This window comes from Calonectris borealis, chromosome 4 (genome assembly GCF_964195595.1).
Source record: "Calonectris borealis chromosome 4, bCalBor7.hap1.2, whole genome shotgun sequence".
In the NCBI taxonomy this organism is placed as follows: domain Eukaryota; kingdom Metazoa; phylum Chordata; class Aves; order Procellariiformes; family Procellariidae; genus Calonectris; species Calonectris borealis.
In genome coordinates, this window is record NC_134315.1 from 52,990 (window position 1) to 322,964 (window position 269,975).

Below are 269,975 nucleotides of genomic sequence, written 5' to 3' on the forward strand. Positions count from 1 at the left end.
GATCTTTCCTACTTGGATAGCCCGAATATGCAGTTGCCGTGCTGAACCGAAAGCCCATAAACCATCAGGTAATTCCAGGATTTGGCCCCGGAGTATGTCCATACCAATAATATATTCTCCAATCTGAGCTATCATGACTCGAAAAGACCTGGGGGGCCATTCCCCAATCTGCAATGTTACATGCGTTAAGCGTCCAATAACTGGTTGATCTCCCAAACCCCATACGGGGCTTGCTTCCCCTTTATGTTTGGCTGGGTTGCCATGTATAACCGTGACCTCCGCCCCGGTGTCCACTAGAGCTCGCACTTGCTGTCTATTCATAGGGGACCACCAAATTGTGCAAGCTACAAAGGGACGCGGGTCATGACGCTGTACAAGGCAACGCAGACCCGGGGCTTGGTCTGACCCTCATTTGGTTTTCGGGTGGAACGGGGCTACGGTCTTGTCTAAATCCTTCCATGGGTATTGCGGGGCCAATGGAGGCCCGAGTCCAGGACGGGGTCGATCATCAAAACCGGGCATACTACCCTGGCGTTCACGGACCTGCTGCCGGTTTGCTTGGTGGGCCAGGCGCCGTAACACGGATAGAGGCTGTCCATCTATCTCTGTTTTAGGAATGCCTTGCTCCAACAGTCGTTTAAACAAACGGTTTCGCTCTCCCGGCTGTCCTTGCTCAGGACGAGGGTCTTTCATGGTTCGGGGCCGGGGAGTATTACCCTCCGTTGTCACAACACCCGGGAGGTCCCCCATTTGGCTCAGCTTCTCTATTACCTGCGATATGGGATTTCCTTGTTCTAACATTAAAAGAGGAATCAGATAGGGTCTCCAACCCGTCGGACACCCTTCAAGGAGGATATTACGGCTACCTGGAAGCAAGGGCTGATCAAGATATAGACGGGGATCCCCCACAGATACTGCTAGTTTCATTCCTTCCGCTTTTAGTAAAGCGGCAGCTTGTTGCAGGGTGGCCCAGCTCTTTGCCCCTGGGGGCCAGGCTCCGTCATTAGTGTGTCGGTCTCCCAACCCCTCGGCCACTACTGTAACCATAGGCACGTTATTTCCTGGGGGAATACGGTGTAAGGCCAATTGGACATAGGAGTCGGTGGTAAGCCCCAAAAACTTATTAGCCTTGACGCTGTCTAGCAATACTGTATCTCCCCCTTCTTCCATAAGCCGTACCAGCCAGTGCTGTGGTTTTTCTCCTGGCCTCTGTTTATATTTCTCTAAAAGGTTTTTAATATCCTCAGGGGAATAATCTTCCATCTGGTCCTGTCGGACAAATGCACCGCCAGGATCGGCCACCGCCTTTTGTTTTACTATGGGGGCGGCTCGCTTCCCTGACGCCGGTACTGCAGAGGTCAAGGGTGCTGCCTCCTCCCCCTCCGTCTCTGTGGGGTCATCATCACTACTTTCCCATATGTTACCGTCCCATGTCTCCGGATCCCACCTGGGATCAGTTACAATCGCCCGGACATGGGGACCACCCTTTGGCTTTCAGGATCCCTTTTTCTTCGGGCGGGCTACTCGTACCGCGAAACGGGTAGCGAGATTGGCACATTTCTGCACCAACTCCTCCCGCTGTTTTGTTTCACTAAGGAGGGCTTGCTGTTGTAGGACTGTAGTCGCTTTAAGCTCCCGCAACTGATCCTCCAGCTGCATAACTTTTGCCTCCAGTTCCTGTGTTCGCCCCCATTGTACTTTATAAGCGAATAAGAGGGCACCCCCCATCCGCCCAGTGTGCTTAAGGCGGTCCTTCCCTTTCGTAGGTGAGGTTTCCACGAACCCTTCCCAATATCTTAAAACCTCCATGGGAGATTCATTGGTCCATGGTTCTGGGCATACCTGAGTACAGGTTTCCCACTTATCCCAAAGGGTATTCCAAGGTTCCAGGGTCCAACCTGGTCGCTCAGCTGGGGGTGCCTGTGGGGACCCACCAGTCCCCGATCCAGATTTCCAGGGTACCTTGAAGGCAGCCATACCGACCGGTCAAAAAGGACGTCCGGTGGGTATTACAACAGCAGTACGCCCACGGCGCCTGCGGCAATGGGGTGGCCCCCCCATAGCAAACACAGAAGAAATCAAGGGCTCTATCCAGCCTCGAATCTCGGGGCAAAAGGTGTCTCCCACACCACTTGCAGCCGATTGACAAAACACGCACACCGTCTGCGCAGAGAACAAGGACTCCGGCCGGCGGCAGCCGTGACACCGAGTTCACCCCTCGCTGTGGCCAAGGGCCGCCCCGCCCCGCCCCGCGGCCGCCCCGCCCCGGCCGCAACCGAGGCGAACGAGCACGAGCTGCAAGGGCGCCATCTAGCGGTGAGCCTCCTTACCACATTCAGCCCCGAAGCTTCACGCGGAGCCTCCCCCGACCGCCCCGACCGCCCCGCGCGGCGCCACCCGCAGGAGCGATCGGCTCCCTGTCCGCGCCCCACCCGCTCGTGTCCGTGTGCCTCCTTCAGCACAGCAATCCCATCCTCGTCGCCAGTTTGTGTTTTAGGCTGGATTCGAGGATTCCCGAGAAGGTGAGCACACATACACAGACTACAGGGGGAAAGCGAGCGTTTTATTAACTACAGTCATGCATTACACTAAGGGTATTTTGCAAAGCGATTGTCTTACCGACCCGAGGACCATGAAGATGAACCTCATACATGCAACCCTACATTCTTGTGTCATCCTGCGCCGCGAGCTCAGCCCAGCAGTCGGTAGGTGCCAGCCTTACGTGCGCGTCCCCACGGAGGCAACGGTGACCTCGCTGTACACCGGCCCGCTGTTCTTCGGGAAATCCCGGTATTTTTACATTTGCAGAGGAAACGGGCCTCGACACACGTGACCAGCGGGTGCCGAAACACGCCTCGGTTGCCAGCTCTCAACATAGGGAGCCTATGGCGCATGGGCCCGCTGGTCAGGCGCGCTGCACGCGCCATAGCCACCCCGTCTATTGGTTCGTAGGCTTTGTACACGCGGCATATTACCAATGTCCAGCATTCACGTATTAACCACGCTCAAGCCAACAGCAAAATGTAGCAAGGCAAGCAAAATTATACGTTGTGCTTTATATTCCTTCATTACTGCACATCCTCCACGTCCTTCACACACCTTCCCCTAACATTTTCTCAACTTTCCTTATCTCTCTGTTCAGCATTTCAAACAATAGACAGTAAACCATCTGTTTTCTGTGCTGACTGTGGTTTTCTTAGCTATCTATTTCTCACCCACTGTCCATCCACGGACCAAAATTCCATCTTTTAACCCCTCCGTACACATACATGTATCACAACACTAGTTAAAAAGTCAACGGGTTAAGCTTAAAAACTAATTCTTCAGAAGTGTTGGGAGCTACATCACTATGGGTTTTCTCCCCAGCATACTACGTTAGCAGTAATAAAGAAGCCGAGATACCATGTTTGTTGCTAGCTCTGATGACGGTATCAACGCTACTCATTTTTCTTAGTCCGTTCCTTGTGCTACACAGTAAGAAAATAAGTTTTATGCACAAATACCTCTGCAGTTGAAAAATGGTGGAGAAAAACAGAGCTATGGGGGGGAGAAGCAGTCTTGTATCTCGGGTGGATGAATAACATTTTAAACAGCTTGAGTCTCCTCTGCAATGTGAGAATCTAGGTGAAAGACTGGTAAAAGGGAGGGTGGATGACAGACAGCAGGCAGTGGACTTTCACTTTCGTAAGACAGGCAAAGGAATATCTAAGGTTAATGAAAGATGCTACAGGGACAGGCCAAATGTAATTTCAGAACATGATACATGTCAAACAACCCTGCTAGTTTTCAAAAACTATCTAAAATTGATCATTATAACTGCTTTCAAGTAGTTTGTAAAAAGGCTCCAATCATGCAAACACTGTCAAGCATCGTGCTTTTTCTTATACTTTCTTTGTAATTCTAAAGAGAAAAAAAAGAGAAAAAAACTGACAGAAAAGAGGGAAGTAACAGCTCCATAGTAAAGTAAACAGGACAGCTATATACCTAGTACTGGGTATATTCCTTATTCTAACAGAGTCCCTTGCTTGGTATTTGAACACAAGCTGTGACTTTTTCTTATTGTCACGTTAGAAAGGGTAGAAGAGGGGAGAAAAGGTGGGGAGAAGGGGAGAGGAGAGGGAACAGGAGAGAGAGGGAGAAGAGAAGGGAAATGTTTTCTGAGACATACAGAGAGCAAAGGTGATTGTATAGACTATATCAGAGCAGGCAGAGCAGTGTGCCTATAAACCTGGCAAGGAAAAAACACATTTCATTTAACAAATGTGAATTTAACATGAAATTTTAGGAAAACATGCTGTTACTTTACCCAAGTACGCAAAACCTAGTACAAGGACAATGGCATCTAAAGCTATGGAAAAGAAAGCCTTGATGACAATGCTAGTGGAAGAGTCAAAGAAAAAGTTTCTCTGGGCCAGCAAGTTCCCACACGCCTTGAACAGAGATAGGGAGTTGCTTCATGGCACCAGAATGGACGGTTAACCTCGTGTATTCAGTATAAAATAGATACTCAAGTCTATTCAAATCTATTACTGTTGCCTACAGCCCATAGTACTACCACGATCCACGCAATAATTTCTGCACTAGCCTTTTATGTATGATATAGATATAGATATAGCTATAGATACATATCTATCTCCATTCGAACAATGTGGGCCCCTCCAGCAGCTGGGCTCAGACACTCAGTCTGCCCAGTAGCTGCTCCTGGACCCCAGTCTCCCCAGTTGCTGGCATCTGGACATACAAGCCCCCCAGGCTGCAGCCCCACTCCAGTTGCTGGTACGGACCAGCATGAGCACACACACCCCCAGGCGCCCACCACGCAGAACTGGCCAGGACTCCCCTCGTCCCTCCGACAGCCAGCGCCTCCCGTGGTCTCGCCCCTAGAGACCCCTGCTCCCGGGCCGTTCCACCTATTCTCCGGCTGCTCCATGTTCTCTTTGCTGCCCATGACGTGCTCGCTCGCCCCTGCTCCAGCCGCTGCACCGCAGACACACAGCCCTGGTGTGGCTCCGGCTGCTGAGACCCCCCCACATGCAGGCAGGAGAGAGCCCTCACCCAGGCCAGAGCTGGGAAGGAATTTAAGAAGAAGATGGGACAGGCCGTGGTGATGAAGCAGGGCCTGGCCGGGCGAGCGCACTGACCAGCCAACTGTTTGCACGGGACCGGCTCTTTTTATCGCCTTACCCCCCTGTTTTCCCACACTTGCTCCTTCCCAAATCACCTGGCTCCATCCCTTTGCCCACTTTGGGTTCCTCCCCTAAACATCCCGTAATGAGCCTTGTGCCACCCCAAACTGCTCTTCCCCTGCATCCCATAGTGTGTCCCACACCCCTAGGCAGCAGCCCCCCTCTCAGTCGGAAAGGTGCTCGGGGTTTGACTCGTCTTCGTGGGTCCCACACCCGGACAAGGGCTCTCCAGGGACAGCCCCGGCAGCGGCCCCCGAGGGTGCCCCTTCCTCCAAGCCCCTGATTTGGTGTCCTGGTCCGACACCGTGCCCCTGTGCTCCCCAGGCGCGGGGAAACGGGCCTCCGATGGGCTGAGGGCATGGCCAGGACAGGGCATTATTTGGGCTCTTCTGCCCGTCGCTGTGTCTCTGGTCTCCTTGGTGAGCGTGCAGATGAGCTTCCATCACATAGCCAAACAACGGTCACAGAAGCCACAAAGGAACTGAGTTAACAACCATCATTAACTCAAATTTTATTCACAGATAGTTAATACTTAATTTTTGTTATCCATCATTGTCCTCTACTTTTAATAGCTCTTTTCAGTGTTTGACCATATATAACAACCATGGCATCTCACACGTTTTGTTTTGCCAGCTAAACAAACTGAACCCAATTGTTGTCAGATTTTCCTTAGCAGAACTTCTCTGTACCTATCATAGATTCAATTAAATCTATTCTGTTCTCCCAAACTGTCATCACTCCACCTGCCTCTGCAGTTATTGCACCATTTCTTTCATTGCTTTTCCATGCATGCATTTTTTGCTGTTGTTATTTGGCGTTCTTTTTCTGCTCCAGCTTCTGTCATTGCTCTCACCCAAGTCTCTTCTTAGCTAAAGCTCAGAGTACGGCTCCATCTTTATCCTTCTTACACTTAGACTGGACACATTTCATTGTCCTCTTCTTGATGTATTATCTGACCTTGCATGTCCTAGCTGAATCATCAATTCCTATGTAATTACTCCTTTTTCGTATGCCTTTCTGGGGATCTCTCTGCAGAAGTTATCTTCTTCCTTCATGTGACGCATCTCCATGGGTCTCTGGCCTCAATTCTCTTTTTGATTTTTCCATGATCTCTGTCTGATCTCATCTGCAAACAGATTCAGTGGACTAAAGTAAATCAATGCTGATGACTCACAGATGAACCAAACTACTTCAGTTTTGCTGAAACCGAATTCTCAGCCCCTAACATTTCCTCTTTGATGCTGACTTGACTGCCTTACAGCTAAAACCAAACTTTCTATTTCCTCACTCCCAACTTCTCCAACTAATTCCTTTCTTGTCCGTGGTAGATATCACCACCACTTCTGTGACCTCCAGTGAGAGAGATGCCATAGTCTCCTCAGGTAATATATTCCCAGTGCTTCATTATTACAAAGCTTTTATCCAGATACCATTGTGAGTTGCCCTGTTCATTGGGAAAAATGGGGTTTACTCTCCTCCTCTTTGCATCATCTTCTTATACGCTTGAAGACCAGAGGGGGCGTATCCCCATCCTTCTACTAGACTTAGCTTCTGTAGTACACATGGAGACCTGGTACATTCTCCACCTTTTGCCCTTTTCTCATTCAGTGTCATACATTCAGCTTCTAATTCTAATAAGCCTTAAAATATAATCTCTATGGACAGTCTTTGGGTTTGGTTTTTTGTTGCCTTTTTTTTTCCTCATGCTCTGCTTGTACTCTCACTATCCACAAAACAAAACCACTAACCTCCTGAAAGCAGTTGTATTTTCTTTATAACTCCTTGGGTGTAATAAATTATATTAATCCCATGTCTTAAGAATCTTGGTAACAGTTGGCAAATAATACTCGGAGCCCATTGCTTATCATCATAAATTAGCTCGGGGGAGCTGGGTCAGATTAAGGCGCTGTCTGCCCAGTGTGGTGCTTCTGGCAGTATCAGGAGGAGATGCTGACAGCAGGAACGTAAGAACTGAGCACATACAGGTGGTGATTCCACTGAAACACCTCCAGATTAGGAACTTTTTCTAGGACAAAGGTTTTATCTGCATCTTTCAGTTTAACAGCCACTGATAGAGCCTCATTTCATGAAGTAATTCCAAAACCATTTGGAACTCATTCATGTTTTTGGCCTCTACACCATCCTCTGCCTATGAACTCTAATTATGCCCTGAATGAGAAAATGGTTTTTTCCTTTGTTTTAAACTTCTGCCAGATAATTTTATTCAATGTCTCCTACCTCTTTTGTAAAGAGAAACATGAATAAGCATTTCTGTTTGTTTTCTCAACACCATTCATAACCTTAAACGGTTCCGTCACAAATCCCCATTTCTTTTAGAAGCCATTTCTTTTAGAAGCTAAGGAATCAGAATCTATTTAATCTCTTCTTACTCAGAAACTCTGACATGTATTTCATAACCATTGTTTTTCCCTGAGTTTTTCTAATCGTACTTTATTCCTTTCAAGATGGCAGGATCAGAAGGGCACGAATTCTCTAAGAATGGCTTCACAGTGGACTTACACAATGCAAAACAATGTTTTCTGCAGTGTTGATCACTTGTATACTCCTGTCTTTCTGTAGTCTCTTGGTTTTTTGTTCCATGTTTGAACAATGTTCAGTGCCATTAAGTCCTGCGAGATGACTGTATAGTATATATATCAAAACACATTGTTACTACTACTGATAATAAAGATTCAGAGACTCCAGCCACGCTTCCCCTGAGAACACATTCTAAAAGTTGAGTAATTTTCTAGCTTCCGCTTCCAGTCATCGGATTTGCTCTTCATCAGTCTGATAGTTTAAAGAATCCTCTGCTCTAGGATACAGAGACAATGCACTTCTGCACTTCTCATCTGAAATCCCCTTAACTACGTCAGAGGATAGCGCTGCCTCTCTTAACAATTATGTCACTCTAAGATGTTCTGTAATTTTCACCATGATCCAAATTCTTTTCTTGTTTCCCACACATATGCTGCAACCTGCAAATAAGACCTACACATTTCTATTCCAGCTGATCCGTATTTATTATTATTTACTGCTCTGGTTATTGTGTTATCTATAATCTTCACCCACGATGACTAGAAACACCCGTTCAAATGAATGATAAAGACATGGGAGATAACAGGTTATTGCAGTATCTGATCATAAACACATCTGATGAGGTATCAGAATGTAACAGAGATTCAATGCATATTTATTTTAGTTTCGTTTATAGTTTTATTAAGTTTATTATTTAACTAGCATATTTAACTTATAAATTAGTATATAATGTTCTCAAATGGCAAGGATCTTTCCTGATTTTAGCCTGAGATCTCCAGCATGTATTCTTAGACTAAAATCCCTTCTGAAAAGTGCAGGTTTTCCTTTAAACATCCATTTCCTAAGAGAGGAGAGGGCGAGGGCACGGGCAAAAACCACGGCTACTCTGCTGCAGAAGCGACTGCCGGTCCTTATTCCGCCCCTCGGGTTCCTGCTCTCTGCCTACACGTGCCCACGCACCCGGTGCCTGCCTGGGCACGCCCGGGTGTGCCCGCGAGCACGCGTGCCCGTGCCCGCCTTGCCCACGCCCGTGCGCGCAGGCGAGGGCGCGCAGCGCGGCCCTGGCCGGCGGGAGGGGGTCCGGCGCTGGCGCCTGCCAGAGCGGGCCTGAGCAGCGGCAGCCGGAGCCCTCCGTCCGCCGGGAGCGCGGCGCTGCTCCGGGCACTGTGCCGGGCTGCCGTGCAGGTAACCCCAGCGCCCGCGCCGCTGCCCGTGCAGGGCTGCCCGTGCGCCACAGGCCCAGCGCGGCGGACCGCGGGGGCCCCTCACAGGCCCGGAGCCGTGCTGCCGGCCGGCAGGCAGCCCCAGCCCAGCGCGGCCGCCGCGGGCACGTCCCCGGCAGCAGGGCCCTGCCCAGCCCGGCGCGGCCGCCGCGGGCACGTCCCCGGCAGCAGGGCCCTGCCCAGCCCGGCGCGGCCGCCGCGGGCACGTCCCCGGCAGCAGGGCCCTGCCCAGCCCGGCGCGGCCGCCGCGGGCACGTCCCCGGCAGCAGGGCCCTGCCCAGCCCGGCGCGGCCGCCGCGGGCACGTCCCCGGCAGCAGGGCCCTGCCCAGCCCGGCGCGGCCGCCGCGGGCACGTCCCCGGCAGCAGGGTCCCCAGGGACGGGGAGACGCTCCCTCCTGACCCCCCTCCCAGCGTTTGTGGACGTGGCGCTTAGGGACGCGGCTTACCGGTGGGCTTGCGGTGTTAGGTTAGTGGTTGGGCTCGGTGATCTTTCCAACCTAAATGATGCCGTGATTCTGTTTCAGGAGGGGGAATGGCGCAGGCAGCCTTTCACCCGTCTCATCCGGCCTGCCCGTTTGCTGTGAACCCTGCCCTGCTAACCGCCCGCCCCGGCCAGTGGGCAGAGAGGAGCGGCCATTGCCGCAGCAGGGCAGACCCGGCGGGCGCTGGGGGCGGTTGCCTAATTTAGAGACCGCAACTGCCACAGCCGCCTTGGCACTTCCTCGTGTGCCAGGTGGGACGTGCAGTTAAAGTGCGCAGATTTTACTGTGTCGGTTTGGTGGGCCAGAGGACAAGTGCAGCAGGCTGCCGTGTGCTGTATTCCCTTATTCTGCGTATCCAGGCACAGGGCTTGTGAGTGAGGCAGTATTGCTTTCTAAAGCTTTTAAAAAAAAATAGTACAGGAAATATGAACCTATGAGAATGTTACAGTGAGACTGAAAATTTAGAGACTCAGAGGTCACATCCGGGATACAAGGGGTTTGGGTTGTAGCACACGATCTGAACACACAGAGCTGTGTTTGTAAGCAGTGGGCATACATTAGTATTCTAGGGATTTTATTCTTGATTAACAAGAATTGTTATTAACACGTCATTAACACATAAATTGTGCTTTCTGCCACTTGTGTCTAGTAAAATTTGTTTGTTCTTTTATAAAACCTCTCGAGGACAACTTCCAGACTTGAAAAATCCTAAGCTACACCTTAGAAAAATTGAAAGCCATTGAAAAAAGTACATATGCTAAATTATGCACTTTGGTTTATCATCCGAGTTTAAAGTATTCCATATTCCCAATTGTCATATGTGACAAATGCCATTCAGCAGTAATGGGGAAGTATCAGTTCCGTTATAAATTTGTGAGATGCCATCTGAAATGTTTCGTGTAATTTGAATAAAATATGAACGGAAGTGAAATATGTACAGAAATGTTCAAATTGGAGCAGCTGCAGAAAAGAATTACTAGGATAATCGGGGAAATACAGAGCCTGTTTTATGAACTGCAACCAGAAAAGCCTTGGCTCTTGAAAGGCACGGCGAAGCTGACCAGGGATATGATTTTTTGTCTACCAATATGTAAAAGGTGCAAATAATGAGGCAGGAGAAAAGTTATGGACGGAAAGGATAATGCTAGCACAAGAGGAATGGTATAAAATGGCCAGACACTACATGTTTAGGATGGAAATTACTGGAAGGTTTCTCATCACTAGAGCACTGAGGTTTAGGAGCAGTCTGTCAATAGAAACAGGGGGACAGGAAGCCCTAACTACTTTAAAAGTGAGTCTCCACCAGTTAACAAGGAAACTGCACGACCTGCTAACTGTGATATTAAGGAAAGTTTCACTGACCCATCCCGTATTCCTGATCAGCATGACATTAATGTCTTACACATCCTATCATGAGACTGCTCCTAGCATAACCTGAAACCGTACTTGAGATAAATTGCAACTGGCCAGCAGCGCAATGTGCAACCTTCAAAAGAGTGTCGAGTGCTTTGGAGGTAGGGAGGAGGAAGAGTAAGGAGACGCAGCCCCCTGCTACGTTATTCTGCCCAGGAGCTGACAGAACCCCTTTGGTTTTCCTTTGTTTCTTGCACTAATTTTTATTTGCTAGAAGAAAGTGGTTTGAAGAGGGAGAGATTGGAGCAGGGGACTGGCTGCTCTCCCCAGCGTTGTCTCCTGCCAGACTGCGGATTTCCTTTGTAAATCTGGTCATGAGTTTTGCTGTGAAGCAACATTAACTCCTACGAGGTCTTCTGCGTTACTGTGCCGCTCGTGGGGGAGCTGCGTAGGAAGGGAGGCCGAAGCGCCTGGGGAATCAATCTGCACCACAGGCTGGTGTGTACTTCTGAGGATGCAGGCCTCGGGATCTGTGAAGATGCCTTCCTGCTCTCCTCTGCCAGCTTCTGCCTCCCCAGGGCAGATTTGAGAGGAGGAGCTGTTCCAAACCTCCTTCCCAAAACCCTCCCCGCAGCAGTTCTGTCTTGATTCAGCCTCTTGCTGTCCCAGTCCAGCAGAAGTTGGTGTTGATGGAGAAAGAGAAGACTGGCTTCCTTGGTCTGACGTTTGTGATTCCAGCATTGCTTTTGATCGTTCACGTGCAAGCCCTATTCGGCCACGGGTGGGAAGATCCAGCGCAGAACCAAAGCAGAAGCCAGACCACGGTGTTAGATTTCTGAGTCTAGCCCTGAGCAAGGAATTACCTCAGCTGGTCAGGTGGAGGTAGAGAAAGGAAAGCAGTATCTGAAACTCTGCCCTCTGGCATAGAATGCTCAGGTCTGGGTTACGGTGAGGCAGCTGCTTCCACTGAGGATGCACCTACCAGAGTTCTCTCCCGCTGCCGTTAACTAAGTTGCTGCATTCAAGAAACAAGAAGAGATCACTCCTCTGCTGAAGCTAATGTGGTTATTGCCGCTAATCATTTCGTACACTGGATTAATGGCTAGAAAAGACAAGGTATGGATTCAATGCTGTTCTCAGGGTGAAGAGTTCACGTAAGATACCCTACCTCTCAGAAAAGGGCTGTGACCATCAGGTTAAAGCATATTTCAAAGTGTGGTGGAAGGGAAATAGCAGTCCCTCTTGCTCCGTCCTGTTTCACTGCACTGAAAAGGATTCAAGATGCCTGGTGTCGGGGAGTAGGAGAAAGAAAGAAAGAAAAGTGAGGTTGTCTGTAAGGCATTACTGTGGAGGACAATTCCAGTCTGCTCTGATAGGTGCATGTATCCCATGATTTCACGTGCGCTTACGAAAGCCTCCTCAGTGATGATTGCCTGACTACAGTTGTGTTTTGAGGCTTATGAATTATGCAGGTTTTTATCCGTTTAATGTGTATGTTGACTTCATATCATTCTAGTTCCTTAATCAAGATGCCAGGCAAGATAGAGTATATGCCCTATGAGGCTTCATTAATCATACATATAATCTCATCAAAAAGATATTACAATACTTAAAAAGTTTTAATTCTGAGAGTTCCAGCACATCACTCAAACAGAAGTCCCTCGTGATAACACGGCTTTCCTCAGAGCATTCTTGATGGGTTTTATGAGTTGGCTGGTTGTTCTATAGGGCTCTTTGGCATATGCATTATGCATCAGCTTGTCCTTGTTTTGCTTTATCTGTCAACACACTGGTTGATAAGCATTCACAATCATTTGCTGCATCATTTTTAGTGATTCGGAATTAGAAAATGCCTTTTTCTAAACTCCTATAATGCTATAATTTGTCTTCTTTTAAGAAAAAAAAACTGTAAAGGTTATAATGAGTGATTTTAACACTATGATGAAGTGACTATTCTTACTAAGATTTGGTGATTTTATGTCAATAAAAGCACAAGCCTAAAGCCACTTATTTATTATTGGTTATAGCACCGGTGTACAGAAAAACATGTAATATCTTCTGTTGCATAGGATCTTGAATAATTTTCTTTTCAGTAGCTTGATTTTATGCTAACTTTGTTTGTTTGTTTGTTTTTATTCTTCTGTTCATCCGGACCTTTTTCAATAAATGCCTTCCTTTCTAGGCTAGGTAGACAAAAAGGAATACACCAGAGGCCATACACACTGCATAGCCACTTCACGGCTCCGGCTTCTCCGTGGCTTGCTGTTTTTTTCTCTAGTAAACCCACATATTTACGCAGCGTGATCTGTTTTCCACATGAGAATATTCACGCTTCCCAGGTCTTGAAGCTTAATCAGAAAACGGCACGTTTTTAAAACAGCTAGTTTGAAACTCCGAATGATAAATATATGAAAATAGCGACACAGGGTAAGACCAAGACCCATCCCCTCCATGAACTTGTGGCCCACAGCAAGTGCTTTGGGAAGAGTGTGGGAAGAGGGAGCCTGCCGCGGTGCTGCTGCAGACCGCTCGCCCTGCCTCCAGCTGTTGCCAGCTCGGGGACTTCCTGAGTTGAAGGTGACATAAGCTCGTATCTGCTGCTACTCGGCTGCTCTTTTGGTTAATTGCATTTGACTAGATTAAAATGCATAGTATGCAAATGAGCCCAGTTTGATAAGCAACTGTGTTAAGCCCTTATAAATGATTCTTCTTTGCAATGTCAGTGTTTGTGTCTTCTATAAATTTTATGGGGTAAATTTTTGTGTATCATCTGGTTTCTACCTAATTAAGTAAAAAATAGATTTCTGTATAACTGCAGTGGAACCGTTTTACTGAATAATCCTCATTTACAGATATCTGCAATTTCTGCATTAACGAGCTCTTAATCTATGCATTGAGGGGATTAATTGCTTTTTATAGTGATACAGTGACTAAAAGCAAGTGTGTTTAAATTGAATGCTTCATAGGGCCAATTATACTCTGCTGACACCTGTCTCGACCACCTAGGCCTACATGTAATCCTACTAAAATGTATTGATTGATGAGATTTATTTTGCATAATTACGCAACTATTTTTTAATTTGTTATTGACTGCATTATATCACTCTTTCTATGAATTTGCCTGGTATGTACATTATGACAAATAGGCTATTGCTATCTGAATCATTTTGCGTGCTCTTTATTTAAACAAGAACATTATGGTCACTCTGGAACTTGCACAGCTCTGAGATGAGTTAAGGGTTAACAGGAATAGTTCAAATTGCTCCTGGGCACAAAGATCCCCCTTCTGAAATATAAAACTCACAGTCCTAGCAGCCGCAGGTTAATATCCTCTCTAACCACTAATGGAAAAGAGAGTAACTAGTTATCAGTGCTTTTTTCTAGATGCAGATCAAAATATTTATTGAACACTTTTTCTGCATCATTAAAGAAAATCATATCCTTATAAGCTAATAGCAGATTTATACTGTTTTGAGATTGTCTTTTGTTCTTGATGGGTTTAAGGAGTAGCTTTTATTCTTTAATAATTTACAGAATAAGTTTTTATTGTCCTTAAACCTCTTGACTGTTACTGTTTGTTGGTGCCTCTTGTTCACCATTTTGTGTGCATTCCCTTGCCAATAGCTTGTATTCATTATTATCACATCTCAAAGTTTTCTTGGTTTTACTCCCTACTTCTCTGTAAACAGACCTCTGTTGTCTGCATAGCTGCAGGACTGTAGGGCTCAGCTACCCAGTAAGGCATTCTTAACTTAAACTCATTATTCACATTCTTGTGGTTTTTTTCCTCCCACTTAGGGTGAGGTTGGATCGAAGTTCTGCTGGTTCTTATATCAGAAGGAAGATGGAGACTATCCTTAGTATTCTTTGACCAGTGGCTTTGGTGTTGCCTCTTATTTACACTTTTTTAGACTTGGATGTTATTTAACGGTTTTGTATAACTGGAACAAATTAAGCACATAGGATAATATGTAACTACAAAATGTCATCAGCACTCACAAGTCACTCAATATGGCAAAGTTTTCTTTCTGTCCCTGTCTTTCTAATTCTGAAAAATGTATGTCTTCTTGCATTGAGCAAAATGTCCATCACCGTTAGCAACTAGCTCTGGCAGTTGATGAGTCTGTTTTATTGAGCAATAAGTTAATGTCATATCAGCTGCTAGAACTAGCAGTTTTCACTCATGCACACTGAATTATGGTGTAATCCCTTAGGCTAGGTTCTCTGTCAGTTCACTTGCTGCTTAAATGAAGATGCAATTTTACCATAGCAACCAGTTAGACTATTATACAGCATTCTTCAGTTATCCAGCCTCATCACCGCTAAGTGTAATAGGCTGTAAGAGAGGAGGGCAGTTTACACTATATGTCAAATATTGTGCAGAAAACGGCATATAAATCATATGAATATTGCTAAGCAGAGATTAGTTAAGACACCACAATTATGAAGAAATGAAATTCATTCAGTTGATAAAGAGCATAGCTGATGAGGGATCCATTTTACTAAAGCACTTTAAAATAAGCGTAGTCCTGTACAGTGTCAAGAATGAGAGAATTCATTCAAATTTAGGAAAACTGTGTCTTTTTCAGAATCAAGGCTCATTTTTCTCTCTGAAACCAATGCAAATCAAAGACCCAACTCTTTTAGATTTCTTGCTGCCGGATGGGTTTTGTTTCCTTGTTTGAGAAAGCACTGGGGGCTCGCAGAGTTCAGGAGTATGAAGCCTCATCACAAAAAATACAGACAGACAAATATTTTCCCAGAGTCAGTGAAGTAATTTGGTAAACTCTCCTGTAAATTGTAAAGCTCCAGAAGAGACACTGATTAAGGTGGTATCTGGCAGTTTTTCATTTTCCAATGAAATTATATCAGATTACTAGTCAAAGCGAGATACCTACACATACGTACATGATCTATATATCTCTCACACTTTCACCAGTTCTGAAATGTTAGCCTCAGTTTTGAAATTCAATCTGTGATCACTCTGTTTTGCCTTCAGTGAAAAACATCCTAGAAATAGAGGTTTTTTTCTGATGATGCTTCAATCAAATAGAAATGCATGTCTTGCTCTTTTCAAGGCTTACAGAAATTCTTACTCCAAAGTGCTGGAGGCTGTAGGAAATGCAGTAGCCTGTCTCCTTGGTGAGCATAAAAGAGTTATTTATCTCAGCTGAAGATACCACACAAATTACAGGAATGCATACTGGCTTGGGTTCTGACCAGAGCCCGACTATGTATATCCAGGGTCGCTTCAAACTTTTACTAAGCCTGCTGGAGATCTACATAGCTGTAGGAAGAAAGAATTTATTCTAGTTCATATTGAGAAGGTATGTGCAATTATACAAACGCTTTTCTGGGCACAAGTAGACTTGTATGGTTACATACTACTGTTATTACCAAGACCAAGGCACAATTTTAAAGCATTTTCTATATCCTTAGAAACAGCACTGAGTGCTTTGTGCAGATATGTTTAGATTTGGTGAAGAGAAGATTTCAGGCAGGATCTTAGTTCACGAGGAAGGAAGAACAAGAATTTTTTAACAGGAAAATGCTGGCTCTTGTGCATAAGGTGTACGCATTGAAGGGAAATGTAGGGGGGGCAAAGATCATATTCAAGGTCTGAGGATGAGTGCATGTGAATACTTTGCCTCTCAACCTTGGAGCCAAGCTCCGAGGTGTTCACTCTGGCCTCAGGGCTGAGTGGTTTCCTCTGTTTCGTACACGAGGCACAGGAAAGACACCAGACCTGACAGCACTCTCCTCCTGTTTGCTTCTCGCTGCTTCTCTGCCTGCTATTTCACAGAAACAGTCAAATTTTCTTAAAGATTGTGGGGCAGTCTCTCAAAACAGCACCAGCTGAGCCGTACGCATGCGGAGATAGGTAGTGGCACTGCTGGGTGAAAGGGTGGATATTTGGAAGGAAACGTACAAAAGGAGGTGGGGGAGAAATGTGTCCTGGCCACAACTCTGTTCGTGTGCCTAAGGGATCCGTGGTCTCCCAGGGCACTGCAACAAGAACCGCCTCTCTTCCCACACACCCAGGACCTGGGAGCTGAGGAGCCCTCATCTTTCCTTTCCTTCCTTGTGCAGGCTGTTGCCTGCAACGCTGGCAGCACCACCGAGCTGTTCTAACAAATCTCTGCAACGTTTGGCCCAGCGCTGTCACATACGAAGCACAGCCGCCTCCGTGCATAGCATTCCCAGCATCCCCCGCCAGCTCTGGGAATCAAAGCTGGTTTGGGGGAAAATACTTTCTGTTGGAGTTTCTGGCATTACAGATTTTTTAAGGCTTGCAGCACTCCCGTGTTCTTGAACAGTGTGAGATACTGCTGTGCAGCCTTAGTGCCGCGTTCTCTGAGGCTTTTGTCAGTGCAGAGAGCTAACCCCGGGTGTTAGATACTCTGAAGGACAAAGGTCGGTTCTCCACCATCCACAAAGTAAAATTTATGTATATGCAATGTTCTATTGCTGCATCATGCTGTCCTTTTTTGGATATGGCAGCTACTTGTCTCCTACTGGGTATTAAGGACTGAGGACTGTGTTCTCCTCAGGGTGTTTGGGTATAATCACTTGGCCGCTGCAGAAGTAGGAGTAGGAGTTCAAAGTCTTGCTCTCCACCAGCCGCTGGAGGTCACTTCTCTGCTGGAGATTGATGCCACGCACCTGAGCCATGCTGAGGGATCGCGTGACGTATCTCACAGCTCACCCATGGGCTAGGCATGGCTATGCTATTAACATTTTTAACCGCTCCAGTTGCATCTGTAAGAGAATATCTGCCATGCATTTTCTTTAGTTGAACCATCTTGTTTTCTGACTGTATGCATTTTCCCTTGTCTTTGTGTGGGTTCATCTTAGAGTATGGACAACGATTGCTTTGGAGAAAGCTGTAGGAGTCTAATTCATTGCTGTCTGCTGTGTCTCAGGTTGCTTTCAAGTGAATGGGAGAGGGAGAGTCTCACTCATTGCCATTACTTGTTATTTTTTCCTGTTCAGGTGCAGATGGATAACTGGACATCTAATACCCATGTTCAGAAGCCATGAATTCCAGAAAATTACTCTCAGAAGCACAGAGAACATTTCCTGCTACTAACGTACGCTGCCAGCAGCCATCGCGGATTCTCATTGTGGATGTCACATCGCCCTCCTGGACCAACACTTGTTCTGTACTTGCTGAAGCTCTGGAAAACGCGCTCTGTTTGGCATGCAGTTTGACAGGCCCCTGCCGCGTTCCCCTGCTGAGCCTCTACGTGGTGCAGAACCAGCAGGAGTGCCTGCTCCCCTTTACGGTATGGGTGAAATTACGTCTCTTGGGATCCAGCAAACATGAGTGTAATACATTGTTGCAGTTCAGTAAAGAAAGTTACGATTTACTACACATGTATATCTAAAAATTAATCATTCTCAAAGAGCATAGTTTCATAGACTTCTTGGAAGAGGTGAATTTTATGAAAGAATGATGTTTAAAAGGAGGAGTGTCGTATTTTTCATCTGTGAAGTTGCTCATGTGCATGAATTAGGTTTTGTGCTGATCCCTTCTAAAACATCCGTTGTACCTCTCCCTTTCATATGCTACTTTCTGCACTATCTGTACTGCTCCTCTATCAAAATTATCAACTCTGCAGCTGTAATAATTTGGATGGTGAAATGGTCTGTATACCTGTTGATTACACAAATATTACCATTTTGGGAGAGGTTCCAGACATTTAAGGGGAAAGGATCAGAATTCAGAATATTTTTGCCAAATTTGGGAAATATCCTGAAATCATAGAATCATAGAATCATTTAGGTTGGAAAAGACCCTGAAGATCATCGAGTCCAACCATAAACCTAACACTGCCAAGTCCACCACTAAACCATGTCCCTAAGCGCCACATCTACACGTCTTTTAAATGTATAGATCGAAGTCAGTAAGAACAAGTATTTCACTCATCTAGGGATATGCAGCAGAATAAATATAGATGGAGAATGACTAGCAGCTCTACAATAGAAGTTTGGGATTACAAAGCATCGCAAAGTTCAAAAGAATCTATGAAGTCGTACTGTTATAAACAGTCATACTGAGCACTCTCATTTATACTACATTAGTGTAAACACACAGTATTAACCCTTGCACTTTATTCAGCAATGGTGAAAACATTCTGAAATATTTTGTCAAGTTTTCACATCTCAGGAAAGGTAGAGGCCAACTGGGCAAAAAAAATCAAGAGGTCGACAGTAGTTTAGCAAATGTGATCTGCAAGAAGACTGTGGCTAATGGTGGTGTTTATTTTGTAGAATAGGTTATAAATAATGTGACAAGGATAACTAAGGGGATACCACAGAAACATTTTCTGGAGGTATTGTGAAATCGCTCTGATTAGGGGCTTTAAGAACAGACACTTGTCTTGCTTCCTAGGATGAATTTACATGTAATTCATCCTGGCGTGTCACTGTAGGATGGACTAGGTAATCTGTTTCACAGCTGGTTCCAGGCCTGTTTTCTGTGATTTTGCATTATGTCCAAGTTAGTTCCTAAGTGTTTTGGGCCAAATACCTGCTTTTATATTTGCTAGGTATGTCCTGACACTGATCCAACATGTGCTGGCTGACAGCAACCTCAGATCTCATTTGGTAATCATGGGTCACCACAGCACAACTGCACTTTGACACAATCCCTCACTTGCCCCATCATATGAGTCTTCTGCTCATGACAGGCTGTCTTTTTTATTTAAACAACAATTCCTCATTTTGTTAATCACAGTTTTAAAGACAGAGGAACCCTTAGATCATTGTTTGGCTTCCTTCGTATTAGAGGCTATTATATTTCACTGAAGTACCCATATATCATTAAAGCACTTCCTCCAGAAAGACATCTAGTTTTGATCTGAAGATATTTCAAGATAGAGAATCAAGTACTTCTGTTGATAATTTCTTCCAGTGGTTAATCATTGTCGTTGTGAAAATTGCACCTGGTTTCTGATTTGTGTTTATTGGCTTTAGCTTCCAGGGATTTTCTCTTTTGGCTAGATTGAAGAACCTGCTTGTATTTTATACTTTCTTCCTCTAAATATAAGCAGGTCCCTTCTCAATCTTGTAACTGGTAAGTGAAGGAGAACAAAGTATAAGTCTAACTGCAAGGCATTTTTACAGGCCCTTAATAACTTCCAAGCCCTTCTAAGTATTCACTCTTCTGGTTTTTTGGATGCTACATCCCAATACTGGACTCAGCAATGCTGTACAGAGAGTGGCAAAATACCCCCTCCTCCTGTTTGCATGACTGGTAATCACATCAACTCTTTTGCCATAGTACTGTGTTTCTCTGGGACTCGTCCAAGACAGCAAAGTTCACACTCAAAGACTCGAGCCAGTAGTGCATACCCGGTTGACAGGCACGACTCTAACGTGAGCCTCCACTCCCCTTCTCCCCGGCTTTGTTGGATGTTCTGCCTCGTGAGCCATCTCTTTATTTTAGACACCTGCTGTTGTACTGAAGGCAGTTTTTCAGAACTGTTCTTTCTCTATTGGCAACAGTAAAGTATAGCACGATGACTATCTTCTTCAATGGACCTAATTTCACTAATAATGATATGTGTTCCGCTTCTGGAATCAGGAGCAGTTTTACATCTCTATCTGATAAACATCTGCTCCGTTTCAGCCTTCCTCAGAAATACCAGGGCTCCCTTGCTTTTCCCGTGCTCCTGAACTTGCCCCTCTGTCCCAACAGGGCATGCTGTTCATCACATTGGCTTTCTGATCTAGCTAGAGGAAAATGTGGTACTTCTCAGTGAGGAGCCAAGATGGAGCTATATGAAAGACTGCTTATCAGACAGATCGTATGAAGTCAGGAAAGCCCTGGAACTGAAAGTAGAGACTGGGAGAGTACATGGGGGAGTGTCATATACGGTTACCTTTTCTTAGTCTTTCCCGGGCACTTGTTCATGGTCTCTGTTCCTACTTCTCCCCTATTGGCCTAACTCTAACAAGTCCAAAGAGGTTGCCTGGAAAGGGCAGGGGGATGCCAAAGAAAAGGAAACCAGGAAGGAAGTAAATAACCATGGAGGACCACAGATAGTGACAAGAGGGGAAGCGAGCATTAAAGCATCAAAAAATTTTTATGTGGGACTGAGTAAGGACTCTGAGCAGAGCACCTCCAGCTGATGGGCCCTATTCCTACTGGTTTTCCCTTGGGATGGGCAGCCATCCCCCACAACTCCCGGACCCTCCCTGACAAAAAGGGCTGAAAAAGAAACAAGGGAGAAAGACGCTAACTACAGGGACCAGCAAATTAAGAAAGTGAAGTGGGTGAGGGTACAACATGTGCAAGGAGCCAGACGGGGCAGTGGGCTCGTGGCCAGCTTTGGTCTCTCATTTTGGTAGCTTTTCTCTGGAAGCAATGTAGTGTTGCAGATTAAAAGGTTTTGCTGGATGCACAGTGTGAAGTTATGAATTCTTGGAGTTGTGTAATGAAGGGGCAGGGTCACATGTGAAGAGAAATGTCAAGGCCCATGGCACTGGGCTGGGTGTCAGTGCCCAGAAGAGGGGTGCAGTCAGAAATAGTTAAACAACACAATTTGTGCTTAGAAATTTAATTTACGTCCCAAGCACATTCCAGAGGTGAAACTGCAGCTTGCATAGACTCGCCTAAGTTAACATTTAAAGTAGCTGTGCGTATACAAGAGAAAATGCAACTCTGCTGGTGCCAGTTCCAGAGGACGGGTACTTAACTGACTTCAGGCTGCCCTGCAGCCCGTGCTGAGCCCTGTTCTGCCGCAGGTAGGAGCAGTGCTTGACCTGAGGCAGCTGGTTTACGTCTGTGTGAGCTGCAGTGCCTTGGGGATTGCAGGGCAGGCATCTGAACTGCAGGGGATTTTGCTGTAGCCCTTTGAAGAGGCTTCTGGCTGCATCTGCTTGGTGCATTTATCGAAGGTTGCCAACCTCACAGCAGAACTGCCGTAGGGTCATACACTTCTTGCACTGTAGAGTACAAAGGGTGGTGTCCTCCCTTAAGACTGCTCTCTTCACCATTCTGAGGCGAGGTTTGAGCTGTCCCAGCTTTCTTCCCCAGCTTATTAGCAGAACCGTCAGAGCTGTTTGTGAACACATGCCTGAGCCCCCTGGTTCATAACTTGGTCACACTGAAAGACTCTAAACCATGGCTGCTCAGGAGTGGTTCAGTGAGTCAGAGCTCCAAGCATCTGAAGCAAACGAGTCATATGTTCATCTGTTGCCTCTTCTGTGATGAAGGTGACCTCTGGCAGCAGTGTCTTATATTGCTTCAAACAGATTTGGTAGTGTTCACTAATAATCTCTCCTATGGCCAGAATTCGCCAGTTTACCTGCTGGGTATGTCTCAACTCCTTTGAGTTCTTGTTGAAGCTCAGGTGAGCTGAGATCTGTGTGAACGCTAGCTGAGATGCTCCACACACCTTCGGATCCTGGGTGCTCCCTTGCATTGTCATGTCTATGCTAAGGAAAGGTCATGGCTGGATAATAGATACCAGGTAGCCTCAACTAATATCGCGTGGAGAAAGAGTATGAGAGGGGTCTACCATGATCCTGGCCAGCCTGGTTCGTATTTAGACTGCCTTCTGTGGATTTAGGTGACCACTATAAAGTGATACCAAGTTCAAGGAAGTGCTGAGCAACATATGTGGTATAAAGGTTCAGCAGCCCTGGGCTGCAGGTAGTCTAAATCACCATAGCAGGCAGCGAGAATATGGCCCAATATCCTCCAATCCATGAGACTGACACAAAGCATCATAGTGGAGCACAATGGGTTAATAATCTGTGCATTTATAATGTTCATCTTGCCATAACGAGTCAGACCAGCTGTCCTCGGGGCAGCCATTGTACAGTGGTAGCTGTTGCCTGAAGGAATAAAACATTTTTACAAGTGAGAGCTATAGAGTAAGTTTTCCTTTCTAACACTTGCTCTGGTAGCTCCACAGACCCTCCTGCAGCGTAAGAAGGTAAGAAATGCCCTCCCGAGTCAGGCCAACAGTCCACCAGCCCAGCATCAAAAGGAACGGCTGTTTTGGGGGAGTGCCCCAGCCCAATCACTTCCCACAGTTCCTTCTCCTCACACTCCCCTAGTTCCACGGCGGTTGTATTAAGAATGAGAGAGGGTACTTTGAGGCTATTCCTCTTGGTATCTGCTTCTGGACCTGTTACCCATGAGTTTGTGGAACCCCTTTCTGAACCTGTTGCCATAGTCTGACTCTAACCCTCCCGAACGCAGGTGTCCACAGCTCGACGAGTAGAGGAGTGCGGACGTGGCAGGGGTGACTACGGCCGGGGGAATCACAGCGCCTCAGTGCTCCTATCTCTGTCTCAAGTTCTGCCTCCGTGTTACGCAGGGCCAGAGGCGAGGGCCGTGCTGAACTACTACACTGTGGCTAGCAGCAGGCCACAGGAGACAGCTGAAAACTTGAGGAGTGATCGTGTGTGTTGTTACGAGCGTAACAATCAGCCGGTTTTGATTCGTACCGCTGTTCCCTGCTTTATGACTCGGCTCCTGCCTCCAGTCTTATCTCAGTGCTGTGAATTCAAAAGCCTCCTCCCACATTATGGAAAAATACTTCATATTATCCATTTGACATTTCCAGTCTCTCAGTGTCATTGAATACTGTTTTGCAGCAAGTGAAAGAAAACTTTGCACGAATTCAAGCCTGCGTTTCGGAGCTCCGTTCGCTACCAAGAGAAGGCTGTTTCCCGCAGTGGGGAAATGGAGTGGTGCAAGCTGTGCAGGATGGGTTGCAACAGTTCAAACAATACAGCAGACACACAGCAACAGGAGGCTCAACGAATAGTTCTGTTGAGGTAAGAAAATGTTGGGAAGGTAGCGGGAGCCACCCACCAGACTTGCCACTTGTTAGCACGTTAAGATGATGGTCTGCCTAAGGACCGTGGGAGGGAGAGAGTAATTAAGAAAATAAGCCCTCCAAAGAAACCCATGTGGCAATCTCTGAATGCTCATGGAAACTAGACAGGTTAAGGTTTGAGTTGCTTATGGAGACTGACTTACTTTACAATATGGAAAAATGAATTTAATTTCTAGACATTTAAGATAGGATGTTTTTTCAGCTTTATTTTGATTACTTTCACAGAAGAACTGTGTCAAAGGCAAAGCCATTCACAGTACTTATGGACATGATTTTCCTTTCAGCCTGCAGTTACATTCTGTGGTTATAGTGTCTGGAACTTGCCCTGATACAATAGGATGTTTGTACAAATGTCCTCGCTGTGCCTGAAAGCATGTCCACAATTCATTGGAAGTGAACTCATACAGACAAAAGAAATGCATTTCACCTTGCGAGTAGTTGGTATAGTTGCAAGGGACAGGAAGAGCCTACAGAATGGTCATTATCTTGGCACAGTGCTTTTCAAATCAGTTTTCACAGCAAGAAGAAAATATGGTCAGTATTTGGAATAACAAGAGAGTTTGCTTATAATTAGCGTTTTTCTTGTCTCAGTGGCAGCTTGGGAGTTCCACAGAGCTCCTACTCCGCAAATTGTAATAGGGGTCCCTTACGATACATCGTTGGCGATAGCTGCGTGAAAGAACTGAAAAGTCTAAAGAGACCATTGTAAGCTCTGGACAACAGACAGCCCCTGAAATTCAGGAAGCATCATGCTTGTTCTTGGCGTGCATCCCTACATTGGGTGAATGGAAGAAGGATAATCTCTGACACCTTTATGGCAGACACCGAAAGAACGAGGCAATCCAAATGCTTTGCCCGTGCCCCAGAGAATTGAGGAGAACTGTGCCTGCTGTAATCCTGATGCAGTGGTACCTTATCCCCACTCCTTGCACTTTACAAGGCCTGAATAAGGTGCAGCTGCTAATGCATTAAGAGCACTCTCTCCCTCACTTCCCGCTTCATGAATCATGCTTTATAAATGTGCATCTGTCATGTTCTACCTACACTCACATAGTTTAGGAGATTTCGTAAAAGACAGCCTAAAAGCAAGTTCTACAGCTAAATAAGCATTCCTGCATCATGAAAGGTATTTCTGATCATCCCAGCTCTAGGCTGCGCGTTATTCTGTATCCCATGCCACAGCAGTTCCAAAACTTCCTTGTAAGGAGGAAGGCCCTGGGAAGGGGGAATAAAGTGTTTTGAAACACCACATGCAAACATTTCCTTTCTGCTCAGGCTTTGTGAAGTTTTGGGACTGGCTAATGATGATTTGTCTGGAGAAAGTAGAAAGAACAGGGACTTCAGCTAAATAGGTCTTGTTGGACAGGTTGGTGACGTGAGTTGGTACGGTGGGACAGCCCGAGGTTAGGCTGGGATTTCAGTACACGTGCATACTGGTGTCGCGTTTCCCAGGATTCTCCCTGGGGATGCACACGCACACAGCAGGTCTGTCCAGTGCTTCCTGAGCCAATTGCATCGGTGTGTTCTCACTGGTGAGCTTGAGCCGCGGCTCTGACTTGACCCTACGTACAGTGAACACGCCAGAAAATTTTAGGTATTCGGCGATCTAGCTGTTTCAGAGATCCAGTGTCCAGAAATCCTGCATTGATACATCAAGTCCTCAAATCCCTCCCAGCAGATTCCAGTAGAAAAGGGGACATACCTAGGGAAAACTATATGTAGAGCAGTCCTGGGACAGGATCTAATAGATTTTGGTGCACGCTAGTGGCTGTAGGCTCAGCTGGGTGTGTATACTTCCATAAGCGGGAGGGAAGCTGCCAACAACGCATAAGAACGTGTGTGCAAATGTAGAAAGCAGAGCAAGGTTCACAGGAAGAAATTTGGTTTTGGGTGTTTTTTGGGGTTTTTTTTGTTTGTTTGTTTTTTAAGGTAACATCAACCCATGTGAAAGGACAGGCAATTATCAAGAGGGGAAGGACTCAGAAGTGGTGTTTTCTTCTGGACATGAGGAAATATCAGCTCCAAACTATCTTTCATTTCAGACTTCACAGGCTCAGGGTCCACCGGGTTTTGGAGCTTTGTCAGTCCTCAGAAGGCATCTAGACTCCTATGAGTGAAATTTCCCCAGTCCTTCTGCTTTATTTAGATCCTTAAACCCTTCCAGAGTCATGCTGTGGTTAGGCAGACTCTCCCAGCTGTAATTAAGACTCGCTTCTAGTGTCTATCCAGGAAGCCTTTCTCCTGATTTACTGCTTCTGTGTGTTTTCTAAGGGCCTTGAGGTATTTTTCCTGACCATTTCAAATGTGATGTGTGCTTTAATTTCAAAGCTGGGGTTGGGACAAATGGAGTACACTTTTGAGACAAGATCTTTTTCGACACACAACAAAATCCAGGACGTCTTCTAGTATAGTTGAAGGAATGAGATAGCTACATTCAAAATTAAGTTATCCATGAATACAGGGAGTTTATACTCCACTAAGCAATCCTTGTTCCTCTAGATTATGCAAATGTATTACACTTTTCATTGCAAGGGGATGCAAGACTCCTGCTGCAGTGATAGGCTGTGGTATTATATTCTTATTTGAAAGTGTTGACCACCATTTTTACAATCTACTTTCATTTTCTCATAGGAACAGTGTACATAGATGCAACACTAATTCCTCCTCTTCTGACAATTTACCAACTTGTATTTGCTCTCATATACTTGGATCAGCCTGGAAAACTGCGTATCCTCTACTCTTCTGGAATTAATCTGATACATACCACTTTGTTGATAGTTTTGATAGGTAACCAAAAGTTTTTCTTCCTGGTACCAGAAAATAGCGAGTTCACGTGGTTTGTTACACTATCCTTGGCGCTGCAAAGGTCCTGAATATGTATACCAAGTCCCATCTAAAGAAGACCCTAGAGGAGAGCCTTTATAAAAATGCTCAAGGCAATCTGAGAAGATGTAGAGTTGGCTGTCGTGCCTAGCTGGAACAGCAGTCTGACCAACATTTGTACGATTAATTCCAGTATACCCAAACCAGAAAACGATGTAGTAGATTTTTGTATGAAAAAACCCAAACAGAACAGCAGCAAAGCCACAACACTCAAACAACAAGCAAACAAAAACCCACTCTCAACCATGCATGGATTCCAACTTGAAAGATTTCTTAGGGAGGACAAGAACTCTATAACCCAGGAGATGTGGCCATTCTTCAGAAACTTCATGCAGCAAACTGTACTTGAATTGCTGCATAGAGAATCTCTGCCAGAAAATCATAGAATCCTTAAGGTTGGAAAAGGCCTCCAAGATCATCGAGTCCAACCGTCAACCCAACACCACCATGCCCTCTACACCATGTCCCTAAGCGCCTCATCTACACGTCTTGTAAGTACTTCCAGGGGTGGTGACTCCACCACTTCCCTGGGCAGCCTGTTCCAAGGCCTGACCACTCTTTCAGTAAAGAAATTTCTCCTAATGTCCAGTCTAAACCTCCCCGGCACAACTTGAGGCCATTCTCTCTCGTCCTATCGCTGTTACTTGGGAGAAGAGACCAACCCCCACCTCACTACAACCTCCTTTCAGGTAGTTGTAGAGCGCGATGAGGTCTCCCCTCAGCCTCCTCTTCTCCAGGCTGAACACCCCCAGTTCCCTCAGCCACTCCCCATCAGACTTGTGCTCCAGGCCCTTCCCCAGCTTCGTTGCCCTCCTCTGGACACGCTCCAGCACCTCCATGTCCTTCTTGGAGTGAGGGGCCCAGAACTGAACACAGGATTCGAGGTGCGGCCTCACCAGTGCCCAGTACAGGGGCACGATCACCTCCCTGCTCCTGCTGGCCACACCAGTTCTGATACAGGCCAGGATGCCGTTGGCCTTCTTGGCCACCTGGGCACGCTGCCGGCTCGTGTTCAGCCGCTGCCGACCAGCACCCCCAGGTCCTTTTCCTCCGGGCACTTTCCAGCCACTCTTCCCCAAGCCTGTGGCGTTGCCTGGGGTTGTTGTGGCCGAAGTGCAGGACCCGGCACTTGGCCTTGTTGAACCTCATACATTGGCCTTGGCCATCGATCCAGCCTGTCCAGGTCCCTCTGCAGAGCCTTCCTGCCCTCCAGCAGATCAACACTCCCGCCCAGCTTGGTGTCATCTGCAAAGTTACTGAGGGAGCACTCGATCCCCTCGTCCAGATCGTTGATAAAGAGATTGAACAGGACCGGCCCCAGTACTGAGCCCTGGGGAACACCGCTCGTGACCGGCCGCCAGCTGGATTTGACTCCCTTCACCACAACTCTCTGGGCCCGGCCGTCCAGCCAGTTTTTACCCAGCGAAGAGTGGACCTGTCTGAGCCATGAGCCGCCAGCTTCTCCAGGAGATGCTGTGGGAGACAGTGCCAGGTATCTCCTACAGTACTAGAGAACCCTTGCAGAGGGTCAGCTGAAGAGGTAGAGGAGCTCCTTTAGAAGCCTCGCACTGACAGCTGAACATAGAATCCCCTTCCTTTCACCCGTTCAAAATAACGTCCATGCTGGAGTCTTTGTATTTTCCTGGTTTCCATGCAACAGCAAATACCACAGACATCCGTCCCATTGCCAGCTCTACTCTTCCCTCTCAGGTGCTCCAGGCTAACTACATCAGTCCTTGATTCCCTTCGAGCTGTTTGTGACAGGTATAAATGTTTCTTCCAAGAATGCTTGCCTTATAAAGCAAAGGGAAAGAAAAATCAAATTAAGAATAGCTTTTTTGTGGCTTCATTAGTGGATACAGTTTATAGTGATCCTACTTCATTTGAAAAATATCCAAAATAAAACTCGAGATATAATTCAAAGAACGTGGAGATCTGAGGTATTATAGTACACTTGATTTTAGCACAAGTACTGGAGAGGGTACTGAGGGCTTCCAAAAGGCAACACATTGCCCATCTTGAGGAAACTTCAGCTCAAAGTTTAGTTCTATAGAGAATTTCAAGGACAAAGGACTCCTCTCCAAGCTAGGGATCCTCCCCGTTCTGCATGCTGCATAAATGTAACCCGTGAATGAAATTCAGTCTTCTGCAAATCCCCACAGAAGGTGTTTCACAGACCTAAATGGGATCTAAGGGGTGGCCTTGGTCTTCCACATAAGGGTGAATAAGCACCATCAGATCACTAAGGAGCCAGGAAGTGAGCAGAAGCACCTACAATTCTCAGATCTTTGTTGAAAAATGTAAGCCAGTGATCACAGAAAGGCAGAAGGGTATTTTACCCCTATAAAAGCCCACGTTTCTAAAAAAGGCAGCTTTCTGCTTCAGATACTTCAGTGATTGAAATTTTGTTTTCATCACAAGCATATTTTTTTTTTTTATGCAGAGTAAGTTGGATTTTTATTTCTATTTCCTTTTCACAGAAGGCATTTCAATGCTTTTGCTCAGACACAATATCTTTTGAAGAAGGGGAAAAAAAAAAAAAAGATGCCTTCTTGGAAGTAAAGCCTGGATAACTTAAGCCAGTTAAAGTAGGCACTTACCCTGTTGAATTCAACTCTATCAGGTAGACCATGTGTGGTGACCAAGTACTTAACATCTCCCACAAGCATTTTCCACTGTGAAGGAAATAGCAATTCTGGTTCTGTGATACTTTGAAGCATTTGTGAAACACTGGCCCGGGTTGCCCAGAGAGGCGGCAGATGTCCCGTCCCTGGAAACATTCAAGGTCAGGCTGGACGGGGCTCTGAGCAACCTGATCGAGTTGAAGATGTCCCTGCTTATTGCAGGGGGGTTGGACTAGGCGAGCTTTAAAGGTCCCTTCCAACCCAAACTATTCTGTGATTCTATGATTAGAAAACATATTAGGAGAAGTTATTTCTGCACTGAACTATAAGGCATGGACAAGAGAAAATAAACCCTACTTTATCAACTTTTTGGAACACTCTAGTTCCATCTGTTTTTCGATGGGATGAACGTCAGGTTCTACGAATACAATTTCTTCCTTCTGTTTCAAGAGCTTCATGCCTTAGTTAAGTACCCTCATAAATCAGTTGATTCCAATATTATGCACTTAAGATTTAACGTATCTGGAGTGTCTGTTATTCGTCAAAATTTAATGCTTTTTATGTCATTTTGGTGCATCAACGCCTGATTGCCAAACTGACATCGCAGTGGTCCTGTTACTGAGATACAGTAATCCGTGGTGCTGGCTGGAACGGCAAGTTACAGGCATATAATTACAGTCAGTAAACAACTGAGGAGAAAGTAGTTGGCAACAAGTAAGATCACCATCTGTGAGATCCTGCAGCAGAGGGAAGCTGCGTAGCAGAGGGAGCGTGCACAGCTGGGCAGGAGGAGAAAAGGCAGCCAGTGAGGGGCCAGACCTGCCACTGAGATGCACTGGCTCGTCTCAGCAGAGAAAGTTTCTGTTTGTGAAGCCTTCTCTTCTGAAGAAGGTGCTCTTTTTTGCTTTTGCTGTTACACTTCTAAAGCAACACAAGTTAAACCAAAAAATTTTCCACATGCTTCCATCCATGTGGAAGAGACTACTCCGGAGGCGCGCAGCAGGAGCGCCCAGCCGCTGTACTGCCTGCGGCACCGTGCCACTGCCGCCGCACCCCGGCAAAGCCTGGAGGACAGCAGCCGCGGAGCACGCTGCAGGCAGCCGGGCACACGCCTGCTGCAGCAGGAGGAGGCAGGAAGGACAGGACAGGACTATGAAGAGCAGCGGGATGAAGAATCACAGTATGTCGGAAGCTGTTGATGAAGTATGCTCACGTGTGAGCTAGCAGAAGCACAGGGAGGCGTTACGGTTATGTCAGAAGTACAGTTTCTCTAGCGTGAGACCGTGGTGGCCAGTACAGGAGCACCACCGGCAGTTGGCTTGTGCAAATCAGATGTAGTCTTGAGGCAAATCTGCCTTTTCCTAACAGTTAAACCGCAAAGAGGCAAGAATATTCCTAGCTGATTAGTAAGCACAGGAGGCAGACTTTGTTACAACCTGCAACCATTTAAAACCTAAATATTTGTTAAAAGTATTGAAAATGCTTACTCTTTTGAGATCCTGACTTCAGGGGAAAAACCACCAGCATCAGCGACGCTAAGTCTCAGCAGCAGCTACAGGGCAGGAAATGTGGCCAATCTGCAATAGGATGAAAAGCGTTTTTCAAGTCACCAGTAGCCCATTTTTTGTCAGATTAGGAAGTATAACGGCATTAAGGGGTTATATCTGAAAACTGTGGTAATATAAAGGGAAGTCACAGTAGCTACCTCAGTTTTTGTATGTGGTAAAATATTTCTCCTGGTCTCTGACCAGATGTGCCAGTGTGACTCAAGTTGTGAAAAGGGTAAATTGGAGGTGGTAGGCTACAGGTGTAATGCAGCCATGGCTTTGATGAAATAAAGTGATCCGTGTAGCAAATGCTCTGTCTATAGCTCTGCAAAAGATAATTGTATCTTTCAGACAGTTCAGCTACCCCCAGCTCAAGAACCGTCCCTCTTAGCCATTTTCGCGAGTTCCTAAAAGGAGCCCATAATAATCTCTTTATTGCAGGTAATTCGGAGGCAAACAGCGGGGATAAATTGTTGGAGAGGTATGCTTTGCTGGGGGAACTGGGCTTGACCTGACGTCAGCAAGGCCGCCACGGCTCCATGCCCCCGGGCCCAACCAGTTGTGAGGCTCCGCAGGTGTTCCCAGCAGGCAGATGCACACGTCTATAACATATATATACATGCATGGTTGGTCACAGACAGACCCTAGGAGCACTCGCACGAACACAGGCTGCAGCAATGGCCTCAGCCTGCTCCCCTCTCTAGCTGAGCAGGACGGAGACCCCCCAGCAGGAATATGCCTGTATATAGACAGGCACGTATCTATCTCCGTTCGAACAATGTGGGCCCCTCCAGCAGCTGGGCTCAGACACTCAGTCTGCCCAGTAGCTGCTCCTGGACCCCAGTCTCCCCAGTTGCTGGCATCTGGACATACAAGCCCCCCAGGCTGCAGCCCCACTCCAGTTGCTGGTACGGACCAGCATGAGCACACACACCCCCAGGCGCCCACCACGCAGAACTGGCCAGGACTCCCCTCGTCCCTCCGACAGCCAGCGCCTCCCGTGGTCTCGCCCCTAGAGACCCCTGCTCCCGGGCCGTTCCACCTATTCTCCGGCTGCTCCATGTTCTCTTTGCTGCCCATGACGTGCTCGCTCGCCCCTGCTCCAGCCGCTGCACCGCAGACACACAGCCCCCAGCCCTGGTGTGGCTCCGGCTGCTGAGACACCCCCACGTGCAGGCAGGAGAGAGCCCTCACCCAGGCCAGAGCTGGGAAGGAATTTAAGAAGAAGATGGGACAGGCCGTGGTGATGAAGCAGGGCCTGGCCGGGCGAGCGCACTGACCAGCCAACTGTTTGCACGGGACCGGCTCTTTTTATCGCCTTACCCCCCTGTTTTCCCACACTTGCTCCTTCCCAAATCACCTGGCTCCATCCCTTTGCCCACTTTGGGTTCCTCCCCTAAACATCCCGTAATGAGCCTTGTGCCACCCCAAACTGCTCTTCCCCTGCATCCCATAGTGTGTCCCACACCCCTAGGCAGCAGCCCCCCTCTCAGTCGGAAAGGTGCTGGGGGTTTGACTCGTCTTCGTGGGTCCCACACCCGGACAAGGGCTCTCCAGGGACAGCCCCGGCAGCGGCCCCCGAGGGTGCCCCTTCCTCCAAGCCCCTGATTTGGTGTCCTGGTCCGACACCGTGCCCCTGTGCTCCCCAGGCGCGGGGAAACGGGCCTCCGATGGGCTGAGGGCATGGCCAGGACAGGGCATTATTTGGGCTCTTCTGCCCGTCGCTGTGTCTCTGGTCTCCTTGGTGAGCGTGCAGATGAGCTTCCATCACATAACGTGAAGGTTTTCCTGACGTTAAAGTGTACTAATATAGGAAATGCTCTATCTATAGCTATATATAAAAAAAAAAGAATAGTATCTTTAGATGGTTCTGCTCCCCCCAACTCAAGAACGGTTCCGGTTATCTACTTTTGTCAGTTCATAAAGGAGATTGTAATTACTACATCATTCCCAGTATCTCATAGATAAACAAAGGATAGATGTGGATGGAGAGGGCATACTTCCTGCCCCCTGCACTCCGCACCCCCCACCAAAGAAAAAAAAAAATCCCTAACCCTTGAACTGTCACTTCTGTTGGCATTATTTAATATCTTTGTGTAGTAGAACTCATTTGTGAAGCTCTACTGTTAAGTTTTCCCAAATGCTCCCCACAGGACATTTGTTAGCAGCCTTGCCTAAAATACACCTTATCCTTTATTTAGAGTTATTAAATAGTCCTTTGGAGCAATGAGCAGATGTGCAGAGAAGACTCAGTATTTCACCATCACTAAATATCAGACAAGGTCAGAACTCGAAACTTTCTCACCTAACTGCTCTTTCGGGTAGAAGCTGGTGTCAAACATGCCTGACATGTTTCTAGAAACTGTTGCTGATTGTCAATGATGAAAATCTTTGCGGTCACTTAGTTATGTTACATCAAAACTGGGAGGTGGCAATCACACCTACTGTCGCTCTCTTAAGAAACATCTTTAGGATAGACTATATGCTTCTTTTAAAAAAAAAGTTTCCCATTCAGCCTTCACGTGAGAAGGCCAAACGTAGGCTACTTGTACCGTAGCTGGTCAGTAACGGGAAGTGGCGCTGTCCCTCAGAACGTCTCGCGCAGAGTCCCCCCTATACACACCCAGACTCGCAGACCGTAAGTGCCACGCATAGAATATAAGGCAGTTGTGGATGGCTCCATCTTCTTCCAGCAGTAGCACAAAACCTGGTGTTCCTACAGTGAACCTCTCAATCCATTTCATGTTAGTATAAGTAAAAGTGGATTTAAAAACATTTTTTTGAGCTTTGGCTTATGAATAGATGAGATATTTTAGCAAGATTTCTCTCCTCTCTCCATAGCGGGACCTGTGCTATTCAAACAGACCAGGCATCTCTCTATCAAGAGAGGATTAGGGTAGAGGCAGCTCTTGCACGCTCTGATTTGTGTTTCAGGTCACAATTTTGACTAGCCAGTCCAGCAAAGAAATGGTAAAGCAGCTGGAAAAGAAGTTAAAAGATGTAGACCTTGTGAGCCTGCGAAGAATACAAGTCATTGAGGTTTTGAAGAGAGACTTTCTGGAGCCTGAGGACGTGGAACAGTGCCCGCCAGCAGAAGAGCCCAGCAGCAGTGGTGAGTGTAAGACAGAGAAGGTACTCGGGGATGGTAGGGCTTTGGGCAGCAGGACAACCACTCGTTCTTGCTTTGGTCTGATATATGCCACTTTCCTTGGTGCCATTTAGCGTCTCTCATGTAAGTGGGAACTACTGTGCCTAGAGGAACAGCAAAGTTTGTACCGCAGCACTCTGGGGCTTTATCACGTTTGGGCAAAATTAGCACATAGACTTTATGCATTACTGCAGACCAATTGGGATTTGTGTGAAGTCAATTGGGAATTGATTTCATGTGCAATCCAGTTTTACTGAGGGATGAAAGAGAAAAATGCAGAGTTTATGGGAGTAACGCACTCTCAGACACACACGTATTCCTACTGCTGAACATCGCCCTGGGCAACTGACTGGCTGATCAAAAGGTCCTTGGAGCAGGCAGAGGCAACCAGAATCCTTGAGGCAGGTAGTCAGGGGAGGGAAGCAGGCAGAAGGGAAGGGAAGAGAAGCAGGCAGGCCATTTACAGTTTCAGTGATCCTACAGACACAACCCCCTCCTCCCCCTCACCAACTCAAAATCTTGTCCTTTTGCAAGATGTTTGGTTTCTAGACAATTCTTAGCCTTTAGTCCTTTCCCCCAGACTGCATATTGCACAACGCTGGGAAGAGTTACTTCCCCAGACCAAGTCAGGTACTTACCCTGTTGATTAGCTGGTTTTTGTCACTGATATTGTTCTTGCTTAGCTGCTGCTTCTTTTATCTATGTTTAGGGCAGTTTTTCTTGAGCTCTTCAGGCTGTACTTCTTCAGTAACTGCACATCACATGAGCTCTCTATGGCCCTGCAGCCTCTGTTTCCCAATCCAGGTCTCCATTTCAAAGGCTTTTATTGCTGACACTTAAACTCCCCGTCAACAAGACACACCTGGTACCAAGCTCTGGTTCACCAGCAAGTTCTCGCGAGTTGATTACAAGCTTAAAAACCTGAGTCCTGATGCCTTGCAAAGTTAGTGTAAGACCTGTTACTAGCAATGACAATATTGTTTTTACTGAGTGACAGGCAACGTTGGATGTTGTTGCCTTACCTGTCTCTAGCTGTTCTTCTTCCTTTCTGGTTGCAGTAGCAAATTTCTGGTCAATTGGCAGAGTAGGGGCTGGGAATGTTTAGGTGGATCGCAGATTCCTGTTTGGCCCGTCCCTTGCACACCTGGCCCCATGCTTCGTTAGTGAAAGAGCAAGTACAACCCAGACCCTGAATGTTATTTTTCCTGGCCATATCTCTGAAGAACTCCTCCCTTAATCCGACAGTTTTCAGTAGTGAGAATTTGAGCTATAGTAATGAGAAATTCAGAAACAGAAATTCCTGTTAGCTCCTGTTTTGAGCCTTTTTGTTTCAAAGCAAAAGGTGCTGAGCAGACTCTAAATAAACCACCAGATGGTGATCAAAAGTCCGATACCGCAGCAGTTCGGTGGTAGAAGTCCGTACATTACAGTGCTGCCGTAACTGCAGCTTTCATCTCTGTATTTCGTTTTACCTGACTTTCGAATCTGCTCAGTATTTCAGCTCTTTCTCGAGGCTGATAAAATGCCTGCTGAAGAGCAGGAGCTCACGCTGGCTCTCCCCCCTCTGCGGCACAGCACCGGCGAGGTGCATCCTGCCCCAGGCAGGACCGCTCTCCCTGCTGCCTCCGCATCCCGCTGGGCTGGCGGCAGACCAAATCAAACACTGAGTTGTATAATCTCGCCCTTGGCGGTGCACCGACCCTCTGACTGCCCGTTGAAGGCTTCCTGCCCCGCAGGGGCAGGCTCCCTCCGTGAGACATAGCTCCCTATTCTGGACTCTGCCTCTTTGGAAACAGAGGCCTCGGGGAGGGCTCATCTCTGCAGGTAAAGCTGCTTGGCCGGAGAAAGGGAGCGCCTGCTCCTTCTGCCCAGCGCCGTTACCGCTAACACTGGGAACGGTGAGTCCTAAGGAAGAGGATCAAGGTTCTGTCACTCTGACGTGACTTTAGAATTAATTTAATATGCCAAAACCGCGCCAAAACCACGAGTTACGAAGTTGTGGAAGGAACTGTTGCCTATGGCTCCAGGGCTGAGGTATTCTTTAAAAGCACCGATCTTGTCCATATGGGAAGAGGACAGTGTTTCGGGTGGCTGCAAATGCTGGCTTCTCGAGTGAGGAGGATTATTGCCAGGACTTTGCATCGAGCTGGTGCTGCACAGAACCCTGTGGGGAAGCCTTGGAAAACCAGACACCACAGACCAGGAGATGCTGTGTGCCTCTCCGTCACAAGACTGCTTTAGAGCATGCAAAACCCCACCATATTGTTTTTAAAAGTGAACTTGTGTAGCGCTTCCACCCAATAAATGGAATGAAAACATAAATGGGGACACAAAGGCCATTGAAATTTCAGACGATGAAGTTCTAATTTTCTGAGTCTTCTACTTATGAGAAGGCTCAGATGATGTATTTGCTCTCTAAGAGGAACACCAGGGAATGTATAGTCCAAATGATTTGAAAAAGGAGCCCAACTGATTTATGAAGAGGATTTTTTACCTGTTGGAGCTCCTTTCCTCTGTTTCTGCCAAAAACATTCATTGTATTAGAAAAAATCACAGTAAAGAACATTGAAGTTGCAAGATCTAGCATGCAGGAAGTGCAAGAATTAGTGCTGTGTTCAACTGCAGCTCATCCTCCACTACGAAATATATATTGTGATGCAGCACTTAATTATGAGGTTCATCCCAGCGTGGATATTTCTTCCATTAGTTTGTTTAGCGGCTATTTGAACCTACTTACATTTTTAGTATCCAAAGCATTGCTGTGACATTGCATCCTGCATTTATATTTGTAGCACATTGAAAAATCATCTCTTTTTAAATCCTCTGCCTGAGAAATTCGTTTTGTGCCCTCTCCATCTCAGCTTATTGGAAGCAAATGAGAGTTGCCAGTTTATTTTTTCTGTTACTGTTTTGTATAGCTCTAACATAGAGCTCAGAGATCTTAAAATGTTGTGAATCTGAGTAGCCTGAAAAAATTTAACCTATTTGTAATGGCTTTGGTGAATTGCTCTCCAAATCTCTTCTCTAGGGCTTTAATGTTAGGTTGCTAGAGCTTGAGCTCTTTTCTTGGTTGGCCCTATCGTCCTCTTTTTGAGGTCTTAACAGTTAATGGCCTCCACGTGTTCCAGTGAGAGTGGAAATGTTTTCTGACTGGGTTTCATGAAAAGTCTTCGTACCATTGTAGGCTTCTGTCTCTTTCTGCTGTTCCAGCTGCTGGACCTCGTGTCTGCTCTGTCAGGATCAGTTAGCTGTGTCCTGCTGGCCAAGCTTCCTCAAAGTTCTTTCGTCTGACTGTCCCCAATTTTCAAAAGGGATGGTTTAAATCTGGTCCCCAAATCAGGAACCTCCCCTGTCCAATGCAGCTTTTGAGCAGACCACACGTTGATTTCTTATCCAACCGTTCTGGATATTACTTCCCAAACAGCCTTCCCGTCAGGCAGGAGGGTTGGTAGGAGGCAGCTGCCACGGGCATTTCTCCCCCTTCTCTTGTGTGGATGTTTCTTGGGTACGAAGAGGCTGAGTGCCTCCGTATCTGACTTCTGACATTTACTGCAGTAATCCTCACATGTTCTTCCCTAAGCCCAACATTCTGCTTCTCCAGAACCTTCTGCTAAAACATGCTTAAAATCAAGGTTTTGTTTCTTTCCTGACCTAATATTCACGACTCCTGATTTCAAGAGGGAGAACAGGAACAAGTTGTTTTCCTAGCTTCACCCCTCTTCCGTAAATACATCCACCATCTGTCTGCAATGACCGACCTGGGCCTTGGTGGAATAGACCGGAATGGTCTGTTTGGTGTTTCACCTTTTTTTCCCAGTTAACTTGGATGCATTAATCTTTTCTTTTTAACAGACTGCGTGTCCTATTTCCTCTGGGAGATAACTCTCTTGGCCATTACACGACTGGAGTAGAGGATTTTTTGTTTTGTCTTTTAAATACTGACAGACTTCAAGAATATGACCTCATTTTGTTCCTTTCTTAACATGAGGGTACAGTTTTATTAGATTTCTGAATCAAGCCCACAGTTTCTGGAGAATCAAGAATCTTTAGAAAGGCATCTGGTTCTAAGGTAAAGAAATAAGGTGGAGAAGTCTGTTACAGGCCAACAACAGCCCCCGATGAGCACGAATGCCAAGTTTGGAAGTAACAGAAACGTGAACTGACTCTAACAATGAAGAGCTGTAGCTCTTGATTATTACTAGAATTTTTTATTTTCACCCAAGGACCCAAGTTTTGTTACTGGCAGACTCCCTGAAAGGAGGTAAGAGGTGGTACTCAGGTGTAACATCAGCGCAGTCAGGCAGTTCTTTCGCGTGCAACAGTAGTGCCGAGTTTTATTCTCTCCAAACCTCAAAACCAAGCCAATAATTTCTTTCACTATGTGTGGTTACACTATTAAGGTGACACGAAAATGAAATTTTAAGCACAGTTTGCAAAAATGTTTACAGTATGAGTTAGGTGGTGGTGAACATCATATGTGTATTTAAACCAAACTGTATTAATTTAGTGACTTTCAAAATGGCACAGACTAAATATATTAGGAAAAGGCGGAAAAAAAGAACAAACTTATTGGAAATCCGAGGCAGGATGTGGGATTTCCAAGAATGGCTGATGCTGAAACATGGAGCGATTGAATAGGAAACAAAGCTTTGCCTTTATTACGTTTTAATACACATACATACTTTAATACACATACATACTTCTCTTAAATGACATTTTGAAAAGCATCACAAAAACTTGCTTTCAGAATGGAAGAAGTATTGTAACAGCTTACTAATGAACCGAAAACATTTACTAGACAATCTGCTTCACTGAAGAAACTTGCAACAGCTAACAAAATTGTTTCAGCAAGTATAGCGAGAGGGGTTATGTTGCTTGAGAACCCTAGCTGACCCTTGGCTCGGGCTTTCAGTGAGAAGGTCACTTGATTATCTTGCCAGATGAAATGGACTTGTATTCCATGATTTCAAGACGCTCTTCTGGACAATTCGGTGAGAAGCTTGCATTTTCTTCATAGACTCCTATGGAGTGTGTGGTTTTACCCTGCTTCCTTCTTTTGGATCTTCTGTTGGACTGTAAGTCCGTCAAGGCTCAGATCACCTCGTTGCCTTGCTGATCCTGCAGCTACTGCAGTGAGATCCCAATCCCCTGCAAGGTTCCATTGGACCACTAATGAATGTTATCTCTGTTATTTTACTGTCACACAGTACTAGACTACGAATTGCTTCTTCCAAAGCCAAGAATATGTGGCGGTGCAAAATCTGCATCCCGAGAAAGCACCTGATTTTTCAGCTCACCCAGAAAATTTCCTCTCTTGTGTAACGTAGCGGGGGCGGGGGGAAGCAACTTACAGGTACAATTTCCTATGGTGCTGAAAGAAGGAAGGCAGGATCAGGATATTCCCTCTCATAGGCTTATTTCCAGGTTAATGCAGCTAGAAAAGACTGCAATATTTTGAAGCCCAGCAGTTGGCAAGTCTTAGAATAGATTTGAATGTGGAAGAACAGCCTGTCGTGGATGAAAAATGCTTGCTGTCTTCTTCACAAGAGCAACCTCCTCGGGAGGGTGCGTTTCTAACAAGGGCCGTGTGACAAGCAACAAGGATTGCTTTCTCAAAACTGCCAAGCAGCTCCTCTGTGGGACAGAGACTGAACCTGCAATGTTTCTTTAATGGTAAAACATTAGGGCTTGCCATACTGCAGACTGGAGCAGAGATCATGATACAATATAAACCCGGAAAGAGAACAATGCATACAGCATTTGTGGCGGGAATCGTGTGTAATTGATAGGGTGCAGTGGACTGGCCTCTAGTTGATAACATGAGAATTGTTATTATCTCTTTCTTGCTCCTACCCCATTACAAACACTTAAAGCATCCGAGCATTGCAAACCATTTGCTAATAAAGGTTAATATTCGTATGTGATACAGATACTGGCCCTCTCTATTTCTGTTTTGGGAAAGCAAACAACAAGCACTGAAGAGAAAGCACTAATAATACATTTTTTATGAACATAATCTTCTGCAAGTCCCAGGGAACCTTTTTCTGTATGCGCTCTGCAGATTGCTGACCAATAAATGGCTCTGCGTATCTGCTCTCCAGGAATTTTAAGATCCATCGCACAGTAGATGTCGGCATCCCAACCTGTTCTTCCTAAGAATGGACACAATGAATGCAGCACATTTCTTTTTACAATTGCCATGCGTTGTGCCAACTTAAGATGTGTAAGTGGCTACATACCTATTACAGAAGAGAAAATTAAAAAATAGGGAAATATTTACTGAGGAAAGGACTAAAACATTTCCCAGCCCCAAAACACTGTCTCTCAAAACACAGATAACTCCCCTTGTCACCTGCGTATACACTATCTGTCAAAGGAAATTACAGGCATTTCCCGGTGCTTTGTCTTCTGAACTGTTAATGCCGTCGTTAGTGCATAGCCCAGAGAGGAACCTAAGTCTAGAAAAGGTAGGGACTGCACCACCGCTGAAAGACAACCAGCGTGCTCTCCAGGCGCAAGAGGGCATTCTGCAGGGAGATGGGAGCAAGACTCAGAGCATCAGGGCAAGTGACTGACGGTGGCAGTAGCTCTGTTCGTGAGGAGCAGTCTCCAGAGGGAACCAGGGCGTTCCCTTCCACCGGAGTATCCTCCAGCATTGCCCCAGGGGGGAGAAGCTCATGTTCCCATAAGCATCAGAGAAGACTGGGGTAAGGCATGGTAGCGGTCTTAAGATACATTTTTAAAAGCTGCTACAAAACTAAGGGAGTAATCAGTTTACTATACAGAATTGGGAAGAACTGAAAAAAAAAAGGAATGAAATGTCCTTGCAGCCAAGGACAGTCAGCCCGGACATGAAGAAGGAAAGGCTTTCAGTAGCAAGGACGGTGTGAAGAACCGCCTGTAGTAAGGGGTTGATCCTACTTCGCTGCAGAGGCACAACCTACGCGATCTCAATGCCTTCCTCAAGGCTGGAAGGTGGAGACAATTAGAAAGTATGTCCTGCTGTCATGGCCATACTACAAAAAACGCGTTTGCAAGTTGCAGACCACTTGAAGAATTGCAGTCATGATATTAGCCCTAGATTATTTGCCATGTAGAGGGAGATTAATGAATTTCTGGGTTGTTTTTGTTTTTTTTTAATGTAGGAGCGGACATAGTGTCATTTTTGCAAACCATAAATACTAATGCATAAAGAAAAGATTTCTCATTGCAGATGGATGTAGCAGTGTATTTTAGTCCCCAGCTGGCCTGGTAAACACATTAGAAAAAAAAGGCTATTTCTGCTATGTATTCATCTTCCCAGAATACCTGTTTCACATCCTAGCTGTATGGTGACTGTTAACGCTACCAGGCTGTCTGTTCCTTCTGTGTTTACGAATGGGTATATTACACATCTTAGCATTTTTCAAATTGTTCATCAATTATTTTTTTCACTCTTACCTATTTTTTTTTTTATTTAATGCTAGACTTTATGCTAGCTTCTCATTTGGATGCACCTTTGAGTTATTATTTGGGAGTGTTTTGAGTTTTGGGGTTTTTTGCAAGGGTTTAATCTTGTTTATGACCTCCTTATGCTGTCCAGTCTACATTTCTCCATTCCTAAATGTTGTTGCTAGATCATAAACATTTGCTTTGCACCTCCAACATGGTAGCTTAAATACTTGCTATGTCCTTGCAAACATTTTTACTTTCTGCTTTTAATTCCTTTTTAACAAGTCTCTAAACTTTATGCATTTCACTTGTTTGAAATGAAATGTAACGGTGGTGGATAGTTTTGGCTGTTGCTGTATCTGCAAGGATGTTCCGCTGTGGGATTGCTCTGTTGCCAAGCAGCACGTCAACAGTAACATGTTGAAACACGTCCTCTGTGTTGGTCAGGTCCAGGTCAAGTTTTGCTTCTGTTCTTCTCAGGTCTGTGACTAGCTGCTCCTTTAAACACATGTTGAGGATGTTTGGCAATTTAGTCACGGGGCCATATTGCAAAGTAACGTTCATCTTCTGTATGAGGAGCAGTACTTTTCCATCACGACTACAAAATTCCCCATTAGTGCAGCATTTCAGTTTTGCAGTCTCTCTGATTTCTCATAGCATCACATATCTAGTGTCCCTTGCTTAGGGAGAAGGAGGAGAGGGTTTAAAATTGTGAGAAGAGCCTCTGAGGCCAGTGATACGATGACCACAGCAGAGGATGGGTTGCATCAGTCACAACTAGTCCTCTGAAGACGGTAGTAGCCAGTCCACCCACCCCATTGACAAGGAGGGTGTTGGTGTGGCCTGTGGAGCAGCTCAGCTTCCAGCAATGTCCTAAGAGGGCTGGCATCACAGTGCTGTGCTGCGATCTGCGTGGTAATGGCTCCTGAAGCACTTCTTACGTGAAAGCACTTGAGGGACTAAGGAGGTATAGTGTCGTGGAAAATGCAAAAGAATGTTCTTTTCTACGGCTGAAAATATTTGTGCTTTTTCACCTTTTTTTCGTGCAGACATTGCAATCCTGGGAATGGACATCGATGTGCAAACTATAGAGGACAATGTCATCAGCTTGGAGATGCTGTTTAAAACATGGCTACATGATTATGGCACAGAGAGAGAACACCTCCATCTCCTCCTTCCATCAGGAGGCTTCAGCCACGCCACTGCACCCAAGACCACCCCAAGTATTTCATTTTCTCTCGCCCTCTCAGGGAGCTCCTAAATCCCACAGCCTTAAAGATTACCCAGGCCTGTCCTATGCGTTCCCTCACATTTAGAGACCCAAGTAAGGTCTCTGGGTGACTTTGAAAACTCTCTGGAGTTTCTGTTGTCTCAGGCTGAGACAAAAGCCATTTGCTTAGAATACTTCTAGGTTGCTGCCATGTCCTGTGGCTGCTGATGCTATAATTCATTTCCATTCTGCAACAAAAATGTGGCTTGAAGAGTGTGTGAATTTATAGCCACTTGGTCCAAGTAAAAGGGGCCTTGCATACTGAGAGCCAAGGACCTTCTGGCTCAGTTGTATAGCCCTAAGAATTGTGTTCCTTGTGTTTGATACTAAAAGTCTGAGCCAGAGCTGCACTTAAAGGCTGTTTTACAAATGGACTTGGGTTGTATTTATATCTATTGATTTAGCACTAAAATAGCTAATGTTTTAGCTGGAGCTGCCAACAGCTAGAATAATGCACGGGAAGATTTATAAGGAATAGGTAATTTTTTTTCCGTTACTAGTCTAAGTCCAAATCCCTAATCCATCCTTGGGTGAGCACTGAAAACACCAGAAGCTACAGCAGACATAGGTGTTTCCCCTAAGTTGTTGTTAACTGTATCGTCACCATCGCACTGCCACGGGAATCTGCACAGGCAGTTCCGGCAATCCCCTTTCCATGCCTCTCCAATATGGTACTATATGCCACTCCAGTATGGGACTATATGCCACTCCAGTATGGTACTATATGCCTCTCCAGTATGGGACTATATGCCTCTCCGATATGGTACTATATGCCACTCCAGTATGGGACTATATGCCACTCCAGTATGGTACTATATGCCTCTCCAGTATGGGACTATATGCTTCTCCAGTATGGGACTATATGCCACTCCAGTATGGTACTATAGGCCTCTCCAGTATGGGACTATATGCCACTCCAGTATGGTACTATAGGCCTCTCCAGTATGAGACTATATGCCTCTCCAGTATGGGACTATATGCCTCTCCAGTATGGGACTATATGCCACTCCAGTATGGTACTATAGGCCTCTCCAGTATGGGACTGTGCGCAGCTTCGCATTGCCGTCCCAGCAGAAGCACACTGGTGTTCTTCTGGTCATCCACAGGTCAGTGCCAGACGGGAAGCAAAGTTCATAGAGCGTTGCTGGTGGCTTTTGCAGACACGCTCCACGGCAAGCGGATCAGAAAGCCTGTTGTGGCTTTTATTTACGTAGTAGCTACCACAACAGCCTCCAGACCAGCACAGGCAATTATATGGTATTTTGTTAAAGGTGGATTTTCCTTCATCATAACATGGAATTTCATACTTGATGCATTGTCTTATTGTAGCTAGCAAGACAAACCAAGTTAGTTACACTGCAGTCAGGTTTTTTCACCTTCCCACACTCAAGAAATCTGTAGAAGGCCAGAGAAATTGCAGGCAGCTGTTTAGCATATTATAGCAGTGTTAGTGCTGGCTTTCTCCACAAACACAGGTAGAAAAGCTAGCAGGAAATGCGTGGCCCGAACCCAGTGCGGCATTGGGAAATGAGCTTACGGTCTCTCTACAGCTGGCCACTCATCGCCAAAACTGGAACTTGCCTGCCCAGTTACCAACCACTGTTTCATTAACGTGCCAAGCACGTGGTATTTCCCCTTGTGTGTAAAGTGGGGATAGATTGTTGCCTTGTGTCACAGGCTTTAGCGTTGTTCTTCCCTTAATAGTTCCGTTGCTAGAAAACATTAACTTAGTGTTTGTAAGTGCCTTGAGCATGTCATGTGCTAAACATTGCCATTTCCAGCTATCTAACCCAATCTCTTTCTCCTAGTGTGCCTGAAGTGCGATTTGCAGGAGAGACTGCTCGACCCAGCTTTACTTTCTGGGATGGTTGATGGCACCGTGAGAGCAGCAGATTTGAGTTCACCCTGCCAGATGGCAGCCTGGCCAGCTACAGTGCTGTACAAACTCTGGGTTGTAAAGTAAGTGTCGTTACGTGCTTTGCGTTTGGTAACTGGAAGGCTGGTATAGTAGCAGCCTTCACTCTTTCTGTGCAATTCAACTAGGACCTAGTAACACCGCCGTAAAGCGCTGGGGGACTCAGTGCTAGTGAGCAAAATTGTGATGTAAGATACCCTCAACCCTGTAACTCTGTGTGTTGCGGAACAGCACATCCCACAGCTGCAAACAGCAGCACAGGGTCAAAAACGGTGTTACCATGACACTAGCACGTTATAAGTGTGACACCATAGATGTTATTCACACAACAGTGGTTTCCCTCCAGAGTGAAGTTCTGTAGATTGCACAGAATTGTAGATTCTGCAACCATTGCACCGTATGTACTTCTGCTGTTTTCTCACCATGAGGCCGCAGCAAGCAACTGGATGTGAGAGCCTGAGCTAACTAGTTGACTACTAGCAGAAAGGCAAGCAAAGCCTCATAGTGCTGTGTGACCTCATGTAAGAATTTGCTCGCTCTCCCGCCAGCAGTCTGTGGCTGGTAAGCACAGAGCATAACAAGAAGAGGGATGCTCTCTAGTGTCTTTTCTGAGATTTATTCATAGGAAAAATTTTGTGTAATTTCTGAACTATACAGTTGTTCTTAAAATGGTCCTCGTCCTGTCAGTAGCTGAAGAGCACTCAGTAATTGTGCGTAAATGGCCCACAGCCAAAGCACTGAAGCTACTTAATAATGCCCTGTCGTGAAGCAGAAGTGTGCTATGGACAGGCAGTGTCAAGCACTGGGAAGTCTGTCGTGGTGTTGCGGTGGGATGCTGGCTCTGTGCAGGAGCTGAGCACGTGTCAGTTTAAGTGAAGGATAACCACGGTCCAGTAAAAATCACTTAGGAAGAGATGTAATTGCCTGGGTGAGTTATTGCCCAAGAGGCCAGATTAACGATCCGTTTTGTATACGAAATGCATGAAGACTGGATTTGCTTCTTGGCGTGCTCTTGTCAACGCAGACACAAGGGAATCTGGAAATCGGCAAGAAAGCCTTTCACTGCAGCTGGACTTTTCTGCAAGGTTTCCTAGTGCCAGGCCACAGCAATACAGACATTAGTGCTTGTAGCAGTGTTGCAGCCGATACCGCCGTAGCCGCTTGACTCGTCATCTCCTGGGAGAGTCTTCTTGCTGGTTTGCAGCTTGTTGGCTGTGCTTCACTAACATGAGCTGTGTATTTGCAGGGCTCTGAAGTCTGAAGGGGTCTGTGAGTCCATACTGTATGGCCTGCCCTTCATCATCAAGCCCACAAGCTGCTGGCGGCTAGACTGGGATGAACTGGAGATAAACCAGCACAGCTTCCATGCCCTATGTCATAGTCTTCTGGTGAGTGTGTGAAAATTGCAGTCTCATGGGGAGGGATTGCCACAGAAAGGAATAGTTAGTGCACATCTAGTAAGATCTGTCTAGCCTGCACCAGCAAACGTGTTTCAAAAGCTGCAGCTTCATCTCATGGGCCAGAGTTGGGGTTGTAAACCTTCCAGCCAAGTATTTGCATCCACTGGAAAGACGCTACAGCACATCAAACCTTAGAGAAGACTCTCTAGCCTCTCAGAAATCCAGTGTTTGCAGGTATGAGGTGCAAAAGTCAGGGTTGGAGTTAGACGTGCATCTTTAACTGTGAAAATAATTAACCAAGGCTTGGGATGTGGAAGACTTTCTATTACTGGCAAGTCGTAAAGCAAAATTGGATGTTTTTCTTAAGAATTGTCTTGCATTCAGTTAAAAAAAAAACCAAACAACATACTATCCCCAACCATAATGCAGAATAGTGTTCTTATTCTGATGTGTGTGAATGTCCCTGCTCCTGAACCCAGCAGCCCCTACAGTGAAAGTGCTGAAGGAAGTGGCTGTTGCCCATTGTTGACATCGGTTTTGGCTTTTGCCACTTAGAAAAGGAAGTGGATGCTTTTGGCCAAACGTGAGCCCCAGAACACTAGTCCAAACTGGAACATCATGGTGCATTCCTACTACATCATTGTCCCTTCCGACTCTGCCTCTCTACTTGTCAAAGCAGTCGCCATCAGAGAGCTCTTGCTGCCGTCAACCTTCCCAGCCCTCCCTGCTGAACACCCTGAGCGGGTGCACGGCGCTGTAGAGGTAGGTCATCGACAGACCCGCCCGAGCATCCGCGGGAAGGATCCCAGCTGTACAAGCAGGGGTCAGAGTAAGGATCCGCCTTTATGCACAGGACATGCAGCTGCTGCTGAAGATGTATCTATCGTCTCCCTCATTGCTGGGGAACATGGATCTCCTCAGACTGCAGAGAGAGGTGCTTTAGGCATAAGATAAATCAATACATAAAGTGTCTCTGTTTCTTCCAATAGATTCAGGCTTCTGCATTTCCTATTGTGCATCCCTATGTTCTTCTCCTGAGTTGTCTGCCTCTGCTTCAGGTGATGCCCGGAAGGGCAGAGCCCTCGCTGTAGGTCTTAGCAGATGAGCAGAGGAGGAAGCAGCTGTGAAAATGTCTAGTGACAGCTGGAACATGAGGGAGCACTCCAAAACTTCCTCCCAGCAGCCAATGTATCCTACAGCTTTCTTCACGGACCGCAAATGCCTGTCCTTCGGAGCAATGTTGCATGTCTGTTGGGGAGAGGGGGAAGAGGTCTTATGAAGCAGAGAGTTGAGGGTGACGGTGCCCAGAAAGGGTGCTCCAGCTTGTTGGCTGATTCTGGGCATGGGGGAGGATAGGACTGCATCCTGCAAGGGAATGCTTGAATCCATTAAGACCTGGTTGCGGATGCCTCTTGTTCTATACACAGCTAAGAGTGGTCCTTATGGGTAGCAGCACAGCCAAAGATCCCTTCTGCAGTCATGGCAGGGTGGCATGGAGCGTCTGCAACACTCATCCCTGCAAAAAAACCCCTCAGCACTAAAAACAACAAACGCCAAGCAAACCCCACAGCCTCTACCTGTCACATCTCATACCACTGGGTGCTTTCTTCTGTCTGAGCAGAGTGCCCTGAACAGCTTGGAAGTGGAAGTTGCTTATAACCCCTTGCACCTAAAAAGCAACCTCTACAAATACCTGAAGAGTATGTTGTACAAACCTCTGCACAGGCAGCAGGCCCAGCCCAGGGACCCGCGACCAGAGCGGCATCAACCCAAGCAGGTATGTCTCTTGCCTTTGATGAGCCCGGACAGCCTCTGTTCTGCCCTTCTGGTCTGCTTCCTGCAGCAGGGCTGAGGGCAGCGCCCCGATACCCCAGCGGGACAGGGAAGGCAGCCCATGGCAGGGGCAACATGCCCCTGCAGCTGGCAGAGCAGAGGCACGGGCACAGCGTAAGCGCGTGCAGTTGAGGAGCGGGGTGCTGCGCAGCTGGCACTGCAGACAGCGTGCCGTCGGACAAGCCAGTGCCTCCCTGCACGAGGTGCGTTCCTATTTTGTCCCTGTATTGCAGCATCAGGGCAGAGCCAAAGCCACGGTGGCCCCCCTTCTGATGGCTCCTTCTCCTGTCCAAGTGCTCAGACCAGCAGCGATGAGGAGGGATTCCTGTGAGCGCTCCCCGCTCCCCAAAGAGTACGACGAGTTCCTGCAGTGAACCCCAGGGCACTTGAGCCTGCTCACGTGCAGCCGCGGCTTGGCTTCTTGCGCGGCGGCCAGGCCTTACGCGCTGGGCTGGAAGTGGTCAGGCAAGACACTAAGCTTGGCCCTGCTCAGACGGGCACTTCCCGTTGTTTGTTCCTCCTCGTTGTTTTATGGTTTTGTTAGTCACCAGGCCAGTCTGCCGGAAGCCTGCTACTCGGGGCCCTCTGCCCAGAGATGCAGCTATCCCCCGCAACGCCCCGTATTTCCCATTCTTGTCAGCACGCATCACCAGCACGCCTCAGATTTTGGTTTCGGAGACTAGGCTCGTACAGACCACAAACCACAGATTGCTGTCAGCGGGTGCAGAAAAGCTGCGAGCGGGGCAGTGAGGAAGTCAGACAGACAGACAAAGGAGGCAGCAACGTCAAGCTGCCCTCATCCTGCAGGAGCAGGTTCAGCAGGTTGGTTGACCAGGCATAAACCAGGGCTTTTGAATTTAATCTTCAAGCCCAGAACGCTGCCCTCCTGAGAGCAGCGCTACCCATGATGATGCTGACTTGCTTGCTTCCGTAACTGGTCTCACTGTCCAACCCCCCAGCTCATGAAGGGGTTGTAGCAAGTGCCAAGCCAGCCGTAATGCTCCGGCTGGCTCCTACACAGCGACAGCTCACCGCAGCTGGAGCTGCAGCACAGCACCATTCTCCCAGCCAACTGCTGCTGGGATGCTCTGCTCCTTATGGCCCGCTTGTGCCTATGGGGCTGTTCTGCAAGCCAACACAGCAAGAACTTTTTGGCAGGGTTCAGAAGATGGGGGGAGTTGGCCTGGAGCCTTCCAGAAAGCTTCTGCCCAGTGCTTGCACAGATGCAGACATAGGACAGCTGCCCCTGGCAGGGCAGGAGCTGAGGGCAGCTCGACTGAGCCAAGGTGGGGTGGTCTCACTGGGCTTCCTGGACACCAAGCACCAGCAGGGGCTTGTGTTCTACTTACTTTGTTCTGACAAGCTGTTTCAAAATAAAGTTATCCACCACAACGTTCACTTACCGCCTGTAGTTATAACGCGTACCGTATGCAGCAATCCCAGCACCGACCTGTGCTTCCCGACACAGAGCTGCAGGTGACCGAGGGCACACCGCAAACACCGTGCTCTCGGGGGGCTGCTCCAGCAGGAGAGCAGAGCCATCTCTCTTCCCTGGGACCCCAGCGCAGTACCAGGCCTGCTAGCCGCCCAGGGCATGGACCTGCTCTTCCCGTGCCCCAGCAGCACTCCGTGCCTGGCAGGGCTAAGATGCCAAGGGCAGGTACCTGGAGGAGAGGGCAGACCCCCTGCAGGCCCAGGGATACGGGTTTGTTAGGGCGTGCAAGCTGGTGGCCAACCCTGCCTGTGTCCGACAAGCTCACAGCACGAGGAACGGGGAAGGAGCAGCAGCAGAGGCAGCGACGCGGGTACAAACGCGCGCTAGGGCCTGCGCGCCAGACAGCAATACGAAAAGGACAAAATCAGGCAGGCTGGGGGGAGAGGGAGCACGACTTCGGGGGGTTTGCTTGCCTGAACCGATGCTGCAGGTGGAAGTTACTTTGGCAACCACATTATAAATACCAAACGGGGGTACAAAGCCAACAAACACCTTGCCGAGGGGAAGGGGTAAACAAACAAGGGCTTGTGATTTATTGCTGCTAGAAGGAAGCTGCTAAAGGGGAAACTTGGGGATTGTAAGAGGAAGCGAATCACAAAACTGGGGCTGTTCGGGGGTCCCTGTTGAAAAGCCCTCCGCCTGATCACCACGGTGCGAAGCAGGGCAGTAACTGCGCTGTTGCTCTGACCAACTCTGGACAGCCAGAGGAACTCGGGTGCTTCCCTAGCGCCAGCCTGAGAATGGGTATCCTGGCAGAACAGTTGTCTCACGCCTGCACCGCGCCAGTCCCTAAAGGGGAGGAGGGAGCAGTTATAAAAGGGCGTATCTTTCGGAACGAGCAACAGAAAAAGGTGGCCCCATGGGAAGAGGTCAGTTGGGCTTTGAGCAGCTCCCAAGTCATCTTCTCCCGGTAAAAACTGCCGTCTGGCCTACAGAGATCAAGACTGCTGCTGCTGTTGCATCCCAGCTGTGGCTGCTAGAGCAGCACTGACATTTCTCAGCTAGTCTGGGGCACGGGCTTTTAGCAGAGAGCAGGGGCACGCGGGCTGTCCCCACATGAGGAAGTCTGATACCCACAGGACTTCCCATGCGCCACCCACTCTGGCCCACAGCACCTGGGCTGGGCAGAGGCGAACAAAGCTGCTCGTCCAGGACCGTTTCTGCACTGTAAGAAAATGGGCAGGATGAGCAGCCAAGCCTAAGCCACGCATCCCCAAGCACCTCAGCAAAGCCTTTTTCAGGACGGCTGCCAGGATGCCATTTTCCGAGCACGCAGACGGAATTCAGCCACGGCACGCAGCCACTGTGACTGCCGCAGCGCTCTCTGAGCTGCACCCAGGTGCTTCACTGTTCCACACGGGGAAGTTAGTTAGAAGGAGACAGTGGAAGTGAGGCAAAGGAAAGGGAAAGAAGGAGGGCACAGAGATGATCGGGGGCCGGAGCACCGCCCGTGCTGAGGGGCAGCTGGGGGCTGGCTGAGGCCGAGAGAGTTGGGGTTGTTTAGCCTCAAGAGAAGGCTCTGGGGGGACTTTATAGCAGCCCTCCAGCACTTAAAGGAGGCCTGCGGGAAAGACGGGAGGGACTCTTTATCTGGGAGCGTAGTGATAGGACGACAGGTAACGGTTTTAAACTGGAAGAGGGTGGATTTAGATTAGGTATTAGGAAGAAATTCTTTACCATGAGGGTGGTGAGATCCTGGAACGGGTTGTCCAGAGAAATTGTGGATGCCCCCTCCCTGGAAGTGTCCAAGGCCAGGTTGGATGAGGCTTTGAGCAACCTGACCTAGTAGAAGGTATCCCCCTGCCCATGGCAGGGGGGTTGGAACTAGGTCATCTTTAAGGTCCCTTCCAACCCAAACCATTCTATGAAGGCAGATGGAAGAAATCCCAATCTAGGTAGAATCCAGAAAGATCATCTCCTGGTCCTAAAGTCGGGGTTCATTGCAGACTTTTGCTTTAGCAACAGGAAGGCTGTGACCAGCCAAAGGCTCACTCTTTACCTTATTTCTTACGCTTTCCCAAAGCATCTATTACACCCTGAGCTGCTGCCAGAAAGGAGGTAAAGCGAAGCACAGAGCAGCAGTCTGAGCAAGGTGACAGGTCTGGTCTACCACACTGAGCCAGGAAGGAATGGACTGTCTCTCCTGGTCAGCAGAGACTAAGAGCCTTCTCCGCTGCACGCACTTCTCTGTCATGGCAGGGCGCATAAATAAAGCAGGGCACGTGCAGGAGCGCTCCTCCTGTCTTGCGCACTTACATCTTAGTCCCGAGTCAGCTGTTACGAGAGATTATGTCAGTGCTGAAGCAAGAAAAATAAATACCCTTTCCTCCCAGCCAAGAGGAGTGCGGGGTTGTGCAGGGACCACTGGTCTGGCACAGATGCTGGAGCATTTTCCTTCCTCACCGTCACCCTCTTCAGTGAAAGCTGGGTGAGCCACTTTGCATGTCCACCACGCTCAGCTCCACGGGACGGAGCAGACACAGCGCACTGAGATACAGCGACCGCAGTGATGGAGTTGCACAAATACCCACGGCCGTAGGGAAGGGAGAGCCCCTGGCCTCTGCTCCTGGGAGGCCGCTCTTCACCGTTTAAGTCTTGGAGCCTCATACTGGAGTCATGAGCAAGGATTATGGAGAGGTGGCCTGGGCCCCTTGCGAAGCAATGCCCAGAGCTCTTCTCCGGAGCAGGCGGGCAGAACTGCTCTTGGCATGCGTACATGGACCCACCATGGACTGGAACACAAGCACGGGACCACCCGGCAGCCAACCATGAGCAGCAGACGCCTGCTGCTTGTACCTCTCGTCCCAGGCAGGAACCGCCTCAGCCTCCCTCACATTCCCAAAGCCCCTTAGGCTTTTTCCCTTCTCCTGCAGCAAAATCCCAGTGGGGAAGAGAACAGCCACAAATTGGTCCTGCCTACAGCTGTGCGGTGTTGTTACAGGACTGAGGCTTCCCCCTGCAACTTGGGACCAGACAAATGCCCAGAGCTCACCGCCTTGTCACCACCTCACCAGTCTGGGGACCTGAACCTGATCCTCCAGACTTCCCCAACAGTTTGTGGCTCCCTGGGTCTGAGCTGCAGAAGTCATGCTTAGTCCTCTGCACAGGTACGTCATCGGGGCTGCCTGGCAGCTGGCTGTTTTGCAGCCAGTTGTTCTACATCAACAGGCTGGTAAACCTGCAGCAGTCATCAGCAGCCCCATGCAGACTCAGGGACAGCCAATGCCAGGGTGCCTGGTCCAGTCCCGCACAGAAGGGACACAAACTCTCTCAAAACCGTCACCAGCACCAAAAGGACAACCTGTTTTTCCCCTGCATAGGCTTCTGCCCAAGGCTGGCCACACAGAAATCACAGCCAAACCCCTGGCCTCAGACCACACAGAAGGGCATAGGTTTTGACATTAAAGTCAATGGGATCCAGACTGGGCCATCCCAGGTTTTTCAAGAGCAGCTGGGAGCAGGGGGAAATCAGCAGAGGGATCAGGCTGGGGAAGGAGATCCTGTGACTTACCAACAGTCACCAAGCTGCAGCAGAGCTGGAGCCTGGCCCTGCCCACCTTACAATTGGAGGCCATCGCAACATTTTGTGCCCCGATCAGCACATAAAAGTATCTGCAAGCCTGACTCTCATATCCCTTAATCCCCTGGCATCAGGGCATCCTAGCCACAGCTGAACCCAGCACACGCTTTTCTTCACGGTTTCCCCTTAGCTCAGTAGCTCTGGCACAGACACGAACGTGCCACCGTGTGAACACTGCTCAGCTGGGCCGCCCCGCTCCACAGCACCGCACCAGCACCGCCCCATCCGCATGCCTGACAGCCCAGATACGCCACAGGCAAACGTTTCATTCTGGGACGTACAGATTTTAATATTAAAATAATTTTGTATAAAAATACTTTTGGAGACTGATGGCAAGCAGTCTTCCATGCACCACAACGGGCATCCCAGGCCTGCAGCCTGCTCAGAGAGGGAGCCAGAGCAGAGCCAGAGCAGCAGGCGCAGGGCAACACAGCCAGCCCTCCCGCGGATCAGGCGGTGGCAGCGGAGCCAGCTCCAGAGCCGGAGGAGCACGCTGGCACCTGCACCAGCCACAGCTCTCCTGCTCTTGCTGTGGAAAGGGCTCCAGGGAAACGCAGCCCCTCAGTGCTGGTAAGGAAGAGGGGCTCCGCCTGAGCCAGAGCAGTCCCCAGCCCCAAGCCACCCACGGAGGACGGCAGCCGGCACTGCTCACCAACGGGCCCGGGCCCCCCCGTCCCTCCCGGGCAGGTACAGAGCAGCAGCACGCTATATCTCTCCTAAGTCCTCGTAGACGGGTGACAAGCTGCACTCATCCACAGACTGCTCCTCCTTCTGCATGTGCTGGGGCTTCACCACCTGGCTGTACAGCACCTCCACGTTGTTGTTGTTGCTGGTGTTGAGGCTGGGTTTGACAACCCCCTTCTCAGGAGCAGCGCTCCCCCGCCACCTGCCAGGGTCCCCGCTCCTCTCGGCGCCTTTAGGGATAAAGGCTGCCTGGGGCTTGGGGGCCGGCATCGGCTTGGGGCCCTTGGCCTTGGCCTGGAAGGCAGGTACCGAGTAGTCGTCAGTGCCGGGGCTGTAGGGATACTCGTAGCCGCCCCTGCCGTCATGGCCCTGGGTGCGCCAGGCCTCGCCCGTGGGCCGCGCTTCGTCGTAGATGCAGGAGGGGGGGGGCAGCGAGCGGGGAGCGCGACCCTCAGGCTCGTCGTATATGTGCTCCCTCCGCCCAGGCGGCGGGGGGGCCTGGCTGCGCCCCCCGGCCCGGACCTGCTCGTACGCGCCCGAATACAGCGGCGCCGGCAGCCGGAGCTGCACCTCCTCCGAGGCCGCTCTGGCCCCGCCCGCGGGCTTGCTGTCTACAGGGTCCGAGTACAGGGGGTCCAGCCAGGGCCGACAGCCCTTCACCGAGTCCAGGGGCTCCGAGTACACGCTGGACAGGTCCTCGGCCAGCAGCACGGCACGGGGCGCCTTTGGCAGAGGGGAGCGCGGGGGTGTGCTCGGGACCGTGGGCTTGGCCTGTGGCACAGGGAGCTCTGGCAGTGTCCGAGTCTTCAGCAGAGATGTGGCATCTCTCTCCTCCGACGCCGCACTGGGCCTGGGCGCCAGCCCTGCTTTGGGTGCCAGGGCGTCATCCCCCTCTGCGGGCAGCTCCAGGCTCAGGGAGTCGGCCAGGGCCTGGCGGATCAGCACCACGCTGGGGCTGTCCGAATCCAGCGAGTCACAGCTTTGCCGGTTCTCCTCCACCTGCGCTTTCTGCTCCCGAATGGAGGCTTCCACCAGGCGGAAGATCTCGTTGCCCTGCTTGGTCTCAAAGGTGAAGTTCCCTGGGCCAGAGTCGCAGCGCCTGCCAGCTTCGAAGGAGAACATCACCTGCAGGGGAAGTAGAAGGGTCACATCCTGCCCAGCACCTGCCGTCCCAGCGCATCGTGCAGGCCTGCTGAAGGGGCACGGCTGCGGTGCTGACCCTGCACATCCCGCTCCTTCTGTTCCCTGCAGCGAGGGCCACAGCTCAGCGAGCGCCAGCCCAGGGGCAAGCTGTGCTCAGCAGCTGCATGGCGCCTGGGCAGGGGAGGCTGCGCTGCCCAGCGGCCCAGAACAAGCTGTGGAATTGGAGCGGGATGGACACTTGAGGGGACATCACTGCGAGATGCCCCAGGGCCAGAGCTGCAGGTCCTGCTAGAGACCTGCTGCCTTACCTGAGCAATTCAGCAGGGTCAACAACTGGCACCAGCCAGTCTAGGAAATACGCAGTTAGCACGGAGGACAGAGTAGGGTGAGAAGACGAGTGACAGTTCAGCAGGGGAAACTATTATGGGCATCTTGGGTAAGCCAGCAGCAGTCAGGCAGAAGGGAAGCGACCCAGAGGCGAGAAACACAAGTCGGAGGAACACGGCTTTCCACAGGAGAAAGGCCAGAAGAAGCAGCAGCTTGGCTACCCATAGTAAGCAAAGCATTTGCCTTACCAGCATGACTTTGTCAATGGTATAAAATACTTTAAAGTAAAGTCTTGCACCAAGGCTGAGTTCCTCAGGCCTGAACACACACTTGTGCACAGGTTCCCACCAGCAGATGCCCACACCCTTCCTGAACCTCAGTCCCTGAATCCAGGTGAGATTTTCTGCCTCGCTGGTGCTCTCACAGGCAGCAGCAGTCTCTGGGGTTGCTGCAAAAGCCTCTGGGGCCAGACCTCCTTTTGTGGGTCAGTGCTGCCAAACACAAGCACAGGCAACCTATTACTGCTCGAGGACCTGTGGGTGCAGCTGCCTGCTCCTCACACCACGGGGCTCTCGTCCCGCCCTGGCACAGGCCCTGCGCACGAGCCAGACGCCTCCCCAAGAGCAGCTCAGCTTCCATTTCTGTTTTGGTAAAGTGCCGCAGAAAGCGCCATCAGCAGCCTGCAGCTGACACTGTCACTTCTGTGAACAGCCCTGGGGAGACCGCTTCCTCCCCATCCAGCGTGGCAGCTCCCTCCTGCACTCAGGGTAGCAGCAAGACAGATCGGGGACCCGCTGCTGGAGGACCCTGGAGAGGGGACAGGCCGACACAGGTCAGCCAGGCTGAGAGCAGTTCGTCCCATAAGGTGAACAGACCTAGAGTAACGGGTGTCTCAAACAGCACCTCCTGCTCTGGCCACCATCCTTTGGGATGGACTTCGGGAGGGATGGACTGAATCCAGGGCAGAGCCAGGACTGCGGGGAGCCAAGGTCTCCAGAAGCCGGGGAGAGCTTCTGCACAGCACGGAAGGACATGCCTGCCCACGGCATGGGCTGGGGAGCGCTGGGATGGAGAACGGCGTGTTGCCCCCGTGGATGGCAAGCCAGCTACGGGGATGTCTGGCAGAGGGGCCGGCAGGGGCTGCAATGGTCCCAGTGGGAGCGGGACAAGGACCACACAAAGAGGGCTCTGCGCAGCCATGCCCTCGGTGGGGACACGTGTCCTGCTAGCCCACGCTGCTGCGTGGTGACACAGGCAAAGCTGAGGACAGACAGGACCACAGATGCCCCTGGGAACCCTGCTGTGGTCACCGAGGGCGGCAGCAGTTCTGGCATTTGGCAGGGCCTGCTGCACGGCTGCCACAGGCTGCTCGGGCACATCAGCTCCTTACCCTTCCACAAGGGAAAGCCTGCGGGGGAACAGGCCTCAGTGCGCGGCACGCGGGGCCCCCCTGTCCCCCACCTTGTCCCGGCCGTATCTCCGGAGCAGCCGGTAGGGCCAGACATAGAGGATCGCATTTGTCCGTGGGTCCTTCAGGACGAGGCTGTCACGCTCAGCCTTGAGCACGTAGGCGCCGCGCAGCTCGCATCGCTCCGCGGCCTCAGTCCGTTGCACCGTCACCCAGAAGGCGTTCACTGTGGGGACAGGGATGCTCAGGGGCGGGCAGAGGAAGCCACATCCCCACGGCTCCAGGCGAGGCCTCGCCCTGCCCGCCAGAGCCCCAGCGATGGGGCAGCAGCAGGACAGGCCCCGCAGAGGGTGGCCCGAAGTCAGGGCAGCGGCAGGTCCCACCTTCGTCTCTCGAGTAGTAGATGGAGTTCACGGCCATCTCCAGGGCTGGCGCCTCCCCGCTGCCCTCTCTGCCACGCCGGGCCGCCACGCCAGCATCACTGGGGCCATTTCCCTGACAAGGGAGAACAGATCAGCCCCTGGGTCCCCTTGCAGCCACTGCCCCCACAGCCCCGCATCGCCTGGGCCCCGCTGCCCTCCCCGAGGGGCCCACCCCAGCCCCACACAGCTTGGCATCCTGCAGCTATACCAAGCCCTTCCCTGCCCAGAGCCGGCAACAGACCCCAGGGACCCCCCCTACCCTGAGCCGACATGAACACGGATGAGCAGGGCCAGGCAGCACAGAGGGGCTCTCCTGGAGCTCCCAGCACGACTCTGGGCCCCAGCTGGGCTGTGCGTTGGGACAGGGTGCAGAAGAAAGCAGTCACCCCCGGCAGCCCTACCCTCCAGACCCTGCCCCCCAGTGCAGCAGAAGCCAGCACTGAGACATGGCCTCCTGCGGGGCGGCACCTGGGGGTCCCATGTGCCCACTCAACTGCTGCTCGTCTGACCGCTATGGCGTGCCCATGGAGGTGCCTCGGTGCCAAGGCAGAGAACAGCTCTGCTTCCTCACCGATGTGCTCCAGCGCAGGCGACATCGGCACCAAAGCATCGCGTGTGCCCAGGCACACTCTCCCAGCGGTACGAGCAAGGGAGGGAGCTGACGAGACCCAGAAACGCAAGGGTCAGTGTCCTGCTTCTGCACAGGCAGGAAGGCGGCACCAGTATCAGTGCACAGCCCGCAGAAGGGAAGCAAGCACTTCTATTTTAGCACATGCAGAACTGAAAGTGCAACGCACACACTCTGTCAGCAACCCCGTCCCAGCAGCAGGGTCCCCTTAGGGGGGGGGGATGCACCCTCCCTGCTACCACCGAGGAGCAAAGATCCTCCTCTAGGGAAGACCACGCAAATCAAAGGCTCACAGATGCCCTGCAAGAGCTGCTTAGCAGACTTTGCACCGTTGCATGGGGGTTTTTGGACGGGAGCCGGAAGCTGTTTCTCAGGGTCACGTGGGATGGGGTTGCAGCAGAGCGTACATCTCGCAGAAGGCAGGCTGTCACAGTTTCAGTTTAAAACCCAGCCACACGAGCTTCTTAACAAGAGGCCATCAGGCCCTCTTTTTTCCTAAATAGAGTGGGGACTGCTAAAACCTAGTGTCCTTAACGCTGATAGCAGCAGCTCCTGCTCAGCTAAAGCATCTAATGCAGCAGGGTTCCAGCCTGGGACCAGGAAGTCAAGGGCCAGCCGATCCGCCAGACCCCTTTAGGGCTCCTTTTGACTGCACTTTCAAAAGAAAAAGAAATTCTGTTCCGATCTCTGGCCCCAGTTCCCAAGCTACTGGACCCTCTGGGCAGCAACAGACAACATGACACAAAATCATGCTCTCCATGCAGATGACCAGAAATCACAACTGAGGATCTTCAGCTTTTTGCAAAGAGGCCACATGCAGCTCCTCTGCCTCTTGTTCCAGGCCAGGCCTTTCTAGAACACATGCCATCCTTGCAGCCTTTTGCTCACCGCTTCCTCAACTGTCAGCTTGCTCTGGACCTCAAGCACACAACTGACAGCTACCGTGTGAAGGAAGGTACGAGCACAGCCCTGCTCCGAGCAGATGTTCCGCTGCCTTGCCACTACCCTGCACCACTCCAAAGGTGCGTGCTGTGTCACTAGCTCAGCCTCGCAAGCCATTTCCAGGACAAAGGCTGCAACGCTGTCTGCACCAGACACGGGCATGGACATGGAGTAATTTCCAGTGCCACGCCAGTGCCTCTTGGCCTGGTCAGCAGGAGGGCACTTGCTGCACAGACTCATTTGTTTGACAGCGGACTGCAGGGAGACACAAGCAGCGACAAAAAAGGCTTAAGGCAAATCACACTCGGCAAACACCCAGGTCCTTGTGGGAAGATCCTGGGATCACCAGCTGTGCAGCCATCCACCCTGCGAGGCAGCCCTGCCCAGCACTCAAAGCCTGGAATCGGCTAGAGCACAACCCAGGGCTGTGCGAACATCTCCTAGGAGGGAGAGCTGGGGACCCGCGGGGCAGGGCAGGCACAGGCTGCTCTCGCGGAGCGGTGTGGACGACTGTACTTGTAGGCCACCCGCTGTCCAAACTGCCTCCATGGGGAGGTGTCGTGCTGGCTGACCACCAGCTCCAGGGAAGGCTACAGAGCTGCCACGGCGGCGCAGGCAGAGGATGGTGGAGCCGGAGGGCTGTGCCACAGGCGCAGCACTGATGGGGTGCTCCCAGCAGCAGGCAGAGCGAGCCCCAAGGTTGGGCGAGCGGGTGCACTGGCCCTGCCACCCAGGAGCCAGGTGGGTCCTGGGGCCAGGCACTGCAACGCTCTCGGGGCTCCGCTTCCGCCACTGCTGTGGCAGGAAAGGCAGCGGTGGTTGGGCCAAGAGGAAACGCTTCTCAGCCATCACCCGGCCCCCGCCAGGTCTCTGGAGGGGGTGAGGACGAGCGCCGTGCAGGGGGAAAAGAGCCCAACTTGAAATTTGGAGCTGCACCCAAGAATTACTGACAGCATGCCCAGGAGTCCCACAACCCAGCTGGCTGCTGGCATGGCGGGAGCTACCGAGAGGGGCCAGGCGCTCTGACCACCCGGGACCACCCACACGTGCCTCAGGGCCCTCCTGCTGGGTAGGGAGGGGTCACACCCCCACCCCCACCCCGCTTGCTCTGATGCCGCTCCCCGCCTCCGCCGGCTGCCTGCAGCTGCCCTCCTCCCCGGGGGCAGCCGTGGCCAGGCCCCGGCAAGGTGCCCAGGACGCCCCTCTGCTCGCCGCGGGGCTCACCGGGAAGGCGATCTCGCACAGCTTCGCCACCCACTCCTCGCTCTGCTGCTTGTCCGCCGCGAAGAGGTAGCTCCTGTCGCTGGTCTCCAGGCGGAAGACGGCCGTGCCGGCCCGGGGGCCGCTCTCGGCCACGGGGGCCACGCTGGTGCAGTCGGCCAGCCGCACCACCGTCTTGTCCAGCCGCCTGGTGCCCAGCCGCTCGGGCGGCGCCGCCGGCTCCTTGCAGTCGAAGAACTCCAGGCGGGCGACGCCGTGCTGGCTGGCCGGGTACAGCACGAACCAGCTCCGCTTCCACCTCTGCAAGGCAGCGGGGTCACTCCGGGCCCGGGCCGGGCAGCAGCGGGGCGCAGGGAGCGCTCCCGCGAGGGCGCCCGGGATGCTCCGCCGGGCGCGGCGGCCGGGCCGGCAGCTCCCCGGGGTGCCCCCCGCCCGGGCGCCCCGCCCCGCCGCCGCCGAGCGGCGGAGACCGGCCCCGACCACGCCCGCCGGCACCCCCGCGCCCCGACGGCCCCAGACGGGGCGTGCGCGGGACCCCTCGGCCGCCGCCGGGCCGGACACAGGGCCGGCGCCGACAAAGCCCCGGCCCCACTTCCCCAGTCGCCGGGCGGCGGCCCGGCAGCGCGCCCAGCGCCCGGGAGGGAGGAAGAGAGCCCGCCCGGCCCGGCCCGGCCCGGCCCGGCCCGCCGCGCCGCGCGGCCCCGTCCCCCGCCCGCCCCGCGGAGAGGCGCGTGCCGGCGGCGGGCGCCCACCTTGGCGCCGAACTTGTGGCTGTGCTGCACCAGGAGCGGCCCCTCCTTGGCCGGCGGGTCCATCCCGCGCCGCCACGCGCCGCGGCACTGCGCGCGCTTCCGCTCGCCGCCGGGGGGCGGGGGCGGGGCCGGGGCGGGGCCGCGCTGGGGGCGCACGTGGCGGGGGGGTGAGGGAGGGAGGGTCTGTGCGTGCGTGCGCGTGTTTGTGCGTGCGCGTGCGCGTCTGGGTGGGTGCGTGGGTGGGTGTGTGCGCGCGCGTGTGCGTGTGTGCGCGCGCGCGTGTCTGGGTGGGCGTGTGTATGTGTGCGTGCGCACAGACACGCACGTGCCTGTGAGCGTGTGTTCACGTGTACCTACCACGCGCTGACCAGGTGTGCTGGTACCGCACACCCGAACCGCCCATGCACAGGTCCCGCTCCCCGAGGTGGTGCCCCACGGTCCTGGGTGCCCGGCTGTGGCTTCCCCCACAGGGGCTGGAAGGACCTTCGGGTCTCCGGGTGGTTCCTCGTGGCTCTGGCCCACGTCCCCGGCTGCTGCGTCCCCGCAGCTCCTGGCGCAGCCCTGCCAGAAGCCCCCTCCGCCCAGCCGGGCACGACGTCGCGTGGGGCTGGGGTGCGCGGAGGCATGGCCTGCGCTCGGGACGAGGCAGGAGCAGGATCATCCCCACCCCGGAGCCATCTCCGCGGGCATTGTGCCGGGCCGGGAGCTGTGGGAGGACAGCCAGCGGCCGACCGTGCCAGCTGCCACCTCTCGGGGAAGGAGCTGGCCCCTGCCGTGGCTGGCTCCGCTCTGCCGCACTGTCTGCATCCCACGGGAATGGTCTCAGCTTCCAGACCCGCCGGAGGACATGTCCCACACTGTCCCAAGGCCAGGGAGGAGACGGAGCCTTGGCCTTATCCCTGCCACCCCTTCCCCAGCCATCGGGGCCTTCCCGCCCCGCAGCTTTCACATCTCTGATGGCAGCTGCTGAGCGAGGTCACGCCCTTGGGCCACAGCCCGTGACCAGAGCCCACAGGGCGCCCCGGGAGGTGGGTGCCAGGGCCATCACCCCCGGGAGGTGGGTGCCAGGGCCATCACCCTTGGGAGGTAGGTGCCAGGGCCATCACCCCTGGGAGGTGGGTGCCAGGGCCATCACCCCCAGGATGGCATGGTCCTTGCCCCATGTACTGGCGCAGTTATGCGAGTGCCGCAGGGAACGAACGGCTGCAGTGGGAGGTCTTTGTAGACATCTAAAATTACGATCCGGCTGGCATAACACGCCCCCGTGAATTAGGGGGTGCAGCTTGTCAAGAAAGAGCAAACGCAGAAGAGGAGGATGTTGCTGGGCATACCCTGGATACGGACTGGCTCTGACCTCCAGAAGGCATGTCACCTGGGCAATGAGGGGGATGAAACCAGCTTGCCACAGGGTCAGGGCTGTCCTGGCCCCCTCCCTGCAGGAGCCTCCTGCGCGTCCCCCACAGCCAGGCATCCTCTGGGGCTGCCTGCAGGCTTGGGCTACCAAGGGCTTTGGGCCAGGGAGTGCAGAAAACCCCAGGGGAGGCTCTCCCAGACCTTTCTCTAGGTAAAAGAGAGGAAGCGCTCGAGGGCGTCGAGAGCAACTTCAAAGTGCCTTTCAGAGAAAATGTAAGGAATTCAGGGAGCTGGACATGAGGTCCAACAAAATGCATCCAGAAAACCTGGCAGGGCTTTAACGAAGCAATAGGGCACAACGGAAACCATCCCAGCACCGGGGGAAGGGGGGGCTCAGATAATGATCTGAAACTTCGGAAGGAAGGGCATAAAAGTGGAAACTAGGTGAAAAAACTAGGAGGAACAGAAAAAACTAACAAAAAATCAGAGAAGCCAAAGTATGAGATGAATTGTAACTAGCAAGAAACATGAAGGATTGCAAGAAAACCTTCAAAAAGGAAGGTGTTGGCAGGAGGATGCTGAGCAGCCCATGTGGCCCACTGTCCTACTGAGACTGGGAGGGACAGCAGAAGGTGACAGGACTCAAGTGCTCAGTGGCTTCTTCCCCTCGGCCTGCACCGAGGAGGGTGGCTGCGACTGCGTGGTTAACACCACTAACGAGTGACGGAGATGCGTGCTCATGCTAGATAAGGGAAAATGTGATCAGGTTGGCTGGACTGAAGGTAAGTGAGGGTGATATTGAGAACTAGGAGAGGATGGATGAGGTTTCAGAGAACAGGAAAGAGGAGTGACACAGTGCCTGTCTTTGATAGGAGAAAAAAAAGGAAGTGAAGAATTAGAGGCCACTTAGCTCAACTTCAAAGTCCAAGAAAACCATGGAACAAATAGCTAGGTGCTCCCAGAGACAATAGGGAAAGGGAAGAATCACACAAACACACCCGCATGTGCACAGCCCTGCCTGACTTCCTTCTCTGAGGGTCTTCATGGACAGGGTAATGTCATCCACATCTCTCTACCTCTAACCATGCCGTGTCTCTGGGCACTGTGGCCACTCCAGGGGCACTGGGCTGTTCCCAGCACTGCCCCTGCCACGGCTGGCCGCTCCAGTCTGCCCCAACAGCCTTCTCCAGTGCCAGCCTTGAACTCAGCGTTCCCAGCAGCAAAACTCGGCAGGGGCTGGTGCAGGCCATGAGGCAAAGAGCAAGCACAAGCCTGGCCTGTGCCCAGCAAGCCCCAGCAGTTGCTCCCTGCACGTGAATAACCCCGCCTGGTAGCACCGAGCTGGCTTTCCCGCAGTGTCACTGTCTGTCCTGCACCCAGCACGCAGTTTTTATTGCTGTGTGTGAGTCTGGTTATGAGACCCCTGTTCAGGTGCTGAGACTTCAAGTGCTCTGGGCTCTCCTTGCTTTGCGCAGCCTCCTCCATGCCATGCTGCTGAGCTTTGGGCAGACCTCACTAGCCTGCAGTGCACTCTGATGGCCTCTTCCCTGCCAGGTCACTGCTGGTCAGTCGCTCTTGGGCTCCTTGCTGATTTGATGGCCCAGACACCATGACTTGGTTGCCTAGCACTACCTTAACTTGCAAAGGGAGATGCCACAGACCCTGATTTCCTAGGCCTCTGATGCCCACTTCTCCTGTGCAAGCCCATGCGTTTGGGTTAGATGAAAAGGCTGCAGGTGGTGACAGCTGCTGGGAGGACGCTTGGCAGTGCCTCACGGCAGGAGGAGTGCACCTCTGCTCTCTCCTGGCTCCATCCCTCACGCTTGCATGGTAACAAAGTCATGTACTTGCTCGCTGGGTTATGATGCCATTTGGCTGGGGAAGGCTGCAGGGATGCTGCAGAGCACACGTCCACCTTACAGTGAGGCTGACAAACAGGAAAAGGGGTCAGAAAAAGAGCAGAGCAGTTCAGTGATTTCAAACACACGGTCCTGCATGTAGGCAGGTACCAGTGACTGTGCAGCTGCAGGATAGGGAACTAATGACGTGGCAGTGCTTCTGCAAACCAGAACCTGGGGGACGGAGAGGATCACGAGCCAAACATGTGTCAACAGCTCAGAGCAGTGTGACAAAAGGCAAATAGCAGCCTGACATACGCAAGCAGGTGAGTCACGTGCAAGGCACATGAAACAGTCCTGATCTCATGGACCTGGCGAGCCAGAGAGGCGTCACACCCTGGCCTGGCATGAGGGTACCAGCGGGGAAGGTGCCACCTCAGTATGAATACAAGGGGATAATGACACCCGACCACCGGGGAACAGCTCTGGGGCCTGGGGCTGTTGGGTCCCGGGAAGCTGCAAAGGCAGCAGAAATAAGTGCCCTCGACCTGCACCGGGAGAACACCCGCAGCTGGGGACGCCGGGGGGTACGGTGCGGGGGGCTGGCGTGGGCGCCTGGCTGGGCCCCGGTGCCAGCGAGCGGCGGCGGCTGCAGCCCCGCCGTGCAGCGCCGGCAGCACCTGGGCACTGGGAGCGCGGGCCGGCACCGGGCTGCGGGTCGGGACCAGGCGCTGCACCGGGCCGGCCCCACCCGGTGGCCAGGGCGGCGGGGGCTCCGGCCCGGCGGGCGCTCCGGCCAGGCGGGGCTGCCGAGGGGCTCCTGAGGGCCCGCCCCGGGCCGCGGCCCCGCTCCGGTGGAGAGGCTCGGGCATCTCCTCTCGGGGCGATAGGGCTGAAGCGCCCGGCGCACCACGGGGCGGTTTTGCCCGGGGGCTACGCGGGGGCAGCCCCCGCCTCGCGCCCCGGCCCCGCCGCAGCCCCACCCGCCGGGGCCGCCCCCTGCGCTGCGGCGAGCGCATCTCCGCGGGGGGAGGGCAGGCGGTGGAGCCGACTCTCCGCGAGTCCCTCCGGGCACCCCTCCCTCCCTCCGCGCACGCCTCTGTCCTTGCTTGCAGCCCTCCATCTCTCCGCGCATCCCTCCTTGCAGCCCTCCGTCCCTCCGCGCACCCCTCCGCGCATCCCTCTGTCCTTCCTTGCAGCCCTCCATCTCTCCGCGCATCCCTCCTTGCAGCCCTCCGTCCCTCCGCGCATCCCTCCGTCCTTCCTTGCAGCTCTCCGTCCCTCCGCGCACCCCTCCGCGCATCCCTCTGTCCTTCCTTGCAGCCCTTCATCTCTCCGCGCATCCCTCCTTGCAGCCCTCCGTCCCTCCGCGCAGCCCTCCGTCCTTCCTTGCAGCCCTCCGCGCATCGCTCCATCCCCCCGCGCACCCCTCCGCGCATCCCTCCATCCCTCCGCGCACCCCTCTGCCGGCCCCAGCACCGGCAGGGCCGCTCCTGCGCGGGTATGGCGGGGCGGCCGCGCTTCCTCTGCGGCGTGGTGGAAGGTAGGTCCCTCCGGGGCCGCGGCTGGGGCCGGTGCCCCGCCCGGGCATTGCAGGGGCTGGCCCGGTCCACCCAGAGCAAACAGGGGCCGGGAAGGGCCGCCGGGACCCGAGCCGCGCCCAGGACCCCGCGTATTGGGGAGGCAGGGAGCCGGGCCCCTGCACAGCACCCTCTCTCTGCCCAGGGGTACGGGGCCAGCACCCCCCACTGACGCTCCCCAGCTCTTCCCCAGAGCACTGCTGCACCCCGCAGCCATCCCAGCACTGCCGACCTGGCCCCCCACCCCCCCGCAGTGGGGCATGGGGCCCCGCTGCTCTGCCTCCAGCACTCTGCAGTGGTTTTTTTCTCTGCCCGGGGCGTGGGGGCAGCATCCCGGTGTGTGCCCCTCCTGCACACGGTGGTGGAGTCACCACCCCTGGAAGTATTTACAAGATGTGTAGATGAGCCGCTTAGGGACATGGTTTAGTGGGCATGGTGGTGTTGGGTTGATGGTTGGACTCGATGATCTTGGAGGTCTTTTCCAACCTTAAGGATTCTATGATTTGGTGATTCTATGCCTCCTTGCCCGCAGTGCAACGCTGCCTTGGGCCCTGCCCAGAGCTGGCCAGAAAGAGCCTGGTCTCTCATGGCACCTCTGTATGGCTCAGCCCTGTCCTTCTGCCCCCCCTTGCCCCCAACTCCAGCATCTGGAGCTGGGGCAGGCCTGGCACCCATTAGGCAAAAGCATCTCCACATTTCCTGGCAGCACAGTACCCCGCTGAAGCCCACTGCCCACTGCCTTGCCTGGGAGGAAGCAAAAGCACCCTGCAGATAAACACAAAATAAATAGAAAGTGCAGGGATGGGGAAGTTGATAGTAAAAAGAAATATGAGTCAGACGAGAATCATTGATATAGAAAAGCTGACCTGGGAAAGAGAAGGATGCAGATGCTGCCAGCAGAGCCACTCCAGGAGGAGGAGGTCCCTGGGAAGTGAGGAAGGAAAAGCATCCCTCACCCTGGTAGCACAGGCCCCGGCAGGGAACACAGGGTGGTGGTGCGGCGGGCAGGCTGCTGAGCAGGGTGCTGAGCAGGGTGCTGAGCAGGGTGCAGCCGTAGCAGGGCCAAGGCAGGCCAGGAGCGGCACTTCCTACACAGAGCCCCCTGCTCCCTCCTGACACCCCGGACATTGCTTGCAGCAACCAGAGAGCACGGACGGACTGACGCCTCTGGGTGACCTGCACCCAGGACAGGAGAGGGGCTGGGGAACAGTTGGGGCCTAGGGACGTTGCTTCCCAATGTGTTCATCAGGACTTTGCTAAGGGCTGTGAAGAAATTGCTGAGGGACATCCCAGGTGGCCCAGAGTTTGTCAAGTAATGGGTTGGTGGGTTACTGATGCAGTGCTCTGGGCCATGGGAGAGCCGAGATACAGACGCACAGCATCGCTCATCAGTGCTCACCTGTCTTCAAAAAAGCAGAGCACCAGCATCACTCCTTTGGAGGTGCAGCCACAGGTACAAACAGATTTTGCTGGTACAATTTAAGCCACTTTACTGGGCAGAATACACTAGGATGGCATTTTCAACAGAGCTGCTGCTGGCAGGGCATGTGTAGGGGGTGAGTGTCATACTTGCAAGGCAGTGTCAGTTCACAGAAAAGTGTGAGTGAGGCACTTGCAGGCAGGTGCTGTACAGGGACTCCTGGGACCTCACTGTGAGCTGAGCAGGAGTTCTTATGGATTGGGAAACGGAAAATCTATGTATCATGGAAATACCTTCTTTGGGTGAAATGTTTGCTGGGATCCTTGAGTGGCCACAAATTTGGCCCCGTGCACGGTGGAGGATGACGAGTAAGGTGAATATATATTATTTCAAAGTAGATGGAAAAAGCGTGTAGGTGTTCAAGCAGGTAGAAGATCTACCTATCTATAAAGAAGGTAACGTTCAGTGTGTGCTGTGGCACAACCTACCAGACCATTGCCCAAGGTTGGTGTTGAGGGCTGCAGGGTGGGCTCCTGCCAAAGGGGGCAGGGCATCAGGGCCCCCTCCCAGGCAGACCAGCTCCGGTGCACTCAGGTGCTTTGAGGAAATACGGGTGCTTTTCTGGGCAATGCTGGCCTCGTGCCAGACGCTGAGAGCTGGTCCTTTCTCCCAGACTAACAGAGTCATTGTGATCTGCCCTTGTGCGCCGCCCGGTTCAGTGAATGCATTCACTTCCCTGAATATCTGCTCCTCTTGGTCTTGTCTGCTAGAAAGTGCACTGACTGATTTAAAAGTTGCCCATGATGCAGAGCCCATCCAAAGCTAGGAAGCTGCCTTGGTGGCTAATTGCCATCACTGTTCAAGATGTAATGTATCTTCTGTGAGGCTTCACATTGCAGCTGCCAGATCTTGCAGAGACTTGAAGTGACTGAAGATTCTTCTCTTGCTAAATTTCAGGTCTGTGCTGGAACACTTACAGGTTCCCCTTAACCTCCTCTTTAAGAAGCTGTCAAATCTGCATCTCTCCAAACCCATTTACCTCCTATTCCCCCATTGTCCCCAAGTGAACTGGCTTGGTCTCCACTGGGTATTCTTTCTTGCTGGCTTTGCAGACAACTCTGCACCTCCCAGGTCTTCGTTACTTGAAAGCGATCCCAACAGGGGAATGGGTGCTCCACGTGCAGCAGTGCCCCTGCTCACTGTATCCAGGCACGGACTGGTTCCCTGCCATGCACAGGGCAGACTGTCAGCTGCTGTGGTGCTGCAGCCTCAAGCTTGCGTCAGACACTGGTGCCCAACAACCGCCTAAAGCCTGCAAGCAGCAGAAGTGGAAATGTTAAGAAACACTTAATTTGCTGACTCCAGAACTGTATTTCCTGCATTCGGTTTTGTTGACGTGAACTTTCTGGAAGGGCAATGTCCTTGCGGCCAGCCTTGGTGCTCACTGATGAGTGTCTGTGTTAGCAGACAACTGGTGAGGTTGCTCCCTGGTGTGCTTTCCCTCTTGGATTCTCCCCTTGCAAGCTTATGGGGACGGTGTTTTCCAGTGGGTCTGTGAAGTGTCGTGTGGGGTCACAGTCCCAGCACTCGTGGGCATCCCCGCAGGTGGCTTGTGTGTTCCTGATGTGAACAGCTTGCCATGGGACAGGGATGCTGCCTCAAAGTCCTGCCCTGCTGCAATGCAGGTATGTGTTTGCAGGGTGTAGGGGAGAGCTGTGTCAGTGCAATTTTGGTGCAGTTTGAGTTGTGCAGTGGTTAAAGACAGAGAGAGCAGCTTTTATAGCCCATACAGGAGTGATGATGCTCTGCCTGACACAGCCTGACACCACACAGACACAGAGAGATGCAGAGAGACACAGAGCTGGTCTCCGTGAAAAAGAAAATCCCCAGGCAGAAAACTCTAGGATGGATGTACAATAGCTCTGTGCTTCGGTGCACCCCAAAATCATACTGGAGTGCCTTATAACCTAACCAGCCCTCAGCCATCTCCTCTAGGCTTGGCTTTTACTGTGCCAATTCCCCCTCCCAGGATAAGTGCTACCTCATGCAGTTCTTCCCAGCTGCCTCTTTTTGGGAAGGATGGAAGCACAGACATTATACCCGCTTGCTTGAATACCACTGCCCAGCAAGATTATAGCAGGATAATTGACATTTGAAGTACCCAGAGGTGAACAACTGGTGGGTCTCTGGGTTTAGGAGCAGCTAATTAGGGTTAGTACACAGAGAGACGCTCTTTTAAGACAGTTACTGACAACTGCATTTTTGCTTTTTTTCCCCCCCCTTTTACAGGCTTCTATGGGAGACCATGGTCTATGGAACAGAGGAAACTTCTCTTTCAATGGCAAGTACCCTGAATTTTCCCCTCTGAAGGTACTGGCCTGTGGCAGAGTGACAAGGTGGAGGCGGAGTGCTGCGGAGGCAGGAGTGGTGAGGGAAAACGTGCTGGAGGGAGGCTCCCGGGGCTGGCCTGCCTCCGGGACGCGGGGCGATGGCAGCGCGGGGGGCTCATGCTCCTCCCAGGGCGGCTCCTGCAGTGCCCGCTCTGTCCCAGCACTCTTGCACCCCCGGATCCGGCCCGGGCACGGCTCCCCTGCCCTGGGCCCGGGGTGGTGGCTGCGGGGTGGACGGGACGGGCAGCCCAGGGGCGCCCGGCCGGGTGCGGGCTGTGCTGCCCTGTGCCGGCAGATGGAGCCGGGACTCTGCCACGGCCCCGCTGCAGCCAGATGAGCTTGGCTGGGGGCCTGGGCCAGGGCTGGCCCCAAGGGAATGGGGTCTGGGGATGGGGCCCGGAAGGGGCTGGATGGGCACTAGCCCCTGCAGCCTGGCACCGCACAGCTGGCACGGGTGCTCCAGTGAGGGTGCAGACCCACAGGGAGCTGCAGTGGGACAGGGTCGGACCCTGCTGCCCGTGCCACGGGAGGAGCGATGGCAGCTGGGAAGGGTTTGGAGAGGGGGCGTGGGGGCTATGCGAGCCTGAAAATGCTGCCTCTGGAGGCACCAGAAAAGCTGCTCTGCCGTGACTGCAGCGTGGCGTGGGTCGGCTGGGGCAGCCCGTGCGCGGAAGGGGTGTCAGGGAGCCGGCAGAGGGGCTGGAGCTGGAAACGGGAAGTCAGATCTGCATGAGAGAGAACGTGGGGGTGTTCAGCGGGCTGGAAGCCCACCTCAGGCGCTGACCTGGCAGGACGAGTGCCCATTGCCTCATCTCTGAGCCGTGCGGGCCTGGGCAGTGCCATGCAGCACCAGCCCCTGTGGGTGCACTGGCCGCAGGACAGCATGCTGCATGCCCGCTGCCACCAGCAGCAAGCGGCCAGCTCGCCCTGCCCAGGGCCGCTGTCCCCGCTGCCCTATGCTCCCAGCGAGGGCACCAGCTGGATGCTTCCAGCCAGCCCGGCCTTGCTGGAGCCGGGCTTATCATTGAGGAAACAGAAGGCACACCAAACCCGCATCACTCCACCATGGGCACAGGTGGCCACTTTATCCTGAGGCTGCCATCCCTGCCTGGTGTGGAGGTGGCCCTTGTGTCCTTGTGAGTCCCCATGTATGTCTGTGTGTCACCGTGTGTGCCTGTGACGGAAGGATGTGGGCAGGATCTGTCACTGGCTGGTTGTGAGAATCCCCTTGGGATGGGGTCTGATCTGTGCAGGAGAGAAAAAGCCCTCTCCTCGCAGCTACCGCCCGTGCACTGACAGGATCTGCCATCCGTGGCCATCCGTGGCACGAGCTGCACTGACAGGATCTGCCACCAACGGACTGGGGCCCTGCGGGTCCTCCAGCATGGGCAGCACAATGGTCACAGCCTAGCCGTGCGCTGGTCAGCGCGGGTACTGCCCTGGTGATGACACGGGCAGCGTGCTGGGGGTGGTGTGGAGAGGGTGCTGGTCACAGCAGGGGCAGTGTGCTGGTGACAGCGTGGGCAGTGCACCAGTGATGGCTGGGCAGTGCACCGGTGACAGCGTGGGCAGTGCACCGGTGATGGCTGGGCAGTGCACCGGTGACGGCTGGGCAGTGCACCGGTGACAGCGTGGGCAGTGCACCGGTGACGGCTGGGCAGTGCACCGGTGACGGCTGGGCACTGCACCAGTGACAGCGTGGGCAGTGTACCGGTGATGCCTGGGCAGTGCACTGGTGACAGTGTGGGCAGTGCACCCGTGATGGCTGGGCAGTGCACCAGTGACAGCGTGGGCAGTGCACCGGTGACGGCTGGGCAGTGGGCCAGAGATGGCAGGGCTCTGGTGGCTATGCTGGTATGGCACTGGCAGCCGTGCAGTGTGTGGGAAATGTGCCGGTCACGCTGTGAGAGTGCACTGGTGACAGTGTGGGCAGTCACAAGTGCAAGTAAGGACCATAGCGCAGAGACCAGAGATGCAGATACATCAAAATGCAGTTTAGAAAATTTGGGGAAAATGTGCAGGAAGGAAAACAAGATGTGATGTTTTAAAGTGTATTAGGAATGAGAATGTCTAATGACGGCCTTGTCTGGTACTGGCCTGGGATGTATGTTCACATGTTTGCACATGTGAGCGGTATGTTCATCGGTGTTTTTCCTTCTCTGGAAAGAAGCAAGATGAGGCACTTGCATCATGTGGTACATGAAGTGCTTCCCAGTCTGTTCATCGTGGGAAAAAGTAAAACATCGTCTACTAAGGAGGATAAATAAAAATAAATGAATATATCAGATGGCTTTTATGCAGGAGTGCCAAAAGCGCTGTCTAGGGAGGTGTCTGCCCTGTCCTGATAATTTCCAGTGAGTCTTGGATTGCTGGGGATATTCTGGAAGGAATTTGTGCTTTTTGAGGCCGGAAGGGCCTATGACGGTGCAGTCTGATCTCCTGAAGCAGGCAGGCCCTGATCTCTCTCAGACCTGCTTCCCTTCAGCTCTGACCGCAGTGGAGCATCTGGAGAGCTGGAGACCTTTCCTCTCCTGTCTCGCCCGAATGCGTGTCCCTGTGAGTCACCCCTGGGCCCTGCCATGTCCCTGACGGCCAGGTGTGGCTTTTCTCTCCTCCGGAGCGCTGGCGGGCTGAGGCTTTCCCCTGGGGAGATGAGCAGACTGGGCTCCGAGACTCTGTTGCTCACAAGCTTTCCGCCTGTGTCTGTGTGTGGCTCCCTGACAGAGTACTCTAGTTTGCCAGCATCCTTCCCACGCCGTGGCCACTGCTCTGGCAGCACAGAGGTCACCGAGTCTCCCTAGTCCCGCCTGACACTCTGCAGTGATTCATCGGGGGCTCTCTCTTATGCTGAGTTACTGGTGGCGTGGCAGAGGACGCTCATGTTCAACTAATTGCTCGTTATGTTAAGTTGTTACTTCAGACACCGTATCTTCTGTATTCTTTTCCTAGGTAGGACTTCATGCTTGGCTGTATTAAGAGGTATACTGCTTGCTGAAGCCCCGCTGAACAGCCATTTCAAATCCCTCCGAGTGCTGTATTTGCTCTTTTATGCTCCACTTACTTGGTGTAGGTGCGAAGTGCACAGGCGCAGCGTCCTGCCTGGTGGGCTCTGCTGCCCGCCCTGCCAAAGCTCTGCTGCAGCACTACCGTTTTTCAGCACTCTGGGGTTCATCACCTGCAGGGCTTGGCAAAAGTCTTGCAGTCCCAAAGAGTTCCTCTGACAGCCTTTTAACGTCTGTGGGTCGATGTTAGTGACCCTGTTAGATAACAGAGTGCCTGGGTTTAGACGTGCAGGAGGGGATTCCTCTGCCTCACGCTGTCTCTGTCTCCCCGCGGGGAGCAGCTGTGCAGGATTCGTGCGGTGCTGAAGCGGGTGCCTGAGCTGCCCGGGAGATGTGTCCTGGGGGCCCTGCAGCTGGAGGGGCAGCACTACTGGGGTTTGGGTCCTCCCGCGCGCACCCTGCACTGGTGTTAGATGGGCAGGAGGGCGATCGGGTACCTCCAGCCCATGAGCCTCTGGCTGTGCTTGGCTGAGGAACGAAGAAGCTGGTACAGGACTCAACCTATCGAAACTGCATTCAGGGGTGAGTACGTTAAGTAACGCATGTTGCTGTTGATGGATAAGGAATTGGCTGGATGGCTGGGTCCAAAGAGTTGCAGTCAATGGCTCAATATGCAAGTGGAAACCAGTAATGAGTGGTGTCCCCCAGGGTCCATACTGGGAACAATACTATTTACTAACTTCATCGTTGCATACTGGGATTGAGTGCACCCTCAGCGAGTTTGTAGACGACACCAAGCTGAGCGGTGCTGTTGGTCGCCTAGAGGGAGGGGGTGCCATCCAGAGGGACCTGGACAGGCTTGAGGAGTGGACCCTCGAAAATCTCATGAAGTTCAGCAAGATCAAGAGGAAAATTCCTGCACCTGGCTCAGGGCAATCCCCAGTATCAATGCAAGCTGGGGGATGAAGGGACTGAAAGCAGCCCTGTAGAGAAGGACTTGGGGGTGAAAAATTGGACATGAGCCAGCAATGTGCACTTGCAGCCCAGAACGCCAACTGTAGCCTGGGCTGCATCAGAAGCAGCGTGGCCAGCAGGTCAAGGGAAGTGATTGTCCCCGTCCACTCCACTCTGGTGAGACCCCACCTGGAGCACTGCATCCAGCTCTGGGGTCCCCAGTACAAGAAAGAGATGGACCAGTTAAGCAAGTCCAGAGGAGGCCACGAAAATGATCTGAGGGCTGGAACACCTCTCCTCTGAAGAAAGGCTGAGAGAGTTGGGGTTGTTCAGCCTGGAGAAGAGAAGGCTCTGGGGAGACCTTATTGCAGCCTTTCAATACCTAAAGGGGGCTTATAAGAAAGATGGGGACAGATTTTTTACCAGGGCCTGTAGTGACAGGACAAGGGATAATGGTTTTAAACTGAAGGACGGTTGATTTAGATTGGACATAGGGAAGAAATTCTTTACTGTTAGGGTGGTGAGACACTGGAACAGGTTGCCCAGAGAAGCTGTGGATGCCCCATCCCTGGAAGTGTTCAAGGTCGGGTTGGATGGGGCTTTGAGCAACCTGATCTAGTGCAAGATGTCCCTGCCCGTGGCAGGGGGTTGGACTGGATGATCTTTGAAGGTCCCTTCCAACCCAAACCGTTCTGTGATTCTGATGCCAGCAGCTCATGGATTCCTTGAAAAAGGACTTCAGTTAAAGCAGTTACTGCTGATGCCAGATGCTGCACCTTGCTGAATCCTCGTCCCCGTTACAGTGGCAGTGCTGGACCCCACCTTAAGTGCAACAGGGAGGGGTGCAGGCTCTCTGGAGCTGCTCTGCGAGCCTCGCTGGCAGGGCATGCACAGCAGCTGCCGCAGAGCTGCCTCTGGAGGTCTGTGTCAGACCACAGTGGCATGTGGCATGCACATCACCCCCGCAGTAAACACAGCCTGCTCTGGCCCCCTTCCATTGAAACAGCACCTAACCCAGCAAAAAAAAGGTGTTTGTGCAGGAGCTGGGCAGGCGGTGCGGGGCACGTCTGGCCGCAGTGTGAGGAAAGGGAGACCGGGGCATGCAAGGGACAGCCCAGAGGTTGTGAGGAGGCTGCAGCCCCCGTATCCAGAGCTGGGCCGGGGCTGCAGCGCTGTGTCCTGTGCTGGCGTCTCACTGGAGAGGAGGTGGGAAAATGCAAGGGTGCAAAAAAGCCCCAGTGAGCCCCAGTAGCTGCAAAAATCGTTGTAGAGCAATAGCTTTGAAGGTCTTGACCTGTTCAAGTGATCAGGGCATGATCTGGGAATGGTGCAGCAGGCATATAGGGACTGTTGGTGGAGTCAGGCCAGCCCCTGCAGGACATGGGTCTTTCAAGGGGATGATGTGAGGGGTTCTGCAGTGGTGAGGGCTCCCCAGGTGTGTGTGGTTCCCAGAGATGTACCCCAGGTGAGTCCCCCAGGCCAGACTGTGCCTGGCAGGTGCACCCCGCTCCTGGACACTGAGCTTGGGGGAGCGGTGAGGTGCCGGCTCTCCAGGGTGTCTCCGCTGGTCCTGCTCTACAGAGGCCCCTCACATCCAGAGGGGCAACTAGCTCGTACATACCTGCTTCATCTGGAGTCAGTCGTCACAACCGGCAACCTTGCAGCCTGCATGTTTGGGCTACAAACAAGTTTGGCTCTTAATTACACAATGAGAAGCATAGCTGAAGAGAAAGGGAAAAGGAACCCACCCCAAACATGCTTCCACAAGATGCTGAGTGCTTCCACAGGTCTCGCTGCCAGCCCTGAAAGAGCTGCTGCAAAGCTGCAGGGGTGATGGAGCTGCTGCAAAGCTGATGGAGCCCCACAGCTGGACTCCAGGGCTGGGGCCGCCTGCACCCTTGGGGGCCACGTGGAGCAGCAGACCGCTGAGCTGCTCCCTCCATTGCTCCAGCCCCGTCCTCTGTCTCCTTGGCCATTTTGTTCTCAGTCTCCCCCAAGGATCCTCCTTCCTCCCCCGGGGCTGCTCTGGCCACTCGCCCCTCCTCCATTCCTTGCTTGGGACATTGAACTTTTCATCATCACAGGACTTTGCCAAGTGGTTAAAACAGGCTCTTTAGGCTAAGCTGGTCCCTCCCACCCACTTTTTCCGCAGCAAGGGTGTTAACCCATCTTCCAGGAGGCAACGTCCTGCTGGTCTCCGAGACTTTCTCATCCAGATGCACTATCTGTCTGGAGGTCCTTAAACAACGCAAGTCGTTGGGCTCAGCACTGGGAGCACTGGGTGAGATTTATGTCTCCGTGTGGCCGTCAGAAGTACGCAGGGCAGGGCTCCCTGCGCAGGGGAAGAGCTGTGGCTCCGCAGCCCGGAGGGCTCTGTGTGAGCAGAGGCTGGAAGCCTGCAGGACACGGTGCAGCTCCGGGGAAGGAGGGGCCGCTGTGTGCCGAGGAGCTCTGGGTGTTGCGGCTGGCACCTGCCCGGATGCCTCTTTGCGAAGAGCCTTGGGTCTGGAACCAAGTCTGGAGCCTTGGGTGACCCCTTGTCCTTGCCGCACAGGCTGAAACGCTGGGGGCTGAACTGCTACATGTACGCGCCCAAGGATGAGCTGAAGCACCGGCTGCTCTGGCGAGAGCCCTACACAGAGCATGAGGCAGGTAGCGGCTCTGCTGGGCCCCAGCACGGGTGGGCTGCAGGCGTCCCGGGTCCTCAAGGGTGAAGCGTGGTCTGCGTCTCAGCCAGGGCCGGGCTGGCTGTTGCCACTCTTCCTGCCAGGAACCTGCCCATTGCAGGAGCCCCCCAGACCCTGCCCAGTACAAGGAGCCTCCCCAGACCCTGCCTAGGAGCCCACCCAGCATGGGGAGCTCCCCACGTGGGCCTCTGGCAATATGCTCCAATATGCCAGGGCCCGCAGACCCTTCTGGAGAGCCCTCTGCGTCCCAAGGGACTGGAAACTGCCTCCCCTGGGCCTCTCCCCTCCAGATGCTTTCTCAGGCCTCCCGATGCCCTCGGCTCCTTCCTTTCAGGCCACTGTGGTTCCCTCTCCCTCCATCCCTTGCCTCCCTCCATCCCTTGCCTCCCTCCATCCCTTGCTTCCCTCCATCCCTTGCCTCCCTCCATCCCTTGCTTCCCTCCATCCCTTGCCTCCCTCCATCCCTTGTCTCCCTCCATCCCTTGTCTCCCTCCATCCCTTGTCTCCCTCCATCCCTTGCCTCCATCCATCCCTTGTCTCCCGCCATCCCTTGTCTCCCGCCATCCCTTGCCTCCCTCCATCCCTTGCCTCCCTCCATCCCTTGTCTCCCTCCATCCCTTGCCTCCATCCATCCCTTGTCTCCCTCCATCCCTTGCCTCCCAGCGCTCACAGCACCCCCTCTGCTTTGTCCCCAGCCCGCATGCGGTCTCTCATTGACGCTGCCCAAGAGCAGGGTGTGGAGTTTGTTTTCGCCATTTCTGCTGGCCAGGACATGGTGTTTTCAAGTGCCGGGGATCGGCTCCTGCTGCAGCAAAAACTCAGGCAGGTACCGTGGGCCATTCCTTCCTCCCACTGCTCGCAGGCGAGGGGCACGCGTGCTTGTGTGTGGGCCCCATGCCCGCCTCAAAGGCTGGTGTGGGGCTCTAAACCCCTCCTGCTGCTGTGCAGCAGGGAGCAGCTCCGTGGGGTGCCCAGTGGCAGACGTGCTGTCCCTGTCACGGTGACAGAGAGCCGCAGGCTCCGTGGGCGCCTGACTGCTAGCGGGCAGCGCCGGGGGCAGGAGAGGGACTGGCCAAGCCCCAGAGCTTGCTGGGCAGCACCGGAGGCCAGTGCAGCCTGGTGCTGAGCCCCTGGTCCCCAGGGAGGGTAAAGAGCCGCCGGCACAGCAGGTTTGCTCCGGGGCAGCTGCTCCTCCCCGTGCCACAGCCCAGGCAGCAGCTGCCCTGCGCTGCGCCATGCCCGGCCACCTCTTCAGCCGCCCCAGCCAGCCCTGGCGCTGGCAGCACCTGCCCGGGCCTGTGGCGAGGCTCCTCCCGAGGCTCTGCCGGCCTCCGCTCCTGCGGCGGGGCTCCCACTGCTGCAGGGCGATGCGAGGGTGCGGTGCGGGGGGAGCGGATGGGGCTGCCCGGCAGCGGCACGGTGGGAGCAGGCTCTGGGCCACTGCAGCAGACTCCGGTTTGAAAGGGCTCCTGGCCCACGGCAAACACGGCCATGCCCAGGGCTTGGAGCAAGGTGGGCCGTGGCTGCGGGGCCGTGGCGCGGCTGGGCCTTGTGCGCGCGTCTGCTGGGCAGGCACGGGGCCGCGGCGAGGCTGCTCTGCCCGCCCCGTCCGTCCAGGCACCCAGACCTCTGCTGTCCTGACGGGGCCCAGGCGGCAGGGGCTCCTCTGGGGCTCGCTGCCTCCTTTCTCGCTGCTGCCCAGGGATCCTAGCAGCCCGTGCCCATGCCCGCAGGTGGCTGCCATGGGGTGCCACTCCTTCGCGCTGCTCTTTGATGACATCGACCCCTGCATGTGCCAAGCTGACAGAGACGTCTTCCCCTCCCTGGCGCAGGCTCAGGCCTCTGTGGCCAACGAGGTGTACCGGGAGCTGGGCCAGCCCTCCGTCTTCCTCTTCTGCCCTACAGGTACCGCCTGCAGCCGTGCGGCCCCAGCCACCCTGCCCCTGGCAGCCCGGTGCTTGGCCAGCCATGGCACCCCGCAGCTAACCAGGGTGCCCCTCGGCTGGCTGCACCCAGCACCTGTGTCTGCTGAGAGCTGACTGCCCTGACAGCCTCCACGGCTCCCGCCAGCCCCCTCATGCTCCTGCAGGAGCCCTGGAGATCCCAGGGCTGGGACAGGACCAGGCTGCAGACGGACTGGCGCGTCAGCAGCCGTGCATGCTGTATTCCCTGCACCGTGCATCTCCCCAGCCCCTATCCGTTGATCCAGGCAGCCTCTCCTCTCCTGGTCTCTCTGCCCCTCAGGGGATGCTCCGTGCTCTCTCCCCAGAGTACTGCAGCTCTCTGTGCTCTCCCAGCCCCAGCCAGTCCTGCTACTTGCTGACCCTCGGCCAGGAGCTGCTCCCAGGGATCGGTGTCATCTGGACAGGTAGGCGCCTGGCCCGGCTCTGTGGGGTGCGTGGCCCTGAGCAGCTTCTCAGCGAGAGCCTGGGTCTGCAAACCCTGCAGCCACGGGCTCCGTCCCGGGAGAGGCGCCAGCAAGTGGCCCCAGCGCGGCGCCTTTCAGCGTCGGGGTGAGCAGCCCTGGCCAGGCAGGCAGCGGGTCGGGCCGTGGGTCTGCTCTCCTTCTGGCGAGGGAGGGTGGGGTGACTCGACCTCGTCTCCATGCTCGGTGCCCAGAGGTGTGCGTGTCCCTGTTGTGGGTGTGCATGATGGACTGTGCTGCCTGTGTGCTCCACGCACGTCCGTGCCATGGTGCTCCAGGCCCAAAGGTGGTGTCACAGGAGCTCTCAGCCACGCTGCTGGAGGAGGTGGAGGGTGTCCTGCGGCGCCGCCCCATCATCTGGGACAACCTGTACGCCAACGACTATGACTGCAGACGTGTCTTCCTGGGCCCCTACATGGGACGTGCCCCCGGCCTCATGCCCAGGCTCCGTGGGCTGCTCCTCAACCCCAACTGCGAGCTCCAGGCCAACTTCATCCCCATACACACATTGGGCAGCTGGTTTCGGAGTGAGCTGAGGAGCTGTGCCTACCCTGATCACGCAGGTACCCGGCCCCAGCGCCCAGGCAGCTCTGTACTGGGACCCCAGTGCCAGCAGTCAGCTTGTGCACCCAGGGCAGGGCCCTGCCCATCACTGCCCGTCTTTGCTATGGTCCTGCAGGCTTTCCTGCATGGCAGCCTGGGTGAGGTGTCTCACCTGGCTGGGCACCACCCGACATGCCAGGGCATGGGACCCATCCTGGGGGCATCTCCTTGGGGGAGGGGAGCTGCCTGCCCTCAGTGTGGCATGGGATAGCTCTGTCAAGCAAAGAGTGGGGCTGCCCAGGCTGATGAGCTCCAGTTCCTTAGGGATGGAAACTGCGGCAGCCCTGGGGGACAGCCAAAGCCCACAGAAGGGGAGCTACAGCCCCCAGGAGGCCTTGGAGCTGGCACTGCATGACTGGATTGCTGAGATAAACCGTCAGGCCTTGGAGCCAGGTAGGTGATGAACTCCACCGTGCAGCATCCCTCACCCCCCTGGAGCAGTGGACCAGCTCAGCTGGGAGCTCAGTGGGGTGAGGGAGCCCCATGCCCTGCCCGTTTGGATGGGGCGCTCTGGCTGGTGCGGCAGCGGGGTTTGTGTGTGTCGTGGTGGGCAGGCGTGGGTGTCCATTGTGCCATGCTGCCCCATGGGTGCTCCTGCCCCGGCCGCATCCCAGAGGAGGTCTCCTCGGCTGGCATGTGGGAGCCTGGGCCATGGTATGGCTCTGGAAGAGGGGGTTTAGCCAGGTGCAAGCTTGGTGTTTTGCAACGTTTGCCTCTGCAAAGCCTGTGGCCTCACCAGCCACGGAGACCTGAACTCCAGAGCACAGAGTGATGCAAAGCCCGTGGTCCTGGCAGCTCCCTGGTCCCTGCCAGCTTGGAGATGGAGCTTCCTGGCACAGCCGCCCCCAGGGGTGTCCTGCCCCATGGGCAGCAGTTGCCATGCAGGTGCCAGAGGAGCTGCGCCCTTGCTCCTTTCCGCCAGGAGGAAGGACCCCGGGACAGCCTAGCATCAGCCTCAAGGGAGGAACGAGCCTGCAGCCCAGCACAGCAGGAGGACAGGAGCTCATGCCCGACGGCCGGCCCCATGACTCTGTTCCCAGCGGGGCAGCGCAGCATGGCCTCGAGCCCTGCGGCGTGGCACCAGGGGAGGGAAGGAAGAAGGTGACGTTGGAGCCCAAGAAGGGCAGTGGGAGCAGGACCCCTGCTGGTGGTCGGCAAAGCCCCACAGGGGACGGGGACCAGCTCCCCACGGGGAGCAGAGAGAGCTGTGAGCCCTCCTCTGCTCTGCCCAGCATGGCTGGGAGTGCCCAGTCCGCAGGAACCCCGGTGGCTACCAAGACCCTCCACAGTCCAGGCCCTCCCATGTTCTGCAGCAATGGGGCGAACACCAGCCAGAACCTTCCCCTATCCACCAGTGATGCCAGGACAGGCGGTGGCAGCCTCCCCCAGCCCCCCAGCAGTAGCCAGCCTGGGGCCAGTAGGGCTGACATGCCCCAGACACTCCCAGGGCCTGGGGCTTGCGCCAGCCCTCGCCCCCCAGCACCGCTCACTGATGGGGCTGGCGCCAGCCCTGGGCCCCCAGCACTGCTCAGTGATGGGGCTGGCATCAACCCTGGGCTCATGACTCCGCTCACTGATGAGGTTGGTGCTAGCCCTGGCCCCACGGCACCATTGACCCCAGAGGAGGCTGGGTCCAGCCCCATAGCCCTGCTGACCCTGGAGGAGGCTGGGTCTGGCCCCACGGTACCACTGACCCCCAAGGAGGCCAGGACCAGCCCCACAGCACCAGTGACCCCAGAGGAGGCTGGGTCTGTCCCTACGGCACTGCTGACCCTCGAGGAGGCCAGGTCCAACCCCACAGCACCACTGACCCCAGAGGAGGCCAGGTCCAGCCCCATGGCACCTCTGACTCTGGGGGAGGTGCGGATGCTGGTGGAGCTCTTCTATCTGCCTTACCATCATGGGCCACTGGCGCAGCATCTCCTGGAGGACTTTCGGTGGCTCCGGGCAAACAGCCTCAGCGTGGGGGTCCCGGCCACAGCACCTGATGCCTGCGGGGTAAGGCTGGTCCAGGCGCTGCTGCGGGACGGTGCCTGTCATGGTTGCGCTGACACCTGGTCTGTCCACAGCGCACGCGGTGGCGTGGCCGAGCCCAGTCCTTCCAGCTGCTCTGTGCTCAGACGTGCAGCCTGCACAGCCGCTTCGTCAGCAGTGCCGGACGGGCGCTGCTCTACGACCTCCACCCCTACCTCTGGGACATCCGCAACATGCTGCTGGCCGCCAGCGCCTTCGTCCTCTGGCTGGGTACGTGGCTGATGCCAGCCCCGAGCCAGCCCCTGCGGCCCTGTAGCGTGTATTCGCTGGCCAAATCCAGCCACATTGAAGCGCAGGGGCCCCTGGGCACTGTGGCACACCCGGGGCACCTGAAGCTTGTTCTGTGGTGATCCACTGTTTCCCCTCCTGAAGAGGTGAAGATGTCTGGGATCCCCTCCCAGAGGTCTGGGGTCCCTGTGTCCAGCTGGGGGTGCCAGGGTCTCTCCTGGGAGTGCACCCCCGCTTGACGCCTTCCCCGCCGCTGACCCATGTCCTGTGCTCACCACCTTGATCCTTTGCAGATGGCCATCTCCTCTGTGACCCTGACCCCAAGGGCGCCTGGGGGAGCTGCTTTGGCTGTAAGTACCGGTGCTGCCCTGGCTCACCCGCCTGGGCGGTGGGGCCCTGGCTGCTGCCCTCCGTCACCTCCAGCCCCACAGCAGCAGCCGGCACTTGCCGTTGGGCTGCCCTTTCCCATGCTCTGCCTGCCGAGTGGAGCGGGAGTGGCCACGGGGAGGCTGGCACCTCTGTGCGCCCCGACACACCGAGGCAGGATGCGGCACTGCTGCTGGGGACAGGGCAGTCATTGGAGCGGCCCTTCGCCACCTCTCACAGTCTAGAAGGAATGCCCATTTCTAGGACATGGTTCCTCAGCCCTTTTAATCCAAGGACCCCTTAGCCTTTCTGGTAAAAAGGATCGCCCAATGGGCCATTGGGAGCAGTGATGCCCTGGGTGACAGAGGCGAGGTTGGATTTTGAAAGCCTGTGCATCACTTTGGAAGCCCCTGTTCCTCCGGTTTAGGGTTCCCTGGTTGCTCTGTGGGCCTTGTGACCTCTTACAAATCAAGAACCAGATGACAGCCTGAAAGGGTCTCCAGGTTCAGTGCGAGATGGCGCCGTGTGCCTTGAACCACTTCCGCAGGGAAGCAGCCGCATGCGGGGCAAGTTCCCACGGGCACTGCAGAGCTGGCTGGCTGGGCAGCAAAGCAGCGGGCTGCTCTCTGTGCCAGGCTGCAGCTTTCCAGCTGTAGCCAGGAGCTGTGTCTTTACCTTACGCCTTTCACGCAGGCAAGATCATTCCTTTCCCCATTCTCCCACTTCAAGCCCTGTTGCGGAGGGTGTGCTGCTACCCCAATGCATGGGGCTGGCTGCCCAAGCCCAGGCGAGGTCCATGCCTGGGCTGCACCACTGTGGGGGCAGATCCTTGGGTCTGTGACCAGTGTGGATCGTGATGTGCTGTGTGGTGGAGGCTGATCTACCCCTGGCCCACCAGGTTTTTGTTCACCTCGCATGTGTCTGTCTCCTGCTGCCTCCAGGGTGCCAGAGCATCACTACCCCAATCCTGCTCGGAGGGGACGCTGAGCCCTGGGTGCATCGTGGGGGCCTCTTTGGAGAGCTGCAGGTGAGAGCATGCCCACATCTGTGGGGGCTGAAGGAGCCTTGGGAAGCCAGGATCCCAGCTGCTGCTCCTGGCCCTGCCATTGGGTCGCTGCAAGCTTGGGAAGGCAGAGCTGCCCTGGGCCTCTGCACCTTGGCTGTGGCTCCTGGGGTTTAGGTGCCTCAGAGGGACCCTCCTCCTGCTGCTCCAGGACAAGGTTTGGAGCCAGGACAACCTGCTCCCTGACGGACTCTCTCTCTTCCAGGCACTGCTGCCTGTGGGGAACAGCTGTGACCTCTTCTACCACCCACCTCCACTCTTCCCATCCCGCCAGCTGTACCTCCTGCGCCCGCTGCTGCCCCTGGACAAGGTGGGAGCCACAGCCCGAGAGGGTGGCCCGCACCACTCAGGCCAGAGCTCACCTTTGCACGGCCTGTGCTGTGCGTGCCCTGACGGGATATGCGCTCGTCTGCTGCTGACCCAAGACTGAGCTGGCAGTGCAGGGTGATGCAGGTGGGAAGGGGCCTCTGGGGTCCAGCCCCCGCTCAGAGCAGGCCAGCCTGGGGCAGGTCCCCCGGGCTGTGTCCAGCAGCGTGTCAGCCCGCTGGGCTGGAGAGCGGGTGTTGTGGCCAGCGGCCGTGGCAGGGACCATCGCCCGCCTCCCTGCGATGAGCACCTGGGCAGACCCCCTCCTGGCAGCCAGCAGCAGGGGAGGGAGACCCGGCTCAGAAGTGATAGTGGTATCTGTGATATCTCAGAAATGGCAGTGATATCTGACAGCCACAGATAAACTGGCACAGACTCGGGGTCGCCAGGTTGTGAGGGCGATCTCCAGAGCACCCCCAGCTCTGATCTCCAGCGGTGGCCACGAGCAGATGCCAGGAAAAATCCAGAACAGGACAAGTCTGGACGGTGACCTCCTGCAGCCTTCATCAGTCTGCAGCTCTGGGCACTGCCTGAGCCTGTTGAGGTTCATCTCCAAATCAGTCCCTTCTTCAAACAGCCATCCAGGTTACAGGATGATTCCCCGCTGGAAAGGCAGCAGCCTGTGTCAGCCATGACCTGCTTGCTGCCAACCCCCCTGCTCTGTTTGACATCCCAGCAGTTCGATGGGATGGGGAGGGAAAGGGAGAATTTGGAGGTGGGTGGACACACAAGTTAAGCTGCTGCCAAATCCAGCAGAGCCCTGGGTTCCCCACGTACCACACAGTCCGCAGCAAACACCCTGCTCCCTCACCCGGCTGCCTCTCCTAGCGAAAGGAAATGCTAACGCTGCAGAGCCAGCCATCACGGAGACAACTGCACATCCCTGCTGAATACAGTACCCGGCAATGCACAGCTGCAGCGCTTGTACATAACAGAGGAGGAGTTGCAAGCACATGAGAGCAGATCAGAATATCAGACTGCAGCTGCCAGCAGTTCCCATTGCAAGATCTTTTTTTCAATTGCCTGTTGTCAGGTTTCATCTGATCAGGCCAAACTTTAACAAGCTGAATGTCTGTGTCCAGTGAAACTTCGAGAGAAAAATCCAGCTAAGCGCTTCAGCCCGTTCTGGGAACGGCGCTCAGAAGCGCGCTGTCCTGCCCTTGTCGTTCACTGATCGGGGCAGCCTTTCCTTTGAGAAGCAATGCTTTTATCAGGGTGTTCTTTTCCTTGATCCTGTCAGCAGCAGCAAACTCGAATCTGACCAAGATGGGAAACACGGAGATCTCCCCCTTTGCACATGCTCTGTGGAGACTTGGGTTTCAGTATTGGTTTTGCGGCCGTCCTGGCTGCTCTGAGCATGCTCCGTCCTGGAGCGAGCAGCGTTTCTTCAGCAGCTGCTGCTCTGGGGTGCCCGACTGGAGTGGCAATTTCTCGTTTTGAAGTGTTGCTGCGCTGTGGCAACAAGCCTCGGAGGCCAGCAGAAAGTGGTGCACGGTGCATCACCTGGTGCAGACGCCAGCGCCCTTGGACGGCTGAAGCACATACCTGCATGCCTTCCGCCGGCCAGGGCGCGCTGGAGGCCACAGCCCTGGTCGCTGTCCCTCTTTATGGTCACCTTGGGCAGCTGCTGGTACGCCGTGCTCCGGCAGGGGCTGTGGCAGGGGCGGCAGGCAGCTGAGGGGCAGCAGTGGGGCAGGGGTTGGGCAGGGCAGGCGGAGCCAGGGCTGAGGTGCATCTGGGTCTTCCAGGAACAGCTTTACCGAATGTGCCAGGAGAGTTTAGACTGCGACCCCAAAGTCGCAGAGATCCTCGCGGCCCACCCCGATCTCCTCGGTGACAGGTGAGACGTGACCCCTCTGGGGCTCCCTCTTGCCAGGCGCGTGCCAAGCATGGCCATGTGCTGGGTGATGCAGGGCTGTGGTGTGAGGCAGTGGCCTCTCCTCGCATCCCTGCGGGGACCCGCTCTGCCTGCACCACGGCTGGCGGTGGCCTCACCCCGCGGGAGGTCCCTGTGCTAATGTCCAGCTGGGTCATGGCAGCCGCCGTGGGGATGGAACCGCTGCCCAGCCTGGCTGCAGGGGGGCCGCGGTGGCTCCCCTTGGCTGAGGGCTTCTGCTGGGGAGTCTCAAAGGGGTGGTCTGGTGGGCGCTGGGGTGCTGTCCCGCCGGGGAAGGAAGGAGGAGGCTGGCTGGTCTGAGCTTCCCCTGGGGCAGGCTGGGCTCCAGGTGGCAGCTCGGCGGTGCTCCTGCTCTGACCGGCAGGCTGCTGGGCAGCTTCCTGAGCCTGAGCCCCGAGTACACGTTTGTGCTGGAGGACGAGGGTGGTCCGTGTGGCTACGCAGCCGGAGCACTGTGCGCTGAAGGTTTCCTGCAACAGCGAGACAGCAGCTGGCTGCCGGCCATGCGGCACAAGTACCCCCGAGACCTGGATGCAGGTGCCGCAGCTCTGGGACAGGTGAGGGGGCACCTGGAGCAGAGGGGAGTGGGTATAGGGGAGATGGAGGGGTTCCCTCACTTGTGTTTGTCTCCTGCAGGATGCCCTGGAGGAAGCACTGCTCTTCTTCCACGCAGAGCCACCGGCTGTGCCCCTGCCTGTGCTGCGGCGCTTCCCCTCCTTGGTGCAGCTGGGCACGGCCCCCCGCGTGCTGGACGTGGGGGCCAGCCGCAGCCTGGCTATCTGCCTGCTGAGCGCGCTCAGGGCCAACGGTGAGCATGACCTCCCCGTGCTGGCGGGGACGGAGGCCCCCTTGATCCAGCACAGCCCTGCCCCAGCTGCTCCCTTGCCCACCCCAGAGCTGGGAGCCAGCCCGACCTGCACCCCACCTCTCAGCTACCCCGGGGGTAGCTCTCACCGGGCTCCCTGTCCCCTCTCTGACGCAGTCTCGCCCCAGCTCCCAGGCACCAGGGGACGTGTCTCAGGGCGTCACGCAGGCACCCAGTGCCAAAAGGCAGTGGAGAGGCTGACCCCCTTGTGGGGGGGGTCCCAGCCACTGGTCTCCAGCCCCAGCGCTGGGTTCCTGGTGCCAGGGGCCTGACCTCTCACCTCCCTTCCAGGGTCGCAGGGAGTGTTTTGCCAGGTCAGTGCCGCTGACCGGCAGCAGCTGAGCTTCTACAGCAGGCTGGGCTTCGTCGCCCTGCCAGTGGCCTGGGGCAGCTCCCCCGGCACTCAGCTCCTGGGACGTCTCCTCTGAGCACGCTGCGTTGGGTGAGGGCACGGGGAGGCAGTGCCACGGGACAGGCTGACCCCCCCATCCTGCGCAGCATCGGCCTGAGGCAGCAGGAGCAGAGGGTCACCTCGAGCAGGGCAGGTACACGTGATGGGCGACATGGCCTGGGGGTGAGCAGGATGTCGCTGGGATGTGTGCAGGGGACTAGGCTGTGAGGGTCCTTGAGCGACAGAGAGGTATTTCTGCCATCTTCAGGAGATTTGGGCTTCAGGGCCCCTCCACTCCTCCCCCAATTGTTCCTGCTTGCTGAGCACCCTTCACCTTTGCTGGGAAGCCAGCAACATCCCCAGGCTGTCTGCAGACCACCAGGCCTGGCGGGAGCTACATGGGCAGTATTTGGGGTGGTGGTCTCGGAGCATGGCACAGTGCATTAGTGCTAAGGGAGTGTCCCTGTCCTGCAGGCTGGGCTGTCCAGCTCTCTCCATCCCCTGTGTGGCCCTAGGCTGGGGAGCTGGTGCCGGGGCTGGCTCTCGGCACCAAGGACCTGCTTGTCTGTATGGACCGATCTGGTATGGGAAACAGTGAGGCAGCCTCCAGCCTCCATCTCTGCTGCCCAGGGGCTGAGGGAAGTGCTGTCCTTGGCAATAAAGCATTTGCTGGGCTCTCACCATGGTTCGTCTCTTGGGGGAAGTGTTGGGGTACGAGCATGTTCCTCTCAGACCCTCATGCCCCCTTTCAGCCAGCCCTGTCTGTCCGCCTCACACCGGCTGTTGTTATAGCCGGTCCTGTGTAACCTCAAACGAAGCAGCTTCCCACACATCCGCCTCTCCAGCTGCTCACCAGCCCTCAGCCTCCCCCCACACCGCGCTCCAGGAAGGAGCTCCAGGCGCTGGCAGCGTGTCCTCACTGCAGGGCTCCCCCCGGGGTTGGGCAGACCCGAACCCTGCGGGATGGGACCCCCCGGGCCTCGGCCTCCCCTGTGGTCATGGCTGCCTTGTGGGTCTGGGGGCCGCTGCACGTCCAGGACGGGCAGAATGGCCAAGGGGGGGATGTCTGTCCAGCCATCCTGCTGCAGCCTCTGGAAAAGCGCTGGGAGGGGTGGAAGGAGCAAACCCTCACTGAAGGTTTCTCTTCCGCGCCCTCCAGGGCTGGCTGCCCCCCGGCCCCAGGGGTGAGGGCGCGGTTGGGGCAGGGGTGACCAAGAGACCAGGAGCGGGGTCTGTGCCTGGAGGGCTGCTCCGAAGGGTGGCAGCAGTCCCATCCCTGTGCCCGGGGCTGCCGTGGGTCACCCAGGCTGGACGGGTAGCTCGGTGCTCCCGGGCTGGTGGGACCCAGTGCCCACGGCCACGCGGGTGGGAGCAAGGCTCGGGGACCCCGCACGCGCGGGCGGGGAGGGATGGACTGTCTGGAGGAAGGCCCGGGGCTGCCCCCCCGCAGCGGGCAGCCACCGCCCCACACCGCGGCCCCCAGAGCGGCCTTGGAGCGGCGGGGCAGCCCCCGAAGCTCCGTCCCGGGGGCCCGGTGCCGGCCCTGGAGCGGGGGCCAGTCCCATCCCGGGGCGGTGGGCCGGGGACGCGGGGCCTGTCCTCGCCGTACCGGCTGCGGGGCCGGGCCGGGGTCGCTCGGCGCGGGCCGGGGCGCGGGGCGGCACGGGCCGGCCCCGGACACTTGGGCACGGCGCGGGGCGGGCCGGGGCGGAGAGGGGCGGCACGGCACGGCACGGCACGGCACGGCTCGGCTCGGCACGGCACGGCACGGCACGGCCCGGCACAGCTCGGCTCGGCCCGGTTCTTCTCGGCTCGGCTCGGCTTGGCCCAGCTCGGCTCGGCCCGGCTCCGCCGGCACTCCGCTGGACGCTCTCGCTCGGCGCTGCCGGAGCCGCGCAGCCCGCGGGGACGAGAGGTACCGCCCGGGGCAGCCGAGCGGGACCGGCCAGGCGCCGGCGGGGAGCGCGGCTCGGACCGGCGCGGCACCGGCCCGGCGCGGCACCGGCCCGGGAGCGGCGAGGCTGCGTGCGCCGAGCCGTGCCCGGCACCCGCGGAGCCGGTCTGTCCGTATCGGGGCGCGGGCGGGGGTGCGGATGGGGGCGGCCGTGTGCGGGTGCGGGCGCCGGGGCTGTCGGGCGGGGGTGCCGCGGCGGGGTCCGCCTTGCCGGCCCCGCGGTGGCGGCGTGGGGCTGGAGGGCTGCGCCGCGCCGGTGCGTGAGGAGCCGCGGGCGGCGGCGCGGGGTGAGGGTGCCTCGGGGCGGGCGGTGCGATGCGGAGCGGTGCGGAGCGGTGCGGAGCCGGGTGCCAGGGGGCTGGGTGTCTCGTGTGCGGTGGTTGTGCAGCCACCGCCGCTGGGGCAGGGACGGGCTGCGCGGGGCCGCGCCGTGCGCGGGCTGCGTGAGCGTGCAGGGGTGCCGGTTTCACTGCCCCAAACCCCTGGTTGTCAGAGCGTCTGTGCCGTGTCTGGGGGGGGCTGGCGGCACGGGCTTCGGCTTTCCGTGGTTGTGTTTGCTGCAGAAAGCTTGCTTTGTGCGCTCGGCCGGCAGCAGGGTGGGTGGGGAGTTGTGTAATGCCCTTAGCTGTGCCGCGTGTCCGTGGGTGGCAGGGTGAGAGGGTGTGGGCAGTGCAGGCAGCCTGCGTTTCCCACGTGCTCGATGGGAAGGGGCGCCCAGCAGACCCAGCGGGTTTGTGGGTGCTGCATCGGGGCTGTGCAGCCACACCACATCCCTGAGCATGCTGCGTGCGGGCTTCAGGAGCCTTGTTTGCTGAGCTGTGGTTTACAAAGGCCAGTGGAGTCTCAGGATTTCCATGAAGATGGAATTTGCTGTAGCCCTTGGAAGAGAGGATGGATGAAGGGATGTGAGGCGTGAGGGCTGGGAGGCATTCTCTCTTCACTGCTGGCCCTGCGTCTTCCCAGCTGCTCTCCAGAGGAGCAGGCAGGCAGCTGAGCAGGTCACCTATTCTCCCAGTAGCTCCAAGCAGGTGGAGGTGGCTGGGGCCCCCAGACCCACCGCCTGCCCCTCAGCCTGTCCGGGACGTCAAGACCGCGTGGCTGATGGCTGCAGTGTCTGCACATTCCTCCGGGGTCTTTCCCTCCCGCCTGCAGATGGTTCCTCCCAGGGCTGCCCCTCCAGAGCCCAGGGGAGCCCAGAGCGGAGCAGGCAAGCCCCTGGCAGAGCCAAGGGCCCTGCTGTGTCCTGGGGAAACTGGGTGGTGTTAGGAACTGCAAAGAGCTGTACTGTGACCTGCCCTAGCTTGGAGGGTGACAGCAGGACAGGGGGACATCAGGTAGCCCAAAGGGGCTGGACCCAGAGTCAGCAGGGGAAGGCAAGCACAGCCCTGGCGTGACTCAGTGCTCTGCCCCAGCTGACACCCCGGACGTATCCGGGAGCTGGGGTGTGCTGTCCACAGCAGTGTCCCTGTCATAGCCCAGGATGGGGACACGCGGTGGGACGGCGTGGGCAGGCACCCTGCCTTCCGGGCGGTGAGGGGCAGTGAGCTCCTAGCCAGCGGGAGGTGGGTGGTGTCGGGAGGCGTCACCAAGCCTGCCAGGGTGGCCAGGCTCCTGTGGTGGCCCTGGGCCGTTCCCCGATGCTTCTGGGACCAGTTCAGCTGCGGAGCCCTGCTGCCCTCCAGACCTTGGCTGTTCTCACCCTGGAGCTCTGATCCCATGGGGGTCCTGCAGGCAGGGAGCCGGCCAGTCCCGGCCCGAGCAGGGTGGGGGCGTCAGGGCTCTTCCAGCTCATGCACACAGACTCCCAGCACCCCAGGGCTGCCGGGAAGCAGGAGGAGCGAAGCAGGCCCATCCAGGCAGCTGGGATTGCGAAAGGGCTAGCGCTGGGCTGTGTGTGCTGGGGCTGTGGGGAGAAGGGAAGGGCTGGAGCCCAGCGCCTGAAGCCATGGGACCCACCAGACCTTCTCCTGCCCCTAGTGCTGGGGACGTGACCCCACGGTCTCAGGGATGTCCTGGTGTGGGCCTCAGCAGAGTGTGACCGTGTCACCCCTTAACCTTCCCAAGGAAGGATAAACAGAGGGAGCTTCTTCCTCCTTGTGCTGGCGGGTTTCCCAGTTCCTCGGTCGCTTGTGCTGCTCTTCCCTGAGTCCTTCCAGTTGTCAGTGCCTGGGTTGCTCCATGTTCCTGTGCGTGTGTCCAAGGCCGCTGGCGAGAGAGCGGCGCCCACTGTGGCCTGGCCCTTCCCTGCAGCTGCGGCCTGGGATGTCGTCCCGGTGCCGGAAGGATGCCCCGCGCTTGGCTGCCCTAATGCCCGCTGATCAAACGTGCCGACTTGCCCGGGGCCCCGGCTCATCAGGACCTGCCTCCTCCCGAGGTCTGTTTGCCATTCGCTGGGGTTTTGCTGGGATGGACCGGCGTCCCTCCGAGAGCCCGGTGGGTGCTGAATGGCACGTCAGAATTGAACAGTCCTTGGGAGCCAGCAGCCCCCCCGGGCTCCAGGCACCCTTTGCTGGCACCGCTCACCCCCACCGGCACAGCCGAGCCCCTCCGGGAGGTGCGGCCCCTGTGCAAGGTGCGGTGGGGGGAGCAGAGCGGTGGTGGGGGCAGCATCCGGCCGGGAGGGCTGCAGGCCCTGCCAGGGTGGTTCCGTCCTGCCTCCCATCGTCCGCTGGGAGAAGCGGAGCCGGTGGGGCTGGCATGGGAGCAGGTCGAGCAGTGCTGTGGCTCCTGCTGCCGGGCAGGGCTGCCCTCTGCACCGAAGGGTCCCTGCGCCCGTGCCAGCCTCGGCAGCGGGGGGCCAAGCCCAGGGGAGTGCGGGGAGCCCCAGGGTTTCAGCGCCAGCTGCGCCACGGGCCGGGAGGTGGCTCCGGGCCCTGCATGCGCCCGGCCGGGACATTCCTGAGGTTTCCTGGGCAGTGGCAAGGACCTGGGCTGCTCTCTGGCTCCCACGCCCAGCGTTTGCTCAGGGCCAGCCCGTCCTCCCAAGCCCTTTCCACTTGCAGCGTGAGTACTGCTGTGTGTCTGAGCCCACGCGTGTGCCAGGGCAGGCGTGTTCAGCGTGGCACGGCACAGCACAGGCTGGCCGGCGGCTCTGGCAAGAGCCCCAGTCCAAGAGGAGGCTGTCCCTGGCTGGAGCAGGCAGCTGGCAGCAGGACGGCCGGGGCGCTGGGGCAGGCGAGGCCGGGCAGGACTGTGCCCAGCTCCGTGCGGCAGCAGCAGCTAGGGGACATGCCTGGACACCCCGTCCCGTCCCTGTCCCAGGCGATTCCCGGCCCCCTGCCCCTCCCACAGGGGCTGGCTGGCCATGCCCAGGCTGTCTGCACCTCTGCCTTTCGCCCTCTCCAGGGAATGTGTGCGGCAGATTCCGGGTCCTCTGAAAGTACCAGTGCTCATGTCCTCCCACTGTGCTGCTGGTGGCACCAGCTGTCCCGTGTGCTGATTAGGGTGGTAGCTGTCACCCTTGCGGGACCCTTGCACTCAGCAGGAATAGCCCGTGGAGGTTGGGCAAAGGGGTGCCCCTTCCCCTGGCCAGAGGTGGGAAGGAGATGGGAAATACCCCTTGGGACTCTTGTGCTGGGCGATCAGCCCCTCCAGGGTGGAGGGACCCCCCCTCCCCAGCTTGTCTGTGCCAGCCAAAGAGCCCCAGCCCTGGACAGATCTTGTGCCCTCCTGCCGTGCCAGCCGGCAGGACCGTGGTCCGTAAGGCTGTGTCAGGGCTGGCCCTCCAGCTGGAGGGAAGGGGCCGGGGGCTGAAACCAGGAGGTGCTGCGCACGGATCGGCCGCATCCGCCAGCCTGCAAAGCTGTGCCGCAGCTCCCCGGGACAGCCCCGCCGGGCTGGGGCTGCGCTCCCCGTCCGGGAGCAGCAGGCAGGACTGGGAGCAAAGCCTGCCGGCAGCCCGGGGAAGTCAGGCAGCGTCATATGGCTGGAGAAGAGCAAATGCACTGCTTGCGTTTCAGAAAATGGAAAAAGTGATCTGGACAATGAGGGCCCTGTTAGCCTGACCTCCCTGGCACGTGGACTCGGAGCACGTTCAGAGAGGGAGATAATACAGAAACGGGGAAATGGCTCCTGCCGTGCCCTAGGGAGCTCACACTGCCAGCCCGACAGCTATCCTACGCGGGATGCGGGAAGTGCTGTTGGCCCGTGCAGACCTCAACAGGACATTCCACTGGGAAATTCCGAGACGAGTGGCAGGAGCTGAGGACAGGCTGAGCTGCAAGGGCAGAGGAAACGCAGTGGGGATAGGGGACGCTGGAGCCTGAGCAGAGGAAAGCCATGACCCGGGAGAAGAGTGCCGAGGGCAGCAGCAACCTGGGGTTAATGCAGAAATGGATGGCAGAAGTTTGAGCAGGTTCAGAAGCAACTGAAGGACTGTGAGGAAGAGAAATCTTTTAAATACGGAGGCTGAGGTAGCTGAGCTGCGGCTGGCAGAGCAGAGCATCCCCGGGACATCGCTGCCCTGTCCCAGGGCACCTCCTGCCGCTGCTGTAGGGGTTAGGGTCCTGGGCTGGGGGACGTTTGTCATGGCCTCACACAGCCGTACGGCGCTCGCCCCGACCACCACGGCGTCAGGACGTGGAGGCCCTCCCAGCATCAGCTTTTCTGGCTGTGCCTCGTGCCCAGCCGGACACGGGGCCAGGCGCTCGTCTAGCAGGGCTGTGAGACCGCAGGCACATGTGGGGCTGCCCCACGTCGCTGCAGGGCTGGGGCTGAGGCCTTGCATCAAGCCAAGCGGTCTCAGTGACACTGGTGATTTCGGTGGTCCTGTTCAGACTGAACATACCAGATCCTGGAGGTCACGCTGCTGGGGCTCGGTGGGGACTTGGTGCTTCGCTGCACAAAGCCCAAGCACTTTCTCAGGTGCCGTGTTCTGGTCTCTGGTCCTACATGCTTTGTTCCTAAATGCACGGGCTTAAATTTTCCTTGTAGTCAAGGGTAGAGGCTACATGATGCCGTTTTACCAGGCTGTCCAGGTCTGTCCCCATCACAGTTGTCCACACTCCCCCCGCCATTCCTGTCTTTGCAGACTACCAGGAGAGGACTTTTTTCCTCCTCCAGACACAGTTTTGCTTTGAAAAGCATGTGATCCTCACCAGAAAGCCCACTGAATGGTGACTTCCCCATTGTAGCCACATTTTAGTTCCAGCAGGTGACCAGTTTTAATCCACTTAGTAGAAGGTGCACTGATTTTGTTGAGTGCTAATTATTCATTAAAAGGTGGTGCAAGATGAATTGAATGCCTTCCAGTCTCAGCCTGTTATATCAGCACAGTCACTCCAATTAACCAAACCTGTGATCTCATAAAAGGTCACACCAGCTTTCTGACACGGGCTATTTCTGCAGAACTGTGGAGATTGGCGTTAATTGTGCTGCTGTCCTTTAGCATTGCATTGACCCTGTTGCAAAACAGCCTGGCGCCTGCCTGCAGTCCGCATCAGCAGAGGTCACCTTGCTCGTTCGGTGCAAGTGCTGGTGAAGCTTCAGTCCTTACGTGCTTGCAGCTTTCAGTCTCCCAAGGTGTGTTACAATGAGCACCGAGAGGGCCCAAACTTTTGTGATACGTGCAAAGCGATATAGCTCTGAGGATTTATAATGCCTCATTTGGGCAGGGGGCACGTCCCCTCAGTGACTGATGAGCGGAATAAGAAGTGTTTTATTACTGCTGTGAGGTGGTAAACTCATCCCCTCGCCGCTTTCCAGACAGAGCAGAGATGCAGATGGAGCATCTCTGGCAAGCCCAGAACCCCGCTTCCCCGAGCCGCTGGCAGGGCTGGGGTGGCCCTTTGTGCCCCCCCTCCTCTTTCTCCTGCTGCAAGAGGCTGATTAAAAGGTTCAACAAAGCATTTCCCTGCTGCCTGCCCACAAATATGCTTCCTGCTGGGCTTTGTTTTGTTCTCGCAGGGCCAAAGCAGGCAGCTGAGGTGTGGGGAGCCTGGAGCCAGCTCCCACCAAGCCCAGGGCTTGCGGGCTGCCCTGGCTCGTCCTTGCCTTGGGTCCAGCAGGCATTCCCAGAGGCTGAGGGGTGACCTGGCCTCGTCATCCAGAAAAGCGAACAGAGCAGGAACGGGACCTATTCCTGCTACCAGAGCCTCTGCGGAAACCCTGCCCCAGGGGCTGGCAGGGCGGTGGGTCGGCCGTGCCGCCCCCAGCCCTGTGCTGGCGGCCAGGCTGACGGCGAGGCCCCGGAGAGGCTGTGCTGTCCGAGGGGGGACTCCCCGGCCCCTTCGCTCTGTGAGGACCCCCTTCCCAAAGCTGCTGCAGGGACCCCGCTGTCACCCCACAGGTGCCGAGGGGCCGGGAGCAAAGGGGCAACAGGGGGACAGGCCTTAGTCCAGGGAAAGGGGCTCCTTCAGCGCAGCCCCTAAAGAGTAGCCGCGGTCCCCAAGGATGACCCGATGCAGTCCCACCAAACTGGCACGTAGGCAGCGAGCCGCAAGAGCGGCCGTGAAGGCTCGCAGGGAAGCATGCTGGCTGAGGAAGCACGCTGGCAGCGTGGGGGGGTCTGCGAGGAGGGTCCCTGCGGCATGGCCCCGCGCTGGGAGCATGTGCGGGGTTTGCATTTGTTTTCCTTCCTCTGTAACCCTGAACATTGGAGTTTTAAATCACCCCTACTTGTGGGTAAGGCAGACCTTGTTCTTTTTAACATTGCCTAACGACAAGCACAAACCGCGTGATGGCGGCGTGCAGGATCTGCGCTTGGGGCGGGGGGAGTAGGGCGCAGAGACATATTTCTGGTGGGCCTGTCCCCGGGGGGCTCCCGGGTTCGGGGGCGTGCTTCCCTGCCTGTGGAAGGGGCTGGCTGGAAGGGCGACGTGAGGCTGGGGTGGCGGGAGGCAGGCGGGTCGCCGTGCCGGCGGTGCTGGGGGGGCATCGGAGCTTTGCCGTCAAAAGCACGGCAAGCCCAGCCCGGAGCAGGGCTGACACCACCCGCCCAGAAATGCTGTTCCTGGGCTGCCGCGGCACCCGCGGGGTTAAAGCGGTCCCTGACAGCTTAAATGGGAATGGTGCAGGGGAAGGCGGTTCACAGAGAAGTGTTTTCACCATTGTTTGCCGATGGGGCTGGTGCAGGAATACCACATCTCCCTCGGGCATTCAGGGAGCCACAGATGTTCCTGGAGGGCTGGAGAGTGCTGCCCAGAGGAACGTGAAAGGCTGCGGCTGCCCTGCTCCTGACAGTGGGCAGGAGCGTGGGCTGGCAGCTCCGCACGGCCAGCGGCCCTTGCTCTGCTCGTGGTGGATCAAGCTCCTGGACGGTCCAGCTGGGCTTTCCCCGGGCCCTGGTCCTGTTCGAGCTCCCTCTGCTCTGGCAGCCCATCCCCCCCTTTCCGCCTGACTCCCCTGGGGGTGACGCACACCCCTCGGCCTCTCTGCCATCGCTGCCCTTTGGCGCAGGAGATGCGACCTGGCGGCGCAGTGGGATTTCGTAGCGGCTGTTTGCGGAGGGGTGCGAGGTGCCAGGGAGGCGCTGGGCAGAGCCCTGGCCGATGGCAGCCCTGGGGGTGCAGGGCTGGTGCAGGGGGCTGCGTACGGGAGGCACTGGGCGGGCAGCGAGAGCGGGGTGGCTCCGGACGGGGATGAGACGCGTGGGCGTGCTGGTGCTGAGGGGAGCTGCGTGGGAGCAGGTTTAACCAGCACGGGTCTGGATCAGGGAGCTGGTGTTTCGGCACAGCTGGTCCATCCCTGATGGACCCTTCTGCCCTTGCAGAGCCAAGCTGTCATGGGAAGCTGCGGCAGCTGGGCATGGCAGGAGCTGCTGGTGCTGCTGAGCAGCGTGTGGCTGTGGGTGGGCAGTGCCCAGCCCACCCCCCCGGGCCCCACGCGTACCCCTGGACCCCAGCTGAAGTTTCGCCTGGCTGGCTACCCGCGCAAGCACAACGAGGGCCGTGTTGAGGTCTTCTACAATGATGAGTGGGGCACCATCTGTGACGACGACTTCACGCTGGCCAACGCGCATGTGCTGTGCCGGCACCTCGGCTTTGTGGCTGCCACTGGTTGGGCCCACAGCGCCAAGTACGGCAAAGGCGTCGGTAAGAGAGGGGCGCTGGGCACAGCCCCCCATACCGTATGGGCTGGGGCCAGCCTGGCTGTGGCTGCGCATCAGCCCGCTGCCATGGGGTGGTGTGCGTGCCACGGCAGGTTTGCATGCACGGGGGGGGTCAGGGGCAGGCAGGTCTTGTGTTTGGTGAGTGCCCGGCAGTGTGTGCGTGCACATGTGCGTGCACATGCGCATGAATGCACACGCAAAGCGGGCTGGGAAACTGTGTGTGTTTGTGTGTGGGCAGCTGTGCATGTATCCGGGGTACAGGGTGGTTGCAGGCATGCACTGCAGCAGCGGGGCTGCAGGTCCGGGCTGGTGTGGGCATATGGTGCAGAGGTGTAGCAGGCTGTGCTGCAGGTGAGATGCCGTACAGACCCCGGGGCACACGGTACATGGGGGCTTTATGTCTGGCAGAGCAGCCCCCTGGGGAGGTGGAAACTCCCCGTCTGCAGATCCCCCACTCAGGGCTTTACTCCTGGCATTTCGCCGGCCTCAGCTTTGTGCCGAGGGAGGGCTGCCCCCAGCCCAACACCCACACCCCTGCTCTACCTGCGTGGTCCCTGGGCACCTTCCCTGCTCCCAGGGGATGCTGCATGGGCTTGCCCCCCCTCACCCCTGGCCCTGGTGTCTGGCAGGGCGGATCTGGCTGGACAACGTGAACTGTGCCGGAGGTGAGAAGAGCATCGGGGACTGCAAACACCGGGGCTGGGGGAACAGTGACTGCAGCCATGAGGAAGACGCGGGTGTCATCTGCAAGGATGAGCGCATCCCAGGCTTCAAGGACTCCAACGTCATCGAGGTGAGGAAGCTGCTGGCCAGGGTGGGCAGGCGGTGCTGCCCAGGAACCCGCAGAGCCAGCTGCCAGGAGCCCTGCCGTGGGGCAGCCCTGCCGTGGGGCAGCCCTGCCGTGGGGCGGCCCTGCCGTGGGGCAGCCCAGCCTGGCCTCGGTCCTCCCTGAATAGTCCGGAGGCAGCTTCCCCACTGCCCTGGCAGGCTCCCATGTGCAGGAGCAGGGGACTCTGTCGGTGCCTTCCCTCAGCCCTAGCACACGGGCTGTTCCCATCTCCCCATGGAGAGGGGAGCGTGCTACCCCACTGCCCTGGCTCCCTGGGCCCGCAGTGCCCGAGTCGCGTGAGCACTCTTTGGGGCGCGCCCAGCCCAGCCCGGCTCCTGGGCTGTGGGGAGCAGTCGGTGCTGCGGCGGGCCACCCTGCGGCAGGCACATCCCTCCCCGGCCCCGCGGGGGAGTGCAGCACTGCCACGGCCTCCCCCAAGCATCCCAAGCTGCCGCTTCCCCCAGCAGCTTCTCCGGGCCAGGGGGTCTGTCTCACACCTCAGCCGGTTTTCTTCTCTTTCCTGCCTGCTGGGGACCCTCGGCCCCAGACCTGCTCCTCCACGCTGCTCTCCTCCGGCACGCTTGCCTCTCCCTCTCTCTCTTTCTCTCTTCCAGGCTCTCTGTTTCTCAGACCATGCCCTTGTCTTCCCGGCTCCGGCCCCTGTCCCCCCAGCCACAGAGCCTGCGGGACGAGGCTCTGCTCAGGATGTGGCTTGGGTGTGGGGACATGGCCCAGGGCACGGGACAGCAGGTCTCCTGCGAGGTGAGGGGGGCTGGGGCTGTGTCCTGCAGGCTGTGCCCGATGTCCTGGCACCCCCTGCTGCCGTCCTGCTCTGGGTGGGTGCCTGGGCATGGGGCAGTCTGGGCACCCTCCCTCCGGGTGCCGGGTCCCAAGGTGACGGGACAGCAGCGCTGGCTCTCCTGGCTGCGCTCCCAGGAGATGCACCCGGGGGCCGGGGGGTATGGGGCACTGGCTGTACAGGGTGGGATTAGGTCCTTAGCCACCCAGGGCCATCGGATGTGGCCTGCAGGGGTGCAGGACCTGGCTGTCCCTGTTCCCCACCTGGGACTGGGGACCCCATCTCCTGCGGTGCCTGCATCCTTGGGGCACCCCTGGCAGGGAGCCGGGGTGGCGGGGTGCAGCGCAAGCCTGGGCTGACCCGTGCCCTGCAGACCGAGCAGAGCCACGTGGAGGAGGTCCGCCTGCGGCCGGTGGTGTCTGGGGCCCGAAGGCAGCTGCCGGTGACGGAGGGCATCGTGGAGGTGCGCTACAAGGATGGCTGGGCACAGATCTGCGACGAGGGCTGGGACAGCCAGAACAGCCGCGTCGTCTGTGGCATGATGGGCTTCCCTGCTGAGAAGAAGGTGAACAGGAACTTCTACAAGTGAGTGAGGGCAGCGGGGAGCCCGTGGGGCTGGGGTGTCGGAGCAGAGCTGGGGGCACGGGGCTGGAGCAGAGCTGGGGACAGTGCCAGGGACACGGGGCAGTGCTTGGGGGGACAGCAGGGGGCCATGCTGTTGGGCGTTGTGGCTCCCCAGCATCCCTCCCATCTCTCTGGTGCTCGCCAGTCCTAGCCCCCACTAGCCGCATGGGCCCTCGCTAACCAAGCCAGGAGGCCATGGTGAGGCTGGGGCCCATGTGCACTGCTGCAGATGCCGCTCCAAGAGGGCAGCTTTTGCTCCCTGGCAGTGGTGCACCTCCACCTTTCCCTCCAGCATGGAGTGCAGGGGGGAATGCCTCGGGGAGGTTTGTGGCCGAGCCAGGCAGAGATGCTCCGGCAGCACCATGGCCCGAGCGAGGGGCCCAGAGGCGTGGGCATGGACAAGCTGCCCACGATGTGGTGCCCAGCGTGGTGCCCAGCGCTGCACAGGCCCCTGACCAGGCAGCCACGGTGTTGCTCCGCAGGCGGTTGAAGCGCGCAGCCAGGATGAAGGGCCGGAGCCTGGGGCCAGGGAGCAGGTAAGGGGCCGGGGCGCCCCATCTGCTGAGCCCTTGGCAGAGCTGGGCTGTCCGGCCCCGCCGGTCTCTGCTGTCGGGACGGATCCTGGCGCAAATGGATCCAGGCAGAGCAGACCGAGGGCCCAGGCTGTGCTGGGCAGGCAGGACGAACCCCACCCCGATGGGACCTGCCCATGCGTGCCGGGGTCCCCTGTTCCCCTGCGAGAGACAATCCTTCTCCCAGGCCTGCCATGCCCCGGGCAGAGCAGCCCCCATCCCGTGCACCAGGCAGGGGTCCTGGCACAGGGACTGCGGGCAGGATCCCCTGGGAGGCGCGGAGAGGGCTGTGGTGTCCTGTGCTGCGGCCTCATGGGGACCAGGAGGCCTCGGAGCGGAGCTGTCTCTCCTGGAGGACTGTGGAAATGGGCTGCTTTCTGCAGAAAGCAGCAGCGGGGAAGCTGCAAAGGCTGCGCACCCCTCCATTCCCCACAGGGTGGGTGGGCAGGGTGGGCTGGCACAGGCATGAGAGCACTTGCTCAACAGTGCTAGCAGTGCTGGGCACCGGTGTGATGGGCACAGCAGCGCTGGTGGTGCTGGGCACCAGGGTGCTGGGCACGGCAGTGCTAGCAGTGCTGGCACCGGTGTGATGGGCACAGCAGTGCTGGTGGTGCTGGGCACCAGGGTGCTGGGCACGGCAGTGCTAGCGGTGCTGGGCACCGGTGTGATGGGCACAGCAGCGCTGGTGGTGCTGGGCACCAGGGTGCTGGGCACGGCAGTGCTAGCAGTGCCAGCACCGCTGTGATGGGCATGGTGTGGCAGGTCTCGTCATGAGTGCTGCATCTGCTCGGGGTTTCTTGCACCCTCTGCCCGCTCACCCTTGCTGCTTTTCTGCCGGTCCTAAGGCATAGTCTGGCTGCCCATTCCCTCCGTCCCTGAACCCTGCTGCCAGAGTTGGTGGTGGGTGGAGCGAGCCAGGGCCCATCCTCTCTGGGCTATGGCATGGCACCTCTCGCCTGAGCCTACTGCCGCACGGAGACGTTGCTCTGTCCCCAGCACACGACCTTGCCCTGGTCCCACGGCCTCCCCTGGTGCCGAAGGTGCCCCGCACTCTGAACCCATCCCAAGCTCTTCATTGTGACACCTCCCAGCTTTGCGTCCCCAACAGGCGTCCTCGCCAGCTCCCGCAGCCGTGCCCGCGCTGGTGATGGAAATCCAGACGGGGTCAGCCCGTGGGGTCTCCTCAGACCCTCACCCACAGGTCCCACTCTGCAATGTGCCGTCACTTGTCTGGTTTGGTGCTGGCTGCCCTTTCTCCAGTGAGCGGGTGCTTCCCCTGCAGCACTGGTGAAATGCTTTGTGAAGTCCATGAAGCTGCGTCTGCTCCCTTCCCCCTGCCCAGAGCAGGAGCTGTCTCCTGAAAGCCCCGTGCTGGTTTGCTGGGGCTGATCACTTTGGGGCTGCACGGCTGCAGTCGTATAAGGGGTCACAGGCTAATCCAGGCTGGAAGGGACCTTGGGGAGTCCCGGTCCAACCCCCGCATGAGGCAGGGCCAGCTGTGGGTCAGCCCGGGGCTTCATCCAGTTGGCTGCAATGCTGAACAGCCCTCATGGGGAAAAAGTTTTCCTTACCCCGAGCCTGAACCTCTCGTTGCCAGTCAGGCCTGTTTTCTCTCGTGCTCTTCCCTCCCGCGGCCGAAGAGCCGTGCTCTGGCTCCCTGGCAGCCCCTTACAGGTGCAGCTCAGCTGCTGCCGGAGCCCCTGAAGCCGTCTTGGCCCCGGGCTGGAGCGGCCCCGTGCCCCTGAATCTCCTCCAGCCCGGACTGTCTCGGTGGCCTTCCCCAGAGCTCGCACTGCTTAGCTGATGTCTGTCTTGTACTGGGGACCCAGAACGGGGTGCAGGATCGAGATGTGGTCCATGAGCGCGAATGGGCGCTGACGTCCTCCGTCCGGCCTTTTGAATCCCAGCTCCTGGCAGTCCCGTGCTGTGTCCTGGGGCTCGCTGGGCTGTGCGGGCTGACACGAACCTGCCGTCAGCCAGTGGGGCCAGTCGCCAGGCTTGGTTTTGCCTTGTCCCTGGGGGGGTGTCAGTCCCCTGCCCCGTTTTGGGGCACTCCGCTCATCACTCCTTGGGGTCCCTGGGGTTTTGGCCCTGCTCGGCATCTTCCCCCCCAAGTGAAGCAAAGCATTTGAGCGTGTTGGGACCGTACGTACACCACGTGTGCACCGGGCCCTGGGCAGCCTCCTCTTCCCCGCAGCGCTCAGCGTGCGCCCGGGGAGCTCCCCTCGCTGGCAGTGGGTCCTTGCAAGCCTGCAGCGAGTCTCATGTGCCCCGTGGCACTGGGGAGAGCACCCGCCGCCTGCGCTGCTTGCTTGGTGCTGTGCTTGCTGGGCGTCCTGCTCCCCGCGGAGCACGGCGCAGTGACGTTGTCTGGTTCTGGATGAGGACGTGGGCACACCTCGCTTGTACCTGACAGATCAAATCATTGCCAGTGGTGTTTGATCTTCTGCTGTGTGACAAGGCAGCACGGGATGTTGCTGCATCCGGCACAGTTTCCTGGTGGGATGTGGGCAGGAAACTGCATCATTGCTGTGGTGGGCAGTTGTGTCACATTGCTGCAGCAGATGATGCCGTTGCACCCATGTGTGACACAAAGGGGACATGCGTGAGTCTCCCTGGGAGGCCACGGTGCCCAGTTCATTCTTCAGTGAAAGCTGGGGCAGGCTGTGCTCCCTGTGTCACTGCAGCTGGCGGAGGTGACAGCCTGAAGCCCTGGGCTCCTTGACGGTTGTTTTCTGTTTTCCAGGCTGGCCTCCAAATCTCAGCCTAAACAAAAGCGCAGGGAGGACGTAGGGTCCAAGAAGAGGTAAATGGCTCCAGTGGAGAGCCTGAGTGCCAGGAGCCCCGCTCAGTGCCGCCGGAGCCGTGCGTGTCCCCGTGCTGCTGGGGACGTGGGGCAGGCAGCTGGCGAGGGGTGGGCGCCCTGCAGGCACAGCGCGTCTCTCCCCGGGGACGGTGCAAGGGGCATGGACAGCAAGCGCAGCCACAGGCAGGGTGGCCATCGACTCCTCTGCTGCCGTCTGGCCATGACGGTCACGGCTCAGGGCTCCCCTCTCCTTGCAGGCTCTTCACAGAGCGGCAGCAGCTCAACTACCGCCTGCACTCCGTGTCCTGCACGGGGACAGAGGTGCACCTCTCCATGTGCACCTTCGAGTTCTACCGGGGCAACGCCTCCGCTGCCTGCGGGGCCGGCATGCCCGCCGTCGTCAGCTGCCTGCCTGGGCCCCTCTTCGCCACTGGCAATGCCCACAAGAAGAGGCAGCGCCAGCAGCAGCAGAGCCAGGTGAGCCCCACAGAGAGGGGGCCGAGTCCTGCGGTGGCCCACAGCTGGCCGCTGCAGGGCTCTCTCCCCTGGGCTGCACCCGCGCTCGGGTGCACGGGTCCCTGGGTGACCAACTCATGGAGCAGGAGGTGGGGACGGTGTCCTGTCCCTGCACATCCCAGGAGTCATGGCCAGCAACCTGTGTGCTGCACTGTGTTGTGCCACACCATGCCGCACCACGCTGTGCTGCACTGTGCCACACCATCCCATTCAGCGCGGTGCCATGCCGTGCTGTGCCGCACTGTGCCACACCATCCCATTCAGTGCGGTGCCATGCCGTGCTGTGCCGCACTGTGCCACACCATCCCATTCAGCGCGGTGCCATGCCGTGCTGTGCTGCACTGTGCCACACCATCCCATTCAGTGCGGTGCCATGCCGTGCTGTGCCGCACTGTGCCACACCATCCCATTCAACACGGTGCCATGCCGTGCTGTGCCGCACTGTGCCACACCATCCTATTCAGCGCGGTGCCATGCCGTGCTGTGCCACGCTGTGCCATACCATCCCATTCAGCGCGGTGCCATGCCGTGCTGTGCCGCACTGTGCCACACCATCCCATTCAACACGGTGCCATACCGTGCTGTGCCACGCTGTGCCACACCATCCCATTCGGCACGGTGCCATGCCGTGCTGTGCCGCACTGTGCCACACCATCCCATTCGGCACGGTGCCATGCCGTGCTGTCCCATACCGTGCCCTGACCCCGCTCCCCTGCAGCCGCGGATCCGGCTGAAGGGCGGCGCGAAGGTCGGCGAGGGCCGCGTCGAGGTGCTCAAGAGCAGCGAGTGGGGCACAATCTGCGATGACCGCTGGAACCTGCTGTCAGCCAGCGTGGTGTGCCGCGAGCTGGGCTTCGGCAGTGCCAAGGAGGCCCTCACCGGGGCGCGCATGGGCCAAGGTGAGGGTGCTGGGGTAGAGGGGCCCGGCACTGCCCTCTTGGGCCTGCAGACCAGGCACTTGTCCAGGCGCAAGGCTCTGCTGGGCTGGGGGGAGCCACGGCCGGGCTTGTCCCGTGGGCGCCCGTCTGCCGGTCACACGCGGTGCAGGGCTTGCCCCGAGCATCCCCAGGGGACGTGGCCACGCGGCCGTGCTGCCCTGGGCAGCAGCCGTGGGGACCAGGAGTGCGCCGGGCTGCCTCGGTGCCCGTCAGGGAGCAAGGGCAGCCGTGAGGACAGGATGGCCGTGGCCGTCCCTGTGTCACTGGGCCCTGAGCCCCGCCGTCCCCCCGGCAGGGACGGGGCCCATCCACATGAACGAGGTGCAGTGCCTGGGCACCGAGAAGTCCCTTTGGAGCTGCCCCTTCAAGAACATCACGCAGGAGGACTGCAAGCATACGGAGGACGCGGCCGTCCGCTGCAACATCCCCTACATGGGCTACGAGAACCTGGTGCGCACCGCGGGGGGCTGCCAGCATCCGCGGGGCCACGGTGCCTGGCGGGTCCTGGCATCGGGGCCCCGGAGCGGGGTGCTGGGGGAGGGCCCGCGGGACCCGCTGTAGGATCGCCCATCATCTCCTCTGCATCCCACACGTTTCCCCCTGGTCTGAGGCAAGGGCTGCCCTGGGGGGCTTGGGGATTTTGCGGGTGGGAGTCCCAAGCTGCCCCTGAAGGAGAGGGGTGGAAGGGAGGCCATGGGGGCTCCGGGTGCCCTGTGGTGCCCCGCTGTCTGGGGTGGTGGGGGGCAGCTGCTCCCTGCCGCTCTCCCTGCTGCCAGCCCGTGCCAGCTCCCCGGCAGAAGCACCAGAAAAAAAAATCGCTGTGGGCCAACCAAGAGATATTTTTTTTACTGGTGATGAAATGAGCAAATGGAGCCGCGTGTTCCCGTTTGCCCTGGCCTGTCATTTCATCCGCTTTGGGCTTTTTAATCATTTTTAACTCTCTCATACCTGTCATTTCTGAAATGAGAAAGCCATTTCAAAATGAACCATTTTCCCTGCTTTGGCGAGGCAGTTCCCAAACTCACAAGCAATTTCTTGGCCCCAAACCCACCATTTTTGGCAAGTTCCCTGCTGACCAAAGCTGTGCCTGGCTCTGCTCAGCTCCCGGCTGCCACCTCCCCGCATGCCCCCAGCCCAGGGCCAGTCCGGGCACCGCAGCAGAGCCCTGGCTGCGCTGGGGACGGGGCAGCCGCAGCCGCTGCGGGTCAGGGCTGGGCAGGACGGCCCTGCAGGACGCAGCCCCAGCAGCAGGAGCATCACTCGATGACGATGATGCCGCCACTGCCTCTCTCTGCAGATTCGGCTGAGCGGGGGCCGGAGCCGCTTCGAGGGGCGGGTCGAGGTGGCGGTGGGGGCTGGTGACGGGGACCAGCCCCGCTGGGGTCTGGTCTGCAGCGAAGGCTGGGGTACGCTGGAGGCGATGGTGGCCTGTCGCCAGCTGGGTCTGGGATTCGCTAACCACGGCTTACAAGTAGGTGCCAGCGCCAGCTTGGCCAGAGCAGCGAGCCGCCGCCACCACTGCTCCGTGGGGATGGGGATAGGGACGGGGACAGGGACAGGACGGGGACAGGGTGGGAGGTGGCATGGCGCAGGGTGCCTGCTCATGGCCCCAGGGCTTCCCCGCAGATCCGCCTAGCCGGCGGGAGGACGGCGTTTGAGGGCCGCGTGGAGGTGAAGCGAGGCAGTAAGTGGGGCATGGTGTGCAGCGATGGCTGGACCACCAAGGAGGCAATGGTGGCCTGTCGCCAGCTCGGCCTGGGCTACTCCCTGCATGCGGTGACGGTAGGTGCCGGCGGGGAGGCCCCTGGGGACACCCTGGCGGGCACAGGCACTGGCGCTTCCCTGATGGCTGTGGGGCTGTATGGGCGCAAAGGGATGTGGCCGCTCCGTGCCACGGGACGGGACCCTTGTGGGCAGGGTGTGTGGGCAGGGTGCATGGGCAGGGCTGCGCCGCGGCTGGGTGCTGGCTGCAGCCTGGGCGCACGTGAGCCAGGTCACCCACGGCAGCCAGCCCTGCCACCCAGCCTGTCTCGCCCCCTCCCCAGGAGACGTGGTACTGGGATGCCAGCAACGTGACGGAGATGGTGCTGAGCGGGGTGAAGTGCGCCGGCCATGAGATGTCCCTGAGCCACTGCCAGCACCACGGCACCAGCCTGAGCTGCAGGAACACGGGCACCCGCTTTGCCGCAGGTGTCATCTGCTCTGAGAGTGAGTGGTGATGGGGTCTGTGGGCGGTGGGGTCTGTGGGCGGTGGGGTCTGTGGGCGGTGGGGTCTGCAGGCAATGGTGCTATGGGGCCAGGGGCTGCAGATAAAGGGGCTGTGAGCAATGGGGCTGCAGGCAATGGGGTTTGCAGATGACGGGGCTGCAGGGTCAGCCTGTGCCCAGCTGATGGGGAGGGCACGCGTTCCCCTGGCTGGCTCAGCCCTGCCTGTGCTGGGTGCTCGCCCCATCCCTGCCACCCGCCGAGCAGCGGGGTGGCCGTCTGTCCCTGAGCAGCCGCCTGCTCCCCAGCTGCCTCCGACCTGCTCCTGCACGCCCCACTGGTGCAGGAGACGGCGTACATCGAGGACCGGCCGCTGCACATGCTGTACTGCGCCGCCGAGGAGAACTGCCTCTCCAGCTCGGCCCGCCTGGCCAACTGGCCCTACGGGCACCGTCGCCTGCTTCGCTTCTCCTCCCAGATCCACAACAACGGCCGTGCCGACTTCCGCCCCAAGGCCGGCCGGCACTCCTGGGTCTGGCACGAGTGCCACCGGTGCGTGTGCAGCACGGGCAGGACAGGCACGCAGGCAGGGGAACAGCCTGGGCCGGGGAGAGGGTGATGGTGCTGCCGGGGTGGGCTGGGTGAGGGCGGTGCCGGGCGAGGGTGGCGCTGGGTGAGGTACCTGCTGCTGCCCAGTGTCCAGATTTGCCTGCTTTGGCTCAGGGCTGTCCCTGGATGAGCAGTGTCAGGGCTGGGGGCCCTGGGGGGCAGGGACGAGGCTGCAGGCTGTGCCCTGCAGCTGAGCCCCCCGCTTGCCTGGGCCATCTGGCTGGGGACAGCCGTGTCCCCTCCCAGGGCAGGACTGAGCTCTGCCCAACCTTGCAGCACGGTGGCCTCAGAGCAGGGGCTGTGGGGACCTTCCCCGACAGCGAGGGGCCAGGCAGGCAGCGGGGGGCCTGCTGCAGGGCAGGGTGAGCCTCCCGTCTGCTCCGCGGGACGATCCCTCCGCCCCGAGCATCCCCGGAGCTCCCCAGTGTCCAGGCACTGGTGCAGCCGGGGCGCTGCGGGCTCCCTCTTGCAGGCACTACCACAGCATGGATATCTTCACCCACTACGACATCCTCACCCCCAACGGCACCAAGGTGGCGGAGGGACACAAGGCCAGCTTCTGCCTCGAGGACACTGAGTGCGAGGAAGGTGGGCACCGTGAGGCCTTGGGGCACCGTCCCTGCCCATGTCCCCGCCGCAGGGCTGCGCGTCCCCAGCCCTTTGCACGCGGGGGCCAGGCTGGGGGGGCGATGTGGGGCTGTGCAGAGGGCTGTTCCACGCTCTCTTCCTGCCTGCAGACGTGGCCAAGCGGTACGAGTGTGCCAACTTTGGGGAGCAGGGCATCACTGTGGGCTGCTGGGACCTGTACCGGCACGACATCGACTGCCAGTGGATCGACATCACTGATGTCAAGCCAGGCAACTACATCCTGCAGGTGCTGCAGCTGAGCCGCCCCGGCCCCTCTTGCAAGCCTCCCACGTGCACCCCCACTGTCTGCCCCTGCACCCCCAGGTCTCCATGCACCCCAGCCACCTGGCCCTCTCTTCCCCGCTTGCTGAGCAGGTTGGACATGGTGGGGCTGGTGGGCGTTGTGCTGGTGTGGGACAGTGCCTGTCCTCGTGCCCAGAGATGTGCAGGGCTTGTGCAGGAACTGCCCAGGCATGCATCAGCCCGGCTTCTCCTGCTCTGAGCCACACTGCTCATGGGCACACGGTGCGCAGTGACAGGGCCACCCTGCCACAGCAGCAGCCACTGGCTCCTTGGAGCCCTCCAGCACATCCCGCTGCAGCTGGGGAGACAAGTCCTGGCGGGGCTGGGGCGCTGGGGGCTGTGCTGCAGGCAGCAGCTCCGCTGAGGCCGGGAAGGCCAAGCTGACATGGTGTGGGGCTGCAGCACTGCTGGGTGTGGGGCTGCAGCACTGCTGGGTGTGGGGCTGGGGGCTGCGACGCTCACGGTCAGTGCCCCACAGGTAGTAATCAACCCCAACTTCGAGGTGGCAGAGAGTGACTTCACCAACAATGCCATGAAATGCAACTGCAAGTACGACGGGCACCGCATCTGGGTGCACAGCTGCCACATCGGTAACAGCCCTGGGACGCGGCACGGGGGGGTGAGGGCACGCCGGGGCAGGGGGTGTCCTGGCAGGGGTGGCCCAGGAGGAGGGCAATGAGGGGGCTGCAGCAAGCAGCGGGGCTGGGGCAGGCTGTGGGGCTGGGGGTGGGAGGGCCAGGCTGGCAGGGGTGCTGGGGGCAGCTGCGGTGGGAGCGGAGGCACTGCGGGGGGGCAGGCAATGTGCAGCGCTGGAGCCAACAGCTCTCGCCCTCTGCCTGCCCAGGCGATGCGCTCAGCGAGGAGGCCAACAAGCGGTTTGAGCAGTACCCAGGCCAGCTCAACAACCAGATCTCGTAGGGCCCCCGCCCCTGGGGAGACGGGCATCTCCCTCCCTCACCCCACACAGGTGGGAGGAAGCTGCTGGGGGGCCAGCAGGGAGGCCTCATGCCCGGCACCGCCGCCACCGTGCCCTGCTGGGGACTACCCAGGACTCTCGCTGTCACCAGCTGCCCTCCCCCACCTCAGGGAGCTGGTGCTTGGAGGCACTGCACGCCTGCGCCTCCCAGCCTGGGGCCACCAGCCCAACCACTGGTCAGAAGACTCTGTGCCCACATCCCCTGGGCTGCGGCACATGGGAACGGTCCGGGAGGTCCTGTGCCCTCCACCACGCCCCCCTCCGCTCCCAGTCCCTGCCGTCCCAGCTGCACCCCACCTCCTGCTCTCCCATCCTGCCCTGGTTCCTCTCACCCCCACAGCCCTCCCTGGGCTCTGCCCTCAGCCGGCCCCAGCACCCACCGCCCACGCAGGGACTCGCACCCCTGCCCGGCTCCAGCTGAGCCCCAGGGAACCCCTTGTCCCTGGGGATGGTGTGGCTGCCCCTGCCCTGGCAGCACTGCCTCCCGGCAGCAGGTCCCACACCCATCTCTCAGTTGTAATTTTATTTTCTCTATAAAGTTGTCAGTTCTATTTCCCCAACGGCTGCTGGCTCTTCTCTGGGGTGGGACGAGGAGCCTGGCAGGACCGGGAGGCACAGCGTGGCTCATGCCGCAGGGCTGGCTGGCACGCTCCGGCACAGAGCGTGGGAGCTGACCCCGACCCCTGCACCCACCTCCAATACCCACGTGGAGCAAGGAAGCTCCCCCTGCCCACCCAGCCCTGCCGGGCGAGGACCAGCCCCACACCAGTACCCCGGCAGCTGCCTGCACCACCCTCAGCCAGTGCTGGGCTAGAGAAAGACGGTACCGGTCCTGCTGGGAGAAGCCCGTGCAGGTGAGAGGAAGGGGCCAGCAGGAGCCCAAGCGTAGCTGCTCTGGCCTGCAGCAGCCCCATGGCACCGCACTGGAGGGAACAGACGGGGCCACCCTGGCAGAGCAGGGACGTGGTGAACTCCTCCGCGCGCCCAGGGAGGAGGAGAGGGGCAGTCGGCAGCTGGGCTGGGGCAGGCCCTGGCTCCAGGCAGTGGAAAGCACTGCGGTCAGCTCTGCGGAGCAGCTATGCGAGAAACGCCGCCCGGCGTCTCAGCTATTTCCCCTGCAAGCAGCCGGCTGGGGCTTGCCGGGGGAGCAAATTCCTCTGGCAAGGCCAGGGCGCCTGAAAGAAGGCCTGTTCTCCAGGGCGGGAGGGGCACACGGGGGAGCACCGGCTCAGAGCCGCCCTTCACCACGGCACCCCCAAGGAACTGTGCTTCTTTCATCTCCTAAAAATAACAGGCAGGGGCGAGGGCTCGGGAGCCCCGTCACGGGCAGGGCCTGGCTTGACACACGCATTCCTCCCACCGGAGCAGGGCCGAACAGGGCCCCTCACGGCAGCCCCTGCCGCAGAGCCGCCTGCCTCCCGCAGCGCCTGGCAGGGGCCGGAGCGGAGCAGGGGCTCTTCCAGGAAGGCGAGGAACAGCCGGAGCTGCTCCTTCCCAGAAGGGCCGTCCGGGCTCTTGGCCACCAGCTGCAGAGCACAGGGAGGGCCCCGCCGGTCCCCAGAGGCCAAGCTGCGCGCGTGGGAGAGCAGTGCTCCAGCACGGACAGACCGGGCCGGGGGAGGGACAGGCAGGGCCAACGAGGCACGCAAAGCCCTGGCCCTGGCGCAGGCTCACACCTTTGGCCCTCCCGAACACCAGGGCCAGCGAGATGCTGCCCCGACCATCTCGGAGTCCGGCGTCAACACCCCTTTCACCATGGCCCGTAAAGCTGCTGCATGGGTGCAGATGTGGATGCAGATCTTAGAGCATTTGCAATGCTCCCGGTGGAAGCAATCTGACGAGGCAGACGGCTGCCATGTCGCTCTGGCCTCGTGGGCACAGCCATGGCAGCGAGTGCTGCCAAGGCCCAGCTCAGCCGGCACTCCAGGGAGGCAGGGAGAGCCGCCCGGGCAAAGCCTGCCCCAGAGCAGCGCCAGGGCCGCTCTCCCTTGCAGAGGAGGTGGCCTCACAAGCCACGGCTCGGCGGGTGCCCGCGTGCTACAGGTGGAGGAGTCAGATCCCAGGCTGTGCGGGTGCGAGCGGGTGGCGGGACACCTCTGCACTACCACCGGGGAGATCCCTGGAGGCACAGCTGGTGGGCTCACGTGAGGCCTGACGGGAGGGGCAGGGTCCCACACAGCCCAGCCTCCCCTAGGCAACTGCCGCTGCCGTGGGAAGGAGGCCACGCAGCGCTGCGGGCTCCCTAGAAAAGTGCTTTATTTGAGTACAGAGGGGAATGGTTGCACCACAAGTCCACCCAAGAGCGGGCCGGGCCCCTCTGCCTGGCCCCTTCCAGTCCCTCACAAGCTCTCAGTCTCCGACCAGCGCACAGACACGGCTCAGTCCTGTGTCCTCGGCTCTCGGCCAGCACCGCCAGCCAGCGCCCACAGCGGCCTGCGCGGCGGCACCGCTACTCCGTGACCTCAGGGACCACGCTCACCAGCAAAGTGTCGTAGCCACGCCGCACCAGCAAGGCCAGGCTCTGCTGCGTCCGTACTGCCTCGTACACATCCTCCGCGCGGCGCGACGCCTGCCCGTTGATCTCCAGCACGACGTCACCCGCCTTCATCCCTGCCCTGTGGGGAGAACGACGACAAGAACGCACAGCGGGCGAAGCAGACGCTCAGCTTTGTCCTCCCAGAAGGAAGGGGAGCCGGGCACTACAGCAGGCTTGGGCTGCTGCACCAGGCGTTCCTCCAGCCACACCAGGTACCTTGGCCAACAGGATGCCAAGCCTGGGCAGGGGTCACCAGCCGGTTTCTGCTGCAGACTGATGGCTGTGGGGCCCAAGCCCTGCTGCTCTGGAGCAAAACACTCAGAGCTAAATACATCCCATCCTGCGTAGCTGCTCTCCCATGCCACCCCCCAAGGCACAGGGCAGCACTTACTGATGGGCCGGGGAGCCAATGATCACCTTGTGGATGAGCACTCCGTAGGAGACATCGGGGAAGCTGGGGTCACGCAGTTTCAGCTCAGCTAGGATGCTGCAGAGCGAAAATCAGCATCATGGTAAGGACCTCGGAGGCAGAGCAGGCCTCCCACCCCACCATGGCTGCACAGGCTCGGAGACCGTGGCGCAGAACCTCTCCTCCTGCGTCCCTGCATACTGCTACGCACAAGCGACCAGCTGCAAACCCCAGGGGCGCCCATACAACACCATCTTCCTGTCAAAAACTAGAGGACAAAAGTCCGAACCGTGCCAGGGAGAGCTGGGAACTACCAGAGCAGCTGCCAGCTGGATCACGGCTGCTGGCGATGCACCTCCCGTCGGAGCCGCCCCACGTCAGACCGCCCTTCCTGATACCAGACCTACCCCTCCCCTGCTGCAGGTCCACTTCTCTGCCTTTGGCAGGTAGGACACAGAACAAAAGCTGTGCCCCCTCTTTTTGCCAGACAGAAGGAGGTATACCCACATCTCTCCTCCGGAGTCTATAGACTAAACAATCCCACTTCCTCCAATCTTCCCGCAGATTAGGTTTTCTGACCCTTAGCTTAAATTCTGCACCTCTCACTGCTCCTCCTTTGGACTCTCTCTCCAACTGCTCCTCAACCCTCCTGAAAGCGTCCAGAACTGGACACAGGGCTCCAGCTGGATGTCACCAGAGTGGAGGGACCGTGCGTCGTGTAAACAGCCTTCTTCCCTCGAACACTGTGCATCAGCTCTGATGCGCTGCAGCCCAGAAATTCTCACAGTCTCTGTCCAGCTCCTTGCTCCTTATCAGGTACCTGTTCGGTCAGTTACGGCTCCCCACTTCGCACTGGTCCTTGCTGAACCCTACTATACTTTTTCACAGACCTTTGCAAGCTGCCATCCCTTCTTGATTTCACAGGATCACAACACGGTTGAGGTTGGAAGGGACCTCTTGAGATCATCTAGCCCAACGCCGCTGCTCAAGCAGGCTGCCAGGACCGTGTCCAGTCAGGTTTTGAGTATCGCCAAGGTCGGAGCCTCTCCGACCTCTCCAGGCAACCTGTGCCAGGCTTTGACCACCCTTCTCACAGTAAAAAAGTGATTTCTCATGTTCAGACGGAATCTCACTCTTCGGTTTGTGCCCGTTGCCTCTTGTCCTCTCGCTGGACACTCCTGGCAGAACAATGTCAGCTGCACGTTTACTAAGTCAAGTCCGCTTCTTCGCCTCAGCCGCTACAGCTGAACAATACACGCCCTTAAGCAGGTTCTGTACTAACGTAGTAAATGAGTTATTTTGTGATTTTAGGCTACAGAGCACTAAGAGTGGCTGCACCCGGTCCTGGTGGGTCGTTGACCCTGGCTGGCAGGTGAGTCCCCACCCAGTTGCTCGGTCACTCCCCCAGCAGGATGGGGGAAAGAACTTGAAGGGCAAAAGCAAGAAAACTTGTGGGTCTACATAAAGATGGTTTAACAGGCGAAGAAAGAAAGGAAAGAAAAGAAAAAAAAGGCAAAAAAAAAAAGGCAAGTGATGCAAAGGCACTTACTGACCACCTCCCACCACAGACTGATGCCCAGCCAATCCCCGAGCAACGGCTACCTTGGAAAAAACCCCAGTTTTATTGCTAAGCACCACGTCAAACAGCATGGTCAGCTCAGGTCAGCTGTCCCGGCTGTGTCCCCTCCCAGTCTCCTCCCTGGGGGTGCCGAGTGAGAAACAGGGCAGGCCTTGACGCTGCGTAAGCACTGCTCAGCAACAGCGAAAACATCTGCGTGTTACCAACAGTTTTGGTCACAGATCTAACACGCAGCACCACGTGGGCTGCTATGAAGAAAATGACCCCACCCCAGCCAGACCCAGTCCACAGGTCAGTCAGATGAGGGGTCCATCTGCCCCACCAGCCCATCACCCACCACGCCAGCTGCGGATGAGAGAGTTCCCCAGATGCCTATGGCCTCCAGCTGCCTGGCTCAAGAAGCTCCTGAGCCCTAACGCTGCATCTCTGCATTTGAAAGCCAATGATATTTTTCTTCTGTAAAGTTTTCTAGTCGCTCTTTTGAACCCTACAACATCAGCAAGTTCTATCACACACTGCATGAAGAACCAACCCGTGTTTTGGACGTCCCTCTAGTAACACCCCTGACCAGCAACACACCCCAGCAGCAGTTTCGTGGAGAACCTCTTCCCAATAATCAGCGCCTCTTTCCTTTGCTGTTTTCAAAGTCCTTTGCTCAGTCCGTACGTACCCGATGCTGTAAGATGACTGCGGAGGGCTGTGCTAGCCAGGGCCCTGCCTCTTCCCGTGCCTTTCTGTGGCCAAGGCGAGGGTACCTATGAGCCCCCACAGCTGAGCTCAAAGCCACGGGCACACCTCCGTTCCTGTCGGGCAGCAGAGCAAAGGCCTGGTGTCTCAGGAAGCTCCTGCCTGCCGGACGGTCTGCGCAGCAGGACCAGGGTGCCGAGGAGCTCGTACCCACCATGGAGCTGCTTCTTCCTGTGCTAGGGCAAGTTTCCGGCCTTTCAACTGAGCGCGTTCAGACAGTGTAATCACCCGATTCCAAGGCGAGCAATCCCTTGTTGGGAGATCTTCCCAGCAACTGGGCACAAACAAGCCTTGCAGTCATGGTTTCCCAGGACCAGCTGGCAGACTGCTGACGGGCTGTGCTGAAGCTGGACCCGCTTCCCAGAAGCCATGTCCTAAGCGTTTCACGCTTCTTCCCTGACAGCCTTCATCCTGCAGGCCTGTCCAGGAGGAGGCTGGGCTCCCACATCCCACAGGTTTTGCCGAGTACCAGCACCATCTACTGGGCATGTGGGCATCTACCGGGCATGCCAGCAATGCTGACAGTGTTCCGCCACCCTCCGCACTGCCCCGAATCTCAGGAGGCACAGAGCATCTGCTCCTCCGTTTGTGTCCCAGGCAGAAACCCCAGAGACTGCTCGTGGTGTCCAGAGGCGCAGGCAGCCTGCAAAGCCAACCAACACACAAGCGCCACGAGAGCTTTGGCAGGGGCAGAGCACGGCCCCGCAAGGTGTTTCTGCCAAGGACGCTACAACCACCAACCCCACCAGCATGCTGAGCCCCAACAGCCAGTAAAGGTCTCTTGAAAGAAGGCTGCAAGAGCCAAGGAACTAGAGCAGGCACTTTGTCCTTGAAAAGGAGACCTGCTCTCAGAGGGGAGAGGGCAGGTCCAGCACGCTCCTAACACATGCACTTGCTGCATCTAGAAGGCTGCTGGCAGGCGTTCAGGTATAGCTCCTGCAGCAATCCCCCCCCAGGGCTCGCAGCCCTGAGCGGAGCTCCGTGCAGGCTGAGCAGGGCTGTCCAGCCCCCAGCAGGGCACCCGTCTCGGGGTGCTTGGTGGGCTGCCAAGGCCACAGGCACGCCTGGCGACCAGCTGAAGCAAGGGCAGCAGGTGATCCTTCTACCAGACCCAAGCAGGTTGTCTGCCCGCAGTCCTCTTTGCGGACTTGAGATGCAGAGGTAACACAATGCCCTTGCCAAGCCACAGCCACGAGGGTGAAGAGTCTCAGACCCACAAGAAGTCACTCCTCTTCCCACCTGCCAGTGCCGTACTGGTCAGCACCATGATGACTTCCTTCCAGAGGCAGCACCCAGCCTCCCTCCTGACACCCAGGAGCCTCACACCACCCTCTGGCTGGCAGCCACGCCGTGTGTGCCAACACAGCCCGCTCTCCTACCTGTTTACCTCCTCCCTCAGTCGACTGCTGCAGTCCCACATGCTAGAACTGCTTTGGCACCACAGCAATTCATCTGGTAGATCCCTCCTCCCCGAGAGCACAACTTGCCCAACTGTTTCATCACAACTTTCAGTTGGCACACTGCATATTATTAATTAAACAACGTTTCTGGTGGCTTTTCATTCATGCTGTGTTGCAAGGGCTCTTTATCAAATTCCCCTAAATGACAATTATAGACTGATCTGGCACTCTGGGGGGTAGGTTCAGGGACTTTTTATCTGCTTGCAGATTCTGCCACAAGTGTAGAAACTTGCAAGCTTCTAATTTACCTCTGACACAGCCCGGAGTCTAAACACAACATGAGCACAAAGAGATTTGAGAGTGAATGCTTAAGCTGTGAAGACAATCCTCCCAAAAACAGGCACTCTCAGTTAGTTTGGAAGATCCCATCACACAGTCACCATGCCCCAACAAGACCGGTCTGTTGGCCCCCGACCTTAGAACACATACCTGGGTGTAAGAGTCAGCATCATCACCCCTATGTAACGGCGCTTTGTCTCTGTATTGCCAAACCAAGAGCCTGTCGAAGGAAAGGACATCAAATGACAAGGCTGAAAACAGACAGGAACTCAAAATAGCGCTGGGCTGAGCCAGCCGAGTCACAAAGCCCACGCACCTCAAGGCAGAACCGTGCGGAGGGAGTCACTCTGATTCCCTGCCAACAGCTTATTTAAGTTCCATTTACCAGTTAGAGCTTTATAGGTATTGCACACTTTGCTCTCCTGGTTTGAGTTGTCGTTGGTTTTGACTGAGAATATCACTCAATGGTGTCAACATGAGAACCAGAAAGCAGGAGTCTGCATTAAATAAATTATCACAAACACAAAGGAACAAAAAGAGCCAATGTTCTACAGGGCTAAATTAACTACCTGTCCTTTAGGATACAGCTGAATCCTGCACCTGCATTTCCATTAGTACGCACAAGGCTAAGTAGCCCCCAGTTTCCAGGTCATCCTTTCTCTTTTTGGGACACCAAATAATGGTCCACTGGTTTTCCCATATGCTGAGATCTACTGAAAAGTAGCAATGAACAACAAAACAACCATCCTCACCTAATCCTGGGGACTCAAGTGCAAGCTACTTGGGGCACTTTTAAAGTCTACCTGCAGCAGACGCAGGACAGCATTCTCCTCGCAGTTTGTTAGGCCCCTGTGGGCAGGGAAGTAGCAGCACAGCTTTCCCATGGCAGAGGGGAGTTTCATGCCAGGTGGGAGAATCTTCTTACCCCTGAAGATTCTTTCTCCTGCTCTGCTTGCCCTTCTCTCAGAAGGGCCCAGGGCCCAGCTGTGCCAGAGCTTCCCTCTTTCATCCTCCTCCTTCTGGCCTCCTTCCTGCAATACCCGAGCAGGGAGGCACCCAACTCACTTTTGCGCTGCTCCTCCTTTTGCAGGAACTTCCGCAGCCGGTCTGAGGGAATGGCAAAAGAGATGCCTGATGTCACCTTCATAGTGTTCACCCCAATCACTTCACCATCCTGCAGGGGAAAGGGCACTGTGCTACCCACCTTGCATTGCTGTGGAGAAGAGGGGAACTACCGTGCAAGCCTGGAGTCCCGCCTGCGTGCCCACCCCTTCCCAGCCTGCTTCTTCCGCAGCCTGCCTGACGCTGCGGCTGGGCAGGGGCGATCGCACGGGCTGCAGCCCACGCAGCCCCTCCCTCTGCCCTGCCAGCATCAGCCACGCCGGCCTCACCAGTCCCCTCGGCTCGGGCTCCCTGAAAGAGACGCTGCACAGGGCTCCCACCGGGCTGAGCCCCTGCTCCTCCTCCCACGGAGCCTGGTGCGGGCACAGTCCCTCCCTCCCAGCAGCAGTGGCACCCACAAGTGCTCCCACCGAGGGGCGTCGAGCCCAGGGGGCACAGACTGGAGGGCATGTGGCACCTCCCTGCCCCAGCCAGCGAGGGTGCAAGCAGAACTTACCAAGTTGACGAGGGGGCCCCCGGAGTTCCCAAACTGCAGCAGAGGAGAGAGCAGTAAAGAGGCCATGAAAGCGACATCCTCGCACAGCAGCACCCGCGGCAGGGAGGCAGAGTCCAGAGAACAGGGTCAGGCTGAGAGATGCAGCCAGCGCCCGGCTGACCAGCCAGAATCCCTTCGTCTCCCAGTGCTCTGTGTCCAGCCTCCTCTGACCTCACAGCACCCACAGCCCTTCCCCAGCTCCCCCCTCCCCAAAGCGAGCAGCCGGGACGAGGTGCCAACCCGCCGTGCACCACAAGCTCCCCTTACGTCGATAGCAGCGTCCGTCTGGATGTACTCCATGTCAGAGGTGGTCAGGCCCAGCTCCCGGCTGCCCCGCTGGGCAGAGCTGACGATGCCGGAGGTGATGGTGTTCTGCAGGGCGAACGGGCTGCCCATGGCCACCACGAACTCTCCCTGCCGCACCTCGGAGGAGCGCCCAAGGGGCAGGGTGGGCAGCGGGTGCTGGAAGAGAGGAGGTCGGTGAGCGGATGGGAGGGAACGAAGGGAGTGTCTCCACGACCACAATGCACACCTTAGGCTTGATCTTGATGGTAGCGATGTCTGCAACCTGGTCGACGTCCTGCACCACGGCGTCATACTGCTCGCCACTGGCCAGCTTCACCCGCACACGCCGCCGGTTCGCCACCACGTGTGCATTGGTCACAATGAGCCCATCCGGAGACACCAGGAAACCCGAGCCGTTAGAGATGGGCACATCACGGCCCGAAAAGGGATGCCTGCAAGGTGGGCACAGGTCAGGGAGGGGTGGCAGGGACCCTGACGGGACTGGTGGGGACTCGGGGGCGGGCAGGGAGGGCCAGGCAGACTGGGTGGCCCAGGCTGGCAAGCCTGGAAAGAAGTGGGGGACAGTGAGGATGTCTGGGCAACAGCACGATGGGGGAGACTCCTTCACTTCCCCACGAAAGGCCCCCACCTCGAGAGTCCGCACACACACGCGCGCAACAGGGGAACAAGCAGGACGAAGCAGGAGCCCGCGCACAACCGCAAAGGTACGATCCCGCTGGGACTACAGAGGCACGGTGGGAAGCTGACGTGAGCCGAGAGCTGCAACGGATGGTGCAGGCTCTTTGGGAAAGAGCGGCAAGGAGGTGAGTAGAAGGGGTTGTGATCTGCACAAAGAAGTAGCCTGAACAGACAGAGCCTTGTCTCGGAGCAGGTAATAACCACTTGGGAGGTGACGGGTACGTCTTCTTTAGACAGCTAGAGGAGGACTCACGATTGCAGGCCCTGCTTCCCATGGGGGACATCAATCACCCTGACCTCTGCGGAAAGGCCTGGTGCTGACTGAGGCACAGCATCTCGTGACACGAGACACAGAAAGGGCTGAGGAGACTGGTGCCTTTTTACCTTGTTCCTTGGGCCTCCCAAGTCCCTGTGCCCAGAGACAAGAGTCTGTGGGAATGTAGCATTACACAGAAGAAGATCAAGGGAGGGATTGCTGAAGCCAACTGGACACGCACAAGTCTGTGGCACCAGACAGGATACACAAAGGGGGATGGCTGATGTCCCTGAGAGTGCTCAAATGCCACAGTGGAAAAGGGGGGCTCCTGATGGCTGGAAAAAGGCAAATGTCACACCAGCCTGCAAGATTGGCAAGAACAAGGATCCTGAAAACTGCAGGTCAGTCAGCTTTGCCCCCGTCTCTGGGAAAGCTATGGAGCAAACGTTCCCAGAAACACTTCTCGGCACACCGCACACAAGGAGGGGACTGGGAGCAGCCAGCACAGACTTACCAACAGCAAATCATGCTCCACCAACCTGGCTGGCTTCTGCAAACAGATGAGTGGCTGTGCAGGTAAGGGGCGAGCAGTGGATATTGTTTACCTTAAGAAGGCGTTCAGCATGGTCTCCCCTGGTACCCTTCTAGCCACGCAGGTGACATGCGGGCTGACAATCAGATAAGGTGAATGGAAAGCTGGCTGGACCACCAAGGTGCAAGCCCAGCTGGTGGTCAGCTACTAACACCACGCCTCAGGAACTGAGAGAAGGGCCAATGCCATTTAACACCTTTCCTGTTCATGAACCGGAGGATGCCCGCACTCGGCAAGCCCGCAGGTGACACCACACCGCAGGAAGCCATCAACAGGCTGAAGGGCAGAGCTACTATTCAGAGGTGCCTTGACAGGCTGGAGACACGGACGGGCAAGAACATTACGGAGTTCAAAGGTAAATGCAAAGTCCTGCTCCCGGGTCAGAGTCATCCTGCGCCACAGGACAGCCTGGGGCCGCTGCCTAGAAGGCGGCTTTGCCGAAACGGTGCTGGAGGACACGAAGGTGGCGGTGCGGAGCAGCGCGTCCCTGCGGCGAAGGCCGACCGTGTGGCGGCTGCGTGCGCAGGCAGCGGGGCGAGGGGACGGATCCGACCTTCCCGCGGCACTTGCGGGACCCCAGCCGGATGCCGTGCCCGGTTCAGGCTGCCTGCGACACGAGACGGCCGGGGCGGGGGGCTGCGCTGTGCGGGGAGAGGGGGGCCGTGCAGCCGGGGGGACGGGGAGGGTCGGGGGTCCCTGCCTGGGGGTGCGGGGACGACGGGGCCAGACCCTTCTCGTCGGGGGACCCCGACGGGAGGGGACCGGGACAGGGCCAAGAGGGAAACTGCCCCGGCGGGCAGCGGGGAAGCCGGCTCCGCGGGGGCTGCGGGCCGGGCCGGGGGCGGCCGCCCGGTGCCGGTACCTGCCCACGATCTCCACGTAGACCAGCGCGGGCGCCGTCTTCTCCACCACGTCGGCGATGAAGTTGAAGGCGGCGCGGGGCGAGGCGGGCGGCGGGGCGGGCGGGGCGGGCACGGCGGCGCGCAGCGCGGGCAGCGCGGGCCGGCGGCCCTCGCCCTCCCGGGTCCACAGCAGCACCAGCGCCGCCGCCCCGGCGCCCAGCGCCGCCGCCAGCGCCCGGCCCCCGGCGGAGGGAGGCGGCGGCGGCGGCGGGGGGGGGTGCTGGGGGGCCTCGGCGGCCCCGCACAGCGCCCGGCACCAACGCACCGCGCCCGGCCGCAGCGGGACCCGCGCCCACCGCGCCAGCGCCGCCATGCTGCTCCGGCGCCCGCCCGCGGGGCACGCTGGGAGCTGAAGTCCCGCCCCGCCAGGCCCGCCGGAAGGCGTAGTCCTGAGGCGGAGGCCTGCCGGAAGCTGTAGTCCGCCGCGGGGCACGCTGGGAGCCGTAGTCCTGAGGCGGAGGCCTGCCGGAAGCTGTAGTCCGCCGCAGGGCACGCTGGGAGCTGTAGTCCCGCCGCGAGCGGTGTCGGTAGCCGTGGCGCGGCCGCCGGCGGGGGAGGGCAGGGAGGCTTTGCGGCGAGAGCAGCTCACCGGGCCCGCCGGACCCGCCAACCGCCCTCCCTGCGTCGCCGTCCGTGGAGGGCCGGCGGCGAGAGGCAGGGAGCGGCGGTGGGGCGGCGCGGTGCACGCCGGGAAGGCGCCGCGGCTCCCAGGCTGCCCCGCGCGGGCCAGGCGGGCGGCCGCGGGGGAAGATGGCGGCGGGTGTCGGGCGTCCCTGAGGCACCGGGTGCGGCGGGGATGGAGCCTCCTACGGCCCCGGGTCCCGAGCGGCTCTTCGACTCGCACCGGTGAGCGCCGCGGCGGCCTGGGGGGCGCGCGGGGCCCCCTCCGTGTTTCGCGGGGGTGGGCCGCGGGCTCCCGGGGGAGGCCCGCGCAGAAGGCTGGGGTGTCCCTGGCGGGAGGCCCCGGGGATCCACCGGGGCAAGGGTATCCCACGGGAGCTCCGTGGGGAACGCTGGTGTGTCCCGTGGGGGGACCAGTGAGGGTCCCGGGTGTGCCCGGGAGGCCCGCGGGGAGGCCCGGGAGGGGCTGGGTGTGTCGTTGGGGAGGCCCGGGAGGTTACGCGGAGCGGGAGATGCAGGGTGGTCCCTGGGGAGGGCCCGGGCGGACATCCGACCATCCGATGTGTGTCCCAGCTATGCTCAGGCTGTCTCTGCTGCTCTTTGGCCCGACAGGTTTCCGACCGATGGGTTCCTGCTTCTGGCCCTGCTGCTCTACGCACCCGTGGGGCTCTGCCTGCTCATCCTGCGCCTCTTCATCGGCGTACACGTCTTTCTGGTCAGCTGCGCCCTGCCTGACAGCGTGCTGCGACGGTGCGTGAGCCCAGCTCTCCCCAGAGTGCGGAGCTCCTGCTGTTGCCCGGGGTGGGGCTGTGGTGTGCAGACACCGCTGTGGGGCGGGAGGGCTGCCCTCGCCCATTGGGGTCCTTGGCCATGGAGGCTTGGTTCATGCAGAGGTTTACGGGGGGCAGCGCTTTCGGGACTCTGTCCTCAGGACCCATGAAGGTGCCTTCTCTGCCAAGACCAAAACTGGCAATTGGCTCTTGAGTGCTCAAGGACTGATCTGACTTGGATCAGCTGCGTCTCTGCTAAGAAATTCTGCGTGAGGCTTGCTGGCCCATGCTTCATGCTTCATGCTGCAGCTACAGCCCTGCAGGCAGCCTTCAGCCCCACAACAATTCCTGTCCCAGACATCTCTCATGTCGTTTCCTTTTTGTACCAGTGTCCTTTTGCAAGTCACATGAATTCCCAGGTCTCTGTTCTGTTTGTTGGATATGTAAGCCAGCGATGGCTCAGACTGCAGGGCTTGAGGAAACCACTCCCCTCCCTCCCCAGGTTTATTGTACGTGTGATGTGCTCAGTGCTGGGCTTATTTGTGCGGCAAAGTGATCCCCGGCTTCGTGATGTCAATGTGAGGGTGTATATCGCCAACCACGTGACACAATTCGATCACAACGTCATCAACCTTCTGACCTCATGTAATACGGTGAGTAACTTGCAGCCGAGCATGGCAGGTCTGGAAGTACCTCTCTCCAAGAGAAGTGCGCAGAGAGCTCTTTTAGAATTTAGGTGTTGCTGTGGTCCTCTTCCGCTCTTAGTTATTAACCCAGGATTGCACAAGCCCTGAGTTTTTTTCTGTGGTTCAGTATCATGCTTTAGGCTCTGCATGAAAAAATAAAACAGGGCGAGAAGGAACAGGAACTGTTACAGTGGGTATTGATTTTATTGAAAGAGAGTGGGCAAATCCTAGCATCTGTATCATTATCTGGCCTTGCAAATAGGTGGTGTCAGAAGCAGGGTTGGTTGTGGGGTTTTCCCACAGCACTGGGTGCCACTTCCGTGCCTGTGGACAGCCGGCTGCGCTGCAGAGGAGCGCTGAGGGGAGCGGCGGGGCGGTGGTGCTCGGGTTATTGTGCTGGGCTGGTGGTTGTGTAACTTTCCCTGTGCTCTTGTGAAATTCCTTTTGTGTGGAGTTCCTGAATCAATAGGCTCCGAACGTGCCTGGGAGTGAGCTGGTTGGTCCTATATCCTGACAGCAGTAGATTTGCTCCTTGCCTGGAGAAAAGTAGCTCTTCGAAGTAGTGTATCCTTTGCCAAGCAGGTCAGGAACTACTAGAGAGAACATGGAGAAACACGGTTGTCGCCCAGGGCAGAGGGGGAGTTCATTCCTCTGGCAGACAGCGTGCAGTCTGAAGTGAAGATTAGGAATCCAGTTCCAAGGGAACTGGCCAGAGCAGTTACTGAAGCCTGGCAGTAACGCCTTCTCTGCTACTGGTGCTCTTCGTGTGCAGGTTGCTCCCCCGGCCCCCAGAGGCATTTTCGCTGATAAGCAGGAACTTTGTCTCCCACCGTCACCTGGGAAAGTAGGCCGTGAGGGGAGGACGGAACGGCATTTCTTCCTTACTCTTGTTTTTCCTTGCAGCCTGCGTTGAATGGTGCTCCTGGCTTCATCTGCTGGTCACGGGGATTCATGGAGCTGGGAGTAACAGGAAGCCGAGCAGAGCTGGTGGATTCCCTGAAGGTGTATTCATCCCACAGAGGAAACCCACCCCTGCTGCTGTTCCCGGAGGAGGCTGCCACCAACGGCCGGGCTGGCTTGCTCCGCTTCAGGTATTCCTGGATATTCCCGCAGCAGGGCTGTCGTCGCTTTGTTTTAGCTTTGGAGTCATTCACTGCTGAATTCTTCCTTTTCAGCTCTTGGCCGTTCTCAATCTTGGATGTGGTACAGCCAGTTGCCCTACAAGTTCAGAGGCCTTTGATCACTGTGGTGAGTCAGGGACGTAGGGCAAGGAGGAGTTGTGGAGGCCTGCGCTGTGCGAGGGTCTTGGCGATGCCGTTAATTCTGCTGCTGCTTTGAAGCCTCTGGGTAGTGCAGCCTGGCCTTGTGTCCTCTCACCCCAAGGACTCGCTTCTCAGTGCTGGCACTTGTGTTTTTCAAGTGCCTTTCCCAGGGAACTTCCGCTAAGTCAATACTTTTCTAGTTACGCTGGCAATTTTGATAAGCGTTGTAGTGGCTCAGCTGTCTAACAAGGTGCCATCTGGCTTCCATGACCATAGCATCACTGCGTCTCATCTCCTCTTTGTGAGCTCCCTTCTTTTAAAGTGCCTTGAAAGAATAGCTCCAGCCACCCTGGAGAGTGGCTGATCTGCCAGAGCTTATGCAAGGCTCTCCGGGTCAGGTTCTTGAACTCAGGCCTCCCAAGTGCAGATACGTAACATGACGCAACGTTAGCTTCAGAAAAGTGGCAAAGTTCACGATGGTAATACCAGTGCTGCTAAATAGATTGCTATAAGACTGTTCTCAGCCTATTTACAGAGTGAGATTTTGTTGAATTTCTTATTTCTTGATATGACTTGTGGATCTACTTGATTAAAAGACACTTACATTTTATATTTATCAGACATTTTAGCTGATTCTCTATTGTCCATCTTCTTAAGGTAGTAGGGCACAGTGGATAGATTTAAAGCCACTTACCAGCAGGTCACAAAACATTGCTGCCTGTAGTAAAACATCTTTTTAAAGTGAGATTCCGTTAGGGATTTGTTCTTTGCCCAGTGCTATTTAGTGCTTTTATCGGCGCTGCAGATGGCAATATTGAGATCCCTGCTGGTAAAGTTCAGGTTAGTGAATAATGAAGAAGGTAGATTATTGATCGTGATCCAGTGAGCTAGCGATAGCTGCCAGTGAACGGCTGTGACTTGGAAGTCTAATGTGGTCTGTGGGTGCATAACGTGGAATATCTGGTGGGGCGAGGAACACGGTGTTAGCTGCTTGTGTGCAGTGGTGAAAACTGCTAAAATACTATGCGAAGCTTTGGTAACCCCGCTGCCGAGAAGGTGGGGCGGTAGTAGAGAGAGTTCAAGGAGGCCATAAGCATGATGCAGAATCCAGAGAGCAACACTTAAAGGGACTCAGCTTAATCAGCTTATCAGAGAAAAGGCAGAGAGATTGTTGTGGATAGCTGCTTGCATGTTGGAGAAGAGCTCGAGAGTGGAGAATTCTTATTTTTTTCTGACAAAGCACACAGTAGCAGTCTTTGCAGGTGCTGAGACTAAATGTTGGTACTGCACGAGTTCAGTTTTGGATTAAGATGCAGTTTTCTAACAGTAAGGATACTTTAAATTTTTGAATGACTACTTCAGGAAAGTGGGATAGCTGTCCGGTTCTGGACTGTTTATAACGAATATCTTATCTTTTTATGGTTTTGGCTCCTCCGAGAAATTCTGTGAGATGTGACAAGTTCTATATTTGTCTGCGCATCCTTTCCTTAATGAACGTTAGGAAGAACAGCACGCACATAATTGCAGATCTCTTTGACGATACTGCTTATAGTCACTTTTTGGCTCAGATTTTTATCTTCAGAGGTCGAGCAGGTTTTTTTTGCCCTTCACGCACATTGGCTAAATAAATCCTAGTGGATTTCTTATGTAATTTTAAACCGTCAGAAACTTTCCAAGGACTGGAGATGCGATAGTTCAAATGGTTCGATTGGTGCTTTACAGAAAGCTTTCTTATGTGATATATATCAGACACTGGGCTGAGCAAACCACCAAATTTGGGTTTAAGAAAGAATTTTCTCTAGCTGCAATTGGCTGGAACCTTGAAGGAGGGTGTTCTTCTGTGGCACAAGGCAGTGTAACTGCAGTCTGGCTGTTGGCATCACTATAAGGCACTTGGGTTTAGGTTTTTTAGATCTGTTTACCCAGGAGATGAGGCTTCTTTTTGTTAGCCTTGGTGGCTGTGGTTTCTGGGCTTTTCTCATTTATAGCACCTCTTTCCAGGCCATGGAATAAACCAGGCACGAGGCCTGTCTTGGAGCCACGCTGCTTTGGTCGAGGACGAAGCCATGTGTAAAAGAAGCTGAGGCAGCTACATTGCGAGCTGCAGATCTTGAGATGGTCTTCTCGCCAGCTTGTGAAAGTTTGGTCACTGCGGGATAAAAGTAACCAACTACAAAAATCCTAGGAACAACGTCCGTTCAATAGCAAATTCTTTAGAATCATTGGAAAGTGCAGGTTGGGGGAATCTCTGAAGGTCCTCAGTTCAGCTTTCTGCTCACAGTCAGACTGGCTTCTGAGTATGGTCCAGCTGCTCGGGGCTGTGTCCTGCTGAGAAGGACGGCGAGCCCGCCGCTTCGGAGCGCCTGTTCCAGCGCTCTTCTGGCAGGCATCGCAGTACTTCTTAGGGAAAAGGTTATTTACTAATTTTTAGAAATAGGAAGAAAGTAATAAATTACAGCTCACCTTTAATGATTTATCTTCAAAGAGAAGAGTTGTTTAAGACTTCACAGTGCAGCCTGTTTGGAAGTGAAGAGATAAAGCTTATGGGAGTTGAGACATTACATGGGCTGTTCCCATCAGAACAAGGGAGGATTGTTCATGATTCTAAGGAAGCATTAGTAGGTCTTAAGGCATTGTCGGTCCTTTCTAAAGGCTCAGTGTAGTAGAGAATGTGGGGATATTGAGGGAAAATCCTGCTGTCCTAGTGGGAGGAAAAGGTGACTCGGAGCAGTGAAAACTTTGACCCTCTTGCTCTGCCTGGTGAAGGCTAATGAAGGTGAATCTGCCCTGGGGCTTGCCCTCACTGTGCGCTGGGTTTGCCGTTCCCTCTTTCCCAGTCCTCCACATCTCTCTGCCCGCGTATCTGTTACTTGCTGCCACGGCTTAGCTGTGTTCTGTCTGCCTGCTTCCCTGATGGAGACCTGACTAGCTCGTGTTTTGTGGGCCGCAATCTCATTGTGCTCTCTTCCCCAGAGTGTGGCTGACTCCTCCTGGATTACAGAGCTGCTCTGGACCTTCTTTGTTCCCTTCACAGTTTATCAAGTAAGGTACTATCTCTCTCTCTGTCTTTCATTTGGGGCAGGGTTTAGGGTGGGCAGAGAGCCTGACGTTTTTGCTGTTGTAGGAAGAGATCTTTTGGTATGCGCTAATGCGCACCCTCATTGTGGTATCTCAGCATGGCTTTGTTCAGCATTATTTGGTCCATGCCAGGTCCAGCTTCTGGACCATCTTCAACCAGCTTCTGAAGTGGAGAGGGCTCTTGGTTTCTGCGTTCAGTTGGTGAAGGAGAGGAGTCTCTCGGGGCTTTTATGTCGAGTTTGCCGGGTACATTTTTGAAGCTAGCTGCTCTGCTGTAATTCACCCCAGGGTTGCTCAGGTCCCTGGTGATTCCCTGCAGGCAGCTCAGTCCTCTAGCGTCTGTCTCTTCCCTGCAATCCCTTGTGAAACGCAGAGGTGGTTCAGACGCCTGCCTAGGGCCCAGGTGAGCCCAGACTGGCTGAGTAACGTCGGCGTAACAAGAGTCCATAGGCAGCGGAGTCAAATTTAGGGGTCGGGGTATTTCAGCAAAGAAGAGTCTTGTGCTGTAGCTTTCCCTGGCCGTATCTGGCTTGAGTCTTGCTGATCTGTTTTCTACTCTCATGTAAACAGCAGTGTCTCCTCATTTGGGGCCTTTCTGGGAACTTAATTAGGAGATACTTCGCAAGTTACATTTGAGTGCTAATAAAGATTCAGTGAACTAGTTTTGTCTTCTGATCCGTGCCTTGCCCTTAATTTTGCAAGCTCGTGTTAAGGTTTGACGCTGTCTTGTGGGGAGAAATTTGGGGTGAGCAGGGAGAGCTGAGGTGGGGATAGCACCATTGCACTATCGATCCCAGATGGGGCTGGCTCCTCCAGCAGCCCTTGAAGCAGTCAGCCCAGTGCTGTTGTCCCCATTCAGGTGGATGCCGTCTGTCCCCAGACGAGCTGAAGAACTGAGTGAGGATTTTGCGCTCCGAGTTCAGGAGGTAGGAGGATGACGTGGGAGAGGGATGTGTAGGACTGCTGCAATTTGGGATGGTCACAGAGGAGAGTGGGGTGCAAGCAGAGTTGCCAAGGGCATTTTTGGATGGGTATATTTGTATGATGGGAACTCTGGCCCGTATTTATTGCCCCTTATAATTATTCAGTTTTTCCATGGCCTATTTGCTACCCCCCATTTATCCTTTCTGCCGGTTATCAAGGCTCTCCCCATCTATGTCAAACCTTTCGCTCCCTTTTCATAATACCACAAATCAGACAAAGCGATTGTTTCTCCACCTTTCCCTTATGTGCTGGGTACTTCATAGCTCCTGTACCAAAGATCTTGTATCTCCCTGTCAGCCTGTTTTGGCAGGATGATACTGCCTACTCCTGGTCCTTCATGTGCTCCATGCAACACTGAAATGCATCACTGAGGCCCTGGAGAAATCAGTTCCCAGTCCTCTTCCCCTCGCCGTGGCTCCACGCAGGCCTGTACCTCTGATACACTCCCCTGCAAGACGGGAATGCCTGGGTCATGCGTGTTGTGTGCCGTGCACATGTGACTCTCCTCTACATTTCTGCAGCTCTTGGCCATGGAGCTGGGTGTGGTATCCACACGGCTCACTGCAGCAGACAAAACTGAACACATGAAGAGGCTGAGGCACACGTCGCTTCTCCCCTTTGCCCCAGGTAGGTGTCCTGGGTGGTGTCCTGGCTGTGGAACTGCCACTTGGGCTTTGCCTTCGGGGAGGTCCCAGCCTGCTCTTGGTTATTTGGCGTGGAGGGAGAGGGGAAGGCATGTGTGACATCCTCGGGGGAGCAGGGGCTGCCTGTGTGCTCTAGGCTGGGGGTGGTAGCTAGGGAGAGGACCACCACCCCTGAGCACATGATGGTGGTGTGCAGGAGGTCTGGCTTTATCACCCCAGTTCATACTAGAGGAAGTGGAGCTGTTGCACTTGAAGGCCCTGCACCTCTAGGCCACCTTCTTGTGCCCACTGTTCTTTCTCTTGCAGCCTCAAGCCAGCCCCTGGCAGCCAGGCCCAGGATGCCTTCCAGCCTGACTGGTGTTGCTCCTGAGGATGTGCGGATCACGGCAATGGCTCGGCGAGTCAAGGAGGTGCTGCCTCATGTGCCTCTGGAGGTCATCAGGATAGACCTGGGTGAGCGATGCATGGGGTATTAGCAGGGACGCAGGGTCACCTTCCATGCCAAGCCTCTGTGATTCCTGAAAGCAGAAACCTTGTCCCTGCTGCACTGTGCAGCACAATGGCAGCAAGGATGTGAGTGTCCTGAGGTAGCAGCTCCCTCTCTAACAGATCCTCTTTGTCCCACAGCCCAAACCAACTGTGTGGATACCACCATTGCCAACTTGCTGGAGGGGAGAGTACCCTTCTTCCCTGAAAGTAAGGAGGCTGGTACTGACCTGCCTGCCCCGTCTACCTCCCAGGCTGGAGCTGCTTCTGGCATCCAGGGCTCCGTAGCTGTGCCTTCTTCCAAGGTACTTTTGGTGGTTGTGTTGTCTCCTCTGGTCTGGTGGCTTGCAGCCAGAGCGTGATGGCCTGTGTTCAGGACTAGCCATGATGTCAGGGGAATGGAGCAATTTAAATTGGAGACCAAATTGGCATGCTGGGTCCTTGCAGAGCCACTAAGGAGGTCTCCTGGCTTTTTTGACTGTTTCCTGATGTCTCTTCTGCTTTCTGTTACAGCCAGCTACAAAGCAATTTGCAAAGTCCCCTGTGGAGCGGCATCTGTCCTTGCAGGAGCGGAAACGAGCGTTGTACGACTATGCCAGGAGGTGAGAGCCCACCCGCACCTCACCCTGTCCCAAACCCCGTCCCCAGCAGTACCCAGATTTGCCCCAAGCGAGGGTCAGCCCTTGCTTTGCCTCCTGTCCTCCCGTTCCTCTCCTCTGGCCCAAGGCAGCAGGGCTGAGCAGCGAACCAAGGCTGAAGGAGAGAGGAGGCAGATGTTTGTCTGCCTCGCCTCTTCCAAGCATGCAGCCCCGTGTCATTCCTGGGAAGTGCTCTGTCTCCTGAATTGCCACTGGACTTCTGGTTTTGGGGACTAGGTGGGATAGAAGCTGTTTGCCAGAAACACAGCTGCTGAGGAATAGGGCTTAGCAAAGAAACCTCATTTGCTTCTTCGGTGAAATGGATTTGACTGATAGGAATCTATAGTCCCACAAAGATTTCTTCGAAATTAGTATTGATGCTATGGAACATTCATTTTACAAAGTTTGTTGTTGGCAGCAGGGACAGTGCAATTAATCTTCCTCAGTGTAGGTGGAGGATAACAGCAGGGAGCGAGTTTGACCTCTGTGCATGGTTTTGATGAGGCAAATATTGGAACAAGCGTCCAGTTCTGATGTCTGGGTCTTTTTTTAGAAAAGATACGGAAAATTCAGAATGAGTTTGGAGGGGAAGTTAAGTGAAGTGAGTTAAACTTACTGTATATGAGATGGCACGCTATATATAATTTCGGGTGAAGGAACCAGGTTCTGAAAGGCTGTTTAATCTGGCAGAGAAGAGCAGAATAGTAGAAGGTTGTAGGCAGACACACTTTGCACAGGTAATGGGGTAGTTGTTTCTGAAAAGGGAATTGATTAATTAGTGGAATAAGCTTCCAGCAGAAACGATGGCTTCTCGGTGCCTGGCTGACTCCTTAGAAGATGCTGTGAAGATGTAGAGATAACGGAGCGTTTGGCTCAGTCCAGAGCGAGAAGAGGCGAGCTTGCTGCAAGGTCGGGTCTCCGCTCTGTAGGGTCTTGCTGTGAAGGGGAGAACCTGCCTGGTGCCACGCTCAGGCGTTGCACTGAGCTTTGCTCCAGAGCACTCCGGGAGACTTGGGAGAAGATTGCGGAGGCTCAGGGATCAGTTAAACCTTTGAGATCCGGTGGCTTTTTGACACTGCATCAGCTTCTCCCTGCTATTGAAAGTCTAGGAAATTCCCATGGTTGGAAGTTGAAGCTAGACAAATTCTAAGTGCCCATTTCTAAAGGGCCAGCCCTAGGTGACGCTGGGTCGCTCTTAATCACCAAGAATTTAATTTAAGCAGGTCTGTTTTTCTGAAAGATCATTTCAGTTTAGAGGAATTACATCCCAGAAGAGTCCTGTGGCATAGAGAATGTTAGGCTCCGTTTTCAAAGCTGTGCCCCAGACCTTTTAACATGAGCACAGAGATGGCTGAGGGCTCTTGCTGGATCCACCGGGCATGGTCACAGCAAAGAAAAGGAGGTGGAAATCCTTCCCTGTGGATACCCCACCTGACTTTGTTGCTCTTCTGCGTGCCAATCTTTTACGTCCCTTTTCTGAGACTCTTCTGACTTCTGGCTATAGAGTAGTGATCTCTATACTTCTCTGAGAGGAAGGGGTCCCCACGAGATTTGGAAAGGCGATTGTGCTCCTCATCTTTCTTTACTCCAAAGAAGGGCCTTCCTTGCTGTCCTAGACTTGAAAGCAGGTACGTGTCTGTCTCAAGTTCTGAGTGACAGCAGCAACCCCTCTCACTCGGCCGTTTCAAGCTCAGAACAGGTTCGCGGCTCAAGGCTTGCTGGATGTTTTATTTTCATATAGCCCTCTGCCCAGGCTGCTGAACGTACTGGCGATTCACAGTGAGACGTGGCTCTTCTCGGGGGAGGATTTTGCTTTTTCAGGACGGTTCGTTCCCCAGCTAGCCGGTGTTTAGCGGCAGCACAGGCAGGCCGTGGCGGAAGCTGGGCGTCTGTCAGTTCAGGGTGGTGGTCACAGGAGTCTGGTGGTCTCGCAGTGCCACCTCTGCGTTCTCCCAGGTGGAGTCTGGCTTTGGTCTGGCACCTTTTCCTGCCTCTGGGGCCTGGAGCGTTGTGCGTATGTATCTCATCCAAACTGAGGTGTAAGGCTTAGCTTTCACCGCCCCACGCCTGGGGACATTTATAGCTTTTTACCAGCAGTCCACGCCACTTCCCATGTGCTTTGTAGCTTACCCAAGTAGAACATCTCGGGCGCGGGCTGGTAGCACGCCTGGCCTTGCTGAACATTGAATGGCTGGGGCTCTGCTGGCAGGGCTGGGGCTCTGCTGCGTCGTGTCAGGAAACCTTGACTGGGAAGCCCCTGTCCTGACGCCAGGCACGGACCTGCCGGGGACCCAGAGCTGCTGCCGGCGGTCTCCAGCGGCCTCCCGCAGCTCGGGCCGACTCGGCCCAGGCTCGGTTAATGCCCTGTCGGGCTTGTCCCCAGCAGCGACTTTATTTTGCCGAGTGGCTTTCCTGAACAGCGTGCTCTGCCGGCCGGCTTCGCTGAGACCCCGCACCAGCTTGAAAGGAAAGCCGCGTCCCGTTCGAGCGGGCGCCTGGCCCGGGGAGCGTCCCGGCTCGGCTGCTGGTGCGGGGCCTGCAGCCGCGCCCCTGGAGAGCGGGGGAGGCTTGTGAGGGTCCCTCCGGCCCCGGCCCTCTCACCCCGCCGGCCCCGGCCCTTCTCGGTTCTCTCCTCTCTGCCCGCCCCTTCCCCTCTCTGGGCGACGCTCGGACGGAGCTTCCCGGTCGGGTTTCTGGGAGCGGTGGTCGGGCGATCCCGGCCAGCTTCCTCCGGCGGCAGAGCCGCGGGCGGCGGGCGGGGCGGGGCGCGGGCAGCCCCGGCCGTGCCTGACGGCGCTTTCCCCCGCAGGAGGTTCGCCGAGAAGCACGGCGCGGCGCGGGCCGGCGGCAGCCCCTGAGCGGCGCGGCGGGGCGGGCCCGGAAGCGCCTGTGCCCTGCGCGGCCGGGCCGGGCCGGGCCGCCCCCTGGCGGCGGAAATAAACGGCGGCAGCGTCTGGCGCGGCTCGGCTCTGCGGGCACCGGGCGCGGGGGCGGGGCCACCGGGGCGGGGGGGGCGGGGCACCGGGCGGGGGCCGGGCCAGCCCGGCTCCGTGCGGATCCGCACGCGCCGCGGCCGCCGCCCGCTCGCTCGCCGCACGTAGGCGCCGCTTAAAGGGGCAACGCGGCGGGGCCGGCGCCCGCTGTGCCGGGCGAGCTGCAGCCGCCGGCCGCGCCCCCGGGGCGGTGCTGGCGGGGAACCCTACGGGGGCCCGGCCCCCGCCGGCGCTCCCGCCCGGGTGCGGACCCCGCGGGCCCCAGAGGACGGAGCCGGTGCCCTTTTAAGATACGGGCTCCCGGTGCCGGTGGTTTTATTTACATGGGGGCTCGCGGGCGTCACGTGACTGGCAGAGCGGCGGGGGCTGAGCGCGGCTGCACCCGCGGGGCCATGGCGTGCGCCGGCGACGACGGTCCGTGGGGCGCCCGGGACGTGGGTCAGTGGGGTCCCGGGTGGGCTGACGTGACCCGGGGGCTCCGGGTCAGTGGGGTCCCGGGTGGGCTGACGTGCACCGGGGGTCCGGGTCAGTGGGGTCCCGGCTGGGCTGACGTGCACCGGGGGTCCGGGTCAGTGGGGTCCCGGGTGGGCTGACGTGCACCGGGGGTCCGGGTCAGTGGGGTCCCGGGTGGGCTGACGTGCACCGAGGGTCCGGGTCAGTGGGGTCCCGGGTGGGCTGACGTGCACCGGGGGTCCGGGTCAGTGGGGTCCCGGGTGGGCTGACGTGCACCGGGGGTCCGGGTCAGTGGGGTCTCAGGTGGGCTGACGTGACCCGGGTGGGCTGACATGACTTGGGGGGCCCGGGTCAGTGGGGTCCCGGGTGGGCTGACGTGACCCGGGGGGCCCGGGTCAGTGGGGTCCCGGGTGGGCTGACGTGCACCGGGGGTCCGGGTCAGTGGGGTCCCGGGTGGGCTGACGTGCACCGGGGGTCCGGGTCAGTGGGCTCCCGGCTGGGCTGACGTGACCCGGGGGGCCCGGGTCTATGGGGTCTCAGGTGGGCTGACGTGACCCGGGTGGGCTGACATGACTTGGGGGGCCAGGGTCAGTGGGGTCCCGGGTGGGCTGACGTGACCAGGGTGGGCTGACGTGACTTGGGGGGCCAGGGTCAATGGGGTCCCGGGTGGGCTTACGTGCACCAGGAGGGGGCTGGATCAACGGGGGTCTGGGACAGGCGGGCTGACATGCACCACGGGGGCCGGAGCGGAGGCAGATGGGGCTCCAGGGGAGCAGGGCACGCCAAGGAGCAGCCCTGGGCAGGTGGGGGTGGGCAGGTGGGGGTGCGCAGGACGTCCCAGGTCAGAGACCACGCTCGGTGCTCCCGTGGTCCCTGGGCAGTGGTGCAGGACGCACCAGGGAGGGCTCCCGGACGGGACGGGGTGGCCAAGGAGCCTCTTGGACGGAGTGGGTGTGCTGGTGGGCCCAGGGCAGAGTGGGTGGGCGGCGCGGGGGCCAGGCTGGTGCTGGGCTGACAGCCCCCCCAGGCTCCTGGGTGGAGCTGTGGTGTGGCCCCGGGTGCCCGGAGCCCGAGCCCGCGCCCTCGCAGTTCTTCTCCTGCCACACTGACGTGGAGCGGATGCTGCTGGAGGCCCAGCTAGAGACGGAGAGTGGTGACGGGTGAGTCCCGAGGAGGAGCCTGGGCAGCTGGAGTTCTGCCCCGCCAGGATGGGCGTCGGGGGGCCAAGGGCGGCGCAGGCTTGGTGACCGAGGGGGTTATGTTTGCAGTGCCCTGCTCGCGCTGGGCTCCCCGGCCTGGGATGACGACGGAGCCGGCCAGGCGAGCGAGCAGCCTGGGGAGAGCGAGCTGCTCCCTCCCTGCAGCCAGCCCCAGCTGGGCTGCCCCCACCCCCGGCAGGTAAGGGAGCCGGCCCCCCGCACCGCGCTGCGCCCTGCGGGCCGTGCTGGCCGGGCCCCTGGCCTCACCTGCCTTTGCCTCCTAGAGGGATGTGCCGGAGGAAGCCGAGCAGAAGGAGCGACGCCTGCCAGCATCCCTCGGCTGGGCCTGTGCCCACCGCCCTCAGCATCCAAAGTAAGGCCCGTGTCCTCCACTAGCGTGTCCTGCTGTCCCCTGCCCTCGCTGTCTGCCTCACCACCCCCGTCGTGCTGTCCCCGTGCCCTCCTGCTGTGCTCTGCCCTCTTCCTTCGTGCCCCCTTTAACCGAGAACTTTTCCCAGGGAGTTTGCCTTTGTGTGCTCCCCCCAGCCAGTGCTGTGGAGCCTGCAGGGAGGTGCAGTGGGGAGAAAGAAGAGACTTTTCAGTTCAGAGCTGCTGCTGCTCTTCATCCCCTCGCTGCTGCTCAGCCATGTGCTGACCCTGGGCCTGGGGTGAGTTTCTGATGGGCCTGACCTGTGCTGTCGAGTGGCCTTGGCCAGAACCGATCCCTTGGGTGCGGGCAGGGTGGGCCCTGGGCTGCTGGGCGTCTGTGCAGTCTGGGGCTGTCCGGGGGCCTCTGGCTGCCCGACCCAGGGGCTGTCCCCATGGGAAGTGGAGGAACGCTCCTGGAGTTGGACTGTTCATCCTTGCGTGCTGTTCCACACCGCTTCTCCCAGCAGCCACAGTTGCCTCTGTGGCTGCTGCCCTCTTCCCTCACTGCTGGCTCGCTGAGGCCCGGCAGGCTGTCCCCAAATGGGTGCCTCACAGTGGCTCTCTCCAATCCAGGATCTACATTGGGAAGCGGCTGGCAGCCTCCTCGGCAAACCCGCTGTGAAGAGCTGGGCTTAGCAAGAGACTGAGTTCCACCACCTCGCTCCTCTGCTCAGCACGTGGAGGGAACCCAGGCACCAGCGCAGCCCAACTGCTCCCAGGCTTCGTGTTTGTGGCACGAGGTGCCATCTCCCCTTGTCCCTTCTTTAGCCCCAGCCTAGGGAGCTGATCCTACCCGCCCACGTAGACAGGAACCCACGGATGGCAGCTCCCTGCTGCAGGCAGCCCCTCCCCATCCCTTGGTTACGAGTCCAGGTTCCTCCTCTTTAACACAAGACTGTAAATATGGCTCCTGAGCCTGCAACACCACGTGCGAATAAACAGCCCTGTACCACCTCGGGAGGCAGAGCAGCGTGGCGGCAGTGCCCGCGCCAGAGCTGGCACAGCCCGGCCAGGAGAGAGTGAGCGTGCTCCCCAGCGGCATCGGGTTCCCATGGGCTTTCCCTGCCGCAGGGCTCCAGGCTGCAGGAGGGCGAGTCCCCCCTCTTTGGGGTTCTGGGGCACAGTGCCAGGGTGGTGTCTGGCCGTGGAAGGGCCCCTGGTAGGGCTGCGGGTGGGCAGGGCTCAGCGCTGGGCTCATGCAGGGTTGTCAGCCCCACCGCAGCGTGCCCGGCTGATGCGTTAGTCCTTTATTAGTCGGCTGTGGCCTGCTGCAGCGGGGAGGCAGGGGCTGGAGCCCGGCTCGGCTGGCCGAGGCAGCAGCACCAGCCTGGCACAGGCAGGGCTGCAAAGCCAGATACTGGCAGGAGAGCTGGCACTGAAAGCACGACGCAGTCGCAGCGCCCAGGCCAGAAGTGTTTGTCCCAGTGCTGCAGGATGGGGTGGGCGGCCGAGGGACAGGAGCTGCCCCTGGGGTGGAGAGCAGGAGGGGAGGGAAGAGCTCAGCCCACGCCTGCGGGGAGCTTCCTTGCTGGGGTGGTCCACTGGCAGGTCAGGGTGGAAGGAGGAAAGTCCTCTTCGGCACGGCGTGGTCGCACCGCTGGAGGGGCTGCGTGGGTGGGAGCTCAGCGCAGCAGAGATGTCCTGGCACGGGCTGGCCTGTAACTGCTTGGCCTCAGCAGGAAGGGCAGAGCACTGGGGCGGGGAAGCGTCCAGGGGCAGGTGGGTCCCAGCCCTGGGGGGCATCTGGAGGGTGGCAATAGCAGACCTGGCTGGACGCAGGATGGCGGTGCCCTGTGCCGCCCTGGGTGCCGGGGCGCGCAGGCAGTCCCGTGGCCGTGCGGGGTGCTTGTGTAAATACTGCAAGAGGTGGGCGAGGGGTTGGTCTGGCAGGCGAGGGCCAAGCAGGGCCGTGCATCCAGCAACCAGCTGGGAGCAGGGGCACCGCAGGCTTTTCCATCCCCGTGGGCAGGGGTGGCCAGTGCAGCTGCGGGCGGGCACCCGGTCAGAGCTGTGACGCTCGCTTGGACTTCGGTGGCGGAGGCGGTGGCGACTTCAGCCCTTTATTTCCATCCGCTGTCGGCGATGTGGATGCCTGCAAGCAGAGAGGGCAGTTACCGGGAGCAGGGGGAGACGGGGGCTAGGGGCCCGGGCCAGGCGGTACCTTCCCTCCGGTTGCGGCGTCGCTCTGCTCCAGGAACGTCTCGTACACCATGGGGCTGATCTTGCGGGGCAGCGGCAGGGCTTTGCTGGCACTCTTCACGCGGCCGCCGAAGCCGGTGGGAGACGGGGACAGCCCTGTGCAGGCGGGGGAGGTGGGCTGGGCGGATCATCCAGGCGGGGGGCCGTGGGGGCCCTGGGGGCCTGTGGGGCCCGTCGGTGTGCCCTGGGCTGCCGGGAGCCCTGGGCTGCCGGGGCCAGCTCTGCTGCCTGCAGGAGCGTGATGGCCCTGGGCAGAGAGGCTGGGGGTGGCGAGGGGCGCAGAGGGGCTGGCTCCCGCTGGGAGCTGATCTCGGCACGGAGACCCAGCAGCCCGAGGTCCGGGATTGATGACTGGCAGCTCCACGGGGAGCGTTCGGTGGGGACGTGGGAGCCACCTCGGGTCTGCCTGTGCTTTTGGTTCCAAGTGCTCCCTGCCTGCTCCCGGCTGCAGGACGTGTCTGCGCCATTGTGGGGATGGGGCAAGGGACAAGGGTGCCTGTGCTGGGGTGCAGGGCTGGGGGTGCTGGTACCTGCACTGCTGGGGCGGGGGCACAGCCCTGCTCACAGAGACAAGGGCCGGGTGCTACTTGGGGTTGGAGGGGCTAGGGAAGGTGCCCGACCCCAGCCATGCCAGGGGTGCGTGAGGGGCCAGGAGGGCACCCCGAGCCGTGGTGGGGAGTACCTGCAGTGCTGGGCTGAGCACCAGCAGCGTCTCGGCTTGGCGGGGGCTGTTTCCCCTCGGAGCTGCCCAGGCTGCTCTCGCTCATGTTGCAGGAGAGTCTCCGCTTCTCGTCCTGGGGCGCAGAGGGGAGGCTCAGTGCCTTGGGGGGGCCAGGCTGCATCACAGCAGCCGCGCCCTGGGAGTGCAGGAGCCTCTGGCAGGGGGTGATGCTCCCCAGCACCCTGCCTGCAGCCCAAAGGCAGCCCGTGCCCACAGCCTGGGTCTCCAGCCTTGTGCCCTACCAGCCTCTGCTCCTGCCCTCCTGCCGTCAGCTGGCTGTGCCCTGCAGCAGAGGCTGCCACCAGCCCCCCGGGGGGTCCCGGCTGTCCTGAGCCTGGTGCTGCCGGCTGGGCCAGGGGCTCCAGGTGCAGCAGGACGCCCTGGGGAGCGTGAGCGGGGCCCCGGGGAGGAGGGGAGGTACCAGGGCTGTGCTGAGCATCACCTTGGGCTCTGGCAGCTCTGAGATGGACTGGCACAGGTCCCTCCGCCGGTACCCGAAGAAGGTGCTGGAGCGGTTCTCCTTGCGCTCGTTCCTGCAATCCTCGCTCTCGGAGGTGCGAGGGGCAGGCTTTGGGGTCGGGGGTGCCTCTGTGCTGTGGAGCAACCGTAGCTGGTGAGGGGCAGGCGGGTGGCAGGCGGAATGGGGAGCAGGGTTATGCCACGGGCTGGCCGGACCATGGCCAGGAGTGGGCACCCTCAGCCAGGCAGCAGCACCATCTCCAGCAGAGCTTAGCAGTGGATGCTTAGGAGCGACAAGCCAGCAAGACAAGCGTGGATGGCTCAGGTGACAGCGGTGTCCAGATGAGCCTGGGGGCTGCACATGGGGTGCCTCTGCTCCATGCCCCCCACGGGGACAGGGCCACCATGGTGGCATGGCAGGATGGACCCCTGAGATGCGGCTTGGCATAAAGGGAAGCCGGGAGAGCAGTGGGCTGGGGAGGTGGGAGAGAAGCATCTGGGGTGGAGGAGAGTGAGGATGGCTCAGCGGTGTGGGGCCAGCAGGGAGGGGTGAGGGCGGTGAGAGGGGGTGGCTTGGGGCCAGCGCTCCCCACCACAGCACTCGCCTGTCTCCAGCATGGCTCAGCCGGTCCCAGTCGGGTCCCCAGGCCATGGACCGGGGTCGTCCGCTTCGCCGGTCCTCGAAGCAGACCTGAGAGCACAGGGAGCTTGAGAGAGAGCCAGGAGGGACGAGAGTGCAGAGCCTCCCCTCTCCTTCCCTTGGCTCAGACAGGGCCAGCAGTGCCCTCTCTGCCCGGTCCTGGTTTTGTGCCAGTACCAGCCACCCCACGGCAGTGCTGTCCCCCCACCCAGGGCAGGCAGGGACCCCAAAGTCCCCCATGCACAGTGCCCCTCACCCTGTTGCTGCTGCAGCTGCAAGCCCCATCAAGCTGTTCCCTGCTGCCCCAGACCTGCACTGGCTTGTCCAGCGTCACCCCGTGGGTGCCACGTACCACCCATGCAGCCCCAGCTGTGCCTTGTACCGTGCTCACCGCCCTGGCACTCACCATCTCCCGCACCCCATACTGGCTCTCCACCTTGGCCCGCAGCTGCACGAAGCACTGCTCCATGCGCTCGTGGAAGGGCCGCAGGTCCTCCGTCACCTTCCGCCCGTGGATCCGGATCCCCTCTGCCAGCAGCGGGGTCTGCAGGAGAATCGGGAAGGGTCCGCCTGGGCTTGTGGGGCTCCCCCGGGATGGGGACACTGGCACTTGGTGCCCCAGGCAGCTGTCCCCTCCAGCCGCTGGAGGGATGCTGTGGGCTGTACCTGCCAGGCGATCAGGTCCTTCAGCTTCTCGATGTTCCCCTCGTCCTCCGGGTGCTCCTGCAGGTAGGAGTCCTGGAAAAAGGCCTGCAAGGATGCCCTCTCAGTCCCGCTGACGGGCTGGCTCGGCTCCGCACAGCAGGGGATGGTGCGAAGCAGTGCCAGTGCCTGCGGTCGCCAGTCCCGAGAGCCCCTGTGCTAGCCCCGGCGCAGCACCCGTGTGTCCTCACCGTCTCATACTTGGCGAAGCCGCCCATGACAGCAGGGTCCACGATGCCATTGAGCAGCATGGAGAGTGGGTTGATGGGCAGACTGGGGTCATTCTGGTGCCGGTTGATCTCGCTCATAATTTTCTCATTCGTTTTCATCATGGTCTCGATGGCATTTTCCAACGGGGAGACGACGGTCTGTGAGCAGGGAGGGAGGGAGGGAAGGTCAGCAGCCGGCTGACCCAGTGACCTGCCTGTCCTGGTGCAGGCCGGCAGGGCGGTCTCTCTGCATGCGGTCTCCTGCTTCCCACGGAGGAGATGTGCGTCCTGGTGGGTGAGCCCACGAACCAGTCCCTGTCACCGGGTTGATGCTACCGGCAGCAGCCAACGGAGGCTGTCTGTGCCCTGAGTGCCGGCGGGTCTCTGTGCCCAGTGTCAGTGGAGAAACCCTTCCCCGTGGCCTGGGGACGTGGCCTGGGACAGCGTTCCCACGTGGCGCTGGCCCGAGATCAGCCCTGGAGCCGGGGCAGCGGGGGCCGAGGCGATGCCGAAGGGGGGCTATCCCCCGCTGCTGGGCAGGGGTGGTAGTTGGGCTCTGTGCTCGCAGAGGGAAGGGGGCCGTGCTCGCACCCCACTCTGCAGGCGGAGGGTGCACGTGGGAGTGGGTCCGCTCTGCCGCAGGCGCTGCCCTGGACCACGCACCCGAGGGACCGCAGGGGCGCGGGAGCGAGCTGGGAGTCATGGGGCTTGGGGGCTCGAGCGCTGGGTGAGCTGGATCGGGTTTGCACTGAGAGCAGAGACTGACGGGGTGCGGGGCTGGGGCACCGCGGGGGGGCCGGGGGGCCGGGGCACCGGGCGGGACGTGGCTTCAGCCACCTGAGCTTGGGAAACCTGGAAGGGGCTGGGGGCAGCGCGCCCACCTGGATCTGGGGTTTGTGATGCTGCTCGGGGAAGGGATGCCCTGGGAGGGCCCCGCTCCCCCCGCACCCTCCTCCTCACCGTGGTGGTGGAGGTCACCACGAACCAGCGCAGGATGCCGGGCAGGGGGTAGGCTGTTACGAAGGTCGTCCGCTCGATCCACATGGTCTGCGGGGAGGGCAGCAGTCATCCTGCTGCCCTCCCCCCATCGCCCTGGGACACCCCGTGGGACGAGGGGCTCCCATCTCCCCTTCCCACGGGCGTGGGACCACCACCTTCCCCATCCCAGGACTGGGGGACCCCCTGTCTCTCCTGCATCCCCCTTCCTCTGGACACCCGGCTCCTCACACGGCCCTCCCCAGCTCTCCCTCCCAGCCGGGGGTCCCGGCAGCCCCCAGCAGCACTCACTGCAAATTCATTGTCTGGATCCTTTGGGCCTTTCCTGAAGGGCCGTGAGTAGCTGAACTTCTGGACGTGGTTGGCTTTATAGAAACTGCAGGGGAGGGAAGGGGCAGAGCATGGGAGCAGTCCCCCTGTTCGTCCCCTCTCACGCGGAGCAGCGCGGGTGCACCCCGTCCGCACCGGGGCACTCACTTGGTGATCTGCTCCGGGATGCTCCGGTCCTTGAACCGGACCTTGGCTTCCTCCACCGGCTGCACGGTGAAACACTGGATATCTGCGGGAGTGAAGGAGCCACGGGCGCACACCGTGGGGGACGGGGGCTGCGGGAGGGCGGGGCCCCCGGGCCCGGAGCGGGAGAGCCCCAGGGGTGCGTGGGGAGCGCTGCGGGACCCGCGCAGGGGGCGATGGCACCCTCCCGGCCCCGTGCCCACGCTCGGAGGATACACTGGCCTGGGGAGCCGGTGATGTCCTGGCCGGGTGGAGACGTGCTCTTCAGCTTCTCGGCGTTGGGGAAGGGGCTCAATAGCCGCATCTCAAAGTCCTCCCGGCGCTCGTACTCCTTGCCCCGGTAAATGAAGACCTTGTTCTGGGGGGAGGAAGATGGCAGCCCGTCCCAGCCCCGGTGCCTTAGGGGTGCAGGCGCCGAGGAGGCTGGGTCCTTAGCCGAGCGGGAGACCCCCCTCTCAAAAAAAATATTTCCCCAAACCCAGCAACTGGAGGAAAAAGGAATTAAAGTGCGGGCTGGCTCGGGCAGACAGGGCTCTGAGCAAAGGTCTTTGGCCGGGCACGCAGCGACCGGAGTCTGCGGTCGGTGGATACAGAAACCACCCAGGAGACAGCAAGGAGCCCTTGAAACCCACTGTGACCTCTGTGGAAATGATGCCGCCTCGCTGTGGCTGTAACAGCGGGGAAGGAAAATAAGGACCAACACTTTGGATGGAAGAAACCCACCAGCTTACACCTGAGTGGATGAAAAACCTAAGGGATGTAACAGGAGTGAACAGGGGTGAAACACTTTGCTGCCATCCAGAAAGACGAGCCCTGCTCTCGCTGGTGGACGCCGGGAGCCTGTTTGCCAGCACAGGAAAAGGGAGAGGTGCTGAGCAAGCCCCCGCCTACAGCACCGCGCTGCAGGGACGGGGAGGGGGCTGGTGGGGAGAGGGTCGGCGGGGCTCCTGGAGCGACCCCGGAGGTACCCGAATCTGTTCATAAATAGCGCAGACCCCTCTCTGCACCACAGGTAGGGTACAACACACATCTGTCCCTGCAGCCCAGGTACGACGTGGCACAGACCCGCACTGGGGCCCCGGTCGTCACCACCACCGCGGCAAGGGCCCTGTCCCTTGGGAGCAGGGACATCACCGGGGCTCAGCTCACAGGGTGCCACCCTGAGACGGCCACGAGGCTTGGCCTGGGCACCGGCGCTGGCCTGGGCAGGTGCAGCGTCCTGGCTGCTGGCACGGCACTGGCCTTGGCTTACCCGGAGGAAGGTGGGGAAGCCTTGCCCATAGTAGCCCACGGCAAAGTAGTCCGGGCTGGGCCGCAGCATCTTCAGGATCTTCTCGTAGAACTTGGCTTCCCGCTGCTGCAAGGGGAGAGGGGCAGGAGTGGGGATGGGACAGGGCCCTGCCGTGGGATGGGAGCCCTGCAGACCCCCCGTCCCTCCCCACGGCTCGCGGTGCCCCAGCCCGCTCTGCCAGCAGCTGCCCGCCCCAGCCCGGGCGAGCACTCACCAGGATGTCACTCAGCATTTCGTAGTCGAAGACTTCGTTCTCGTACTGCTCCGCCAGCTCCTTGCAGATGTGGATGGCCTCCTCCCACATCTGCAGAAGACGGAGCCAGGGCGGGGGCCCCGTGGTGCGGGGTGAGCTGGGGTGGGGGGGCACTGGGGGCTTCCAGAAGAGACCAGCACCATCTGTGGGGGCACCCACACCCCTGCTCCTGGAGCGAGGAGGGGAGGGCTCTCCCTGTGCGGGCTGGTGGTCCGGCTGGGCACTGGTGGGCTGCAGCGGGACTCAGCTTCTCGCCAACTCCAGCACCTGAGCCCCCTGCCTGGGCGAGCCCCTCTCCTTGGGTGCCCCAGCTCCTGGCCCCCAGGCTGGGGACCAAGGCTGGGATGGGATGGGATGGGCTGGGCTGGGATGGGATGGGCTGGGATGGGGGAAAGGACAGCCACGGCAGCCGGGGGGCTGTGGGCTGAACCGTCCAGCCCAGTCCCGCTGCAGGGCAGCTCCAGCTCCACCACAGGGGTGGGCTGTGCTGAGGCTGGGGGCTCGGGGCAGGAGGCAGCGCTGGCTGGGGAGCCAGGCTTGCCGCTGGCTGGGCAGGGGGAGTGGGGCTGCCGGGGGCGCGCGGCTGCGCTCACCTTGCCCTGGTCGAAGTAGTCGATGATCTGGTTGTAGAGAGCCTCCTTCAGCTGGCGCTGGGTGTGCAGGCTGGGGCTGTGCAAGCCCTGCATGGGGGCTGTGTTCGCCTCGTCCGACCACTGCGCAGAGGCAGCGGGAGCCCATCACGCCGAGCCCTTGGCCCAGCTGGGCGGCCCCCGCAGCCCCTGTGCCCCCCGTGCCCTACCTTGAGGAGCCGGGCGTGCAGCAGCAGGGTGTAGGCTCCCTCCGTGTAGTTCTCGTAGCTGATGTGCAGGTCCTTCAGCTTGTACAGGTACCTGGGAGCGAGGGTACCGTGTGGGAGGCACGACGGCTGGCGTGGCTCGGGGTCCGGCCCGTGCTCCCCCGCAGGGCAGCGTCCCCCACTGGCAGCTGGGGGGGGCAGAGCCCCCGGCGCCCTGCCCCTCCGGCCGCTCCCGTGTGCCTGGGGCCAGGGCGGCGGGGGGCTGGGGCAGCTCGGGACTCCTCACCCCGGGGCGATGCCGGTCTCCCTGGGGCCGTGCTCACCTGATGTACATGGCCTGGCGGTCAATCTCCTTGTAGAAGTTCTGGGGAAAAGCAGACAAGGCTGTTCGGAGTGAGCCCAGGAGGGTCACGTGCCGCAGCCCCCCACTCTCCCACACCTTGATCTGGGTCATGGTGCTGCCGGGACCGTCCCTGCGCGGGGACTGGGCTGCCCTCAGCAGCGGGGAGCTGCACAGTGCCTCCCAGTAAGCACCTCCCGGGGAACACCGGGTCTGGCACCATGTGCACCCCATCTCTGCTGTGCCAGGGGCACCACAGCCCCTGGGGGGACCCGGGGGACAGAGGGCTGAGCCCTGGGGGAGCTGGGGGCACGGGCCAGGTGCCCACCAGGAGGTTGACGGTGCAGCTCATGCTGTAGGTTTTGTTCTCGTCATTCATAACAGCCCGGTAGTCGAGGAGCCGCTCCAGAAGCCCGGTCACCAGCGCAACGAAGTTCTCCCCAGGCTTGGCCAGTTCAGGGTGTCTCCGGCAGCAGCTGAGCAGACTGGGGAGGGGAGGAGGTCACGGGTCTCACTGCATGCTCAGCTCCGCAACGCTCCCACCACTGCCCCGGCTCAGCTCCCCCAACAAGGGACAAAAAGCAACACCCGCTCTGCAGCGAGACAGAGCAAGCCCCGTGCTGCCCCCCGCCAGGCACATCAAGGACGGGGGAGGGACGTGACAGCTCCAGCCACCCTGCACACAAACCTGTGATGGGCACCACGGGGCAGGGGCATCCCCTGGGGCAGGGCAGGGGTAATTCCTGGGGCAGGGCAGGGGTAATTCCTGGGGCAGGGGCGTTGCCGGGGGCAGGCGGGGGCAGGCTGCCGGGGCAGCAGCGGTGTGCAAGGGGCAGGTGATGCTGCCCGGGCTGCAGGCTGCCTCCCCTCGGGTCCCGCTCCCCCGAGAGGCCTGCTCCGGGTCAGGCACAGCGCGAGGAGCGGGATGGCCAAGATTCAGCGGGGGCAGGAGGATGGTAGGCAGCAAAGGGTCGTGCCCTGGAGAGAAGGTTGCGGGCATGTCACCGCACACTCACATGCTCTCAAAAAGCTGCTTGTACTGCTCATCTCCCCGGCCGCCCTCCACCTCGCTGTCCAGCTTGTGCAGGATCTCGTCCTCAAACTGCAGAGACGTGCAGGAGCGCAGTCAAGGATGCGCTGAGCTTGGCCCCAGGCTGCCGTGGCTGCGGCCCCCCAGGACATGGGGCCACAGCGCTGGGACAGGAGAGGCTGCAGGAGCTGGAGCCAGCTCAGGCCCCCAGACAGCCCCCAGGCTCGGCTGCTGCAGCCCTTTCCCCTGGGACTGCCCGGCACAGACAGGTCCCTGTCCCCCTCCCAGGCCATGCTGCTCCCTGGTGCGGCTGGGTGCCCCCACTGCCCCGGCACAGGCAGGGCCCCATCCTGCTCTCTGGGTCCCTGACTTGCTCCCCAGTCCCCGTCCCACTCCTGCGCTGGCCTCGTCGCCGTCCCCCAGCAGCATGGGCCTGGCTGACCGCGGGGGTCTCTGGGCAGTGCCCTGTGCCCCCTAAAGCCACAGCCTTCCTTGCTGGGGGTGGCAGGGCTGTGCCAGCCTGGGGTCCCCCATCTCCCAGCTGATGCTCGGTCTTCAGGTCCACGGGATTTGTGCTCCAGCTGCAGCCGATGGACCCAAAAGCCTGGGGGGATCCCGCACGTGCACAGTGTGGGATGGGGGCTCTGGAGCAGGTATCTGATTGTTGGTACCCCTTGGTACCCCTTGCCTCCACGCTGGGTCCCTCCGGGGTCTGCACATCCCAAACTCAGGGGACCTTGTCCCCCTGAGCCGGGGGCACTGTCGTGGTCGGCTCCTGAGCCGCAGAGCCCCTGTGCCGCAGCAGGACGGCGCAGGGACACCCCCTGCGACGGCCTCAGGTCCCCTGAGCCCAGCCGTGCCCGCACCGCTCTCCTGTGGCTGCAGACGCGGGTGTGAGCACGGGGCTGGGGAAGGGGCTGCAGCAGGACCCTCGTCACCCGCGGCTCTGAGGGCAGTCCCAGCCCCTCCTCCCGCGGGACGCCCCAACAGGGAGAAAGGCTTCCAGCTCAGAAGAGACAAATGCCACCTAATCAAAAACTGGAAAAGCCTTTTGCATGGAGAAAAATGACAGCAACAAGGGAAGAGAAACGGAAGTGCAGGTCTGTGCAGACCTCCCACCTCCCGCGGTGTTCTTGTTTCCAGCCAGTGCCGGGACGGCTGAGTGGGTGACGCCTGAGCTGTCCCTGCTCGTCCCTGGGAAATCCTCTGCATCACCCGGCAGCTCTCCCTGCTCCTCATGTCCGCGCCAGCTCCCTCCGTCCCCTGTCCCTTGCCCCTCCCTCCTGCAGCCCCACATCCCAGGATGAGAGAGGGGAGGCTGAGCATCACCTCCACTCACCCCGAAAGGGACGGTCCAGCCCGGGTGAGGAGCAGGATCCGGCCCCGTTGGCCTCCTGCCACGGCCCAGCCGCAGCCCTGAGCACTCACCCGGCTGAAGCTCTCGGTCAGCTGGTACTCGCAGAGCATCATGTCGAAGAAGATGGGGATGGTGGACTTGCGCAGCTCCAGCTCTGGCACGAGCGTCATCTCCAGGATGGGGCCCACCATGCCCGGGATGAACTCAATCTTGCGATGGCCTGGGGAGGGCGGGGAAGGCTGGGGGGCCCGGGCTCTTGCAGTCTGCTTCCCGGGGCCAGCCCTGGCCTGGGGCCCTGCAGCTGCAAACAGGCAGCAATGCACGGAAGAGGAGGGGGAACAGTGCCAGGAGGTCTGCGTGCCTCGGGCAGGCGGCCGCAGCAGAGCCGGGCAATCATCCGGGGTAGCCGTGCTGTTGGGCAGGTAATGCTGTATGGCCAGGACAGCACGGCAAACACTCAGCTGTGGCACCACAGCTGGGGTTGTGCTGGTGTCTTGGAGGCCCTGGCACATGTGAACAACCCACGCAGGAGCCTGCGGGCACCCGTCACTGCTCCACCACTGCGCTGCGGGCTGCCCCACAGACTCGCCACAGCTCCCTGCTCTCTGCTGGGGCACGGGGCAGAGACCCAAGGTGCTGCGTCCTCCCCACCTGCCTGGCCCCGGGATGCTGCCGGCAGCGCGACCCACACCGCGCAGGGGAAACAGGGCAAGGCAGGAGCCCGCAGGGCTGGGGAGCGGGAAGGCAGGGCTGCAGGCAGATGCCAGCCCAGAGAGGGGAGGCTGCCTGCAGGGAGTGGGAGCTCACGACTGGCCACGGTGCCTGAGGGCTCGCACGCCCGCCGCCTTGCACGCCTGCAGATGTGTACATCCCACAGGCTCACATATCCCACCGACTTGCACATCCCGCAGCATCCCATAGATTGCACATCCTACAGGCTTGCACGCCCCACAGGTTTGCACACCTGCAGATTCACACTCCTGCAGGCTCATACACCCTGCTGACGCCTGAGGCGCCCATGCCCCACACTGGCAACATCCAGCTCCCCAGCAGTGCTGATGAACGCCAGCCTGCAGACACTCGCCAAGCCTCCTCATTGCTGGCCACACTGTGGCTCACCTAGGTTGTACCACATGTCCCGAATGGCAGTTCCGATCGTGGCTCTCATGTCCCCGTACCTGCCAGGATGGGTGTTGGTTAGCATCGCTCTGCAGCCTGGGGCGCAGTGTCCAGGCCAGGAGCCCAAGCACAGCCCGACCAACTCATCCCAAAATCCCTGACCCCACAGCGTGGCAGCAGGAACCTGAAGCAGAGCTGCAGAGCTCAGCCCTGAGGTGATGCCAGCGGGCAGCCGGGCCGGGGGGGCCAGTGAAGGTGGGGGTGACTCACTTGGCCAGGATGCTGTTGCGCTTGGCCTGGGAGAAGTTCTCCAGCTGCAGGGAGTCCTGGGTGAGGAAAGCCACGGCCAGGTGGAAATAGTTGTTCCAAAGCTGCAGTGAAAACACAGGGATGAATGCCAGGCTGGGTGGCAGAGGGGGCTGGGGGGGGCAGGCGGCACCAAGTGCCAGGCTGGGTCCCCTCCCCGGCCCCCGCAGGGCACAGGCAGCCCCCAGCGCCCGCTCACCTGCAGCTCGAAGCTGCTGTTGCTCAGGAACATCTCCGTCAAGGTCGCAGCAAACTGGTTGATGGCGCGCAGGAACTCCCTGTGGGGAGAGGGGCCGCGGGGCGCTGAGCAGAGGGCGGCCGCGCTGCCTGCCCACCGCCCGCAGGCAGGGCCGAACGGCAGCGAGGGGAGAGCCGGGCCGGCGGCTCCCAGCGAGGCAAGGAGCGGCGGGGGGCAGGCAGGGGCCAGCCCTGGGGCTGGGGCTCCTGCCCGCATCCACACTCCAGCTGGTCCTTTCTGCCCACTGCGGTGCAGCCGAGGGCTGCCCGGGTGCACCGGTCCTGCACGCCCGGCATCCCCGCCGTGCACAGACACCCAGGGTGGGGGGATGGGCTGTCTGGCTTCAGCTTCCCGCTGCCCCCCGGAGCCCCCCAGCACACCGACGGGGCTGCAGAGAGCAGCTCTGCCACCCGGCTCCCCGGTGGGGCCTGACTCCCAGGACAGAGCAGGAAGCATCCGGGGCTGCCCCGCGCCAGCCCTGGCACGGGCCCAGGCTGCTCGAGGGGGCTAAGCTAGCCGTAGGCTGCCCGGCACAGCCGCGCTGCGGCGCCTGTGTGCCCTCTGCCCAGCAAGGCACCCCAGGTCCTCACATCCAGCCCCGATGTCCACCTGCGCGTCCCTCCCAGCCCAGAGGTCCTCACCGGTTCTGCACCATGTTCATCACCATCCAGTCGGAGGGGTACACCGTCTTGCCAATCAGGTCCTTGAAGAGGATGAAGGTCTCCATGAGGAAGTCCTGCCGGGGAGGAGGAGATGCCAGGAGCTGGGCTTGACCACGATGCCCTCCCGGGGCGATGCTGTGCTGAGCGACCCTTGCCACCCCGCAGTGAGAGCTTCACCTCCGTGGAGCGGGGATGTGGGCTGTGCCGGGCTCCAGGGCAGGTGGCACCAGTGCCGGGTGCCCAGGTGCAGGCAGGGTGCTGGGACCAGTGGGATTCCCCAGCCGAGACGTGGGGTGGAGAGGCAGGGAGGTGCCGGTGATGGAGGGCCCGGGTCTCGCTGTGCGGGGCAGCACTCACCATCAGCTCGGGCCGGGAGGGGAACGCCTTGATGTAGGAGCTGTAGTGGTCCTTGTCCATCTGGCTCAGGATGGCGGCCATGCAGGCCACGTAGTGACTCTGGAGGAGAGGGGCTGGTCAGGCACTGCCGAGGCCCCGCGGCCGGCACCATGGGGTGTGCTGGGGCCGCGGGGGGCCCCCATGGCCGGCACCGTGGGGTGCACTGGGGCCGCGGGGGGACCCCATGGCCGGCACCGTGGGGTGCACTGGGGCCGCGGGGGGCCCCCATGGCCGGCACCGTGGGGTGCACTGGGTCACACAGGCCCCGCGCACCCGTCCGTGTTCCTCCGGCTGGTCCGTACCCCGGAGCCCCAGCTGCCCGGGGGGCCCTCGCCCTCTGCCTGCTGTGGTACCCTCCTCCCCGGAGCTCCAGACCTCTCCTCCTGCCCCACTCAGCCCCAGCTCCTGCAGCCAGCCCTTCCTCTCCCGGTCCCACGCATCCTGCTCCGAGGTGGGACAGCGCTGACACCTGCCGTGACGCTGGAGAGGATGCAGACATAACTATATAGCATATTTGCTGTAGCAAACATCTGTAATTTTTAAGGTAATTTAAGGCAATACGTGGATGTAAGTGCATTTTGAAAATTGCAAGCAGCTCTTTCCGGAGGCCGATGTGTCTAGACTGCCTCTGGCGAAGGGTCCCAAATTGAGCCATTAACTCCACTCCCGTTCTGGGCGCCCACAGCTTTGTTGCGAGATGAGCAGCGCGGCGATGGCGCAGGCTGACCAGGAGGCCTCTCTGCACAGAGAGAAGGGCTGTGCCTGACCTCCAAATTGTGCTCAGCTGCTTCGCTCGTGAAATGAGAGGCGCAGGTGGCAGGGTGCAACACCCACCTGCTGCTCACCACAGTGTTTCAGCTTCCATTTAGCTAATTAGTACAACATTTTCTTGATGAAACTTCTAACATAGAGGAGTCTGCAATAGAGTTGCTTTTCGGGAAAAACTACGGAAAACTCCCCGGGGAACTGAGCAGCACCTGAAGTCTGAAAGCCAACGGGGTCAGGGCTCCGGGTCACCGAAGAGGGGTGTTGCTCAATTGCCAGGACCCTCCCGACTCTGCTCGTTCGGACGGTGGCCAGCTGCAGCACCGAGCTCAGGGAGACGCTTTAAAGCATTACTTCCCAAAGGGCGGCTGCTGCCGGACAGAAGGGACAGTCCCTGATGGGGCAGAGTGCAGGGAGACACCACCACAGCCCGTGCCTGGGTGCGTGCAACGCAGCTCCGAGCCCTCGTGTGACACTTTGGGAGTCTGTATCCCAGGAGTCGCCCCACACCCGAAGCCACCCGGGGATGCAGCAGCCCTGGCCCAGCCCCCGCAGCGCCGCAGCAGAGTCGGCGTGTGGAAAACCTGGCTGCTCTCAGCATCAACCACCATCGCAAGGGTGCTGTCACCCCGCGCACCACCACCAGAGCCGCCCGTGCCGGGGAACATACAAACCAATGCAGCCACCGCTGGCCATGGTGTGCCGGGGACGGGCAGAGCCCGGGGTCCCTCAGGTCGCTCCAGCGTGGTGGGAAGCCTGGCACTGCCGGGGGGGCGAATGCTTGGCCACAAGAGCGCCTGACGCTTCCTATTGTTAAAGACCCAGTTTTCAGCGTAGCCCTTGTGTGACTGCTCAGCTGGAAAGCTGTCCTGGGGGTGCACCCAGGGCTGGAGACTGCGGGAAAAGGGCGGCTATTTTGGGGGTAAGAGCACCGTCTGGCAGGCTCACGAGGAGCAAAAGCCCTGCCGTGCCCCAGTGTCACCAACAGAGCTTTGGGGGTGGTTTCAGGTGCCAACCCTTCCCCGGAGACTGTCGTGCTGTGAGCGCTGCGAGGGCACCACTGGGCGCTGAGCACCACTGCCCGTCCCGAGTGCGCAGAAGCAGCCCCGGCAGCACCACACGAAGGCACGGGGCGGCGCAGGCCCCATCCAGCCCTGGCAGGTCAGCCGCTGCCAGAGCTTCCTCCTGGCTCATTCCACCGGCTCCAGCATTCCCCTGCTCCGTGGCAGGGACGGAGCCCCGCTGCAGCCCCAGGCCAGCCCTTGCCAGCTGCACGGGGCAGCCAGCGGAGGGGGTGTTTCAGAGGCCAAAGGGGACAGCCCAGGGCCACGCGGCTGCTGCCTGCGACCAAGGGCCCGGGGTTCGCCCCGCTGGCCCCTGGGCAGCCCCGGCAGCAGGGCCGGGGGGCTCCTCGGGAAGGGCTGCAGCACGCGGCAGGGGATTGCTGTGGGGAAGCACTGTGCCCCGCGGCCAGCCCTGGCTGCCGTCCGAGGCGCGGGCAGGTTTGCAGGGAATTATCTTGTGAGAATCAAAGGAATAAAAACCCAACAGGTCCCAGTCCTTTTAGCATCAAAGTGGAGCCACAGACCTGAGGCTTCCCTGCTGAACGCTGGCATGCAGCAGGACCAGCAGCACCTGCACGCAGGGAGGCCGCGCAGGCACGCCGCAGAGATCCTGCAGACACACCCAGGTCACTGGCTGCCTGCGGCTGCCTGCACGAGTCTGAGCGAGTACAACTTGCCCGCAAAGCTGGAAGCGAGTCCCTCCTCCTTGCACAGCATGGCCTGCTCCCAGGACTCGGCTCGGGAGCAGGGGATGCCCTGCCTGCACGGGAGCAAGCACCAAGTGCTGGCAAAGTGGGGAAGGTGCCACAAATCCACCTATGTTCCCCAAGCGTCCGTGTGTGCAATGCCACAGAGCCCTGGTCTCGGGAGAGACGCCACGGTGGGAGCCAGGGTCGCCTTCCCCGACAGAGCCCGGCTGTGCAGCCACCCTGCTCACCGGGGCGGAGCAGGAGCAGCCTGAGCCTTCGCCGAGGTTCTGGGGGGCAATGTCTCATGTACCAGCCAGGAGTGCACGTCACCCACCGTCACCGCAGAGAGAAGCACCGTGCGACCAGCACAGCCCCGTGGGGCAAGGCAGGAAGGCGACGGGAGGAAACTTTTGTGGCAAGCCAGACTGTTCTGGGGATTTGATGAGATTAGTTCAGTCATGTGGAAACAGCTGTGCTGGTGGCTCTGGAATTAGATTCAGGTGAACTCCCTGCACCGCCTGCTACACCTTCTTCAAGGGAAACTGCATTTACATTTAAATTACATTACTGGGAGCCACACAGCCAGGCACTGCTGTGCATACGGATCTCATTTGTCCTGTGGATGGCGCGTGCATGGGGAATGGGCCCAGGGGTAGCGTGGCACAGCACGTGGCCCCCAGGCCCGCTGGGTGGTCTCAGACACGAACGGTCCCAGACAGCCCCCAGCCAAGCCACAGTCCCACCACCCAGCACCTCCCGGAGCAGAGCTACCGCAGCCCCGGCATGGCCCCAGCGCAGCCGGGACACCCGGCAGGGCCGCAAGCAGGACAGGCTAAAAGCTGGACAAGAGGGTCCGTGGTCTCCAGGGAGATGCTGCACTCCTGCCTGCTGCTCCCCACCTCGGGGACCCATTGCAGCCCCTGCCCGCTGCTGTGGCGTGGCTCCTGCCGCCCCGCAGCCCTGCCTGGTGCCAAGGCCACCTTCCCCTGGTGCCCACGGCTGCACTGCCTGCCGCCACGTCCCCAGCCCCGGGGCGGGCACGGGCCGTTCCCGGCCCCGTGCAGCTGCTCCTGAGCGCAGTGGCGGTGCTGGGCTGGGGCAGGCTAGGGGATCGCGGGGGGACAGGGGCTGTGCCCCACTGTGTGCCCGGCCGCGAGCACCGGACCGGCCACGGAGCCTGAACCCCCCTGGGGCGGGCGCTGCCCAGAGCCTCGGCGGTCCCGGTCCCTTCCCCCGGCCCGGCCCGGCTCTGCCCTCTCCGCCTGCCCGACACCGCGGAGCCGCGCCGGGTGCCCGCGGTGCCAGGGGAGGAGCGCGGGGCCGGGAATGCGCGGCTCCGGCAGTGCAGCCGCCGCGCGGCCCGGGGAGCCCGGCGCGGGCAGGGCCCGGCAGGTACCGGGGCTCCAGGGCACGGCTCGGCTCGGCACGGCACGGCACGGCACCCAGGCGCGTTCCCCGCCGCGGGGCTCCGCCCGAGCACCCGGCGCCCCGCCACGAGCGCCCGCCCTCCGCTCCGGCGCCGACACCGGCTCCGCCCCGCCCCGCCCCCGCTGGCTCCGCCCCGGTACCGGCGAGCCCGCGCGGCCCCGCCCCGCCGTGCCCCGCGCCCGCCGCCCCGCGCCCGCCGCTGCCCGGCCCGCGCCGCCGCCGAGCACCAGGTACCGGGTGAGCTGGGGAGCGGGGCCCCGACCGGCGGAGCGGAGCGGGGCGGGGCGGCGGCCGGGCCGGGCTCTGCGGGCGGCGGCCCTGCGGCGCCCGCTCGTTGCGCCGGGAGCGCCGCGGCGGCGGCACCCGGGCCGGGACCGGGACCCTGGGCGGCGCGGGCACACGGGGCGGCGTGGCAGCCCCGCGGCCGGGGCGGGGGGACCCGCGGCCGGGGGCGCCGGGGCGGGGCGGGGACCCCGGGGCCGGGAACCGCGGGGCGGCACGGGGAGCCCCGAAACCGGGACTCCGCGGCGGTGCGGGGACCCCGGGGGTGCTGGGGCGGTATGGGCACCCGCGGCCGGGAGCCGGGCGCAGCGGCCGGCGGAATGCGCGGTGGCCCGCGGGATGCGCGGTGGCCGGCGGGGCCGGGGCAAGGAGCCGGGTGGGCGAGCAGGGGGCGACCGGCGGTGCCCCTTCCCCCCCGCCGCCGGGGCGCAGTGCCCGGCCCCGAGCGGCCTCGGCCGCCCCGGCGCCCCGTGCTGCCGGGGGTCGCAGCACTCCCCGGGTCCTCCCCTCCTCTGCCCCACCGCCGAGGAGGAGCTGCCCGGGGAGGCACAGGAGGCACGGGGCAGGTGGCACCCTGCACCGAGCACCCTATGCCAGGCACCCTACACTGGGCACCCTGCACCGAGCAAGCCACTGGCTGCCATGGCAGGGGTCTCTGGGCCATGCTGGAGGTGGTGGCGTGGTGTGCAGCCGAGGGAGATAAATCTGTGCTGAGAGCTGCTGTGTTAGAGGAGCCGAAGACCCCTGAGGGTTGGGGCCCCCTGTGCTGCAGCCCCGCTGCCCGCTCCACCTGCCCTGCTGTGCCGCCCCGGCCCGTGGCACATCCATTGCCGAGCAGCTCCGTGCGGGAGATGTGGGGAGCGAGCTGCGCTCCGGGAGCAGCCTGCCTCACTCAGCCCGGCTGGCTGGCGCTCTGCTCCCCCTCGTTAGGAGACGCGTCCATCAGCCAGGGCTGTGTTTGCTTGACACACGCACACACACGATCCCAGGGATGTCACTTTCTGTACCGCACGCCGCTTTGACGCCGGCCGAGGGTACGGCTGCTCACGCTGGAGGGATTCAGCCCACGTTGCTCCCAGCAGCTCCCAGCGCCGTGCTCTGCATTCAAGGCCTTTGTGTCTGCTGGTGGGGCTTCGGCAGCCGCTGAGGCAGGAGCAGAGCCTCAGCTGCTCCCCGTGAAATAGGAAGGCGCAGCTTTCAGGGCTGCTCCAGGGTCTCTCCTCCCGGCGGGAGCGCACAGAAAACCCAGTTAGAGCCGCAGCTCCTCACAGAGGTGCGGGGAGAGCCTGGAGAGGAGGTCTCCATGGAGCCCTTTTTATGTTCGGAGCACGAGGTGGACACGTATGAGTAGTCGCTGGCACCTGGGCTTTGCCAGTGTGTGCTCACACGGGGACAGCGGGCGTCAGCCGGGCTGCCTGCCTGCTCTCGGAGGTGCAGAGCGCTCCTTGCCAGCTTGCAGCTCCCGGCGGTCTCCACACTCGTCGCCTCCCGGGGGGCATGGGAGCGAGCGCCCTGGGGCAGCTGTGGCAGCAGGGGGTGCTGGGGACCACCGGCTGCGCTCCCTCCCTGCTGGTGCTGCCCAGGAGAGGGGCCGGAGAGCCGCCGGGGAAGACTCCCAGGCAGAGCCGGGCTTAGGCTGGCACCCGCCGTCTTTTCCCGGCACGTCTCCTCTCTGTGGGAAGTGTTCAGTCCTTCCAGTGCCTTCAGAGGAGCAGAGTGGATTTAAATGCAGAAGCTCCTTTAGACTGAGGTTATCTTCTTTATGAATTGTAATTATTATAATTATTTAATAGTATGGTAGCATCCAGAGGCCACAAACAATTAGTGAGTCTATTCCCATCTGTAGTAACAATACAGCCCTAACTGGTGCTTTTGGACGGGGTCTCTCTCGTGTGTTTACGAAGATGGTCCGTATCATCCTGGCTGTTTGGTGGGTGGGGAAACCGAGGCACACGCAAAGAAATACACTTGCTAATTCCTAAATTCCCCTGGTAGCCAGTGTTGTCTAAAGCGCATAAAGATAAAGGGGGGCCGGCTGCTAGATGGCATTGGAAATCCACTTAAAGGCAGGAATTTGTATTCTGAAACGACATTCTCCCGATCTGTGCTGGGAGGCTGCAGCCGCAGAGGCCTCCCGCGCTGGCTGCCAGGACCGCGGCCGGGGGAGCGCCGGCGGAACGGGGGGCTGCCCCGCGGGGGACGGACGAGGCTGCGGGGGGGGCGCTGCCTGCGCCCAGGGCTGAGCCCCCAGGAGTCTGGACTGGCGCACGCAGGGTCTGCCAGGGCGCTGCGGTCGCCTCTGTGAACTGCTGGGCGGCGAAGCCTTTCTAGCTTTTTCCAGAAATGTGCTTTGTGGACAGCTTGTGGCTTTCTAATAAGATTTCTGGCATGCGAAGGAGCACACGGAGTCCCAGTCTGTCAGGGCTCCCCAGCTCGGCCGGCTGCTCCGCTCGCTGGGGCGGTTTGAATCCAGATGGGTGCCTGAGCGCCTTTCTCCAAGAGGTGAGGCGTTCCTCCCCAGGAAAGCATGGAGCTGTGGGAAGTCTTGTGATGAGCCGCGTCTCCCGTGGCCGAAAGTCTCTGGGCCGTGTCCTACTTCCCTCGTCCCATAATCACTGCAGGAATAGCCCGTGTCGGAGGCGCCGGCAGAGCCCGCGTGCTCCAGTGCTGGGCACCGGCCGAGCTCTCCCGCTCTCTGGGCCGGATCTCCGCGTCAGGCGTTTTCCCATGTCCGTGTGGCTGCGCAAGGCGTCTCCGGGACTCGGAGGGACGTGATATTGCCCATGCGACGTTCGCTGGGAAGGAAGCAGCCAAACAAGGTGTTTGCTTCCTCTCGCGGTGGTCTCTTCTGTAGCCCCTAGGAAAGGTGCTGAACCGCAGTGCCCAGCAGCAGCTGCCGCCCTCGCGAGGGATGCTTGCCCGCTCTTCCACGGAGGCGGCTGAGGGAACACCTGGGACGTGAAACAAACTCCTCCTGACCTCATCCTGCTCCACACGGGCTGTCTGCTACGGTCTGCCCCTGTTCCCCCGGGTAGGTCACCCTACCTCTTCAGGTATCACTTAACACGGTGGTATCAGTGCTCCTCTGCCTGGCACGGAGAGGGTAGCAGTGAGAACAGACACACTGCTGTCGTGACAGCCGTATTAGCATCCATGGGAGACAGAGGAATGATTTGGCTTCTGCAGGCTTCTGAAGGCTTTGTGCAAAGGCTTTGTGCTTCACTGTGTCTCCTGACCATGTAAAGTCTCCATCTGACAGCACCGGCATATCTGCAGTTGAAAGAGAGAGGAGCGATGCAAGTGAGAGTCGATGAGCTCTGCATGCCGGGAGGGTGTTGTTGCTTCTTCCCTAACTGATGGGATCCCTTCCATGGGGCATTAGCCATGGCACATGTGGCGAGGGCGGCCGGGAGCCTCAGGCAGCCCTGGAGAGGTGCCCGCATGGTGCCCGGGGGTGCTGGCGCTGCGGTGAGGCAGGTGGCGGGGGCTCCCTGCTCCAGCCGGGCGGCGAGAGCCTTCTCCTGGGCCCTGAGGCTGGGAGAGCGACTAATTTTCCTGCAGAGCACTTCAGCCAGTGACCTAAATAGAGACGCGCGCAGATCCCTTGGCTCGTGCGAGTTGCTGCTTGCACCAGGTCCCGGCTGACACAGAGGAGGACCCGTGTCAGCGACACTCCCCGGGGCCCCGGGCGATGGGGGTGCTGTGGAGCACAAGGCACCCCGGGCATTGCCCCGGCTGCAGGGGACTGCGCCTGCCGTCCTTAGCCGGGCCAGCCCGGGTGTTTCTGGTGGAGGCCCAGAGTGTTCGAGCAGAGCCCAAGACCTTGCCTTGAACGCTCCCAGGAGGGAGGGGGTCCAGCGCTGCGGGTGTGGAGGGAGGCTGCAAGGATCATCGGAGACGCGGGGAGCTGGCCTGGCAGAGCCGGACTCGCTGAGCACTGCAAAGCGTGGCCGGAGAAAGATCGTGTGGCCTCGCTGTGAACACAGGAGGGCTGAACGCTGAGCAGGGAGAGGAGCTGTTCGAGCGGAAGCGCTCTATTGGCACGAGCGCAGTCGGATGTAAACTGGCCGTGATTAAGTGCCTGCAGGAAATTAGAAGGTCTGTGAGCCCCCGAGCAGCCGGGCTCTGGAAGAGCCTCCAAGAGAACCGCGAGGGCAGGGCACGAGTTGGCTTCGTGGTGGAGCTTCCTCAGCGAGGAACCGGATTTCGGGTTTGCTAGCTGCCTGAGGAGATGCTCTTAGTCCTCCATCCTGAGGTCCCACAGATGCTCTGATCCGAGTACAAACGTGTCGAGTTCTCTCGGAGCCAAAGCAGGATTAAGCTCTGCTGCTGAGTGATGTGTCATGAACCTGGCTCCTGCCCGGTCCTCGCTGAGAGCAAATGCCTCATCCTCCAGTGCCGCCCCTCTCAGCACCAGTAGCACCTCTTTCCTTTCCGGAGATCAGGAAAAGCAAAGGTTTTGTCCCAAGAGAAGCCGTTGTACCCAGTGAGTGGAGCTGGGTAATTAGCTGTTCTCTGCTGCAGTTCCAGAAGAATATGACTTCCTCTCTCATAAATCTAATCTCCTGGCTTCCTGCGTCTTGAGGAGAAGATTTATGTGTCTGCTCTGGTTTTCCCTCTGCCACAGACATTACCAGGAGGATGAGGTGGAGGATGGGTGGAGAAAGGGCCAAAGCTGGCCGGGGGCGGGCAGGGTTGTTGACGGCTGTGGGGGGCAGCTGGACCCTCCGTCAGTGCCTGCAGTCCCGCTGTTCGATGGCCGTAGCTGGACATCTGAAGTTCAGTGGTGTCCATGGCCAGGTCATAGGAAGCGGTTCCTGACACTTCCTCAGCTCCTGGGCTCATTCAGCGGAGGAGACGTCATTCCCAACTCACTGAGCATCCAGCTGAACCGGGGAGCCCACCGCTGAAGTACTCATGTCATCTCTTGCATTATAGTGGCGTCATCTGGTTTTATCTGTACATCATCTGATGTGACCTGCTGTCTCACTTTATTCACGTGCTTGTAATTCCCATATGAACTAGAGGAGAACAACACTCAGACCTTAAAAAATTGCCAAGACAGAGGATCCACCACCATGCGAATCCTTTCCAAGCTGCTCCAGCGCTGGCTGGCCTCACTTTTTAAGGAAGTCGCTCCCCTGGCTGCGCTGACCCCGCATTTGCAGCTGCCGTGTTTTGCTGCACTCTGCCTGCTTGGCCGGAGAGGAGCCCGAGGGTCCCGCAGCAGAGACCCCTCCTGCGCAGCATCCGCTCCGTGCTCCTCTCATGGCTCTGTTTGGTCTCCTTCCTTCCTTGCCTTTCTCTCAGCCTTGGTATAACCCGCACGTTTTCTCGGTGCTGAGTTTTTTCCTGTGAGGTCAGTGACAGGCAGCGCCTGTGCAGGGCCCGGCTGCCCCTCCGCAGGTCCTGGGCAGACGCACGGCTAATTGGCGATGATCGCTGGATGATTATGTCTTGAGACATGCTGGTCAGCCAGTTTTTAATCCATTTAATGTGTGCCACATTGCTTTCGTATTATTCTGCTTTCTTCGTCAAAATGTCAAATGCCTCATAGGAATCCAAGTCTGCTCCATCGAGGCTTTTACCTTCATCAACCAAACTTGGAACCTCATCAAAGCAGACAGCAAACGGGTTTGACGAGCCGTGTTCTCCATGGCCCTGCGCTGACTGGCGTGGCTGGTACATGCTGCCGTCCCTCACCTGTGACCAGTCGAGCTCCAACCCCGTTCCCCCGCCGCTGCCCCTGGCCGGCCTCGGGCTGGCGGTCGCGTGCCCCAGCTGGTGCCAGCCCACCTGCGCCCTCCTGGCACCCCCCGCACCAGGGCTCTGCCGCTGCCCCGTCCCACGCGCTCGGGCTCTCCCGAGGCCGCTCTCCACCGTCGCGCCCCAGGGAGGACCCCGATGTCCCCGTCCCGCAGGCGCAGAGCCCCGCGGGGCGCGCAGGAGCAGAACACCAGGGCTCAGCCCCCACCTCCTGCTTCGGCCTCAGGAGGTCGCGCAGCCCTGCGCCCTGGCTGAGCGCAGGCAGGAGCCCGTGGGCAGCGCTCCCTGCTCCTGATCACTAGCGGGGATCTCCCGAGAGCCGCCTGCACAGGGCGCCTCAGGACGAGCATCAGCCACGACACGGTAGCTAGGACAGGTCTCCTTCAGCCATCCCCTCCCCTGCCCACCTCTGTCCCCGATGCCAGTCGTCCCCCAGGAGAGAGGCGCTACCGCAGCCCTGGGCTCCCAGCGGACCGGACCCTGGAAGGGGCTGCTGCGGGTTCGGGACCTCGGAGGGGCTCCAGCTTCCCAGCACCTTGTCTCTCAGCGCTGTCCTCCTGACTGCCCGCGACACTGCAGGGCTGGCCAGACCCATATGTACCTTGTTCTGGGGTAGGGTGGCATTAGCGGGAGACGTCCCTACTCCTGCTCCTCCAGTCTGACCAGCCCAGGTCCCCATACTGGGTGCCCACGGGGGAGCTGGTGGGGCACAGGACGGCAAGCAGGGAGCGTGGCTGCGTGCTGGACACGCGGTGCATCAGCTGGGGTAGCCGAACGCGTGGGGGGCGTGGGTGAGCGCGTGGCCCCAGGCACAGGGGGCTGAGTGCCATCTCCCAGTGAATATGCTTGAGGATAGCAGCTGGAAAACACTGGTGCGGCTGGGTGCTGGGTGCCTCTGCTTCCTGCACAGCCCCTTCCCGGTGGCCCTGTCTGTACATCCAAAATGTCCCTGGAGCCGCGCTTCCAGACGGATCCATCGGCAGAGCAGCTTCCTCAGATTCAGCTACAGTCCGGGGGGGCCCGTCAGATACCGCAGCCGCTGGGCTGCACAGTCCTGATCCCGTCCTGCAGCAGGACTCTTATCAGCGCCCGAAGATGCTGGCACAGCTGCAAACAGCGCCCGAACGCGGCACTAAATGTAACCGTACCGAAAAGCATACGCAGAGAGACGAGTGGGAGGGTCCTCGCTTTTGGTGTTTGACATCCTCAGAGCTGTTCCCAAATGGAGTTGGTGCATGTATAATTTATCGACTTTTTCTTTGTCCTTGTGGCTTGTCTCTGATCTCTCCAGCGGTGCGGTTCGGGAGGCAGAGGGTGCCTCGGCAGCGGCCTCGCTGACTGACAGCATCGCGTTTGCTGCGTAGGCAGAGGAACGGCCTCGTCTCGTTCTGCTGTCGGCCGTGGCTCAGCAAGGTCCCCGCTGCGGACTTACGGGGGCTGCATCCGCGCTCCGACCGTGCCGGGAGTGCTCCTGCCTCGTGCTCGGCTGTTGGAGCAGCTCCTGGCACCCTCTGCCCCGTGCCTGTTAGTGCTCTCGTTAAGGAAACCTCCGGAGCAGGCTGGCCACACACAGGCTGCCCGCCGGGAGCGCTCAGCCCGGCCGCGCTGGTCCCAAGCTGTGCTCAGGAGGCCGGTCCAGCGCGGAGACGTGCCAGCCGGCCCCCCTCTGCCGCTTGGCGTGTGGCCTCCCTGGCACAGACGCAGCCAGGGACGCTGAAGCGGGCCCTGGGTGGGGGGTGCTGAACTCTGGGCACCGGCCGTCGCTGTGGCACGAGTGGGGAGAGGTGACCCCGCGGCGGCGGCAGGGCCTCGGGCAGGGGCTCGCCCCGCGGCCCCTCGCCATCCTGGCGGGCTCTGCCCCGTCCCGCGCGGGTGCTGGCACAGCCGCTGCCCCGGGCCAGGCGCCCGCTGGCAGGCGTGAATGTGGGGCTGCTCCTCCTGGACTCGCACGCAGCCTGCGGCGAGTGCAGGGCGCGGGGGCAGGTGGCACTGGCTCCGTCCCCGAGCCAGCTCTCTCCTCCGCCTGTTGCTGTCCATACTAACGAGGTGCCCCATCCCTCCGCTGTCCCCACCTCCGTCGCGTCCTGCCTCACAAACATCTCCCGGTGTCTGGGCACGGCTCCAAGCTCGGGAAGGAAAGCGCCGGGCGGCTGGGCGGTGCATGGAGCAGCATCCCGACTAACGCTGTGCAGGGACGCTGGGGCATGCGGTGCCGAGGCGGGTCCGGGAGGGCTCCATGAGCCCCCCGCTCCGCTGGGTCGGCAGGTTGCTGCTGGCCTGGGAAGCACCAGGCACCGGCGTGCTCAGCACTCGGGAAGTTTGCTCGTTACCGGAGCAGGGTGACTCCAGGCCACTGTGCTGAGTCAGCCACTTCGTTACAGCAGGAGCAAGGCAAGACGGCGAGGAGGGCCGGGGGGCTGGCAGGTGCCGTGCGCCTGTCTGCAGTGAGGGCAGCAGGGCTGCGGAGCCAGCAGGGCTCCCGTCTCGGTGTGCCAAAGAGGGCGTGGGGGCACCGGGGCAGCAGTGGGCTGTGGTTCGGGGCAGGGGCCGCCGGTGCCAGCTGCGGTGCTGCAGGATGCGGGACATGGCACGGTGTGAGGATGTGAGTCTGTGCCACGGGGGAGCCCACATCGCTCTGCTCCTCGCCCGCGCCGCAGGTAGCTCTGGATTTGCAGACCTCGAATGCTGGGAGACTGAACCACCGGGCAAAGCAGTGCCGCTGCCCGCCGGGGCTGGCGTCTCTGTCTCTCCCACCCTGTCCCTGGCGCTGCTTCCCGAAATGAGCCGTTAGCCTCCTCTGCTCCCCAGAGGCATCGCGGGCAGGGCTCCCGGTGTGCACCCCCTGCTCCGCGGTGTCGTACGCCCCGGCAGCGTGACAGGCTGGGCAGCAGCCGGTGACCAGGGTGGGCAGAGGCAGAGCGAGGCGGGTATGGGGGCTTGGTGCTGGTGGGGGGGTATGGCCAGGACAGGGCTGCGGAGGGAGGTTTGCCCTGCCTGTGCCAGGAGGAGGAGCCCTGCATAGCTGCGCGCCAACAATGGCAGGGACGGGGACGTGGCGGGGAGTGATCCCACCGTGTGAGAGCCCCTGCTCTGGGGCAGGGCCAGCCCCCCCGGTCCTGCCCCTCTGCCGCCTGGGAAGCGCTGCTGGTGTCAGGGACGCGTCCCCAGGCACGAGCTGTGGCCTGGGTCCTGCAGCCAGGTCCCGGTGGTGGCCCTGCGAGCGGGAGCTGTGCCGCGTGCCTGCACGTGAGGCACGAGTTGGCGCGAGCGGGCAGGCTGCCTGGGCGGCGCGGTGGCGGAAGGTACGATGCCCCGGGGAGACCTCGCTCTCCAGAGGCAGCCCTGCCGCAGCCTCCGCGAGCCACAGCCCTGTGGCAGAGCCAGGGCTGAGAGCTGGCGAGACACCAGCGGCCGCCCTTCCCCATGGCGAGGGTCAGGGAGCGATGAAGACGCTGTCTTAGCTGCGATGCCAGTTCTCCCTCTCGGCTGGTTCTCACACGCTCGAGGCGGCTCAGTGTCCCCGAGCCACAGGCTCCGTCCCTGCCCAGGGAGCTGGTCCCTCACGCCTGCAGCCCAGCCAGCCCTGCCGCACCGCTGGTGGGTGCCGCGTGCAGGGTGGGGCCCTGTGCTCAGTCCGGTCTTGCCCCACACAGGACGGGTCCCCTGTGCCAGTCCAGCCATGTCCCACACACAACAGGTCCCCTGTGCCCAGTGCAGCCCTGCCCCACCCACGACAGGTCCTGTGCCCTCTCCAGCCATGGCCCACACAGGTTGGGTGCCCCACACCTTGTCCAGCCCCACGCAGAGCCGGTGCCCCGCGTACAGCGGATACCCCACATCCATCCATCCCACGCCGGTGCCCCGCGTACAGCGGATACCCCACGTCCATCCATCCCACACCGGTGCCCCGCGTACAGCGGATACCCCACGTCCATCCATCCCACGCCGGTGCCCCGCGTACAGCGGATACCCCACGTCCATCCGTCCCACACCGGTGCCCCGCGTACAGCGGATACCCCACGTCCATACGTCCCCCTCAGAGCCGGTGCCCCGCGTACAGCAGATACCCCACGTCCATCCATCCCACGCCGGAGCCCCCCCATGCCCAGCCCAGCTCTGCCCCGTGCCCACGCGCAGCAGCCCCCCGTGCCTGCCCCGCGCCTGCCCTCCCACTGCCAGCGCCCCATGAACACGAGGCACCGGCCCCAGTGAGGCAGAGCTATTTTTAACAGCTGCTTCTGCTTGATTTGAGCTGTGAACTTGTAACGTGTTTATGCTAAAGGGGTTTCGTTTTTTCCTTCTCTCTTTGTGCTGAAGAGGCAGCGCCGGAGATCAAAGCTTGTCTCTTCGCGTTTTGTGATGGCGGGGCTGGGAGGGAGCACGCAGAGGCAGGCAGAGGCCAGTGGCTCCGCAGGGCAGCGCGGCACGCGGGGGACGCTCCCGTCCTCGGGGGGACTGCAGCAGCAGGGCCGGGGCTCACCCACCTCTCTCTGTCCCCACAGGTCCGGGAGCCCAGGAGCCATGGGCAGGGACCGGCACCCGGCACCCCGGGCAGCCTGCCCCGGGCAGCCCTGAGCCAGGGCGGACGGCAGCAGGACCATGGGCTGCCGGCACCGTCGGGGAGGCACGGCGGCGGGCAGGGCTGTCGGGGCAGCGGGCCGGGGGCTGTAGGGCCGGGCAGCGGGCAGCATGCCCAGCAGCCCCTTGCCCACCTCCCGCGCAGCGTCCCCTCTCCGCGGTGGCACGGGATGAGGCCACCCGCTGCCCCGGGCAGCTCCGGGGACGGGTGCAGCCCAGGGCTCTGGCCACCGGTGCTCGGCCCCCCGCAGCCCACTGCAGCGCCCTGCCGCAGGGCAGCGGCCCCGGGGCCCTGAGCCATGGTCAGCCGCGAGCCCCTTCCCGGCCCGGCCCCCGCCGGTGAGGGTGGCCAGGAGAAAGCCATGACGGTGCGCTCAGTGCTGCTCAACCGCGACTCGCCCGACATCGAGAGCCGCCTCAAGCGCCGGCGCAACCGCACGCAGCAGGTCCGCTTCAAGGACCTGGTGGAAGGCGGCACGGGGCGGGCGGCCAGCCCCACGCCAGGGCCCACGGCCACCCATGGCCCCAACACCCCACGTGCCTCACCGCCCCCCAGGGACGCCCCTGAGCCGGCGGCTCTCTGTGCCTCGCGGCGGAGCTGGCCCCAGGCCCAGCCGGGCTCGCTGACGCTGCCCATGCCCAGGAAGGCGTGCATAAGCACCGCCATCCAGACCTCCCCCAGCCTCCAGAAGCCCTTCCCAGCCTCCCAGCCCCGCAGCAAGAGCGTCTGCGACGTGGCCAGGGACGCGGTGCTGCCTGCTGCCGTGGGGAGCGCCTGGTGCCCGGGGGGGGCTGTGCCCAACGGCTCCAGCCAGCCTGTGCCCCTGCGGGTGCCCGGCAGCCTCCCTATGCACGATCATGCCGCAGCCCTCGCCCAGCACGCCGCGGTGTGCCGTGTGCCACCGCCACCGCCCAGGGATCCCTGTCCCCCTTATCCAGGCACGGCCGGGTGCCCCACTGCCCGCTGCACCTCCCTGGCGCAGAGCTGCGCCCCCGAGCCCTGCCTGCCGCCCCCTGCCTGCGCCCAGCTCCGCAGGAACCCCGGGGGCAGCCGTGGGGCCCCCCCGCGCCCCGCCTCTGTGCCCTGTGGTCAGCCCCGGCCGCCTGCCGAGCTGCAGGGGCTTGGCCGGAGCGACTCGGAGCGGAGTCTGCCCCGCGGGCGCCCACCACCCCGGCCCTCGCCGCACCGCCAGCAGACCGTCCCCACCACCGCCACCCTCGGCCTCCGCCAGCCAGCTCAGGGCAACCTCCCGCGTGACCCCCTGCCACCCCAGCACCAGCTCTGCGGCACGCCCTGGGGGGGGCCCTGCTGCACCTCGCCAGCCCCCATCCCACCAGCGCCGGGCTGGCACGGCTCTGCTGCCGCCGCGCCGGAGAAGACACCAGCTGCGCTCGGCCATCCGGACCCCCGCGGCATCTGCAGCCGGCTACACACCACGGAGCCTGGGCACGGCCGTGCAGGACCAGAGGGGCCCGGGGACCCACAGGGCCCCGGTGTGGGGACGCAGCCAGCCGGGCAGGCACCGGAGGTCCCCCAGCGCGGGCAGCCCTGCCTCACCGCCGAGCAGTCGGAGACACTGCGCCACATCCAGGACCTTCTGCAGCTGGTGGTGGCGGCCAAGGGGCCGATGGGACCACCAGCCGGGGACGAGGACGCCCGGACATCTCAGGGAGAGGGCCCCCAGGGGCCCGGGGAGCAGGGGGACCTGCAGTCCCAGCTGCAGTCCCTGGAAGGGGTGCTGGAGACCAGCCAACAAACCATCCGGGTGCTGCTGGACGTCATCCAGGACCTGGAGAAGAAGGAAGCCCAGCGGGATGGGTGAGCAGGCGGGACAGAGGCGGGGGCCGGGGGGGGCGATGTCTCTGGGGGGGCTGTGGATGGAGGATGGTGAGATTTGGGTGCTGCCACCTCCGGGACCTGTTTCCCTCTGAGAAACTCAGAGCTGCTGTCCATGCCCATGCGACACCACGTCGTGGTGCGATGTCTCGCCCGCCCTGGCTTCTTCTGCATGTGCCTGTGGTGCCCTCCCCATGCCCAGGGAAAGGGGGCAGGGGGTGCGGGCCAGGGGAACGAGGGGAGCTGGGCCCCTGCCCGGCTGTGGCACAGCTGACGTCACTGGGAGCGGAGACCTGGGATGTCGCATCCCGACTGCAGGCTCAGCCCAGCCATGGTGAATGCCCTGGGGACAACGTCCCTGCCGTGCCCCGGGGACAGCCGCCGTGCCCCGGGGACAGCCGCCGTGCCCCGGGGACAGCCTCCCTATTTCTCACACCTGTTTTCAGCCCCATCCTTTGAGTTACCTAAGGCACAAATTCAGCGGCTGGTGCCCCAGTGACTGACGTGTCGGTGCCCCAGGAAGGTGCCCACGCACCCCCGTCCTGCCCTGCCCTGCACAGGACCTGCTCCATGGGCGGTGGGGCAGGGCATCCCCTGGGCCATTTTCCTCGGCCTCCCAGGTGGATTTGCCAAAGAGCAAGGTCTTGCGGTACCGAGCAGTGGCCGCAGCTCAGGATATTCCCATTGAGCTCCTGCCACGATTCCACTGGGTTGGCCATCAGGGAGGCAGCAGCTTCACCTGGGCGCCCACGCTGGGAACGCCTGGGCCGGAGGGACAGCCTGCGAGGCTCCGCGCTGAGCAGCATGGCCCATCCCGCCCTCAACGACCCGCCTGCCCGCGAGGTGGCCCTGGGGCGCTGGGGACCGCGGTGCTGTGGAGCATCCCCCACGCCGCTTACGGGCGGCATTTCAGGTAGAGCCATGCTGTGCCTCAGCCGTGTGGGGACAGCCTGGGGCACCGGGACAGGAGAGCTCGTCAGTTTGGCCTCAGCGGTGGAGAGGGGCCCAGCCGGCCAGGGACATCGAGCTCGGTGCGTGCCGTGGCGGTATTGGTATGTCTGACTTGGCATGCGGTTTTGGGGAGGCAGGGTGGCACACGGGAGGAGATCTGGACCTGCCAGATGGGCAGCTCCTGGTAGTCCTGGCCCTGGTGCCTACGCACGTGTTTAATTGTTTTATCTAAACCAAATGACTGCTAAGTACCTCCTTCCAATTAGGGGCAGCAGAGGCAGTGTGGATGCCACAGAGGCGTTCGCAAGAGCGCGCAAGCCCATGCGGGCGTTTAGGTGGGGTGCGCAGCGCCATGCTCCCTCCCTGGTGCAGGCTGCCCGGCTGCGGGTGCAGTGTGTGCGTGCCCGTCCTGGCCGGGAGCTGCCGGCAGCCTTGGGGTGCCGGCTCCCACGGGCCCTTCCCTGCGCTCTGAGCACCCATTCCCCCGGCTGCACGGGAGCTGCCGGCCCTGGTCGGCTTTGTGTGTGCCCTGGCCGCTCCTGCCCTGGCACAGCACGAGCGACCACACCAGAGGGGAGGAGAGCGTGGTCCTGGGCTTGGCCCTGTTCGCCCCGAAAGAGGAGCAGCACCAGCAGCTCAGCACACCCTGGCTCCCCGGGGAGTCCAGCACCCCGCTGCGCTCTCCTGGCTTTGCAGAACAAAGCTGCTGTGGCCGAGCACAGCAGTGCTGCTCCTGCCTCTGTGGGTGGGGACCTGAGAGCGGTGCCAGGGGCTCCGGCCAGCGCCAGGGCTGGGGTTCACTCCTCCCATGATCACTGTGCCGCTGCTGGGCATCAGCGTGCAGCCCCCTGCACAGCCCGCTTGCCCCTCGCCATGGACCCCCTGCACAGCCCGCTTGCCCCTCGCCATGGACCCCCTGCACAGCCCGCTCTGCCCCTCGCCATGGACCCCCTGCACAGCCCACTTGCCCCTCGCCATGGACCCCCTGCACAGCCCGCTTGCCCCTCGCCATGGACCCCCTGCACAGCCCGCTCTGCCCCTCGCCATGGACCCCCTGCACAGCCCGCTCTGCCCCTCGCCGGGCAGCCCCGGCACGGGCCGCTTGCCCCTCGCCTGTCAGGGTTGCACGAGGGTCTGCTGCCCCAGGGGCTGTGCGGCTGCTGAGAGGAGAGAGGCAGGGAGTGACCCCCCGCCTGCCGTGCTGCCCTCTGGGGCGCCCGTAGACCCGCGGCCGTGCCGTGGCCGCGCCGTGGCCGCGCCGAGCCTCGTCCCTGCGGGGTACGTGCAGACCGGTGCCTGTTGAGAGGGCAGGTTTGCTCCCGCGGTCAGAATTGAGTTTGTCTGCTTGGGAAGGAAGCTGATTTAGCTTCGCTGTGGGCAGCTTAATTAAGATCTCGGCTCTGTATATTGTTGCAGTCAAATGAGCAAACAAGATGCCCGGAGACATAAGGAATGGGATAGGAAATCGCGTAAAAAATTATCCTAGTGTCCTGATGCTGAGGAACAGCGTGGCCTCATTTGCCACGGGTCAGAATCCCACAGGCGCACGGTGGCTCTGAGGTGCCCGCCGTGCACCAGCCCCGACGCTGCTCACGGTGTAACACGTCCTCGCAAGGTCCAGGCGTCTGCCGCCGGCAACATCTCAGACCAAACACCTGTCTCAGGATTAGATCTCATCCTGACAGAGAGGCACAGTTTATACAACGTTAGATAACCCCCCCACATATATATGTACCTTATATATATATAAAAAAAAAAAGTATCATGAGCTAATTTACGTGCTAAGAGTATAATCCCAATTGTAATATGTAATTTGGTGCATTAAAAGACCTAGTTTTTGAGGGCTGAGAACATTCATGATCAAGGTCAAGTAATAGGAGGAAGGTTTAAACAGGAAAATGTGACTGCTCTGTGGGACGTGGGGGTGTTTTCTCAGCTGTCCCCCAAAAGCCGCAGCCTGCGCTGCCTAAGAAGGGCAATGAAGATGTGGACACGGAGTCTGCAAGGGTGACCAAAAGCATTGCATAGGGCCCTTTTCTTACAGCTCCCAGAGCAGCCAGAGTCGGGGCACCACTGGGGAGCAGCCGCCGGCAGTGCTGGGGTGCCGGGGGTCCGCGGGCAGCTCCCCGGCACAGCCCCGGCACAGCCCCGGCACAGCCCCGGGCGGGCTGCAAAGCCAAAGGCACACAAGCTCCGTGCAGAGAAGCTGCAGGCTGCTAAGCCAGGAGAGACATCGGTGGGCCATTTCCCTGGGGAGGCGGTGGCTCTCCTGCCGGCAGCCGAAGCCAGGGCCAGCGGTGGCACGTGGAGGCTGCCGAGCTCAGGGGACCATCGGGCTGGCGCTGCGGCCGGGCAAGAGGTTCACTGCTGGTCCCAGGCACCCCGCGGCTGCCTGGCCTCTGGGGCGCCGGGACGCTGTGGCCGGTGGACACTCCATGCTCGCAGGGCAGCAGGAGCTGGGACGTGCCGCCGGCAGGCAACGGGGACGCTGGGGACATTCAGTCTGCATGGGGGGACGAGAGCACAGACCTGGCACCCCGGGGAGCTCTGGGCAAGAGGGCAGCAGGGCAGGCAGCCGGCGTTCGTCCAGCGGGCAGCGCGGTGTGTGCTCCCTCTGCAGCGTGCGCTGGCCTGGGGGTGCAGCGGGGCTGGTGTTTAGCACCAGCAGCAGAAACATGCAGGGTGCAGATACCTTCCGCGGAGATTGGGGAGGAGGACTGCTTTGGGGTGAGCTGAGCTTTGAGGCTCATCAGCTTAATTTGAGTCCCATGCACCTTCCCTGGAGCAGGATGCTTCTCTGGTGCGAAAGCATCAAAGAGATAAATCCCGAGTTTGGTGTAGGCTGGTGATTAGTCTGGAGCATCTCCCTCTGCCCATCTGTCAGGGCACTGCTGTGTGCCGCGAGTGCCCCCGCACAGACCTCGCACTGCCATGGTCTTGCTCCCTCTGTGGCACCATGTGTGGGGAGATGCACGGTGGCCTGGGGTGGCCACGGGCGTGAGGTGCAGCTCTGGGGTGGAGATGAAAGGAGGTGTGAAGGATTTGGGGCTTCTGCTGTGCCTGTCTCTGGTTTGCAACCATCTCAGAAATCTGCAGAGCTGAGAGGCACCACACTTGGGCTGGCACCTCTCGGGAGGAGAGGAGCTGGGGTCCCAGGGAGGAGAGGAGCTGGGTCCCGGCTCCCGGCTGCTGGAGTATGAACTCGAGGTGCAGATGCGGGGCCGGGGGGCGGCTGGGGAGGCACAGGCAGACCGAGGCCGGGTCTCCAGGCTCACAGCACCTCTGCTCTGTCGCAGGCGACACTCGTACCGGACAGGGCAAGACATTGCCAACTGCGGGACCTGCCGGGACTGTGCCTGCATCATCTACAGGTAAGAGCCAGCTCTGACACCCTGCATGTTCCCGGTGGGGGCCCTGCTCTCCTCCACCCCTCAGACTCCTAATTTGGCTACGAGGCAGAGATGTGGGGAAGTTGCAAGTCTTCACTCCTGGGGACCGTGCGGGGGGATGGAGGGGACCTGCCCGCCTGCGCTCCACCTCCTCTCCCCGTGGCAGGGTGGATGCTCAGGGCACCCCGAGCCACGAGAGGCTGCAGGGTCTCACCCTGTCCAGGTCTGAGCTGTCCCCGGGGGGACGTGGCGCTAACACAGTCGCAGCTTTTCCTCTCCTGTCCCTCCTAGTGGAGGAGCTCTCCGTTTGTCCCAGAAATGCCTGGTGACAAGGCATTAGGACAGCCACAAACCTGGCTGTACAGGACCGGCTAAGACCCCCTGTGCCGGGTCCCTGGCAGAGGCCATTGCAGGAAGCTGAAGGGAAAAGGTGACAGGGCACACAGGGAGCTGCTGTCCCCGTGCCAAGCGTGCAGCGCCATGTCCTTGCGCCTCGTCCTGCTCGTCCATATCCCAAGGGGCCCGGCCCGTCTGCGGCCCCGCAGCAGCTGGGGATGCAGAGGGCTGTCAGCCCCGCTGTCCCTGCAGCCGCCCCTGCTCCCGGGGCACCCTGTACAGACCACTTGCATGTGTCGGGGGGCACCACGTACAGAAAGGCCGTTGCCAAGGCCCCTGCGCCTGCCGGGAGGCTCCCATGGGACTGGAGAGAAGACAGCAATGCATGTCATGCCAAAAGACAGTTCGGTGCAAAACGCAGCCCCCCCCCTCCATGGCCTGGGGCCCAGTGGGCAACCGTGCACCCCCAGGGACACAGAGGGGTGTTCATCGGCGCTTTGGCCAGCACCGGGTAACCTGGGGGCTCGGGCAGAGCTGCAGCGGAGCCGGGGACATGGCAGAGCTGGGGACGCATTCCCGTGCCTCCGCCGGACCCGGAGGACTGCCGTTCCCCCGGCTCTGCTGCAGCTGAGGCCAAGCAGAGGGGCTGGACCCGGCCCCGGCCCAGGCAGCTGGGCTGCTGCGCCAGCGCAGGTGGGACGGGGGCAGCAGGGACCGAGATGCCATCTGAGCCAGAGCCTGAGCCTGGGCTGTGCTGAGGGCAGGGCGGCGCAGCCGCCCGTCCCTGGACTATTTCTGGTTTTGCTGGGTGACCCCTTCCTCTGCAAGGAGTCCTCAAACAGGGCGCACGGGCTGCTCCCCCCCAGCGGCATGCTCCGGCCGAGAGCTCGCAGCCCCCTCTCTCCTCACAGCTCGCTCTGTGGCCTGACGGCAGCATCTCCTGGCAGGGTACACCACGCCGGGGGATTGCCACACGTCTGCCCTGCCAGCCCCGTGCTGAAGCTGCGCCTGGACACGGCCGGCAGCCGGCGTGCTGGGACCCCTCAGCGGCAGATTTGGAGGGGCACGGGTGCTAGCACGGTGCTCGCTGTCCTCAGAGCAGGGCTCGGCTCACCGGGCCAGCCAAGCTGTTCTGGCACAGTGGTGCCAGCTCTTCCCCCAGCGTGCTGCCGGGGCTCCCAGCACGGGTGCAGGCACGTCACTGCTCTGCAGCCAGCTCCTACCACGTATTGAAAGGCCAGAGCAGGGTCCTGGTGTTACTTGGCCTGAATCTGGTCCCTTTATCTCTGCGGAGAGGAGCTCCCGCTCCCAGGAGTAGATGGGGATTTTCATGGACAGCTGACTGGCGGCAGCTGGGAAGAGCTGCTCCATTCGATGGCAGAGCATCGATCTTCTGTAAAAGCAACATCTGGGGGAAAGCCTCAGTGGCTGGTGGGTGGGCTTCCTCACTCACTGCGAGTCCAGGCTGCATCTCATCCCTGTGCCAGCTTCGCATAGACGCTGCAGACGTGCTGCCAGTGGCGCAGGGGTTCCTGCCCCTCACCAGGGTCCAGGACTGCAGGTCCTCAGCTCTGCTTCCCTGGTGTGGGCACTGGGTTGGGTGTGGAAGCCCTTTTCTCCACTGCCCTCTCTCCTCAGAGCCCATTTGGTCTCAGGGAAAGGCGTCTCACACCCTCCCGGTGCAGGCAGTGACGTGGCCGGGGCCCTCTCCCCGTCAGCCCTGTGGGAATCGGGGAGCTGCAGTTTTGCCTGAGCCTTCTGCCCGTCCAGGCATCCGTGGGTGTCCGTTTGCCCCTCTGGCGTGCAGCCTGCCATCTCCCTCCGTGCACGTGCAGGTGGCTGGCCAGGCATGTTCTCATTTTGCTATTAATTAGGCTTACTCTGCTAGCACTCGGAAGTGCAGGATGGGGCACGCAGAGCTGGCACCGAGGAGCACTCCGCGGTGCGTGCGTGGGGCGGTTTAGCTGCTGCCCCACTGTGCTTTTGTGAGGGCCTGTACGTGGGACGGACGCGCTCTCCTCCGGGCACCTCCAGGCCAGGGGTGCCCCAGCACTGGCCCCCGCTGCGCACCGGCACCCTCGCACCCCCTGCGCCGTGCCGCCGCGGCAGTGCTGCGTCTGTCTCCCTTGTTCTCTGCTTATTTACACCACGAACTCCCCTGCTGTAGCTCGGGGGGAACTTCAGTGCTAATTGGGTCTGACGAGCCTGTCTCCACGTGGCACAGCGGTGGGGAGAGATGTCACATCTGGGGGAGGTGGCTCCCTGTAATTGCCAGGCTCCCGCTGGGGACTCCCTCTGGGCTTCGCTGCCATCCGCGTGATGAGAACATGATCACCCGCGTGATGTCCCGCGGTGGGACACGGGACACAGGGCAGGGGGAGCAGGGGCAGCGCCGAGTGCGGAGTGCACCTGGTGCCAGGAGCCGGGGCAGCTCCGGCCCTCGGAGGTCACCCGCAGAGGGGAGCAGACCTGCCCGCCTGCGTCCCGTCCCAGGGCCATGCACAGACGTGCCGGCTGTGCACCCCAGTAGCGGCCCCGAGCCCTCCTCTGCGTCTGTGCTGGGAAGTCGGGGTCCCTCCCCACGCTGCCCCCCTGCTAAGGGGCTGTTTGCCGCGGCTTGCCCTTTTTGCTAGGAATAGCTGGGGACAATCAGTGTCCTCGCAGGGCGAGGTGACGAGAGGTGACAGGAGGAGACGGGAGGTGTTAGCGTGCCACGTGGGGCTCACAGGGCGCTCCCCGTGTGTGGGCGGCCGCGCCACGTGCACGGTCCCAGGCACTCACTGCAGCACCTCGCTGATCCGATGGGACGTGGCTGGTGTGAGGAGATCGGAGCTCTTTCCGAGTGAGGAAGCATCACGGCACGTGGCCGCCAGCAGCCAGCCTGCACACTGCGGGGACACCGGAGGGCTCCGGCACTTGCAGGAAACCTGAGGGCTGTGGTGGGGGCACAGCCCCCCTTACCTACCCAGACCCAGGGCACCCTAATTCCTTGCATCACCAGTGGTGTGACAGGCAGCAGCGCAGCCCTTCCATCTTGTGCCACCTCCTGACGCTGCAGCTGCCCTCAGCCCATCGGGTCCGGGCTCAGCGCTGGTGGCAGCCACAGCAGGATGAGACACCCTGGCCCCAGGGACGGGCAGCCCCTCTCCGGGGGGCTCAGTGCTAACCGGGGTCCCACAGACCCTGGGCTGGCCCCCCTGCGTCGGCACCGGTCCCCAGCTAGGGCGGTTGGCTGGCTCCCTGCCCTGGGCAGGTCGCGGGCAAAGTCTCAGCATGTGTTAGTCTGAGCTGGGAGGGACCCTGCACCCCGCGGGGATGGAGCAGCACCACCAGAAGCCGTACCCAGGAGCACATCGCGGTCCTGCAGCGAGGGGATGGCAGCAAGGGAAGCACGCTGCTGTGGCCGGCGACTCCAGGGTGCCCGGTATGTCCGGTGCCTTCCTGGGCCCTCCCCTCTGTGCTGGGAGCGCGGCTGCCTTGCCGAGGACGGCCAGCCCTTGCAGCAGTGCCACCGGTCCCTGCGGGGCACTAACGGGCATTGCTGCTGATGTCCTGATCAGGGCAGAGGAGCCGCTGCACTCCCGAGTCGGGGACTCTGCCTCTGCCGCAGGAAACCCCAATTGCCCAGGGCCTGAGTGCCACCTAAGTGCCACCAGCACCGTGGGCTGGGAACAAGTCGCTGGCACTTGGGGAGGCCCCTTGCAGCAGATCAGCTCCCCAGGAGGGACTTGGCGTGTTTGTCCTTATTTAGGGCAGGCGTTTAGGGCAAAGGAGCTCTGGCGAGTGGGGGAAACAGAGGAAAAAGCACAGTCAACCCCAAGAGAAAAGCAGAGGCAGCGCCAGGCTTTGAGGCTGGATAAGAAAAAAGGTGGGGGGGGCAGCTGAGGGTGACTCATCCCAAAATACCCCCTGGCACCAGGTCAGGGCTGTTTGTCGGTCTGTCCCTCTGGAAGGAGAGGTCCCTGGATGCTCCGGCACGGCAGGGTTAGCCGTGCGGTGCCACGTGCCCAGCTGCAGACCCCACTGCTGCAGGCAGTTTGGGACAGATCCGGCCCCCACCCCCCCACTTACAGCCCCTGAGGGTGAGGGTGGTGGGCAGGAGCTGTCTGAAGGGCGTGCCATCCGGACGTCCCCTCGCAGGGGTGCACGGTGACCCCGGGAAGTGCCGGGAGCCGTGGCGGGCAGGGGGCCGCGGCAGGCGATGGCCTCTAACGCCGTCCCCTTCGCCCTGCTCGCCCGCAGCGTGGAGCACGATTTCCGGCAGCAGGAGGGCCGCTTCCAGCGGGTGCTGAGCCATATCGAGGGTGACACGACGCCGAGCTCCCCTGCAGCAGCGGCGGGGGCCATCCTGCCGCCCAGGCAAGAGCCGTCGCCGGTGACAAAGCTGCCTGCAAAGCTGGACGCGAAGAAATCCAGGCGCAAATGCTTCTGGTTCCTGTGAGCCAGCAGTGCCTGGCGGGCCAGGAGCGCGGGGGCACCGTCCCAGCACTGACCCCCTGCCCACGTCTCCTTCCTCCTCTCCCTCCCTCTGACGGTAGGGTTTGGGTAGCACCAGCTTTTATATTTTTAACCGTTCAGTTTAATCTATCGAAGCCCCTGTGTAAATAAGGCGAGGGGAACAATGGCTGTATTTAATGAGACTTCAATAAATTCTACGGAGACGCTATTTTTGTTACATCCTCTCCCACTGTGCACTTCTGTTCTGGATGAGGAGGAGGAGGCCGGCGGCCGTTCCCCTACACGGGTTGCAGTGCTCGCTCAGCCCCAGGCGCCCACAGCCCCTCGGCGAGAGCAGCCTCGGGCCCTCCTCTGCCTCGGGGCTCCCCGAGGGCCACCTCAGCCCCGGTGCTCCCAGCCTGCCCCGGCTGAAATCGCCCCAGCACCCGTCCCCGCACCCCACAGCGTAGGCTGCTCGCCCGTCACCCCGGCTGCTGCCTGCAGGTTAGCCAGGAGAGCCGAGGATTTCTCCTGCACCCCTGGTCCGAGACAGTGGGAAATGGTCTCTGTGGGACCCTGGCCGGGAGAGAGGAGGCCTGTCCCCGAGACCCGGGTGGGCGGGCGGGTTGTGTGGGCGTCCCGGGGGACGTGGCTCTCCCTCCAGCGAGCTCCCCTGTGCGAGGCCGGGCGGCTGGAGGCTGAGCCCCGCACGGCCTGCCTGTACCCGGGGCTGCCCCAGGAGGTAGGGCCTCCCTGGCTGCAGGGTGCGCCGGCAAATTACAGGGAGGAAGGAGTGAGCAGCTCAAATACCCCAGCCTCTGCAAGGCTGCCCACGGGAGGGCAGTTCAGCGAGGGCCCCAGCTCAGAGCGGCCGGCGGCAGCGGCGGGAGGCGGGGGTACGCCGGGTGCGGCGCAGTAAGTGCTCCCCACGCTCCCCCAGCCCGGCGGGACGCGCCATGCCCTGACACCCCCCGCCGCCGCGGAGCCGCGGGGCGAGCGCTCCCCAGAGCCCAGCGCCGGGCGACGCCACCCGCACGCAGCGCCGGGGCTCTCACCTCAGCGTCCGCCGGCGGCAGGAGTAGTCACGGCTCTCCCAGCGGGGCCACCGGCCTCGGAGAGGACATCGCCCAGCCTCCTCCGGCAAGCACCTGGCACCCCGGGCCACGGCTGTTGCAACCAGAGGTCTGGCGAGGGGGCAGAGGGCAGGAAGGTCTGGCCACCGCCTCTCCAGCTGGCGCCCACACCACGGTACCCCGAAGCAGGAGACTCGCACGTGCAGGACACGGCGTAAAGCCCCATCCCTTGCGCCAGGGACCCGCCTGGCGCTTGCGGGGCTGCAGCCCGGCAGTGCCGAGGGGGGCCGGCGGTGCTGAGGGGACCCTGTGGTGCCGAGGGGCCCTGACCACTCGGCCGTGGGAGATGCTGCAGCGCCCAGCACCAGCCCCGCTCGCCAGCAGCCGCCCGAGCCTCAGCCGCAGCCTCTCCTGCGGCAGCTCGCCCCTTCCCGGCAGGGCACTCGTGAGCCCCGTGGGACGGGGCCGAGCTGTCAAGGCGGGGGCAGGGGAGGTCGGAGGCCTCTCAGTGCCCAAGTTCCCGGGACAGTGAATCTGGGGCGCTCCTCCCTGCTTGCCCAGCAGCAACAGGACGCATGGAGGCCGCCCCCGGCGGGGGCACACGTGTTTGTGGTCCCCCCAGCCTTCCTGGCAGCCGCATGTGCTGGAGCAGCCTGGGCTGAGGGGCCTCGGACACCGGGGTGAAAGCAGGGGCTGCAGCAGCGGCATGGAAATGATGAACGACACTGGGAAAGCGGCCAGACGGCATTTCTGGAGCCCAGCAGGGCCAGCACATGGGAAGGGGAGCAAGTGGTGGGCGTGAGGCGCAGCCAAAGGATCGCTCCCCTCCTCCCACACTGAGTATGGGGCCGTGCTTCAGCACCCAGCGTCCCTCCTCGCCTCTGCCACAGCCTGGCAGAGCGCACCCAACAGCACTGTTTGCTCTTGCTTCCTCTGGCACTGAATCACGCAGCCTGGGAACAAAGGCTAAAAGCAAGACGATACCAAATGCAACCCTGTATGCATCTCCTGCCTGAGTCGCATCTCCTGCCTGAGTCACATCTCCTGCCTGAGTCACACTCCAACGCTGAGAGCCCGCTGTGCCCGCCCGGCACAGCCCCAGCGGTGCAGCTTTCGGCAGCAGAGCCGCGGGCGCGTGCCAGGGACCGCGCCCGCCATCGTCTCGGCCAGTAAAGCCACCCCAGGACGGCAGAGCCGCTGTCAGGAAACATCACCACGGGGCTGCACTGCCGGGGCTGCGCCGGCCGAGCGGGCAGGGGAGGGCAGGCTGAGCAGGGAGCCGGAGGGGAGACCGGGGGTACGAGAAGGGGTCACCGGGCAGGGAGCGGCAACACCGATGCCTCAGCGCATCGGTGGGAGCAATCCCAGCACCCGGGACACTCGCAGACCAGGGCAGCCTCATCCGCCGGAGAGCGTGGGCAGGGCCCGTGAGGATAAAGCTGCTGTCCTGCCCGCCAGCTTTACTGCCTCAGTTTAGTTAGGTCTTTATTAACGAGAACAAAGAACAGGATGGCAAACCTGCAGGCTTATCCCAAGAAGGCTCAAGCAAAGGGCCAAGCTGCCACTCTGGATGCCCACACCTCCCCTGGCATGGCACGCAGCGCGGCACGGCACAGCACGGCGCTTCCCCGCAGCACGGCGCTTCCCCACTCCTGCTCTGCCCCGCCGCTCGCTCCGGGCTCCAGACCCAGAGCAGCTTGCGGGGCCCAACCTCGCTGCCCAGCTGAGCACACTGGGTCTGCCGCCACGTCCGCATCAGAGTGCCCCTGCACCCACGCTGGCCACAGCTCCGTTTCCCCCTCCTTCACGATCAGATCATTGCACCCAGTGCAGCTGCTCTGCGTGAAGCTTCGGCTGAGCAGCGCTCTGACCGGCCTATGCCTCCCAGGAGAGGGGGTGTCCCAGCACATTGCTCCCACGTGTTCTTGCCATGTAAAATTGTGACGGTTCATCGGCTCCAGTCGCTGGTTTTCTGGAGACTACAGCCCAAACCCCTCATCTGCTTCCAGAATGGGCTTTCTCATCACAAACACCCTGCCTGCTCCCCCCAAGGCACCCTCTGCTCCAGACCTGCTCCTGGCACGGCTCCCCCTCCCTTTTGGGCTTTCTCGTGCATCCTGCGGTGTTTAATACCTGCACATCCAGCCCCAGCCAGCTGGGTACCAGGCTGCAGTGCCAGCGAGGAGCAGCGCTGGTCACCCGGACCCAGACCCCTAAATCAGCGACACCTTTTGCATCTCCCGCATCTCCCAAAGGCAGCTGTGGGAAGCGGCGCAGCCCCGACACCCGGCGCGGCATGAGGCAGCGGTGGTGGTACTCACCCGCAGGGTGTTCTCCCGGTCCAGGACGATCACCCTCCGATTGACGATGTGCAGCAGCCGCTCCAGGATCAGCTGGATATGCTTCTTCACCTTCACCTGCAAGGCAAGAGGTGTCATGGCCATGCCTGAGCGCCTGGCGCTGCCTGCCGTGGTGCCGGGAGGGAGGGCACAGGTGACAGCACCATCACCACAGCCGACGGGAATCGCGCCCGCGGCACAGAGCCGGCATGCGGGCCCCAGCCCCCACAGGCATGGCAGGCTGGGCTGGGGGCACGCCGCCTCCCGGGCCACACATGATCGGCCCCGTGGCACCGCTGCAATTACTGCGGCTCACCAAGAAAAGCAGGCAAGGAGGTTGCAAAGTGTTTGCAGTTATTCTTGGCAGAGGGCGCAGGAGCCAGGGCTGAGGGCACAAGTTTCCTCAGCACCCCATAGTGCCCCGTGGAGCGGGGAGGAAGCAGCTCTGCTCCAGCCGCAGGAGACGGTGGCCGTGGGACAAGCCCCAACAGCTCTGCAGCTCCAGCTGTGGGGGACCGTGGCTGCTGGACGAGCCCTGGGCTCGGGAGCCTCAGCGGTGGGACCAGACAGCTCTGGTCCTTGGTGGTGGCTGGGCGGGAGCCTGCTGCCAGGAGGGACAGGACAGGAGTCGGGAAATCACAAGCTGACTCTAAAGATTCGTGATTTATATGAAATACTGAACTAAAAGTCTTGTCCACTCTAGCACAGCAAATACGGCTCGTTTAATCACTGCGCGGGGGACCGGCAGCGTCAGGGCGACCAGCTGGAGCTGCAGCTGGAACAAGGCGATGTGCTCCGGTATAAATATAAAGCTCAGGGTCTCTGCACAGCTCGGCCTCGTACGCCTCCCTGGCAAAGCCGGCCACCCAACTGGGGATGGCTGGGGACAGCTGGGGACGGCTGGGACGGCTGCGTCCATGCTAGCCAGAGCTGTCCCCCACAGCAGTCTGTACCACAGACAAAGGTGGGTTTCAGCTCACAAGGGGTTGAAACCAGAGAAGGATCCTCACCCAGGAGCATCCTGACTATCCTCTCCTTAAAGGCTATTTTAGGTTTAAAAGTTAGGGCCAAAATAAGACATTTCAACCACTATTTCCAAGCTTTCCCTTCCATTGCCTGGGCGTCCCAGTGCCACGGGAATTAAAAAGCCACGCTCACACAGCCACCTCGCCCACCCAGGACGTGGTGGCACACGTCTAATTCAGCTTCCGCAGCGCCGGTCGCTGTGCTGTAGGTGTGACATCTGGACTTCCCAAGGGGTCCCAGAAAGGGACCCCAAAGCACAGACCAGCCTAGAAAGACCAGAAATAGAGGAAGTATCCTGCAGAGCCAGAGCACAGATCCCTGCACTTTCCCAAAACGTTGCAGGAACGGCCACCACCAGCAGCTGCCATGCGACTTCCAGCCACTTGGCCCCGCTGTGGGTGGACTGGGGCTTGCGGGGAGAGGTGGTGATGGGTGGCGCAGGGATGTGGCCCGATGCTAGCTGCAGAAAGGCAGGGGATGGAGGCTGTACCACCCAGGCAACACGGGGAAAGGGGGACGGCCACCGAGGTAGGGACACGCCTGGCCCCGCCAGGTACATCAGCCTGGCACCGCAGCGACGAGACCCAGCATCCCACACCACGCAGCATTCCGCATTTCTGTGCCGCAGGAAACGGAGAAGGGTGACCCAGGGAGGGAGCTGCCAGCGCGGTTGCGCGAGGGCTCTGCTCGTGCCTGTGACTTCAATGTGCTCAGCCCAAACACCCGTTGATGCCAGGGCGGGAGCCTACAAGGAGAGCCGTGACCGCCGGTCACGCTGCCGGGCTGTCAGCAATCACCGGTTGTGCTCTGTCTTTTGTACGCTGCTTCCTGTGTTGCAAGCCCACGCTTTATCCTTTCAGCGCTTGGGGAGCAGCGAGTCCAGCGGGGCCACGCGGGGCCACGCGGGGCCACCAGCCAGCTCTGGAGCACCGGCACACCTCGCACACACCTTGCCTGCCAGGCTGGGATCGCCGCCAGGCCACCCCGCAGCCCCGATGCCCCCCGAGAGCCGTGAGACCTCGCTCGCTCCTTGCTCGAGCGAGGCGCCGGAACGGCCCGAGCCCATCCACCGGTGCACCACAAAACACCGAGGCCACGGGGGGCCAGAGCGAGGGACACGGGGCCCTGGGGGCTCACAGCAAGCCTAGAGCCACGCAGCTCTGCAGGGCACTTCCCAGGCCTGACCCCGTCCCTGCAGCGTCCCTGCCAGCAGCCCAGCTCCGCGCGTTGACTCCAGGTGACCGCACAGGGTTTGTCACCGCAGTGAGATGCAGATAAGCCCTTCCCGAACGTGCAGCCCTTCCCACCATCTGCCGAGTGCCGAAGCCCACCAGAGAGGCACTCACCAGCTCCGCGTCCCCACGGTCCTTGTGCCGTCCCTCGCCTGCGCCATGCTGCGCTCGCAGCTCCTCCGCTCTCTGCAACAAACAGCACCCCGGGAAGTCGGGCTGATGCCCGGCAGGGACAGTCCCGTCCCACCGGAGGCCAGCCCGGGACAAGTCAGGCACCCGCAGCAGGACGCCCAGCCCGCTCAGCCCTGAGTGGCAGCTGGACTGGTTATTACTGTGACCTCTTGCGTTGGTGCCCCGCGCCAGCAGGCAGGCTCCTGCAGGCAGCGTGGGGGACAGGCATGTGGGGCTCCCCGCCTCCCCGGGCATGGTCAGCTCTCTGCTGTGGGGTGCTGGGCTGGACCCCACGCCGCGGCACTCTGGCTGATGTTTAGGGCCGTCACTGCTAATTTCGGAGTGCAATGCTGCCCAGGAGCCAGCAGGCAATCGCCACCGGCTGCCTTCTCCCCTGCCCTCGCCCTTCTCCTGGGCCTGCAGAGCAGCGACAGCGAGAGGCACGGCCAGCGATGCACCCCCTTATCCTCGGGTCGGTGCCGTCCCTTGGCTGGGAGGCCTCTTCCCCATTTATGGGGACTGAAAGGAACTCGCCAGAGACAGCTGAGGTGGAAATCAAAAGGTTTTTACCCCCAGCTTGGGCAGGTTCCCACTGGGACGGTGGGCACCAACAGCCCCCTGCGACTTTGGAGGGACCACGATTAGTCCCAACCATGTCGTGGCCAGTAATTTGTGCTTAGCCCTACTCAAACGGGTTTAGTCAGGTAATTTCCAAGGCAATTACTGGAGAGGGAAAAGGAGGCAGCAGAGAAGTCGGGATTTACCTTCTGGGCCCTGTACAGCACCTCCAGGATGTTGCTGAGCAGCTCAATGCAGGCATCTTCCTCCTCCCCCTTCTCGATCAGCTCCTGCAGGATGGGCACCGCCGTCTGCAGCAGCAGCTCCCGGCACTCTGTTGGGGCGGAGAGCGGGGCGCGGGGCTGGCGGCACGCCGGCACTGCCCCGGTGCGGGAGAGGAGCGGGCGGGAAAGGGACCCACAGGACGGACAGGAGGGCAGGAAAGGGACCCACAGGACGGACAGGAGCAGCATGACGCCTGGGCTGGGCTGTGACCCCGCCACACGGAGCTGTCAACGTCCTCCTCGGATGGAGCAGGGTTTTTGGAAAAACATGAAATCCTGGTGGGAAGGCTCCAACACAGAGAATTCATTGCACCCTCTTACACGGCTACTTATCCTCTCTGCTAAAGTAAACTAAAATAGAAAAGCCTCATCTGAGCCTCTCTTGCTTCAGCTTCCGCCAACGGACTTTGTCCTGCTTCTCTGCTCTGTTACAGGAGCGTAAGATAGAACTAAATAGATGGAGACTTTTTAAACTGGACGCCATCTGGATAACCTAGAGTCTCTAGTGCTGACTATATGAAAAACCTGTGCTCCCCCTATTACATATCACTCTGTTCCTCTGCCCAGGACCGCTATTTGCGACGCCACGCTGCACTGACGGCCCCACGTTGCTGCTTACCACTACGATGGCACCTCTAAAGAGGGGGCAAGGGGAAGGAAGGCGGGCAAAATGTTTCTCTGTTGCTTTCTTGCTGGCACGACCGTTTGCCATTGTGGGGTGCAGAGGGGCCGTGTGGTACCTCCCGGGGGGCATGGGGAGGGATGCGGGGAAGGACCCAGGGTAGGATGCGGGGAGGGACGCGGGGAGCGCTCGCAGGAACGAGGTGGCTCAGAGCAGAGCTGGAGCAGGCGGCAGGAGGTGACCTGCCACCCGCACGCGATGGCCGAGTTAGACACGTTCACACTGCCGGCTCTCAAAGTCTCCACAGGCAGAGACACAAAATGGTTCCTGCTGCCTGCAGCTGAGCTGCTCCCCTGCTCCTCTGAGCCTCCCTGCGGCGGCTGACGCCCAGGGCCCCTGGCCCAGCTCTCCAGGGCAGCCCACTCCCCTTCTCTTTGAAGATGCCGTGTGGACATTTGGAAGCTCATCACGTCTCCCCGGTGTCCTTTCCTGCCCCGAGCCCCCCAGTCGTTTCTTCCTCACCCTGTCTTCTAAGCTCTGCTTCTCTCACTGCTTTCTTCTGGACTTTCTCTAGTTCAGCAACACATTTCTTGTGCCACCCAAAACCGCACCTGGAAGTAAGCCCAGCCGAGGCCTCGCTGACGCCGAGCAGGGTGCAGGGCGCTCGCATGTCCGAGGGATGCTCTCCCCATGAGGGCTGCATCGCCGAGCCCCTCTGCTCCCCCACCCCAAACCCCTCCTGCAGCACTGCCGCTGCCCTGGGCTCCGTCCTCTGCTTGCCCAGTCATTCCTTTCACATGATTGTTTTTAACTTAAATATGGTCTGTATCTTTCAAAACCTTTTCTCCAATTTGTTGAGATTATTTTAAATCCTAAGTCTGTCCTCCAGCGTGCCTCCAGTTGCTCCTGCCTTGCAGGGCAAAATTTACCAAGTCTACTCTTTTTTCCATCATCCAGATAACTGCTAAGAATACCAAACAGCACCAGAGTCGGGGCAGACCTGGGGGATCCTGCTCAGCAGTCCTTCCAGTCTGACAGCAAGCCCCCGACACCCCCTCCCCGAACACCCTCCTAAACCGTCGTCTGTTGCTTCAGCTGAACCGTATTGCCCTCTGCAGCCTGGCAGCGTTTCAGGCAGCAGGAGAGTTCACTCCGACAGCACCAGCTGCACCCTGCTGAGGGGCTGGGCAACGCGCGGTTCCACGGGAGCTGGAGGGAATTGCCTCCCTCTGCGGAGCCGACAGGGCACGGGCGCTGTCTCAGGGGCAGAGGAGGGGTCCCTGCGGCAGGGACTCGTCCCCGTCCCGCGCCCTGGCCCGCCCGGAGAGCTCAGCGTGGGCAGTGCTGCCAGGGCCCCCCGGTGCCCCTGCTCACCGTAGGACTGGAAGACCTTGGTGTTGACGATGTCGGTCAGGGACTGCAGCTTCTGCTTCAGCAGGCGCTGGGGCGGCAGGTTCCCGATGAAGTCCCGCAGCAAGGCCCTGCCGTCCAGGCGAGAGGATTTAATGAGTGTTAAATACGGGGCTTGCAAGAACCCCGCTTGTTTTGCAGCCCCAAGCACCTACAGCCCCTCTCCTTCTGCAGAAGACAAATGCAGCAGGGGGGTCGGGTACCGAGTGCCCCTGTGTTTCGGTCAGGACGGGGCTGCTGGGCGGGGGGAGCCGCTCGACGGCGGCAGAGCTGTGCGGGGAGGTGCAGGGCAGGATGGCCCCCCCGCACAAAGCCCACGGCAGCCCAAGCCCACCGCAGGCGGCTGCATGGAGACACATGGCGTAAAAACCCTGCCTGAATTCCCAAAACGGACCCGGCTGGGACTGAGGGTTTTCAGGCGCAGCTGCTGCCTGAAGCACAGGCTACCGCTGAAATTCAGCAAAAGCCTCCCCTGGTTTTGCACTAGGAAGGGGGTGAAGAGGCAATTTCCAGGCCTCAGGAAACCCAGACCCCTCCACCTGCCCTCGCCCTCGGCTCGACGGCGTCAGCCTGCGTCCCTGCCGGCAGCTCCAGGACGGGGGGTCACTGCGGGACGGCAGCGGGGACAGAGGTGGCTGCGGCAGGCGCCGAGCACTGGGCTGGGGATGACGGGGGCGACAGGGACCTTACCCCAGCGCAGAGGAGTCGAAGATCCCAAACACGTCCTCGAGGATGAAAGGCAGGTACTTCAGGGCTGCTCCCTGCAAAGAGAGAGAGCTGCCTGCACCGGCCCTGCTTCGCCATGCGCCCGCGGGGCAGGACGGTCGGACGGACGCTGCGCGGGCAGGGAGGTGACCCCCGGCCCCTCCTGCCTCTCCCCAGGTTGCGGGTGCTGAGCCAGCACCGTCCTCGTTCAGCCCCCCTCTTGTTAAAGCAGCACTGCGCTCAGCCTGCCCGCAGCCGCCAGCCCACCGCCCTCGTCCCTGGGGAAGGGGCGTCCAGCCGGGAGCAGCTTCCTCTTGCCAAGCTGCCAGCGTCCAGCAAAGCACCCAGAACCGCTACGGTCACACACCTCTACCACTGTCAGTAAGAATAACTCTCCAGCTTTTACTTTGAAACCACATAAACTCCTACAACACGACTATCAGGTGCGTAGGACCTGGCTTGCCTTGCTTGTAAAAACCTCCAGCACGGCTCTCGGCCGCCGGCAGTCGCTGCTGCCCAGCCGAGGCTGCTGGAGGAGCGGGGCTGCCCTGCGCCCAGCCCGCTCCGCACCCTTGCTGGAAGGCTGCAAGGGTGGGGGACACATGGTTCTTTGTTTTTTGGAACAGCAAACACACTGATCACAAATTGTCTGCATTAAAATCTACTTCGTTATGTTTATGATGTGACTAAGTAGCATAAACGACTCGCCGAGTTCTGCTTTTCTCTAGCTTTGCCAGGGTAGCTGGTCCCTCAGGCCTCCCCGGGCTTCAAACCGTGCTGAAAGCGGTGCCGGGACCCTCCAGCCTCTGGGTGCAGCTGGGTGCCAGAGGTGGTCTCCACACACTTCTGCACTTCAGCATCGGTTTCAGGAGGTTTGATGCCTGCAGATCCACACGGGGCTGACCGCTACATGATTCAGCTCCAGGAATTTTTACCCAGCGGTTTTGGCATCGAGTCCGTCGTCTCCCTCTGAGTTACAGCAGGAGTTTGAAAGACCGGTGCCTATTGCATATTCACCTAGTTTTAAAAAGTGCCTGGACAAGTTCACCTTGGACACATCCCTCGGAGCACAGCGAATACAGAGATTACGGGCCCAGGCTGGGCGAGCCCCTGGGTGCACCCCTGGGAGCACCCTCCATGGGACCGAAACCTCTGCTTGGCTCTGACCCCTTGCTGGGCGCCTGCTGCCCACGTCAGGGCAGTAACGGGCAGGGCGGACCCTCGGCCCGAGCCGGGACGGCCCTGTGAAGGTCTCCAGATGTGATTAGAAACTCCATCCCAGAGGCCCTGCCGGCCCGGAGCGAGCTCCAGCAGCGGTGGCCGCCCGTCCTGCTGCCCGGCGCCGCCTTCCCGGCGAGCTCGGTGAGCTCCAGCGCCCTTTGCTGGACTGGGCTCTGTCTTGCCTGCGGCACCAAGCGATGCTCCAGCAACGTCTTCCCCCTCTGGGTTTGCAAAGACTGTGGTCGAGTTCTCCACCACCCTCTTCTAGCTGACGGAATAGTGTTCACCTCCTTCGAACACACCAGGCCCCGGGTCATTTCTGCAGCTCCTGCAAACCCTTCTCCGATACTTGGGTACCTGTTGCAGCTGAGGGCAGCAAGGCCAGGCGCATCATCCACATACAGCCTCCTTCGCATCGTGTGCCCCTCCAGGTATTTCCCTTTAATGCCTCTTTGCCTATAAATCCACGGACTGACCTATTTCTTTGCAATGACACCACGCTCGGAGTCGCCTTCGGCCGCTCGCTGCTGGCAGCTCCCGGCTCTGCTCCCAGCTGCTGCTCCGCAGCTCCGTCCCCTGCCCCGGCACCTCTCTGCCCGCAGAGCCCCGGCGCGGAGCAGGGGCTTCCCCCTTATCCAGCACCGCCGCTGCTGCCCGTGCCCCCGGCACCGGCCACGTCTGGCGAATCGGCAAACACGCAGAGATGTCTGAGCCGATTCCCCTGGGACTCAAAAGAAATGCCCATCCCAGCACGACAGTTCTCCATTTGTCATGACTTTTTTTAAAACTGAGAAGATATATATTAAGGAGATTAAAAGTAGTTATTTTAATAAACTTACACAATGCTAATTTTAAATAAGAATGCTGTATCAAGTCAAACAGTTGTTAGTCTCGCCTATTATGTCAGTTATCTTAGTCAGTCACATTTGTAACTTCAAAAAAGTAACAGCTAAATTTGATTTTTTTTATTAAACTCCATGCTTAGTAAAGCTGGACTGATTAACATTAATTATACCGCCACCCTTTAACTCTGAATTGATTGCATCCTCTCCATGACTGAGCCGGGATCAATGGTGAGCCTCTTTGGTCGACAGTTAGCAAGGTCATCTGATTCACTTTTTGAAAACCGAGCGAATATAGACCTTTTTCCCATTCCTTAGGGATTTTTCCAGTGTTACAAGACTTTTTAAACATCAGCATCTACGTCTCAGAAAGGATTTCTTCCAGAAACTGGTTCTGGCTTTTATTGTAACTGCCGAGGTAACTGCCCGGCCTTGCAGAACTGAAAATGTCTTTCCTTCGCCACTGAGGATGAGCCCCCTCTCACTGAGCTTTTGTGGCAAAAGTGCGTCAGCCTGGCCACGACGCACAAATTGGGTCCGATTCCTCCCCAGCTGCAGAACAGCCATGTTTGTTCGAACCAGCTGCCCTGTCCATGGTGATGCTCTGCAGCGCTGGTGGAGCTGGAGGATGGACCGCGGGTGCCCACCCGCCGGGGCCAGTGGGAGCGGGCAGGGAGGTGGCCGTCAGGGAGCCCAGCGCAGAGCGGGGGTGGGCGCAGAGCCCGGCGGTCACCGGCTTGGGGCAGGAGCTCTGGTGTGCCTGGCAGCGATCGTCACCTTTGCGCAACGCTGGTGGCAGGGTGCCCTGCAGAAACCCACCCGCGTGCCAGCGGCCACAGGGGAAGAGTCAGAGCAACCTCAGCGAAGCTCCAACCATGGTCACTCGTGAGCATGCCCTCAGGGAAACGCAGCCCCTGGCCCGGGCTGTGAAATGCAAACGCAAACCCAAATACTCCAAGGGGCCGTGGCGGGCTGGGGCCATCTCCTCCGCTCCACCCTGCTGAGCTGCAGCTAAGCCTGGACCTAAACCGCGGAAAGATGGAGGGGAGCGGGTTGTCCTTCTCAAGGCACCAACAAGGGGAAACGTGCACCCACCACACGCAGCGACCTGCCGTTGCTGCATGCCTGCGCGGCTGTCTCCAGGCACAGGACCCAGTTTGGGTCCCCTGAAGCTCCCAGCCGTGCTGGCAGCAGCGTGATGCTCTGCTGCGCCTTGCTCAGCGCCTTGGCAGCTGGCATGAGCCTGTACCCCAGTCCCCCCTCAAAACCCAACCTCTTTGGGTGCAGAGAAAACCAGGGCTCCAGGAGGGAAGCAGTGGGAGGAGTGGAGCTCTTCTCAAGGGCCCCCTGGGTACGGCAGGCAGCAGCTGCAGCAGAAGCCCTGTCTCCTGGCTGGAGATGTGCAAGGCAGCGGCACGCAGGGAGCAGGAAGCCTTCCGTCTCCTTCACATCGGGGCACCCTCCAGGTCACCGCATTTATTGGGGATGCTGGAGCTGTTTGGCTGAAGAGCTGCTCCTGCTCCCTGGCTAGGACCACGCCGTGCGTTTGTCCCTGGCCCCCAGCCTGTCTGACATCAGGAGGCAGAGGCTCGGCCCCCTCTCCACGGCTCCGAGTAGTCAAAATAGTACAAAACCTCCCAGCCTGAAGTAATCCAACAGAGGACCAGCTCTCTCCACAGCAGAGAGTTGCAGGAGTGTTGCAGCTAAGGAGCTGTTATCAGCTCTGCCTTGGGCTGATCAGATAATTGCAGCTTTAAGAAAAGAGTAGGCAGAAAGGGATGAAGCCACAAAGCTTACGTCAGCCACTAACAGATCTTTTGAGTATCCCCTTCAGCTGCTAGGTGGGAGCTGGGCGTCGCAGCTAGAGATGCGGGGTGTCCGCAAGCTCTGTAAAGCACCTACAAAGTCCACTTAGAGAACAAGAAAAAAAAGTTCTCTCCTTGGAGTACCTGCTCAAGATGTTCAGGAGGCACCATCAGGGCTGGATATAGCAAGACCCAGTGGCTGGGGTCCAGCAGGAACCAGTGCAGGACGCAGCACAAGAATGTGGCCAGGGTGACAGTGGGTCAGGACACCAGGGAAGCCTCGGGACCCTCCGACGGGGCAGCAATGGCGAGGGCGGGCAGAGGCACCGGGAGCCAGGCAGCACGGGGCTGGGCACTTGGCTCAGAGGGGAAGAGGACGGGACCTTGCTGTCCCACAAGCCCGCAGTGGTGCTTCCCAAGGTCAGGGCCCCTTGAGTCAGAAATGTCTTTATATTTAAATAATCCTGGGTGGATTTTTCTTCCACAGATCAGTACAGCTGTTTGCAAACTTTCAGCATCCACAGCCTGCTCCGAGGAGCAGATAGAGACCATCACAAGGGGCTCGACAGCTTCATCACACAGTAGATGAACAAGCACTGCCTTTGCCCGTTTCACGAGGTGCTCTCTCCTTCCTGAGTCAGGAGAGACCTTCAGCAACCGTCTCCATCTCCTACCCCCCTCCCCAGATTGGAGACGAATCTGCAGCTCCCTGTCCCAGCTCCCTGTTCGTCTCTTTTCCCATGGAGAGGTCTGGCCCGGCCAGGTAGGTGATCCCACCTGAAAGCTGCCCCATACACCCGGTCACCCTTTGCTGGGGCTTTTCCAGCTTGACTGCATGCTCTGAAGCGCGGGCACCAGACACTGATGCACCACAGGGCCTTGCGCTGTGGCAAAGGACATTTTCTGTTTTCTTCTCGAGTCCCTTGGTGATATTTCCCAACTTGCAGTGAGCACTCCCTGACTGGTGCCAGGCACGGAGCTGACACTGCCAGAGCACTATCCGTTATAGTCCCAGGTCTCATCCGCCAGCGCGTCGATCAGCTCGGAGCCCATCGCTCTGCATTTAAAGTTAAGGGATTTCTCGATTTTAAGATAATTTTCTGGTTTTCACCTCCACACTGAATAATTTCACCTGGGCACTCTCTCCCCCAGTGAAACACTTTGTCGGTGACGTGGGAGAAGCCCTGTCACCGTAACGCCTGCGGAGCAGCAGAGCCGCTGGTGAGCACCGAGGAGGACAAGTGATGGCGAGGAGGAGACCCGGCTGACACCACGCTCGGGGTGAGCCAACGCTGCGCACTGCGATGCGGCTGAGCACGAAGCCACACTCAGAAATACCAAACACAAGCTGCATCAACAAAATTGACAACTTTAAAGTTGGGAGGCAATGACCAAAAATGACCTGGGGGAGGTCAACGAGAAAGAACCCCGATGCCACCTTGCTCTGATGGAACGGGCTCCCCTTTCTGCCACCCTCCAAGGAGCCACCACCAAGCCAGCAACCTGGTGAGGAGATCTCTGAGTCCAGGTATTCCCACCCAGAAGAGGCGGGAGCAGAGGGAAACTCTCTGAAGGACTGTGTTCTGCTCCTGCGCAACACCAAAGCCCACAACGGACTGTGGCCCCAGCACCGCTCAACACTCCAGCAATCCCCACGGAAGAGCCTGGGGGGCTTCTAAGGGGGACATTTCCCCTAAAGAGAACAGCACAGGTCTGCCAGAGCGCTTCAGTCTCTGCTGCTCTCTCTAACAAAGTAATAGCAACCAGAAAAGCTGTTTTCACAGGGAAAGCTCCCGCTCAGCAGTTGGGATCCCACTGCGGAATTCGGCAGTTTCCAGGAGAAAGCATGGTCAGACTCGGCAAACCCAGCAGCAGCAGCAGGAGCAGCGGGCAAATTTCCAAGCCCCATCCCCAGCTTCCTACAGGCTGCTCCAGGCGGAGGGTGGCTCCTGCTGAATCCTCACCCCAAACTAAGGGATCCCGCCCCAAAGCCACAGCAGTGCGACGGTACGTGAGGAAATACCATTTTCCAGTCTGCTTTTTAACAGTGTTCGGCTGTTGCGCACACTCACAGTGCCTCGAGCGCACCGGAGGAACAACAACAGTGCTGCAGCTGGAAAATTGTCCTGCTGAGACGGGCAGCCGCTGCTGGCCGTGGGACAGGGACCCACCCGCACTCCCGCAGCGCTGAGACGCCAGCCCAGCTGAGGTAACTGCAGCCTCCTCTTTTCCCATTAAAGCCGTCTGCTGGAAGGATGCAGCCTCGGGGTGAAGCACACGGGTGTTTCCCCACGCCTCGGCTGGACACCCGGCAGGGCTGGATCCCAGACGCGGGCTTTGCCCGCTCCTGACAGTCCTCTGCCTCCTCTTTGGAAGGCGGCTGGCGGACCTGCGGCACCGTCTGTGCCTCGGGGCTGTTATTTGCTATTACCACGGCTATTCCTGATCTTAGCACAGGGCAGCTGCAGGGATGCCCGTGGTGATGCGCGGGCAGACCTTTCCCCTCTGCCCTGGCCTCTCTGCTCTGGATGCGTTTGCAAGAATTATTTTCCGCAGACCCGAACAAGGTGCTGAGCGATGCAGAAATCGCACAGGTGAACGTGCAGCAGTCGGTAACACCGCAGGGTTACCCCAGCACAGAGTCTCTAGAGCAGCGGCATTGAGATGGAAATCAGAATAATGAGCAGTGTTTAGACGGGAGAGGGGATAAGGAGGGACAGCCCTCCTCCTCTCCATGAGGACAGCTGTCGTGTTGGTCTTCAAACTACTTTTTTTTAAATTAGATTAGTTTATAAGGGATTATCTAAGAATGCCATGAAATAACACAAGACAGGAGCAAGAGCTCCTGTGTCCTGGGGTCACCGCGCATCCCAGCCTGCAGACGAGGTCCCCACCTGCACTCTGCGGTGCCTCTCTCCAGCTGGGAGCCCGCGGGTGCAGAGTGTGGCCCCATCCTCACCCCTGGCACAGCACCAAAGTGAGACCGACTCAGCCCCGGCACTGGCTCCTGCCTCCTCTCGCTAACTGACTTCGCAGAGTGCACGTGGCTCCGTCACGTTCTCCGTTCAGCTCCGACCCCCGGCACCATCACACCGGCGGCTGGAGGACCTCAACACCAGCTGCTGGTAAAGGACGCAGCCACGCCTGTGGGGACCCACCATGAAAAGGGCACCATTTCTGCTCCCCCCGGCCCCCCGTGCCAGCCTGGTGCTGGGTGCAGGGAGTGGGGCCAGGCCAGCTCCGGGACAGGGACGAGCCCCAGGAGCCCTCCCGAGACCCTCTTCTCCAGGCATGGGCACGTGCATGGCCAGGGGAGCGCTTGCCCGAGCTGCTGACCCCAACCCACGCCATGGCCCCCGGTGCCAGCACAATGCGGGGTTTTGTGGTCTGGGGCCTCGGGGGGCTTTGCACCGGGCGCACAAGTGGGGGTCCCCAGGGGGAACGAGGCACCGTGCAGGGTGGCAGCTCCCTTTGACACCCCATGCAGGTCGGCCAGTGTCACCCCTGCACGGGCACAGCTGGTGTCACCCCCACAGGGGCACCATCCGTCCTGCCACGCACCAGAGCTGAGCCCCCCGCAGCGCCGGCCCCCCGCCATACCTGGGAGAGCAGCGTGGGACCCTCCAGCGGGGACTTCATCAGCTGGTTCAGGGAGAGGAAGAACCGCTGCAGCGAGCGCTGGAACTCGGCCGTCTCCTTCCCCTCGTAGAGCCTGCAACAGCCAGAGTCACCGCACCGCCACCACACCGCGCGCCTTCCCCTGGGGACTGCGGGTGTCACCTGCAATCCCAATTAATTACGCTGCTCAGTGACCATTTTGCATAGCTGGGTCTAGCAGCGAGCCCCGGCACGGCCACTGCCCCGGCACGGCCACTGCCCCAGCACGGCCACCGCCCCGGCACGGCCACCGCCCCGGCACGGCCACCGCCCCAACATGGCCACTGCCCGGCCCTGGGGCCAGCCAGAAGCAACACTTCAGGTGTGCAGAATTACTCTTATTAAAGACTGCTGTCTGCTCTCTTACAGTATTTATATACACCACTCATGTATACTCACATATATACTCTTTTTTTTTTTTAGACTCCTATGTGATTTTGTACCGAAGTCCTCTCAAAGGAGTTAGTGTCTTCCCACCTGAGCAGGAAAGCTCCTGCGCCCTCCAGCCTGAACACGACTTGCCTGACCCGTCGCAGAACAAACCAAACATGTGGGGAATTTCAGCCATGAGATGTGCAAAACTGCGAGAAAGTTTCAAAGCTGCTAATGAAATGCATAACCCTAAGAATAAAGCCACCGTAATAATTCATTGTGAAAAACAGGTCATGTTTGAGCTAATTCGCCCCCTCCGCTGCCACAGCGAATGAAGCAGCGAGCCCTGCTGGGGAACGATCCGCAGGTACAGACGGGGGAAATGGGGGATAAAACGCTGATCTCCCCACGGCCGCGGAGACAGACGCGTCCTCCAGCCCCAGCTGACCCCCGCACGCTGACCGCCGCCGCGGCAAGCAAAAGGTGTTGGTTCTGAATTCTGTTCTGGTTTCTAATTGTGCGGACACAGCAGAACAAACAAGATCTGACATTTTTTGCTTAACAGCTATTTTTATTGAGCCTAGTTTTTGTAAAAACTTTGCTGCTTTGTTTTATGTAATTACAGTTGGATAGTTCTCCTTTCAAATTCGTCTTTCCTATCTGGTAAACAAGCCCAAGGGAACACGCGCAAGTGGCAGGTTTGGCAGCGGTAACAAGCCTGTCACCTGCCTGAGGCACCTCAGGTGTGCTCAGACAAATGCATCGGCTGAGCAGCGGCTGGTTTACAGCCCTCCACCGACTTCCAAGTCAAGGCAAAGCTTAGACTAACCCAGGGAAGGTCCCCCCCTCTCATCCCCGCTGTTAAAAGTTACTGAACAGTGGGAGCCCCCAGCAGCCCCCCGCTCCCCGCACCCCTGGAGCCTGGCCCAAAACCCCACCAGAGGCCGGGAAATTTAAAGGAGTCTCTGTGTGTCAAAATAAGCAGAAGGAAATGAAGGTCCACGTACAGCTTTTACTCTCACAGCAACGACACCACGCAATGATCATCATTTCTTAGAGATTTGTTGGATTTTTTCACAGTCCTTTTTAATGCATCTACCCACAACCGACTGGCAGGGATTTTCAAGCTCACCTCCACCGTAAACTCTTGCCTACAAAATTCTGTATTTTTATCTTAAAGAGGGCATGCACGAATACGATGCGCTATTTTAACAATTGTAAGACACGTTGTCAATGCTGATTTCTGAACTTTTAAGTGTGTAATGACTTAAACCAAAGCAGTGTAAAGCAGTCAGAGCGTGCAGCTCAATTAAGCCAAGATAACGGCTGATTTTCACTGCCGCAGCAGACGTGGGTCAACACGGTCTTTAATCTGTCACCCACCTATTGGTTTGGAGGATTTCATCAGGGAAAGCGGCAGGCAGAGCCCAGTCCTTGCGCCCAATGCCTCTCGGGTGCAAAGCCACCGGGCACGTTCCTGCCTCGGTTCCTACAGCTTTGGGCTCCAGCACGCAACCAAGCTCGAGGCACGGCACGGAAATCCCGCGAGCACCAACAGTGAAGTGGCAGGAAAAATTATTCGGCCACCAGCTCACTAAGCAAATTAGTGCGGACTGCGATGAAAACCGTGCTGAACGTGATTTACTCGGGAAGGGTCAGCGTGGCTCTCGGGAAGGGACGCCCTGCCTGCGAACCCCCGGAGCTCTTCCGCAGGAGCCTCCAGCCAGACGTCGGCTGGAGCCCAGCAGCTGCAACAGCCTTTGGGGACCCCAGGGACCCCAGCAAAGCCCCCATGGGAGGGGGGCCGGAGGGGACGCTCAGCAGCTGCGGGGTCCCCAGCTGCACAAGTGACTGGCGAGAGGGCGGGGGGGTAAGGGGGATGCTGCGCTGCCCCGGGGACAGGAGAGGGGACGAGCGGGGCCGTGGCGGAGCCCGCGGGTGCTGCCGGAGGGGGGCTGGCTGCAGGAACCAGGGGGGCTGAGCGAGGTTGGGCGAGGGGGCTGCGAGCTGTGAAGCAGGCGGCTGTGGAGAGATCCTGGCGAGAGCAAGTGACCCCAGCTCCCCCCACGCCAGCAGGAGAGCGGACCCCACGCGGGGCGAGCCCTGGGGTGATGACAAGCACTTTCAGGAAAACTTCGCCGCCCTCGGTGGCAGCCAAAAAGCAGAAGCAGCCAGAGGAACTGGCAGGGAGGAAGCAGCGAGCAGGAGACCATGTCACCGCGCCATCAAAGCCCCCTCAAGCTCCCCCAGCCCCCTCCCTGAGGTGGAAGCCACACGGGCGCCGGGGGGCTCCGAGGAGAGTCGGGGTTACCATGGCCAGGGTGGGGGACGGGAGAGGTCCCCGACATCAGGAAGGGTGCAAGGAGCTTTGGGGGGCTCCGCCAGTCCCCCCATGCCCCGGCGCAGTGCACGGGGTGCCAAAGGGGAAGGCGGCTGGAGACGTGGCGTGGCGTCTCCCCGCAGAGGGCTGGGGGCGCGTTCCCGCAGGAAAGCACATTTCGGGCACAGAGCTCCCACGGCCGGCGCCAGGATCCAGCCCCTTCACAGCCCACCAGCTCCCACGCCTCCTGCCCCAGGCAGGAGGGGAATCGGGGAGCCCTTTCCCCAGGCAGCAGCCACAGAGCTGCCGAGAGAGCTCGTGCGATGAACCTCCAGCCCCGCACCAGCCGGGCCCTGCTTCGAGCACCCTCGCAGCAACCTGGGATCCTCGCACAAGCTACTGGAGCTGCTCAGCTGATTCCAGCGGTACCACACATAATCAAATAGATACAGCAATCTGTAGTAACTTATTATAATTACAATCTAATTTCTTTAAATTGTAGACTGTGTACAAATTGTACACCGTTTAAGTATTTAGAAGATCTGAGGAGTCCATGTTATTGCACGGTTAAGATCACTAAGATAAAGGGAAGATGAATAAAAACACTAAATGTCTTCAGGGATGTCTTCATTCCAATGCAAACTAATTCACAAGGCTGTTTGCAAATGCTCCATATAATTAATTTTCTCTGCCAGGAGTTCTATAAGCTCGTGAATTTGCTCTGTATTTTCATATATGACGGGGAGGTAGATACCTCCGTCTCATGCTGGAGCACCGCAGAGCCCTGGAGCAGCTGCCTGGCCATGAACGAGACCCTGGGAAGGGCTGGCAGGCGAGAGCGCTGAGGAAGGACAGACAGGGCTGGCAGCAGCTCGCGTGCCGGCAGACCCAGCACTCTGCAGCATAAGCTGCACGGGGAACGCTGGCAGACAGCAAAGCGAGAGGGCGAAGAAAAACTGGGGGCAAAGTGAGGTCTGAGAGTCCCTGGGGATGCCAGGAACCCAACACAGCTCCTCACTGTGAGCGGGGCACAGAGCACCGACGGGGATGCCGACACCCGTCCTGGCACCTCTGCACGGTGCTCGAGGTTTCAGGGGAAGGAGGCAGACCCTGGGCTCTCGCTCCGCTCCCTGGAAAACACCCGCCTGCCGAACCGTGGCCGCACGGCACGGGGCGACCCTGCTGCTTTCCCAGCGCAGCCTGGCGATGCCACATGCAGAGGGACCTCGCCTCCCGCCTCTCCCTTGGGATGCTTCAGCTTTCGGTGCTGAGTACTTAGAATGAAAGAGGAACGTAACTTGTTTTTTCTGGTAACTGATCAGTCGTGCTTTCAGTTTTCCACTTCAGCCCAGCAGCACGGCCGGGCTCACCCACGCCTGCACAGGGGGAGGGTTGTTTGTCCCATCACGCAGATCAGGACAGGAACCTTGTGTCCATGGGGAACAAATGAAACCAGGTCCCAGGAGGACTCTGGAGGTCCGCAGGGGGCACTTTGACCTTATCCTCAGCGGCAACAAGGAGCCGTCGAGGCTCCCAGCACCTTATGCCGCTTATCACAGGATCACAGGAAGGGTCCCTCAAAGATCATCCAGTCCAACCCCCTGCCACGGGCAGGGACACCTTCCACTAGATCAGGTTGCTCAAAGCCCCATCCAACCCGATCTTGAACATTTCCAGGGATGGGGCATCCACAACTGCTCTGGGCAACCTGTGCCAGTGCCTCACCACGCTCACAGCAGAGAATTTCTTCCTTATGTCCAATCCACATCGACCCTCCTTCAGTTTAAAACCATTGCCCCTTCTCCTGTCACTACAGGCCCTGCTAAAAAGTCTCTCTCTCTTTCTTACAACCCCCTTTAGAACTTGTGCTGAGCTGGGGGACGAGCCGCTGAGCCAGGACAAGTCGGGGGGACTGGCCCAGGCACCCCTTCCCCAGGCCCTGGGGCAGGCACCGTGCCGCCTCCGGTTCTGTTGCGGTGCAAGGGACACCCCGAGACCAAATACACGCTTTGCATTGGAAAATATTTGAAAGCCCCGTGACCAGCGAAGTGTGAGAGCAGCCCAGGACGAGGTCTAGGAGCTGTGGGTGCTGCCGGAGTTGCAGAGGTAGAGGGTGCTTCATACAAACCCTCCGACGCCAGACTTGTGTCTTTGTTGGGGTGGCCCTTGCACAGACCCCGCTGCCCAAATCGCTGTCACCACACCCACCGCCATCCACGCCCGCTGACGGTGACGAGCAGGGAGGCTCGCAGGTAACATCGTCGGCAGAGCTGGAGGTGCCACGAGGGCGGCACGGAGGCCGACGACAGGCTGAGGGCTGAGGCGGTCTGAGCCGAGCGGAGCACTGCTCCGTAGTAAGATGAGCCTCGCTCAGGGTAAGTGCGAGGAAAAATCCACTAAAAAGCTCCCGAACAGCACGGGCCGGGCAGGCAGAAGCTCTCCGGGAACGAGCAGGAAGAGTGAGGCTGGACGCCAGAAAACCTCTCCAGCCGCAGTGCCGGCTACGCAGGGGAGCAGGCTGCCCGGGGAAGTTTTGCTGTCTCTGTCGTGGGAGGTTTTTAAGAGCACGTTGGAAAAACCCACTCGTCAGGGGCGGCTCGGGCAGAGCCAGCCCTGCCTCGGGCAGGAGGTCACTGCAGGTCCCTCTGGCCTTGTTCACATGGCATTTGGGTTCGCCGTACAAAGAGCTGGGCATTCCTGACACCACAGCATGCGGCAGCAGGAGCCGGGGCAGGGCCTGACCGCGCGGAGACGGAGCAAAGCCGCCGGCATGGCGGGGAGGGAGCGTGGGCTCCATGCCCGCTGACTGCAGCGGGGGCTCGTGGGCAACCCTGCGGCTGCGGTGTCAAAGCCGATTTCACCAGCACCTCGCACCAAGGCTCTCGATCAGCAGACACACAGGAGGAACCAGCAGCCATTAGCCTGACGGACAGCAAACCACAGGCTTGCTTCATGCTAACGCGGGTGCGCTGCCTCGCCACCAACGCACTTTGCAAATGCTGCGCAACGCCGCTTGTCAGCCAGAGTGGTTTGTGCGACGGCAACCGTCCTGCTGCGGCCCCTCACGCCGCAGGAGCTCTCCCGCCCTGAGACGGGCGGCGCTGCCTGCCACCCGCGCCAGACCACGACCGTCCCAGCAGCAACCGGAGGACAGCGTGAGCAGAAAACTGCCAGAAACCTCAGGGAGAGGAAGCGCGGTGGTGGAGGAGAGCCTGGCTGGGGACCGGCCGACACAGCAGCGTGCCAGGAGCTGCGGGTGCCACCCCTGGGTGTCGCATCCGACCCGAGCAGCCGGCACCAGCACCAGCACCAGGCAGGTCAAGGTGCCAGTGCCGCATCCCGGGGGCCAATGGTCAGCACCGACACCGCTCCCGTGGCACAGGGACCCCCATGGGACCTTCTGTTTCCTCCCTCCTGCAGACCCCATCCCCAGGGGCCGATGCTCCAGCAGTGTAGCCGACACGCGGCGCTGGCATAGCAGTCCGGCAGAGCGCGGCACCTGGACCGGTGGAAGCAATCGCCGGTACTTACTGGGCGAAGAGGTGTCGGGAGCGGACGATGAACTTGAAGACGTACTCCAAGGCCTTGAAGGTGCGCGTCAGCTGCTCGCAGGGCTCCCCCCGGCTCGCCCGGTCCACGTACTGGGTCAGCACCGAGATCAGCTTCCTGCAGGACGGGGACGCGTGGGGCCAGGGCTCGGCAGGCTCCCCGGCCTCAGACAAGCAGCCTTCGGGGCAGCCACGGAGCCGTGGCACGCTGCCTGCCGGGCGCTCCCCAGGCTGCGGCCTGTCCCTGCCCGCGCCTGCCGTCCCGGCCCCATCTCTCCCCGCACCGCAGCCTCCAGGTACGCACTTGTAGGCGAGCGTGGCGCTGAAGTGCTGGCGGATGTAGGCCTCCAGGACGGCGTTGAAATGCTGGAACTTCCTGTCAGCCACCAGCCCCACGATGAAAACCTGGGGGGAGCGGGCAGCGGGCATGGCTCGGTGCGGGCAGCAGCGTGCCCAGAGACAGCCGGGTGCCCGCAGCCACAGCCAGAGCGGCACTGACCCCTCGTGGGGGGTGCTGAGGCTGCCAGGGCCCCCTGCACGCCCGCCCAGCCTGCCGGGACGGGCAGACCTCCGAGACACAGAAAGCCCAAAACAAGCCCTGAGCCCAGCGGCCGCAGGACTCACGGCCAGTTTGCACGGAGCGCGCACCATCACCAACCCCGGTCCCATGAGAGCCACCCCGACCGCCCCCAGTCCCGTCACTGGGGTCACTCTTGGTGTAGGAGGAACGCCTTGGAACCTTGCTGGAATTGTCCCCTGGAGGGACAGAGTCCCTGCGGAGCCACGGCCCTGCCCTGTGCCGGCTTGGCCAGGCTCTACCGGCCCGTGGCACCGCAGTGGAGCCGGAGGTGCTGCACAGCTCTGAGCACGGCTTGTCTGGTCAGATCAGCGAGCCCCATCTCAAACCCGCTCCAGTCTGACCTCGGCCCGTCCTGGGCACCCGCACTGGTCAGTGGGGTCAGACCCACGCTCAGCGCTCACGCGGAAGCAGGTCCCACTTACCAGGGCGTCAAAGACAAGTGTGTCATAGACATCCGTATCTGAATTCTCCATCATGATGGAGAACAAAGCATCCAACGTGTCCTGGAGGAACTGGGGGAGACAAGAGGACTGTGAGGACTTGAACATTAACTCCCAGCATCCGCTCACCAGACCCACCTCTGAGCACGGGAGCGACCTGCCTGGGCACAGAGTGCCTGTGCCCATCCTCAGCCCTTCTCAGCCTGGGGTGTCCGGCCCTTTGCCAGGACACGACTCCCCGGCTTGGCCTGTCCCTGGCAGGCAGCCCGGCACTGCCCCTCTGGCCGCCTGCTTGCCCCAGCAGACCCAGCGGGGCTCCCGGGGCCGACGGGGCAATCGCCGCAGGCAGAGGCAGCATCTCTCCCCAGGAAAGAGGCACTGAGGCCATGCAGGATGCTCCCAGTGCGCCCAGTCCAGCCCCAGGCCGGGGCAGCTCCCCCCACTTCGGCAGCTGCTCTCGGCACACCCGGCCAGGCTGCCAGGAAACCCCTGGTGCCGACACTGCCGCCCCTGGGAGCTTTCACGTCCCTCTGCCCCGCAGAGAGCACCGTATGGGGACGTGGCTGGAGACGTGAGCGCAGGAGGAGGGAACGGAGGAGGTGGGAGGGAAGATCCCGGCACGGCAGGGGGGGAAGGTCCCGGCTGTACCTTGATGACCTCCCCTCCGTCCACGTTCATCAGCTTTTGGAGGTTCCCGGAGAGGAGGCTGGGCTTGGAGCGCCACTTCAGCAGCCCCAGCAGGTTGACTGGGTGGGAGGAAGGGGACAGTCAGCACCGCTTCACTTGCCGCCAGACCCGAACGTTACCGACCCCCCAGGCTCCCCGTCCCACCCTCGCTGCCCAGGGCATCCAGTGGGAGAGGCCCCATCCCGGGGGGACACGGTGCCGCTTGCTGCTGGCCCCGCGCCAGGGGAAGCCCAGGGCGAGCGCCCGTTGTGCCTGAGCTCCTGCCCCTCCGTCGTGTGGCCACGCGGGCAGGCGCTGCCTTCCTCTTTACACCCCCGCGGGAGAGAAACCGAGACCCGAAACAGCAGGACTCAGCCCTGGAGCTGCGGCTTCCCCACGAACCCGCAAACCTTTCAGAGAAGGGACCTCGGGCAGGGGGGCCATGGGTCACCAAACACCCCCCACTCATGCCCTCCACCAGCCAGACCATGCTGGGGCTGGCACCCGGCGAGGGCCCCCGCGCCCCTTGTGGCTCCCCGGCACCCACCCCAGGGGCCTGCCCCGCGCCCCTGGCCGCGCTGCCCGCCCGTGGCAGCCACTCCGCAGCTCCTCTTCTGTGCCAAGCAGAGCTGACCGCTGCCGGCCAGACGTGCACGGGGCCGTGTGCCGACCCGCCGGCACTGCTCCTGGGGAGCAGCCGCGGCGCATGCGAAGTGCCACCTCGGCACCAGCACAGCGCTGCCAGGACCCCGCCGACCTCTGACTCCCTGTACCACCGCTGCCCAGCACAGAAAGCTTCCTGACTTCAGTACCATAAAAGCATAAAAGTCGGCTAAATAAGAGGTTGTTACTGTAGAAGCCCTAACTGTGCTGCAGGAAGGGAATAAACTGAACAGCAAAGGCCCTGAGCCCCGCTCACACTGAACTGCAGTGGTCCTGGACCCCGTCAGCACGGCAGCGATGAGTCGCTGCGCGCTGCGTCGCCCGAGCCGCGAGGCTGCGGTCCCCGAGCCCCACGCCAGGGCTGCAGTTTCCACAGCTGCGACATTGCACTTCAGCAAAAGCAGGACGAAGCATTTCCATCTGTTGGCCTTGCAGATGCGGTGCTGCTGGGCGGGAGGGAACCCGGCTTTCCCACGTGCTCTTCCCCTATCCGAGCACCGCTGCTGCTCACCTCCCGAGCACGGAGCCCGCTGGCCGCCGGTGCTCCCGTGCAGCATTTAACTCTCCAGGCAATTGGAGACATTACCTGCAGGCATTCGCGTCGCCCGCCCCGAGGGATGGGTGGCTGCTGTGGCTGCTGCGGGGCTTTCTGCAGCAACGCAGACACACACTGAAAACACGGCAGCAGCCCGAGCGCCGGCACCGCCACACAGCACAGTGCGGTTCGACCTGGCAAAGGGCTGGGCTGCTTGCCCCCGTTATGGCGGAGGTGTGCGTGCCGCGCTTCCCCCGAGCTGGACGCCTGCGAGGGCACTTGGACAGCGCGGCCCCATCACCCCTCCCTTCCCGCAGGGCCGGTACCTGGCTGCTCGCTGCAAGCCCCGCTCTCCCCGCTCGCTTCAGAGGGGCATGGGAGGCAGTTTGGTAACCGCCAGCGCTCGCTCAAGGTTGCCGACACTTCTTTGTTCTGCCACCTCCCAAAACATTCTGTACAAGGCAAAATCCCGTCTACAAATGCAGACGCATCTGTGCTGAGGTGGCACGTAGGCTCTTGGCTGCCCTGCAATGAACTGCGCAAAGCGTCCCAGAGCTGGAAGCCCACCCTAGCTAACAGAGGGCACGGTTTAAAAACAAGGAGTCCCGTTTCCCACCCTGATTTCAAAGGGCCCAAGGAAGGTCACAGAGCCCTCGACAGCAACGCTCAGCAGCTCACTCCAGCTCCCAGATCGGAGGCAGCGGCTCAGTCCCCCGGCGGCAAGAGCAGATTAATTACCTGGATCTGCAAGGGTTTGCACCAGCCAAGAAACTGCTAACTACCCACAGCCGCTGGCAGCGGCTCCGCACCCCCAAGGTGGGAGAGCGCCTGGAAACACTTGCAGCCTGTTATTGTTTGTTCTCATTCCCCTGCCTTGGAAAACTAATCTGCTGCTAACTCAGGAGGGCTCAGGAGACAGATAAGCCAAAAGGCAGCCTTAATAAAAAAGAGAAAAAAATGAGAAACTCTCTGAGTTACAGCCGGAGCTATCGACTCAGCAATGTGCAAACAGAGCCTGCAGCAAACCACATCCCATCCGAGCGGTGTGGGCGCCGGGGCAGCACGGTGCAGGGTGCTGTGGCAGCGGTGCCACAGCGCAAGGACAGCAAACCTGGATTGCCGGGGCGGCGGGCAGGGCAGCACTGTTGGCCGCAGGCGTCGCAGGCGTTCCTGCTCACCGCCACTCCTCTCCAGGGCAGCTCCCGGGACCGTGCTGCCCCGCCAGCCTGCACCCGCCCCGCGTTAGCCTGGGCAGTCCTGACCACGTCAAAACGCTAATTCAGCGCTCACTATTCCTGCATTTTCCGCATGCCGTCCCAGTGCTGTTTGTGACGGGAGTGAGCCCCGGTCCGGCTGTGCCATGCCAAGGGGGCCAGTGCCGGCAGAGCACCCCAGCGTGGGCAGCAGCCGAGCTGCCCCGGGGCCCGGCACAGCCCCCCCACTCTCGCCTTCTCACGCAGGGCAGTAAATCACCCAGCCGCCTGCAGCTGGGTGCCCTCGTGAGGGGATGACAGCCGTTCCCCGCCCAGCCAGGCCCCAGGACAGATGGGTACAAGCTGTATTTACTGCACGGGTTTAGGAAGGAGGGCAGGCCAGGTTCCCCGGCCTGAGGACAAATGTCTCTGCTCTGCTGGGCAGAGCCCAGTCTTCCCCCCTCCCCGGTGCTGCCACAGCAGCACCGGCACCGTGTCCCACAGCGGCTGGCACGTGCCGGCAGACAGCAGCCAGAGAGCCGGCAGCTGGGAGAGGAATGGCCCGGTGGGTGGAAATGCACCAGTGGGGTGGGGGCACAGCCCTGCTGCCACCCCTGCGGAGAGCCAGGACTCACCGTTCTGAGTCAGCTTCGTGGAGCAGACGAGCGTCGAGATTTGGAAGCTGTCCCGGGCCGACACGGTTAAGCCCGACGTGCCCCCACTCACACGGAAGGAGGAGCCGGAGAGGAGCTTCGGCTCCGACAGGTTCCTCATGGAGGGCAGGGTCAGGTATGCGCCGGCATCCTCCAGCTTCCTGCTGTCGCCCTGCAAGGCAGAGCACGGCTCACACCGGGCAGCGCAGCCCCGCAGGAGCCCCATGCGACAGGGCCAGCCTGCGGGCTCAGTTTTGACCCCCTGTGTGGGGGACTTTGCTGGGCAGAATGGGGCAGGGCACGGAGGTCAGCAGAGCCACGCGCAGGTAATGGTGGCTCCCACCTAACAGCATCCTTACGGCTTGGCAACCTCCAGCTCACGGGAGTCGCTGGGATGCGGGAGCCGGCCCAGGGAATCGCTGCCCGCGGTGCAGAGCCCTGTGCAGGCAGCGCAGCGGGCTCGCCTGACATTCATTTCAACAGAACATCCACAAAGCTGCTCCCTGCAGGGCTCCACGGGGACCCGTGCTCAGCTGGGACAACCGACCAGGAGAGATGCCGAACCCCGGCCAGTGCCACTCAGGGAGGACACGAGAACTGGCAGGAGTAAAAGCGCAGGGGGAGGCCAGTGACACGGAGCAGCTGGAGCCAGGCAGCGGCGCGCTGGGAATGAAACACGTGCCTGAGCACCGCTGCAGGGACACACCGCTGCGGGGACGGACACGCAGCAGTGCACTGACCAGGCGGCCGGCGCAGCCCCGCAGCGTCACTGTCATCAGCCCGACGGGACGTTTTCTGCCCACGTGGGCACGCCAGGGTCTCCCTCCATGGCGGCAAAACAGCCTATTCCTTTGTGTCCCCTACTCTTAAGTTGGAGAATTAAGACGACATTACACCTAGGAGGACTCACTGGGGTGACTTTCTAAATGATCCTTCTGTGCTCGTTTGCAAGACTGGGACATGGTGGATGCCCAGAGGTGGCCGGACACATGACGATGGACCGTGGCCGTGCCGCCCCGAGCTCACCAGCGCTTGCTTGGCAACAGGGCATTTATCCTTCCTTGCCTGCAACCTTGCACGATAAAATTCTTCCTGCTGAAGGTCAGATGAAGATCACAAAACTGTTTGTTGTTGGTTTTTCTCTCCACTGAGCGTACCCATGGTGGCCAGCTGACTTGCAGGAGGCACTGCACTTCTTCCAAGGGCAGCTAAGCCCTCATAGGGTAAACTGGCTTAACTTTAGACATTTCTCGACCAGCATGAGATCAAGAGGTCTGAGGAGCTAAAAGCATATAATTCACATTCCTCTGGCAAACAAAGATAAAAAGATGAAATAGCTTCTGGCTCCCAGAATCAAGCCCCGGTGTTTGCTGGGAAGAGCTGGGGAGAAGACGAAGCGGAGCACGCCAGCTTTCACTTGCTCAGGGGTGGAGGATGCTGGTGAACACGATGGTTCAGCAAGGGCAGCCCCGACCGTTTAGGGAAAAAATGCATCCAGGAGGGAGGTGCGCAGGGTTTGATCTCGCTGCCCCAGCCGGCACCAGCAAGTCCGGAAGGCGCTCGGTGCTCCTGCCACTGTGCGGGCTGCAGAGGGGACAATCCCCCGGAGAGGCAGGGACCGTGTCTGCAGCTCTGCAGGTCACGGCAGCATTTAAAGAATTCGGGTGTTTTGCCGGAGAAGAACAGGGAGGAGGGACACAGCAACGATTTCAAATGCATAGGAGCTGCTGAGGAAGAAAAGCGCGGCTCTGTCCCCGTCCCCAGGCTGGGCAGGGCAGGACACGTGGGCTCCCTGCGGAAGGGAGGTCTGGCATCACAAGAGCGATAGATGAGGAACGGTAACGGCAGCGCAGCGCCGGGACAGACCGGCGGGGCGGGTGGAGGTGAGCCTGTCCCGTCGGCAGAAGCGTGCCCGAGCAAGGACGACTCAGGGTGGGCTGGTCCTGCCTCGGGGCAGGAGGCGGATGGGGCAGCCCTGGTGCGGATGGACAGACGGACGGCAGAGACCTGCAGGGGCACGTGGATGGGCTCAGCCCCCAGCGGGGCAGCTACGTGAGCGCAGGGCAGGAGTGCGCCAGGGTCCTCCAATGTGGGACAGTGGTGAGCACCGCCGTGTGCTGGCAGCAGCCCGTCTGCTGGGGCACTTCTGCTGCCAGGACATTGCGTAGGTGCAGAAGCAGCATCGGGGTGCTAAGAGGGAAACACGGTGATGAAGAGGAGGAACTCCTCCATCAAGCTCATGGGAAGCATTGGCTGAGGCCAGCTGCACAGCTGCCACAGCAGGCAGGAGGCAGATCTGCTCATCCCAAAAAGATGCAGGACTTGGGAAGGGAGATGGGTCTACCTCGAGTAACTGTGGTCACATCACCAGGAACGGCAGGGAAAATGAGAGAAAACTTCAGTTAACTACCAGAGCAGCCAAGGGGCTGAGGTGGGAAGGTCACCTCCTGGGGAATCTGGAGCTCCGCTGCCGGTGAGGAACGCTAAGGCAGTGCCGACACACAGAGGAAGAGTCCTGAGCTCGCCCTTGCAGCGGGGACCAGCTCGCACCTCACGGTCCCCTGGCCGCAGCCAGCCCCAGCCTGGGAGAGGGGACACCAAGGCAAGGGGGGCAGTGCGTCATGGGGTCTTTCACACTCCGGCATCAGAGCTGACGGCATTTTTTCCAAACGAACAGTGAATTTTTCCCTCCCTCTCTCTCTGCTCTCTCAGAAATAAAACCAAGCAGTTTTAGGCCAACAAATGCTGGTGAAGTCAGGTAAAGTGCAGCAAATATCTTCATGGGGACGTTCCCTCCCAAGTCAGATAAATTTAAGTTACTGTTTTCTAAACAAAACTTGTCATTCGCAAAGGAACAGCGTGGAGATTAGAGACAGTGCAGGCAGCTGTGGCAGGAGCCCCCACCATCAAGGACAGAAAGGACAGGAGGGAGGGAGGGACTGGAAACCCTCCGGGGGCCTTTGGATACGTGCCACCAGTGCAGCAGCTCTGGCAGGGACTGGGACCCCAGCCCTGCGCGCCAGGAGAGCTGCCATCCTGCAGCCTCCCCACTTTGAGGGGGGTCTGCCTGGACCCCCGTACCTCAGCCCCCCTGTACCTTGTACAGAACCAGGTCGTGCTCCCCGTCACGCAGCGTGGTGCCGTCCGGTCGCATCAGCTTCACGAAGGCCATGGAGAAAATCCGCTCGCTTTTGTCTTTGGCTGAGAGAGACAAACACGGGGCGAGGTGAAGCCGGCTCAGAGAAGCCCGAGGACACACCGCGCGGGCAGGAAAAGGGCGGCGCAGCCGGGGGCTCCTGCCCTCCCGGCAGCCAGAGCGGGTCGGGGAGGGGGCTGCCGGGGAAATCCTGTTGCTTTTCCTGGAGCCCGCAGGCTGTGCCCACGTGCAGCGAGAGCCCCGAGCACTCGGGAGAAGCGGCTGCTGCAGCCGTTTGGGAACCTCGGAGGGGGAGAGAGGGGAGAGATGGCAGTGACGAGCCGATGCGCGGCCAGAGGAGCCGTCGGCCACCCGCGTGTGCTGCCCGGCAGGCGGCCATCAGAGAGCCACCTCTGCGGGAACAAGATGGGCTTGGGGCAGGCAGGGTTTGGCCTGCGCAGGATCAGACCGCCGAGCAGCAGCCTCAGCTGCAGGTCTCTGCGGTGGCCCTGGGGAAGGTCCCCTCAGTCGCAGGACGTGCCGCGCCATGTCCCATCACGTGTGGTTTTCAGCTCTGCGAAGGCACTGACCGCAGCACCCCTGCTCCGGGAGCAGCCCGTCCTCCTGGCCACACGCCGCAGGCCATGGCCCTGCTGCAGCCAAAAGCCACGGGATGCGGAGCGGGCGCTCCGGAGAGCCAAGCACAGGCACCCAGGGAGCAGCTGCCTGCAGGAGGCAGTGGTTTCCCAGAGGCCTGCTGCCTCACCACGGGCAGCGGGTACAGAGCAGAACGGGGGGGAGGCTTCCTTTTTCCCACGCGTGAATCCAGCACCCCTGATGTATCCCCACGCAGTGGGAGACCAGGGCCATGCGCGGGCCCTCCTGTTCCTGCAGCCCCTGAGCTGCAGACAGCCCGCCTCCATTGCAGCCCTCGCTGGGAAAGTTTGCAGAGGAAGACCTGGAGAAAGGAGATACTTACAGTCGCTGGAGGAGCGATGCCGGAAGGTGAACCTCAGGTGGGTCTTGTGGACGTCTTCAATGGGAACGGCAATCTGAGGGAGAGAACGCGTGCCCGCATGAGGACAGGAGGGCGCGGGCCAAGCGACCTGGCTGGCCGAGACCCTCTGTGCTTGGGCAGAGGCTGTGCTGAACGGCCAGTTGCTTAAATCCAAACCCATGTGCTTTCCTTTCAATTAATGAGGCCGAATTGGAGACACCGGTGTCTGTGCAGGGCCGGTGGTGTACGTCCATGAGCCCGCGGGGGGAGGCAGGAGCGATGCAGGAGCACCACTGGCGATGCAGCGCACCCGGAGCCCCTGCCCCAGCACTGCTCGTCAGCAGGGGCGGCGGACATCGCCTCCCTGCCGCGGGTCGCCCTGGGTCTCCATCCAGGGGTCGAGCCATGACACCGGCAGCATCTCCCATCCTCCCCGAGCCAGGAAGCCGGGGACTTTGCCCCCTGACAAGCCAGCCCTGATGAGGAGTCCCCTCCAGCAGCTCGGTCCTGCTGCACGGGAGGACCGAGGGACGCAGCCTCAGGTGCTCACAGCCCCAGTCCCACCTCAGTCCCCGTGCCCCGAGGCTGGTACAGACCTTCACCGTTTCCATCCACCGCTGGTGCCGCTGCTGGTAGTAGACCACAGAGCGGTACTCACTTGCTGGCTTGTCCCCCGCGCCGTGGTAAATCACGTTCTGCAGAGAGGGCAGCAGCTGAAGAGACACTTCGTCGACAGATCAAATAAACTCAAAGGGCTGAAGAATTTTGCATCCCCTGCGAACCCGGGCCAGCCCCCAGTGGTCCACCCTCCCCGAGCTGCTCTCCCCTGCCCACGCCACGGCAGCCCCCACCCGAGCCCCCTGGCACAGGTGCCCCTTTACAACAACCCAGCTGGCGCGGGGGCATCTTTCCAACCATCCCTTCCCAGCCAGGCTCAGAGGGGCAGCAAAAGGCTTCCCCGTCCCCTCCACCTCTGCCAGACCTGGTGCAACCTATGAAAGAAGCCAGCAAGGGACACGCAGCCCCCCCAGGGCATGGTCACGGCTTGGCTTCCATTGCCCTGTGGGAAGGGCATTATCAGGGACGGAGAAGGAGGTGGGGTCTGCATCTCTGGACCCGCCCAGTGGGACCCTCAGCAATTTGCAGCCTGTTCCTCAGGGGCCAGGTGAGAATTGCATTGGAAATGAAAGCAAACACCCTGGAGAGAGACAAGGCAACAGCCAGTCCTGGGGTGGGGGGGACTGGGTCCGAGCCTCCCCCTGCCCTCCTGGCAACCCTGCAGCTCCTTGCCTCTCCTGCCTCTCCCTGGCATGGAGAGCTGGGACACGCCACACCCAGGGGCCTCCGGGGGTGGCCAGGGGTTCTGGCTGTCCCCACAGGAGGACGATTTTCTCTCTATCCCTTCCTACCACTTTCCCAGATCTTTATTATAAAGGGCAGATTCAGGGGCTCCAGCAGCCAAAGAGGCTACTCCGGCCGGTTCGTGCTGGCACCAACACTGGCACCGGCATGCTGCGGAGCTGCTGCCTCTGCCTGAGGTGGGGTGATGTGGGGGACAGTCTCTCGCCCCAGGGCCTATCTGGTGCCCGCCGTACCTGCACCACACTGCCCGACTCGTCGCAGACACACACTGTCACCTCCACGTTCTTCTGCGTCTTCTTGTTCCCCTTGTCAAACTCGCCCTGCACCAGCGTCAGGTAGATGTCGTTCCTGACGTCTCCTGGGGGGACAGCCTTGTCAGCAAGGCCAGGCCCCCTCTGCAGCAGGGCGCCCTGTAACCCCACAATGGGACCCCAGAGACCACCCAGCGATGGTCCAACCTGCCACCCTGCTTGCCTGGCATGATGACCTCCGGATAGCCCAGCTTGCGTGCCACCACCGTGCTGCGGTCCACGAGGTGGGGATAGTCCTTCCGCGCTTGGCTCAAGTCTCCCCACAGCATCTTCAGGGACACCCAGAACCCTGCCAGGATAGAGCGCGAGGTGTCGGCCCCACAGCCTGCACCAGCTCAGCTCGAGCTGTGCCATGTCACGCCGTGCCGGGCGAGGCTGCCGGCCACGCGCGCCTCCTGCGGAAGAGGCTGCCCCTCCCTGGGGCTCAGCCCTGGATGCGTTTCGGTGGGTGGTCAATTCCCGGCCACCCCGTACGGTTCTGATCCCGACTGCCAGGACAATTCACGCAGCGAGCCCTGGCCTCACCCAGGATCAAACTCGCACCCCCGTGGCCACTGCGGTTTTTCAATGGGTGACAGCACGCAAGAGCCTGGGGGAGGCAGCAGGAGGGAGCCCAGGGCCGGCCAGGGACCAGAGCGAGCCCCCAGACCCTGCGAGGAGTGGCGGGGGGGGCTGCACCAGTGCAGGGCCTGGGGGGCAGCCCGGGACCCCGAGCACAAGCAGCAGCCGCAAGGAAACGCGGGATGGGCCGGGGAGGGGTCTCATTGCATCCCCCACCACATACTGCAGCGCAGAGTGGGCACACAGGGCAGGGGGGCGTGGGGGCTCTACCTTGACCCTTGTGGTTGATGTCCTTCCCTTCCACCGCTTTCCTGATCATGTTGTGAAGAAAATCGTTGTCAGCCGCCGCCCTGCAAACACCAGCGCAGGGCGATTCAGCGGAGCTCCCCCTGGGCGCACACGGGGAACCCCGCGCGGCTGCTCCCCGCGGCCAGGCGCCAACCACCAGCAAACCGAACAGCAGCCCGGATCCCGCTGCTGCTCCCCAACCTGCCGGCCTCCAGCCCGCCGGGAGGGAGGTGCAGGATGGCATTCACAGCAGATGGGGACCCTGAGGACACGTGTGCCCCAAGGGGCCAGGAGGCAGAGCTCTGGCAGGGCTTCAGTATCTCTGAGTACGTCGCTGCCCATAGAAATACCCCTTTTCTAACCTCACTGAGGTCCTGGACCTGGCGACATTGTGTCCCAAGGATCCACACTCCCTTTGCAAAGCCACATTTAATGGAAAAATCTTTTCGTTTTGATCCTGGCACCTCTTGCCCCCTTGCAGCCGCTGTCCCCGTGCCAGCCAGGCCCACGGAGCTCTGCCCCCCTGCCCGCTGCCCCCCCTGCCCGCTGCCCGGCCCCGCGGGACTCACAGGTGCACGGGGATGAAGTGCTGCTTGTCCTCGTTGCTCTCGCAGTTCCCCTTGGTGATGTCCGTGATGTCCATCACTGCAGCAGCACAGAGACGGCAGCGTGGGGCGGCTGCCATGGGCACCGGCAGCCCCAGTCCCCAGGGCCCTCCGTGCCAAACCCTCCTGGGACCAGCACCCAGAACAGTTTTGTCCCGTCCTGCAGCCACCGCTTTGCCTGTGCCCCCAGCACTGACCCTGCTGTGCCCGGCCGGTGCTCCACGGGCAGGTCATCATGCCCCACCAAGACCCCTCTGCCACCCCACGCCAGACGGCACCGCGCTGCATGGGGCTCTCGGCAGGGAGAAACGCTGCGCCCACACGGCTCCACGGCGGACGGACGTGCTGCCAACGCGGGCTGGGACCTGGCATCCCGGCACAGCTCAGCCATGGGAAACACTCCCAGGCGGGTCTGCAGCAGCACCGGCATCAGCCCCCAGCACGGGGAAGGGTCCCGTGCTGGGGCACAGCACGAAGGCTGCCCGCCCCTCGGGCTCTCCCCTTCTCGCCCTGCGCTTCTCCAGCCTCCCCGGGGCAGAGTTGGCTGCTCAGGGCTCGCACCACGCGCCCAGCGTCCCCTCCAGCTGCGCGCCTCTGGGGAATGGCACGCAGAGGTGGTGCGGCCACCAATCGGACGGTCACCACAGGTGACCTCAGAGCTCCAGGGCAGGTTTTGGCCAAAATAGGCCATATCCAGAACCTCTCCATCACCCACGGACAGGGGGTTTGATGCAGGATGGACAGGGCACCACAGAGTGGGCACCAGGATGATCCATCTGGCCCCTCCCCAGGGACACGCTCAGCTCGGAGCGCGACTAGCCACCGCTATGTTCATAATTCACCTGGTAATTTCTCTGTGGCTGAGGTCCTAGCACACGCTAATTAGCCAAGTAAAATCAATAATTTCCTAGCAAGCCCATCCGATGGGGATCAATACCCACAGCAGGACCATGGGTCATGGGGGAGGCAGGGGAGCTCCCTGCACCGCTGGGGACGGGCACCACGGAGGGCCCAGGGCAGCTCCCGGGGGCACCTCCGGCAGCACCGGGCTGGGGGTCCCCTAGGCCATGCAGCAAGGAGGGGCGGCTGGGCCCCCCCAGCCCCTCTCCTCTGCTGGGGCGGGTGCGTTGCATCCCCATGGGCCCCGCGGCCACAGCCCCAGTAGGGCAGGGCCAGCCCGTGGGGGATGACGTGAGGGCGGCCAGGCGAAGTGCTTGGCTCCAGCCATCGTGAGAGCACAGAGCCAAGGCTTTCCCGGCTGCCGGAGCAGCCGTGCCAGATCCCTCCCCACACCCCAGCACCAGGCACGCGCGGGAAAGGCCCTGGGCCACCATGGGGGGTTCTGGGTCAGGCTGGGGAGGGGGAGACAGGGCAGCAAGCTCGGGGGGATGGGGTGAGCGCGGCCACGCAGAGGCAAGCAAGGGTTGGGGTCCATGCATGGGGATGGGGGCTGCCTGGCCAGAGGCAGGAGCAGCCCTGGGGTTCAGGGCCCGAACCACTGCACCCCACGGCCAGCGAGCCCCATGGAGCCCGGTGGCCAAGAGGCGAGTGCTGGGGGGTGCTGGCACAGACAGCGCTAGGGGGTCTCCTCGCGGCACCCATGGCAGACCCTGCTCTCACCTGAGATGCCGAAGGGCCGACGGAGGCCCGTGCTGAGCTTGCGGCTGTAGGTCTCGCGGAGGTCCATGCGTCCCACCCGGATGATCTGGCACACCAGGAAAAGCCTCTCCCGCTTCAGGTCTTTGCTGCCCAAGTCCTGCGGGGGGGACAGGAGCTGCGTGAGCCGGGCACCGGCAGCACCACGGGGGGATGTGCCTCTGCCGGCGCCAGGTGACCGCAGGGTACCCAGGGCTGTGCAGGAGGATGAACCAGCGGGTGCAGAGCCACCACGGGTCCCTGTTCCTGGCGCCCCAGCTCTGCCTTCAGGGGCCGGAGAGTCCCCCTGCTGCTGTGCCCCACAGAGAGGCTCGGCTGGAAGGCACACAGCCCCGCTGCCCCAGGGAGCCTGGGGTTTCTGTGCACCCTAGGCAGCCCCAAGCCCTAGGGACGGGGACAATGCTGGGGCTGGTGGAGACCGATGGCCCCACGGGGCACACACGGGCCAGGCAGCACGGCTCAGGGGGGCACGCTGTCCTGGGAGGGAGCAGGTCTGACATCGTGTAGGGCGCGGTGGGGTGGCCACGTGCCCCAGCTCCGGGCATGCTGGGGGGGCCGGGTCCCACGGGTGCTGCCCCTGCGCGAGAACCTTCCCGTGGGGCTGCGGCATGGCGCAGGGTCACGCCGCAGCGCACGGGGACACGCGGCCAACGCCAGCAGCGGGCAGGGGTCAGAGTTGGGTGAGAGCCAGGGGAGCTGGACCGCGGGGGCTGGAAGTGCTGATGCTGCTCATTAGCATTGATTTTCCCAGCTCATCTGCATATCGACGACTCCACTTGGGCCGTCCTGAGGGTCAGCTCAGCTCTGCTGGTGCAGCGGGAAAAATGCTGGGTCAGCAGGCGCTGCCTGCGCCTCCTCCCGCCCGCGGCCAGGGACGGCCGAGCCTGGCTGCGGGAGAAGGATGGAGCGGGGACGGGGGCACGAGTGCCCCAGCAGCCCCAAATCTGGGAGGGATGGAGCGGGGATGGGAGCACGGGTGCCCCAGCAGCCCCGAACCCGCGAGGGGAGGCCGCAAGAGTGCCGACGTCTGGTGCCAGGACTGGGGTCTGCGCAGGAGCCGCAGGGCTGTCCCGGCTGGGGGGCGTGGGAGAAACGAGCAGCAAGGAGAGAGCAGCGGGATTCGGCTGCTCAGAGGGGGACACAGCCTGCGGCAGAGCCTCGGGGGCCCCGTGCATGGTGCTGGATGCATCTGAAATGCTGCGGGCGGGGGGCACCTCTGCAGGCAGCGGGGAGGAGACGCAGGCAGCTCTGCAGGAGGGGAGAGGCAGGCAGCAGCAGCGCTGCTTCTGAGGGGTCTGTGCTCACCGTGAAGACGGCCCTGAGGTTGTTGAGCAGCTCGATGTCCTGGGGGACGCCCGTGCTGGCCCAGCGGATCACGTAGTTCTCACTGCCAGGGAAAAGCAAGAGGGTAAGGAACCCGCCACGGGGGCCAGGTACCAGGACATCAGAGCTGGAGCTCTGCGTGTCCCTGCGCAGCTGGGGTCCAGCCAGGCAGAGGCCACCGGCAAGCGGCCCACGAGCAAACACCGTGATGTGGGCTGGAGCGCTTCGGCCACAGGCAGGGCGCTGCTCGGGCCCCTGCCAGCTCCCACCACGCAGACCCCTCGTCCGACCAGTGGCTCCAGTCACAGCACACAGACTGGCCCAGCCCGGCCGTCCCCGGCGGCGGGAGGCTGCCAGCCCAGCCCGGCCTGCAGGTGGGCAACTTGTAGGTGCTCCAGGCACGCTGGCTCACTGTTCCCTTGCACGGGGCCACGCCGCCCGGGATCTGGCGTGGGCTGAGCCGGCTCATGCCTGCCATGGGGCCACGGGCAGATCAGCACAGGGCAGCATGCCCGCAACGGGCCACAGCGCATCGGGCACACATGGCCCCGGGCAGGGCAAGCCGCGGGCTGTCCCATGGGACATGGCTGCACATCTTGCACGCTGCCAACAAACCCTCTCATTCCAGAGGAGAAAACCCAGCGGGAAGAGACGTGCCTCCTTCCCCTCTGTGAGATGTGCTGGCTCGTGCCAAACTGGGCGGGCAGCCAGGCTGGGCAGGATGGGTACCCCAGGGGTGGGCAACGGGGTACAAAGGGGCAGGGGCTTCCCTGTGCAGGGGGGACAAGACCAGGGGACGCTGCAGGGAATGGCGGGACGGGCACCCGGCCGAGCCAGCGGCAGGGGTCAGGCAGCGGGGCCGGCCCTGCGTCACTGGGGCCCCACCTGATCATGCGCTGCTCGCCAGGGTCGTACAGCGCCATGAAGAGCTGCGCCTCCTCGCCGATGTTGCAGACAAAGTTGCGCACGCAGAGGTAGAGGCTGTGGGAGGGCGAAGCCGCCAGGCGGGCGCTGCAGCCCAGTGCGCTCTGCTGCGGGCTCTGTGGGACACGAGGCCGCTCAGCCCCACCGCTCTGCCCCACGGCACAGCCCCTGGCATGGCACAGCCGCGCGTGGGGCAGCCGGCTCTCGGCACAGAGGGGTTGGCGCACTGGGGCTGGCGCTGCCTCTCACCGTCTCCTCCTGGATGCGCTGCGTGACGGTCTGTGCAGCCTTCTTGTGCGCCTGGAAGAGGCTGATGACGCTGGTCCTGTCAGGGTCCAGGATATTTTCGTCCTTGTCCCGCACCACCAGGTCCAGTGCAAGGATCCTGCGGAGGCCGGGACAGGGTAAGGCAGGACCTGGCACCCGGCTGGGCCGGGGGGACACAGGTCTGTGCACCCCACTAGGACCTGCCTGCCCTTGCCCGGGCATGGGCTGGCACAGGGTCTGGGGGCGCAGGCGTGGTGTGGGGGCAGGACAGATCCTGACGGGTCCTGGCCAGCAGCAGAGCCCTGGCAAGGGGACAAGAGCCGGGCAGCACCAGGGATGCTCTCCTCCCCAGCCAGGGCTCATTGGTGGTAGCCCTTGTTTAGGTGGCTTGCACATCGCCAGCGCACCTGCTGTCCCCAGCCACCCTGGGACAGCCAGCCAGGACAGCAGGGACATAGGGACAGCCAGCCAGGACGATGGGGACATAGGGACAGCAAGCAGGCCGGCAGGGACACTGCAGCAGAGCGGCTGAGCATCCCTTGGCACCGTGCAGCCTGTGGCTGGGGCAGGGACCCGGCCCCCCCATCCTCCCGGCCCCCCTCTCACTTGTTGCCGTAGTCGATCTTGCCGGTCACCTCCTTCTTGAGCTGCAGGAGCTCGTCCTTGGGCAGCGTCCCCGAGAGCAGCTGCGAGCGCCGCTCCATCAGCTCGTACATCATCTGCTTCACCTGCCGGTACCGCTCCGCCTGCCCTGCCTGTGGGCGGCAGCGCCGGGTCACTGCACGCTCGCGCTGGCCCCGGCCCCCCCAGCCCCCCCGGCCCCAGGCCCTCACCACATAGAGCTGCTTCCAGATGGTGGCCCACTCCCGCAGCGTGGTGGTGATCTCCTGCACCATGGGCATCTCAGTGGGGACCACACTCTCCTCTGCCCTGGGGAGAGGCACAGGGAGCCCTGGAGCCCCGTGGCACCGCACGGGCCCCCGCGCCGGGCAGGCAGATGGGGCCCACGCGCCCGTGCCCGTGCCCAGTACCTACCCCCTGCGCTCCACCACGGCACCCTTCAGGTGGATGAGCGAGGCCGGGAAGATGCCCTGGGGGAGCCGGAGCCGTCAGCACCTGCGGGCCAGCCTGGGTAGGAGGCAGCCCTCCCCCAGAGCCACAGCCGGGGGCTCCCCGCCCTGGGACCGAGGGTCCCGCAAAGGGTCCCAGCCTGGCAACGCCGCAAGGTGCCTGGCACGTCCCCCCAGCAGGGACAGGGCAAGCCGCCGGCCGTGCCCACACCATCCCCTGCGCCCTGGCCCGCCGCAGCCCCTCACCTACCCGGGCAGCCCTGTTCCTGAGCGAGTACCCGCGGTACCAGCCTGCAAGGGGAGGGAAGGGGACGCCGTCAGCCAGGCTCGGGGAGCCAGCAGCCCGCGGCAGGGCAGGGCTGGGTGCTCACCAGCAGCGCAGCCAAGAGAGGATGCACAAAGCCCCTGTGTCAGGGTGCAGCCAGGTACCCAGCCCAGCCTCTGCCCGGCAGGAGACGGCACAGGGCCTGGCCGGGGCTGCTGGACCCCTTACCCTCAGAGGCCTGCAGGATGTGCACCGTCTCCCCAATCTGCAGCGGGAGGTGATGCTCGCTGGTGCGCGGGAAGTTCCACACGGCTGCGGGGAGAGGGGCCGGGGAGCAGTCAGCGGGGGTCCCTCACCTGGACCCCCCCTCACGCAGCACAGCCCTCGCAGAGCCCCGTGCCCTGTGGGGCAGCGTGCCCCCCGGCCAGCCTCCCCACACGCGGCAGAGTGACCTCAACAGGCATCGCGCAGCCCCAAGGGACGGTGCAGGGTCCAGCCCCACACAAACAGCGTGAGACCCTCGAGCAGGCACAGGGCCGGGCCGCGGTGTGAGGCGGAGGCAGAGCAGTGCTGGCCACAACACGAGGGTCCCCTGCCCGGCGTCCTCCCCGTCACGCTGCCTGCCACCCACATGGGCCCTAGCGAGTGCTGAGCCCGGCGGTCCCGCTCCCACCACAAGCGGCACGGAGAGGCAAGCGCCAGCTGAGCCCCCGCCCGGAGCAGCAGCACTGCCCTCCCGGGGCCGGTACCCGGGGACAGCGGGAGCGGGCGGCGGGAGGAGCAGGGTGGCGAGGGCAGTGGGGGCAGTGGGGGCAGCGGGGCGGGGAGAGGAGCGAGGCGGTGGGAGCGCAGGAGCTCGCTGGCGGCCAGACACTTCCTGCTGCGGCGCGGGCTGCGCCGGGCCGGGCTGCGGTTAGCCCTGCCGCTATTTCTGGTCCTGGGGACAGTGACAGCTCTGTCTGGTGGAGGCAGCCCTGACTTGGCCCCAGGACCGGCCGCACACTGCTCCAGCGGACAGTCCCCTGCAGGCGTGCCTGCACCCGAGGGTCCCTGCTGGGACGCTGCCTGTGCCACCGCCAGCCCCAGCCAGGGCCAGCTCATACTGCGATGCCCCCAGACTCACATGCTCAGCAGGACCCCTCGTGCTGTCCCCGGCACACCTTGCAGCACCAGGAGCCCTGAGGTCCCACAGGACCCCCCCTGCCACCCTGCCCTCCACACGAGGACCCTGAGCCAGCCTGGACTAGCACCCAGCCCCGGTCCAGGCTCGCTCCCCTCCAGCCTCTTCCCAGCCCCCAGGCCCCAGCCCGGCAGGGTTCCTCACAGGACGGTTAATGCCCGCCGGGCACAAGCAGGAACTGAGCCCTTGCTGCCAAGCCGGTGCTGCCCAGGACCCCGCGGGGGCTCAGCCCTTGCTCCCATTGCTGCCAGCAGTGCAAGGGGAGCGCGCGGGAAACAGCCCTGGCCAGAAACGGGAAGAGGCGCGAGGCTGCAAGGGCCAGCGTGGGACACGGGGAGCGTGTGCTCGTGCGGGGGCCGGGGTCGGCGCGGGGACCCTGAGCTGGGTGGTGGGGCAGGGAACAGGGCTGCCCAGGGCTTTGCCGTGACCAACGCAGAGGCTGGGAGCAAAGCTCCAGCTGGGACCAGGGGCAAATTATAGGGGTGGCTCTGGGGTCCCCAGGCACCTCCCTGAGAGCAGGTCATACATGAGCTAACGATCCCTGTTAACAAGCTAACCACCCCTCGGGTGGAGGCTTCCGCACTTCAACAGCCAGGCTGAGCCTAGACCCCTAGGAGAGGGGCCGGATCCTGTGCCAAGCCCCACTGCTCTGCCCCCAGCCCCCAGCCCTGCTCAGCCCCACAGCTCCCCCTCCCCACACAGCATCAGCCATGCTCAGCCTCTGGGGGTGTGGGTCCCACTGACACCTGCCCTGCTCAGACCGCGTCCCCTGGGCCACCCCGTCACCGGCCCTGCAGCCCCCCGCCAACCCCCAGTTCATTCCTGCACCCACTGGCCCACCCAGCACTGGCATCGCAAGGACCCGGCTCCCGCCTCGCACTGCTGAGCATCGCCGCCAGCCCCACCCAGCCTGGCACTACCAGCGCCATTCACACCGCAGACCCCGTAGTCCCACACCATCGTCCAGCCACCATCGCCCGCCCCTCAACAGCCCACTGCCGCGGGGCCACCGCAGCCAGGGGCGCCGGCAGCATCACCCCGGCAGTGAGTGCCCCGTCCCGCCAGCCCCGCATCCCTCCGGCGAGCCAGGGATCCCAGCCCAGCCCGGCGCCGAAGCCTACACTCACCCACGCCATACTTCTCCTCCTTGGTGGGCAGCCACGGGGCCATGGCCGGCTGTGCCGCGGGGACCTGGGCCCCGCGCAGGGCGGCTGCTGGTTCCTCCTGGCGCGCTCCCCAGGTCACGTGCATCTCACCGGCTTGTGCAAACCTCCGCTTCCTCAAGGCGCAGCTGGGCGCTGCAGGGACCCACCCGACCGCCCTGAGCCCCCAAGCGCTGGGGCAGGGGTGATGGGGACGGAGCCCCCAACCCTGCCATGCTGCCCACCCCGGGGGCCCAGGCTCGGGTGCGTCACTGGTCCTGCCTGCGGGGCGCGATGGGGCTGCTGACCCCGGGCAGTGCTGCAGCACCGCGAGCCCCTCCGGCTGAGCACCACTGCCAGAACCGGGCAGCCAGCAGGACACGGGGCTGGAGCCCAGGGCACAGAGCAAGGGCAGTTCCGGCCGCCCCATGGCACAGGGAGCTGCAGGGAGCCGCGTCGCTTTGGACCAGCACCGCTGGGATGAAGCCTCTGCCTCCCTGGCTGGGGCTGGCCCATCTCCATCCCTCAGTGCATGCGGCTCGGCAGCACGAATGCCGGCGCGGTGCACGGCCACACCCAGGGCTCTGCGGGCCGGCGCCCAGCCCTCTGCTCCCTGCAGCACCAAGACGGTGAACGAAGCAACGGCTCAGCATCAACCACTTCCTTCCTCCCGCCTGCTGCAAACCCTGGCTGTCCGGCGCCAGGTCCCCGTGCGGGTCCACAGGGACTGGATGCTCGTCCCCTGGCCCTGCTCAGCCCCGAGCCGGCGCCGGGCAGTGGAGCCCCAGTTTGGGCCAAGTCCCCTCCCCACAGGGCCACGCTGCCCTGGGACCCCCGTTCTCCCAAGACCTGCTCCTGGCCAGCCCCGGCGGGGCTCCCGCAGGTGGGCAGCCGCTCTCACAGTTTGAACCACTTCTCCACCGGCCCCTTCAAGGCAGCGTCACGCTCCTCCCTGCGCCACCCGCAGCCCCCTTGCAGGTGCCCACCTCCCCGAGCCTGCACTGGGGTCACCCCTGGGTGCAGCTCCCCCATCCCACGGGTCACCCCTGGCCCCACAGCAGAAACCCCAGGCTCCAGGGCAGACACCCCTGGCCCAAAGCCTGCTCCGGGCAGCCCTCAAAGACCCTTCAGCCTGTGGAAGAGATGATGGAGGGGACTGGGAGCCCCATGGGAACGGGAGCCTGAGCAGGTTTGGGTGAGCCGCTGGAGCTGGGTGAGGGGAGCTGGGCGTGCAGGGGAACCCAGGAGCAAGGAGGTGGCCTGGAGGGTTTAAGGGCCCCCAAGCACAGAGGCTGTGGATGTGGCCTCTGCCCAGAGAGCTGGCGGGGGTAACCCTGCATCATCACCCCTCTGCCAGCATCCTCCCCTCTGCCTAGGCATCTGCTCCCAGGCGGTGGCACGGCCGGGTCCCTGGCTGGGGTGGCAATACCTGGTGCCAGCAGAGCGCGCTGGGGCAGCACGCCGCAGGCTGCGGGCGCTTGCCGCGGGGCTGTGCCAGCGCTGAAGCCTGCAGCACGGACCTTCAATGCAGGAGAGCTGAGACCCGGGGCTGAGGCCCGAGAGCGGGAGCCGCAGCAGCCGCCATCCCTCGGCGGCAAAGATCAGGATGTGCAACCAGCTGCCCCGCCATCGCCACGCCAGCACGGACCTGCCCGCACCGGGGCCCATGGCTCAAGGGTGGCCAAGGCTGGGTCAGACGGCCGTCCCCATGGCACAGTGTGGCACGGCCACGCCCGAGACAGGGGCCGGGGGGTCTCTCTCGGAGCTGCCTGCCGGGCCGGGGATAGCGGGTCTCTCCGAGCCGTGTGCTGGGGCTGGGGCCGGCGGGTCCCTCGGAGCTGCGGGGGCAGAGCGGTAACAGCAGGCTTCGGAGTTTCGCTTTCCGCCGGCAGCCGGGTTCCCGGACTCCGCTTGCGCCGACGGCTTCCGACGCCGAAGTCCCGGGGCCAGCAGGGACCGCACGGCCCCGCTGCCCCGACGGGCGGGGTGCCCGCTGCCCGGGCCGGGCTGCCGGTCTGGCAGCTCCACCTGCCGGCCCCCGCCAGCTGCACACCGGGAGCCGCCGCGGGCTGAGGGCGCCCGGTTTAGGTGCACGGTCCCGGGCACCCGGTACCGGGATGCCGGGCACCGGGATGCCCAGCGCCGGTACGGGATGCCGGCGGGCTCAGGCTGCAGCCGCGCCCAGCAGGGGCCCGCGCCCCGGGACTCGCAGCGGAGGGGCACCGAGCAGCCGCGGAGGAGCGGCCCGGCCCGCGGGCTGGGCAGCACGGGGCTCCGAGCAGGGAGGGGGCGAGGCCCGCGGGGCCGGGCACGGCCCCGTCCGAGACACGGGCCGCGGCCGGAGCCGGGAGCGCTGCCGGGGCAGCCGGGGCGGGTTCCCCTTCCCAGGGTCGGGGCCTAGCGGCTGCTCCGTACAAGCACACCGGGGCGGGCGGCGGCGCGGGGCCCGCGGGCAGGCGGGGGCGCCCCGGGCAGGCGGGGGCGCCCCGGGCAGGCGGGGCACCAGGCGGCTCGTCCCTCCGCCGGGGCAGCGGGGCCCGGCCCGGCCCGTCGCCACGCAGGCAGGGCCGCGCCTAGCAACGGGCCGCGCGCCGGCGGGCGGGCAACGCCCCACGGTGCTGATTGGCGGCCGCGGGCGGGGCCACGTGACGGCGCCGCGGTCATCTGACGGTCTCCCGAGGCAGGGCCCGAGGTGGCGGCGGCGCGCGCAGGTGAGCGGCGGCCGCGACGGGCCGGAACCGGAACCGGAACCCCGTCTCGGGGGGGCTGAGTCGGGGGACCGGGCCCCATCCCGGTCCGGTGAGGTCCGGTCCGGTGAGGTTCGGTCCGATCCCGGTGCTCAGGTCCCCTGTCCGGTGCGACCCGGCCCGCTGCCCCGCCGGCCCGGCACGGCCCGTGCCATTCGGGCCCGCCTGCTGGGACCGGCCCCGGGCTGTCCGCCCGGTCCCCCGCACCCCGCTCGGTCCTGCTGTGCTCTCTCCGTAGCCCGGCCCGGCCCCTTCTGTCCCGGTCCGATCCCGCTGCCTGCCCCCCCGGCCCCTGCCTGCCCCCGGCCCCCCCACCCCAGCCTGGCCCCTGCCTGTGCCTGCTCCCCGCGCCCAGGCCGTGTCAGCCCCGCTGCCCGTCCCTGCCCCTCTCTGCCCGCGACCTCCTGCCTGTCCCCGTCTCCTGTGCCCGCAGGTTCCCCCACCCCCGGAGATGCAGGCGGGGGTGGGTCAGCGCCGGGCTTCCCCGGGTCTGCTGTGACCCGGCGGGTCCCGCTTCACCTCCTGCCTGCCCTTGCAGCACCGGCGCCAGCGTCCCCGCCATGGCCGGCTGCGGGGCCCCTGGCTCCCCGCCCCGGCAGACCGGCCCTGGCTCCGCGCTGGAGGAGGAGGAGGAGGATGACGACCCAGCCCTGGGCTGCGACGGCGACCTGGAGGTGAACCCCTACGACGGGCTGCCCTTCTCCTCCCGCTACTACGAGCTCCTGCGGCAGCGCCGGGAGCTGCCCGTCTGGACCACCAAGTACAGCTTCATGGAGCACCTGGAAGGCAACAGCGGCATCGTCCTGGTGTCCGGGCCCCCTGGCACTGGCAAAAGCACCCAGGTGAGTGGGGGGACTGTGTCAGGGCAGCCGGGAGTGGCCGGCCCCACTGGGGGCTGCGCACCGCTGGGCAGGGCCACGCTGCTGCCTGGGAGGCCAGCACAGGGCTGCGGTACCAGCCGCTCTGCCGATGGACTCCCGGCCGAGTGTCCCGTCCCTCCTGCTCAAAACACCTGCGGCGCCGCTGTCGGCAGCAGCTGGGTCCTGCCCCAAGGCTGCTGCCTTCCCCTGAGGCCTGCTCAGGGATCCCACTCCCATGCGAGTGAGCTGCAGCACCCATGGCTGCACGGGAGCCGCCAGGCCCTCGCCCCTGCCAGAGCAGCACAGGCAGGCCCTGCACGCTCCCCTCCTGCCAGCCCCCTGCACGGCGTTACTGCGCATTCGCCGCGTGCTGGCAGGGCCTGGGCCGTGGTGGAGTGGGGAGGTGGGAGCCGGCTGCGGGCCGAAGGCACGGAGACGGGACTGTGGCCGGGCAGCAGCTCCCTGTCCTCACAGCAGCATCTGAGCTTGTTGCGGAGGGGGCAACGGGCCCTGCAAGGCTTCAGCTCCACTGCGGTACCTGGGAACGTGCCACTGCGGTGAGCCTGGCATGGGGCAGGGCTAGTGCAGAGCCGGCTGTCACGCGCCAGAATGTGCCGGGGCAGGCGCTGGGGCCCCGGGCAAAGCCTCAGCACGAGCCGGGAAGTGCTGCCACGGCTGCCCCGGGAGCGTCGGGCGGGTGCAGGAGGCGGCGCAGGGAGCGGGAAATGGCCCCTCCCCGGACCTGGGCCCAGGTGCACGGGGTGGCGGCGGGCATGGGCGGTCGGGCTGGACGGTGCTGGGTCCGGGGTGCCAGGATCCTGCCTGCCCGCCCCGGGGAGCTGGTCCCGTCTGACGCCCCTGCCGCGGCATCCGGAGACATCGTCACGCAGACTTTGACCAGGGGAGGGAACGCCTGGAAGCTGTGGGGACAGCCGTGGCCTCCGTGGGGCCGGATGCAGGCTGGGTTGCCGCGTGGCAGCTGCCGGCCTCTGGGGCTATCAGGGTGTTGGCAGTGGGCTCGGGGCCGCTTGCCCAAACCACCGCCGTTGGGCGTGACCCTGCTGCAGCGTGGGCCTGGGTTCAGCCTGTGGCACCGGCCGACCCGCAGAGTGCCAGATTTGGGGAATGAAGCCCTTGTGTGGGCCCTGGCCTGGTCTGGCCCCAGCGCCGGGCTGCTTTTGGGTGCAGGCACCCTGCCTACAATCCCTGCAGGGCCCTGGGACCACCGTGCCCTGAGCACACCAAGGGACGTGACTCGGTTCATGTGGAGCATCTGATCCTGCACGTTGGTGCACCAGCACCCCTCAAACACGGTGTTTCCACCCAAAGTGGGAAGAACCGGCACATAAGCTGGGTCCCTTCGCTGTTGTCGTGGCCGAGGGCTGTCTGCACACTGTGCCACCGCCCTCGCCGGTCTTTGCAGGCAGCAAGGCGGCAGGAGGCAGGGTGCAGAGCCGTGCAGGGAGGCATGGCCGAGCACGGCCAATCCGTGGGGCAGTTGTGGGGCCGGGTGGAGGAACAGAGCAGGCTGCTCGCCTGCCCATGGTCGCTGCCGGCCGCATGGATGACCCGTGTGCTCCTGCCCGGCTGTGAGCTGGGCTCTCTGGAGGCAGCCCCGGGGCAGGACTCTGCCTGCCTGCGGCCGCGGCTGCTGGGCAGACACAGGGGCGCAGGCACCTGCCCGCGGGGAGCACACGGCACGGGTGGAGCGAGTGAGGCGGGCAGGTGTGTTGGGAGCAGTGGAACAGCAGATTTCTGGTCCCCAGTGCCCAAAGGACATCTGCGCACCCCGGGACCGTCCCGTGACGCCTGGCTGGGTGCTTGGGCAGCGGCTGCTCCCTGGCACTTCCTTCCCCTCTCACCGTGGGGTTTCCTGAGGTAGTGTGTGATCCCTCTGGCCCCACGCGAGGATGCTCGAGCCCCTGCCCCAGACTTGTGGCTGCTGCGAGGTCTGGGTCTCGTGGACCTAGCCAGTGACCACTGCTCTGTGCTGAACCTGACCGGGGACCTGCCCAGTCTTCCCTGGAGAGGAGTAGGGGGCCGGGTAGAATAGAGCAGGGTGGCTCTAGTTGGAAGGGACCTGCAGCCATCACCTAGTCCAACTGCCTCACTGCTCCAGGGCTGACCAAAAGTTAAAGTTATTAAGGGCGTTGTCCAAAAGCCTCTTAAGCCCCGGCAGGCGTGACCTGGAGGCACGGCTCCGTCTGAGCTAGCAGCTCTGGTGAAGGCAGCGCAGCACGTACCCCCCCAGCCCTGTTCTTCCTGGGGGGGCGGAGAGGACTGTTGTCCCGTGTCCTTAATGCAAGAGCCGGGGCTGCGCAGTCCCATAGCGAGGCAGAAAGCTGCAGGCATGGGGCGATGAGGCTGTGGGGCTCGTGTCACAAGTTGCTGGGGCTCAGAAGCGACAGTGTTGGGGAGGGAAGGTTCAGCCTGGGCTGTCGAGTGCTTCTGTATGGCCTCTGGCCCGGGAGGTCCTACAGCTGGGTCTCTGGGGGCTGCTGTGGGGAGGGTCCTTCTGCCCTTCTTGGGGGGCAGAGCGGGCGCTGCTCCAGGATGGGGAGGGGAACGTCTCGGCGCTCCTGGCTGGGGCAGCACTATCCCCAGGCCCTGACTGGCGTTCTGACCCTGCAGATCCCGCAGTGGTGCGCGGAGTACGCCCTCTCCCTGCAGTTCGCCCACGGCCTGGTGGCCTGCACCCAGCCCCACAGCCTGGCCGCCCTCAGCCTCTCCCTGCGCGTGGCGGACGAGATGGACCTAAACCTGGGCCATGAGGTCGGCTACTGCGTCCCCCACGAGGACTGCTGCACCACCGAGACCATCCTCAGGTACGGGGCCGGGGGGGCCCCTGCGGGCTGCCTTGTGCCGGGAGCGCCCGTCGCACCGCACTCTAATCCCGCTGAGCTCCCTGGCGGCAGCGTAATCTCTTAATCCAGCCTGGCCTCGTTGCGGGGAGCGATGAAGCGGGCTGCTGGCTGCCCGGGCCCTCCCAAGGCTGCGGTGGGGGCTCCTGCCGTTGGGGAAGGGGCGAGGCGTGCTCCTCCGGAGCTGTGTGCGGGGACATCCGCAGGGGTGCAGCCCACGGTGCCAGGGGTCCCTGCGGCTGCCCCGCACTGACAGGGCCGGGCCGCGGCAGGTACTGCTCAGACGAGATGCTGCTGCGGGAGATGACGTCGGACCCGCTGCTGCGGCAGTACGGGGTGGTGGTGCTGGACGAGGCGCAGGAGCGGACGGTGCCCACCGACGTGCTGCTGGGGCTGCTGAAGGACGTGCTGCGCCAGCGCCCCGCGCTGAAGGTGGTGGTGGTGGTGACCTCGCCAGCCATGGAGGAGCGGCTCCGCACCTTCTGCGGGGACCCCCCCGTGGTGCGGGTGCCGGGGCCCGGGCCCCCTCCCCAGCTGCTCTACAGGGACCCGCCAGCCCGCGGCCGCGTCGCAGCTGCCTGCCAGGCCGTGCTGGACATCCACCGGCGGCAGGAGCCCGGCCACATTCTGCTCTTCTTGGCCAGTGAGCAGGTGGGCTGCGGGCACCTGCGGCATGGCTCCTGGGGCGCTCGCTGTGCCGCGAGGAAGGGGGGGAACAGGGAAGGTTTGGGGGATCCCTCCGAGGTGTGAGCGGGGAGCCCTGAGGACAGCGGGGCCTGCTGGGGATTAAACTGCGAGAGCTGAGGCTCCTCTGCAGCGGGGCTGCGGGCACCGTGCAGGACTGGGGGTCTTTCCCCGCAGGGCACCGGGAGGCAGCTGCAGGGCATGGCGCAGCGCCCTGTCCCGGGGATGGGGCCACTCTGGGCATCAGTGGGCATCACTCGTGTCCTCCCATCCTTCCCCGCAGGAGATCGCCGAGTGCTGCGGGGCCATCCAGACCGAGGCTGTGGCGCTGAACCCGGGGCTGGGCCCGCTGCTGGTCCTGCCCCTGCACCCTGGTGTGGGCCGCGCGGCACAGAAGGTGTATGAGGCGCTGGAGGAGAGCGGCCGAGAAAGGCGGGTGATCGTCACCCACTGGCTGGCGGACTCGTCCTTCTCTCTGGGCACCGTGCGCTTTGTCATCGACTCGGGGCTGGAGCTGCGCAACGTGAGTGTGCTAGCCCGGGACGGGGAGCCAAGCGGCGGTGAGCGGGGGGCCTGGCTCTGCTCTGGGGCGCAGCCGGCAGCCCTCTGGGGCGGAGGTGAGTCTGGGGAGGGAGCGGCGGGGCCGCGGCGGTCTGCATCGTCCGCTTGGCCCGGGCTCTGCCTGATGCCCCGGGCTGGGCGATGCTGTGCGGGGCGTGGGCCCTGCCCCAGGGAGGTGGCAGTGGCGGCACTGCACCCGCAGCGTGGAAGGGGCCTTTGGAGAAAGCGGGGGCTCGTCTGGGGGTGTCCCTTCTCACGGCCTCGCCTGCAGGTCTACAACCCCCGCATCCGGGCAGAGTCCCAGGTGCTGCGGCCCATCAGCAGGAGCCAGGCAGAGTCGCGCATGCAGCGAGCCGCAGGTAGCCCCCCAGGTGAGAGCCCCTGCCCGGGCGTCCCCCAGATGTGCCTCCGGCAGAGGAGGGCTGTTGTCCCACCCCGCTGGGGCCCCAGGCAGCCCGTGGCCCTTGCTGCCCGCCTGCGCTTGCTGCGCTGTCCCTGGGCTCCATCTCTCCCACCGTCGTGGCTCACGGCCCCTCTCCTGCAGGCACCTGCCTGCGCCTCTACTCGGAGGCCTTCTATGAGCAGCGCCTGCCCCCCAGCCCCGCGCCCCACGTCAGCGAGACCAGCCTCAGCCGCCTCGTGCTGCTGCTGAAGCGCCTGGACATCGCCGACATGGGCCAGTGCGACTTCCTCGACCGGCCAGGTAGTGCCCGCGGGGTGCGGAGGGACCGGCCATGGCACGTGGGAGGCCGGAGCGGAGGGGCGTGATAGGGGCGGCTGTGCAGAAGGAGCTGGAGGCCGGCCATGGCCGCAACCCTCACGGCAGCCCGGGTTGTCTCTGGAGAAGGGCTGGAGGGTCCTGCGGGTGCAGGAGGAGGGTGGGCAGGGCTGCCTGGTCCTGGCAGCTGGCTGACGTCCTGCCCTAGCCCCCGAGTCACTGATGCAAGCACTGGAGGACCTGGACTACCTGGCCGCCCTCGATGATGATGGGAACCTGTCGGAGGTGGGGATCATCATGTCGGAGTTCCCCCTGGACCCCCAGCTGGCCAAGGCGCTCATCGCCTCCTGCGAGTTCGACTGTGTGGAGGAGATGGTCAGCCTGGCCGCCATGCTCACAGGTACCGTGCCGAGGGGCTCGGAGCCCGCTCTGCTGCTGGCACGGGGCACGGCACAGCCCCCAGAGAGCCAGCACTGGCAGGGTTGGTGCTGGGGGGCACGTGGTGACCTTCCCTCTGCGCCATCCCCAGCTTCCCCCTGCTTTGTGCCCCCTTCCACACGCCTGGAGGAGGCCGTCACCATGCGCCGACGGGCCCTGCTCCACCCGGACGGAGACCACTTCACCCTCATCAACATCTTCAACGCCTTCCAGCAGCGTGAGTGCCAGGCAGGGGCTCGACTGCCAGCGGGCCGCACACCCCGCGGGTGTGCCACGGCTCCCTCGCCTGTCCCCTGCTCCTTTCGGGAGTAAGTGCTGCAGCCACGTTCGTGCCCCAGCCTGGCTGCGGGGGGGTCCCAGCCTGGGAGGCGCGCTCTGCGCGGTGCCTGTCCCCGCTGCGTTGAGGGGATGCAGCCTGTGGGAGCAGCAGTGCCTGGTTTTGTGGCCCGTGAGCCCCCAGCCGGGGTCTCTGCTCGTCCAGCCCTGTCCCTGTGGTGCTGACCCCGCTCTCCCCGCAGACAACGCGGACGAGGGCTGGTGCCGCAAGCACGCGGTGAGCGGGGAGGCGCTGCGGCTGGCGGGCATCGTGCGGGCAGAGCTGCTGGAGGTGATGCAGCGCATCGAGCTGCCCGTCTCGCCCCCCGCCTTCGGCACCGACGCCAACGTGCTCAACATCCAGAGAGCGCTCATCTCCGGCTACTTCCTCAAGGTGGGCCGGGGGGCCGCGGGGGGCCCGGCCGCGGGGCGGGGGTCGTGCCAGCAAGCCCCGCTCCACTCCCACTCCGCTCCCCAGGTGGCCCGGGACATCGACGGCTCTGGCAACTACGTGATGCTGACGCACAAGCACGTGGCCCACCTGCCCCCCGCCTGCTGCTACCTGCTGCGGCAGCCCCCCCAGCGCCTGCCCCCCTGGGTCCTCTACCACGAGTTCACCATCTCACAGGACAACTGCCTCCGCGTGGTCTCGGAGATCCAGCCCCAAATGTGAGGACTTCGGGGACGGGGAGGGACAGGTCCTGCCCAGGCTGCATCCGTGTGTGGCTCTGGAGCTGGTACGGGCTCGGGAGCGCAGCAGAGCCCTGGGACGCAATGCCTGGCCTGGGCTCCTTTCCTGTGGGCAGGTGGGGGACTGTGCCCGTGCGGGGGAGCGAGGAGGCTGCTCCAGGGAGGCCCCTGGGGCCGGCTGCCCCTCCTTGACCCCCCCCATCCCCACAGGCTGGTGGAGCTGGCACCCCAGTACTACCTGAGCAACCTGCCGCCCAGCGAGAGCCGTGACCTGCTGATGGAGCTGCGGGAGAAGGTGGTGGCCGTGGAGGACGTGCCGGCGGTGCCAGAGCCGCAGGGAGAGGCGGCTGGCGGGGAGGATGAGGAGAGGGAAGTCTGTGTGCTGCAGTGAGCCGGAGCCACCGGAGCCCCCGTCTTGGGGCCGCCTGGGCTTGGCTGTGACCACCGGGGACAGGAGAGCCCCGGGGAGGCCGTGCTGCTGCGGGGGCAGACCCCATCCCCAGGGAGGGGCAGGCAGAGCCTGCCCTGCCACAGCTCTGCGCCACGGTTGTTGTGCCAGTGGCCACGGGACTGGTCCCCGACATCTCCCCAGGGGACAGAGCCCGGTTCGGGGGAGTGCTGGCCCCAGGCCTGGGGAGTCATGTAGGGCCTCCCCCCCCGCGCGCCTTCATCGTGTTTCCCCAGGGGCTGCCGTGGGGCTGGGGCCACCGACCCTGGCTGTCGCGCTCCCCCCTCGCCCGGGGGAGCCACGCCGAGGGGCCACTTGCGGGTCTCTCCTGTATAAAGTTTTGTGACCTTTGCTCCTGGCCTCGCGTCTGTGATTGCAGCCGAGGAGGGCTCACGCTGCAGAGGGGTCTGGCGAAGGTGGGCTCCGTCCCACGCTGGGGTCCTGCCTGCGGGGGGGCGAGGGCTCCCCCTGGCCCCCACGCCCCTGTGGGGCAGCTCTGCACCCCCCCGAGCCTCCCCTCTCCCGGGGGGGTTTCTGAACACGAGGCATCCCTGGTCTTGCTCACCTCCCGCCTCCGGTTCTGGGTAGTGCGCCGCGGCCCCCAGTCACGCCGACGTGCCGAGGGGCAGCCCTGGCCTTTGCGCCGGGTCTTCCCCTCCGCGGTTGCGGCTCTTCTGCAGAAGCAGAGGGGAAGCTGCAGCCGACGGGGGGGCGGGCGGCAGCCTGGACTTGCAGCCAGCTCCTGCTCCCCCCAGGACGGGACAGGGCACGGGTGCTGCCCCGGTGCCAAGTGCCCTCCCCCTCCTCGGGGTCCCCCTTCCTGCCTTGGGGTCCCCTCCAGCTTTCCAGCAAGTCCCACTTCTCTCACGGCTCCCCAGCACCACGGCCAAGGGTGAACTTCTGCCTGGGGGACCGGGGGTCTCAGCGTGGGTGCTGTGCTCCAGCCCCTGCCCCAGGATGGATCCCTTGGTACAGGCACAGGGCTGCTCCATCCCAGCAGCTGACCCCCCCAGTCTTCCTCCTCCGCTCCCTCCTTCCCTCCCTCCAGCCCACGCGTAGAGGTTCTGTATTCCTGGGAAGGGGCCCGGAGGCTCCGCTGCCCTGTCCCCGCCGCAGCGCCTCAAAGGTTGGGCGGAAAGGTGAGGGCTGCGCCTCCCCGCAGCCTCCTCAGAGCCCAGACTTCCTCTTCGCTTTCTAGGAACCCCAGAAAGTACGTGAGCAGTGGGGCGCAGCTCCTGCCTCCGCACCCTCCCTGGCCTGGGGCTGCCTGCGCCCGGGGTTGGGGGGCTGCCCCATCCCCTCAGCCTGGGCCGAGGCTGCAGGCGTTGGGGGCCGGGGCCGGAGCCCGGGGTGGGCGCCGGGGCTGTGCCTTGCCAGGCTGGGCAGAGGCGGTTGTGCAGCTGGGCTGGTGCTCACGGGGATGGCGAAGGGGAGGCTGGTGGCTGCAGCTCTCTCTGCCCCCGCGCCCCCGTCCCAGCACAGCATCCCACGGGACAAGCGGCCAGGGCAGCTGCGTGGCCCTCGGAGGGGAGGGAAGGGGTGGGACAGCCCGTCCCTGGCTGGGTGCAGCACCCTGAGCCTCTGCAGGGACCCTCTCCTCTCCTCAGGGACCCACCGCAGCCCAACCGGCCAGGGCCAAGCACCGTGCCTGCCCCTCTCTGGACCTCCAGGACAGGCGCTGCTGGACCTTGGTGGTCCCTTCCCCGCGGTCCGGCCCCTGCTGCCCCCACGGCAGGGGGCTGCGGGTGCTCCGTGTGGCACACGGTGACTTGCAAACCCTCAGCCGGTCCTGGGGCTCAGGACCGCTCTGCAGGAGCTGGGAGCACCCGGGGTCCGGCACCATCCCAGGTGCCCAGCGCTGCCCCTTCTCCCAGCAGTTTCCGGGCGGGGACCCATCCTCACCGCCCCGGCAATGCCCGTGGTCGGGGCAAGGCAGCGGGTCCCCACTGCCCCCCAGCCTGGGAAGTACCCGTGGTGAGTCCCAGCAAGGCTGGGGCCGAGTGGGTCGGGGGCTGAGCGTGGGTCCCGGCTCGCAGCTCCACCCCGCGCAGCTTTCTCCTCTTCTGAGAACTGTGATGCTTCTGTGGTTTGGCTTCACCTTGGGGCAGCCCCGCGGGGTCCCAGCTCAGTATATACCAGCCGGCCCCCAGCCCATGCCGAGCCCACCGGAGCAGCGCACACCACGGCGGCAAGGTAGGCACAGCATGGGGGCTGCCGCGGGGCGCTTGCACTGCGGCCCCGGGAGGGTTTGGGCACCAGGGAGCCCCGGGGAGGTGCTGCTCCAGGCGGGCACCGCGGTCCCCTGCCCCGGGGGGGCATCCGGCAGGGCCGCGGTGGGAAGAGTCAGGGTGTCGCGTCGGCTGCCAGCCCTGTGCGGGGCTCCCCACCCCTGCACCGCTCCCCCTCCTGCCTGACCCTGCTGCCGTCCTAGGGCCGAGGGCTCTGCCCTTGCTGATCCTGCTGGCGGCATCCCAGCTCAGCTCCCCTTCTCCGGGGTACGGCTGGCCCCCCTCCCCAGCACGGGGCTGCCCTTCCCCTTCCCCTACTGCTGCCCTTCCCCTCCCAGATGCTGGTGCTGGTGGGGCTGGTGCTGTGCCTGGCTCCTGCGGATGCCCTGACTGCCTTCCCCCCAAAGTGTGAGTCCTGCCCCGCCGGGGCACAGGGGAGGCCTCGGAGGGGGAGACAGCCCGGGGCGGGGGGGACCGCAGGACCACACAGCAGCTGGAGGGAGCAGGGAGCGCCCACATCCCGCGTCCCTCTGACACAGGGTGGTGTCAGCCCGGGTCGGGGCAGCCCTTCTGGTGGGGTGGGGGTTAGAGGATGGGCATGAGCGATGGGGTGGGGGGGTGGACGTGGGGTGAGGGAACCGGGGGATGGACGTGGGGTGGTGGGGCAGGGTGGGCATGGACATGGGCTGATGGGGCAGAGGGATGGACATGGGGTGCAGGAGCAGGGTGGGGACCGTGGGGAAGGATGGATGTGGTGTGTCGGGATGAGGGGGCACCCAGCCCCATCGTGGTGTGGGGGACAGGCTGCCCACACCATAGCCTATCTCTGACCCCAGCCTCTTCTTCTCATTTCCAGTTCAGGTTGGGAAACTGAACGGGGACCTGGTGGTGAAATGCAACACCTCGGAGCAGCAAGTGACCTGGACGCAGAATGGGGAGCCGGAGCCCATGGCTGAGCTCGTGGCCGAGGGACAGACTCTCACCATCCTCGGCTTGGACCTGCCAGCCGTGGGCAACTACAGCTGCTGGGCTGGCACTGTCCTGCTGGACACCACCTACGTGGTGGTCAGCGGCACCCGTACGTGGGGCTGGGCGTGAGGGGGGCTGGTGCGGCCGGGCGGGGGAGCCAGGGCTGAGGGAGCAGGGGGGTGGATGGGGGGTGATGGAGTGGGGGGGGATGCAGGGAGTTGGGGGCAGGCTGGGGACCAGGAGATGCTCATGCATCTGCAGATGTTCGTGCCCAGCCCGTGGGGCCGTTAGGGAGCACCGGGCAGGGCTGTGCGGGGCCGGGAGGAGCCCAGCCACGGGGCAGCCTCGCCTGTGCTGTACGGGGAAGGGGCACCGCTCCCCGCCCCGCACAACCCCTGAGCCGTCACCCCTCGGCCCCGCCAGGCGAGGAGGGGATGAACGTCTCCTGCCAGGCTGAGTCCTACCGCGGCTCCTTCCGCTGCTCCTGGACTGGCCCCCGCTCCGCCGTCTTTCATGCCCGCCTCACACGCAGGTGGGTGCTCCAGGGATCCCCCAACCCGGCCCCAGCCCTGTGGCCGCCCAACCCTCACGCCTGCCTCCCCCCGGCAGCGACGGCTCCTTGGGGGAGTGGGTGCCGGCAGCGGGCTGCTGTGGCCAGTTCAGCGCCAGCTTCGCGGACCCTTCCTTCTGCCCCTTCGCCGAGGAGCTGCGCCCACTGCAGCTGCAGCTGGAGGGGCTCTCGGACACCTCCTACCTCAACTTCTCCACCCACTTCTTCGTCCGTGACATCGGTGAGCTCAGACCCCTAGCAGCGGAGTCAAGGGGGCGTCCTCGGGGTGCTGGGGGCCCTGTGGGAGGGCTCGGCCCCAGGGCTGGGCAGTGCTGCCCGTGCTGAGCCCCACTCTGCCCACAGTGCGACCCGACCCGCCGCAGGAGCTGACCGTGCAGCAGCGGGGGGAGCAGCTCCACCTGGCCTGGGCCCCCCCGGCCTCCTGGCCGCTCCCCAAGTCCTACTTCGCCCTGCTCTACCGGCTGCAGTACGAGCTCCCCAACGGCACCCAGGTAACTGCGGGGTGCTCAGCCTGCCCTGGCATGTGCCACCCCACGTCCTCGCTCTGCTGCACCCACCCAGCCCCAGCCCCGGCTCTTTCCTCTGCCCAGGGGTGCTACTGGGAACAGGGACTTGCTGGGGGCTTAGCAATGGCCCCCTCCCCGCCACGCTGCTTCTCTCCTTGGGGTGGTGAATTGTCACTCCTGGCTGTCACCTCTGCTCCCCCCGCCAGCGCTGCCCAGGCAAGGCAGCATCGCTGCCTGGGTCGAGGAGGTGCTGGTGTCTCTCACTCCTGAGGCGCCAGCACGGAGCCCTGCTCCTGCCCTGTCCCACCTTCCCCGCAGCCTCGCCTCCAGCGGCCCCCGTGCTGGCTGCCCCCCACCCCGGTGCCAGGGTGCTCCCCAAGACCACGACTTGCCCCGCTTTGCAGGTTGTCAAGTACGTGGAGGGTGCGGAGGAGACGCAGTTGCAGGAGCGCACGCGGCGGGTGCGCATCAGCTGCCAGGACCCCTACGCCAACCCCACCTGGAGCCCCTGGAGCACCTGGCAGGACGTCAATGCAGCCCAGCAGCGCCGGCTCCGAGCACACTGACCCTGTACATGGACACCCCCTTCCCCCTTGCACCCGTTCCCTACCCCGCTGCACCTCCGTGTGCATGGGGACGCCCGGGGCTGGGGGGGATCCCACAGGTGTGGCAGCCATAGGGACCCAACGCTGACCTCCCCATTCTCTTGAAGGGTTTGGAAGAGGCTTTTTACCTCTGTTAAAGAGCCAGGCTTGGCTTTACAACAACAAACCTTGGTTAGTCTTTGTGTCGGGTGGGGGGTGCTGGGGCCCCTGGCCCCCAGCCTCCGCAGGCGCCAGCCAGGCATGCCACAGGCAGGGCTCCTGCCTGCCCTGCCCTGCCCTTCTGCTCAAGGTGCCCAGACTGGCCCCTGCCCCATGGGGGGTCACAGGCTTGTGCAAGGCCCCCGCTGCCCCACAGCTCCCTGGGGGGCCCCTGCTCTCTGCTGGTGCTCGGCCCGTGGGGTCCTTACGCACAGCTGAGAACAGACGTGTAACACCTGGCCCGGGTGGGGGGGTCCCCACAGCCCTCCCAACTGTCTGCCAGGGCATACAGGCGCCCTGGACCCCACTATTCCTCATCAACCCCCCCAGATCTGGCTCCTTTCTTGGGGCTGTGGTGGGGCAGCATCCCAGCAGGGATGTGCTGCCCTACACCAAGAGGGAAAGGCCTGGGGGGCAGCACCCCATCCCCACGTCCCAGGGTGCAGGATCCCCGCCTGACCCCAGGAGCACTAGTCCCGGGGCAGGACACGGCCACAGTGGGGGGGGTCAGGGACCACCTGCCAGCATCGTGGGGTGCCCAGCCCAGGGGCCAGGTAGGAGTAGCCAAGACCACACAGCCAGACAGCTCCCGCAGGACACAGTCCCAGCACCCAGGCTCCCATGGAGCCACCCCATGCCCCAGCTCTGCCTTAGGCCCCAAGAGCGCAGCGGGGTGTCCCCAGCTGGGGGACGCTGCCCCACCACCACAGACGGGCCGGCTCCGGGTAATGCCACGGGGCTTTATTGAGGTGCTTCCGTGCGGGTCAGGACCCCAGCCCCGCTGCTGCTCCGGAGAGGCTGGTGAGAGTGTGCGGCCCCACGGGCGCTGCCCTCCTGGGGGGCCAGGGCCTCCCGGGGCGGGGGTCTGGGGAGCCCAGGTAGCTGGGGGTCCCAGGAGTCCGGGGGGCCCATGGCACAGGAGGACAGAAGGACCGGGGCTCCGGGAGTCCGGAGGGGTCCAGAGGGTCCAGGGGTCCCACTGCCTGGGCGTCCGGGGGCAGAGGTCCCGAGGCACCAGCGAGGGGGGGCTCAGGGGAGCCCGAGGCGCAGAAGTGCGGGGTCTGGGGGCCCGGGTGCGAGGTCCCGCAGCGGGGCCGGGGGTCCCGTCACGGCGGGGCCAGGCAGCCCAGGCGCAGCTCTTCGCCCTCCAGCATCTCCCTGCAAGAGACAGGCCCGGGCTGAGCCCCGATCCCGCCCGCTCCGCCCGCCCCCCCGGCGTACCGGTACGCGGCGATCTCCGCCTCCAGCGCCATCCGCAGCCGCAGCAGCGCCGGGTACTCCCGCAGGCACCGGGCCATCTCCGCCTCCGCCTCGCCGATCTCCCGCTCCAGCTCCGCCACCCGCTCCTGCCGGCCGGGCCGTCAGCAACGGCCGGGACCCCCCCGCCCGCACCCCCGGACCCTGACCCGATCCCCGCACCCCACAGATCCCACTCCCCAGCCCCACCTGAACCCCCCTCCCCAGTCCCATCCCGACCCCCACCCAACACGGACCTCCAGCCCACCTGAACCCCCCTCCCCAGCCCCATCCTGGCCCCCGTCCTCCCTCACCCCCCGGACCCCTGTCCCCCCTCCCCAGCCCTCCGGGCGTCCAGGCCCTGCACCTTTCCCACCCGCGCCCCCCCCTTCCCCACAACGCAGCCGTCTGCCCTTTCCCAAACCCCATCACCTGGGTCTCCCCAATCCCCCCTCCCCAGCCACGTCCCCCCGCCCCCCCGCACCTGGTACTTGGCCAGCTCCCCGCTGCGCCGGTCCCGCAGCCCCTCCAGCTGCCGGTGCAAAGCGCCCACGGCCCCGCGCAACGCCTCCACCTCGGCAGCGCGGGTGCGCAGCAGCCTCCGGTACCCGGCAGCTTCGGCACGGGCACGCAGCACCGCCTCGCCACCGCCGCCCCACCGGCACCGGGACCGGGGCCAGCCCTCGGCCGCGCTCATCCCGGCGGCTCTGCGGCGGCGCCGCAGCGGTTCCATCCCCACCCCACCCCCCCCACCCGGTAAAACGGGGCCGCGTGACAGAACCGCAGCCAATCCCGCCGCCGGGGAACGGGCACCGGTTGCCCGCCTCCTCCCGGTAGCAACGGGGGGGGCCGGCAGGAGCCTGCCCCCGCCCGCAGCCCAACAGGCTGCGGGCGAGGGGCAGGCTCGTGCCGGCCCCCACAAAGTGGGGGGCGAGCCCCTGCAGCACCATGGACAGCGGCGTGGTGGGGGTCAAGGTCAAGTTTAGGGTCAGGGTGGTCGCTGTTGCCCCCCTCCCCTCCATCATCAACCCGGGTGGGGGTCCCGGTGACCGGGCACCGCATAGGCAGAGCCAGGGAGGGGGCAATGCCCCATCCTGACCGGGGCTGGAGTGGGGCTGAGGGTATCGGTCCCTGGGGAGAGTGGGGCAGGGGAGGGGGTCCCGGCTGAGGCTGGGGACACTCAGGGGGTCGCCAGGGAAGTGGGGGGGCAGGACGGGGGGGTGTCAGCCCCCAGCAGACCCCTCTGCCTCCCCACGAGTTCAGTCCAACCCCAGGCAGCACATGGTGGGGAAGTGAAGAGGATCCCAGGAGCCAGAGACGGGGGGCAGGCGCGAGGGCAGCCCCGTTCAGGGGGGCTGGTGCAATCCTTCGGCATGCAGGGGCACCCCAAGTCCATCGCGGGGGCATGTCCAGGCCCGGGGCCGCAGGGAGCTGGCAAACCGGCGGGGACTCGGAGTGCCGGGGAGCCCGGCCCACGGGCCAGACAAGCCCAGTCCGTCAGTCTGTCCCAATGCTTGGGGGGCCGGGGGCTGCAGGGCCAGGCTACCTGTGCAGCCCAGGGGCCGCAGCTGGAAGCCGGAGCTGGCGAACTCCGACCGGGATAAGGCAAGTGTGTGCGGGTGGTGCAGACCCTCTGGTGGCTGCTAGTGAGGGCGGGGGGGGTCCCAGCACCGGGAATGGGGGGTCCAGGCAGAGGCTGCCCCGCACCCTGCTCTGCCAGCCCTGGGGGGCTGAAGGCTGTGGCTGCCCCGGGAGGAGCAGGGCCTGGCCTGGCAGAGAGAGCCGCTGATGGGTGGGCAGCCAGTCCTGAGCAGATCACCCGAGGAGCTGCCCGCAGAGCGGGGGGCCCTGGGGAGGGGGGCCTGGCCTTGCAGAGGCCCGCAGGGTGCAGGGGCCCAGCCCTGGGCTCCCCGGGGGGTCCAGGCAAGGGGCTGCCCACAGCGGTGCTCCGGGCAGGGGTCCAGGCAGGCGTCGGCAGAGCTTTGAGTCCAACCGCAGGGGCCCATCCGCCCACCCGGAGCTGCGGAGTGGCCGAGCGGGGGCCCGAGGGGGCTGGCCCGCAGCGGGGAGGGGGCTGCCAACGGGGGGGCTCCCGGGAAGCAGCAGCCCCCTCCCTGCCACGGGCTGGAGGTGCCAGGCTCAGACCCCGCCGGGCTCCCACCGCCCACTACTGCCTCCCGGCACGTCCACAGCTCCCCGGGGACCTCACACCACGGAGGCCACCCCTGAGACAGACGTCACCTTGTTGTCCTCAGCCCAGGGCTGCAGGTTCTGCAGGGCGTAGAGGGAGGAGTTGTGCATGCAGAGCGGGTCCTGGGGCAGCGGCTGGCTCAGGCTCTTCTGGAAGGCCTCCTGCTGCAGGTGCAGCATCAGGCGGTTGGCCTGCTGGCGCTCCGCCTCGCGCTCCTCCGCCGTCTGCCTCCTGGCAGCACAAACGGCCCATTGGCACTGCCCTGCTGCCCGCGCCTGCTCCCGCCTGCAGCCCGTCCTGCTGCCGGCACCACCCTGTGCCAGTGCGGCAATGCCCCACAGCCTCTGCCCTGCAGCCCCGTCCCTCTTTCGGCACCGCTGTGTGCCGGCGTGGCAGTGCCCTGCAGCCTCCGCCCACGGTCCGTCCTGCTGCCAGCACCACTGTGTGCTGGTGTGGCAATGCCCCACAGCCTCCACCCCACAGCCCTGTCTGTCCCTTGGCACCACTGTGCAGCAGTGCGGAACTGCCCCACAGCCTCTGCCCTGCATCACCTCTGTGCACCGCTCCGGCAGTGCCCTGCAGCCCTAACCTGCTCCTGGCACCGCTGTGTGCCGGTGCAGCAATGCTCCGCAGCCCCATCCCTCTCAGCACCGCCGTGTGCCGGTGCAGCAATGCTCCGCAGTCTCTGCCCCACAGCCCTGTCCCTCTCTCGGCATCACTGTGCACCGATGCAGCAATGCCCTGTAGCCTCTGCCCGCAGCCCATCCTGCTGCCAGCGCTGCGGTGCACCGGTGCGGCAATGCCCCACAGCTTCTGCCCTGCAGCCTGTCCCTCCCTCGGCACCACTGTGCCTCATCCAGCCAGGCACAGGGAATGCAGCGGGGCCGGGCACCCCATCTCACCCCAGCCCAGCCTCTCCCGGGGGGCACAGCCGCAGGGGTGGCTGCTGGAGGGAGGCAGGGGGTCGGAGCTGCAGGGGCTGCGGCGGCCGCCCTGGGGCCGGCCCCGTTACCTCCATTTGGTGCGGCGGTTCTGGAACCAGGTCTTGACCTGGGCGTCCGTCATCTTGAGCGCCTTGGCCAGGGTGGCGCGCTCGGCCGAGGCCAGGTACTTCTGACGGTGGAAGCGCTTCTCCAGCTCGCAGATCTGCACCCGGCTGAAGGAGGTGCGCGGCTTCTTCCGCTTGGGTGGCGTGCGGTTCTGGTAGGGGTGCCCGATCCGCCGGGTCGCCGCGAAGGGCGACAGCGCGGCTGCGGGCAGAGGGGGGGTGAGGGGCTGCTCGGGGGAGCCACGGGCAGAGCGTCCTGCCCATCGCTGCTGCTGCACGGGCAGGGGCCAGGCAGAGCCCCTGCTGAGGGCAGGGCAGGGCAGGGCAGGGCAGGGGTGGGCGCAGCCCGGGCAGCACAGGAGCCCGGGGGGGATGCTTAGATGCTCAGGGCCATGGGGACAGGGAGCTCCGGAGGGGCCACCAGCACTGCCTGGCAGAGAGGAGGGGAGGAGGAGACCCCGAGCTGTCCCCACCCGCTCCCACAGCCCAGGGACGGGCAGGGCAGCTCAAGATGTGGCGGGAAGCCCATCCCCGACCCACGGCCATGGCCCGATCGCTCCCCCAGCCCAGCGGGTGGGGCCCAGGGCCGGCAGGGCGGTCCCAGGGCCGGTGTGGGGCTGGCGAGGCTCCTGGCAGCACCCTTCCCCGCGCGCCGAGCCCTGCCGCAGCCCCAGAGGAGCCTCCGCGGCACCGACGGGGCTTCCCAGCCCTCCCATGGAGGGGACAGGACCCCAGAAGCCATCGGGAGGTGGCCAACGTCTCCCTCCGCGCGCCAGCAGCGTCCGAGTGATGGGGGCCAGGGAAGGGGCTGTCCTTTCACGGCCAGGGCGTGAGCTGGGGATGGCAAGGCCAGTGTGCCACGTCCCAGCCCCGGATGCAGCCGGAGCCATGGGGAGCGTCAGGGCAGTGAAGGGGTGTGGAGGAAGGCGAGAGCTCGGCAGAGGCGCAGCACCCAGCTCCCGCTCCCCTTCTGCTCTGCCAGTGGCCCATGGCTGAGCCATGGCCCCATGGCCCTTGCCATCGCCAGCACCACACAGGCAGGGCTGAACATGGTCGGGCCCATGGGGCTGCCATGGGGCCCCAGCACCCCAAGCCTGCAGGGGCATGAGACAGACCCCACAGCAGCCCCAGGGACAGCCTGGCGCCCGGCAGACCCTCCCCGTGAGGCCAGACCCTCCCTTCCACCAGCACCCACGCAGGCAGCGCGGGCAGGAGGCCAGCCTGCCCGCCGGCGGGGGCGGACGTGGTTGACGCAGGTGGAGCCGTGCAGTCGGGGGGACGGAGGCCCTCGCGCCCCCTCCCCGCGCGGGGCGGCCCCTTGCTGGGAACAGATGCTGACAGCTCGCAGACCACCCCAAGGCCAGCGGCGCTGAGTGATGGCCACGGCTGGGAGACCCCGTGCCGGGGAGGGGCCGCCCCGTCCACCCGCCGCTGGCGCCAGGCAGGAGACGGGGACGTCACCTGCCGCCCCTGCATGGGGACGGTGCTTCGTCACCACCGGGATGGCGGGGTGGGCCGGGAGGCGAACCTGGCTCTGCTGGCGCCCGGGCTGAGTCCCCGCAGCCCCCGGCCTCCCACCCCACATGGCCCCAGCAGCCCCCACAGCCACACAGCCCCCAGCCTCGTCCCTGCATGGAGCCGTGCGCTGCGGACGTGGCAGCGCCGCCATCTTGGGAAGGAGCCGAGCTGAGCTGAGCCAGGCCAGAGCTCCCCATCACCCGCGTGCGCCTGGCATGCAGCCCCTGCATCCAGCGCCTGAACCACAGCACCCCGCACCTTCTCCTCTGGGGTGCAGCTACTGGCATCCCTGCCCCAGCACTGGGTGCTCCAGCCCCTGCCATGGGCACTCAGCCCCTGGCCCCGTCAGCAGCACCGGGACCCTGCACCGCCTCCCCGACACCTGCATCGCCACCCGTCCTCCCCAGTCCCAGCACGCCCCAGCCCCAGCCTCTCCCAGGGCACCAGCACCTTGTGCCCTGTGCCTGTCCCCGCGCAGGCGGGTCTCTGAGTCCCATCCCTAGGCACCCCACAGGCACCCCACAGCCGGGCCCCACAGGCACCCCTCACCGCCTGCCCCTGTCCCCAGGGGCACAGGGGACCGGGCACCTGCTCCCCGCGCCCAGCCCCACACGCAGACGGGTTTTGCCGCATGGCGGCTTCCTGCACCCCGCTCCCCACACGGCCGCTGCCCCCACCCCGCAGCCCCCAGTAGCCTCCCCGTTACGGGTGGGACGGGGCCGGCACTCGGTACCCCCGGGGCCAGGGAAGGGACCGGACATGGCGCGGAGCCCGAGGCCGGAGCACGGCGGACCCCTCGGGCGCCGCTCGGAGCCGGACCCCGCCCCGGCCCCTGCCCGGAGCCGCCGGGAGCCGGAGCAGGAGTGCGGCGGAGCTGCCGGTGGCGGTGCCAGCCCCGAGCCGCTCTCCGCGGGCCCCGACGGCGGCCGCTTCCCGCGGCGGCGAGAGCCCGGCCCGGAGCACGGCGGCGAGAGCCCGGCGGAGCGGGGCGGGGCGGGGCGGGGCGGGCGAGGGCCCCGCGCTGCGGGAACCGGCGGAGCGCACGGTCCCCGGCCAAACCCGGCCGGTCCCCGCGGGCGGCGCGGCCCCGGTCTGCGCCCGCCCCGACCCCGCTCTGCAGCCGCCGCACCGGCGGAACCGCCGCAGCTGTCGGTAGCCGTCGGTAGCCGTCGGTAGCCGTCGGTAGGCGGCCCGCGGCGCTCACCTGAGAGCCGGTCCTTGGCGATGCGGCGCGTCGTCTCCATCCAGGGGAAGGTGAGCCCCGAGAGCCCGGGCACCGGCGGCGGCGCGGCGGGCGGCGCAGCGGGCGCGGGCCGGTGCGCCGGGACGCGGATGACCCCGGCGGGCGGCGCGGCGGGCGCGGGGGTCACGTTGACGCTCACGTTCATGCTCATGTTGAGGTTGTAGGAGCCGAGCGAGCAGGCGGGGCCGTAGCCGCCGCCGTAGAGCCCGTAGTCGGGCTCCCCCGCCGCCCGGGCCGGCCCCGCTCCGCCGCCCGCGGGGTCGGGGCCGCCGAGGATCTGGTCGATGCCGAAGCTGATGGGCTCATGGGGCGGGGGGGCCTGGCCGCCGCCCTCCCGCGCCAGCGCCGCCGCCTCCATCGCCCGGCCGCGCTCAGAGCCGGCGGGGCGCGGGCATGGCCGGGGGGCGGCGGGGCGCGGCGGCGGGCGGCGGCGGGCGGCCCCGCGCGGGGGCGGGAGCGGGCGCGGCTGGCTCGGGGCGCCCGGTGCGGGCCCGGCGGGGCCGGGGCCGAGGCCGGGGCAGGGTCCGGTGCAGGGTCCGGGGCAGGGTCGGGGGCAGTGGCCAGGCCCGGGGCATGGCCCGCGGCTGCTGGCGGCCCCGGCGCGGGAGCGCGGGTGCGCGGCGGGCCCCGGCGGTGCGCGCTTTTCTGCCCCGCTCCATCTGGACCTGCCAAAATCCCGGCCGCCCGTGCCCTGATTGGCGGCCGCGCCCCGTGATTGACAGCCCCGCGCCCCCGGGGGCGGGGGCTCGCGCATCCCGGGGCCACGCCCCGCCACCGGGGCCCCCCCCCCCGCCCCCGCCGCGGCACCGGGCCCCCTCCCCGCCCGGCCCGCCGCCCGCCGGGGCTCCCGCACCGGCTCCGCCGCAGCCCCGGGGCGCCCGGCCTGGCCCGTCGGGCCCCCAGCGCACGGCGCACGGCCCGGCCCCGGGACGACCCCCATCCCCGCCGCGCTCCGGCCCGGTTCCCCGCCGCCGGAGCAGACGCCGGACATCCCCCGGCTCGCAGCAATGAAGGGGCGGCGCGGGGCCCACCGGAGCCGCCGCGATACCGGCGCCTCTCCGCTCCCCGGCGCAGCGCCGGCTCCGCCCGCGGCCCCGTCGGAGGCTCCGGCGGCGTCGGGGCGCCCAGCCTGCAGGGGCCGGGGCCGCCGCTCGCCCGCCCTAGGCGGGGCCGGGCCCCCCCCCGTTCTCCCGAGCGCAAAGGGAGCGGGCCCCGGCCCCGACGCCGTTATCCCGGGGCGCACGGACCGGCACGGCGCCCGCCGCCCCCGGGGCGCGCAGGCTTCGTTCTCCGGAGCCGCCGCTGTCTGGGCGCACCGACCCGGTCCCACCGAGCCCGCCCACCGCGGAGCGAACGGACCTCTCGGTCCCTGGAGCCGCCGCTCCCGGGACACGGACCTGGGGTTTGCCCCGACCCGCCGCTCCCGGACGGACCGCGGTTCCCCCGAGCGGCCGGTCCCGGGCCACGGACCCATCCGCCGTTCCCGGCGGTACGGAGTCCGCTTCCCTCGACTCGCCGTTCCCACGACACGGACCACCCGCCCTTCCCGGCAGCGCGGACCCGCCGTCCCTGGGACACGGATTCCGGTTCCCCTGACCCGCCGGTCCCGGGGCACGGACCCATCCGCCGTTCCCCGTGGTACGAACCCCGCTTCCCCCGACCCGCCGTTGCCGGTAGCACGGACCCCGATTCCCAGGAACCCGCCGTTCTCGGTACACCGACCCCAGTTGCGCCGATCCGCCGTTCCCGGGTCATGGATCCCGTTTCCCCGGGACCCGCCGTTCCCGGCAGCACGGGCCCCATTTTCCACGGACTCGCCATTCCCTGATCACGGATCCCGTTTCCACCGAGCCCGCCATTCCCGGGTGACGGACCCTGGTCCCCCCCGACCCACCGTTCCCGAGTCATGGACTCTCGTTCCCACGGACCCGCCGTTCCCAGTAGCGTAGACCCGCGGTTCCTATCAACCAGCCGTTCCCGGGACACCGACCCCGGTCCCCCCGACCCGCCGTTCCCGGTAGCGCGGACCCGCAGTTCCTATCAACCAGCCGTTCCCGGGACACCGACCCCGGTCCCCCCGACCCGCCGTTCCCGGGCACGGAGCCCAGCCCGGTCCCGTCCGGACGCTCGTACCTGGCCGGCAGGAGCGGGCCCGGCTGCGGCCCCACCGGGTACCCGGAAGCGGGGTGCGACGGTGCTGCTCGGAGAGGGCTTGGCCTCGGCCCGCGGACCGACCCCGCTCCGCCGGCGGGCGGCAACGGCCAGCGGAGAGCAGCACGGGCCGGGCCGGGCCTCCCGGCGACTATCGTGACAGCCGCTGCGCGAGCGGTGGGGCCGGCCCGTGGGGTGCGGCTGTGGGGCCGGCGGCTCCCGGGCTGGGGGTCCCGGCTCCCGGGCGGGCAGCGGCTCGGGGCGGCGGGTCACGGCTCCGGGGCAGGGGCCGGCGGGGGGGGCGGCCGCCCGGCCACCCTGGCGCCACCGGTCTGGGGTAAATGACATTACCGGGTCCTGCGCCTGTAAATCACGGCGGCACCGGGAGCCGCAGCTGCCGCACCCCGGGGGCACCGCAGGCACTGCGCGTCCTGGGGGCACTGCATGTCCCGGGGCACCAGGCGGAGGCAGGGGCACTGCACGCACTGGGGGCACCGGGTGGACCCGGGCTCAGCCGGACCTGCTGCAGTGTGGGGTGACCTCCTCCGGGGCACGGGGCCACGGGCACCCGGGGCTGCACGGGTGCACACACACCCGGCGGCATGGGGTGGCGGTGCACAAACACCCCCGCAGCAGGGCACAGCTGCCTGCACACACGTGTGTATGCACAGCCTACGGCACAGCTGCACACGCTGCACAGCGCGGCTGCAGACGTACACACACACACTCAAACACCCGCTTGCACTCACACACATCCCCCAAGGCACGGCACAGCTACACCTGCACGCACAGCACCACACAGCTGTGTGCACACACACGCACACCTCACGCTTCAGCACAGCTACACACATGTACATAGACCCCACTGCACAGCGTCAGTGCACACGCACACGTGCACACACACACACGCACAGGCACACGTCTGTCCTGGCCGTGCCCACATCCCAGCGCAGCACCAGGCAGGCGTGGAGCTGCCCCTTTCCATGCCAGGGGCACTTTCCCTTCCCGCTGCTCCCAAGGCAGCCCCGTGCTGCGGGTGCAGGTCCCCATGTGCCTCAGCAGGGTAGGGGACACTGCACTCTGGCCCGCAGCACCAGGACCCTGCCCTGCCAGGGGCCCTGCCAGGCTGAGCCCTGGGAGTTTCCCAGCATTTCTTGCTCACAGCCCAGCAGGTGCCGGGAGAAACCTGCCTGGTGCTCCCGCCGTGGCTTTCCCACCCGGAGAGAGCCGCTGGCCCCGGGCCTGCCGCAGCAGAGGGGCTTGCTGTGGCCCCACGGGGCACAGCCAGCACCGGCACTGGCACGGTCGGTGCTGGCGTTGGCCCAGGCCCCATCAGCGCCTGTCCCGGCCCCGAGCGGTGGCGTGGAGGAAATGCCTGGTGCTGGGGGAGGGAGGCAGCAGCAGGTTAATTAAACCTGGAGCAGGAGGCAGATGTTTGCCGTGCCCAGGGGCTGGAATGCTGCCGGTCCTGGGAGATGGATTGGGGGGCAGGTGACGGGGCCGGGGGCGACACGGGCTTACGTGGCGCCTGCCTGCACCAGGGACCACCCCGCGCCCACAGGGGTCTGCCGGGCGGCACACCCAGCCAGGGCCTGACTGGGTGGGTGCTCACCACAACCCCCGCTCAGGATGGGACCCCAGCACCGGGCACTCGCTCTGGTGTGACGGGAGGTCTTCGCAGCCAGGGGCTGGGGCCAGCACGCCCGGCTACCTCCAGCACTGCGGTTAAGGATGCCCCAGGATGGCACAGGGTGGGGAGAGCGCCAAGGGCTCGTGGGGAAGGGCTGAGGGTGCTCGGAGAGTCAGCGAGCCCTATGCCACCCCAACTGTGGGTGCAGGGGGTCACCCTTCCAGGGACCCTGCTGGCCGCAGGGCTCCCCGCTGTCACCTCCTCATGTCACTGGCCCTGTCTGCCCAGTGACCTTCACGCCACCAGCAGCCTGGGCAGGGCCGTCTCCCCGTGCCTGCTCCCCGGGTCCCCAGAGCTGCCGTGCAGCCCGAGGTGGGGGCCAGGCAGGGTGCTGGCCCCGGCTCCCCCTGGCTCTGCCCCCAGCCTGGCACCCCACAGCCGGTGAGGCCTCGGGCACAGAGACCCCCACGCACCTGCACGGGAGGGCTGGGACCACCCAGCGCACCGGTACAAACCCACTCCTCATTCCTCAGCTACAGCGCGAACCCCTGTGGTCCCCGGCGTGTGCCCCTCCTGCCTCGCGGGCTGGACCTGAGGGTCCTCCATGGGGCGCAGGGGACGCATTGCTGGGCTGGGCTGGGGCAGGAGCGTGACCTGGCACCTGGGTGGCAGGGACGGCCGGAGGGGACACAGCAGAAGAAGGGGCGTTTGCCCGGTTCCAGGTAGAAAATCAGCCTTTGGCCCCAAGCCTCTGCCTGTCGCCAGAGCTGCACTGGCTGCTGCAAGGGCCAGCTGCTGGAGTGGAGCTGCGTCCCGGCATCCCACCGCTCCGCGCCCCCCACACCACGCCGGGGCCCCCCGGCCCTCGGCACAGCCGACCTGGGAGGCAGCAGGGTGGACACGTCGGGGTCTGGCCCCCGCCTTGCTGCCGGCCCCTTGCCCCAGCCCCCACCGTGCCTGTGGACACCCGCTGCCCTGGGGCTGCCAGTCGCAGCCGATGCAGCCGCATGGCTTCGCGGCACTGCGTCCCCGCGGGCCAGCCATGCCGGTGTCCCCGTCCCCCGCGGGGACTCCTGCCAGGCTCAGGTGCTGCTGCCGGGGCAGGATTTATTAAAACGGGTCCCTGCCTGCCCCTCACCGCTGACAGCCCGCTCCCCGCGCACCGGCCAGCGCGCGGCAATTAAGCGGCAAGGCCTGGAAGGGCCCCACGTTACCACGGGCAAGATGCTGCCAAGCCGCCCGCTCCCGCCCGCTCCCCCCCGTAATCTCATTACCGCTGGACGTCCCCTTCTTCCTCCCGCTTCCCCCCAAACCCGCTGGCAAACTGTAGGGACAGTCAGCTCCTCTCTGGCTGCTGGGTTAATTCTGGGCTAATTAGATGAAGCCAGCCCAGATTGGATTACTTTAGCCTGCATTTGGTCCTCCAGTCCTTGGCTTGCGGCTCCCGGGGGAGCTGCTGGCGCCTCCTGCCTCAATCAGACACTTCTTAACCGCATGAAACACTCCCGGTGCCCCCCGCCCCGGGGTGGGCGCCGGCACCCGGCCGGGGTGCGCGGGGTGATGCGGGTGGCAGCCGGCGGGCGCGCTCCCCACCCCGATCCGCCGAGAGGGACGGGACAGGGCTGGGATGGGGCCACCGCGGCTGCTGGGGCAGCGCGGGCAGCACCGCGCACGGCGAGAGGCGGCCCCGCCGGCCGGACCGCGGGCTCCCGGGGCCCCGACGGCTGCAGCCGCCCCGGCTGGATGTCACGGTGGCCATCAACGTCTGCACGGCGTCCTCGGGGAGGAGCTGGGTGCGACGAGGACATGCGGGCGGCCGCAGGGTGACGCTGGCCCTGAGCTGCTGGGGGGTTGCTCCTCGCCGGGCGTCCCCAGGCTGCAGCCCTCGGGGCGGGACAGCGGAGCCAGGGGTCCGGGCAGCCCCCCTGCCCCAGCAGGTGCTGGGAGCCCGGGCTGGGGGTGCAGCATGAGCAACCCCCTGCAAACCCACCCGCCCCCCCGGCTCCGGTAGCTTCTGCGGGCTGGGAGCAGGGGCCAGAGGGGCTGGGGCGGTGCGGGCAGCAGTTGGTGCCTGGGCTGGGGGAGGCTGCAGCCGTGCCCACGTTCCCACCTCCCCAGCTGGAGGGAGGTCATGGGGAGCCCGGGGGGGGGGCACCCGCCATGGCCAGCTCCAACACCACCGGGGCAGCAGTTGAGCCCCCCCCAGCCTTCAGCAGGGTGATGGCATGGCGGGGGGCACTGGGAGGGGGGTGGGAGGTGGAGTGGAAGGGGGTCCTGCGGGAGCAGGGGGGTGCACGGCCCCTGGGCCCCTTTGGCTGCAGGCACGGGGGCTGGCAGGCTGGCAGGCACGGGCAGCTCCGGCCCCGCTTCCCGGCTCGGCTCCCCTGCCCGTGTCCAGCGGAGCTGGTGCCGGCGCACGGGAGCCAGGGACAGGCACGCCGGGATCCTCTCCCACGCTCCAGCCTCCTTGGCCGTGCCAGGTGGTCCTCGGGGCACCCGCACCCCCAGCCCCATCCCCGCCTCCCCCGGGGCCCGGCACTGGCCCAGGGCTGCCGGGGGGTCCTGCCCGGCGCGGGGCTGCGGGTGCCGGTGCTGCCCGTCCCCACAGGCCAGGGTACCGGCGGGTGCCAGCGGCCGCGACTGTGGCTGCCGTGGGGCCGTTGACAGAAGCCGTCGCTCAGAACCTCGTTATCAAAGGCCGAGGGCAGGTAATTGGATTCTGCAAATCCAATCAGGTGCATTAGGCAGGAGTTCAGTCCATAACCGCCCAGCCCCCCGGCCGCCCGCGCCACAGCCTGCCGGGCCCCCTGCCCGCCCTGCCCGCCCTGCCTGCCCTGCCACCCTGCCCAGCCCCGGGACCCACTGGCACCGGCCCTGCCGTGGTCCCGCCAGCCCTGGAGCCCCTGCGGGGCCGGGACCCGGGGTGCAGGGCTGGCATGGGGCTGGGACAGCGGCTCCGGCCATGGGGACTGCCCCGTGGGGACGCCAGGACGGGATCCCGGCTCTGGCTGCGGTGCAGGGTGACCACCTCGGGGCGGAGGGACATGGCTGGTGGCCATGGCATTGGGACCCCGGGGCGGGGGCTCGGGGCTGTGCGGGCTGGTGTGTCGCCGCTGCTGCCCAACGGGTCCCTGCCTGCAGGCAGCCGCCCCGGCCCCACTCTGCTCCCCGCGGGCAGCACCCTCCCTGCTGCCCTGGGCCAGGTCCGGCCACGGCCCCCACCTCGCCTGGCCTGGGGGGGCCAGAGCACTGCTGCCCTGCACCCACTGTGGTCACGAGTATGTCCGGCCTCAGCCCCGGCCTTGCTCGCCCCGATGAGGGGCCCGGCCGGGAAAGCCCCCGGCAGGCGCTTACCAGAAGGAGCCGCCCAGGCCCCGCGCAGCTCCGCAGCGGAAATGGAGCTGAATATTTGAGCAGGTCTCTGCTAAAAGCACCGGCCTGCCCAGCCCCGGAGCCTCTCTGAGGCTGGGAGAAGTGCCGGCTGCCGCCCAGGCATTAATTATTTACAGAGAGATGGAGCTGCGTGGCCTCACGCGTGCCAGGCTGGCAAGCACAGCCCCTGGGAGTGCCGGCTGCCAGGCACCCTGGCCCCCTTGCCCAGCACCAGCAGGGAGCGCAGGTGGGCACCCTGCCCCAGCGCTGCGGGACCCTGAGCCGCCCCGCAGCCCCTCGTCCCCAGGGGTCCCATGCCCGGGTGCTGCCAGAGCTGCCCTGCAGACCCCACACCTCACCCCAGCCCGGGGGCCCGCACCACTGGTGTCAGACTGGTGTACGTGTGCGGGGGCACGAGCAGGGGCAGCACGTGGGTGGGATGTGTGCTCGTGCACACGAACGGGTCCTTTGTGCGGGGGGTGTCAGCGCGGGTGACAGCGGGTGCAGGCGTGCGGGGACCCGGTGCCGTGAGTGCAGGGGCTGTGCATGAGGCGGGGGCGCAGGGAGCCGTGTGCCGGTGTGAGCGGGTCCCGCAGGGACGCGCACCAGCATGACTGCCAAGGGTGGCTGGGCACGTGCCCATGCTTGTGCCCATCCCTGCCCCGGTGCCCCCTTGCCGGGGGTCAGCCCTTCCCGGCAGAGCCATCACCACCACGATCAGCCCGTCCTGCTGGCCTGGGCCAAGGGGGGACACGGGGGTGCAAAAGGTGTGCGCAGGGCGTGCACGGGGCTGGGCGGCAGGCAGTGCTTGCTGCAGTGCCCGTGCTCAGGGCTCTCCCTGCTGCCAGTGCTGCTGCAGTGCTGGTACTGGTGCCCAGTGCAGTGCTGGTGCTGGTGCTCAGTGCACTGCTGGTGCCGGTGCTCAGTGCACTGCTGGTGCCGGTGCTCAGTGCACTGCTGGTGCTGGTGCTCAGTGCACTGCTGGTGCTGGTGCTCGATGGGGTGCTGGTGCCAGTGCTTCGTGCGGTGCCAGTGCTCAGTGTGGTGCCGGTGCTGGTGCAAGTGGTCAATATGGTGCGGTGCTGGTGCTGGCTGTGGTGTCAGTGCTCAGTGCGGTGCTGGTGCTGGCTGTGGTGCCGGTGCTCACTGTGGTGCAGTGCTGGTGCTGGCTGTGGTGTCGGTGCTCAGTGCAGTGCCAGTGCTGGTGCCAGTGGTCAATACGGTGCGGTGCTGGTACCGCTCCAGTGCTGGTGCTCAGTGCGGTGCTGGTGCTGGTACCGCTCCAGTGCTAGTGCCGGTGCTGGGTGCGGTGCCGGTGCTGGGTGCGGCGCTGGCAGTGAGCGATGCTGCCCTGCCCCAGGGCTGTGCTGGCCCGGCTGTGACCCCCGCAGCCCCCAGCCCGGCCGGCCCTCCCAGGAACTGCTCCTGGCAGGTACAAATGGGGCCGGGCCCTCCCCAGACGCGGGGGTCACCCCGGCCCCGGCCTCATTTCTCACCTCCCGGCACGGACAGGCCGGAGGGGCGGGCAGGCTCTGGCTGGCAGCAGGTGGGCGAGTCCGGGGGCCACGGTCACCCCGGGGTGGGGGGCTGATCCTGCCCGCCTCTGCCTGTGGGCGCCCCGGCACCGGGGAGCGGGCCCGCACAGCTCCCGGTGGGGTCTCCTCCCCCGGGTGCAGGGCTGCAGGTGCTGGAGCCCGGCCACGCACCATGCTCGGACCCAGGCAGGAGGCAGGGATGGGGGGCTGGCATCACGGGGACATGCTGGGGGACACCGGGACTCAGCCGGTGCCGGCCACACCGCATGGGGCCAGGCTGAACCACTGTGGTCAGTCATGGGGGGCCGAGCCAGCCTGGCCAGCTAGACTGGGCCACACTGGGCTGACTGGGACCTGGAAGAGCTGAGGTGACAGGGGCAGGGACACAGATGCTCTGACCAGGACCAGGACCAGGACCAGGACCCGGACCCATCCAGGAGCACCCGAGCCGAGGGGGACAGCCGCAGCCAGCCGGTCGGTGTGCCGGGGAGGCTGGCAGTGCCAGGGACAGTGCCAGCTCACCCACGGGCCCCGCAGCCACCGCTCCCCGCTGCACCGGAGGCACCCCGGCCCCACAGGCTCCATCGAGGGGAGCTGAGGTTGCAGCCCCGGCACGGCCCTGATGAGCCAGGCTGCTCCTGCAGGCACTGCTGGGGTGAAGAGCGCCGCGGGGGGCCGGACCCCCCATTAGCTCTGCCCCTGCCCAGCTGGGGCCGGCCACAGCAACCGGTGCTGGTGCTGGTGCCGGTGCTGGAGCAGGGCTGGCAGCGCCGCTGCGTGCCGAGGAGCTCCGTGCCGGGGGCTTGCCTGGGCCAGGCCGGTGGGACGGCGTCATTTCGGCTTCACCGGCATTTCATCACTTCCCGGGAGCCCCCCGGGAGCGCGGGGCGACAGCTCGGCTGATGAAAGCGGGGGTACGGGGGGACATCGCCTGTCAGGCCGCGGGTGCCAGTCCCGGCCCGGGGATCCCGCCGCGCGCCCCTGCCCGCTCCTGCCCACTGCGGGCAGCAGCCGCCCCCCGCGCCCGCCCAGGCCCGGGGTCCCGGCGGGGGCCGCGCAGTCTCGCCCGCGCCGGCTGCCCCCGCCGTCTCCCCAGACGGCACTTGTTGCTCGGGATTGGAGCAATAATCGTAACCATAACGAGCCATTACGGCCTTTAACGGCTTCTGCTTTGCATTAGCGGGGCCGCTCCTTCCCCTCCAGAGCCCTGATCCAATCACCCCCCATTAGCGCGGCTCCAGGCTCCGGCGGGCTGCGCCAGGGAGGCCGCCCGGCCGCCCCGCCAGCACCCCGGCACCCCCCGCCCTGCCAGCGCCGGCAGCACCCCGGCACCCCCCGCCCCGCCAGCGCCGGCAGCACCTCGGCACCCCCCGCCCCGCCAGCACCGGCAGCACCCTGGTACCCCCCAACCCACCAGCACCGGCAGCACCGCAGTACCGCCAGCACCGGCAGCACCCTAGTACCCCCCAACCCACCAGCACCGGCAGCACCCCGGTACCCCCCAACCCACCAGCACCGGTAGCACCCCGGCACTCCCAGCCCTGCCAGCGCCGGCAGCACCCCGGCACCCCCCCGCCCCGCCAGCGCCGGCAGCACCCCGGGACCTCCGACCCACCAGCACTGGCAGCACCCACCCTGCACCCTGGCCCCAGCCCAAGCCCCTGCACCCACTGCCTTCCAGCCCGGGGCCCCTGCACCCCCGCCCGCCAGCCCAGCCGCTTCCATCTACTGCCCCCGACGCAGCCCCTCGCACCCACCCTCCCCAGTACAGCCCCTGCACCCACTGTACCCCCCCAAACCCCTGCACCCCCTGCGCACCCCCCATGCCCCCCCGCACCCTCCGCTGCCCCAGCCTGCCCTGGCGCAGCAGTGCCTGGCGGAGGGGATGCTGCCCGCTGCCCCGCTGGGGAGGGGGCTGCCATCGGGGTCCATGTGGGCCCTGCAGCCCCGGGGGTCGCTGCTCGGGGGGACCCGCTCCCCAGGGCCAGCCACGGCTGCAGCACTTTCCAGCTCCCGCTCTGGGGCAGAGCCAGACAGGCGGCCCCCGCACCCGCTCCGGCCCCGTTTTCCCGGGGACCCTCGCCCAGGTCAGCAAGTCCGGCGAGGGCTGCCGCTGCCAGCACCCAGCACCTGGGCCAGCACATGCCAGCTCCCGCAGCCCGAGGGGCCGCTGGCACATGGACATGGTGGGCTTAACACCTCACACGCCCACCATGCGGCCCTTGCGTGGCACAGAGCGGCTGGGGGGGCATGGAGCAGCTGCGGGGCACATGGAGTGGCTGGGGGGGCATGGAGCAGCAGGGGGGGCACAGAGGGGCTGGGGAAGACACGGAGTGGCTGGAGGGGGACACGGAGCAGCTGGGGGGGCACGGAGTGGCTAGGGGACACACAGAGTGGCTGGGGGGGCACAGAGAGGCCGGGGGGTACATGGAGCGGCTGGGGAGGCACGCAGGGGCTGGGGGGGCACAGAGCAGCTGGGGGGACAGGGAGGCACCTGCCTGAGCACGACCCCATGGTGCCCACGGCCCCCAGGCCCACGGTGCTCGGCCGGCAGGGACCCCGATCCCAGTCCCGTGGGTTGCGGCCCCCAAACAGCCCCTCCGCCCCCCTGCGCAGGGCAGCAGGACCCGCAGGGCAGCCCCGCCCCGGCACAGCGGGGGCCCCGGATCGGGGCAGGGGCGGAACGGGACCCCCGGAACAGCGGAGCCAGCAGGTGCCCCCGGCCCCCCCGCAACCGTCCCGCCCCTCCCGAGACCCCCCGCTCCCCCGCGGTGCTCTGCTGCCCTCTGGCGGCGACCCGCGGCACCACGCGCAGGCGGCGGCCGCTCTGATTGGTGGCGGCTGCGGTCTGTCAAGAGAGCGCCCCCCCCGCCATTGGCCACCGGCGGGGGGACACCCTCCCCCCAAGCGGGTCCCGGGGGCCGCGGCCGGGCGGTGCCCGCGGGGCCGCACGAGGGCGGCGGGGCCTCGCTCCCCGGAGGCCCGGCGGGTGCTGCGGTCAGGCGGGGGGCCGGGGCCGCGGGCCCCTCGGCCAAGGCCGGGCCGGTCAGGGGTCCCCTCCCGCCGGTCCTGCGCCCCGAGGTCCCCGGGTCTCCCCGCGGGTCGGGGTCAGGGGTCAGCACCGGGGCCAGCGCCGCGCCGCGAGGCCGCGCTCCCCGCCGCGCCCGGCAGGGGGCGGCCGCGCTCAGCGCCGGCCCGGCCGTTCCCGGCATGCCTGGCGGCGCGCGGGGGGCGGCGGGAGCCGTAGTCACGGCGCGGGCGGCGGCGGCCCCGCCCCGAACCCGGAAGTGAGCGGGGAGGCGGAGGAGGTTCTAAGATGGCGTCGCCTCCTCAGGGGGGCCCGATGGCGATCGCCATGCGGCTGCGGAACCAGCTCCAGGCCGTCTACAAGATGGACCCGCTCCGGAACGAGGCGAGCGGCGGCGGGCGGCGGGCGGCGGCACCGGGCGGGCGCATGCGTGGGCGGAAGAGGCCGCCGCGCCGCCGCTCGGGGGGCGCCGGGGCCGCGCAGGCGCCGTGCGGCCGCCCCGCGCATGCGCCGGGCCGCCCACGCCGCGGGAGGGCGGGGCTGCGGGGGCGGGGCGGGGCCGCTGGGCGGGGCCAGAGGCGCGCGTGAAGGGGCGGGGCCAGGTGTGAGGGGCGAGGCGCAGGTGAGGGGCGGGGCCAGGCGCAGGGGTGGGGCAGCGGTGGAGGAGTTGGGCCGGGGCCAGGGGGCGGGGTACATGTGTGGGGGCGGGGCCAGGCGCTGGGGGGCGGGGCCAGGCGCAAGGGTGGGGCACAGGTGATTTAAGCCCTGCCCTGGCCGGGGCAGCGGGGCTGGGCCGGGCTCTGTGGGGCTGTGCACGGCACGGCTCGGCACGGCTCTGGGGCTGGGCTGGGCTGGGCTGGGCTGGGCTGGGCTGGGCTGGGCTGGGCTGGGCTGGGCTGGGCTCTGTGGAGCTGCATAGGGTTGTGTAGGGCTCTGTGGGGCTGGGCTGGGCTGTGCAGGACAGGGCAGGGCACAGCACAGCTCTGGGGCTGGGCTGGGCTCTGTGGGGCTGTCGGTGCCAGGCGGCCCCATCCCTGCAGACGCCGGGCCCCGCAGCAGGAGAGGGGCCAGCCGCAGCCGGCAGCCCCGTCCCCCCGCCCCGGTGGCAGCTCCCCTCCAGGCCCCGAGGCCAGGCCGTGGGGCAAGGCCATGGGTGAGCTGGGGCACAGGGCGAGGCCGGGCACGGGGTGGCTCTCGGGGCTGCTGCCCCTGGAGCCGGGTCCCCTTGCATCGCCCTGGCGGGTCTGTCCACCCGTGCAGGGGTGGGAGCTGCCCGCAGCCCCATGGTCTCCCCACTGTGGTGTCCCTGGGGGACCTGCCTCAGCGCCCCTGTGGGTCCCCACTGGCCGTGGGGCAGGCAAGGGCTGCTGCGGAGGGCGAGAGCCTGGGACGGTGGGGCCGAGCAGTGCAGGGTGCCCCCACAGGGTGCCAGCCCAGTGGGCAGGGGCCGGGGGCCGGGTGACGGTGGCGCGTCTCCGCAGGAGGAGGTAAAGGTGAAGATGAAGGAGCTGAACGAGCACATCGTGTGCTGCCTGTGCGCCGGGTACTTCATCGACGCCACCACCATCACCGAGTGCCTGCACACGTGTGAGTCCCCGCGCGGTGGCGGCAGCTGCCTGCGCGGCTCCAGCAGCGCGGGGTCCCGTGGGGTCCCCCTGGGCAGGGGCCAGCAGAGCCTCCCCTGCCCACTGGCGGGTCCAGCGCTGCCCTGGGACCGTGGCTCCTGCCTGGGGGCCAAGGGGAACGTGTCCCACTGCTCAACGCTGGGTGTCTGGGGGCGTGGGGCCGTGCCACAGCCCCGGACCCCCCCGACACCCCCTCCCTCTGGCCGCAGTCTGCAAGAGCTGCATCGTCAAGTACCTGCAGACCAGCAAGTACTGCCCCATGTGCAACACCAAGATCCACGAGACGCAGCCGCTGCTCAACCTCAAGCTGGACCGCGTCATGCAGGACATCGTCTACAAGCTGGTGCCCGGCCTGCAGGAAAGTGAGTGTTCCCGGTGGGGGGAGGGTCTGGTGTCCCTGGCACTGGTGTCCCTGGCACTGGTGTCCTGCAGAGCGATATGGGGAGGAGCTGTGAGGGGAAGGGCACAGGGAAGAACCGGACACTTTTGGGGGGCACCTCCCTACTGGGTGTGGGAGACTCTGCCTGTGGGTGAGGGCCTTCAAAATGCTGCTGACCGCGTCTGTGGCAGCTGCTAGAGCCTGGCTGGGAAGAGTGGGCGGGGGGGGCATCTTACCAAGTAAAACTGGTTGTAGAGCCGGGGAGAAGGCAGGACAAACGGCCCCTACTTGCCGAGCCGAGTGTCGGGGCTGTGGGGATGCCCAGAAAGCACGCGGGGCTGCTCAGGGATGGGGCGCGGAGCGAGGTGGGGACTTGGCACTGGTACCGTGCGGTTTGGGAGGTTCAGGTGTGAGGACCCCCAGGAGGCTCTGGCTCTGCCGGGGCTCTGCACCTTCCCCTTGGCCGTGCCGGCGGGTGCAGTGGCTGTGGCTCCCCAGGGCTGGGCCGCTGCGCTCAGGGGCTGGGTGGGGAACAGAGCAGGGGAGTGGGTGCTTTGTGGGGGTGTGTTTAACTGGCTCAGCTCCCTGCGCTCAGGCTCCGGCAGCCGGCCGTGCTCGGCACAGTGGGGCTGGGCTGTGGGGACGGGAGCTGCGCGAGCCGGGGCTGCCTCCGTGAGCAGCGTCCCTGGGGCCAGGCGCTGAGTGACGGCGCGATGAACCGACGGTCGGTGGTGGTGAATGCAAAGCAGCGCGCGGGGAGGGCAGCCCCCGTGCCGCAGGCGCAACGGTGGGCTCGAGATTAGCCACTGTCACTCAGGACGGGGATGGGGATGGCACTAGGGACACCTCTGTGGAAATGTCAGCCTGCCGCGTGGCAGCGGGGCGCTGGGCACTGCCATGGAGGGATGGAGGCCTGGGCTGGATGGGGGGGCACAGCAAACACGCAGCGTGGGCCCTGGTTCCCCACCCCGCAGCTGAGGGGGGGAAAGTGGGGAAAGGTGTGAGGGACAATGAAAGCAGGGATGTGTCTGCGTGGGCAGGGATGGGGACGGGGACAGGGCCCCCTGGCCCGTGGCAGGGGCTTGGTGGAGACCCCCAGGGGCACGGAGGAGGCGAACGGGGGAGGAGGGTCTGGGCCGCTGGTGGTCGGCTGCGTTGCCAGGCCGAGGTTGCAGCAGCAGGATGGGCCGAGGGCAGCCCAGGGACCCCCGCCTCTGGGTGCCACGGGGCGGGAAGCCGTGATGGGCTGGGGGGGGCACGGGGCGAGGGGCTGTCCCTGAGCAGCGCCGGCCTCTCGCCCGCAGGTGAAGAGAAGAGGATCCGGGAGTTCTACCAGTCCCGCGGCCTCGACCGGGTGACGCAGCCCAGCAGCGAGGGTGGGCACGCTCGGGGACTGCATGGAGGGGCCCGGGGGGAGCGGGGTCAGAGCAGGGGGGGGTCTTGCTGCGGCATCTCCGGGAGCCATCTGGGGCAGTGCCGCGGTGCCGGCGGGGCAGAGGTGGGCTGACTCCTGCCCCCTCCCCGCGTCTCCCCAGACACAGTTGGGGGAGACCCCATGGGGCTCCCCTACAGCACCTTCGATCACTCCCGCGCCCACTACTTCCGCTACGACGAGCACGTCTCGCTCTGCCTGGAGAAGCAGAGGTGAGTGCCGGCGGCGCAGGCAGGGCGCAGGACGCCGGCAGAGCCGCTGCCCCTTGGCGTGGTGGGGAGGGGGGCCAGGGGTGGCACCAGGAGTAGCAGCGTCCCGTGTCCCCACCTCTGTGGCCCTGGTGGAGAGGGGAGCCGGCCGAGCTGGGGGGCTCCCACCGCCCCTCTGGAGCTGCCCCAGCTCTGTGTCTCCCCCCGGACCACAGCCCTGCCCGGCGGCTGCCAGCGTTAATCGCTGCCGGGGCGGGCGCTGCACAGCTGCCTGCCGGCTCCGACAGCAAAGTCAATAAGCGGCAGCTCTGGGGGCTGTAATGGGATCGATGGCTGCAGCTCAGCTGCCAGCCCCGGCCAGCGAGCCGGCCCCGTGCCGCCCAGCCAGCCCCGGCTCTGCACGTGCATGACGGGCGGGCAGGGGGAGCGCTGGGGCGGGCGGGGGGCACCCGGCCTGGGGCAGCCCGCACCTCTGCACCAGGCTGTGCCCAGGGAAGGGGCAGGGGGTACGGCCCGCGGCCCCCCGCCTCCCTGCGCCGGAGCTGGCAGCTGCCCCTTCTCTTCCCTCCGCAGCTCCAGCAAGGACAAGAGCAAGGCCGTGCTGCAGGTGAGCGGGGGTTCGTGCGGCCGCCCTGCCGGTTCACCAGGCCCCGAGCCCCCGGGCTCTGCCCAGGCCTGGCCCCACAGCCCTTGCTCCGGGCATGCGGGGTCCCAGCCCTTGCTCCCTTGGCGTGTGGGGTCCCAGGCGGGGTGGGCAGAGGGGAGCTGGGGCCTCGCCGCGTGGGGCTGGGGGCACCCGCAACCCCCGACCCCCTCTGCCCCTCACAGCAGAAGTACGTGAGATGCTCCGTGCGGGCGCAGATCCGGCACCTGCGGAGGGTCCTGTGCCACCGCTTGGAGCTGCCGCTGCAGCATGTGAGTCTGGGGGCCGGGCGGCGGTCGCAGGCCCCAATTGGGGGTCGCGGGCCCGCCCTGATGCAGCCTCCCCGTGCGTAGGTGCAGATCCTGTTCAACAACGAGGCCCTCCCTGACCACATGACGATGAAGCAGCTCTGGCTCTCGCGCTGGTTCGGCAAGGTGGGCATCCCCTGGCAGGACAGGCGCCCGCTGCCCGCGCCCCTGCGGCCCCCGCCACGGGGGATTTGCCCCCAGGGACCCCAGCCTGGGCTGGGGGGCTCGGCAGGGTCCGGCAGGCGGAATCTCCCCGGGAGGTGGCTCGGGGCAGCGCTGTGCCGAGGACGCAGCGGCAGAGCGGGGAATCGGTGAATCAAGGATGATTAATATCGCTCGCTGGAGCGGCGACCCGGGGTGCCTGTGGCTGTGCCACAGCCGGCCTGACCCGCGGTTCCTGCACGGATCAGGAGGGTGACAGGTCCCAGGAGGGGTTGGACAAGTTCACGGTGCAGCCCCGGGCTCTCCAGGCTGCCTGGGGCCGGCCCCGCAGGGAGAGGTTGCTCCTGCTCGCCCAGGGGGGTCCTGGGGTGGGGGTGCGGGGTGTCTGTCCTGGGGGGGGTGTGCCAGCCACCCTGACCCCCCTCCTTGCCTTGCAGCCCGCACCCCTCCTGCTGCACTACAGCATCAAGGACAAGAGGAGGTAGGGGCTGGGGGTGGGCGCTGCCCCCCCGGAGCGCAGCCCTGCTCCCGCGCCTCCCGCCCTGCTCCCCCTAACTTAATACCCCTCCTGCTTGAGTTTATTTTTTGAATAAAATGGTGGAAAATCCCCCGTGGGTCCTTCCTCCATCCTGGGGGAGCTTGGCTGGGGCTGGGGTTCGCTACCGGGGTCTCCGGGGGGGTGGCCTGGGGTCAGCACCCCCAGGAGGGGGGCTGCATGGCGGGGAGAGCAGTGCCACCCTGCGGGGCTGCTGCCGTGGGGGTGCACTATGGGGGATGCAGGGGGGTGGGGTGCTGGGGGGGCCCCGGGGAGCAGATGCAGCATTGGGGGGGAGGCTGGGCTGCAGTGTGGGGGTGGGCAGGGGGGTGCACCGAGGGCCGTGGGTGCAGCCCCCTCCCCCCATTCCTCCGCAGTGCCGGTGCGGGGGCGCGCAGCCCCTCGGCCGAGCGCAGTTGTGCGGGCGCTCGGCAGATTAATCACCGTCACGGCTGCCTGGCGCATGTCCCGGCCCCCCCGCGCCGCCGCCGGTGCCAGAATCCCAATGAGGAGTGATGGGGAAATAACACGCCTGTCGCCTCGGCGCAGGCTGCGCGCCCCCCCGCCGCCCGCGCATAATGAGCCGTAATAAAGTCATGGGCCCTTTGATTGCCTGAGCGGGGGGGGACAGGGCGGCCCCCCCTGCTCCCCGGCGCTTGCCTAATTAGCCCGCTATTGTGGGGACAATATCGCAGCCATCTGGGCCGCTGCCGGAGCGCGGCGGGGTCGGGTGTGCGGCGGCCCCGGGCCCAGCTGCCGGCGCAGGGCGGCTCGGGGGTCCCCCGGTGTGGAGGTCCCCCCCGGTGCACCCTCACCCAGGCACCGCAAACACGATCCGGCGGCTGCGTCCCCTATTCCTGGCAGCGGAACAGGTGCCGCCTCCCGCTGGCCCCGGCCCTCCTGGGAAAGCGGCTGCGGAGGGGCCAGGGCACAGGGCTTGGGGACAGGGCGCCGGGTGCCCTTGGAAGGGTGGCCCGGAGCCAGGCGGGACGTCCCTGTGGCCCCTGGTCCTGCTGGCGAGCCCCAGGCCCGCTCTGTCCCCCGGCACGGCGATGATGGTGCCTGGCCGTGCCGCGCAGCTGCCGGGGCCCCTCCGCTCCCACCCTCGCCCAGAGCCAGGCGTCCCGTCCTGGGGCGGGCAGCACCCAGCACCCGCCAGCCCCGGTGGACGTGGCACGGACCTGCCGGGCAGGCTGCCCCCTCCAGGCACCCCGTGCCCACCCACCCGCCCCGGGGGTCCCCAGCCCGCGGGGGGGACAGGCCGTGGCCCATCCCTCACCCCCGGCTCCACACCTCGGCTGACCCCGCGCCCGGGACTCCGCGAGCCGCCGCCGGGGGATCCGGTTACCGGCCCCTCTCCCCGGCCCAGCTGTCGGCCATCCCTCACTCGGGCGCGGGGGCGGCCGCGCCCCCCCCGCGCCAAAAGCCCCTGCTAAGTACGTGGTGAAACGCGGGCAGAGGCCAGGGGTCAGCGGGACACGGGGCTGCGCTGCTCGTCCTGGGACAGGGATCCATGTCTGGCCGGGGGTCCCCAGGCTGGGGGGGCAGCGGGGGACGCTGTGCCCCCCCCGGCCCCACGAACGCTGCGTGGTGCCAGGGGCCTCCCCGTGCCAGGTCCCACCAGGCAGCCCTGGGGTGCTGCGAGTGCGTGGGGCCCACCAGCACCCCGGCACGGCTTGGCCGGGCACAGCACCGCTCCATCCCACGGCACGGGGCTGGCTGGGCCCCGCACCCCCCAGCACCCACCGGAGCCCCCAGCACCCCAGGGCAGCCCAGGCCGGAGGGGTGCAGGATGGGGGTGCGGGACAGGGGTCCCCACCAGGGCCCTCTGTGGGGGAGCGGGGAGGGCAGCGTGGCCGTGGGAGTGGGTGGGTGGACAGTCGGACAGACGGATGGATGGCGGGATGGCGGGGGCAGCGAGGCGGGGGCTGTCCCCGTGTCTTTCAGCAGCGGCTCTGGCAGCCGGTTACAGACGGCAGAGCAGGAAGCGGGAGCGGGGCCGGGAGCCCCCCGCGCCCCCCAGCCCCGCGCCCCCTCACTTATCAGCGCCGGCCGCGGAGGAGCCTAATTCAAACCAACTGCGGGGCTGACGTTGGTAAATGAGCACCCGCCGGGACGGGAGTGGGGGCGGGCGCGGGGGTCGGTGCCAGCAGCCCCCTGCCCGCAGCCTGGCCCCATCGCCTGCCAGGGCCTGGGGCTGCACCGTGCCCCCCCGGGGGTGCCGGGGGCAGCTGGGAGTGCAGGGCAGCCCCAGAGCGCAGGGGAGCAAGGGGAGACGGGGGAATCTGGGGGAATCAGGGGGTTCGGGGAGGCCCGGGGGGAGGGAGAGCCTGGGGGTGCAGGGGGAGCCCCAGGCAGCTGTGGAGAGTGGGGTTCACGGGGGGGGCCAGGGGGCAGGACGAGCCTGGGTGCGGGATGCAGGATGAGCCCAGGGGGTGCAGAGGGAGCCCGGGGGTGCAGGATGGTGTCGGCGGTGCGGGGAGCCCCCGGTCCCCACTGCCTGGCCCCGGCTCAGGCTGAGGCCACGGGCAGTGCTGGGGGGCAGCGGGGCAGGGACAGGTGCCAGGATGGGGTCCTGCACCCCTGGCCCAGCCATGGGGGCCGTGGGGTCGGCGGGGGCTGGCTGCGAGCGGTCATGCCGGTTAGTGCGGGGCGAAGGCGCTTTGATATCCCGCCCCCCGTCATGCTCCGAGGGGGCTAATGGCCCCAGGCTCCAGCCCGGCAGAGAGGGAAACCTGAGCCGGGGGGCGGCGGGGGCCGCACAGCCCTGCCCGGGAGGACCTGGGCACGGCCCGGTCACAGCACGGCCCCCAGCGCGGCTCCCCACGGCCGGGGGGCCAGGACTCCCGGGAGCTCCTTGGCCGTGCGGGGACCCCTGGTCCCTAGAGCGAGCCCGACTCCGCACCAGGGACGGTGCCACCCCCAGCCCGGAGGGTCCCAGGGCCGGCGAAAGGCTGGACGGGGGGTGAAAGGCTGGATGGGGGGTAAAGGGGTGAATAGCCCCAGCCGCCCACCTCAGCCTCTGCGGTGATGCCAGGGCAGGGATGTGCTGCCGCGGGTTGCCCGCTGTGCCGCAGGGATGCTCCAGCTGTGCCAGACGGGTGCAGACGGGTCCCACAGACCCCAGCCCAGGCGGGTGGTAACAAGGGGGCTTGAAGGGAGGATTAGCTCATCACGGGGCTGCGGGGCTGCCAGCAGGACAGGAGAGACCCCGCGCCCCCATGGCCCACATAGCCCCCACCGCCCTGCAGCCCCTGTGCCTGCGGGCCACCACAGAGTGCCAGGGTGGGGGCACTGGGGGCACGGCACAGCCCGGGGGAACGGCATTGCCACCCCTCCCTCCTATGCCAGGGTCCCCAAGCACCCCGTCCTGCTGCCCCCCTCCTGCCCCATGGCCCCTCCGCATTGCCCCTTGCTGGGGCTCATCCCCCCCTTTCCTGCTGCCCCTCGGGGCAGGCGATGGGTGGGACGGTGGGCCCTGCAGTGGGGTGCTGGGGGAGCTGGTCCCCACGGGGGGCTGTGGGCCGTGAGTGCCTGGCAGAGGGGCACAGCACAGCCCCCTCCAAAGGCCTCATGTAACCCGGCTGCCCCATGAGTGCTCGCTCCGGGGAGCCCCCCTCATCCCCCCAGCCCCTGCCCCATCCCACGGGTGGGCACAGGGGCCAGGCCCCCAATGCCGCCCGGGCAGCCGGCGTGTGGTGCTGGCACTGGCCATGCCACAGGCGAGCAGGGCCGCGGCGCGGTGCTGAGCACCGCCGGCTGCGCTGTCCTCGCCACGCTCCGGCAGCACCGTCTCCCGCGCCGACTCCTGACAGAGACAAATGAGCCTCCCGCGCCTGCCACCGCCTTCACGCCCCATTGCTGGGGTGAGCGGGGCAGTGCCCGGGGACCCGGTGTGTGGGACCGGCCCCATGACACCCCCATGCACCCCTGCATGGCATCACCGCATCCTCCCAGCTCCAGCCCAGGCGCTGCCGGCACAGCAGCGTCGTGCTGCCAGGCCAGCTGCCGGGCCGCACCGCGGGGCCCCGCTCGGCTGCCAGCCCGCGGCACAGCGGGACCTGCCAGCGCCTCCCTGCGGGGCACGGGATGGATGGGCACCGCAGGGACACATGTGCCAGGGCCTGGCTGGCGCCGCCCCGCACCCTGACCCCCTCCCACACATCGCAGCCCACCCCGGGGGCACCCACCAGGCCTGTTGGGGGACATGGCCGTCCCTGCTGGGCACCCCAGTGACCGTCGGCACGTGGCACGGGCACGCTGGCATATGGCTGTCATGGTGGGAATGAGCTGTCATGTCAGCGTGGGGAAATTACCCCGTAACGAGGCACGCTGGAGATTAGGCTAATGAGAAAATCAAAACACAATTTAATTCCTGTCACCGCCTGATCGTCTTTAAACGACACCGTGCGGTTCTGACGGGCCGGCATGCTGTGCCCGCGCGCCCTCCGGCACCGCGCTGGCACGGCCCAGGCCCCCGCCATGCCCCGCACAGAGGCAGCAGGACCGGGGCAGGCGGGATGGCAGCGCCCGGCTTCCTGCCGGCTTCCCGCGGATGTGGGCACCGGCGCTGGCACCGGGATGCCCCGGCAGCGTGGGAACGTGGGGCGGGGGGGCACCTTCCTGCGGACGGAGGGGCCACAGCGGGTCCGGCCCCAGCCCCGGGGGACGCGGCTGCGGGGGCCTGGGAAAGTGGCGCTCGCCACAGAGAGCCCCCTCCCCTGCCGGTGCCCCCCGGCAGCCCCCAGGACCCCAACACCCCCTGCAGCCGTGCTGTCCCCACCCCGGGACTCGTGTGGTCCCCAGGGAGAGCTCGGAGCAGCCCAGGCTGGTGGTGGGAGCAGCCATGGCATCCAGCCCTGCCACCCAGCCCTGCCACCGGCACGGCCGGCACCCCCAGCCCCCAGCCCCAGCTGCGGGGACGAGCCCGGGCCCGGCAGCCTCCAGGTGCTGGGTGGCGGCAGGGCGGGTGCCCCCGGCAAACGGGGCGCCGGGGCTGGGCGCCTCCAGCCCATCTCAAGGCGCGGGCATGCGGCACGGCAGGGCCGTGGGAGCGGGGCGGGAGGGCACCCCCTCACCTTTCCCGGTTTATCTTGGACGACGGTGTTTCCTCCGGCCCTTTGTCTGCAAGACTGTGGCCGCCCACGTCCCCCCCGGCCTTCCTGCGTGCCGCCGGGCCCGGCGCGGGGGGATGCAAGCCGGGGCTGCGCTCACGCCGCGGGACCACCGCCCTGGCACGCCCCACTGGGCTCTGCAGGCTGGGGCCACTGCGGAGGAGCCGCGACGCCTGCGGGCGGCCCCGCAGCCAGCCCCGTGCACACACCGGCTGCGCACACGGGATGTGCGTGAGATGCGCGTGGGACGTGCACTCGGGATGCGCACGGCGGGTACAGGCGTGCACGGGGTGCAGGTGTGGGCTGCTCGCAGGCAGGGGTGCCCGCCGGGTCCCCGGGGCCAGGCCGGCGCGGGTGCTGCGGTGCGGGTGCCACAGTGTGGGTGCCGCAGCGCGGTGCTTGCCGGCCCCGCTATTGTTGCGGCCGCAGCCCTGCGCGGCCTTTGAAGTCGGGCGACTTCCTGCCCCGGTTTTATGGCCCAATCTGTCTGCGCCGCGCGCTTCCCCCGGCCATAAATCACTCGGCGCTGGGAGGCTCAGGGGAGCGCGGCGCGGCCGGCCACATGCCCACGGCCCCGGCGAGGGGCACCAGCCAAACCCACGCTCACCTGGGACCTGCCCAGGGCAGGAGAAGGACCCCGGCCTGAGCCCCGCGGCGCTGCGAGGCCGGCACAGGGACCCACACCGCAGGACGGCGGCTGGTCCCCGCAGCTCCGACCGGCCACGCTTCGCCCCCAGCAAAGGTGCCGTGGGCACGGGCCGGCAGCTGTCCCGGAGCCACCCCGCCCGGGGACACCCCCGCTTCCCCGGAGGGACCCAGGTCACGGCCGGGGGGACCCACAGGGCAGTGGCCGCAGGGTGGGTGCTCCTGCCTCCCTGCCCCTCGGCCCCGTGCGTGCTCCCGTCCGCAAGGCTGTGCATCCCCCGTGCCGGCACCCTGCCCCGGTGCCGCGGGGACAGACAACACCGGCCAGCCCCATCCCCGCCAGACCCCCCGCTCCCCGCTGACCCCCCGGCAGTTAAACAGGCCACGGTTTAACGGGCGGGACCCGGGGTCAGGCTTTTAGGGCAAATCACGGCAAGATTGGAAATACCCGCGGACAGCGAGGGCTCAGCCTGGCCGATGCCCCACGCGGTGCTGCCCGTGCCGGGGCTGCCCGAGGGTCCCCGCTGCCCCGATCCCTGCCCGGCCGCCCCCAGTGCCCCGAGGCTTCCGGCTCAGCTCAGCGCCGGCGGCGCAGGCCCGGCACCGCGGTTACCTTCGCTATTCAGAGCATTTCCTGGGTTTTATTGTCTTCCCCTCCTTGTCCCACCTTCCTCGCAGGAAGCCCTCAGTCCCAGCGGAGCCGGCGGCTCCGTGCCCAGCAGGACTGCGCTCCCAGCTCGCTCCCTGTTGCGCCATGGGCAGTGTCCCGGCATTCCCGCTGCCAGCTGGCGGCCCCCAGCAGCAGCGCCCACCTGGCACGATGGGGAGCCGGGACCGTGCCCTGAGACCCCCGGCCCTGCCAGGGCATCGCTGGGTTCAACCCCGCAGGGGTCCCAGCCACACCACGCACACACTGGGCTGAGCCCCTCCTGCCGCCGTGCCGGGGTCGATGCCCTCCCCAGCGTGCGGGTGTCAGGGCGTGCTGGGGCCTGGCAGCACCCGACAGACCCCACACGCCCGTTCCCCGTTTGGCAGCGGCTCTGCCGGGCTGTGCCGGGGCCGCAGGCAGAGTCCAGGCTCACTCCAGCACAGCAGCTCCGTCCTCACCGGCCGGCTGGGAAAGCAGGAGCGGGATCCCCGGCAGTGGGCAGCGGATGCCGAGCGGGCAGGTGCCTGCCCAGCCGTGCCACATCCTTGGGCAGGGAAGGTGTGCGGGACCCCCGACCCCTGCGGGGCAGAAAGGCCCCCGGGCTGTGCCAGGCTGAGAGCACCACGGGGGACGGCGAGTGCCACATCCAGCCCCCCGTTAACGCTGCCCCTTGCCCAGGCCGGGCTCCGTGGCTCCAGACACCCCCTGCCCCGCTCCCCCCTGCACCCGTCTGCAGCCCGTCGCTGGCCAGGGCGGGGGGTCCTGCTGCCCACCCCCCCGCCACGTGCTCGGGGTGGGCTGGGGGTGCCAGCCGGGGTCCCATGGGGGGGCAGAGGCTGGGGGTATCCCTGGAGCCCCATTCCCAGTGGGGGGGGCTCATTTTGCTGTGGCTGCCGCCCGCCTGGTCCCACTCTCCCTAAATCAATTCGGTGCGTTATTGAAATGCCGCGTCTCTGTCTGGCGGCTAATTGCATGTGATCCCCAATCACGCAGGCGGCGCGGGCCCCTCTCCCGCTCCGCAATTATGCAGCGCCTGCGCCCAGCAGCTCTGCCGGCAGCTCGGCGGCACTGGGCACCCACCATGGTGCAGGGGCTGGTGGGGCAGGGAGGGCCCTGGGCGTGGCGGAAGGGTGCTCCTGCCGGGGTGAACCGGCAGCGGCTCCATCCCCATCCCTGTCCCTGTCCCCATCCCTGGCTCAGGTGGGCACACACCCGTGCCGCCTGCCCCATGATCACCCCAGCAGGGCCAGGGCCGGGGCCGAGCGGATCGTGCCCGTCCCCATCCATCATCCCGCTCTCCCAGCCTGCTCCTGCTTCCGTGCCTGGCTCGCCACCGGCCCCTGCCCCTGCCCCGCCACCCCAGCCGGTGCCCAGCCGAACCCCCCGCACGCTGCAGGGCCTCGGGCGGCAAATTCCAAAGGGCACCCGGGAAGATTAATCGTGGGGCCGGCAGCCGGGCTGGCGGGTAACCGGATCGCCCCGCCGGGAGCAGGAATGCAGCACTGCCGCGCTGACCCCGCCGCGCCTGCCACGGCCCAGGGACGGCCCCACCACGCGAGGGTCACCGCAGCCCACCGTGGCCAGCCGGGCCACTGCGGACCTGGGCATGGCGGGCACCCGCGCAGCCCCTGCCCCAGCCGGGGGGACACCCCCCCGGTCCCCAAATCCAGCGAGGCACCGTTCCCTGGTCCCAAACCCACAGAGACGTGTCCCCGGGATGCACGGGCAGGCAGGGTCCCCAGTGTCCCCACACCGGGAGAGACGCCGTCACCAGGGTCCCCTTTCCGAGATAGGTACCATCCCTTGTCCCCACGCCCAGATGAGCACTGTCCCTGGGGTGCCACCCCCCGCCCCATCCTTCCTCCCCCCCACCGCCCCAGGGCTCCATCTCCCTCCCCACGCCCCCAGCCCCGGGGGGCAGAGGCCCCCCCGCCCCCCAGCCAGCCCACGGGACAGGGACAGGCGGGGGACACCTGGCAATGCTGGGGTCTGCATGAGGACTGATACCAGTGGGCAGGAGGGTCCGATCCTGCACCAGAGGCTGGACGGCTGGCCCCCACCTCCGTGCCCTGCCGTGCCGTGTGATGCCGTGCCGTGCCGTGGGGGCTGTGGGGCAGCCGCGGCGGCACAGCTGTCGGGTCTAGAGTTACGGCGGCAGCTGGGGGCAGGGAGCGGGGCCCATGGAGGGACGGGGTCCCCGCGGTGGGGTCCCCCGTTCTCCTACCCTGAGGGTCCCACTGGGGCGCAGGGCCGGACCCCGGCCGGGCAGGGAGGATGCAGGACAGACCAGGGCTAAGAATAGAGCCGGGCTGGGGCGGGAGGAGGAGGAAGGATGGGGCTTCCTCTGCGACGGCTCTTCTTCCTCCCGCCTAGCTCTGCCACGCGGCACGGCGCGGCACAGTGCGGCATGGCATAGCATGGCACGGCCCTCCCCATGCCCCCTGCCAGGACGGCTGGGTCCCCCCAGCTCCGGGGCACAGGGGTGCCCCCCTGCCTACGTGTAAAGTACCCGAATGCACACACTGATGGTGCTGCGCGCACACACGCATGTGCGCACGCACACACACGCACACACACGCGCACACACACAAGCCCCCCATCCCACCTGGGCACCCCTGCACGACCAGGCAGGCGTGGGCATCAGGAGCCGGACGGGCGGCGCTGGTGCAGGCAGCCATGCTCCTGCCCTCCTGCTGCCTGGGGGCAGCGATGCCGCCGGCTCCCGCCCCAACCCCCTGCCTGCAGAGTGCCCCAGCCCCCGCCCGCACCCCCGGCACGCTGAGCCCCACCAGCCCTCCAGGCCGTGGGGAACACGTGGGACGGGGACACCCCAGGTACCACCTGCTCCCCCCCACTGTCCCACCCCCCCGACCCCCGTGTGACAGCCCGCGCCGGGGGATGCAACTGACGGCGGCCCTGGCGGCATCGTGCCCGCTGCCCGCACCAGTGCTGCCGCGCCGGCCCCCCCGCCACCGCTGCCGCATTTCATTGCACTTTTCTTTTTAATTAACCTCTGGGCGGTGCGGCCCGGCTGCCTCGCTGGGGTTAATGATATCGGTGACCCGCCGCAGCCCATCGATCCCCCGGCCCCGCGCGCCGTGAGCCCAACGCTCGCTGGCCGACGGACGGGTCCCCCCAGGTCCCCGCGGGACGGAGGGTCCCCCCCCGGTAGCAGCACCCAGCCTGTCGCTGAGCCCCGTGGGAGCGCCGGGGTGCCCCCACCCTGCTGCAGCCTGGCAAGGTGCCAGGCCGGAGCCCCCAGCCCTCCCCGGCACTCTCCCCCTGCCCAGTCCAGCCCCACGGCAGGGGGCCGTGGGGTGCGCCGGGTTGTGGGGTACAGGGAGGGCCGTGGGGACACGGGGAGGGCTGTGGGGCACCAGGAGGGCTGTGCTGGGCTCTGGGGCACTGGGAGGGCTGTCGGGCACTGGGAGGGCCGTGCACTCTGGGCAGCCCGGCCGAGGGCAGCACTTGGGGCTGGAGCCAGGAGCGAGCCCCCGCGTCTGCCAGCCCCACCGTGCCCTGTGCTTCCCCAGCCATGGCTGGAGATCCTGGGCACGGGCCCGGCACCGGCACAGGCAGCCTGAGCAGGGTGCGCTGCCCTGGCACAGCAGCGGGGGTCTGGCAGCACCCACGGCTGGAGCTGGCCCCAGCGGGTCTGGGGCGCAGGCTGGGCCAGTCCCGCAGCGGGCACCCGAGTTGGCCCCAGCCGGGGGTCCCTGCTCGCAGCCGGAGCCCGGCCGGTCCCGCAGGGTGACGTGTGCCAGAGGAGTGGGCCGTGCCGCTGCATCCCCGTGTTCACCCTGCGCGGGGTGCTGCTGTGGGTGCCCCGCTCGCCCTCACCCTCACTCACCCATTGCCTGGTCCCACGAGGCTGTGGGTGCCCATGCCCGGGGTGCATCCCCCCGGTGCCACGTCCCCCCACCCCTTGGGCCACCCGGGACCCCCCTCCTGGCCTCTCGGCGGCCCCTCGGCAGCGCCGGGGCCGGGGTCCCAGGCCCCCCCCGCGGCCGCCCTGGCCCTGCTCCTCGCTCAGGTGCGCCCTGTCAGCGTGCGGAGCTTTAATCCGGCGGTCGTTCATCTTGGGCGCGGGGCCGGGCTGTCAGCGGCTCAGACGAGCCATTTCCTCACCGCGCTGCCCGGCGCGGGGCCGAGCCGAGCCCCCCGCGCTCGCGCCCTAATTGAATCCGCATGGCCGCATCGCCGCGCCGGCCCCGCCGCCGCACCCCGTCACCCTGCGCCCACCCTCCCCGGCCCTGGGAGGTGCCCCAAGGCAGCTGGGTCCCCCCAGGGGACCTGATGCCATGCAGCCATCAGGGGGACAGGGGACAGGGTGCCCCAAATGCAGGCACCCCTTGGACAATGGCCGGAGCCCCCCACCCTGCTCCGGCTGTGCCCAGTGAGAGCGGGCCAGGGTCTCCAGCAGCACCCGCTCCCCGTGCCGTGACTGTGTCCGCTGGCACCTCTGCCCAGGCCCCGGGCCGGGGGCTGCCGGGGGCGGCGCAGCAGAGCGGGTCCTCGGCATCCCCCGCCCCACGCAGCCCCTGCTCCGGCCGCCTCCGCCGGCCGCCCCGTCCCGGCTATTTGCGGCGCGGGGAAGGAAGCAGCCGCGGTGAGACGGTGCTGCCTGCCCGCTTCCTGCCTGCCCCATCATAAACAGCCCCCCGGCCCTCGCGGGCAGCGGGCACACGGCCCCACACAATGGCTCTGCCCCACGGCGGGACGGGTTTCCCACGACCCACCGCCCCAGCCCGCTCCCCCCCGCCGCCCGGCCCACCCCCCCTCTGCCCCCCGCAGCCCCTCTCCCCCGGCCAGCGCAGCCGCCAGCCCCGATCAACGCCAGGAGGGACCCCGACCCCTGCGGGGGTCCCAGCGTGGGGCCGCCCGGCACAGGCCCCTCGCCAGAGGGTCCCCACCTCCTGCCCCATGGCTCCCGGCAGCTCGCGGGGCTGTCCCCATCATCCCTGGGAGGGGGACAGGACCGTCCCCGCCAGCGCTGCCGTGGCCGGGGTCAGGGGGCGCAGGCGGGCGACAGCCCGGCGGGGGGGCAGCAGCGTTTGCTCCAGCCAGAGGCTTTGAAATGCAACCCCCCCCCCCCCCGGCCCATTTGGCTGGAGTTTGGCCCAGGCCCATATGGAGGCCCTGGAGCGGGGAGGGGGTCCCGGGGAGGGGGGCAGCAGCTGGGGCCGGGGCCGGCGGGACCCCCTGACCCTGGCACACCGCTTCCCCCGCGCACGGCGCTGGGCGGGGGTCCCCACAGCATCCTCCCTCGTCCCTGCCTGGGTGCCCCCGCCAGGGCCGTGTCCTGCTGCTGCCCCCCCTGCCAGCCCCTGGCACATGTGCCTCCATGTGTGTGCGTGTGCCTGCACACGCGTGTGGCGGCCCTGCACGTGAGCTGGCGTCTTGGTGCTCCCTGAGCGCCTCCGTGCATGGCCCCTGCACACGCCTGTGCCCGCACACGCAGCTGCGGGTGTCTGCTGGGGGCGGAGGCTGTGCACACAGGTACACGCCAGGCACACGGGTGTGAGCGCCCGCCAGCACAGGCTGCACCTGCACCGGCACACGCGTGTGGGAGCAGCTGAGACGTGTGCTGGGACCCAGCCCCCCACCGCCCCGGTGCTCCCGGGGGGCATGAGACCCCAGCGCTCCTCGCCCCGGGCCATCCCCGTCCCTGTCCCCATCCCTGTCCCCGCCGCCGCTCCCCTCCGTGCTCGCTGCGTAATGGAGCAGGGGTCAGCCCCGCTCTGGTGCGCGCGGCGAGGTCGGCGCGTGTTAATGAATAGATCATTTGCCAACAGCTCCTGGCGGGGGATCCCCGGCGTCCCCCTGCTCCCGGCACATTAATCCCCGTTTACCGGGGCGAGGTGTAATCCCATTAGTCGTGGCTTCACCCGCGGCCGCCGGCCCCGTGAGCAGGGTCAGGATTTATTGCCAATAATTGGCCAGGTCTCCTCCCCCGGCGCGGGGCGCGGCGCTGCCGGCGGCTCCCCCGGTGATGCCCCACTTGTCTCCGCTACCGACGGTTTAATTTTGCACTGAGCTATTCCCCTTATTAAAGGAAAATTCATTTGCAAGCAATTTCCATGTGCAAACTGCTCTGCAGCTCCAGCTCCGGCGCGGGGCTGGGAGCGCCCCTAATCGAGTTACCGCCAGGCGCTTCGGCACGGAGCCGCGTTATTGAAATGGATCCGCTAAATAATAGATCAGGGGCAGAGCGTGGTGCTGGGGCATAAGCGTATTAGCGGGCTGAGCTGCCGCCTCCCACCCCTAATCACGTTACCCCGGCACAGGGAGTTGCCGGTGCGGCACAGGCACCCCAGGGTGGCGCGGGCCTTCCCCAGCCGGCTGCAGCGGGGCCGCAGGCACGCAGGGGTGGGCGGCCCCGGGTGCTCCCCGTTGTGGGTGCCTCTGAGCTGGGGCGCCCGGAGCTGCCGGTGCTTGGAGCCATGGGTGCCCCTGAGATGGGGTGTCCTGAGTGGGGGGACAGGGCAGCCCCAGCCACTGGCGCAGACGGTCTCCAGAGCGTGTACACCCTCATGCAGGCACACACACCCTCCCACGAGCACGCACACCCTCCCACGAGCACGCACACCCTCCCACAGGCACGCACACCCTCATGCAGGCACGCACACCCTCCCACGAGCACGCACACCCTCCCACGAGCACGCACACCCTCCCACAGGCACGCACACACACACGCTCAGGCGCTGCTCGCCCTGCGCCCAATGCGAGGGGTGCAGGGCCTGGCACAGCTGCCGGGGGAAGGAGCACGAGGGGCTGGGCCCCGGCACATTCGGGCGCTGCCGCCTGCCCCAGCCGGGCTGCCAGCGGCCACAGGGGGCTGGGAGGCAGCTGGGGAGCTGAGGACCCAGGCCTTGCACATGGTCCCAGACCCCCAGGGACCCCCCAGGGGACCTGAGCCCCAGCAGGACGGAGATGTGGGAGCCAAGGCAGGGCCTGGCAGTGCCACGCCGGGGTGCACTGCCCTGCGGTGCCCCCGGCTCCGTCCTAGCAGCCGTGCCCGTCACCATCCCCACCGGCTGCGGGCGCCCGGCCAGCGCAGGGCGCTCTGCCCCGCTCTGCAGGAAACTCCAATGTTCCTGCAAAAATTCAGAGATCTCTTTTTGTTTTCCACTGTGTCCTGCTTTGGGGTGAAAAGCGTTTCCTATCCTGTGTTCCCGGCAGCTGGAGCTGACGCTTCCCCCGCCTGGCGGTGAGCCGGGGGCCGAGGCTCGCCCTGTGCCGGGGCTGGGGGGCGGCTGGGGCGGCAAGTGGGGAGGGGGCGGCAGGCCTGCCACAGGGGTGGGGAGCACTGCTTCGGCAGGCAGCATGCCTGCGCTGCATCCCTGCCGCCATGCCCGTGCCCATGCCCGTGCCGTGCCCTTACCCGGCCTGCGGTGGCTGCCGGCAGCCGGGCAGGATGCGGGTTGCCCAGCCCACCCTGGCAGTGCCCGGGGCTGCCTCACTGGGGCACGACTGGGGGGTCAAGGAGGTGGCGGCACGGCTCCCCGGGAGCATCCCTGGGCACCTGGCTGCTGCACAGGGGCTTCACCCCAACCGCTGCGAAGCGATGGGCAGGGGTGACGGGGCAGGGGCAATGGGGCAGGGGGAACGTCGCATCCCACCAGGGTGAGCACTGCAGTTGGAGATCCGCCCGGCTCCCAGCCCGACTCCTGCCTGTCCTGCCCGGTGCCCAGGGCCCAGCCCGGCCAGAGTGCCCTGGGCACTGCCAGCCCAGGACTCTGCAGCCGTTCCCTCCGGTCCCCGAGCAGCTGGAGTTGCAGGGGGCTTTGCTCCGTGGGGCAGGGCGGCTGCAAGCCCCGATCAGCGCACGAACAAGGAATTAGCCTGAGTGGCAATTTCCTGGTGCATGTCACAGGACATTAGCTGCGACTGAGCCTAGGGCGCGGGTGCCAGCCGGGGCTGGGACCGGGGAAGAAGGGCTGTGCACCCTTCCCCGCCCCTGCC

General features: G+C 62.4%; 13 protein-coding genes across 25 annotated transcripts; 8 read left to right on the top strand and 5 right to left on the bottom strand.

Moving 5' to 3' along the window:
- The first annotated feature begins 8,747 nt into the window (after window positions 1-8,747).
- Window positions 8,748-49,097, top strand: M1AP (meiosis 1 associated protein). The gene is made up of 10 exons (XM_075148219.1): window positions 8,748-8,909; window positions 17,777-18,069; window positions 23,399-23,581; window positions 33,632-33,809; window positions 42,326-42,499; window positions 44,355-44,505; window positions 45,708-45,849; window positions 46,417-46,623; window positions 47,483-47,638; window positions 47,928-49,097. The coding sequence occupies exons 2-10, from the start codon at window positions 17,821-17,823 to the stop codon at window positions 48,066-48,068; spliced, it is 1,581 nt and encodes a 526-aa protein (XP_075004320.1). The 5' UTR covers window positions 8,748-8,909; window positions 17,777-17,820; the 3' UTR covers window positions 48,069-49,097.
- A 3,657-nt stretch (window positions 49,098-52,754) lies between these two features.
- DOK1 (docking protein 1) lies at window positions 52,755-60,432 on the bottom strand. Its single transcript, XM_075148220.1, has 5 exons — window positions 60,297-60,432; window positions 59,548-59,844; window positions 56,715-56,826; window positions 56,385-56,557; window positions 52,755-54,578 (listed from the first exon to the last, which is right to left on the bottom strand). Exons 1-5 carry the CDS (start codon window positions 60,357-60,359, stop codon window positions 53,475-53,477), a joined length of 1,749 nt encoding a protein of 582 aa, XP_075004321.1. The 5' UTR covers window positions 60,360-60,432; the 3' UTR covers window positions 52,755-53,474.
- A 4,558-nt stretch (window positions 60,433-64,990) lies between these two features.
- LOC142081548 (protein O-GlcNAcase-like) lies at window positions 64,991-86,439 on the top strand. Its single transcript, XM_075148216.1, has 20 exons — window positions 64,991-65,030; window positions 68,093-68,172; window positions 68,777-68,857; window positions 69,844-70,013; window positions 75,388-75,485; window positions 76,216-76,346; window positions 76,776-76,900; window positions 77,223-77,425; window positions 77,790-77,888; window positions 78,224-78,508; window positions 78,813-78,941; window positions 79,471-80,546; window positions 80,618-80,792; window positions 81,104-81,160; window positions 82,118-82,203; window positions 82,445-82,549; window positions 84,354-84,445; window positions 84,867-85,059; window positions 85,139-85,310; window positions 85,659-86,439. The coding sequence occupies exons 1-20, from the start codon at window positions 64,991-64,993 to the stop codon at window positions 85,793-85,795; spliced, it is 3,534 nt and encodes a 1,177-aa protein (XP_075004317.1). The 3' UTR covers window positions 85,796-86,439.
- An 8,993-nt stretch (window positions 86,440-95,432) lies between these two features.
- On the top strand, window positions 95,433-108,118 carry LOXL3 (lysyl oxidase like 3). Its single transcript, XM_075148222.1, has 13 exons — window positions 95,433-95,742; window positions 96,389-96,543; window positions 97,737-97,972; window positions 101,647-101,866; window positions 102,624-102,804; window positions 103,139-103,293; window positions 104,141-104,314; window positions 104,889-105,051; window positions 105,357-105,600; window positions 106,130-106,245; window positions 106,395-106,531; window positions 107,066-107,177; window positions 107,432-108,118. The coding sequence occupies exons 1-13, from the start codon at window positions 95,433-95,435 to the stop codon at window positions 107,503-107,505; spliced, it is 2,277 nt and encodes a 758-aa protein (XP_075004323.1). The 3' UTR covers window positions 107,506-108,118.
- A 1,686-nt stretch (window positions 108,119-109,804) lies between these two features.
- Window positions 109,805-119,277, bottom strand: HTRA2 (HtrA serine peptidase 2). Its single transcript, XM_075148229.1, has 8 exons — window positions 118,925-119,277; window positions 116,763-116,967; window positions 116,498-116,692; window positions 116,192-116,224; window positions 115,639-115,747; window positions 114,724-114,793; window positions 110,491-110,586; window positions 109,805-110,178 (listed from the first exon to the last, which is right to left on the bottom strand). The coding sequence occupies exons 1-8, from the start codon at window positions 119,275-119,277 to the stop codon at window positions 110,013-110,015; spliced, it is 1,227 nt and encodes a 408-aa protein (XP_075004330.1). The 3' UTR covers window positions 109,805-110,012.
- Window positions 119,278-119,678: 401 nt separating this feature from the next.
- On the top strand, window positions 119,679-134,165 carry AUP1 (AUP1 lipid droplet regulating VLDL assembly factor). Of its 6 annotated transcripts, none has more exons than XM_075148224.1 (14): window positions 119,679-119,810; window positions 120,198-120,335; window positions 120,858-121,008; window positions 121,945-122,132; window positions 122,217-122,289; window positions 125,277-125,350; window positions 126,241-126,307; window positions 126,887-126,992; window positions 127,316-127,462; window positions 127,637-127,800; window positions 128,009-128,097; window positions 133,063-133,151; window positions 133,297-133,446; window positions 133,781-134,165. In XM_075148224.1, exons 1-13 carry the CDS (start codon window positions 119,761-119,763, stop codon window positions 133,431-133,433), a joined length of 1,473 nt encoding a protein of 490 aa, XP_075004325.1. In that variant the 5' UTR covers window positions 119,679-119,760; the 3' UTR covers window positions 133,434-133,446; window positions 133,781-134,165. The 6 variants fall into 6 exon arrangements, with proteins under 6 accessions (XP_075004325.1, XP_075004324.1, XP_075004327.1 ...); XM_075148223.1 differs by having other exon boundaries at window positions 133,325-133,446; XM_075148226.1 differs by lacking the exon at window positions 133,297-133,446.
- A 178-nt stretch (window positions 134,166-134,343) lies between these two features.
- LOC142081563 (dedicator of cytokinesis protein 2-like) lies at window positions 134,344-216,104 on the bottom strand. Its single transcript, XM_075148230.1, has 53 exons — window positions 215,944-216,104; window positions 213,865-213,948; window positions 213,622-213,662; window positions 213,337-213,392; window positions 213,135-213,231; window positions 212,908-213,056; window positions 212,284-212,419; window positions 211,996-212,150; window positions 211,093-211,174; window positions 209,752-209,887; window positions 208,096-208,171; window positions 207,509-207,588; window positions 206,841-206,966; window positions 206,600-206,724; window positions 205,601-205,699; window positions 204,987-205,059; window positions 203,969-204,072; window positions 200,854-201,043; window positions 197,810-197,907; window positions 197,144-197,233; window positions 196,446-196,546; window positions 196,125-196,259; window positions 189,845-189,956; window positions 182,362-182,432; window positions 181,636-181,742; window positions 179,562-179,689; window positions 178,741-178,812; window positions 176,351-176,446; window positions 147,396-147,494; window positions 147,018-147,112; window positions 146,338-146,416; window positions 146,103-146,203; window positions 145,833-145,891; window positions 144,785-144,933; window positions 143,343-143,428; window positions 142,655-142,811; window positions 142,310-142,350; window positions 141,990-142,080; window positions 141,784-141,903; window positions 141,152-141,241; window positions 140,899-141,003; window positions 139,863-140,004; window positions 139,611-139,692; window positions 139,425-139,509; window positions 139,098-139,184; window positions 138,120-138,296; window positions 137,893-137,976; window positions 137,633-137,770; window positions 137,192-137,277; window positions 136,570-136,720; window positions 136,089-136,200; window positions 135,369-135,502; window positions 134,344-135,299 (listed from the first exon to the last, which is right to left on the bottom strand). Exons 1-53 carry the CDS (start codon window positions 216,065-216,067, stop codon window positions 135,210-135,212), a joined length of 5,583 nt encoding a protein of 1,860 aa, XP_075004331.1. The 5' UTR covers window positions 216,068-216,104; the 3' UTR covers window positions 134,344-135,209.
- Window positions 162,306-173,299, top strand: LOC142081558 (uncharacterized). The gene is made up of 3 exons (XM_075148221.1): window positions 162,306-163,825; window positions 168,091-168,165; window positions 172,762-173,299. Exons 1-3 carry the CDS (start codon window positions 162,306-162,308, stop codon window positions 172,958-172,960), a joined length of 1,794 nt encoding a protein of 597 aa, XP_075004322.1. The 3' UTR covers window positions 172,961-173,299.
- Window positions 216,105-218,598: 2,494 nt separating the features above from the next.
- Window positions 218,599-226,632, top strand: DQX1 (DEAQ-box RNA dependent ATPase 1). Of its 4 annotated transcripts, XM_075148235.1 has the most exons (12): window positions 218,599-218,669; window positions 219,244-219,547; window positions 222,197-222,390; window positions 222,699-223,077; window positions 223,394-223,633; window positions 223,943-224,042; window positions 224,216-224,374; window positions 224,598-224,789; window positions 224,919-225,044; window positions 225,346-225,536; window positions 225,621-225,811; window positions 226,043-226,632. In XM_075148235.1, exons 2-12 carry the CDS (start codon window positions 219,266-219,268, stop codon window positions 226,221-226,223), a joined length of 2,235 nt encoding a protein of 744 aa, XP_075004336.1. In that variant the 5' UTR covers window positions 218,599-218,669; window positions 219,244-219,265; the 3' UTR covers window positions 226,224-226,632. The 4 variants fall into 4 exon arrangements, with proteins under 4 accessions (XP_075004336.1, XP_075004332.1, XP_075004335.1 ...); XM_075148231.1 differs by having other exon boundaries at window positions 225,346-225,811; XM_075148234.1 differs by lacking the exon at window positions 218,599-218,669 and adding an exon at window positions 218,717-218,772 and having other exon boundaries at window positions 225,346-225,811.
- A 1,078-nt stretch (window positions 226,633-227,710) lies between these two features.
- Window positions 227,711-231,313, top strand: LOC142081565 (interleukin-12 subunit beta-like). The gene is made up of 7 exons (XM_075148236.1): window positions 227,711-228,473; window positions 228,847-228,916; window positions 229,365-229,586; window positions 229,901-230,009; window positions 230,087-230,268; window positions 230,391-230,539; window positions 230,959-231,313. Exons 2-7 carry the CDS (start codon window positions 228,847-228,849, stop codon window positions 231,118-231,120), a joined length of 894 nt encoding a protein of 297 aa, XP_075004337.1. The 5' UTR covers window positions 227,711-228,473; the 3' UTR covers window positions 231,121-231,313.
- A 765-nt stretch (window positions 231,314-232,078) lies between these two features.
- LOC142082370 (alpha-internexin-like) lies at window positions 232,079-233,324 on the bottom strand. The gene is made up of 3 exons (XM_075150492.1): window positions 233,078-233,324; window positions 232,579-232,703; window positions 232,079-232,515 (listed from the first exon to the last, which is right to left on the bottom strand). The coding sequence occupies exons 1-3, from the start codon at window positions 233,288-233,290 to the stop codon at window positions 232,464-232,466; spliced, it is 390 nt and encodes a 129-aa protein (XP_075006593.1). The 5' UTR covers window positions 233,291-233,324; the 3' UTR covers window positions 232,079-232,463.
- A 1,474-nt stretch (window positions 233,325-234,798) lies between these two features.
- TLX2 (T cell leukemia homeobox 2) lies at window positions 234,799-239,347 on the bottom strand. The gene is made up of 4 exons (XM_075150493.1): window positions 238,555-239,347; window positions 237,258-237,263; window positions 235,797-236,034; window positions 234,799-235,015 (listed from the first exon to the last, which is right to left on the bottom strand). Exons 1-4 carry the CDS (start codon window positions 239,345-239,347, stop codon window positions 234,799-234,801), a joined length of 1,254 nt encoding a protein of 417 aa, XP_075006594.1.
- An 11,184-nt stretch (window positions 239,348-250,531) lies between these two features.
- PCGF1 (polycomb group ring finger 1) lies at window positions 250,532-255,675 on the top strand. 5 transcript variants are annotated; one of them, XM_075148240.1, is made up of 9 exons: window positions 250,539-250,693; window positions 251,791-251,896; window positions 252,144-252,296; window positions 253,618-253,689; window positions 253,849-253,957; window positions 254,528-254,561; window positions 254,783-254,869; window positions 254,951-255,031; window positions 255,505-255,675. In XM_075148240.1, exons 1-9 carry the CDS (start codon window positions 250,598-250,600, stop codon window positions 255,550-255,552), a joined length of 786 nt encoding a protein of 261 aa, XP_075004341.1. In that variant the 5' UTR covers window positions 250,539-250,597; the 3' UTR covers window positions 255,553-255,675. The 5 variants fall into 5 exon arrangements, with proteins under 5 accessions (XP_075004340.1, XP_075004338.1, XP_075004339.1 ...); XM_075148241.1 differs by having other exon boundaries at window positions 250,550-250,693; window positions 254,786-254,869; XM_075148237.1 differs by lacking the exon at window positions 255,505-255,675 and having other exon boundaries at window positions 250,535-250,693; window positions 254,951-255,447.
- The last annotated feature ends 14,300 nt before the right edge of the window (window positions 255,676-269,975 follow it).

Coding starts and splice junctions, on each gene's coding strand:
- LOC142082370 (XM_075150492.1), bottom strand. CDS start 233,290: ATGAGCGCGGCCGAGGGCTGGCCCCGGTCCCGGTGCCGGTGGGGCGGC. Junction 232,704..233,077: donor GGGAGCTGGCCAAGTACCAG/GTGCGGGGGGGC, acceptor CCCGGCCGGCAG/GAGCGGGTGGCGGAGCTGGA. Junction 232,516..232,578: donor GCGGAGATCGCCGCGTACCG/GTACGCCGGGGG, acceptor TGTCTCTTGCAG/GGAGATGCTGGAGGGCGAAG.
- LOXL3 (XM_075148222.1), top strand. CDS start 95,433: ATGGGAAGCTGCGGCAGCTGGGCATGGCAGGAGCTGCTGGTGCTGCTG. Junction 97,973..101,646: donor GTGAACAGGAACTTCTACAA/GTGAGTGAGGGC, acceptor CTCTCCTTGCAG/GCTCTTCACAGAGCGGCAGC. Junction 106,246..106,394: donor GGACACTGAGTGCGAGGAAG/GTGGGCACCGTG, acceptor TCCTGCCTGCAG/ACGTGGCCAAGCGGTACGAG.
- LOC142081563 (XM_075148230.1), bottom strand. CDS start 216,067: ATGCACGTGACCTGGGGAGCGCGCCAGGAGGAACCAGCAGCCGCCCTG. Junction 212,151..212,283: donor AGCGCATCCAGGAGGAGACG/GTGAGAGGCAGC, acceptor CGTGTCCCACAG/AGCCCGCAGCAGAGCGCACT. Junction 206,725..206,840: donor TCCGGAGGTCATCATGCCAG/GCAAGCAGGGTG, acceptor CTGTCCCCCCAG/GAGACGTCAGGAACGACATC.
- LOC142081548 (XM_075148216.1), top strand. CDS start 64,991: ATGGCGGGGCGGCCGCGCTTCCTCTGCGGCGTGGTGGAAG. Junction 70,014..75,387: donor GAGGTGGCCCTTGTGTCCTT/GTGAGTCCCCAT, acceptor CTTGCCGCACAG/GCTGAAACGCTGGGGGCTGA. Junction 84,446..84,866: donor CCCGATCTCCTCGGTGACAG/GTGAGACGTGAC, acceptor TCTGACCGGCAG/GCTGCTGGGCAGCTTCCTGA.
- HTRA2 (XM_075148229.1), bottom strand. CDS start 119,277: ATGGCGGCGCTGGCGCGGTGGGCGCGGGTCCCGCTGCGGCCGGGCGCG. Junction 116,693..116,762: donor CCATCAAGATCAAGCCTAAG/GTGTGCATTGTG, acceptor CCTCTCTTCCAG/CACCCGCTGCCCACCCTGCC. Junction 110,587..114,723: donor ATGCTGACTCTTACACCCAG/GTATGTGTTCTA, acceptor TTCGCTCTGCAG/CATCCTAGCTGAGCTGAAAC.
- LOC142081558 (XM_075148221.1), top strand. CDS start 162,306: ATGGTCAGCCGCGAGCCCCTTCCCGGCCCGGCCCCCGCCGGTGAGGGT. Junction 163,826..168,090: donor AAGGAAGCCCAGCGGGATGG/GTGAGCAGGCGG, acceptor GCTCTGTCGCAG/GCGACACTCGTACCGGACAG. Junction 168,166..172,761: donor TGTGCCTGCATCATCTACAG/GTAAGAGCCAGC, acceptor GCTCGCCCGCAG/CGTGGAGCACGATTTCCGGC.
- PCGF1 (XM_075148237.1), top strand. CDS start 250,598: ATGGCGTCGCCTCCTCAGGGGGGCCCGATGGCGATCGCCATGCGGCTG. Junction 250,694..251,790: donor TGGACCCGCTCCGGAACGAG/GCGAGCGGCGGC, acceptor GCGTCTCCGCAG/GAGGAGGTAAAGGTGAAGAT. Junction 253,958..254,527: donor CTCTGCCTGGAGAAGCAGAG/GTGAGTGCCGGC, acceptor TTCCCTCCGCAG/CTCCAGCAAGGACAAGAGCA.
- M1AP (XM_075148219.1), top strand. CDS start 17,821: ATGAATTCCAGAAAATTACTCTCAGAAGCACAGAGAACATTTCCTGCT. Junction 23,582..33,631: donor CAACGAATAGTTCTGTTGAG/GTAAGAAAATGT, acceptor TTTGTGTTTCAG/GTCACAATTTTGACTAGCCA. Junction 46,624..47,482: donor GGGTGCACGGCGCTGTAGAG/GTAGGTCATCGA, acceptor CTGTCTGAGCAG/AGTGCCCTGAACAGCTTGGA.
- AUP1 (XM_075148223.1), top strand. CDS start 119,761: ATGGAGCCTCCTACGGCCCCGGGTCCCGAGCGGCTCTTCGACTCGCAC. Junction 127,463..127,636: donor GGTCATCAGGATAGACCTGG/GTGAGCGATGCA, acceptor TTTGTCCCACAG/CCCAAACCAACTGTGTGGAT. Junction 127,801..128,008: donor TAGCTGTGCCTTCTTCCAAG/GTACTTTTGGTG, acceptor TTTCTGTTACAG/CCAGCTACAAAGCAATTTGC.
- DOK1 (XM_075148220.1), bottom strand. CDS start 60,359: ATGGACCCGCCGGCCAAGGAGGGGCCGCTCCTGGTGCAGCACAGCCAC. Junction 56,827..59,547: donor TGTGCGAGATCGCCTTCCCG/GTGAGCCCCGCG, acceptor CTCCCTTGTCAG/GGAAATGGCCCCAGTGATGC. Junction 56,558..56,714: donor CTACTACTCGAGAGACGAAG/GTGGGACCTGCC, acceptor CTGTCCCCACAG/TGAACGCCTTCTGGGTGACG.
- TLX2 (XM_075150493.1), bottom strand. CDS start 239,347: ATGCGCGAGCCCCCGCCCCCGGGGGCGCGGGGCTGTCAATCACGGGGC. Junction 235,016..235,796: donor AACCGCCGCACCAAATGGAG/GTAACGGGGCCG, acceptor TTGTGCTGCCAG/GAGGCAGACGGCGGAGGAGC.
- LOC142081565 (XM_075148236.1), top strand. CDS start 228,847: ATGCTGGTGCTGGTGGGGCTGGTGCTGTGCCTGGCTCCTGCGGATGCC. Junction 230,010..230,086: donor CATGCCCGCCTCACACGCAG/GTGGGTGCTCCA, acceptor TCCCCCCGGCAG/CGACGGCTCCTTGGGGGAGT. Junction 230,269..230,390: donor CTTCTTCGTCCGTGACATCG/GTGAGCTCAGAC, acceptor CTCTGCCCACAG/TGCGACCCGACCCGCCGCAG.
- DQX1 (XM_075148231.1), top strand. CDS start 219,266: ATGGCCGGCTGCGGGGCCCCTGGCTCCCCGCCCCGGCAGACCGGCCCT. Junction 223,634..223,942: donor CGGGGCTGGAGCTGCGCAAC/GTGAGTGTGCTA, acceptor CCTCGCCTGCAG/GTCTACAACCCCCGCATCCG. Junction 224,375..224,597: donor CGACTTCCTCGACCGGCCAG/GTAGTGCCCGCG, acceptor GTCCTGCCCTAG/CCCCCGAGTCACTGATGCAA.